At 41.5% G+C, this 288,358-nt stretch overlaps 2 protein-coding genes and 1 long non-coding RNA gene across 10 annotated transcripts; 1 reads left to right on the top strand and 2 right to left on the bottom strand.

Annotated features, from left to right (window-relative positions):
* Positions 1-71,075: 71,075 nt before the first annotated feature.
* LOC139156488 (uncharacterized) lies at positions 71,076-76,037 on the bottom strand. The gene is made up of 2 exons (XR_011557323.1): positions 75,622-76,037; positions 71,076-72,114 (listed from the first exon to the last, which is right to left on the bottom strand). It is a non-coding gene; the product is annotated as an uncharacterized lncRNA (long non-coding RNA).
* A 71,801-nt stretch (positions 76,038-147,838) lies between these two features.
* Positions 147,839-261,193, bottom strand: PIKFYVE (phosphoinositide kinase, FYVE-type zinc finger containing). 7 transcript variants are annotated; one of them, XM_070732139.1, is made up of 42 exons: positions 261,171-261,193; positions 246,586-246,767; positions 244,338-244,526; positions 233,072-233,187; positions 229,452-229,623; positions 225,805-226,012; positions 224,626-224,715; positions 220,407-220,542; positions 218,263-218,420; positions 216,208-216,319; positions 209,964-210,111; positions 209,274-209,441; positions 203,191-203,253; positions 199,676-199,805; positions 199,237-199,417; positions 198,664-198,738; positions 194,080-194,187; positions 193,249-193,389; positions 190,351-190,477; positions 182,669-183,816; positions 180,540-180,640; positions 178,907-178,978; positions 176,372-176,543; positions 175,560-175,738; positions 175,196-175,309; positions 174,439-174,547; positions 173,897-174,051; positions 173,370-173,460; positions 171,156-171,216; positions 170,695-170,850; positions 169,455-169,575; positions 168,028-168,123; positions 165,508-165,591; positions 164,035-164,126; positions 161,233-161,397; positions 157,747-157,806; positions 154,347-154,523; positions 154,027-154,130; positions 153,509-153,637; positions 152,681-152,942; positions 151,120-151,194; positions 147,839-150,620 (listed from the first exon to the last, which is right to left on the bottom strand). In XM_070732139.1, the coding sequence occupies exons 2-42, from the start codon at positions 246,755-246,757 to the stop codon at positions 150,505-150,507; spliced, it is 6,333 nt and encodes a 2,110-aa protein (XP_070588240.1). In that variant the 5' UTR covers positions 246,758-246,767; positions 261,171-261,193; the 3' UTR covers positions 147,839-150,504. The 7 variants fall into 7 exon arrangements, with proteins under 7 accessions (XP_070588240.1, XP_070588239.1, XP_070588237.1 ...); XM_070732138.1 differs by lacking the exon at positions 261,171-261,193 and adding an exon at positions 258,485-258,681; XM_070732136.1 differs by lacking the exon at positions 261,171-261,193 and adding an exon at positions 257,834-257,853.
* IDH1 (isocitrate dehydrogenase (NADP(+)) 1) lies at positions 260,653-285,361 on the top strand. 2 transcript variants are annotated; one of them, XM_070732150.1, is made up of 10 exons: positions 260,653-261,009; positions 261,493-261,688; positions 264,511-264,638; positions 269,323-269,614; positions 270,751-270,856; positions 277,456-277,633; positions 278,404-278,555; positions 282,384-282,524; positions 283,365-283,527; positions 284,577-285,361. In XM_070732150.1, the coding sequence occupies exons 3-10, from the start codon at positions 264,517-264,519 to the stop codon at positions 284,668-284,670; spliced, it is 1,248 nt and encodes a 415-aa protein (XP_070588251.1). In that variant the 5' UTR covers positions 260,653-261,009; positions 261,493-261,688; positions 264,511-264,516; the 3' UTR covers positions 284,671-285,361. The 2 variants fall into 2 exon arrangements, with proteins under 2 accessions (XP_070588251.1, XP_070588250.1); XM_070732149.1 differs by lacking the exon at positions 260,653-261,009 and having other exon boundaries at positions 261,305-261,688.
* The last annotated feature ends 2,997 nt before the right edge of the window (positions 285,362-288,358 follow it).

Below are 288,358 nucleotides of genomic sequence, written 5' to 3'. Positions count from 1 at the left end.
CTCAAGCTCAGTAAATAAACTTGTGGGACTGATCATCATCCAAAATGTAACAAAGAAGTGCCCTTTCTATTAGGGAACCTGCTAGATCAAAGGATGGAGGAAAACCAAAGTGTGACTCAAACCCAAATTCAAAGACTGCTCAATATGCAACTTTCCCAAAGTGTTGAGGATTTCAGTCACTCCTCTTCTTCCTCCAGAGGCATTCCACTCTTCAGCCACCTGCTAATATTTGCCAACAGAAGGGACAACTTACAACTGCAAACCCAGATCACATGAACACTGTAATTGTAAGCAGAGCTGTCCTCCAGTGAAAGTTAAAAGACTGCAGATTTATCTGAACTAAAAGTCTAGTCTGCCAGCTTCTTCTTTTTTTAATAGATGGTATGTCATTAATAACTAAACTCTATTCCGAAACCCAGCCTAGCTATTATGCATCCACATATACTGTGAGAAGTTTCAAAGAAGAGGCAGCATTTAAACAAGTCTGTGATTACCCTCATATCTCCACAGGATTATATACCCACTATAAAACTCACAAGATAAATTGGTAATGTTGATTTACCATCAGTTTCCCAGGGGAAACAAACAGGCTTAATGCATATAAAACAACAGAAAGATGTATTTTTTAAAAATTAAAAAGGATTTTAAACTTGCAAAATACCCCAGTCATCCCCTGCAGGTCTGAAAAGTGCAAGCTAAAAAAGGGGCGTATATAAGTGCACTGTTGTGCCTATCGTCCCCTGTCCAATTCTCTTTTCTTACCTCTTTAATCTTATATATTCTCTCCTCTATATATATTCTCTTCCTATCCACTTCCCTTCTTTTTACTTCCTATCTTTATATATATATTCCTAATGTATATTCTCTCTCATATGTATTGTATATTGGACAAAGAATAAATAAATAAATAAAGGAATGAACCTCAGCCCCCAAAAGGGGACTGCATTAAGCAAATTCAAAGCTGCAATTTGACTTAATAAAACAGAAAGAAAGTTATTTATACTGCAATCGCATTCATGTCTACTCAAAAGAATGTCTCATTCTGTTCAATGCAACTTGCTAGGAAGAAAGCCTGCATGATATTACCACTTAAATGAAGTATATAAAAAAGACAATTGTCTGTTTAATTTCTATTTATTTACTTGCTGTGAGACCAGACAAACTAAAAGAACAACTTGTTCTTTGCAGAAAAAGAAAGAAAGAAAAATTCACAACTGTATTGCCTGGAACCCTCATGATTAATATAAAGTACCCTCCACCCCACCATCACTAAAGAAAGGAGCTCTTTTCAGTGTGAATTTAGAGAGCCTCAATTGTAAAACTGCACCCTGGGCTGTCACATCACAAACAAACTGGATCCCTGCTGGCATTGCCAAGGCATCAGCTGAGATTTCTGAATCTCAGTCTCTCCAAGCTTGCAAATAGTGAAGAGCTGGGTTTAAGTTGGCTTTACAACAAGTGTGTAAATCCTGTGGCCCCAAAGGTTTTGGGTATGCCTCCTCCAGCCACTCCCCAAGTTATCCCCTAATTCTAATTTTTAATATGGCTGAAAGAAAAAGAACTTCAATTAATTGGCAATAATCACAGAAATAATATTGAAGTTATTTTTAACTGAATTTATATTCAACCACCACCACCACCACCACCCCTTCATTCTCATCCCTACCTAGAGTGTGGCTCCTGGCACGTCATTTTATGGTTCACTGCCCAGAAAAAGTTTCCTAAAAGAATACCAACATTTTTAAAAAGACATCATTCTTTCATACTGGCCAATGGTATCAGAACAGTAGAGATTCTTGTCCTTGAAGATTAAGTCTGTTCATAGATTTGTCCTGTAGATGGCTGCTTTGCTTCCTCTTTTTTTCTTCCCCATTCTTCTGGGCTCCTTTGTTGTACTCCTCTTCTACGCCTAGGCAAATCTATTTTGACTATCTCAGAAGCATCAGAATCCCAGGGAGGCAACCTTCCTTTTTGTTCCTCTTTACCCTATCAAATCATGTTTCCCTTGCTGGTATTTTATAGCACTTAGACTTATATATCGCTTCACAGTGCTTTACAGCCCTCTGTAAGCAGTTTACAGAGAGTGAGCACATTGCCCCCAACAATCTGGGTCCTCATTTTACCAACCTTGGAAGGATGGAAGGCTGAGTCAACCTTGAGCCTGGTGAGATTTAATCTGCCAAACTGCTGGCAGACGGTGATCAGCAGAAGTAGCTTGCGGTACTGCACTCTAACCACTGCACCACCAAGGCTCTTTCTCTGTTCCCAAACATATTCACTACAGGAGATTGGAAAATTGCTGCTTAAGGCTGCCTTATACCAAAGTAGGTTTTCCCTCTATCCAATCAAGAAGTGCAGGAAGAAGCAGCAATTTTCCAATCTCTTAGGCAGCCAAAGCATCTCTAGCCTTGCCGTTCCTCAAACGGAAGCTGAGTCTGGGACTCAGTGCATGTGCCGCAGAAAGCCCTTTCTGGGGTTGTGCAATCTCTGATTGAAAACATCCTGACAGTCTTCCTAACATGCACAAGGGGTAGACCAGAGTTTATAATAGCCTGCATGGCTTTTAATCCCTTACTTTCCACAGGCAATTTTTTCTTTCTTTCTTTCTTTCTTTCTTTCTTTCTTTCTTTCTTTCTTTATTATTCATTCATTCATGCATGCATTCGATTTTTATGCCGCCCTTCTCCTTAGACTCAGGGCGGCTTACAACATGTTAGAAATAGAACTTTTTAACAGGCAGCAAATTGCTCCCACAATCCGGGTCCTCATTTTACCCACCTCGGAAGGATGGAAGGCTGAGTCAACCTTGAGCCGGTGATGAGATTTGAAACGCTGACCTACAGATCTACAGTCAGCTTCAGTGGCCTGCAGTACAGCACTCTACAGATGACCATTTATAAATCTGCACTATGGCCGAGACTCAAAAAGACTTTGTACCAGGGGTGGGTTGCTTACCATTTTCTGTGTGTGCATTGCATCCCCAGCGTGATTTTGCTTCTGCACATAGGGACAATTCTCCTTCTGCGCATGCTCAGAGAGCCGAAAATCATGAAAAATTATTTTTAAAAGATGGTGGTGCATACAAACCGGCAAAGACAGACCATCACACCAGAATTAGGCAATTGGTGGGCCACTACCAGAGTGGCGCAAAGGACCGCATCGCTAGCAACCCACCACTGCTTTGTATCATATTAGGTTTATACCTTTAACAGATATGGCCTTTAATTCAAGAGATCAAAGTGACATACATGGCACACAGCCCTCCTAATCCGATCACCACCATAACCCTGTGAGGTAGGCTGGGCTGAGAGAGAAGGATTGGCTCAAAATCAGCCAAGAATTGACTAAACCTTCTACTTCTTCTCCGAGGCAAAGACTGCTGGAAGTCCAAAAGAAATGCCACCCCGTCTGAGTAAATTCAGCAATAGGACAATAGGACAGGGACGGTAGGCATAATGGTTCGCTTATGCACACCCTTTACTGACCTGTGCACTGTTCACACATGTGGAGAGGAGAGGGAATGGGTGCGGGCCTGTGTGCACGTGCTAGCGCGCGCACACACACACACTTTTGGCACGTGAACCAAAAAAGGTTTGCCATCACTGTTCTAAGCTAAGCCCAAAATTTCAAGTCTGGTATTCTGTTGCGAGCAGAGGAGTGGAGAACTCTTCTTGTGAAATATTTTTTGACTCTCTCGATTGTATTGATATCTGATGAGCTGTATTTGAAGATTGGTCTGGCAAATGTTTTGTATGCTCTGGTTAGTAGATTAATATTGCCAGATGAGAAGCTACGCAGGATTAGATTAATAACTCTTAGTATCTTTTTGGAAATGTTGTTACATGGGCTCTGGCACTTAAGTCATTAGATATGACTACTCCAAGGTCCTTGACAGAGTGAGTTTGTGTCCTCCAAGTATTTTATGTACTGATTCTTTTTGCCAATGTGTAAAACAGAGCATTTATTGCTTGAGATTTGAAGATGCCAGTTATTTGACCATTCTGATACATGGTCAAGATCTTTTTGAAGGATAGCAATATTGTCAGTGATATTAAATAATTTAACATTGTCAGCAAAGAGGATAGAGTTCCTTGTAATATGATCACAGAGGTCATTTATGTAAAGTATGAATAGTGTTGGTTCTACAACACTGCCTTGAGGGACACACTGTTGACAGATGTAGGATTTGATAGAGCACTCCAGATTTTAACCACCTTCTGTCTGTTTTACAAGAATGCAGTTATCCAATCATGAGGGGACCTGAGATGCCATAGAATGGGAGTTTCAGAAGTTTGCTGTGTACCACTAAGTCAAAGGCTTTACAGAAGTCTATGTAAATTGTGTCTATTGTTTTACCCTGATTGAGATGTGTAGTCTATATATTTTTGCAGTGTAGGAGTTGCAGGTTACAGGATAATTTTTTTTCTGAAACAAATTTTTTTGTTAGAGAGTAGGTTTTGGTTTCTAGGTGGAGGGTAATGGATTGGTTTATGATTGATTCCATGACTTTCCAGGTGACGCAACATAAAGAGATTGGTTTGTAATTTTCAACACATGGGTCTCCTTTTTTGAAGATAGTGATGACTGTAGGTAGTGACCATAAATTGGGTAAGAAGCTAGTCCTGAAGGATTACTTAAAAAATTATGATTGGAGGTTCAGCTATGGATGAGGAGAGCTTTTTAAAGAAGTATGCACATAGTCCATCAGGTCCAATAGATAGGGATGGTTTTAGGTTGCGTAAAGCCTTTCCAACATTATCTTCTGAAAAACTCATTTGTGTTAGATTGTTGTAGTTATTTGTGGTACAACTAGGAAGTATTGGGCATGAGCCATTGCTGTTTACAAAGTCTGAACTGAAGAACGTGTTAAAGAGGTTGGCTTTAAGGGCTTCATCATTATATTATTTACCATTTCATCCATTTGGTGACCAGAAAGATAGCTGCTTTCCTTTTCTTCTCCTCCACACAACAATCACTGGAACAGAATTAAACAGCCTTTTTTGGGGGGGCGGGTCTCAATTTAATGAACCAAAGTGAGGAAAATGAACCAGGGATCATTTCAGGGTTTCTGGTAAGTGGAGCAATATGAATCTCTATCAATAAGCCATAAACCTGGGTTATTGGCTTCTTGCAGTCCCTGAAATATAATTATGCTCATCACATCAACTTGCCATTTTACCAATTCCCCCCAGTGAAGGAGCACAGCTGGTGATTAAGCTCCCCTTGAAAGCCCTTTGCTGGGTTTGAGACAGATGGCGTCAGAATCCCCACCCACCCCATTCACAAGCAGCCATGCAGGCTCCTCTGCCCAATACAAATTTTTTTTTGGGGGGGGGGGTGTATTGTTAGGGCTTAGTCCCATCTGACACAGAGGAGAGGTTTAGTGCCTACGAGAGCGCCCCCTGGTGCTGCAGAAGAAAAGGTAACTCAGTTCTGGCTGAAGAGAAAGCTGGTGACAATTAGATTTTGTACTCTGCCTATGAAGACAATGGTCTTAGCACCTTCTCTGGCATCAAGAATTACAACGGATGAACACAGCTCTACTTGAGAGGTGTGCATCCATTAAAATATGCATAATTTAATCAAGCATAAAGCTAAGAGCCCTTGGATGGGCTGGATCAACCATGAGTTATTTATTTAAGCTTTTCATCATACAGTTCTTAATTATCACCTGGTTTATTATCATGCGAAGCAGCCCACATTAGCTGGGGATTCTGGGAATAGCACATAATACGGAAAAGACTCCAACTGGGAAGGCTGAAGGGAAACTAGAGCAACATGTTGAAGACTCTTTTGGGGTGCAATGTATCGAATGTTTAAAAACATTCCTCCAATCTATTTCAGCTCCTTGGGGTTATGTGGATTTGTCCGTGTTATATTTTTTGCACACTGCAGAAGTGTTTTGCCTGTCTTCCTCTTGGATTTTCATCAATTTTCCAGCCTGTTCTACACATTGGGGCTCCTGGTGTTCTCCATCAAACTGTTAAGCAGTTCCAATCTTGCTTAGGTTTTCTGGCATCAGACAAAGTCAGCTGGGTTCTGCCACCTGTTAAATCTTACATTTCCTCTGGTTTAGTTAATTTTCATGTATATTTGTATTGTTGGAAGTAGATGGTGTGAAAAGAAACCATACTAGAAACTGAACTCCTCAGAGCTAATGTTCCACTTCATTTTTATATTTGTAAATAAGTACAGCTGAATTATTAGGGTTCGAACAAAAACCACAGATCATGACAAGGGGGTTGGCAGCTTGCCATGTGACTGCTTGGTTATCTCTTTAATAGCATTGCAGCGATGAGTTAACAATATATCACAATGCACGCAGTTCACCCTGCACGCAAAAACACTGTGGAAGGTGTTGGAAATGAGAAAAGAAAGCTCTGTCCAGCATCTCATTGAGATTTTTATTTGGACTACACTGAAATTATTCTTCAGCCAAATTTCAAATAAATAAATAAATATGTGAGACCAATGTCAATTCCACACTCCACGTGTGAAGATTCATTTACACAATCTGCACTAAACACTCTCAGCCCCTGAGAAATACCCCCCAGGAAATAAACCTGTGTCCTGGCTTCAGCTCCATAGCAACCCAGAAAAGCGAGGATGAACCTGTTGCTGCTATTCGACATCAGGCAGGGTGACGCCCATAGCAGCACCGTTTTCAGAAAAGGAACACTGTCGCTGCGAGCTGTGAAGTAACGTCAGCAGCACCAGTTTCGCAGAGCTTAATGCTCTCTCAGCACATTTTCTAGGGCTTCTGGAAAAAGAGCCAAATCTCCCACACCATGCATTCACTTAAAAGGAACCAGGGAAGAGCAAGAGGAAAGCAATCAGTCCTGTGACGAGGATGCATCCTTTGCAAGACACTAAATGGAAGAAGAAACTGAATCTGCCACAGACCGATGTGGTCACGGTGGGAGACTGGAGAGAGGAATTAAAAAGGAAAGAGACATAATGTACGGAGTCATTTTTATAGGTCAGTCCATAGATCAACACTATGTCTACAGAGAGATGGGCCAGAGAAGCAGGAAGAATGACATGTCGTTCATATAAAGACAATACGTGTGGCGTGTGAAAAATTATGGTGTGGACAACTCGAATTACAGAAACCAGCCTCTACAGAAAAGGACATGGATTCTTGTACGTGCTGGGAATGAAAATTCGGCTTCTATCTGCTTGCTTTCAATCGTTGCCGTGAGAGAGATTTCACAGCTTTGCTAGAGGGTGAAATGGAGAAAGGATTCTGTCAGTCCTCCTCCTTTCCCCAAAGCCAGTCTCCATAGAAGCAGCCTTCATTTGAATGTTAGGGTGTGAACACTATACCAAACCTGTACGCCAATGACTCAGGGTGTCTGTCTTAGGGAGATGGTTCTTACTGAAAGACAAAAGGCTGCACCAGACAGCTGTTCTAAGCCAAGGATTTTCTCTTTTTTTGCACTCTTTACCTGCACTTAGTTAGGCATGAACATTTTGCACACTGTTTCATTTCTACCAGAGCTTTGTTCTCCACTGCCTCACTGTGGTTATCCCACATTTTCAGCTATCCCTTTTTCTATGGTTGATCATTTCAACAGAAGGAAAAATGGGGGGAGAGAGAAGGGGTGATCTCTTCCATTCGCTTGCTTGTCCCCAATCCTTCCCTGAAAAAACCCTTTCAATTTCCCAGAGTTATTTACTAGAGGTTAAGAGTTACGATCCTAAGAGCATTTGTATCCCAATGCCCTAATCAACAAAATTAAACTTAATCTCTTTCCAAGAGGGGGAGGGGGAGAGGAAGGTTATCAGTCACCTTCAAAGCATGTTTGCTGAACAGTTGGAGACTGCAGTTGGAAATCTTCCCATTGCTGCTCTTTCTCACTTGATCAAAATTGTACAGATTCAACAAAGCCTCACCAATTTTTTTTTTTTAAATGGTAGGTTTTCTCAGCTGGGGCACCGAAAATATGCTCCCTTCCCCACCCTTCTTTCCTATTTTCCTGAAATTTCTGTCCTTAAACAAAAGAGGGGTAGTCAGAGAAAGAAATGCTCCTACTGCATAACTGCATCGCTCTTTTTACAGGGAGGGGGGGACAACACAATGCCTTTTTTTAAGGCATTGTGTCTGCTTTAAAGTCACTCCGGGAAAAACCATTGGAAAACCCAAATTTGCCAGTCTAGGAAACCCTTTCAACAGTCACAAGATGGGGAGAAGGTGCCGGAGCTCTTTTGTTCTTTCCTCTTCACACCCAGAAGACGCGCACACACATTGCCAAAGCCACCACCCCAAATTCAAGCGTCTCCCCTCCGGCTGGAAGTGGAGGGGGGGCTTCTTTTATTTGATTTTCAAATCAGAGCTTCCCAAGGCGGCTCAAAATCCTTTGGCCAACAGCCCGACCTTCTGCCTAAGGACCAATTCTCCACCGGTCCTGCCTTATCGCCTTCCACCTCCTCTGAAAGGTGGCAGGATTTGTCCTCGGCTATCAAAAAGAAACCGGCCGCTGCCTGCCGCCACCCCGACCCAGCCCGAACAGGTTCCCTTCAAGAATGCCGCCGCCAAGGGGGAAACCGCCGTGGCTTGCCTCTTCCACCGGGGGGGGGGGCAGCCCAGCAAAGAGACCCCCGACGGACGGCTTCGAGGAGAGGCCGTTTCCTCTACTCCAACCCAGGAGGAGACCCTTCCTACGGGCGAAATAGGAGGCGAGGCGAGGGGGAGAAGGGCCGACGAGAAAACCTGGGAACGGCGGAGGGAACAGGGCGACAGCCCGCCTGGGGTTTCTACCCGGCGGGGCAAGGGAGGTGGACGCGTCCCGAGCTTCACCTCAGAGGAGCCGAGGATGCGCCGGGAAAAGGAGCCCTTACCCGAGACAGCTGCTCCGGCGAAGCTCACAAACTGCGGAGACGAGAAGCTGCAGACAAAAAAAAACCCACCCTGCAACCGAGGAACGAAGTCGCCGCCTGCGCCGCCGCCGCCGCCGCCAGCCCCTGGGACACACCTCCTCCTCCCTTCAGCCGCTCCGGCCCGGCCCCCTCGCCCCCTTTACTCCACGCCCAGCCGTCGCAGCGCCACCCTCGCCTCAGCCTCGCCGCGCTCGGGCTTCTCTCGCTCTCCGACCTAGTGGAGCCCTGGCAGTCGAGCAGCCCGCTGAGGAAAGTTCGCCGCAAGGCAGGCTCAGCGCGACACGGAGAGGCGGCTGGGCGCGGCGGTCGCGCTGGCCTTCAGCCGGGAGGAAACCTGCAGGTGGTCACCAGGGGAGGCGGCGGCGGCAGCGAGAAGGGGGAGGGGAGGGAAGATGTTGGCGAGCATACATACAACACACACACATACGCGCACACACACACACACACACACACACACACACACAAAAAAAACCCCTAGCGCTCTTCTCTAGCAGCCTCGAGAGTTTTGCGCCCCGCTTCGAGCCAAATAAGATTACTTGGGGCTCGGCATTAGGCGCATCTGGTCGGCGGAAGAATCCTGCTTCACGGCAGGTGGCTCTTGACAGCCAGCGATACTTAAGCATGTGGAGAAACTAAATTGTCGGCGTCCAACCCGGCTTGCATTGTTGCATTTACATTGCAAGGGTGGTGACTGGACGCCACGGAGAGTGGACGGGCCTTGATCCGCACCTGGAAGAAAAAGCGAACGGGCTCGTTGAAGTAGAATCGCCGAGTTAGCGCAGTTTTAGCCTCCTTTGGCTGAACAGCGTGACCGAAAATCGGGCTTCTTAATGTATAGCGCCATCTTCTGGCCTCATCAAATTTGAAATTTCAAATGCCAGTGAGGGTATGGCTAGCCGATGAGGCCGCAACAAGGGCGAAATACTGTAGATCTAAACTAGTCTCCCTTCATTCTCAAATTGAACAAAAATATGTTACACATACAGAATATAGTTTGTTGGCTATGAAAATATTAATTAACTGCCTTGGAAATGACCCTGGGTTAGGCCCAGAGGCAAAAGGAAGCATTAAGCTCCTCCCTATATGGCTCAGGGCCAGACTATTTATTTATTTATTTATTTATTTATTTATTTATTTCTTGGATTTGTATGCCGCCCCTCTCCGAAGACTCGGGGCGGCTCACAACACGTGGAACAAATCATAAATAATCTGACAAATTTAAAATATTTAAAGATTTAAAAAACCCCATATGCTAACAGACACACACACAAGCATACCATGTATAAATTAAACATGCCCAGGGGGAGATGTTTCAGTTCCCCCATGCCTGACGGCAAAGGTGGGTTTTAAGGAGTTTACGAAAGGCAGCAAAAGTAGGGGCAGTTCTAATCTCCGGGGGGAGTTGGTTCCAGAGGGTCGGTGCCGCCACAGAGAAGGCTCTTCCCCTGGGACCCGCCAACCGACATTGTTTAGTTGACGGGACCCGGAGAAGGCCCACTCTGTGGGACTTAATCGGTCGCTGGGATTCGTGCGGCAGGAGGCGGTCTCGGAGATCACCTCTTACTGCAAACCTCCCAGAGACCTATAGGGGCACCCAGCACCCAGAGTTGGCCTCCTCCAGGTCCCGTCAACTAAGCAATGCAGATTGGCAGGACAGTGGGGGGAAGGGCTTCTCTGTTGTCACCCCAGCTCTATGGAATCAACTTCGCCCCTGATGTCCGTACTGCTCTCACCCTATTGGCTTTCCATAAGGCCACAAAGACCTGGCTTTGCCGACAGGCCTGGGGGGCATGAATCAACAACAAACATGGCCAAATTGTATGGATGTTTCGTATGCATGTTGGGTTAGTTTATCATGTTTATTAGGGTTTTTAATTAAGGTTTTATAACCCAGATTTTATATTTGGCTTCTTTTTATTGTCTTTGTATTTTATACTGTTGTAAGTCGTCCTGAGTCCTTCAGGATTGGGCAGCATAGAAGTTGAGTAAATAAATAAATAAATAAATGCCAGAGAGAGAGAGAGAGAGAGAGAGAGAACACAAGACAGCTGCACATTTGCAGCTGCAGCATCTCACATTTTATCTCAAAAAATAGGTGTGATCCAGCGAAAAACAGCAAACACAAAGAAGTAGTGATAAAACATTGCACTGAGAGCTTCTGAGTATTTAAAGTTCTGTGTGCTTGTGCTACCAATTTAGAAGAGGTTCACTGTTGAGCCAACAATATTTCCAGACTTTCAGTTGTTACAGAATATTAACCATTTAATCCTGGTGAACTGAAGGAGAAAGGAATCAATATACTGTATTGGAAACAGTAGAAACTGCAATAATAAAGTCTGGTCTGGTCTATGTCTCTCCAGTGATTATTCCTTCCAAATCAAAGGAAAGACTGATTTTCAGCAATGATGGGTTTGCGAGCCTCTTTGATGGGACTGAAGCTACTGGCATTGCCTTCCAGAGCCCAAGAGCCTGATGGGCCTGTTTCTGATCCCTTGCATTCAGTGAGAGCCCCTGAAGGCAGCAAAGCATGAAAGGAAAAACAGTAGCAAGATAGAAGGTTTACATAAAGATGGATTCTGCCAATCTGTCAGAAAAGATTGAAATATGGTGTGTGTGTGTGCGTGCGTGTGTGTGTGCGTGTGTGTGTGTGAGCGAGCGAGTGCTACGGTCACTGCAGTATTTATTCTGCCTTGGCAGTCTTAAAGGGATTAAAAAACAAAGGCAGCAGGGCAGCTTTTCATATATTTAATCATATGTTTGAGTTTCTTGATTGTAGATTTCTAGACCCTGAATATATTAAGTTTAGATCACATATGTACTGAAAGAAACAAACTTCATCTGAAGACAAAGAAAACCCAAGTGAATTTCAAGGTTTTTGCTCCAGAGCAAGCAGTTGCCATGGAGATGGCAGTGTGCCAATACAGGTGCCACATTTCAACATCCTATTTTCAAATTCTGGCTGACAGTACGTTGTTGAATATGTCAATATGCCCTCAATTAAGGCCACAGTTCTCCCCCAATTCCCTGGGAATAAGCCTCTTTCGCTTAAGGGCTCTCTCATCTAGGGCTCCTCAGTTAATAAAATAAACAAATAGCTTAATGGGAGCCAATCTCTCCCCAAATTTCTGCTTTCTGTTGGAATATTTTCATAACCTGAGGGAGAGATTCCTGCAGTGATGGACTCCTACAGGTACGGTCAAGTATGCAGAAACAGTAGAAAAATTTTGAATTTTTTTTTCCCTTCTGGGCTCTGGGTATTATTATTATTATTACTATTATTATTATTATTATTATTATTATTATTATTATTATTATTATTATTATTAATTAAATTTGTATGTTTTTCTATCGCAGTAAATGAGGTTGAATGTGTATAATTTTAGAAGAGCTGTGCGTGTGTGTGTGTACATACACATACAGTTTATATAATAGATAATACAGTGATCCCTCTATTATCGCGAGGGTTCCGTTCCAAGACCCCTCGCGATAATCGATTTTTCATGATGTAGGGTTGCGGAAGTAAAAACACCATCTGCGCATGCGCGCCCTTTTTTTTCTATGGCCGCGCATGCGTAGATGGTGGAGTTTGCGTTCCCCGCCGCCCACGCAAAGGGGAAACCCCGATTCGGCTCCTCGCTGCTGCTGCACTACCGAGCAGATCAGCTGCTGGGCGGCCGAAGGAACCTTCCCTGGGTCTTCCCCCTCTTGCTGGTGGGCGGGGTGAGCGGCGGGCATCAGCGAGGAGCCGGGGTTTCCCCTTTGCGTGGGCGGCTGGGAAGACTCAGGTTGGGGGTTCGGGGGGGTGCTGGGAAGCCCCCCAGGCCGGCTGCGACCTTTTAAAGCAGCCGCGCCGCTTCCCAGCTGAGTCCTGAAGCCAAACGCGGAAGTTCGCCTTTGGTGTTTGGCTTCAGGACTCAGCTGGGAAGCAGCGCGGCTGTTTTAAAAGGTCGCAGCCGGCCTGGGGGGCTTCCCAGCACCACCACCCCGAACCCGGGTTGGGGGTTCGGGGGGGTGCTGGGAAGCCCCCCAGGCCGGCTGCGACCTTTTAAAACAGCCGCGCCGCTTCCCAGCTGAGTCCTGAAGCCAAACGCGGAAGTTCGCCTTTGGCGTTTGGCTTCAGGACTCAGCTGGGAAGCGGCGCGGCTGTTTTAAAAGGTCGCAGCCAGCCTGGGGGGCTTCCCAGCACCCCCCCAAACCCGGGTTGGGGGTTCGGGGGGCGCTGGGAAGCCCCCCAGGCCGGCTGCGACCTTTTAAAACAGCCGCGCCGCTTCCCAGCTGACTCCCGAAGCCAAACGCGGAAGTGGTTTTTTAAAAAATTAATATTTTTTTTTAAATCGCGATATAGCGTTTCGTGAAGATCGAGATCGCGAAACTCGAGGGATCACTGTATATATTTTGTGTGCCTCTGTGTCATGTGTATGTACACATATGGCATATAATTAAATAGAATTAAATAGTATTTTTTGGGTGTTCAGTAATAGTAAATAGAAGGGGAAATTATATCTCTTTGAAGCAAAGAGAGGCCAGGCACCCTAATCCTAACCCAAACCCTTGAAGTGAGTGACATCAATTTGGCCACCTTTAAACTAGTCACATGACCTTTAAGCCACCAACCCCGGACACATGATTGTCAAGCCACTCCCACCTGGTCACATGGCTGACAAGCTACACCCACAAAATAAGCCATGCTCACAGTGTGGTAGCAAAAAATTTTGCAGCCCTTCACTGGATTCCTGTAATCCAGGTGAGGTATGGTAAGAGGCTAAACATTGCAAACCTCCCAAGGAGTCTTTTTTTTTTTTGGTTGAATCTAACAGTATGTGAATACAATAAATAAATGCCTGCATCAAAATGGGGTGGCACATGTCAAGTGTGGCAAGTCCTAAAAGGTTTGTGGATGCCTACTTTCATTTTTTCCATTTCTTCTGCAGTCAGTTTATTACTAAACTCCTTCAGAGTTCTTAAGCACTCTGTTATGAATTGGATGGCTGAATATTCAAAATAAAACTGATCTTCATAAAGTACATGGGTATATACTGTATATCATCTAGTCCACCATCCAGAGCATTACCACTATTTCATTACAGCATATTGTGCCTAATGCCTGGATAGTTTTATTTGAGTGTAGCAGAGATGTATCTGGCCTTTGGGGGGTTGATTTAATGCTATCTGGTAAGAAAATTTGAGTTGGGCTGATGATTCTGCATTTCTGGAAGAAGCTATATAACTTAAGCAGAAGGAAATCTTGTTGCTTCAGGAATTATAAGGGCCCTTTTTCAAATGGTATTGAAGGAGAGGAAATTCTGTTGCTGACCAGCCTACATTTCTGCCATCACCATTTTCTTGGGGATATGATGAAGAGGCAGACAAAAGTGGCTTCAAAACAACAGCTCTTAGGGTTTTTTTATTTGCAACCCAACAAAGACTCTTTATAGCCTTTATAGGGAGCTGCCAGAAAGACTAGCCCCGTGATGGCAAACGCATAGCAAGCGTGCCACAGGTGGCACATGGAACCATATCATAGGGTCTACAAGGTGTTGCCCATGTCAGTTCCAGCACGCATGCATGTGCTAGCCACACACTGATTTTGGCCTTCTTTTCAACGGTTTTCATTGTCCCCAGGCTTCAGGAAGGCTCCTTAAGCCTGAAGATGGTGAAAAATGGTCCAACAAGGCAACCGGAAGTTCGGAAACTTCCAGTGATGGAGGTTTGCAAACAATTTCTGATGCCACAATTTCTGATGCTAAGCTGCTCTAATTTCTCACTGTCAGAAAATTTCTCCTGAGTTCTAGGTTGAATCTCCCGTTAATTATTTTCCACCTATTCCTTCTTGTCCTGCCCTCAGATGCTTAAGCACTGTCATCATACAGGACACTGGTGTTTTTGGTGATAGCTCCTGCCCTCTGGAGATCCATACTGCTCCCAGCCTTTTGATTTTCTGCCAATTGCTCAAAATTGGGTTCTTCTCCCAAGTCTTGAGTGGATGGCGTCTGAGGCCCTTTCGGTGTTGATTCTCTCTTCTGGTCAGCTGTATTGTTTTACTCTACTTACTTTTTTTTCCCCTTTTACCTTACATTTAAATTTTTATTTGTGAGCTGCCCAGATTTGCTGAGAACTGGAGACCTCAACATTTAAATAAGCAAAAACTGGAAGGATTTGTTCCACCATCTTCTAGAAATTCCAGAGCAGAAAAAAGACACTTATAATTTAATAAAAGAAAACCTTATCATGGTACCTGACTAATTCAATATCAATAGAAAGTTCAGAGGTAGCAAACCATAGCCATACCAAAAGTCAATAATGTTAAATTTGATGTGATCCAAATATGGTGCATTTTAGAAGAACAAAATGTAGCCACATTAAGAGAAAATCATAATCAGACAATAACTAATCAAACAGATCTAGGTAACCTGGGGATCTGATTTGATGGAGTTATTAATAATGTTATTAATTAATAACATTAATTCATTATTATTAATGTATGCTAGTTAATGGATTCAATAAAGTTAAGTAAGAGAAGAACCACAAACCTTTTCAATTAAAAAATGGATTAATATTCCAGGCAATCCTTCTTCATGAATTTTTGTTTGATTGGAAACCTAATAATTTACTTTCAAAAACAGTAATGGACATTAAATCTTCCAAGTATTTAATATCTTCTCAATTTAAGAATTTTTTATTTGTTTTGAGTGCCTAGCCACCTTAAAAAATGGTGAGTCACTGCACCAAAGCACATCTTTTGACATGGCAGCCAAGTCTGATTGTGTTTCTATATCCTTGGCATTCTGCATAAATTAATTTATACTTTTAATCTCTGTGCCCATGCACTTGTACAGGGTTCTGGATGACTTACAAAGGCCAAAACAGGCAATATGTACAATTTAAAACAATATTAGAAGATAAAACCATGATAATTTATAACAAGCCTTTTAGGAAATCAAGCCTATTTTATTGGTGACCTTGGTTGTGTATCCTTTGAATTTACCAAGCAATTTCAATGTCGATAGCTGCAGAATTTTAGTTCAACATCGTTTTATATCACAAAAAGTTCTTCATACTTTTGTGCTGCTTTTTTTCAGACAGAGCTTCTTCCCTACTATAAGGGCCATGCTTTTCTGCTGTAAGACATCTAAAAATACTCCAAGAGATTGTCCACTTTTCAAGAGCCTGGAGTCTTTCTAGCATATGAATCATGTTTCCATCTACATATGAAGCAGGGCAAAGCCGAGTTAACAAGTCTGACCTCTCCCACACCGGATTCTCCATCCCATTTCTCAAAGTTCCTTCTTCACTCACCACACATAGTCTTCTTCTTTGAAAATTTTGAGGCACCCAGTACAGAGGTAAAATTAGCTGCTCTGCTTGGATGTCAGTAAAGATTATTGCAAAATGAATAATGACATTACCCCAAAAATTGTCTTTAGAACATACAACCCCACCCCCATCCCCGATACCTTCATCTCCCCCATCTGCCAATTTCATTGCAGACTGGTCATTTTTAGTGTAGATGGAAAACCTGCTTGCTTTTTTTCCCCCAGGCTTATAAGCAATATTTTCTCACCTGCTTTCCTTCCTTCCAGGTGAGGTTCTGGTCTTTGTTCGAACTGGCAAGTATGAATTGGAGAAGACTCAATATTTCTTTCCCAGCCATTTTGGTTCATAAATTCCTCTCTATTTAAAAGAAAAGGAAACTATAACCTCAATCAGCACCAACATGGCTCTTTAAAAAAACCTTCTGGTTTAACAGCAATAAATCCTTCAATTTCTTTCTTCAAAAAGCAGAATGTAAAACAGATTCCATTTCTTTAAAAACTGAAATACAGTTTTATTTCATTAATTAGCAACACGTAATTATTTTTTTTGAAAAGGGAGGGGGAGAAAGCAGGTTTCTCAAGTTTGCCTTGAGAAACCCCTCCTGCTATATTTCAGTCTTGCCTTTTCTTTATCTCCCCAACCAGTAATGCTCCTGTTTCAATCTTACCCTTCTCAATAGATTTCTGTAGAAAGAAGACAAACAGACAAATGGTGGGAATATATGAAAAGTTTTAAAGTATAATAAAGTATTATCTGATAAAACTTTATTATACTAATAAAACACTATGAGTGAAATGTGGCTATTCTACAAAATGATCTCACGTGGGTGGTCTGTATAACTATAATTTTGTTAAAATAACAGTTTCACACCCCATCTGTATATGGACAATATTTTTAGAAGTATCTTAGTCTATATACTGATAATTATTTTGTGCATCTCTGCTACAGCTATACTCTGACTTCTCACTTCAGTGCAGACATATGAGAATATGCCAAATAATAGAGTAAACTTAATCCACATTCCATAATAAAGATTAAAAGACTGATGTCAGGATAATGACTTGTCCAGGTTACTCAGAGAGCTTGTGACTCAACAAGATTTTCTGCTTTTCTTTCCAAGTCCCAGCAGCAGTAGTGCTGAAGCTGACCAGCTTCTGTGAGGAGAAGAAGCAAATGTAAAATAGTGCAGTGGACAAAGGCAGGCTGGCTGTAGGGCAGGAAACCTATCAGGAAAATTGACAGAAGGAGACCTCATTCTTCTTAAATTGTCCAGTGGGAATTTGCTCTTTGTTATTTCAAACTGCCAGTGAAGAATCATGAAAAGAAATGGCTCAACAGAGCAAATATTCAATGAGGGAAACTCCAGAGAGAAAAGCCCAGCTTTTCTCTCTTAGATATCAAGAATGATATATCTAGCCATCTGGAACTTCTTGCCTGCCTGCCCCCTCCCCCTTGTGAGGTTGGCCCCAATCCTCCTACCCTTTCGTAAGGGCCTAAAGACCTGGCTCTGCCTGATGCTTAGGGGCCCTAGTGGAGGAACAGTGCAATGGAGGTGGCTGATTAACAATGTCTCACCTCTCTTTACTCTGCCCCTGCTCTCCTGTATCCTTAGATTTTAATTTATTTATGTCTTAATGTATATTTATAGATATAGTTTTATGACTGTAAGCAGCCAAGAGTTACCCTATGGTTGGATGGGCAGCCAGCAGAATGAATGAATGAATGAATGAATGAATGAATGAATGAATAAATGAATAAATGAATAAATAAATAAATGAGTAGTTCCCTTGCAAAGTTGTAATTTTTGGAGTAATGTACTACTTGAACCCTTTTCTGGAGCAGAAGAGGCCTGAAAAAAAAGACAGCAAGGGAGGAAGAAGAACAAATGGACATCTGAAAGGCTACCAACAGTCATGATAAGTCCAATATTAAGTTAAATCAACAGCAGACAAGAAACCAATGGAGTCATGCTGAGCTGGCTTAATGTGTGTGTGGGGGGTGGTTAGAGTTTTAGGTCAGGTGTCTGATACCTTCAGACTTAAAGCGAAAGGACTGGGTAGTTTGGATAGTTGTACCATTCTTCCTATGCTAACTGAGATATATGTCCTGCCTATGAATGTACTGTCCAAGTCACTGAACTCTTCAAAGAGTTAAACAACGTTTGCTCTAGAAAATAATAATACAAATTGATTTGTCATCTTGTATTGACTAAGATGACTAGTCAAGAACGGAAACACTGTAATGTTCTTATTTCTTTTTTACTTGCCTCCTCTTCATGTTTTTGTTATTATGTACTTGTAACATAATAACAAAACGTACATTTTCTACATTAAAGTATAATTCAGGTTTTCTTTGTGCTCTTCCGGTATAAGTGAGTACATTGTAAGACTTCAATATATTAAATATATTTTCATCTTAATGCTTTTGCATAAATCTTTCCACTATGAACTGGGAAGTATAGATTAAAAAGTCATAATCTTTGTCACAATTGCTCTAGTGGTTTTGTGTGTACCTTTGGAAAAGCTTACAAAGAAATGTTCTGCCATGTGAGTTGTGCAATGAGATAAATTAGTGCACAATTTCTAATGCCTCCTCCAACTCAGAAATTTGCAAAGCAAAATACAAAAAGCAAGATGAAACCTTTTTATAAAGGTGTTACCAAGTGAGAAAGTACAGGTGTCAGAAAGAGGGGAGTGCATTTCAAAGTGTGTGTGTGTGTAGAAGCTCACTGGTGCTATTTGATGTTTACAATGAAAAACACATCTGTGGAGGCTTTTGCAGGCTGGTGGGTTTCCATGGAAACACTAGTGCCAGCATCCAGTAGTCTGTTAATAAATGGATGTCTCTATTATTGTTATATCTCAAAAGTCAAGAGCATGTAGTGAAAACAAATATTGTGTTATTTCTTTGGGTGTAAAGGAATATTAATTACCAAAAATTTCTGAGAACTCCCAGAATTGAATATGAGCAAAATGAAGAAAGACCCAGAAAAGGTCAGGGATATCCAATCAGCACATGTGTTTGGAAAATACAATCCAGGACTTAATTTCACTTAATGTAAAGTGCTGTTTCCAGTGCTGAGCCAAGAAACAGCAGAGTCAATGGCACCTGAGAGCATCCAAGGTTTGTCAATTTACATTACTGATCAAGGGAGGAAATACATTCATTCATTCGTTTGTTTGTTTGTATACAATGTATACACATGATTGTGAATACATAAGATGCATAAGCATGGTATGCTGCCCCGAGTCTACGGAGAGGGGCGGCATACAAATATAATAAATAAATAAATAAATCATGAGTACATGATGGTTACAAATATAGGGGGACATTAAGACAGGGACGGTAGGCACGTTTGTGCACTTTTGCACGCCCCTTATAGACCCCTTAGGAATGGGGTGAGGTCAACGGTAGACAAAGATTAAAGTTTAAGGGGTTTGGGAAAGAATTTACAGAGTCAAGTTAAGTATTCCAGGCATTGAAAAGGAAGGAAGTATTAAAACTGAATAATAATTCCAATGCTTGATGTCCAGTGGCCAGGAAAGAATTTACATTCTGTTTTCACAACAATGCAGGAATGATTTGCTACTGCCTTCTTCCAGATGGCCTTTCATTTTACCACTCTGGTCTATAGTCCAAATTTGTTTAGCTTTGCCAAGATCAACCACCCGCTATAATACTTTGTCAGTTAAGATTTGAAACATAGTGTACCTGGTACTGTATTCCAAAAAACAATCTTAAAAAAATCAAACTGGCTAAAAATGCAAGAGGAAAAAAAGAGGAAAAATATGACTGATATTAAAGTCATGTCTGCATTATATTACAATATAGGAGTAATTTGCACATGCACACAGGGGATCCTAAGGCAAAAAAGACATGTTAAATTGAATTGGGAATTTTCTCAAGCTTACTGAGAGAATCCCTCAGAAATTGCAGCAGTTAAAGCCCAAACTCTTTGCAATTTTGAGTGCCATTCATAAATTGCCAACTGATATGGTAAAAACAAACAACAAATCTAAATATTTTAAGCCAAATATGGGTTTGGTTTGTATTATAATCTTTATGATCAGAGTGCCTGATTTTGACCTTCATGTGATTATCAAGTGTGACAGCAGTATGATAAATGACAGATTAGCCAATTGTAATGATAAAGGATATTTTCTCATTAATGGTTGGCAGAAGTTACACATAAGGTGACCAGATGTCCCGCTTTTGGCAGGACAGTCCCGCTTTTGGGCAATTTGTTCTGAGTCCCGTGGCATTTTTTTAAAGTCCCGATTTTTTTAAAACGGGATGTCTGGTTACCTTAAGCAAAGGGGAAGGGTTGGGGCAATCCACGACAGGCTTGGGCTTGGAGATGTTGGCCGGGAGGAGCACCACCTCCAACATCCGACGACCGAAGGTCTGGTTGCAAGGAGGCAGCTCCAGGCTCTGCTGGTGACTGAGCGTGTTGCCCCCCCTAGGTAGTAGCTTGGGACCCAAGGGGCTGCATCGTCCCATCCAACCCCGCCGAGCTTGGGAGTCAGACGGGACTTGACTGGGCACAACTTTTGCCCCAGGAGGCGCAGCCCCAACAGTGCTCTTCTACTACCTGGGGGGGGGAGCACGCTCGGTCACCAGGCTCTGAGAGGAAGAGGCTTTACAACAGGACATGGTTGAAGCCTGTGTGAGTTTGGGCTCATGCCACCTTCCGTCCGTCTGCCCGCCCCCGCCCCCCCAATGGTGTCCCGATTTACCAAGATTATAATCTGGTTACTTTATATTAACATGATTATTCTAAAAATGTGTAGTCAAAAAAAGGTAAGTTCTTTGCCAGCTCATTCAAATTTTCCTTATAATACAAAGAGCATGTTTCTATATTTGTTTTTTTAATACAAACTGCCTTCTCTTAAATTAATTTAAATAATTTGTTTATTATTTAAAAGTAAACAAGGTTAGATTTTACCATGAGCCAAACCAATGTAAGTTTTTGAAGTAATTTCAATGACAGAATTTATGCTAATGGTTTTGAGAGAAACACCTGAGGCCAGTAGGCATCCACTTTGTTTGCCAAATCAAGTTGTTGCATGTATCATCTGAGGAAAGTACAAGAATCCTGATTTTGCATTGCTGGCAGAAACGTCTATACAAGCATCTTGATATTCTAGTCATAAACAAAGTTTATTATTTTTCAAGAGAGATGAAGAGCAGATAGGAAAAAAATAATTAATTAGATCCAAGCAAACAGTCATAAAACAACAACAGCTTTAGAATTAAATTTTACAAAGTTTTACAAAGTTTTGGCTCCTAGGGAACCTCCGGGACCCCCTTCTCCAGGTAGAACCATCCCACAGGGTGGGATCTATCCTCAACCTGACAAAGGAGAGTTCATGGGCACCTGCAGAGAGTGAAGAGCAATGCCTTGACTGAAAGAGGAGAGATTCATTTCCAAAGTAACCAGAAGAGAAAACATCGCTCAACCCCAAATCATGAAGAATTGATATTAAAACATAGGTACCCTGGCCTGCCTCCTAGTTCACACGATTGATTATAAGAGGGGAAGAAGATAAAGCACAGTCAGACTTGTAAAATTCTGTTATTATAGTTTATCTTAATAAAAGTAGCTTTAGTCTTCTGTGGAGTTTATCCTTAGTGTATCTTGTGAGACTAACATCACCTGAAGACAGTATTTGCAGTCACAGAGAATTTTATGTTTTTTGAGACTGTCTTTCAATTATCTGTTGAATAATAACAATTGCACTGATTTAGAAGGTTTTTGATACTCAAGGCCAGCTACTGTATGTTGATAGTGACGGTATGTTGATGTATGTTTGGGGATTTTTTAAATTATTATTTGAATTTTGTGGACTTTAGTTAAAATTTAATTTTATGGAATATTTCAGTTTCATTTTTTGTATATTGTATATTATTATCTTGCATTATGGTAAACCACTGCAAGTCATATAATTCTACAGTATGGAAATTCATTAAGCAGTGTCACTTTTGTATCCATTTATTTAATGCAGTTCAATTTCTTCTGAAATGAGAAATAAAGAAATAAATCCTTTCAGTACAGAGAATTCTTGATGCATTCCATATTTGTGCATTTCTCCCCATTCCCTCAACAATAGATCTCATAGACTGTCAAGAAAATTTGATTCTGAGCAACTTGTATAGAATTTATAAAAACACCAATTAACTAGTAGCAATATTCCTTAAACAATAAAGTTTTTTTTTCATAGTAACTAGGATAAAATTGCACATTTAATTTATACCTTGCTATGCCTGGAAATCTGAAACAATGTCCATGCAGTGCCATGCAACATTCCCTCAACAAAGGCTATTGAGAGACCAATGCAACATTTATGTAGAAACCATTATATGCAAACTAGGCCAATTCTCACAATTTATTTGTTTTTTGTGCCACAGTATCTGCGTTGTTTGTTAAATGATCTAGCCTTCATCTGCTGAGATTGTATGAGAACCTGCAGTGAGCTAAGGAAGGACAGTAGCTCTGCATGCCTTTCTTTGAAGCACTGCATATGAGACAGCAACAAGGATTTTTTGGCAGGTTGAGAGAACAATGCCAATAATAAAATATCCACACAAAGAATTTGTATTCTAGAATCTATTGTTTTTTCAGAGCAGTTTCTTCAGATGGCATCCTCATTAAGAAGATTCATATGTTGGTTTTCCAGATCATCTGGAAGCCCCTCCGAGTCCACTCGGAGAGGGGCGGCATACAAATATAATAAATTAATAATTAATTAACTAATTAATTTAATTATTAATTAATTATTAATTTATTAATTCATTAGATTAATTTAATTATTAATCTGGAGCATTATTTCATTAGAAAATTGGGATGCAGGTAATTATTTTGAAGTTAATTGAGAGTGTGGTATCCATCAGATCCCCTCTAAAGTAGGCCTGTAAAACAGACAGAATTTCTGCTTCCTGTTTTGCCAGAGTGCTTCTGCTATGGCAGAAAAGTTTCTCAACATCATTCCATTCCATCTGCATGGCCATCCAAGAGGTTTTGAATATTACTTTTAATAGTCTAAGTAACTGATCTTCATAGCCATTTCAGTTTGCTGCTGGATTTAGAATTTTTCCTACTGCTTTGAGTACTGATGACTGCAAGGCACAAAGAGATTACTGTATTCCTAAACCACCTATGCCAGAAAGTCAAAATTGTTGTTAAATCTAGTCAGATAATTAGTCCTCTTAGATCAGAAGAAAAGGCTTGGTAAAAGCCTTCTTCACAGGTGTTAGCCTATGAAGGAGAGAAGAGAGGAAGGATATGGAATCCCTGTGGATTTTACTCTGCCAGTCGTTGCCAACAATAGGGGAGGCAGCGGTTATCTCTGTTTCAAGGCCATAAGCCAGCGTTGCCCAGAAACATTTCATGTGGCCATATAAGTCATGGAGCACTGCTTCCTCTCCACCAAAGTGGTATCTATTTATCTACTTGCAATTGCATGCTTTCAAACTGCTAAGTGGGCAGGAGCTAGGCAAAAACAAGAGCTCATCATGTCTTGAGCTTGGACTTTCAGCTTTCCAGCTGACAAGCCCAGCATCTTAACCACTGAGCCATTGTGCCATACATAGAGGAGAAAAAACAGAATAACAGAGTTGGAAGGGAGTCTTCTAGTCCAATGCCCTGCTTAGGCAGGAAGTCCTAAACCACTTCTTACAAATAGTAATCCAATATCTTCTTAAACACTTCTCATATTGAAGCATTCATAACTTCTGGAAACAAGGTGTTCCACTGATTGTTCTGTTTCTCCTTAGTTCTAGGTTGCTTCTCTCCTTCAGTATTATTATTATTATTATTATTATTATTATTATTATTATTATTATTATTATTATTATTTAGATTTGTATGCCGCACTTCTCTGAAAACTCGGGGCAGCTAGATTAGTTTCCATCCATTGCTTCTTGTTTTACCCTCAGGTGTTTTGGAGAATAGCTTGACTCCCTCTTGTTTGTGGCAGCCCCTGATATATTGGACATATTGTGGCTGGTCCATGTCCGGCTCGGCTGATTATGGATTTTGAAGATCAAGAAACAGATACATATTGGTATACTAGACCAGTGTTCTTGGCATCCAAGCCTAAGAGTAAAGAGGATGAGGAATTAGAGAGGGTAAGCCAACCAGAGACTGTGGTACATCCAGAGGTGTTACTGAGTGACTCAGGGTCAATGACAAACCACTTATAGATGCAGACAGGATTATTTAAGGAGCAAGAGTTTTGGATGTGAATAGCTCTACTAAAGAACACTTGGCCACGCCTTGTGACTATATAAGGGAAACTCCCATGAGAATTCCATGTGATGAACAACATTCCAACAATGGCCGGGTATGAATCCAGAGTTTAAGGTGCACTTTTGCCTCAAGATAGCTTTGAATCATGCAATCTGCTTTTCTGTAGAGACTATGAAGATGTGTCAGTGGGTTGATTGACAGAATCACTTCAAAGAGACTTTTTTAACGAGTTTTTGGATGCTGGCCCAAGATTGTTCTTATCTGAGAGTCATTAGTCTGGGAATACTGCCAGAATCCCTTTGACTTTTATTTTATACCTGTATGTTTTAAGCCATATATCTCAATGCTATACTGTCTTTAGCATTGCTGGTGGCTCATCTAGATAGAACAGAACACTGCAATAATGTCACCCCTAATCCTTCTTTTCATTAAAATAGATATACCCAGCTCCTGCAGCCGTTCTTCATATGTTTTAGCCTTCAGTCTCCTAATCATCTTTGTTCCTCTTCTCTGCACTCTTTCTAGAGTCTCCATATCTTTTTTACATCATGGCAACCAAAACTGAATCAATATTCCAAGACTTACCATGGCATTATAAAGTGGTATTAATACTTCACGTGATCTTGATTCTACCTCTCTGTTTATGCAGCCTGGAACTGTATTGGCTTTTTTGTCAGCAGCTGCACACTGCTGGCTCATATTTAAATGGTTGTCCACTAGGATTCCAAGATCCCTCTCACAGTTACTACTATGGAGCGAGGTACCACATATACTGTACCTGTGCATTTTGTTTTTCTTGCCTAAATGTAGAACCTTACTTTTTTCACCATTGAATTTCATTTTATTAGATAGTACCCAGTGTTTGAGTCTGTCAAGATCCTTCTGTATCTTAAGCCTATCTTCTGGAGTGCTGGCTATTCCTGCTAGCTTGGTGTCATCTACAAATTTGATGAGTTCCCCATCTATCCCCTCATCCAAATCATTGATGAAGATGTTGAAGAGTACTGGGCCTAAAACAGAGCCTTGGGGTACCCCACTGCATACTTCCCTCCATGTAGATCAGAGATGGGTTGATCCCAGTTCGGGTAAGTTCTATAGAATCAGTAGCAGTAATTTTCTCCCAATTCACCAAACTTTGAGCGATCACTAGTTGGTCATGCCCCTGAACCAGCCACAGCTACTGCCATCCTGGTTTTCAGCACTGCGTATGTGCACATGGCCATGTGGCAAAAAAGGAAGCAAACCAATGGCAAGGTAAGTTAGAACCCACCTTTGATGTATATGCAGTTTCATTGAGGATTATAGGTTGAGTGCAGTTGGTCAGCCAGTTACGAATCCATCTGGTGGTGATGCTGTCTAACCCACATTTTTCTATTTTATCTACTATTAGGTTATACTTTATCAAATGCCTTACTGAAGTCCAAGTAAATTATATCAATAGCATTCCTCTGGTCCACTAATTTTGTCACTTTGTCAAAGAATGTAATAAGATTAGTCTGGCATGATCTGTTTTTGGCAAATCTATGTTGGCTTTTGTTTATTTCTTTGATTGCTTCTGGGTATTTGCTGATTCGGTGCTTGATTATTTTCCAGAATTTTTCCTGGTATTCAGGTCAGGCTGATAGGTCTTTAGTTTCCTGGATCTATTTTTTTCCCTTTTGTGAAGATGGGAAAAATATCAGCTCTTTTCCAGTCCTCTGGCAGTTTCGTGGTGCTCCAGGATCTTTGAAAGATATTTTCAGTGGTTCTGAGATCTCATCTGCCAATTCCTTCAGAACCTTGGGGTGTAATCCATCTGGTACTGGTGATTTGAACTTTGTTTAGGGTAGACAGGTGCTCACTTTCAATTTTCTTCCCTATTTTAACTTGTGTTCCTAATTTGTTTTTTTCTGTGCTGTTTTTGACAGGTTGGGCTGTTTTTTCCCTTTGTGTAAAGACAGTTGCAGAAAACAAGTAGTTCTGCTTTCTCTCTTGTCACCTTCTTGCCACTTTCTCCCAGCAATGAACCAATTTCTCTTCCCATTTTCTGAGGTTGGTTGCAAGTTACTGTCACAATCCTCAACAAACCATTCAAAATATTGTTTTTAATCTATAATCACCTTTGATTAAGCATCTTACCCAATTATATTCTCATTAGCCATGCCCAACAAGAGACCCCATACTTTTAGTGATCTTGCCTTTACCCTTGGGTTGCCAGGCTGAAATTCAACAGGACAAGTGGGCCCATAAGAGATAGCCAGTAACCTGGGTAGTTAAACTTACTCTGTTTGATTTGAAGATGGCACAGGATTTATTAACCTGGCAACTGATTCCTTTGTAATGAGATAAACCTATGAACAAATATCAAAAGATTTATTGGCTTAATTAGCAGTGTAATCAGTTGGATGTGAATGTTTAACTAGATTTGAGATACAGTCTTTCTCATTAAAAATTCCCATGGCTGACAGCAATGCTTTAACATGCGAGTCAGGTAACATGTTAGAGCAGAGCCCCCAGCAAACTCCCCACACACACATAATTGAAATAAGCATTAATAAGTAATAAATGGTTCTCTTGCCAACTACTGAATGATAAATAGGGATAGAAAGAGAAGCCAAGATGCATGGTTTTGTGTTGGGTTCTGCAACCCAAGGTAACAGCTTCTTGTTGTTCCTAACTAGTCTCCTTCCAAGTGAGGATGCTGGCCAGGAGCATTTATTTTGCTTTCAGTTCCCATCTCACAATCCTAAAATAATTTATGCAGACAAAGTTTTTGAAGGTTAAAATGATTTTGGAAATGCTGTTAAACATTCAGCAATTTAGAGATAAAAAGGAATATATAAATCTGCACAAATATAAACAAACGGTTGCATGACCAGATCCCATATGATTTTCCAAACAGCATATTATTGCAACAATTTGCTATTAAAAATATCTTTAAATAGCTTCTAAATATTGCTAAATATCATGCTGTGTAAATATCATGCTGTTAACAACAAAACAACAAGAAGAAAAAACTGGAATTTTGGATGTCATCCAGATGGCTTGTTCTCTCCATTTCATGAATCAAAGCCAACTAGTGCTAGAAGATTATCTTCCTTCAACACCATCAGACTCTACCACCACAACTGAGCGAGAATTAAAGAGAAAAGGAAAATGTTTGTTATTTGACTTTATAATTCTGCACACTCAAAGTGTGACTCTTAGTGCATAGCAACAGTGGAAAAATAACCAATGATTTTTTTAAAAAAGTAGTTAGAAACAATTAAATTATGCCCAACAATAATTTTTTAAAAGTTCCATTTCCTGTGCAGTTTCCAGATCAGACAAGAAACTCATAGAAAAAAACATTTTTTCTTCATTGCAGGATCATTTCAAGCAGAAATGAAGCTTCATATTATTGTCCTGCCATCTACTGTACAGTTTGTACTATAAATTACAAATACCTGGGAGATTTTCTCATGTGACTCTCTGATCTTTGTACTAGAAATTAAACTGCATTATCTGCTTTGTAAACTTACATCGAACCTATCCCTATTTAGGCATCTCTCCCACAACAAAACTACTAATTTTGTCCTTCTACTTTTTTGTCAATAATCCTTGCAATACGTAGAATGAATCCTTGGGCATGGGACTAAGTTTTCCTCAAGCATTCTTACATGTTTAAGTCCCTTTCTCCCTACTCCAGCATCTGGTCTTTATATTACCTAGATTTATTAAGATATGTTTTATGAGGGCATGGGAACAAACTTTGGGAGAAAACAGGGCATGTCCCCTCTAGGATTTTCTAAAGAGGCCTGTTTTGGGCTGGGCTGACATGCCAGTCGTTTTCCTTAGATGCCTGCAAAGCATCCCCAAAGCACATTACATGTGGTTCGTTCATATGCAGTGCTCCCATCTCTCCCTAAAGCTCTAAAAATAATTATTAGTGTAGTTTTAGCTAAAAGTGTATATTTGTACATCTATCATTCAGCTGTACTTCCCCACCTAAGGAATTTCCCCACCTAAGGAATTTGTAAATTCTAAAATATTTTGAGTTTCAGCTTCTTCAGCTTCTGTGGTCCCCCACACCCTTCTGAGGTTGGCGTCCAGTCCGACCTGGCCAGTGGGCAGCCCTTGTGGAAATGCAGATGCTAAGAGGGGTGGCAAAACGGCAAATGGATGTCAGAGCACTTTCTTCCTCCTCCCACTGCCGAGAAGAGAGAAAGAGAAAGAAGGAAGGAAGGAAAGAAGGAAGGAAGGAAGGAAGGAAGGAAGGAAGGAAGGAAGGAAGATTGAAAAGGTATGGATGTTTCTCATGTGCATTCTCACATTCCGGGATGCCCCCACTTTTGTCATCCAGATATATTTGCAAACATGAAATTGTTTTATAAGCCATAAATTCTATGTCAGGAATCCCCTGTCTTGGGAGATGGTGAGTAATTTGGAATTTTAGGATAGATATTTGCAAGATATTTGCCTTGGGGGAATGTTGATTTCTACTGCAAAATAGAGAGAGAGAGAGAGAGAAGAAAGAGAAAGGAAGAGGAAGAGGAAGGGAAGGAGGAGGAAAGGAAAGGAGAGAAGAAGAGAAGAGAGAAGAAAGAAAGAAAGAAAGAAAGAAAGAAAGAAAGAAAGAAAGATTTATCATCACTATTGAGCCAAAATTTTGGACGCTAAGCAAGAGCATTGTTAAGTGAGTTTCACCTCATTTTTCAAGATGTCCACATCCACCCGGTCACCCACTTGGTCACATAATCACCAAGCATGCCCACAAATTGCCCAACAGATCACCTGTCCTCCAAGCCACACCTATAAAATAAGCCATGCTCACAGAACCAGTAGGGAATTTTTTTAGATTTCACTACTGATGGAAACATTATGATGGTTGTAACTGAAACACTGGTTGTAAGTCACTTTTTTCAGAACCAACAACTTTGAACAGTTCTTAAATGAATGGTTGTAAATCGAGGACTCCCTGTAGTGGTTAAGGCATCACATTAGAATCCAAGAATGAGTTCCAGTCCTGCTTTAGACACAAAGCCTAAACCTTGGGCCAGTCACTCTTTCTCAGCACTAGGCAATTTTTCTGAAAAAATCTTGCCAAGAAAACTACAGGGGCTAATCCAGTCAGTCACCAGGACTGGAAAAATAAGGTCTCAAAGACCCTATACAGAATATATCATATTCTAAAAGCTTTAGAATATGATATATGCACACAATTAATCAATCAAAGGATAGATAAGTTACCCACACATAAACCCAAAGCAAATTCTGCAAAGATTGAATTTAAAAAAATTCACCTTGCAATTTGAAAGTCGAACCACCTCACTACACTATCAGCAAAGGCTTGGGAGGAGGGGTGAAACCCCCATGGAATGCAATACAATTAGTTAAGCTTGCCAAGTGAAGCTAGGAAAATAAAAATTCTTGCTACTGACTTTAATTATATCTTTAATCTTTAATAAAGTCTCACACTGATTTTTTCCCCCAATTCTGAAACCTCACAGGATGCTCCAATCACATCAGCCTATCCCAAAGGGATATTTTTGTAGAAGTAAAATGGAGATCCCTCTGTAAACTTCCTAGATCTCCTGGAGAAAAAATATATATCTAATAAATAAATAACCAGGGAATGCTGCAAGATCTATCTGAAAAATATTGGCTGTAGGTATTGCATGGACCCCCTTATCATGACATCCATTTTTATTTATTCATTCCACTTTCAGCCCACCAGATTCTCTCATCCAATTAAAACAAGCTTGCTTAAAAGTTTTAGAGAGTAACCCAAGATAATTTAGCAAAATTCTACAGTTGGAGGTCGGTTTGAACCTGGGTCTCCATAACCCTGGGCAAATATCTTAATTAGTATCATATGCTGAGCAATAATGTATTTTAAAATGATCAGCATGCTGTTTGGCAACTTAGTATGCTTAAGCATGTGCTTCTAAAGTTTGTGGGTGTTCTGAGGTAATGTAGCCTCTGAAAGAGTTTTTTTTTTTAAATAATTCCAATGGAATAGAATCAAATGTGTAACCTGCCTTAATCAGCAGCTAAAAGAGACAGATAAAAGCAATTATAAACAGTATATGATATCTGGGATAAGGAACTGTACTGCTGTTTAAAGCAACAATAGTAGGATTCAATAGAATCTTTATTTAATGCAAGAAAACGATTTATCCAGTTTTTTGGGACATGTCAGAAAATGTGTAGTGATTGTAACCCCATGATGACTGAGGATGTCATTTTGGAATTACAAGTAGAAAGTCAATACAAGGTTTAGTCCTATTTTTACATTTTGATTGGAAGAGATCAGGATTTTTAACATGCTTTTGCAATCATGGCTATTAAGAATACATGTGTTCATTTGGCTAAATCCCATGTATATCAAATCCGTTGGCATATGGAGGGTTATGAAAAAATCCTATGAGAGGCAGTCATGCAGAGCCAAAATAATGTTCTTGTAGCATTGAAAAGAGAGGTCTACATCTTTCAGGGGTCCTCAAACCTGGCAACTTTAAGACTTGTGGACTTCAACTCCCAGAATTCTCCAGCCAGCATAGTTGAAGTCCATAAATCATAGAGTTGCCAAGTTTGAAGATCTCTGATCTAACTTATACATGTGGATTATAATACTGCATTTCTGATATTGTGAGTATTTTGTGAATTTTGAACACACTCTTTTTGAAAGGCAGCTGAGGAAGAGCTGCCTTTGCATCGTCAATGTTTATCTAATTATCTATATATCTGCATAAAAACACACATTTCTCCTTTGTCCCAATTACTCATCCTATATGAGTTTTATAGGTACTGTTGTATTAAACTGTGCTGTTTCACAGTATTTGATATATAAAGATATCCTACTCCTTTACACATAATTTTTAAAAAGTTTATTCCACAAGTATGTAAAAAGTCATTGTAATGTATACTTTTGTAGGTCTAGAACTCTTCAGGGTTTGGACATATAGACATATGCATCACAATGACCATTCTCACATCTGTTGGATTTGTATAGCAGGGAATTGAGAGGTGAGATATGGAGGCAATTCTAGTCACTTCCCAGCTTATGAAAGATATGTTTATGAAAACTGTTCTTTAAAAAAAAAATTTAAACAAACAATATACAGTATGTTGTTAAAGAAAACTAGATTAAAAAATTAAAGTATAAGCTAAAAAGGGAAGGAAAAAAATTGCCTTATATGTTATATTCATCGGTAGTCACTGGTTTACTAAAGACTTCACTCTTATACCATAATATGAAGAATATAATATATTATTTTAAGATATCACAATATCTCTTCCGTAAAAGTTTAAATACCTATCTGTGCCACCAGGCTTGGAGCCATTAGACCCTAGTCCCCTGGCCAACAAGTGTAGTATGTCCAGTCGTGGGCTACAAGCCGGAATGCTAAATTGCACTCACCGCCACTGCTCATAAGTTCTTGCAGGGCCAGCGCAATTTTGTTGCTGCACCTGTGGTGGCAGCAAAATCACACACGGAGCTGCAGGTGTGCCCGTGTTTCAGTTATTATTTTTTGCTTCCGCACATGCTGAAACACAGGCACACCTGCGGTTCCGTGCGCAATTTTGTTGCCTCCACAGGTGTAGCAGCAAAATTGTGCTGGCCCCGCAAGAACTTACGAGCCACGGTGGTGAGAGCAATTTAGCATTCCGGCTTGTAGCCCACCGCTGAGTATGTCTTGCTGTGTGAATGGGAATGAATGATTTTAAATTTTATTAGAGTTTCTAAAAGTTTCTTAGACATATTAATTGGATTTTTTAGATATGTACATTATATATTGTTTGATATGTTGTGAGCCGCCCCGAGTCCTCGGAGAAGGGCAGCATACAAATCCAAAAAATAGATAAATAAATAATAATACACATTGTGGAATCCTTTGATTGGTAGAAAATACTGTCTTTTCCAAAACAAACAGATTATGCATTTCCAACAACCATTTCTTGTCACCTGGAATAATATCACTTGTCCAATTCCTTAGGACAGTGGTGGTGAACCTATGGCATGGGTGCCACAGGTGGCACGCGAGCCGTTGCCCTAGCTCAGCTCCAACATGCATGTGTGTGCCGGTCAGCTGATTTTTGGCTCACAAAGAGGCTTTGGGATTGCGCTTTTGGCTTCCAGAACCTCCTGGGGGATGGGGGAGGGCATTTTTACCCTCCCCAGCTCTAGATAAGTCTTTGGAGCCTGGGGAGGGCGAAATACGGGCCTACTGGGCCCACTAGAAGTTTGGAAATAGTCCATTTCCAGCCTCTAAAGGGCCTCTGGGAGGTGAGAGAAGCTGTTTTCACCCTCCCCAGGCATTGAATTATGGGTGTGGGTGCTCACACATGCAGTCTTTCAGCACCCAAGGGGAAAAAGGTTCACAGTCACTGCCTTAGGACATTTCTTTTAGCCAGCTACAGTGCTGGAAATCACATAATTAGTTCTCTCAAGCCTGAAGAAACTGTGAATTTCCAGAAGATGGCAGTAAAATCATAGGCTATCTGTCTCTTAAATGTATAGTGTTGGGATCTTACCCAGTAAGGCATATTTAGAGATAGGTTAAGATTTTTATAATCTTCAAAATGAAATTCATGTTTCAGGAATTATGCAAAAATAAACAAATCCATGCTTTCTATTAAAATATTTTACAGACAGAACATAGTGAATCAAGTTAGCAAAAGGGTATGGCTGCCTCTCCTGCCTCTCCTGTCTCTAACTCAGCCCCGTGCTTGGTCCCTCCATTCCTGGCTGGCAATAGTATATTTGCCAGCTCATCCTCCTCTAAACTAGCATCTGGAGCAGCATCTAGGAATGCATATTGGGGAGTCATCACACAGTACCTGGTTCAACAATAGTAAGTGGGATCTAGGCAGTGATGGGCTACCAAAATTTTTACTACCACACTGTATGCAGGATGCCCTGCATTTTCTTTCAACATCTTTCAGTGCAAATTGGGTGATCTGGGGTGGAGCTCCACTTTTGCTACCCCAGTGCGTTCCCCCCCCCCCGCCAGGTCCGGGCAGTAGCCCTCCCCTGGATCTAGGTATGCTCATGAACCATTACTGTATCAGTGTGCTACAGATGTCCCCAAAAAGCCAAGAAAGTTCTAGGCTGCATCACATTAAGGCAGTGTTTCCCAACCTTGGCAACTTGAATATATCTGGACTTCAACTCCCAGAATTCCCCAGCCAGCGAATGCTGCCTGGGGAATTCCAGGAGTTGAAGTCCAAATATCTTCAAGTTGCCAAGGTTGGGAAACACTGCATTAAGGTCATGAAAAGTGATAGTACTGTTTTATAGTGTATTAGTGATGCCACACTTGGAATATAGCATCCAATTTCTGGTCACCACAATACAAAAAAGATGCTGAGACTCTAGATAGAGTTCAGAGAAGCGCAACATAGGTGATAAAATGTGCAGAGGATAGTACAGTATCTGTACAGTAAATGATTAAGAGAATTGGGTATGTTTAACATAATGAAAAGAAACGTTAGAGGTTATTTGTTTGTTTGTTTGTTTGTTTGTTTGTTTGTTTGTTTGTTTGTTTGGTTGGTTGGTTGGTTGGTTGGTTGGTTGGTTGGTTGGTTGGTTGGTTGGTTGGTTTTTATGTCACCCACCACTTAGCAGTTCTGGGCTGGTGATATGCAGATTAACAGAGTTGGAAGGGATCTTGTAGGTCATCTAGTCCAACCCCCTATATCTGCCTCTACCTAGGATCAAACTCACAGCCTCCTGATTGTGAGGCAAGAGCTCCATCTCTAGGCTACAGCTGCTGCACCTCTAGACCACAGATTATGCAGCTGCCGTGGCCTAGAGGCGGAGCTCTTGTCTCACAATCAGGAGGTTGTGAGTTAAATCCTAGGTAGTCACTGGTTTACTAATGACTTTGCTCTTATACTCATAACCTGAAGAATACAATATATTATTGTAAGGCATCACAATATTCTCTAGGGCACAAGAGGGTAGAACACAAAGCAATGGATGAAAGCTCATCAGAAGAAGATCCAACCTGGCACTAAGGCAAATTTTCCTTACTATGGGAGGAATTGTTCAGTGGAACAGTTTGCCTCTCGGAGATGTGGGTGCTCCTCACTGGTGGTTTTCAAGAAAACATTGGACACTCCTTTGTCCAGGATGGGCAGAGTGTTGGACTGGAAGACCCTCCAAGTTCCCTTTCAGCTCTATAATTCTATATTTCTAGCATTTTAGTTGTGAAAAACCTATATATTGGGGGGGGAAACATTTTTAGCTGAGTGAGAACATTTCTATAGCCACTTTCTATTTACAATCATTTGGTACTGGAATTCTCATCGTTGTTAAAATGCATGATAGGAAACTTCCATTGGTGAAAAATATAACGGAAAATCCTCAGACACACCAAAGGCAGATCATCTTGCCATTGTTGCCGTTATCTTAACTCAGTGGAGAATGCTCTGTTCTGTGACACGATGGGCATATAATGTGCAAGAGAGAATACTTTATATAAACAGCCTCTTCCCTGATTTAATATATCTTGGCAAATATTAGCATAAAATCAGAGCTAGCATTAGGCAAATGTCAGTCTCAAAGCTGCTGTATTTATTATGACCATACTGTATTTTTTTTTCAGTAACTGGTTCCGAATTCCAGGCCTCCTTACTCCTCTGGCCCTGCTTTTAAACCCCAAGATTTAAAAATCTATTTATTTCTATCAACTTTGTTTGATTTATGCTGATTTCGATCTACATTTTTAATCAAATAAATTAAATGTGTGTGTGGTGCTAATTTAAGCCTTTCATTCTTCTTGAATGCTATTAATGAAAAAGTGGGATTTGCCCTTCTCTGTAGACTCAGGGCGGCTTACAAAACAGGAATAAATACAAAAATAACATGTAAGAAATCCAACAGTTAAAACTAGTCTAAATCAAATATAAACCCCCAATGTATTTAAAAGCATACGTGTGGCCGTATCTAAAACGTGGGCTGCTGCCTGCAATATTACTGACTTTTTAGTTTGGGTTGACATTCACCTATTACTATTACGATCATTACTATTGGCTACTATAGTAAAAGAGTTCAATAGATGCTATTATTATCCATATTATTATCCATTTTAAAATTGCTATTAATTACCATAGGGTTTTTTTAAAAATGAAAGGTGCAATATTAATAAGGAAAAAACAATAATTTGGGAATAATTTCCTTTTTAAATTAAAGCTCAGTGTAAGACTAAATGAAATGAAGTTTGCTTCCATAGTCTTTTTTTTTTTTTTAGTTTTATACATGGAATGAAAAATAGGGTTTTTTAAAGAAATACTGTATACAAACAGTAGCATTTGCACAAAGTTTGCCCTGCTTGTCCCATAGAGACTTCAGAGGAACATTATTGACAGATGGTAGTATGAATCACATCAAGTTTCAATAACACAAACAACAAACTAGAACAGGACACTGTTGTTAACATGGGAACCCAATTCTGCAACAAACCCAGATGTCTAATTTGCACCTACATTCATATCAATACTAGTCTCACAAGCCCAGCTATACCACTGAGAAAGTGAGCTGCAACTCAGGAAAGCTTTTGGTTTTAATAAAATGTGTTAATTGAAAAAGGTGCTATTAGATGTCTGGTGCTTTGCCATCATAGACAAAACACAGCTCTCCTCCTTCAGCATCTGGCTGTATGGAAGATTTGGATATAGGAAAGGTACATACACAAAAGCTCCTGAGCTAATCCAGGTGGCAGGGCCCACGAGGCAAAGCTAAGGCTGCCCCGGTCGATTCTCCTTCTTGTTCAGTGCCACATAATTGGCATAATATGCATCTTACTTGCTCATTATGCTAATCAAGTGTTAGGCAGAAGAAAGGATCTAGTTCCTCACTACTGCTTTTTTTTTTACTCCAGATATTATAAATCATGGAACAAGGAATCAGACTATTGACAACTTTTGTATTTAACTGAATTGCCAGAAGCCAAATAGAAGCTAAGACACTTAAGCATACAGAGGGCTTCTTTCAGATACTGTGGTAAATCTGGCCATACATTAAAGCAATAGTACTGGATTTTCTTTTCCTGCAATGTCAAAAAACCCTGTGAGGACTCCATTAAGAGCCTCAGTGGTGCAGTGATTTGGGTGCAGTGCTGTAAGCTACTTCTGCGGATCACTGGCTGACAGAGGTTTGGCAGATCAAATCTCAGTAGGCTCAAGCTTGACTCAGCCTTCCATCCTTCCAAAGTTGGTAAAATGAGGACCCAGATTGTTGGGGGCATTATGCTTACTCTCTGTAAATCGCTTAGTGAGGGCTGTAAAGTATTGTGAAGCGGTATATAAATCTAAATGCTAAGTCTAATGCTAATTATTGTTCAATACTTTTATCACTCATGATTTCCTCTATTTTGTAGTAGGACAGAGAAGTCCTTCATTGCTTCTGATTATGAACTCTTTTGAGAATGGTTGGAAAATGGTTAGAGAAGAGTGGACAATTCTCTTCCAATTTTTCTTCCTGCAACCAAATGTTTCAAGAATGTTTTCACTGAACTCTAATGTGCTAATCAGCAAAATAAATCCACCACTGGGCATAGTCTCTTTTTAGGATGGGAAGTGAGCCCATTTCTTTCTTGAAGCTGCTACAGGTCTACCTTATCATGTTTTGCCAGCTTGCCTGATAGGAAGAAATCTGACAAGGGAAAAAGAAAGAAGATAAGAAATACAGCAGCAACAGCAGCAGCAACCTGTCCTCATTGCCACTGTATTCACTAGGACAGTGTTTCCCAACCTTGGCAACTTGAAGATATTTGAACTTCAACTCCCAGAATTCCCCAGCCAGTGAATGCTGGCTAGGGTCTTCTGGGAGTTGAAGTCCAGATATCTTTAACTTGCCAAGGTTGGGAAACACTGCACTAGGAAATGGAGAAAGACCAGGTGAAAGAGCAAAGGACAGTGGTGAGGAGCAGCAGAACCCAGTCAGTTTGGTGGTAGGTAGACTGCAACAATGTGGGCCTCAATAGATGCCATCCACGCCAATCTCTGGGGTACAAATCTTGACCTTTCACCTTGCCATAGCTCTTGTCATTTATGAAGCAGCTTTTAGAACTGGCAGTTTTGGAGTTCACACTGAAGGCCAGCCATGATCAGTAATTGTGAGTAATAACTCAATAACAGCTGGGATTCTTGATATAATATAAATAATAGCAGCCTTTACAATGTTTGTAACTGCACTTGTTGTGAAGATGAAGCTAAATCATAAATGTCTTGGGGGGAAAGGTAGTGTTTGAAGGAATAATATTCTTTCAAAATGCATTTAATATGAACACTGTTAATGAGATTGATATTATTATCATTATTATTATTATTATTATTATTTATTTATTTATTAGATTTGTATGCTGCCCCTCTCCAAAGACTCGGGGCGGCTCACAACAATAATAGAAACAATATAACAGTGAAACAAATCTAATATTAAAAATTAAACATATCTAAAACCCCAGCAAATAAAACCATACAACACATAAATACCAAACATAAAATATAGAAGCCTGGGGGAGGATGTCTCAATTCCCCCATGCCTGGCGATAAAGGTGGGTCTTGAGTAATTGAGTAATATCTTAATAGAATGGAATATATGTAGCTAAGAGTTGAATTATGGAGTCCTTGATACTTTGAGCTTGATTGTTTGCATATAAAAGAGACAATAATGACAAGAACTGTGAACCAAAAGACTAGAATATACAGAGAGGGGGGGGGAGAGAGAGAGAGAGAGAGAGAGACCAACAACCAACACCCAAATAAACTGGAATTAACAACAGGCAACCAAGCAAAAAACAATACACTTAGCAAGGAACTATAGCATTGGCACCAACACCAACAGGACAAGCTACTGTATATAAACAGCAAACTCCACACTTCCTTGTACTAATAATAATATGAAGTTGGGTAATCAAACATCTGAAAGCAAAAAACTAAACTTGGAGAACACCAAGGACTCTTCAAAATTATTTCAGGTAAAATTTAAGCCCATGGTCCAGATGCTAGCAAATTCAGAACTAGATTACTAAAATGCCCTTAGATCAGAAAATCTTCTGAGGTAGACAAATTTATTTATTTATTATTTATTATTTGGATTTCTATGCCGCCCCTCTCCGAAGACTCGGGGCGGCTCACAGCAAGTAGTACAAATCATAAATAATCCAATCAGTTAAAATATTTAAAGCTTTAAAAAAAACCCATATACTAACAGACACACACACAAGCATACCATGTATAAATTAAACATGCCTAGGGGGAGATGATTCAATTCCCCCATGCCTGACGGCAAAGGTGGGTTTTGAGCAGCTTACGGAAGGCAGGAAGAGTAGGGGCAGTTCTAATCTCCGGGGGGAGTTGGTTCCAGAGAGCCGGTGCCGCCACAGAGAAGGCTCTCCCCCTGGGGCCCGCCAACCGACATTGTTTAGTTGACGGGACCCGGAGAAGGCCCACTCTGTGGGACCTAATCGGTCGCTGGGATTCGTGCGGCAGGAGGCGGTCTCGGAGATATTCTGGCCCAATGCCATGAAGGGCTTTAAAGGTCATAACCTTTGAATTGTGACCGGAAATTGATCGGCAGCCAATGCAGACTGCGGAGTGATGGTGAAACATGGGCATACCTAGGTAGGCCCATGACTGCTCTCGCAGCTGCGTTCTGCACGATCTGAAGTTTCCGAACACTTTTCAAAGGTAGCCCCATGTAGAGAGCATTACAGTAGTCGAACCTCGAGGTGATGAGGGCATGAGTGACTGTGAGCAATGAGTCCCGGTCCAGATAGGGCCGCAACTGGTGCACCAGGCGAACCTGGGCAAACGCCCCCCTCGCCACAGCTGAGAGATGGTTTTCTAATGTGAGCTGTGGATCGAGGAGGACGCCCAAGTTGCGGACCCTCTCTGAGGGGGTCAATAATCCCCCCCCAGGGTAATGGGATTGTCTTTGGGACGCAAAACCCACAGCCACTCCGTCTTATCCGGGTTGAGTTTGAGTCTGTTGACACCCATCCAGGCCCCAACAGCCTCCAGGCACCGGCACATCACTTCCACCGCTTCGTTGACTGGGCATAAAGCACTATAAAGCCAATTTTGGTATCCCTTCACTCCTTAAGCCTAACAATGGTAGACAAATTGGAAATAATGGGGATTTGGGGTGGATGCAGGGTGTAGAGGAGTGGGAAGTGATGGAGTTCTTGGTATTATGGGATGAGAACTGATGCTGAGAATAGTCAAACTCATATCTTAGACCAGGGATGGCAAACCTTTTTTTGGTTCATGTGTCAAAAGAGTGTGTTTGTGTGTTTGTGCTAGCATGCGCACACATGCCCACACCCATTCCCTTCCTCCACACAAATATACAACTAGACGGAGACAGGCTATCAGCCAGAGCTTTTGCATGTTTTAAAAGAGCTGCAATGACTGCCAATTTTCTAGGAAGCCAACCTAATCGGGTAGTATTGCCATAGAAAGTTGTAGAAAGTTTAGGATTTTGGTAATTGGTTCATTATCAAACTGAGGCTTCTCCTTTATCTATTAGCCCAGATGCTAATATGCCTTCTTAATACAGTGGTACCTCGAGATACGAGTTTAATTCGTTCCGGACCTGGGCTCTTAAGTCGAGCAGCTCTTATCTCGAACGACTTTTCCCCATAGGAATTAATGTAAATAATTTTAATTGGTTCCAGCCCTCAAAAAACTCACAAAGTTAGTCTAAATTATGCAGAAAGACATGTTTTTAATGAAGAAATGTACATGTACATATAAATGAATAATGAAGTTTCTTTCACTTAACTTGTAAACTTTCTTAAACTTTTAAATTTACATATGTTCAACTTCTCTGCCACCCAATCCTGTAGGACAGAGGTCCCCAACCCTTTTTGCACCAGGGACCGGCTTTAAGCGATCAAGAGAGGAATGGGTGAATGAATGGACGGAGGGTGGGAAGGAAGGAAGGAAAGAGGGAAGGGACAGGAACAGAGGAAGGAAGCAAGGAAACTTATGAAAGGGGAGAGTAAGAGAGGAATGAGTGAAGGGAGGGAGGGAGGGAAGAAGGTGGGAAGGAGAAAGAAAAGAAGAAATAGAGGAAGGGAAGGTAAAAGAGAGAAAGAAAAAGAGCAAGAAAAAAAGAAAGAAAGAAAGAAAGAAAGAAAGAAAGAAAGAAAGAAAGGGGGAAGGGACAGGAACAGAGGAAGGAAGCAAGGAAACTTATGAAAGGGAAGAGTAAGAGAGGAATGAGTGAAGGGAGGGAGGGAGGGAAGAAGGTGGGAAGGAGAAAGAAAAGAAGAAATAGAGGAAGGGAAGGTAAAAGAGAGAAAGAAAAAGAGCAAGAAAGAAAGCTGCAAGCACCCCCCCGAGCCCCCCAGGCCGGCTGCAACCTTTTAAAACACGCGCGCCGCTTCGCAGCTGTCTCCTGAAGCCGAACGCGGAAGTTAGCGTTTGGCTTCAGGAGACAGCTCCTTGGCGCTTGTATCTCGAATTTGGGCTTGTAAGTAGAACAAAAATATCTCTCCCCTCCCAGCTCTTATCTCGAGTTGCTCTTAAGTAGAGCAGCTCTTATGTCGGGGTTCCACTGTAGTGCTTTATTTTTTAGAATTTGCTATGTGACAATCCATGAGGAGTCATTCTTAATAGGCAGGCAGGCAGCCAGCCAGCCAGCCAGCTGGGCAATTTCCTCCCTTTCAATTTTTGATTTTTTAAAACCTGCCCGCTTTACATATTTTGAGTTCTAGTTAACAATTTAATGATTCACCTAAGTATTTAAGGGTGTTGATGGTGTTAGGTCTCCTCTGATTGTCCTTGTTGCCCTGCTTTAAATATTTTAATAAGCTGTTATAATTACATTAAATGAATTTTGTTTATAGTTTTATGTTTTTAGGTGTATTTTACATCCTGTTTTAGGATTACAGTTATAATAAAGAGGACAATCACTTTCACATATACTGTAATTTGAATTGCTAGACATTGATATGGTTTCATGAGATTGATAATAAACACTAGGGGAAAGGTTTCATTTTTCTTCCAAAGCATATTTTTGCTCATGTTGCAAGTAGCACAGTTAAGTTAAGCTACGGTATTCTCTAGAGATTTCCCAAAGCAGTTTGAATGAAGTGTCTTTTTAGCTAATTGGAAAACAAATACATTTTCTAGAAGAGAATTGTTTAATAAAGCCAAGCCAAGCAATTACTCAAGTCTTTGCTTTAAGTAATTGTGACAGCTGACAACTAAGTGGCAAATCAATTGCTAGTACCTAATAGCAATGTTGTTGTCATGGATCAAGAGGGCTGTTTCCACTGCTGTTTTTTACTAGCAGTTCTTTTATAATGTCATTACATTCAGGATCATTTTGTTGCAGTCTTGTTTAATCCATTGTGAAAGTTTAGCATGTAAATACTGCAGTAACTGGTTGGAATTTAAGAGGCAGTATGTGATCTTTAATTTGCCATTGGGGGAAAAAAAATATCATCAGGTTTATTCCAGCTGATGTGTTATATATGATCAAATTCCTCCCTATAAACCAAGATACCAACAACTACAACAAGCAACTAGCAGCAAGGTGGATGGAGTTACAGTGGTGATGAGTCCATTGGTGGAACAACTGAAAGATCAGGTTAGGGAGAGATCATGATGGGGAAAAAAATCTATGTGGCCAGCCTCACATAGGTACAGGTCTTTGACAATGTTAATTGTTCAGATTCCTGGTGCAAAGTACTTCGATTCCAAAAGTTGATGATTTATCAGCACAAAAATTCATGTTTTTTACATTTTCATAGTATTGCCTCAGGGAAAGCTCTTAGGAGCTATGAATAAATAGTTTCTTATTTTCTATAATTTCTTGAAACAATGTTGTACAGGATCACAAAAACGTTTCATCTCAGTTATATGCATTTTAATTAGCAGTCAATGTTCATCCAATTATCTTTCTCTGAAAAGAATTTGCAAAACGATGAGTCTTGACTATTTATTTGCAAAACATTTCATTAATAATGCCTACAGTTCACAACAACATTCTCTTGCTAGGGTGTGAATATAATTTTTAGAAGTAGTTTGCATCTGTGTTGCTTGAAAATAGTTTGGTAGGAATTAAGCAATTACAGACTATGAGTGGAATTTAATTACACAATTTTTTTTATCACAAACAACTCTTAATTTTCCATCAAAACCACAGAAGCATTCAATTTCTCCAGTGCAGTTGGGTTTCTATTGATTGTCCCTGTTGCTCTGGTTAGGATCACTCACCTCACTGCTTCTCAATCAGACATTTTTTCCAAACATCCATTCATTCCATTTCCCCATTACAGGATACAACACCTCCATACTTCTGTCCCAGAATATAGCAGTTTCTGTACATCTTAGATATTTCATAAGAACATTAAGATATTTCATTGATTTTCTTTAAATCGATTACAAATGTATGGGGACAATTCTTACCAAGCAGGAGACACAAAGGGGAATCTCTACCTTTCTATCTAAAAAATAGATAGAAACTTGCTTCTCATAAGGTTTAGAAGCAAAATGTTGTCCTTAGTGCAGGAGAGTCAGAGTTTTCTTCTGATCCCATTTGAGAGAAACTAAATCTCCCTTTCCCTACAAGTAGTAACAAATGAATGAAAAGAAGAAGGGTGGCAACTCAGTACACATTCAGCATAATATCTGGTCTAGTCCTTTCCAATTCCCAGACAAAGAGGTTGTTGCCTTTACCCAGAAAATTCCCTTGATCCTTGCTTACCCAAAATGGAGAAAGAAGATGAGACAGTATTGTAGGCTGTGGGAATAACTTTGAAGGACAGGAGGAAGCATGGCAACCAAGATAATGGTGTAATAAGAGTCAGAGGCGGAAATTAAGAAAGCACCCCAGACATGATCTTTCAAGTTCTCTTGGAGATAAAGGCAAGGAGTAATGAGGCAATTTCAAACATGCAAGATTTTGTTTGTGTAATCCAATACTAACAGTAGTTTTAGTATTCATTTCCACATTCTCCTACTTCAAAGAGCTAACAGATTTCTTTAAAAGGCTTTACCTCTGCTTCCCACCTCTTTTCTATCTTTCCAGCCTTTATTAAGGGAATACAGTAGTGCTTAATCAAAGCAGCTAATTCTCTATGATATTTGTCTTATGAGGGCTTTTATGTCAAGGTTTTTTTCAAAGTTTTTCATTTTCAGAAAACAGAAAATGGAATTACTTTCTAATTTTAATGTTTAAAATCATTTTAGCATCCATCCTCATTAATCTCATCAAACCTTTCTTTCACTACTGGTAGCTGACCTATTTTATTTCATTATTTCATTTTAATTATTTTATTATAATTTGATTCTATTTTATTATTTTACTTTACTTTACTTTAGTATTGTATTGTATTTTTTATTTTATCTTATTTATATTATCTTATTTTTAAATTTAATTTAATTATATATTGCCAAATATAGTGATTTTTTAAAAAGTGCTGTTTTCACATGACTCCAATTACAACTGAAAAAACAGTTCCAGTAGAAAATAATAAGGGTTGCTCAGGGTTGAAAGAATAGAATAGAATAGAATAGAATTCTTTATTGGCCAAGTGTGATTGGACGCACAGTGTACATAAAAAGACAAGATACATTCATCAAGAATCATAAGGTACAACACTTAATGATAGTCATAGAGTACAAATAAGTAATCAGTGATCGAACTCATTCGAGACTGTTCTGCCTGACCGGCCTCAAGCAATGATTAACGGTCCAGGAAAGAAGGTCAGACACACACGTGGATAGTTAGTCAGCAAACTTGTATTAAACAGTAAAGAAAAAAGTCTAAAGCAAATGGTCCTTACTTTCAGGAGTAACACATAGGATTCATTGAAAATTCAGTCAGCTACAAAGTTCAGGGAAAAGCCAACAAATACAAAAGTCACGGAGCATAAAGAGTCCAAGAGTCTCTGAATATTCACAGCACAAAAGCAGCAGCTTGTCCCAGAGTTTTCAACTCCCACAACGCTGAGTTGAAATCCAAAAGCAGGAACTTCAAAGCAGGAACAAACGATGCCACACAAACCACCCAGATAATCAGCCACAGTTTGCCTTGGCCCCGTTCCCATTTTATGCCATTAGCCCTCATTAAGGGAACCACACCCAGCCCAGGTGTGCTTATCCTACTTCTTAAAGTGATCCCTTCTTTGCAAGGCCCTACGGTTGTGTAAATTAATGTATTGTCCTGCAGATGAGCTAAGAGAGGATAAACTGTCTGACGAATTGCCAGCCCCTTCCCCTGAACTGTCTGCCAATTCTTCCTGGCTGTCAGCCCCATCTTCCTGATTGTCTGCTACATCATCCTGGCTGTCAGCCAGGCTTTCACAGTCACTGTGTGCCGCATCTCCCCCATCTGTGGGGGCAACAGCTGGCCCAGGCCAAAACACAACAGAGACAATGATGAATCCGCATACAGACGGGAGGCTGAACAACTATCCTTGTGGTGTGACTAGAACAATCTAGAACTGAACACACTCAAAACCGTAGAAATGGTGGTAGACTTTAGGAGAAACCCTTCCATCCTTCCACCTCTCACAATACTAGCCAACACAGTATCAACAGTAGAGACCTTCAAATTTTTAGGTTCTATTATATCTCAAGACCTAAAATGGTCACCTAACATCAAAATGTCTGATGGCTGATTTGTCTGAATGCCAAATTTCCAGGAATTCCCTAGTTTTTGTATTTAGCTTGGTATAGGATGTTCAAATTTTCCCAATTGAAATTGTGACCGAGTCTGTCTTATGAGATTAAAAAGTTGTATTCTGGTGGTTTTCCGTCTGTTTGTTCTACATAGTGGCTGTTACAGTTCGTATACTAGATGACTCCTGTCCCCCGCCCCTTTTTGAACTACGATACTTGGTCTTTTGACTTAAAGGTGGGGGGGGGTGAAATTTAGTTGATTTGTGTGCTATGTTGTAATAGCTTGTTGGTCATTTGGGAGATTTATTTTATTTTTATTTTGCCGTTTTGTTTTTGTTATTGAAGCTTGGGTTGGTTGTGCTATAGTGGATTGAGTTGATGGAATTGTTGATAGATTTGCATTCCATTTTTTTTGGAAGATGGTGGTCTGTTTCCTTTTTCTGTTGTCCTGGAGTACCAAGTGCACTTGTGCTTGTATGAATTTTTACAACTTCTCTCATCCCCCAGTAATTATTTCATTTTCTGAATATAATGCATTCTGTCTATGATTACTGTGGTTTGGCCTTTGTCTGCTGTGAGAATGGTGATGGGCTAATTTTCTGTTGGGGTTTTGAAGCTGCTCTATCCTCTGCCTTGAGTTGATTCTAAAGTAAATTACATTGTAGTTGCAACTGAGTTCTGGTAGGAATATAGCATTTGGAGGTTACAGCTGGTTGAAAGGAACAGAAACAAAAGAAAGGGAGGGGTTAAAATGTAAGCTAACAATATTCACATTTGTATAGTTACATTGTTAGCTGAAAATATTCATGTCTACATCAACATTAATTAGTGGCACTGTTCACAGCATCTGGGTTTAAATAAATGGGAAAAGGAGTAAAAGCAGGTCTGTGATGGGCATTCTTTAGAGCAGTGTTTTTCAACCAGTGTTCCGTGGCACATTAGTGTGCCGCGAGACATAGTCAGGTGTGCCGCGAAGCTCAGAGAGAGAAAGAAAGCAAGAGAGAGAGAAAGAGAAAGAAAGAGAGAGAAAGAAAGAGAGAGAAAGAAAGAAAGAGAGAAAGAAAGAGAGAGAGAAAGAAAGAAAAAGAAACAGAGAGAGAAAGAAAGAAAGAGAGAAAGAAAGAAAGAGAGAGAAAGAAAGCAAGAGAGAGAGAGAGAAAGAAAGAAAGAAAGAGAGAGAGAAAGCAAGAGAGAGAGAAAGAGAACAAGAGAAAGCAAGCAAGAGAGAGAGCAAGAGAGAGAAAGAAAGCAAGAGAGAGAGAGAAATAGAGGGAGGGAAGGAGAGAGAGAGAAAGACATAGGGGAGGTAAGGAGGGAGAGAAAGAGAGCAAAAAAGACAGGAAGGAAGGAAGAGAAAGAAAGAGGGATGGAGAGAGAGAAAGAAAGAGGAAGGAAGGGAGAGAGAGAGAATTTTTTTGTCCAAACTTTTTTTAGCCCCCCCTCTCGCCCCGCTCAATGTGCCCCACATGTAAAAAATGTGCCGCGGCTCAAAAAAGGTTGAAAATCACTGCTTTAGAGCACTGTTTCCCAACCTTTTTTGAGCTGCGGCACATTATTCACATTTTCAAAATCCTGGGGAACATTGAGTGGGGGGGCCTCCCTTTCACTCTATTTCTCTCCCCTCTCTCTTTCTCTCTCTTCCTTCCTTCCTCTTTCTTTCTCTCTCCCCATCCCTCTTTCTTTCACTCTTCCTTCCTTCCTCTCTTTTGCTCTCTTTCTCTCCCCCTCATTCCCTCCCTCTATGTCTTTCTCTCTCTCCCTCCTTCCCCCTCTCTTGCTCTCTCTCTCTTGCTTGCTTTCTCTCTCTCTTTCTTTCTCTCTCTCTTTCTCTATCTCTCTTGTTATCTCTCTCTTTCTCTCTCTCTCTCTCTCTTTCTTTCTCTCTCTCTCTCTGGCTATCTCTCTCTTTCAAAGGATACTTGTCGCTGCCCCCACCAGGGAAGCTCCAGCTGGGCGGTGGGCTGCTGGTGCCTCTGCCCTGGAGCTCTTGCTTGCCGCCACCATCCCCCGGCTACTGCCAAGTGCCACTGCTGCCAGTGCCCTCCCGCTGGGCCCCAAAGGACACTTGGCACCATCCCCGCCAGGGAAGCTCCAGCTGGGTGGGGTGCTGTCAGTGCCGGGGCCTCCGACCTGGAGCTCCCGCTCACAGCCGCCACCCCGACTACTGTCCAATGCCGCTGCTGCCGGCACTCTCCCGCTGGGCCCCAAAGCTCATCTTCTGCGAAGAAGGAAAGCACAAAAAAGGAGGCACGAAGAATGAAGCTCAGCTTCTGGTCTCGGAAGCTGAGCTTCCCGACACACCTGACCATGTCTCGCAGCACAGTAGTGTGCCGTGGCACACTGGTTGAAAAACACTGTTTTAGATGCCATCCAAACAATATGATGTGGATACTTTCCTAAAGCAGTGCTGACAATGCTTTCAAAAAAGCATTGAGTGAGTAGTAGTGAGGAAGGGATTTAACTAACCTGGCATATCTTAAGAGAGAAATTCTGCCAAGTTTAATTCTTCCTGAAAATTCCTAACTTGTCTTGCTAGCAATTTTCTCTGGAAATGGGAGAAGGCACTGTGGAATCATTGACTTAAGGCTTAAGCCCAGGGATGGGCTACTGCCTGGATTGGGGGAACACATTGGGGTAGAAAAAATGGAGCTTCCCCACAGAGCACCCAATTTGCACTGAAAGATGTTGAAAGAAAATGCAGGGCGACCTGCATAAGCCAATTTTGGTAGCCCTTCACTCCTTAAGCCTAACAATAGTAGACAAATTGGAAATAATGGGGATTTGGGGTGGATGCGTGGTGTAGAGGAGTGGGAAGTGATGGAGTTCTTGGTATTATGGGATGAGAACTGATGCTGAGAATAGTCAAACTCATATCTTAGACCAGGGATGGCAAACCTTTTTTTGGTTCATGTGTCAAAAGAGTGTGTGTGTGTGTGTGTTGGTACTAGCATGCGCACACATGCCCACACCCATTCCCTTCCTCCACACAAGTGCACACATACACGTGCTACCTCTGCACATGTGCACAACCCCCCCCCCCCCAAATCCCTATGTATACACATAGGCCTTACTGAAGCCTAGGATGGGGGGAAAATGACCAAACAGGAAAAATTGAAGTTTGGAAAGATGGACTTCTGGTTTGCCTGTTGTGCTGTTTTTCACTCTCCGGGGCTTCAGGGAGCTTCCCTGAAGCTTCCAGAGTGCAAAAAACAGCACAACGGGCAAACCAGAAGTCTATTTTCCAAATTTCCAGTTTGCCTGTTGGACCTTCTTTTTTTTTTGCATTCTAGGGAAAGTTTTTTTGCACTTCAGGGAAGACTCCGGAAGGCAAACGGCCTTCCCCGAGGCTGAAAATCAGCAGGCTAGCGTGTGCATGAACGCTGGAACTGTCATATGGCCATGCCTCCTGTGCCCTCCAATATGGCTCTCCGTACCCCCTATGGCATGCATGTTATAGGTTTGCCATCATGGTCTTAGATCAAAAGAAATTTCAATAAATCCAGAACAATGATGAATAGAATTGTGTGTGTGTGAGAGAGAAAGAGACAAATAGAATAGAAAATGTAGGATATTACTTTCACCATTTAACATTTGTGCATTTCTACCTTAGCTACTTAAGAGGAGGCAGGGAACATTGCCCTTGGCAACAGTTTTAACACAGCAGAGAGGGAAGCATTTCACAGTAAAAATTGTTTCCTGAGGAAGCTAGCAGAACCTATGTACTTTGATTGAAATACATGAGTTGAGACTGATTTATTGTACGCTGCTGTTCCATTGTGATGAGCCAGATGAGCCAGATTTTATGTCAGTGCACAGTTGTAGGTTTGATTAATATGAATCAATATCCTTAATATGCAGATGAATACTCCAAGTCCATAGTTTATATGTGCATGACTATCACTAGTGATCAATTAATGAAGCCTCCTTGCGTCTGGTCGCCCCAGGAAATGCTGAATCTATAGCTGTCACAATTTCCTGGCAGAGGGGACAATAGATGCTCTGGCTATTGTAATTCTACTGTGTTTGAAGAGCACTAAATTATGAATTCATACCTTCAGCGTTTTGTTAATCCTGATTTCACTTCTAGTTGTACAAAGTCACCCAACCAAATGTCATGCCTAAATTGGGAAGTCACTGTCTTCTGCTTTTTTTTTAGTCTGGTGCCTTAATCACTAAATCAAACTGGCTCTCTTTTTATTCTCATGTGCATAAGACTCTGGATAAATATTGCCCTTGCTTGCTTGCTTGCTTGCTTGCTTGCTTGCTTGCTTGCTTGCTTGCTTGCTTGCTTGCTTGCTTGCTTGCTTGCTTGCTTGCTTGCTTGCTTGCTTGCTTGCTTGCTTGCTTGCTTGCTTGCTTGCTTTTCTGCTTTCAAGTCAGTGTTGACTCCTGGTGACTTGTCCCTGCAGTTTTGTTGGCAAGTGGTTTTCCATGCACATGCACAGAAGACAAATCTCATGTGCACGGTGCGTGCATGGCTGGCAGTGATGGAGCTGCACGCCCTTCCATGCTGTCCGACTCTTGCCCACCCCTGGCACCTTCATATTGACAGTGGGCAATTAATTCTTTTAGTGGTATGTAATTATGAATCTTGTTTGTTTGGCACCATCGGTTCAATCAGACTCAGAGAAGCAGGGTTTGATAGATCTTGACCTTGCAAATCATGGACCACCAAGTTCTCTCAGACATCTGCATATTGGGCTCTGTGGAAAGGTAAGAAATAAGCCATCAGCAAGCTGAGTCACTTGAGACCAAGAGCCTAAGCAGGTAAGGATCCTCTGTCCTTGAGTATGCATAAATGACAGTCAGTGAGGCTCCTCAGAAAAAGAGGCATGACTCAGGAAAATAGGCATGCCTGGATCAACAACCTTCTGGTGGCCAACAACTTTCCAACACTGGACCTGACTTCCTGAAGAGATGCTGCTTCTAATACCTTGACTGATCTTTGGAGCGATATGCATGTGCCATTATGCTCAACTTTGATTCCTGGCTCTTCAATATGTCCGTATGGAATTTCATCTTCTGAAGTAAGCATATTTTCATCCCGAAGCCATTTTATTTGGAGTCTTTGACCTGCCACACATTATACTGTTCTACAATGCATTTTCTACTATGGGAAAATGGGAGGGGAGGTTATGAGGTTGTTAGTATGTAGCCATAACAAATTCCTTTCTAGAATGCCAAGGTCATCCATTGTCTCTGCGCCTCTCCACTTGCCTTAAAGGAGATGGGTGGACTCTGCCAGCATGGCACTTGGAGATTGGAAAACGTGATGGATTTGTGGATGTGGGAACAAGGACTTGAACTTTCAGCTGGGTGGTGAAGCCTGGGAGGCTTCAAATTCAGGATTCACCCAGATGTAACAACATGTCTCTAATAATAAATTGGGACTTTGAGAAATACTTTGATTTAATTTTGATGTTATTTGGAACCGACACATGTTGTGTTTCCTGAGCAGTCCCATTTCTGTGTTGTTGAAACTTATAGCCACTATGAAGACCCCTTATCTGTGCCTGACTTCTACTTTTTAAGGCTGACACAGGATATCATTTAACTATCTATCTGATTGTCTTGCCAGGTGGAGTGCCCAGGAAACCCTGCCAAAGTTTTGCCAGGAATCCTGACACGTTTTACAGATATCGAGGTAGGCCCCAGATTCTGCATCCGTGGTTTGAGCTGTTTTTTAAATTGGCAACTGTTTCATTAATGTTTTAGATGTTTATTGTGGTTGAAATAATGTATTTTTAATTTATAAAATACAAATATAAAATAATTTATAAAATTACTTATCAGCTTAAAGCAGTAGCAAATAACTGTCCTCTATCAATGGAATTAGCACTCAATTCACAAAAGTATGAGGAAGTGTTACAGAGGTTACCCTTTATGTAGATCCATGTTATTGAAAAACTTTTTTTAAAAAAAATAAGAGTGATAGTATTGCTTTTACAAGATTTACTTATATCAGCTGATTTGCAGCATCCAATGGAACAGCTTGCCTTCAGAAGCTGTGGAAGTTTCAACACTGGAAACTTTCAAGAAGAGACTGAACTGCCATGAATCAGAAATGTTATAGGGCAGTGATTGCAAACCTATGGCACCTGTGGCATGCAGAGCCATATCGGAGGGCATGTGAGGCATTGCCCCATGTCAGCTCCAGCGTGCATGCACTCCATTTTTCCAAACTTCTGGTTTGCCCATTTGCTGTCTTTTTCACCATCCAAGGCTTCAGTGAAGCCTGTGCACATGCACAGGCATATGTGTGTGGGGAGGGAATGGATGCAGCCATGTGCTAGCATGCTAGGGCGCACACATACCCCCTTTTGGCACACAAACAAAAAAGGTCTGCAACCATTGGTGTAGGGTAAAGTGACAAGATGTCCAACTTTCCGCAGGACAGTCCCGCTTTTCAATCATTTGTCCCACGTCCCGCAGCATTTCCAAAATGTTCTGATTTTGGAATGAAGAGGGGGATGGCCAGCAGCGGGGGGTGAGCAGGAGGGGAGGGGCATGTTTCAATTCTGCCCCTCCTCCTCCTTGTCATCATTGGTAGCGAGGTCTTTTCCCTGCCCCCCCCGCGCTGACCGCGGCTTGGTTAATCAAAGGCAGGCCTTGGGGTGGGGTATTCTGTAGGACAGAGGTCCCCAACCGCCGGTCCGCGGACCGGGACCGGGCCGTTGGGGTTTTCCAGCCGGTCCGCGGCGGCGCTGCCCTCCCGGCAGAGGACATTATGCAGGACAGGGTGGGGCGTCGGGCAGGGCGGGGAGAATCAGGAGGCTCCTTTGGCGGCTGGGGGCTGCCTGGCTTTGTGATTTTGGCTGGGGGGGAGTTAGGAAGGTCCTACTTCTCCCCCCCCCAGCCAAAAACTCAAAGCCTATCTGCTGGATACGGGCGATGAGTGGGACGAGCGGCGCCGAAGCCGGTGGCTGTGGCAGCTGCTGCAAGAGGCTTCCGCGCCGCTCTGTCCCACTCATCGCCCGTATCCAGCAGATAGGCTTTGAATTTTTGGCTGGGGGGGACTTAGGAAGGTCCTACTTCTCCCCCCCCAGCCAAAAACTCAAAGCCTATCTGCTGGATACGGGCGATGAGCGGGACGAGCGGCGCCGAAGCCGGTGGCTGTGGCAGCTGCTGCAAGAGGCTTCCGCGCTGCTCTGTCCCACTCATCGCCCGTATCCAGCAGATAGGCTTTGAATTTTTGGCTGGGGGGGGAGAAGTAGGACCTTCCTAACTCCCCCCCCCAGCCAAAATCACAAAGCCAGGCAGCCCCCAGCCGCGAGGTGCCCCCTCCCCTCCCATGGAGCCCTGCCCTGTTTGGTGCCCGCTGGCCGGGCAACGGCCTCCCTCCCTCCCTGCCTCGTGTTTGCAGAGCTCCGCCGGGCAAAGTTCAGATGCCTTCCGGGCGCACGCACACATCCACACCTCCACCCCCCCCGGGAGGAATTCGCCCCCTGCCCAGAATTGGCCAGCCCAGCAATGCTGCCCTGCTCCCTTCGGAGGTGCGGAGAGGGCGGGGAGAGGAATTTAACCCCAAAAGTGGCCGGGGTTGCGCAGAAATTCCCCCAACCTTCACTGGTTTCGGGCCAGGGAAGAGGGGGCCGTGTTTACCTGGCTGATTCGGGGATGAGAGACCACCAGGAGCTCCGCAAGGCTGCGTGACTTGGATTGGGAAGTCCAAAAAAGACCCACGGGATGGGTGAGTGGAGGGAGAGGGAGAAAGAGAGAGGGAGAGGGGGGAGAAAGAGAGAGAAAGAGATTAGCAAGAGAGGAGAGAGAGAGAAAGAGATAGGGAGAGAGGGGGGAGAGAAAGAGATAGCAAGAGAGGGAGAGGAGAGAAAGAGAGAGGGAGAGAGGGGAGAGAGAGAGAAAGAGAGGGAGAGGGAGAAAGAGAGAGGGAGAGTGGGGGGAGAAGAGAGAGAAAGAGATAGCAAGAGAGGAGAGAGGGAGAGAGGGGAGAGAGAGAAAGAGAGAGGGAGAGAGGGGGGAGAGAAAGAGATAGCAAGAGAGGGAGAGAGAGAAAGAAAGAGGGAGAGAGGGGGGAGAGAGAGAGAAAGAGAGGGAGAGGGAGAAAGAGAGATGGAGAGAGGGGGGAGAGAGAGAAAGAGAGGGAGAGGGAGAAAGAGAGAGGGAGAGAGGGGGGAGAAAGAGAGAGAGGGAGAGAGAGAAAGAGAGAGGGAGAGCGGGGAGAGATAGCAAGAGAGGGAGAGAGGGAGAGAGGGGGGAGAGAAAGAGAGAGGGAGAGAGAGAGGAGATAAAGGAAGAGGAGAGATAGAAAGGAAGAGAGAGAAAGAAAGAGGGATAGAAAGAGAGTGAGAGATGCTCAGTGAGCCTTTCTTTGAAGTTGCCTTTCTTTCTTTCTTTCTTTCTCTCTTTCTTTTGCTCTCTTGCTCTTTTGCTCTTTCATTCTTTTTTCTCTCTCTTGCTTTCTTTCTTTCTCTTGCTTTCTCTCCTTCCTTCCCTCCTTCCATTTCTTTCATTCCCCCTCTCTATTTTTATTTCTCTTTCATTCTCTTTCTTTCTTGCTTGCTTTCTTTCTTGCTCTTTTTCTTTCTCTCTTTTACCTTCCCTTCCTCTATTTCTTCTTTTCTTTCTCCTTCCTACCTTCTTCCCTCCCTCCCTTCCTTCAGTCTTTCCTCTCTTACTCTCCCCTTTCATAAGTTTCCTTGCTTCCTTCCTCTGTTCCTGTCCCTTCCCCCTTTCTTTCTTTCTTTCTTTCTTTCCTTCCTTCCTTTCCTCCCTCCATTTCTTGCTTTCCTTTTCCTTCCTCCCTTCTTTCCTCCCTCATTCCCTTCTTTCACTCCTTCCTCTCTTACTCTCCCCTTTCACCCCTCCCCAAAGAAGGTAAATTTCATATATAATTGGTATGTCGCAAAATAAAGTAGTTTTAAAATGGCGGGGAGGGGGGCCCCCAGACACTTAGGCTGTATGGGGCCCCAAAATTCCTGATGGCGGCCCTGGCTCCACCCCTCCATAACCCCACCCCCATATGACCAAAGCCCCCCACCCCACCAGGCCATGGAAAACTGGTCTAGCTTAAAGCCGGTCCCTGGTGCAAAAAAGGTTGGGGACCTCTGCTGTAGGATGATGCTCGGGGGCCACTTGTAGCAGACCTCGAGCCACGCAGAATGTCACTCTCCATCTTCCACGTGCATGACCAGGCATTTGACACATTTTCCTCTTCCTCCACCTGTTATGTGTGTCCTTCTGGCTGGCTCCTTCAGTGCGAAAGGCCCGGATGGCTCAACTGCTCAGTCCCTTTTCCTTCCTCCACTTCCTCTTCTTCCTCCGCCCTCTCCCTGACTCAGCATGCATGGTGATCTTAAAACAGACTCACAATTTTGACCCTTTTCTGAGCCCGACCTCACTGAAATGATGGGGGGGAGGGAGGAAGAGAGGGGGGGAAGAAGGGAGGAAGAAAGAAAGAAAGAGGAAGAAAGAGAGAGAGAGAAACATACAAACATATTAAAAAGAATAGGACCCAGAACAGGCCACAAGGATCTGTTCTGGGTCCTATTCTTTTTAATATGTTTGTGAGTGACATAGGGGAAGGTTTGGTAGGGAAGGTTTGCCTATTTGCCGATGACTCTAAAGTGTGCAATAGGGTTGATATTCCTGGAGGCATTCGTAATATGGCAATTAATTTAGCTTTACTAGATAAATGGTCAAAGCAATGGAAACTGCAGTTTAGTGTTTCCAAATGTAAAATAATGCACTTGGGGAAAAGGAATTCTCTATCTGAGTATTGTATTGGCAATTCTGTGTTAGCAAAAACTTCAGAAGAGAAGGATTTAGGGGTAGTGATTTCTGACAGTCTCAAAATGTGTGAGCAGTGTGGTCGAACGGTAGGAAAAGCAAGTAGGATGCTTGGCTGCATAGCTAGAGATATATAGAGCGCTGGTGAGACCACATTTGGAATACTGTGTTCAATTCTGGAGACCTCACTTACAAAAAGATATTGACAAAATTGAATGGGTCCAAAGACGGACTACAAGAATGGTGGAAGGTCTTAAGCATAAAACATATTAGGAAAGACTTAATGAACTCAATCTGTATAGTCTGGAGGACAGAAGGAAAAGGGGGGACATGATCAAAACATTTAAATATGTTAAAGGGTTAAATAAGGTTCAGGAGGGAAGTGTTTTTAATAGGAAAGTGAACACAAGAACAAGGGGACACAATCTGAAGTTAGTTGGGGGAAAGATCAAAAGCAACATGAGAAAATATTATTTTACTGAAAGAGTAGTAGATCCTTGGAACAAACTTCCAGCAGACGTGGTTGGTAAATCCACAGTAACTGAATTTAAACATGCCTGGGATAAACATATATCCATCCAAAGATAAAATACAGGAAATGGTATAAGGGCAGACTAGATGAACCATGAGGTCTTTTTCTGCTGTCAATCTTCTATGTTTTTATGTTTAAAGAGGGGCGGGGGAGAGAGAGAGAAAAACAGGAAGGAAAGAAGGAAGAGAGAGAAAGAGAGAGAAAGGGAGGGAGGGAGAAAGAGAGAGAGAGAAAAAAAGAAAGAGGTTTTTTTGCTCCATATAGATCAACTTTTTAATCAAGAACCTCCCCCTCCCCCTGGTCCCTTTAGTGTAGGGTCTCCTTCTCGGGCATGGGGTGGGCACTGGAAGTTAGACTATATGACCTACAAGGTCCCTTCCAGCTCTGTTATTCTGTTCTGTTCACTTATGCCTTGAGTTGAATACAAGTTCAAATTGTACAATTAATGAACCAATAGATTTCTGTTCTTTATCAGATGCTTAGAGAACCCCATTTGCAGTTACCAAAGTGAATCTCAGTCTGTTTAAGGAACATACATTAGAATTTGTTTTTCTTTGAGCAGCACTTTCCTGTACTCAAAGAATTAAAATGGGACACAATAGGTGAAGTCATCCCTGGAGAGCTCAAATTTAAAATGTTCAGCTTGGTTCCTCCATATGATAGGCATTCTTTTAAAATAAAATCATTGTATTAAGCCTTGCAGAGGCTAAACCCAACACATTTCTGTCTAATGCCTGAAGGATGTCACAAGGTCACAAGGTACAGAATTATCCCTGGCAATCTAGATCTTTAGTGCTTGAGAGGTCAGTACCAGCTCTTGTTTCCCTGGCCAAAAGAATACTGGGCTGATTTCTCAGGATTGTCTATTTTGGTTGCCAAGAAACATAAATTTATTGGTCTCATCTGCACAATACTGCATAATGAAGTAGATGGTTTAGAAAGTGATAAAATGGGTGATATTATATCAGCTACAGGAATCCAATCATATTTTGAATTGTTTATCTATGAAAAAAACCACAATTAGAACAGGAAAAAATTCCCCAAACGAAGGGGAGATTTTTGGCCATTGGACAAAGCTTGCTAACTTCATCAGTTTTCCACCTCTGAACTAACATATAGGTCTGCGTGTCAAAAGATTTTTTGTTAAAATATACATAAGAGAATGTGTTTTTGTGCTGTGTGCTAAAATCCACAGTATTTCCCCTGCACATTACATCAAGGCACATGACTTGATATTTTTCAGTAGAGATGGCAACTTAATGGTTTGTAAACATTAGGACTATGAGCAGAGGTGGGTTCTAACTTAGCTTGGCACTGGTTTGCTTCCTCCCACACTGTTCAGCTGCACACATGCGCAGTGCCAAAAATTCCCAAAAAATGCCCCTCCCAAAAAAGAGCCAAAAACAAGATGATGGTGCATGTGCAGTGCCAGAAATTCAGTTTATGTGCATGCGCAGAAGAAAAAAAATCAGCCAAAAAAAGAGATGGCAACGTTCTGTAGAACTGGTGAGAACCAGGAACAACCCCCATGCTACTACAATCACACAGTATCACAATAGTAAACAAACCAACTAAAGCCCTAAATAAAGATATCCCCACAGATGAAGAAATTTCATACAAAAATGATCATGTGCAGAGATGGATAGGCTAACGTTGGAGCTGAAAGATAAAACTGAAACAGAGTATTTTGAAACCTAGGACAAATGACACCACTGGTGGGAAAAGAGGAAAGCCAGTTAGTGAAAATGTTTAAAATTTTTATTATTAACTTGTTTTATATTCCAAGAAAGATAATGGAAAAGTAGTAAACAAATGTAAATATGTAAACTGGATAATCCATCATGTACTTGTCTTTATGTTTCATGTTTTGTGTTTTGCATTTATAAATTAAAAAACTTTTTATTTTAAAAAGACGTGTAGACTCAAACTCTCATAATTCAGCAATCTGGCTGGTTGGAGAATTCAGGAACCTGAAGTTCACCTATGTGGCTTAAAGTATCTCTCTCCAAGCTATTATGACTTCAAATTTTTCCAAATTGGGAAACGGACCATTTCTGGCCTCCAAACAGTCTCCAGGGGGTAGGGAAGGCCATTTTTGCCCTCCCCAGGCTCCTAGAAGGACTCTAAAGCCCGGAGAAAGCAAAAAAAAAGGGGGGGACTTCTGTTCCAACTGGAAGTTGGCAAACAGGAAATTTCCGGACTACAAAGGACCTCCAGGGGGTGGGGAGGGACATTTTCGCCATCCCTAGGCTCCTAGAAAGGCTCTGAAGCCTGGGGAGACCAAAAAACAGGAATGCCATCGCGTGCCAGTAGGTGAGGTCATGTGCGCATGCACAGAGGGATGCATAGAATTATGGGACTCCCCCGCTTCCCGCCCCCCTTTTGGCACACAAACCAAAAAGGGTTTGCCAGGGTTCATGAATTGGAATAGACATGGTAACAGGTCAGCCAATGGGGACTGTTTGGTGATCCAGATAGCTCAAAGTCTGGGCATGGCTTAGGTTCACTGATCTGAACCTAATCACAGAAGCACTGATATACGAGTGCTTCTGTACTTCTGGATTCTGAGTTCTGGTTCTGGCTTTTGCTATGTGGTATTGTGTATAAAGAAGTTTCTTACATAAATGAGTCCTGCAGAATTATTTATTGTGTGCTGGTTGGATTGCTGCAAACTCTAACACTTTCCAATAAATTACACTGTTCTAAAAGAAGATTTGAAAATACTTGAAATTCATATTGTGAAATATTTATATTGTGTGGATCTCCTCATTAAAAAATGTATGTAGAATGTAAACAATATACTGTATTTGTAAAGCAGTGGTTCTCAACCCGGGGATAGGGACCCCTTTAGGGGCTCAAACAACTGTTTCACAGGGGTCACCTAAGATCATGGGAAAAGACAAATTTTCCATAATGTTAACAACTAAAGCTTCTATTCTGGCACCTTGGAACATATTTTTACAATCCAACAAATCAGGCATTTACAGTGGGGGTGTCCCTCTGACCTTCCTGCTAATCAGCTTAAAGCTCTGTTGGGAGAATTGGTGCTAGACTTGTGGTTAGGGGTTACCACAATATGAAGAACTGTATTAAGGGGTTGCAGCCTTAGAAAGGTTGAGAACCACTGTTGTAAAGGATCGGGGCTAGCTAGAAATTTCACACTGCTGCCTATTAGAGTACAGTAGTACCTCTAGATATGAGCTGCTCTACATGCGAGTATTTCAAGATACGAGCCACGAGGGGAGAGACATTTCTGTTCTAGTCCCAAGCTCAAATTCGGGATACGAGCCAAGCATCCACTAGGTGGCACAAGAATCCTTGCTTTTGGTTATCTCGGAGGGGGGGAAAAGTAATTTGTTCCATATACGAGTTGCCTCGAGATACAAGCTCCCTTATGGAACGAATTATGCTCGTATCTAGCGTTACTACTGTATTTCAGTTTGAAGACCAAGACTTGTAGTGCATTGTGAATCACACCGTTTCACTGAGCTTCACCTGTTGTTAAGTTGAAATCAGAATCCAATTTGAATATAACAATTCTGTTTAGACATAGACAACACAGAGTTATGTTGGGACTGGGGTAAAGGGGGTCTATTTTGGGGTGACATTCAACAGATGTGTATGTGTGCTTATAATATATATATTCACTTAACCATACCCTTACTGGGATTTGATCCTGGGGCCTCTGCCTTGTAAGGCACAGAATTAGCCGAAACATGGACTCCAGGAAGGACGTCTTTGTGACATCAAAGCTCCGCCCCTGGAATTCCCTATTGGGATTCCCCACCTCCATTTGAGCCTCCCGACGGGCCGACAAGCTCCATGGCTCTTCTGCAAAGGTGACAGCTGGATGGCGGCGCTTCTTGGCATTCTCCCGAACCTGAACTTTTGCTGAACGTCTGGCTTCGGCATTCAGGAGAACGCTGAGAAGCTCCCTGCTGTTTAAAAAGGTGACAGCTGGGCGGCGGCACCCTGAACCCGAACTTTTGCCAAACCTTCGGGTTCGGCATTCGGAAGAACGCCTGAGAAGCACTCTGCTATTTCAAAAGATGGCAGCTGGGCAGCGGCACCCAGCAGAGCGCCATTTTTGCGATTTTTTTTTTGCTTGCACGCATTAATTGGTTTTACATTGTTTCCTATGGGAAACATTGTTTTGTCTTACGAATTTTTCACCTTACGAACCTCCTCCCGGAACCAATTAAGTTCATAATACAAGGTATCACTGTATATTATTTGTTAGGAGTGCGTATGTAAGTTTTGTGTTTCTTCAGATAGTGTAGTTGCAGCAGTGTTTTGAAATGGTGTCTGTAAGTGAGGTATGTTACAAGCAGCGTGTCGTCATTGAATTTCTCACTGCAGAGAAAGAAACTGTTGGGAACATTCACAAACGTTTGTGTACAGTTTATAGAGAATCTGCATGGATCTTAATGGATGCCAGTCATGGAAAACATTTTGAGAATGACAAAGAGGTGATTTGCACAGTGCAGAAATGGCTTCGTGACCAGAACAAGGAGTGGGACGGAGATTACATGGAAAAATAGGGAGTGTAGAAGAAACATCATTCTTTCTTGTGTGTAAGTATCATTGTGTTCAATAAATAATTGTTGAAGAAAAAAAATGTGGTGCATTACTTTCTGGGCGACCCTCATAATTATAATATAATATAATAATTCCATATACAGTGTTCCCTCGATTTTTGCGGGGGATGCGTTCCAAGACCGCCCGCGAAAGTTGAATTTCCGTGAAGTAGAGATGCGGAAGTAAATACACTATTTTTGGCTATGAACAGTATCACAAGCCTTCCCTTAACACTTTAAACCCCTAAATTGCAATTTTCCATTCCCTTAGCAACCATTCAGATTATTTATTATATAAATTCAGATTTATTATTTAATAAATATTATGTTTATTTATTAAAGTTTATTAAAAATATTTATTAAAGGCAGACGAAAGTTTAGCGATGACATATGACATCATTGGATAGGGGGGGGAAAGGTATAGGGAAAAACCCCGCAAAATATTTTTTAATTAATATTTTTGAAAAACCGTGGTATAGACTTTCCGCAAAGTTCAAACCCGCGAAAATCGAGGGAACACTGTAAGTGATTTTTAGCTGTTCTTCATGTGTGATGTTTCCTGACCTTTAACTACCAAAACAGGGCAAAGGCAAGTGGAAAAACAAGAAGACATTGAAAAAGAATGGGGCGGGGGTGGGAGAAAAGGACTTAGTGACAATAAATAGCACTGTCAAGATATGGAAAAGTTTCTGAGACCTCCGGAAAGAATGCTATGAGTCATTAATATGGACAACCCCCCAAAAATGGCCATTGGTTAATCCTTTTATAACAACAGAAAAATAGAAATAAATAAGACACCAGGTGAACCTTCCTCTATATTGCACTATAAAAGAAACAATTTGGTGGGCAGAGATAATGTATTCAATGCTGTGGAAACTGTATATTTCCAGAGTAGCTTTAGTGCACTTTTAAATAATAGAGCAATATTCGTAGCTGCTTGCCAATTTATTTACTTCCTCCCACATAAGTTTTTCCTTTAACAGTGTTTTCCTCTCATTCCTCAGATATGATTATTAATAACAGTTCTGCTGTCAGTCCATTGTTGACAGTTTGCTATGAAATGTAAGTTAAGGGGAGTATTTTTCAGTTTTATTACAGCTTCACTGGTCTGTGAAATGAGGAATAATAAAAGCCAAGCAAACAAACAAAAATACATGCTAACCAACAACAGGGACAAAATAGAAGGAATTTTCATAGATGGATGACCATTGCACATACATCAAGATTTGGAAGAAGTAGCTTTTTGACAACGCCCAGTGAAGGGCCTTAAGATAGTGTTTGGTCTTTGATGTTGGGTAGGGTGAGTTATAAGATGTATTTATTTAGATGTACTGTATTGTTATGTTGTTATGTTGTTCTGATACGTTGTGAGCTGCCCTGAGTCCTCGGAGAGGGGTGGCATACAAAATCCAATCACTCAATCAATCAATCAATCAATCAATCAATAAGCATTTTGCTTTTGAATAAGCTTTCTGATTAAAATAGAAAGATGCAAATAAATCTAGAATTAAAGAAGGCAAGGTACAGACTGCAAAAGCAAGCTTAATATATATGCATTGCATTAGCATTTAAAAATCCTGATTAATAACTATATTAAACATTGTAGTTTGAATAAACCCTAAAGGTACCACTCAAACTCCTTCTGAAATCTTCAATAAAGTATAAGTTTGTTTGCTAAAATGCCTAGCCTGCTTATGGTTGATGTTGAGACACGGAGCGGTACTCCAATACAACATTATCTGACTCACAGTATAAATTTCAGCAAGTTAGATTTGCAATTTTCTCTAACCATTGCCCCCTGGATGAGTTGAAATATTTCACATTGTCCTTCTAAGGTAGTTTCCCAGGTAACTGTGCTCAGAAGGGAATCTTTGGTGCATCCAAAAAGCAGTTCCACTCATTATTTGGCTCAAAAGTGATGAAGCATAAAACTTTACACAGAAAATATTAAGCAAAGGTTGTTTTGGGAGTTTATTTTTGCAATTATAAAAAATGCAATGTTATTCTATCTCTGAATTGCATGTTAATTTTGAGGTTGGGAAATATCTGAATGCAAGGACGTTACATCTTTTATTTAGTAGTACTCACAGACTTTAATGTATAATTTGATGCTTTTATTAGATTAATTTAGATATGGGTGGGACTGAGAGTCCCAAAGAAGAGGAATCATAAGAAGAGAAACCTTTTTATTTACTGGATTAACATAATTAAATAAAAAAAATCAGTACAAATAAAATGATGTAAAATAGTTGATTCTGGAGTTTTGTATACAAGTCTTTCTAGCAGCACATGATAATCTTTTTTGAATACAAACACAGTTAATCCAAATTTGTTTAATCAAATTCCAAAATTTTGGAATACAATTTAAAAACATTTTAAATCTTGACTTCCAAGAACTGGTCACCATAGTAAGAGTATACAGTCCATGAGAGAGATGATGAAGAAGTATGACCAAACATATGTACTAATGTAACTTCTAATTTATTACATTCCCAATACATGAACCAACCTTTTAAAAACTTCCATTCACATCCATCCATTGAAGTAATTGTCAATTAAAATATTTTTGTAACTTCTAAAAAATATTTCTCTAAAACATTCAAAATCATCATAAAACATAAGTCAAATAGCTATTTTGGGCAAATAATTTTTGTAATTCTTCTAAAGCAAATTATAAATTTAAAATTGATTAACTGATTAGCTAAATAAGGGTAACCCATCATTTTACAACAAAGTTTATTCCAAAGAATCAATCCCTCATGAGAATAAGTACTATTTTTTCATTTCTTACCCAACATTGTCCAGTTAGATCTGGACACTTTTAGTACTGAACTTTCAGGAACAATCACTTGTCAAGATTTCAGAGGTGACAAGCAGTGGTGGGCTATGAGCCAGAATGCTAAATTGCGTTCGCTGCGGCAGCTTGTAAATTCTTGCGAGACCAGCGGGATTTTGTTGCTGCACCTGTGAAGGTAGCAAAATTACACCCATGTTTCAGCAAGCTTTTACCTGCGGCTCCGTGCGTGATTTTGCTACCTTCACAGATGCAGCAGCAAAATCGCGCTGGTCCCGCAAAAACATACGAGCCGTGGCATCGAGCGCAATTTAGCATTCTGGCTCGTTGCCCACCACTGGTGACAAGTAATATATAACAGTATATAATCAATGTTACCTTCATTTCAGTAGGAGATTAATAGATTTTCTCAATGCTTTTTTAAATGTTTCATTTGAAAATACCAACTTTTAATGGGAGAAACTAAGAGTTTTCTGAACAATGTATATGGCTGCCCATTTCATTCTCATGACTATGTTTCAATATTTGTATTCAAATTCAATCATTAATTTAACTTACAGTAACCAAATAAATGGCAACTCTTAAGTTATTATTATTATTATTATTATTATTATTATTATTAATTAGATTTGTATACCACCCTTTTCCAAAAATTCGGGGTGGCTAACAGAATAAATATAGAAACAAAGTGTACAAATCAAATCTAATGCATTAAAAAATCACAGCTAAAAACCCTATATATTACTCAATAAGACAATCCAGTCACACCATGCATCACATTTATTGGTGAGGGGGGCAAGATCTAATTGCCCCAGGCCTGGCGACATAGGTGAGTCTTAAGACTCTTGCAGTAGATGAGGAGGGTGGGGGCAGTATGAATCTCTGGGGGAGAGCTGATTCCAGAGGGCCAGGCCCCCCACAGAGAAGGCTCTTCCCCAGGCCCTACCAGAAGGCCAACTCTGTGGGACCTAACTGGCTGCTGAGATTTATGCGGCAGAAGGCGGTCCCATAAGTAATCTGGTCCGATGTCATGTAGGGCTTTGTAGGTCATTACCAACACTTTGAATTGTGTCCGGAAACCAATCACCAACCAGTGCAGTCCATGGAGTGTTGGAGAGACATAGGTGTATCTAGGAGGACCCATGACCGTCGCGCAGCTGCATTCTGCACGATTTGAAGTTTCCTAAGTTTTTGCCAAGCTATTTAGTTTTATTCCCATTGATTGTGTGAAGTTTTTTGCCATATTGCTAGTTAATGGAGAACATTGATATTTGTTATAAAGGTTTAAATATCATCATCAAGAAAAAAACTTGGATTAATATTACCGATTAAAGGACTGATTAGGTTGCCTTGGAGCAGAAACAGTGTGTTCTAGCATAGCTGTCAAGCAGTTTTCAGAGCTATTTTGAGTTCAGCCCATGGATATATAGAACATCCACATTTCAAGAAGAAAAACAGGCAATGTCTTCAGTTTCAGGATGAACTGTCTGAAAATATTTTTGAAAATGTTGATAGTATCAGCAGTTGGCAAACACACAAAAATTTCTACCTACAGTTTCTAAATAATGCATCTGACATAGTTTAGTTTCAGAAACAAAAGAGTACGGTACTTGCAGATTAATATTTTAAAAACTATGATTTTAATAGTTCACATCAAACATCCAAGCAGAAGGAAACAATGAAATGTGACTCCACTGGTTTGTCTTTGAAGTCAGGGGTGAATTCTGGTTTTCTTTGCTGCTGGTTTGCTCAGGGATGGGCCATGGGGATGTGTAGGAGTGGTGCACAAGCATGATACTGGAAAAAAGCTTCTGTGCATGTGCAGAAGCTAAAACCAAGCTGGTAGCACCTATGGTGCCACCAGGAGAACCAGATTGTGGTGTGGCAGGCCTGGGTCACTGCTAGTTCTAGCAACCCAGACTATCAAGTTACTACCAGTTCAATAGAACAGGTCTGAACCGGGAGGAACCCACCTCTATTTGAAGTGAAGTGAGTACAACTAGTTGATAGCAAAGTTGATGGAAAATGCATGGAAAATAAAGTTCAGGCTTAGTTGGGTTAGTTCTATCAGCACTGGAACTATTGGAATTGTATTTGGCCCTGGTTTTATGTTCTCCATTGAAGAATACCAGATTAGTAATAGTCATCATTTAGCTGAATCAGAGTCCTTCAAATTATGAAGAACAGTAGGTTGGGGAGCCTCTGCCAAAACAGGTGAGGTGGCCATATCCAACAATTAATTGGGTTTGGCCTTCTCTTCCTAATCTATCTGTATTCTACATACAATTCCCCATGAAGTAAATAGGAATATATTTAGCATCACTGGGAGAGAATCTTCAGCAATACAGTAATACCTCATCTTCCGAACTTAATTGGTTCCTGGACGAGGTTCATAAGGTGAAAAGTTCGTAAGATGAAACAATGTTTCCCATAGGAATCAATGGAAAAGCCAATAATGCGTGCAAGACCATTAGGAAAATCCAAAACATTAAGGCTTTTTTTAAAAAGCGGGGGAGGGGCAGACTAAGCTGAGGCGAACGGAGTGGGGGGAGGGACAGCAAGAGGTGGCAAGAGGTGGCAGTCCCAACGAAGCAAGGTGAAAAGAGCTCCATGGGTCTTTCCCTCCTGTTTTTGCCCACCCCGTTCTGCTCATTTTCCCCACACCTTTCTCCTCTCTTGAGCTCCATGGGTCCCTCCCGTTTTTGCCCATCCTGTCCTGCTCATTTTCCCCACACCTTTCTCCTCTTGAGCTCCATGAGTCCCTCCCATTTTTGCCCACCCGTTCTGCTCATTTTCCCCACACCTTTCTCCTCTTGAGCTCCATGGGTCCCTCCCATTTTTGCCCACCCCATCCTGCTCATTTTCCCCACACCTTTCTCCTCTTGAGCTCCATGGGTCCCTCCCATTTTTGCCCACCCTGTCCTGCTCATTTTCCCCACACCTTTCTCCTTTTGTGCTCCATGGGTCCCTCCTGTTTTTGTCCACCCCGTTCTGCTCATTTTCCCCACACCTTTCTCCTCTTGAGCTCCACGGGTCCCTCCCGTTTTTGCCCACCCCGTTCTGCTCATTTCCCCCACACCTTTCTCCTCTCTTGAGCTCCATTATTCCCTCTCTTTTTTGCCCACCCTGTCCTGCTCATTTTCCCCACACCTTTCTCCTCTTTCCCTCCCGTTTTTGCCCACCCCATTCTGCTCATTTCTCCCACACCTTTCTCCTCTCTTGAGCTCCATGAGTCTTTTCCCCATGCAGTTTGGAAGGGGGGAGTTTGTCGCTGGGATTCAAAGCAGCGCTGGCAAAAATGAAGGGAGTCGAGGAGCCTCAGGGAAATCCCGGCGGCTGCTTGGGTTCGTAAGGTGAAAATAGTTCGGAATAAGAGGCAAAAAAATCTTAAACACTGGGTTCCTATCATGAAAAGTTCGTATGAAGAGGGGTTCGTAAGATGAGGTATCACTGTATTATCCAACGAGATTCAAAGTCATCTAGTGCACATTTGGAACAAAAAATTCTAATAGTTATAGAGAGATTCTAAGCAGCAGAATACCTAAACAACTCATTAAAAATCAGACAATGTGATTTTCTGGATGTGTTTTCTCATGTTGTCTCTCATTGTTGAGGTCTGCCTATGATGTCAATTACAGGCCACTCTCATCTTTTTAAGTGGGAGAACTTGCACAACTGGTGTCTGACGAAATACTTTTTTCCCCCACTGAAAATGATTGTATTAATAATAGGAGTTCATGGCATTTACAGATTTCAAAGCTGAAAAGAAATTTCTCAGGAACTGAACAGGAATCCATGATTAATTAATTGTCCAAGCTGGATTTCAGCAGCTCATAAAGTTTTTGATAAGGGCTGTTAAATAATTCCAACCTTACAGAATTCTAACAGGGTTTCCAGATAAGCAGTCTGTCTTTTTCAAAGCAGGCAAGAAACAAAAGCTGGATTTTTCTGCATGAGCTGGAACTCCTTGGCATGATTATGAATAGTTATTTGTCACACCGAATCTCACAAGAGTGTCCCTTAAATACCCACAAGGTGTGGCCAAGTGTTCCATACTCCTGTCTGCTAAAACTGCCTCTCACTCTCGCGTCTAACAAAAGCTCTGTCTATGATTCATCATCATCAACGTCATCATCGTCCTCTGACTCACTCAACACCAACACTGCAGGTGCCACAGTCTCTGGTTGGTGTCCAGTCTCTAACCCCATCATCTTCACTCTCAGACTCAGATGTCAAGAACACTGGCCTTGGATACCAAGACATGAACCAGCCACAATAGCCACTACCAGAAAATCAATAGAAATTAAAGAAAGTGGAAGATCATTTATAAAGCAAATTACAGACAAAGGATTAATTCAGAGATTTTAGGGGAAGTTTGACACGCTGGGGAAGAATATCACAGCAGCAGTGATTGAATCTACACCAATAATTGTGTCAATTAAGGGATCTGATTATAATTGAAGTGAGAACAGAAGAAATATTTGTAATAACATTTGTAAATAATTTGTGATGAAATTTGTAAATAAAAAAGATGAATAAAAAAATTGATGAACCTGTAATACAGATGGATTATGATTGCAATTGGAACCAGGATTGCCACTGGTAAGTGACATGACTTGTAAAGCACAAAGTCACATGAGCACATCACCTTCTGATGGCAATCCAGATTGTCCCAGTGGTTGTCCTAACCCAAGACTGTTGTTAGATTGTTAAGCAGGAAGCAATGGAACCTCAGGTAAGAAATATAGGGGTATAGCAGGGAATGGAAAAGCCTTACGATATCTGACAAGTGTCATGCACAAGTCGAGGGAAGGGGTGCTCAGACAATCCAGGGAACAGAGCAAGGATTACCTGCAAGTAAGGTGGGTTACTTTAGTCCTAGGGGTGAGAAATATCTTTGAAAGGTTTAAAGAATGAAAAAAAATGCAAGTGAGACAGAAGGAATGATACTTCAGTCTCTACAGGAAGAGAGTTTTTAAAACTTAGAGGATAAATATGGATTTTAAAAGTCTACAACAGAATAAAATGGGGCAAAATACCACCCAAAAGAAAAAAAATATTCCATTATTTTTAAAAAATTAAAAAATGTACTGTAATTTATCTACAAGAAACATATGTATGAAAAAAGATACAAAATGTTTGATTTATAAAAATTTGAGACAAATTTATTTTGATAGAGACAAGTAAGAAAAATGGGATTGTTTTGTACATAAGCCCAGAGTCACTTTAGAACAAAATAGGAAGCAAGTAAATTTAATAAAATAAAAATAAATTCACAACTATAACAAAATTAATATTGACTGATGATTGTGGCAATATATGTAGAAGTGGAAAATTAATTTGAATGACACCAAGATTATCATAATTGGAATATGTGCCTCAAATGTTAACAAAGCTACATTTTAAAGGATTTACAGAAAAATTAAAAGACTTGATATGAGAATTGGTGCTTCTTGAGGGAGTAGAATGATCAACAATTATGGTAACTTGATCAATTCACCTAACTACGTGACAGAAGTATAACTGCAGAATTTTTGGGAGTGTGGGGAGTGAGGTGTCTGCGAATGACAGCTTTACTATGTCTGCTAAATAAGCAAAATGTTTCCAGGCACTGAAATTGCTAAGAAATAGGCATAAGCGTCTATACAGCTACTTTAATTAGGCTTGTGAAATATTTCTTCCACAGACAAAAATGCCACTTCATCTTCAGCAAGCTCTCATTATTTAAACATATTTTTGATTTGTGCTTAGAGATAAAACTCAGGTGGGAATACAAAATATGAGGTACATTATAAGAAATTCATTTCTGTTTCAGACCCTGACATGTTGGCAGGTATATGCATTAAAAAGTAAGACATTAGTAATTCAAATGGCATTTCCACAGTGAAACCCATTTACCAGAAACAAATCAGGAAAGAGGGTCCTTGATGCTCAAGTCTATTCCATAGACACTCTCTTCCAGCCCTGAATATTATAGTAGTTTTGGCGTGCGCATTGATTTACCGGTATTTTATTTTATTATTTCGAATGAGGTGAGATTGATCTATCTCCCAAAGAGGGGGGAAAGTCAGACTGAAACCATTGTTGAGTTGAAGACTTTGGCCTGCCACACTTATTCTGTAGAATGTGTTCCTGTTGTGGGAATTTGAGAGGGGATGTTGCATGAGGGATGTAGAGATGTAGGCATAACAAATTCCTTCTAGATTCTCAAGGTCATCCTTTGTTTAGTACCTGCCCGGAACCTGATGCGAGTAATGGTCATATTGGCAGAAGAAGATGAACTTATGAGTGTGGGAACAAGGGAATGAACTTAAAACTGGGTGGAGAGAACTTTGTCGTTTTAGATTCGGATTACTCACAGATGTGCCAATGTGGCTCTGCTAATAAATTGAAACTTTGAGGAATACTTTGCCTTGGACTCAGGTTTAAGCTTCAATGCTATTTGGAATGCTGACAGGGAGGATTAACATCTTTAGTCACATATTTTGCTTAACCAGAGGCACATGACTAGATTGCACTATTGAAATTATTTTACCTTTTGCATTTTTAGCTTTCAACCAGTAAGATTTCTCAGAAGTATTTTTAGGTGGCACATGCTTCACCCCAAACATTACTATTTCGGACAATTTGGCACAACTGGCTGGTAAGCAGCACAACACCACTTAGTACTTTAATTAGACAACACAAAAGAAAGAAGACTTTAAAAGCACAATGATTTATGTATATGACAGACCATTTGACAATATTCGATATTTTAATGCATTTATCAGCAGCCACGTGGCAAGGCTATTCAGTTCTACAATTCTAAAATAAATAAATAATTCAACCACAGGAAAAACAAGTAACCAATTTAAACATGCAAAATCAAATACTTTTAAAATGGTACTGATTTAAATATTACATGTTGTCATTATTGAATTGTTTGGCATCACCCCACCAAGATATGGGATAAATGTGAACAAAAGGCAGCTGAGTGAGAAGATAACATAAAAGAGACAACTTGCAAACAGGAAATCATTTTTTTGCATTTACTTCACCATTACTTTCCCCTGCACCTCTTTTGGGATCATTCAAAATGTAAAGTTGGCAATTCAAGAGGCATAGAAAAACAGCAAGCAGAGGAAGGATTAACTGTTGTTTACCTATTCTTCCCCCAGATCTTTCCATCTCCTTGTGGGCATCTCACATTTTCAGAGGTAAAATGTGTTGCCAAATATTTACTTTGCATTGGTTAAGAAGGCATCAAAAGATTGTTTCAATTCTGTAATCTTGTGTGAGAGATTTCTGTGAATAGAGCTACGAATGAATGCAAATATACTGTACATGTCCCAAGATAGTGTTGCAGGATCCAATCTTGGTCGATCACTGGGTCCAGAGGCTTAGCCTTCTGACTTTTCAGACATGTGCTAACTCATTGGTAGCCTCACGTTGCACTGAACAAGGAATACATTCAATTTTTCAGCTACTAAGATTGTTGGATGAGCAGGCACAAAAATAGATAGGGAAGTGATTGAAACCTGGAAAATGGTCCCCTTGTCAGTAAACAGAAGTGCTGATTTACCACCAGTTTATCAAGAATTTATGCGGTGAGGACTTGGTAGCACAAGGAAACAACAGCCAATGATTTAATATCTAGCCATCAACATCCCAATCAACATCTAAAAAGCTACACGCAACAGGCACCATATAAATACCACAGAGAGAATAGGGCAAAGCACATTCTGGTCCCAGTAACCGACCCAGATTAGAGCTAAAGTTTATTCTGAGTAATCTTGATAAGCTTAATAACAGAATACAGAATTGGAGGTCTTCTAGTCCAACCCTCTGATCAAGCAGGAAATACTATACCATTGCAGACAAATAGTTGTACATTTTGAATGACGTCATTGAAATCTTATGAGACCATTCCTTTAAAGTGTTTAATTGAACGCAAGACCTAACTTTATATAGGGCAAAATAATTCATATAGGTAATCCTCAACTTATTTGTTTGACATTATAATGGCACTGAATTTTAGATTATGCATCTTTCTTATCAGAGAAGCAAGTTTAACATGTCTGCCTATTTGAAAAACCAAAGGCACTGCAACTTGGAGTATACTTGGAATTACTTTCTGAAAGGAAAAAAAAACCCTTATTATGCCACCATATTTTTTTAGCTGGATAATAAGATTCTAAACGAACTTTGTCAACAAAAAATATTTTGCAGAATTTTTTGGTTAATTATATTAATTGCCACTTGTGCTTTATATTCCATTTTTTATTTTGTCTGGTCACCCAACTCAACTTAGTGATACTAAGTACCCCATAATACAAAAATGTAAAACACAATAAATCATTTTGCAGGAGAGGCGGAGTAACGACATGGACACAAGAGCTGGATTTAAAACTGGATCATTTTTATTAAAATAAATTTGCATAATTTATTTAAATAAATCAGCATAATTAGCATAATTAACTATGACCCTAACAAGGACCCGCAGGGTCAAACAATTGCTTCCGGGGCGGAAAATGACGTAGAATAAACTTCCGGGGCAACTTATGGGCGTAGCTCCATGCTAATCCAGGTGAGGGACCCCTCCCTCACCTGAGACCATGCCATACACTTGCATGTGGGAGGTCCCGCCGGCTAACCCCTAAAAGGGAAATTAAATGGGCGGGACCCAAAGACAGGTTCCCCCCAACTGCTCAGGTCGTCAAAACCACAAGCCTTTGGAGAGAACCTGTCAATCATCCCCAAAGATGCCCAATGGAGAACACGCAGTTGCTAAACCACCACCCAGTTTTCCGCCCCTAACCTGCCATGGAGCGGGGGTCAGATCTCTATCTTGGCCCCCCGACTCCCCCCTCTAACTGCACCAGCTCACGCAGTGACCGCTGCAGGTCCTGTAAGAAGATGGTGTTCCCTTGTTCTGACAGGTGAACACCGTCAGCCCGGTAAAGCCACGGCTGATCTATGGTGATGTGGGGATGGGCCACTATAACCCCACCTAACTCTCTGACTACCTTACCCAGGGCCTTATTAACTCTCCGCCTAACCCGGTGAATGGCCCTAAGGGAAATGGCGTCCCTCGGGAGGATCTCTGACCACACCACTTGCGTGGTGGGCCACACTGTGCGAAGCCACCACAGGTCTTCACGAGCCTGGCAGATCAAGGGCATACCTCCAAGCATACACAGGTCACTGCCACCGAGGTGCAAGACCAGCCATCTGGGCGCAGCAATGGGATGCCGCCCTCCCAGCAACAGCAGCAGAAGACCTTCCCACCGCATGCCTCTTCTCCCCATCCAGATGACGTTGACCCATTGGCCCAAAGACAGCTGGGTCCCCACGGCGTTTCTTGCTGCTGAGCGGCCGGCCCAAAATATCATACTGTGGCCACAAAGCAACACCGTCGGTCTTGTACTGGCATGGCTACCTGGAAGAGGACACAGAGAGGTTACCTAGCCTAAGACCCTGCCCTAGACCCTCAGCAGGCCGTACATAACCCAAATATGCTGCTGACCGCCAGCGGCCAATCTCCCGAATCCTCTGGCTCGGGAAACCGATACGAAACGAATGTGTTCCATAGCCAGCGGGATGAATGCCTATCTTGGCCATAGCCCTGGACACTAGAACCCAGAATTGATAGCGGGTCAGAGGGGTACCATCCTGGTGTTTAAAAAGGTACCCCTGCTCCGATCCTCTTAAGCTACAGAAGTGCTGCAGAGCGGCCACCGGGCACACAGACTGGTCGGTGGCCGCACTAAGTTCTATCCTAACCCCTCTATGCAACTGATCCGTCTTGGAATGTCTCACCAAAAGGAGACACCCCCGTCCCTTAACTCTAGATCAGCGAACTGGAAGGCATGGAGCGACCTGTCATCCCGCGAGGAGGCCATAGCCTCACTGACCCATAGGGCCCCAAAAAACATGACACAAGTCGCTGCCCTAAAAAGACGGGCCTCGTACAGAGAGGCACACAGACTGTCCAAAGCTTGATTAATAAGCGACAGCTGTTGCACCATCAGAGCCTGGCGACTATCTACAGGGATCCCCTGTCGCTCCCTCACCCAGCCTTCCAGCATCTTCCGAGTGCGGAAGTCACCAGAAAAGTCCAGAAACCCACCCGCCTTGGACAGAAAGGCGAGACCGGCTAGCTTGGACATAATTGTCCTAACTGAAAGGCCACGCTGCCTAAGCTGGAGACAAAATTCCATCAGGTGTTCTACTGGGGCAGGCCAACTATGGGGGTAACCCCTATCCTGCCTGAAATCCCCAAACTCCTTACCTGCATGCTGATAAGCCCTCAGGGTGCCTGGTGCCACTGAGAGGGCCATGGCCCTGCAGGCCTCTGCTCTCCACTGCTCGGGAGCCCGCCCAGGCTCCAAAGGTGGTCAGGAAAAGCCTCTGGTGACACGCGGGCCCATGGAGCCAGGGTCCAAAACCTGGACAACTGACCACGGGACAAGGCGTCAGCAATCCCGTTGTCTAACCCGGGGACATGTCGAGCCAAAAACAAGGCGTTTAGGGACAAAGACCTGTGCACAAAATGGCGGACAAGCCGCATGACCCTGTCACTCTTGGAGGACAGGGCATTTACAACATGGACTACAGCCAGGTTGTCACACCAAAAGTGCACAGTCTTGTCCCTAAACTGCTCCCCCCAAAGCTCTAAGGCCACTACTAAGGGGAAGAGCTCTAAAAAGGTCAAGTCCTTAACCAGGGAAGAGGCCCTCCATTCCGAAGGCCAAGCAGACCAGCACCACGGGTCACCTAATACAACCCCGAAACCACAGGTCCCCGCAGCGTCTGAACACAACTGCAACTCAGCTTCCAAAAGAAGCTCGTGCCTCCAAAATGATAACCCATTAAACTGGTCCAAAAACGCCCGCCATACAAGTAGGTCATCCCTGACCCCCTTGCATAAGCGAGTACGATGATTGGGCAAACGTAGCCCTCTCATCACACTGTACAGTCTCCGTGAAAAAGCCCGGCCGGGAACAATGACCCGGCAGGCAAAATTAGGAATCCCCGCTAATTTGTGCAGCTGCCGAAGGGTGACCTTCCGGCAGCCTAACACTAAATCGATCTTACCCCGAATCTTGATTAGTCTAGGGGCAATCTGGAAGATTGCTCCTCTGAGTCCAATTCAATACCAAGAAAGGTAATCTTGGTAGCAGGGCCCTTGGTCTTCTTGGGGGCTAAAGGCACCTCCAACTGAGCACAAAGGGCTTCGAAGTCCCGCATCAGAGCAAAACATTGCTCTGAACGCGCAGGCCCCGCCATCAAGAAATCGTCAAGGTAGTGAACGACCGAACCCAGACCACTGCACCTCCTGAGCGCCCACTCCAAGAAGGTGCTAAAGCTCTCAAAAAGGGAGCACGAGACAGAGCATCCCATAGGCAATGCTCTGTCTACATAAAAACCACCTTCGAAGTGGAAGCCCAAGAGCTCGAAGTCGTCTGGGTGTATGGGGAGGAGCCGGAATGCCGACTTAATGTCGCATTTACCCATAAGGGCTCCAACCCCACACTTCCTAACCATGGCCACGGCCGCATCAAAAGATGCGTACCGGACTGAACAAAGTTCGTCAGGAATGAAATCATTCACTGACTCCCCTTTTGGAAAAGACAAATGGTGAATCAACCTAAATTCACCACTCGCCTTTTTGAGGACCACCCCCAAAGGGGACACCCTTAGAGTTGGGGAGGGCGGCTCTGGGAAAGGCCCCAGAACCCTGCCCTCGGCCACCTCCTTTTGTATCTTTGCCCTAACGATGTCTTCATGTCCCACAACCAACCTAAGGTTGTCGGACATGAAGGCTTTCCTAACCCCTATATAAGGGATCCTAAATCCCTCAGAGAAGCCTTGCAGGAGAGCGTCCGCTCTCGAGCGAGGGTGGTAGTTTTTTAACGAACTCTTAAGCACTTCGGAGAGGGGTGGCATACAAATCCAAATAATAAATAAATAAATAAATACTGTAAGATTAATTGGGCTGGACCCCTTTCCTCCCGGCGGGCAGGGGTTGTTTAGCCTGACCCCCTCCCTTCTTATCCTTCCACTTTTTAGGCCTGGGACACACAGAAGCGGCGTGGGCACCCTACAGTTCCCACAAGCAGGTCTGAACTTGCAAAAGGGGTGAAAACAAGCCCCCTTTGCAGAGAATTCATGACATGGGGGAAGGATTGCCTTTGCCGCACCCCCCGTGGGGTGGAAGCTGGGGACTCCTCCTCCATAAAGTGCCCACTATCTGTTCTATCGCAGCCCTCTTTCCCAGACATGTAGGTTGCTTGGAACCACAAGTCGGGAACAACCATGTCCCAGGGGAGAGTGGGATCGAATGCCACCCGCATCCTAAACGCTTGGTCATAGTGCCGCCAAATTGTGCCCTTGTACTCGAAATGAGCATGGGCTATCAGATCTATATACTTAAGCATTGAGGCAGCCCTAGCCGGCTGTCTCTGCAGCACTATGGTGGCGTAAGTCAGATAAGCATACAGCCAAGAGCTGAAACACTTATTGACTTTCATCTTTTTTGCTTTCTCTGTTTGTACCTCCCCTTCTTTATCTTTTTTGGGGACCTCCCTGTTAAGGAGGGCAAAAAGATCGACATACTCCCCTTTCCAAATGGTTTCCCTAACCGAGGGATGTAGGTGGAAACCTAAAGGCGTGGCTGGCAGCCCCCAGGGGAAGGCACCCGCCCTGACATTGGCCAAAGGATCCCATGCTGTGGTGACCCCAACCCCAGACACCCCTGACCCTGACGGATAAACCATCATAGGGGGCGAAACAAACACAGCCGGAGCTGGCGGGGACCAAACCTGGCTACAGGTGCCCGCAGGAGACCCTAAAAAATTGACCCCACTCCCAAAACCCGGCGGGACAAAGGCTTGTCCGGGCAGAGGGAGGAGTGGAGTGGATGTCAAGTGTGGTACAACCTCACCTGCCCCGAAAGGGGTAGAAGCCATCCATGGGAGCCCCGGTCCCCCGGGGCCTGGCAACGCCGCCATCTGCCCGGGCTGGGCTGCAGCCTCCTCTGGAGCTCTTCCAAGGGCCGCAGGTGCTGACGTGGAGGCCCCTCCTGCGCCAGATCCAGACCGCCAGCGCTCGAGGTCATCAAGTCGTTCGAGGACCCTGGCCCAAGAGAGAGATGACATATTATTAGTACCAGGGGGCACAAACCCCCTCCCCCCCACCGGGGGTCCACTCTGAGGCTCTTCCTGGCTCGCTCGAGCCTAAGTGCCCTCCTAGGCCTTGCCACAGGCTGAACCGGTGGAGCTGGAGCCCTCTGCCTTTTTGGGGCCATTTAACCAAATAATAATACTGTTAACCTAAAAGAAAGCTGGAGCCAAATGGCCCAAGCCCGAAACCCAAACCTAAAAACCAAATTGGGGAGCCGGTGGACTCTGCCTAGCAAGGCAGAGAATTAGCAGATGAGCTACCAATATACTAAAACCCCTGCCCACCCAAGGGGAACTCAGGCCTAGGGCGAGTGTTGCTCTCTCCTCGGTCCTGAGGAGATATGGGGCCAGTCACCCTACTACCAGAGCCTCGCCAAACCGGAGGCTAATGGGCCCTTGCGCCTTGTAAACCCCCCCAAGGCAAGCGGGGCGGTCCCCCTCGGTCCCGAGGAGGACGTGCTCAGATGGGCTCTGCCTCGTCAAGGCAGAGAATGAGTAGAAAGGGTCTTTCCGCCGGACCCCAAGACCACCGAAGGCCGCCGATGAGGCTCCTAAAATGGCAGCCGTCCACGAGGCCACCCAAAATGGCCGCCGCAAGCAGACACCCAGCCGAGTGTCTGCTTTGAATGCCAAGTCCGGGCTGGCAGGCCCCGCCCGGACACGTCATCGATCAGGCCACTCTGGCCTGATCATCGGCCGAGATCTCGCGAAATCTCATGAGATCTCGGCCGAAAACCAAGATGGCGGCTACGCCATGTGACCTCTGTCTCCCCCGAGCCTCCAGCAAAAGGCGCCAGTGGGTAAGGACCACCGGCGCTATTTTAAAAAAATACTTCAGGGTAACTAGGTCTTTGAAACTGTCATACACTCAAAATGTCATCCATGCCAGATTCAGTTTACAATTTGGCCTCAATAGTTGAGGAAAAACCAAGCCTTTATCAAAAACTAATGAAGACAAGATCATCTGGACATGTGTTTGCATGTTGCATTGTTTTTAGTATATTGTATATTAGCTGATATACTTCAGTGGAATGCTTCAGTGTATACTTCAGTGGTATATTTCAATGGAATGCTGGATTGCAAGTAAAAAATACGACTTTAGTAATCGAGTTGTTGAAGCGTGGAACTCATTACCGGACTTCATAGTATCATCCCCTAACCCCCAACATTTTACCCTTAGACTGTCCATGGTTGACGTCTCCAGATTCCTAAGAGGTCAGTAAGGGGCGTGCATAAGTGCAGTAGAGTGCCTTCCGACCCCTGTCCTATTGTCTCTCCTATATCCCATATATCTTCTCCTCTATCCCTATATCTTTCTTCTATTCTCTCATTGATTATTTTATCCTTTACTCTCGCTTCTATTCTTTCTATAATTCTATTTCCTCAAAGGTGTCCTCTATTACCTTCATTGTGTATTATTGTGTATTGGACAAAATAAATAAATAAAAATAAATAAATAAAATAAACAATTTGCTCCTTGAATAGTAAGGCAAGTTTGCTAAGCCGTAAACAGACACTGTGAAAAGAGAACAATATAAATAACTTCCAATTACAACTTTTTGTAGCTAAAAATGTCTAATCTAATATCTTTATGGAAAATTATGAGGGCACGTGATAGGATAGAGGGGGAAGGGGTAGATCTTGCAGTAATGGAAGAAAAATATATATAGTACAATTAAGAAAAAATAATTCAGATACATTTTTAAATAAAAAATGAATAGAAATAATAAATCTGTGTATAATATAGACATGCGGATTTGTTAATACTCATTTTGAAAGGAAAAGGCTTTAAGTCAAAATTATATTAAAATTTAGAACTTATTACTGAATATCACTGTTGAATATAGGTTATTTTTGCTTCTGGAAGTTCTTTTTAATGTCAGTTGACTCTAAATGTTATCATTATAAGTATCTTCACTTTTAACTAATACAGGAACATCATGCAACAAAAAGTTGTTATGAAGAGATGAGAGTTCAGATGTTGAAGAACCATAATCTCCACTCAAAATGATTTTGGATACGTTGCTGGTTGAAGAAAGCCTCCGTCTAAAAAATCTGTACATGGATCTGGATTAGGTGAGTTGAAATAAACTCATATGAAGTTGTGATGACATTTTCACATTTGTAATCCTTTGCCTCAACCCCAACTTTTTAAAGTGATGCCTCTATTTCCATTTGGTTTGCTTCTTCCTCGAGAAAACATGTATGATTTTTCTGAAGTCTAGAAGGTTTGTTGAGAGAAATACCATCCAGCCTCTTCTCTTCCTCTTCATCAGCCCACTGGGGCATGCAGTCCTGTTCAGAGTTGCTCCTAACATACCCAGGCAAATTTATATGGGCATTGTTCTGTCTTGGGCTATTCCTGCATGCCTTGCTGGAAACCAGCCTCATGCGGGAGCTGGCACCCATCCGAGCCTGGCTGCTGGTGCTCTGAGTCACGTTAGTGAGGACAGAACCACAGTGAGAATTCCCACAAGGGACAGTCCTCTTCCAGTCCATGGCCAAGTGCCAGTTAGCCCATGTCTTCTTGAGCTCAGCCTGAACCTAAGGAAACATAAAATGTCCAGATCAAAATGCCAAGAAGAAGCCAATGTTTGAGCAGCTTAGCTCACTTTGCCTTAGAATGACAGTAAGTTTTTCCTTTAATATTATATTATATTTACAACTGAATATACTGTGCTCTTCCACAAGAATTTAGTTACACTAGTTTGCTAGTGTAGCACATTGTTTAAGACAGAGATCTTCAAACCTGGCAACTTTAAGACTTGTGGACTTAAAACTCCCAGAATTCTCTAGCCAGCATAGCAAAATTGCCAACTGCCAAAATTGCCTGATTGGGACTAAGGAAGGCCAGGTTCCGGTTTCCCCTCATTATCTGGATGATTTTAGACCAATTACTATCACTTAGCCAATATTTATTCATTTATTTAATTATATTTATATGCCACCCAACTCCCTAGGGGCTCAGGATGGCTCACAACAAAAACAAACATGAATCAGTATAAAAACATTTCAATTTAAAATAATTGCAGCCACCCATACATTCATGGGCCAACCTCGCCAGTCATCCCCCCGAGGTCAATGGCCCCAGGCCTGTTGGAAAAGCCAGGTCTTTACAGCTTTCCAGAAGGCCAATAAGGTGGGGGTAGTGCAGATCTCAGGAGGTAGTTGATAATCCCACAGAGTTATTGTGGTGGATGAATTGGAAGAGTATATTTACTGACCACTTCTGTAGAGGAAATAAGGAATATAAATATAATAAATACATTATAATTAAAAATAAGTAATAGGTAGTGAGTAAGGGACTACAACTTAAAAGAATATGGAGTAGCAGTACTGCAGCACATATCATGGGAAAACAAGGAGTCACCAAGAGCACAAGCTTTTCTGACAGAATTAGATTCAATACTATTCCTATTGTCATGAGGATTAGAATTGATTTTAAGCAAAACAAGAAATGCTCCAGAATAAAAGTTACATGTATATATTGGTTCAAGTGACTGTGAAAAATTACAAGTCTTGAAAAGAATATTTTTTCTATTCTGTGCGAATACTAAGATTGATACTTAATGTACCAAAAATAAATCTGAAGAGATAATTAACCAAGTGAACAGATATATTAAGAGGGAGAGCTGAATCATAAGCAAGATTCTGATGCATTTTGCTTCCCACTTATTCTTTTACTTGACCACTCAGTCAAGATGGACAACATTCATCTATTATTAGTTAAATTGTTTGAGTTTTTTTGTTTTGTTTTTGTAAAACGGGATCCAATAATACCTGACTTACAAAACATGCTCCATGGCAACATTTCATTGGGCATATAATCATAAATGAATGCTAGGAGTCAGGGCAACCCATATAATCTCTCTCTCATACAGAGTAAGTTCCAATTGACATTAATCAAATACAGCTTGCACTGTGTAACTTTGTAACCAGCAAAACCAATTGATTTAAATAAATGTACTCTAAGCATGAATAAATTTGGATTTAATACAGTTATGGAAACCTATTCTGAACTTGTAATTATTTCATTCTTCAGACATGAACATGAGTATATACAAACCATTGCAACAGAGACAAATGATATACGTAGTCGGTTCTTTTTGTCATTCTACAACTAGGGAGGAAGAGATTTATTTCAGGTAAATTAATATATTCTGCAGCAAAGGAGGAGGAAACAGCCCAAGAATTCTGCAGTAAAAGATCAAATCTAAACCTGCCATTCTGGGCAGAGACAAGCAAAACCCAGGAAACTAATAAAGGAGAATATCTGTAGCTCATCACCCGGGAAACTCTCATTCAAGGCAACCAGTTGGGAGCAGAAAGGTTCTCTTGTCAAGGTGATCTTTCAGAAGAGGCCAGCTTTGTTTTGCCTTTGTTCTTTTGTTGCCCTCTCTGGAGGAGATGGTATTTGCTCCCTAATTGCCTTCAACCAGGTAAGAAATTTATCCCAGGTTGGAGAACAGGTGGAGAATAAGAAAGAAACAGGCATCTATGCAAATGTTGAACTTTGTTTTTTTTTTCCAGTTCCCTTGATTGAGCCAAGTTGTTTCCTTACCAGAACTATGGGCCTGATCCAACAACATGAAATTTAATGTGGAGAAAAGCAAAATTTTACATTTAGGCAGAAAAGTACAGATTAGACAAAACCTGTCTCAAAAACAGTAGTTGTGTGAGGGACCTTGGAGTCCTAGTGGACAATCACTTAAACATGACTCAGAGAATACAATCCTTGGTTGCATAATCTGAGGGATAGAGTCAAGATAACATGAAGTATTAGTACTGCTTTACAAAACCTGAAGAAGGCCACACCTGGAATACAGTACTGCATTCAGTTTTGGTCACCACATTACAAAAAAGATACTAAGATTTTGGGAAAAGTGCAGAGAAAAACAACTAAGACAATTAAAGGCCTAGAGACTAAAACATATGAAGAAGAGTTACAGCAATTGGATATGGCTGGTCTAGAGAAAAGAAGGACTAGGGGTGACATGTTAGCAGTGTTCCAGTATTTGAAGGGCTGCCACAGGAGGCAGGGATTAATTTATTTTCCATAGCATGATCAACCAAGGAGAGAAGCAACCTAAAATTCAGGAGAAATTTCTTAACTGTGGAAACAACCAGTAGAATAGCTTTTGTTTGTTTATTTATTTTTGTTTGTTTTGTCAAGTATGTATTGTTGGTGGACAGAAGGCACCCTGGTGCACTTATGTACGCCCCTTACTGACCTCTTAGGAATCAGGAGAGGTCAACAGTGGATAGCCTCAGGGTAAAGTTTTTGGGGGATAGGTGATGATACTACAGAGTCTGGAAGTGAGTTCCATGCCTTCAAAAGTTGTGGGTACTTGATCACTTTTAAGAAAAGACTGGACAGCCACTTGTCTGGAATGGCATTGCGACCTACAACGGAGTAATCAGATGGACCACAGAGCTGGAATTTAAATGGGCCACTTTACTTATCAAATCAGGACCTGTAGAGGTGAAATAAATGGAGTGGAATTTGAGTCCAACATACTTGGGCAACTATGGGCGAAGCCCCCTGCTGAACAAGGAATAAACCTTGACCTTGACCCCTGGCCCTGAACTTGGCCATGAACTTGGCCTTGGCCTTCCTTGTTTTTAGCCACGGCCAAGGCCTGTGGGAAGGCTAAACATGGCATGTCGCCTGTAGGCTTGCACGGGTGAGCCCCAAGGGCATCCTCCCTCCTTCACCCTAACCGGGTCGGCACTTGGTATTCCGAAGAGGAGCAGTCCTCCACCTTCCAAAAGGCACTCCAAAGGAGATCACACAGTTGCAATTAACCCATATTTTCCACCCCTTACCGCCTTCCCCAGTGAACAGAGGGATGTCATCCAATTAGCCTAGTCCTAGCGAAACAAAGACCCTTGCTGGCACCCCCTAACCATTCTGCTCCCAAATACCAGTGTGGAGTAGGCAAAAAAATGGCCAGAACATAAGTGTGTTGCGGCCGCCAAAAATTCCTACTCAGCCCCCAAAGGCGACCAACTAGTCACATTGAGACAAGGGGAGGGCAGGTGGGGTGCCTGAGATCGCGCCAACGAGCCGCATGAAAAAGAGGGGAAGGGGATGGCGAGCCTGCGCTTAAATATGGTGTGCCATCCCCCCCTCTCACAGAGACACAGACAAACTTTTTCCGTAGAGGAGAAAAGACTGTTGGGAGAGTGTAATGTGAGGGGAGGGGAGGATAAGAACCCCTCCTGAGAGAGAGAGAGAGAGAGACAAAGGGGCAATACATGGCATTCCTGTGCACAAGTATCAAAACATACATACACACACACACACACACACACACACACACAAACTGCACATCCATTAGCCACTAAAAACTTACCTCTCCATTACAGTAGCAATAGATGATAGAGACAAAAAAGCCCTGAAGGAGGAATTGAGAATAAGAATTATCTCTACCTTGAATCATAAACAGTCCTCCAGCTGCCACAGACTGCCAAAAAACCCTCTCTGTGCATCTGCAAAGGCTTCTGCGCATGCGCAGAGGGTCATTTCCCAGAAGTGATGCACAGAAAACATGCACTTCCATTGAGATGTGACCTGGAAGGGAAGGGAAGTAGAACCCACCCCTGACATATATGTTTGCATTTATTTATTTGTCACATTCGTGTAGTATGTATTGAAGGTGGTGACCCTGAGAGCTGCATGCAACAAGATTTCATTTTAACTTATGCCAATTAGTGTACATTTAAAGTGATAAGTTATTATTCTATTCCATTCTGTCCTGTGATCATTGTGCTAAAGCTGTATTTCATTTGCTTTGCTCCAAGGACTATATTGTTTCACAAAATAGGCTTAAGTAGATTTTAAGTGCAAATACTGCTAAAGAATCTTGGATCATCACATACATAGAAAATATTTTTACAAAAGAAACTCCACCAATAAATATTTTTTTCAGGGCTTTCTTGTGCCTATCCTTTGAGAAAACAACAGAAGGGTATTGTGGATATTTAGAAGCAAATAGGTTTCTTATGACATGGGATTTGAGAACTGCAATCAATTTTGCTACAAATACATACTAACCCCTGTAGTCAAACTGAAAGATCAAAAGCTAGCTACATCTGGAGAATTAGGGGAAAGCTGGTGCGTCTTTTATACAGCATCTTCAGCAGAAAAGAGGAATAAGAAGCCCTTGGAAACATCTCTCTTCCTAGTCTTATCCAGAGGATTTTAGGGTTGCTTTTCAGAGTTTAAGAAATGTGTGCAGACTAAATTGCATGCTTACAATATAAGTATAATTTGCTTTTTCATTATTGCTGAATTTTGGAACATGCCATTCCTTTTCATTACTTATCTCCTGCAGCAAGCAATATGGCAAATTTTGTAATTGAACATCTGAATACAGTGATCCCCCGCTCGTTGCGAGGGTTCCGTTCCAGGACCCCCCGCAACGAGCGGGTTTTCGCGAAGTAGCGCTGCGGAAGTAAAAACACCATCTGCGCATGTGCAGATGGTGTTTTTAACTTCCGCAGCGCTAGCGAGGAGCCGAAGATTGGGGGCGGCGCGGCTGTTTTAAAACATCGCCGCCGGCATGGGGGGCTTCCTAGCAGCCCCCCAAACCCAGGTTGGGGGTCCGGGGGGTGCTGGCAAGCCCCCCATGCCGGCGGCGACGTTTTAAAACAGCCGCGCCGCCCCCAATCTTCGGCTCCTCGCTAGCGGGCTTTCGAGATGAGTCCTGAAGCGAATTCGCTTCAGGACTCAGCTCGAAAGCGGCGAGAGCTAGCGCCCAGCCCCGTGACATTCGCTTTCCTGCCGCCCGCAGCCGAGTGATCCTGGGCTCCTTCGCAACCTCGGAGAGCTTCCTGGGCATGAAAGCTCACGAAAACCAGGAAGCTCTCTGAGGTTGCGAAGGAGCCCACGATCACTCGGCTGCAGGCGGGAGGAAGGCGAATGCCACGGGGCTGGGCTCGGTTCCGTCCTCGGCTCCCCTCCTACCAGCCCCGCCACGGAAGGCTCCATTCTGTTCCCTGAATGGAGACCGCCGGCCGCTCAATCGGGCCGGCAGGGAACAGAATGGAGCGTTCCGCGGCGGGGCTGGGGGAGCCGAGCCCAGCCCCGTGACATTCGCTTTCCTGCCACCCGCAGCCGAGTGATCCTGGGCTCCTTCGCAACCTCGGAGAGCTTCCTGGGCATGAAAGCTCACGAAAACCAGGAAGCTCTCTGAGGTTGCGAAGGAGCCCACGATCACTTGGCTGCAGGCGGGAGGAAGGCGAATGCCACGGGGCTGGGCTCGGTTCCGTCCTCGGCTCCCCTCCTACCAGCCCCGCTGCGGAAGGCTCCATTCTGTTCCCTGAATGGAGACCGCCGGCCGCTCAATCGGGCCGGCAGGGAACAGAATGGAGCGTTCCGCGGCGGGGCTGATAAGGGGGGGGAGCCGAGCCCAGCCCCGTGACATTCGCTTTCCTGCCACCCGCAGCCGAGTGATCCTGGGCTCCTTCGCAACCTCGGAGAGCTTCCTGGGCATGAAAGCTCACGAAAACCAGGAAGCTCTCTGAGGTTGCGAAGGAGCCCACGATCACTCGGCTGCAGGCGGGAGGAAGGCGAATGCCACGGGGCTGGGCTCGGTTATCCCCTCGGCTCCCCTCCTACCAGCCCCGCCGCGGAAGGCTCCATTCTGTTCCCTGAATCACTTTGAATCCAGCAGCTTCTGCTGGATACAGGCGGTGGGTGGGACGAGCGGTGAGGAAGCCAGGGGCTGTGGCAGCTCGCCCCCCCATCGCCCGTATCCAACAGAAGCGGCGGGATTCAAAGTGCTGGGGTGGGGGGGTGTCCCGACAGCCCCCCACCCCAGCACTTTGAATCCAGCAGCTTCTGCTGGATACGGGCGGTGGGTGGGACGAGCGGTGCGGAAGCCAGGGGTGTGGCAGCTGGCCCCCCCATCGCCCGTATCCAGCAGAAGCGGCGGGATTCAAAGGGATTCAAGGCTAACTTCTGCGCTTGGCTTGAGGACTCAGCTGGGAAGCGGCACGGGTGTTTTAAAAGGTCTCCGCCGGCATGGGGGGCTTCCTACCCCCCCCGAACCACCAACCCGGGTTTGGGGGGTGCTAAGAAGCCCCCCATGCTGGCGGAGACCTTTTAAAACACCCGTGCCGCTTCCCAACTGAGTCCCGAAGCCAAACGAACCCGGGTGGCCGGGCGAGCAGCGAGCAAATGGCGGGTGGCCGGGCGAAGGGCGGGCGAACGGAGGGCGAGCGGGTGCTGGGGGGGGCTTCTCGCCCTCCCGCCAGCAAGAGGGGAAAGACCCAGGAAAGCCGCCCAGCAGCTGATCTGCCCGGCGGGGAACACCATCTACGCATGTGTGGCCATAGGAAAAAAGGGCGCACATGCGCAGATGGTGTTTTTACTTCCGGGTTGAAAAATCGCGATGTAGCCCATTCGCAATGGTCGGGGACGCAATAACCGGGGGATCACTGTAGTTCATAAATGATAAGGTAGTACCATGCCACCAGACCTGGAATGAGTTGAAGAAGAGTTCACAGTGCATCCGGATCTCCCAGCCTAATCCAGTGAATGTGTGAGGTAGGCACACAAAGACTATGTAATGCACACCAAAGACAAAGACCAAAATTAAAGTGGATTTTGCTAGTTTTCTGGAAGAAAGTTAAGAGAAGTTATAATTATGAGAGTGTCACATGCTGCGTAAGATGAACATGACACAAACTGCAATTTTATACATTTCAAGTTTCTTAGCTATAAAGGGACAAAGCAGAATCACTTCTGTGGAAGCTCTACCTCAGAGTTCCCCAACCTTTTTGGCTTTGTGGACAAGTGGGGGGTTAGAGAGGAGGGACGGTTCTCTCTGTGTGTGTATGTCTCTGTGTGTGTGGTGGGTAAGCACATACATGTGTGCAACTCATTTGCATGAACACCAGGCGCATGCACCAGCCGCATGCACAAATGGAATGTGCTTGCACGCTGCTTGTGCAAGTGGGGATGCCTGTGCATGTCCTCACCTGCCCATCACTTCCGCAGCCCAGTTCCGAAAAACTCAAAGCCTGGTAGTGGGCTGCAGCCTAGGGATTGGGGACTCCTGCTCTATCTGGAATAGTTTCTGATCTCACTCGGAGCCTAGAAATCTTTATCGGTTGCCCTGGTTAAACCACAGACCAAAGATTACTTATTCTTCATTTTGATGCTATAATCTCATGACTATCTCTTCCTGTTCAGTATATACACTCTTTATTGCAGAACTGAAACAAGAGTAGCAGTTTACCATTCAGAACCTTGCTGCTTATTTTGCTTTATCTCTGATTTTATTTATCAGATAGACATAGTCAAAGATGACTTATATCATTGCTTCGTATTTTTCCCCCTAAGGGTAATTGGTTTGCAGCACGTAAAGCATATTTATCCATCCACCCCTGCAATGTCTGGCTTTAATTAACTTGATAGTAAGACTAAAAAAAAAAAAATGTAACAAGACACCCAAAGTCTTATAGTTTTAATTGGGAGTGTCAGCTTATATAGTTTGGTGAAGTACAAAAATATATTGCAAAAAAGCACGGCATGTCAGCAGCTTGTCTTGGGTGAATATTAATTTGATTTTTTTTTAAAAAAAAATGTATACAGGGTATGTGTGTAAGAGGGATGTTCCATCATTGTGAGAACCCAGGATAATTTTGGTGTACTATTTTCAATCTAATTATGAATTGTGATCTGACAAGCAGATCTTAATGGTTACATGAGAAGACTTCAAATACTGTATTTGGAAACCTTATTTTGAAATAGATTTACAATCTGTCTCTATCTCATTCTATATGTCCTTTCTGTATCTGTGAAGTTACGTATTCAAAATTATTGCCAGCTGTTTTCAAGTTGGTCAAAAGAGACACAGCATGCCAGGGAATTATAACAATAAATTTTAGATGTCTTCAATTGAATAGAAATCCCTTTTTGTTCATCAAATACAACTGGGAAATTCCAGATAATTAGATACCACTTTATTATTAACTGCCAGTAATCTAACACATGCATGAATTGTCACGTAAAATTGGGTTAAATGCGATTACTATTAGATAAGCCAACAAGAAGGAATGTACAGATTGTTCAAGCAAATATGGCGAGGAAGGGCTATCATTCAAAAATCAAGTGCTCCTGTGCATGCAGAAGATTCAGTTACTATATTTTTCAGAGGAGACTAAAATCCAGAAGAGATAGATGAATTAAAGGTTTTTTCCACTAGAAGACTGCTTTTGTTGCCAAAAATTGCAATTGTGTTTAATTAGTCCTGAGTAACTGTTATGCCAAATAAGTACATTCTTAGAGCAGGAAGAGAAGTGGCAACACAGTTTTATTCCATAACCCATCATGTCCTTAACTCTTTCCCTGTCACATTCAAGTTTTGTTCAGCATTTACTGAGTCAAAAGTCTTCCATAGAAGAAGATATTTGTAATTTGAAATTAAACTATGGGGACCTTGGTGCTCTCTGAGCTTGATGGTGTCCTTGGAGGTGTTTTATTACTGAACTAAGTAACACCACCAGTGCATTGAGATATTACCTAATTTGCTAATGAAATATCTGCATGAAAATCACCAAACTCATAATATTTCATTAGTGAAGCAATAGAAGAAGGTTTGTGCTTAGGACATCAATTGGCCTCAATATGTTCCTGGGGTTAATCGACTCAGCAGCATCCCAACATAAGTTAGGTCCATCTAAGTCAGGGGTAGGCAAAGTTGGCTCTTCTATGACTTGTGGAATTCAACTCCCAGAATTCCCAGAATTCCCGAATTCCTGAGCCTAGCTAGCTTAGGAATTCTGGGAGTTGAAGTCCTCATGTCTTAGAAGAGCCAACTTTGTCTGCCCCTGATATAAGTCATAGATTAGAAATTCTATGAAAACAATATTGGCTTCTCTTCCTGTTAACCTGTGTTCTTTTTCTTCTCTTTATAAATCATTTCCAATATTAAAAAAAACCACCCTTTTATGAGTCAATACGCATTGGCAGAATTACTAAGAAATAATTGCATTTTGGTGTGGAAATATTATGTACAGGTATATATACCTGAAAGATAAATTGATTATAGAATATATGTTTCACTGTGTTAACTTGCTGTTTCTGCAATCATTTTTAGAAAGACCAGAATCAGAATGGAGTCTGTCAAACATTGAAATATCTAGATTTAAATCAAATTCTGCAGCCAATAGCAGGAGTCAGAGACAATTCCACATCCCCAAACATTTTCTTTTAAGTTTAATTTCATACAGAGCTTGGTGTACAAAACCTGCTAGCGATTTGTATGCCTAAATGAGCTTTTAAGTCCAATAGGAAACATGGTGATGCATATATACACAGACATTGTGTGTGCATATTTTCCCAGAACTAGAATTTAAAGCAGCTTGAAAAACTGTGATGTAAATCACCTACTTCAGCCTTTTAAATGATCTAGAAAATTCAGGGAAGAAGATTTTTGCCTATCTTCTGCCTGAGAACATCCATGACTGAGACTGTTATATTATCTTAAACAAGTTTTTCTAACTCTAACTCAAGTTTTTCTAACTCTAACTCAAATTAATCCTTCTATACCTTGAGCTCATTATAGTCCAGCCATCTGTGAAACTAGAGAAATTATCTTTGCCTTTTAAAATACAACTTCAAGAGTCTAACCTGGCTTTTCTCCAGGCCAAAGATAACCAATAGAAAACATCTTCACTACAAGTCAAAAAACATTATATCTGACCAAATCAATTCTAGCAGAGACTGCTTCTGGAAATACATCATACCTATATTGCTTTCTGACATCATAGCCAACAGCATTAGTTTCCCAAATTTTTGTGGCCAGCACCCGCACAGTATTCAGGAACAGGACAAAGTTCAGCTGTAAAACAGAATAGTTTTATTATATCATCTTTTAGAAGCACACACACACACACACACATTTTTGCTAATAATGAAAAGGAAGGTAGACAGTATAGATCTATTTCAAGCTATTTTGCTCTCATCACCTAGCCATACCCTTACCAGGATTTGAACCTGGGCAGTCTGCCTGCAATGCAGTAGCTTTACCCTCTAGGCCACGGGTTCTCCTCCTGTCTCAACTTCTACCATGGAAGAATTATGGGGTTTTTTCTGTCAAATCACCCTGGTATACCCAAATATGGGAGGGAGCATACTGCTTCCCTTTTGCCACTTAGCTCCTCCAGGGGCCATTTAAGGCAGTTAATTTTTTTAACTGACAAACTATATTCTATATGTGTAACATATTTTTGCTGATAATGAAAGGGAAAGGAGACTAGTATAGATCTTTTTCAAGCTACTGTATTTTGCTCTCCATTGATTTCAAATCTCGGCAAGAGTATGGCAAGCTGACAAGAGGAAAATAGCTTGGATATTAGTCTCCCTTCCTTTTCATTATCAGCAAAAATATGTTACACATATAAAATATAGTTTGTCAGCTAAAAAAATTAACTGTTTTGAATGGCCCCTGGAAGGGATTTTGGCCTTGTGCTACGGTGAACATGGTTATTGCACTCAGGTCACACTATGTTCACCCTAGCACAAGGTCAAAATAACTAGTCTGAAGATGACAAGTGGGACCTCATCGAAACGTCATCAGGAATCTCTGAAGCTCACACGGGAAGAAATCCGAATATGCCAAGACCTTCATACCTGTACCCATGAAAATCTACGAAAACAAATATATACACACACACACACATACATACATACATACATACATACATACATACATACATACAGATTTTCACAGGTATATGTATATAGATTGTTCTGAGTTTGGGTTTTCCCCCATGTAAAATTTTGAGTGTCTTTGCGACGTTTCAGAGAAATCATATTCACTATCATCAGGCTGAAGTTATTGGCTTTGTGCTGCTTTGAATATTTTATATTTGAATGAAAGCAGCATGAAACCAATAATAAGGCCAAAATAGCGCTATCCTAGTCTCCCTTAATTTTAAATATTCAGCAAAAATATGTTATATATTATATATGTATGCACATATACATATATACACACACACATGCAAAATAATGGGCAGCCAAAAATTTTACTGCCACACTGTAGGTGTGGCTTATTTTGTGGGTGTGGCTTAATGGTCATGTGACTGGGTAGGAGTGGCTTGCTGGCCATCTGATCAGGTGGGAGTGGCTTGAATGATCATCATCATCGTTCAAGTGAACTGTTAAGTCCTTGACTTACAACCTTCCCAGTGTCGCTCGCTGGGGTGACAATTTGCTCCGCGTTTCCCACGCTCTCCTTCCTGGGTCACCCCCCTACCTCAAGCTAGGTAGCTAGGCGAACGGGTGCTGCCAGAAGCATAAATAATGCTAGCACCGCTTCCACCCACGCCTTCTGCTTGCACCTCAGGTGGGAGGTGGCTGCGTGAGGCTGGAGGGGAGCCGAGCAGGAGAGAGGGAAGCTTGTCCGAGACCAGGAAAGAAGAAAGAGGAAAAAAGCAAGGAGCGCAGATGCAGTAGTAGCAGCAGGGGAAAAAAGAAGAGCCTAGTCAAGACCAGTAATCCAGGAAGTGACAGCCGCCGATCTGCTGGAGTTGCGCACGTGTCTTCATTTCTGCCGGTGGAACTGCGTTCCACCACGTCCTGCCTGATGCCCACCCCTGTATATATGTGTGTGTGTGTGTGTGAGTGTGGGTGGGTGGGTGGGTGTGCTATATGCTATATCCTTGCTAGATGGAAGTGATCTATCAATGATTTTTTTCCTGCCATCCTAACCACTCTCTACACTACCTTTCTGTCTGAGGCAGCAATGCAGAAATTTCAACACTTTCTTTTATTTGGAACATAATACTGTCAAGATGACCAAGCAGCAAAGCTGAACTAGTATAAAAAGTCTAGACTCACTTCAAATAAAAGTACATTTGTTTAATTTATCCCATCTAACTAGGAAGCTCTCCAATTTTGATCTAAGCTACTTGCCTGGCTTCTGAGAAGCTAGTTGAAAAATACATGACTTTTATTTTTTAATAAAACCTGCCAAGACAGTGACAGCCACACTTATTTAACTGCTTTCTCTGACCTCCATATTAAATAATAAACATAGTTGCCAAAATACTTTTTTTTCTGAACTTCACACCGAGCACTGGAAAAGAGCAAAGCTAGAACAGACTTATGAAAAAATAAATGATGCATCACTATATTAAAGCTGGGTAAAACCCCCCCAATGTATTTACCCTTCCATTTGCAACTAATTGCAAGAAAGTAATGCCAACGGTATTGAGTTACTCTGATGTTTAAGTGAGCCAGACCAGGAACTGGCACATAGGGGTCAGAATGAGGCAACTCACTGTGGCCAAATTACCACAGGACAACTCAATGCAGTACAATTCAGCACAGGATTACAGTGTACCCTCGATTTTTGCAGGTTCGAACTTCGCGAAAAGTCTATACCACAGTTTTTCAAAAATATTAATTAAAAAATACTTTGCGTTTTTTTCCCTATACCATGTTTTTTCCCGCTCGATGACGCCATATGTCATCGCCAAATTTTCATTCGCCTTTAATAAATATTTTTAAAATAAACTTTAATAAATAAACATGGTGAGTAATAATCTAAATGGTTGCTAAGGAAATGGGAAATTGTAATTTAGGGATTTAAAGTGTTAAGGGATGGCTTGTTCATAGCCAAAAATAGTGTATTTACTTCCACATCTCTACTTCGCGGAAATTTGACTTTCGCGGGCAGTCTCGGAACGCATTCCCACGAAAATCGAGGGAACACTGTACTAAAGAGTGGAAGAATTAGAATTGCAGCTCACCCCAATCTCGAGGACTTGAGAAAGTTCAAACCTAAAGCATGACAAAACCTGCTGACATTCACTTGTCTCTCTCTTGAGTTATCCTGAGATGAGTTGTCCCTGGGTGAATCAGTCAGAGTGAGTCAGTTGTGGTGAGTTGTCCACATTGAGTCGTCCTAGAGGGGTGATGGTGAAATAGGATTCATCCCAAGAGATGCAACAGCAATGTGCATACCCAACAAAGCAATGGACTTGCTCCTTAAAGTAAGAATAGGATTTTAAGAAATACAACATATTTTAACTGCACCTTTTCCTTTTTTTGAAAAGGGGAAATGTAATTTTATGTTTCAATAGGCAATTTAAAGTGGCAGCTTTGAAAGAGTTCAGTGTTGAAATAATTCAAGCAGCTCAAAAGAATAAAAAAAAGCTTGCAATAACTCGGCATGTATGCCGAGAAGGAGTGTTTTGTTCTCACATATCAAAAGCAGTCACAGCATCTCACTCCTGATTGTGACATAAAATGTCATCTCCTGTTCCATAAAGTACAACAAAAAGAAAGACATCAATAAAAGTGATTGCTCAGTTGTTTGCCAGCCAAAATGCTTTCTTGTAGAGAGAAAAACTGTCCAGGGGTATGGAAGAGGAATTAGCAAATGAGAGAGAGAGATAGAGAGATAACTCCTGGATTAAAAAAGAAAGCAGCAATACTGCAGCTGCGGAATAGATATGATTGTAATAGATCAACACAGCCTCATACCTTAGTCTCCTCTGCCTGCTGATGGAACCATTTTCCCAATCTTATCTAGAGAAGCCAAGAACTGAGCCTAAGATTTGCAAAAGAAGCATCTAAACACTGAACTATAAGACCTTTCTGTAATTGGTAAATATAATTATGGGACTCAACAAACTTGAAAGAATAACATAGGGACATTCAAACTATTGAAATATGGGTTGTAAGTATGCTGAATGATGTAGTGATGGGGAAATTTATTTATTTATTTATTTATTGGATTTGTATGCCGCCCTTCTCCTGAGACTCGGAGCGGCTAACAGCGACAATAAAACAGTGTACAATAGTAATTTGGTATTGATAATTAAAAATCAATTAATATAAAAACCAAACATACATACATACATATATACCATGCATAGAATTGTAAATTGTTAGTGTCTACTTTTTAGGTCAAAAACTGAGTTGTTAAAAATAATATGCAAATGAGAAAATAACAAACAAGGATGATCAGTTGTCACCCGGTTTAGATATGAGATGATGTGAAATAGTGTCAAAACCCTATTGGTCTCTCATAGTTATTAAGACAGAAGAAGGTAGAGATGCTAACCTCATTTTATACATAACATTCTTTTGCAGTTCTCTTAAAATAAATACTAGAGTTATCATAACTAATCTGAAACAATATGAATAATCATTAGATGGTAAGAAAGAGGTGTCATTTTCTAAATGAATAGAATAGAATAGGGACCTTGGAAGTCTTTCAGTCCAGCCCCCTGCTCAAGCAGTAGAACCTATATTATTTCAGATAATGACTGTCTAGCTTCTTCTTAGAAACCTCTTGTGAGGGAACACCCATGGTTTCTGAATGCAAGCTGTTCTACTGGTTAATTATTCTCACTGTTAGGAAGTTTCTCCTTAATTCCAGGTTACTTCTTTCTTTGGTTCGTTTCCAATCATTATTTCTTGTCCTGCCCTCTAATTCCTAATACAATTTTATTGCTTATTTTTACCTTATAATAATAATAATAATAATAATAATAATAATAATAATAATAATAATAATAATTTATTAGATTTGTATGCCGCCCCTCTCCGAAGACTCGGGGCGGCTCACAACAAGCGATAAAACAATATTGTACAGGCACAAATCTAATATTAAGAAAAAACTAAAAAACCCTATCAATTAAAAACCAAACAGCACATACATACCAAACATAAATTATAATAAGCTTGGGGGAAAGGTGTCTCAAATCCCCCATGCCTGGCGGTATAGATGGGTCTTAAGTAGTTTACGGAAGACGAGGAGGGTGGGAGCAGTTCTAATCTCCGGGGGGAGTTGATTCCAGAGGGCCGGGGCCGCCACAGAGAAGGCTCTTCCCCTGGGGCCCGCCAGACGACATTGTTTAGTCGACGGGACCCGGAGAAGGCCAACTCTGTGGGACCTTATCGGCCGCTGGGATTCGTGCGGTAGTAGGCGGTTCCGGAGGTATTCTGGTCCAATGCCATGTAGGGCTTTAAAGGTCATGACCAACACTTTGAATTGTGACCGGAAACTGATCGGCAGCCAATGCAAGCCATGGAGTGTTGTAGAAACGTGGGCGAATCTAGGAAGCCCCACGATAGCTCTCGCGGCTGCGTTCTGCACGATCTGAAGTTTCCGAACACTTTTCAAAGGTAGCCCCATGTAGAGAGCGTTGCAGTAATCGAACCTCGAGGTGATAAGGGCATGAGTGACTGTGAGCAATGACTCCCTGTCCAAATAGGGCCGCAACTGGTGCACCAGGCGAACCTGGGCAAACGCCCTCCTCGCCACAGCCGAAAGATGATGTTCCAATGTCAGCTGTGGGTCGAGGAGGACGCCCAAGTTGCGCACCCTCTCTGAGGGGGTCAGTAGTTCCCCCCCAGGGTAATGGACGGACAGATGGAATTGTCCTTGGGAGGCAACACCCACAGCCACTCCGTCTTGTCTGGATTGAGTTTGAGTTTGTTGACACCCATCCAGGCCCCAACAGCCTCCAGGCACCGGCACATCACTTCCACTGCTTCGCTGACTGGACATGGGGTGGAGATGTACAACTGGGTATCATCCGCATATTGATGATACCTCACCCCATGCCCTTGGATGATCTTACCCAGCGGTTTCATGTAGATATTAAATAGCAGGGGGGAGAGGACCGACCCTTGAGGTACCCCACAAGGGAGAAACCTAGAGGTCGACCTCTGACCCCCCACTAACACCGACTGCGACCGACCGGAGAGGTAGGAGGAGAACCACTGGAGAACAGTGCCTCCCACTCCCAACCCCTCCAGTCGGCGTAGAAGGATACAATGGTCGATGGTATAGAAAGCCGCTGAGAGGTCAAGAAGCACCAGGACAGAGGACAAGCCCCTGTCCCGGGCCCGCCAGAGATCATCCATCAACGCGACCAAAGCAGTTTCCGTGCTGTAGCCGGGCCTGAAACCCGACTGCTGGGGACCTAGATAATCGGCTTCTTCCAAGGACCGCTGGAGCTGGAGTGCCACCACCTTCTCGACAACCTTCCCCATAAAGGGAAGGTTGGAGACTGGACGATAGTTGTTAAGTACGGCTGGGTCCAGGGAGGGCTTCTTGAGGAGGGGGCGCACAAGCGCTTCTTTATAGAGTGATGGAAAAACTCCCCTCCCCAAGGAAGCGTTGGTAATCTCCTGGGCCCAGCTCCGTGTCACCTCCCTGCTGGCCGAAACCAACCAAGAGGGACAAGGATCCAGTAAGCAGGTGGCAGAACTCACAGCTCCAATGGCCTTGTCTATCATTAAGTGTTGTACCTCATGATTATTGACAAATACAGTGGTACCTCAAGATACGAACCCCTCGTCTTACGAACAACTCGAGATACGAACCCGGGGTTCAGAAAACATTTGCCTCTTCTTATGAACTTTTTTCATGTTATGAACGCCAAACCAGAACTTCCGGGTTCGGCGTTCGGAGGCTGCTGGGAAGCCCCGCCACCCGGCTGTCACCTTTTAAAACAGCCGCGCAGCTTCCCAGCAGCCTCCGAACGTCGAATGCGGAAGTTCGGGTTTGACGTTCGGCTTTGGGAAGCTGCTGGGAAGCCGCCCGGCTGTTTTAAAAGGTCACAGCCGGGCTGGGGGGCTTCCCAGCAACCTCCCGAACCCCGAACGTTTGCCGAACTTCCGGGTTCGGGGTTCGGGAGGTTGCTGGGAAGTCTCCCAGCCCGGCTGTCACCTTTTAAAACAGCCGGGCGGCTTCCCAGCCGTCTCCCAAAGCCGAACGCCAAACCCAAACTTCCGCGTTCGGTGTTCGGAGGCTGCTGGAAAGCACCGCCGCCCGGCTGTCACCTTTTAAAACAGCCTGGGGGCTTCTCGGAGGCCTCCCGAACGCCAAACCCGGAAGTTCGGGTTTGGCATTTGGCATTCGGGAGGTCACTGAGAAGCCCCCAGGCTGTTTTAAAAGGTGACAGCCGGGCGGCAGCGTTTTTTTGCGGGGGGGTTTTTTGGGTTGCACGGATTAATTGACTTTACATTGTTTCCTATGGGAAACAATGTTTCATCTTACGAACCTTTCATCTTACAAACCTCCCCCTGGAACCAATTAGGTTCGTAAGACGAGGTATGACTGTATATCTTTTCTTATATGTACACTGAGAGCATACGCACCAAGACAAATTCCCTATGTGTCCAATCACACTTGGTCAATAAAACCTTCTATTCTATTTTTTTTATATTCCTGCCCTCTGGTACTTTGTAGAATAATTTGACCTCCTCTTCTTTGTGGAACAGTGCTATCATGTTGCCCCTAATTCTTCTTTTCTTTAGACGAGCCAAACACAAGTTCTGCAGTCATTCATGTGCTTTAGTGTCCAAGCCTTGGATCATCTTAGCTGCTCTTCTCTGAACTCTTGGCTACCATCCAGCATTTTGCAGATGCTAATATACATAATAACAAGGTTCAATGTTTACTAGATACACATATATGAATACTCTTACCCCAATAGCTACTAAAATTGGAGTTTGGTATATCCATTTTATATTTCCAGCATTAAGCTCCCAGCATCTGTGAAATCAAAAATCTAATTTTAATAAACAATAAACAATAAGAATAAAGAGACTCAATGTATACTAATTTTCTGTTAGAGTAGTTTCATTCTGGATAATGTACAGAATAAATTTCAAGATTTAAAAAAGGATTTCAAGTTATTTCATTTTTAATAAACCAAGGTAGGTTTCTGGAGAAGAATAAATAAATATGTCAAATTCCATCTTTGTTTTGAGTCTGGAAAAAATAAGAAAATGATACAATTTTCAGAAATAGTAAAATAATCAACTTTTCTTAGTTGGACTAGTTTTGGAATGGAAGATGAAGGGTTGAAATATCGGAATGTCCAGATAAAGTCTGAAAAAATAGATGCGAAGGAATGTGTGCGCGTAGGGGGAGGGTTTTAGCTTGAAGTTAGATACAGTTTATTCTGAGCCCATTCACCTTATATGTGTTTTAGGGCTAGTTCATTTTATATTAAAATTGTTTCTAGTAAAATAAAAAGAGAAGTGGCATTCAGTGGCTTACCTGTGGCTTAAAACAAAATTAAAATATTCACAATTCTAAACCAAAACTAGAATATACTTGCTTAAAATATAAAGAACGTGAAAAGTCCAGGAGATATATATATATAATATGGACTTTTCACGTTCTTTATCTTTTGAGCCACAATAATCCAGTGAGGTTTTTCGTGTGGGGCATCTAATAGATCAGAATATTGCAACCACTAAACCATTTCCCCTCCTTGTCCTCTGCCTCACTTCTTCTGTTGTGAAGTGACTGTATTCCAATGTTCAATGCCTGCCTAGTCAGCTGACAGGACATGAGACCACCAAAGTCCTGACCATTCCAAGAGATTCAAAGAGGGCTACCAGCTCTGACTCAGAAATGAACTGAATAAAAACGAACAAATACTTTAAATAGAATTTGCTTCTTTATATAAATCCCAGTGAGGCACATCACATCTTCATAGGAAGGTTGCAGTGAAGAAAACACCACTGTCATTTATGAGGTAGATTTATGCCTGGCTAAGGATGCAATTCGCCTAACCCTAACCCTAAAAAACAGTTTAAAAGATAATTTAAAACCCATTAAAAAGAACCCATACAAATCCCAGGCACACCAGCAAAGCCATGTCTACCCTGCTGTTCTGTTCGGGTCCTATGTGACCCGAAACCAAGTTTGAGTCCCCTGTAAAACATTTTCCCTGCATATCTGAAACTTGAAATTTCATGACTTTTCATCATTTCAGGGGTTCTCTCTATGAGAATTCTTTTGGGGGGTGGGGGGGTTAGTTTTTGCTGGGCAAAAAAAGTTACAAATCTTCTGTTCCCGGGTCACCCTGACCCGGACCAAAAACTCTTCATTTGAAGTGCTTATGTTTGGTCAATTTGAAAACTTTTTTCACTTGGAAAGTAGTCTGAACATTTCTGCACACAATGATATGAAAATTGAAATGAAAAAATTAATTATTATTGGTTTATTTTGCACATAACTGTGCCTCCCCCCCGTTTTTATGAAAGTTTTTTCAATTTATGGATAGTTTTGCTTGCAAAATGCATTCTATTTTACTGAAGTTGGTGTGGGATTGGTAGCTTGAACATTTCTGAATATAAGAAAAATATAAAGGAACTGAAAAAAATGATTCTTACTGGTTTTTTAACATCAGAAATAAGCCCCCCCCCCCTCAGATGCTTGCAACCATTTTCACTTTTTATTTGTTTATGCTCCAAATCCAAAATATTCTTTAAAATCTTAGGCATTCATTTACCCAATTTAACAATGCTGATCATCAAAAAAATATTGGTGGGGGTGGGGGAAAAAATTTTTTTCTGGGCAAAAAAAAGTCACGTTTAGTCTGTTCGGGTCATATAGACCCGGACCAAAATGATTTTTTTTAGGTACTTGAATTTGGTCTTTTTGAAAACTTTTTCAACTGGAAAACTAGTTTGAACATTTATGAACATAATGATATGAAAATTGAACTGGAAAAATTGAGACTTATATTTCTATTTTGATCAAATAGCCCCTCCCCCCATCCTTTCTGAATTTCGTGTCAATTTATATTTTTTAAGGCTACAAATCCCTAAGTAATTTCCCCCCAAAAGGTTTGATATACTAAATTTAACAATCCTGAACATAAGAAAAATATAAATGAACTGAAAAAAATGGTTCTTATTGGTTTATTTTTCCCACAAAAGGGCCACCCCCCCCGGCCTTGCTGTGTGCCATTATTGTCACTTGTTATACATATTTGTCTAGAAATATTTGGAATATCCTTTTGAAAATCAACCACATTGTAGCCAGATAACTAATTTTATGAAAGAAATCCATTTTACTAAAAAAAAGTATGTAAGTTTGAAATTAACAGCATAATTTTTATATAAATTGAAATAACTTTATGTGCAAAATAAACCAATATGCATCAATTTTTCCAGTTCAATTTTCATATCATTATGTTCAGAAATGTTCAAGCTACAAATCCCACACCAACTTTAGCAAAATAGAATGCATTCTGCTAGCAAAACTATCCATAAAGTGAAGACTATTTCACAGAAACGGGGGGTGCATACATTATATCAGCAAAATAAACCAATAAGATTTACTTTTCTCATTTCAATTTTCATATCATTGTGTGCAGAACTGTTCAAGCTACCAATCCCACGCCAACTTTAGTAAAATAGAATGGATTTTGCAAGCAAAACTATCCATAAATTGAAAAAAACTTTCACAAAAATGGGGGGGAGGCACATTTATGTGCAAAATAAACCAATAAGGATTAATTTCTTCAGTTCAATTTTCATTCCATTGTGTGCAGAAATGTTCAAACTTGTTTCCAGGTGAAAAAAGCTTTCAAAAAGACCAAATATAAGTACCTAAAATGATCAATTTGCAGTCCGGGTCAAATAGACCAGGGAACATAAGATTAGGGAGTTTTTTTGAACAGAACAGCAGGGTTAAGGCTTTCCATAAGGCCAGTAGGTTGGAGGAAGTACGGATCTCTGGGGGTAGCTAGTTTCAGAGAGCCAGAGCTGCCACAGAGAAGGACCTCCCCCATGGCCCCACCAGCCAACACTGTTTAGCTGATGGAACCTGGAGAAAGCCAACCTTGTGGGCCCTTACTGGCCGCTGGGAACTATGCAGCAAAAGGCGGTCCCGAAGATAGTCTGGCTCTAAGCCATGTAAAGCTTTATAGGTAATAACCAACACCTTGAATTGCATCCATAGATTGATTGGGAGCCAGTGCAGATTGTGAAGGGTTGGTGTGATGTGGTTGTATCTAGGTGCACCCACAACATCTCGTGCGGCTGCATTCTGGACCAGTTGTAGTCTCTGAATGCTTTTCAGGGGTAGCCTCACTGCAATAATCTAGCTGCGAGGTGATAAGGGCATGCGTGACTGTGCAAAGAGCCTCCTGATCCAGCTAGGGCCGCAATTGATGTACCAGGTGAACCGGTGCAAAGCCTCCCCCACCCAGCTACAGCTGAGAAATGTTGATCCAGTCACAGCTGAGAATCTAGGGAGACACCCAAATTGCGAGGCCATTCTGAGAGGGGTAATTTTTCCATCGGATGATCTCACCCAGTGGTTTCATGTAAATGTTAAATAGGACAGAGAACTGAACTCTCTCAGACCTCGCAAAGGAGGGGCCTAGAGTTCGACCTCTGTCCACCTACCAACACCGACTGCAACTGATTGGAGAGATAGGAGAACTACCACAACATGGTGCCTTCCACTCCCAACTCCCCTAGTCATTGTAGAAGGATACCATAATCAATGGTACCATAGTCAATGGTATCAAAAGCCACTGAGAGGTCAAGGAGCACCAAGATAGAGGAATAACCTCCATCCTGGGCTCGCCAGAGATCATCCATCAGCATCACCAAAGCAGTTTCTGTGCTGTAATGGGGCTTGAAACCTGATTGGTCTAAATAATCTGCTTCATCCGATGACCATAGGAGCTAGAATGCCATCACTTTCTCCACAACTTTTCCAACAAGGGTTGGTTGGAGACTGGATGAAAGTTCTTTAACTCAGTTGGACCCAGGAAATGCCTCAAGGAGGCATTGACGAGAGCCTGGAACCAGTCTCGTGTCACCTCTCTGCTGTCCGAAACCAGCCAGGAGGGGCCCAGGTCTATTTACCAAGTGGAAGAACTTATCACTCCCATAGTCTTGTCCATTTCTTCAGGAGTCACAGGATCAAACTTGTCCCACACAATAGGACTAAGACCTACTATTGTCATCTCGGTCGGAATTGCCCAATCAGAGTCCAGGTCCATAAAATAACATAAATGTTTTCCATAGAGATTTTGAACTAATTTGAGGAATTAAAGCATGCAAATCAGGAAACATCCTTTCACTAAAAAAATGACACCACAAATTCTGATCAATCTAAAATTAGTATCACCTTCTTCTGCATTAGCAAACATGTCTGATGTTGTATTATGGGGTAACAAAGCTTAAATGGCTGCTTCCTGGTGCCTCTTGTTTTTTATTTGAAACTTTCCCACTAAGCTTCTTTAGTTCTATTTTAAAGCTATGGACTAGCGCATTTGGTAAGCAAGTGCAGCAACAAAAGGCAATTGGAAAGAAAGGGATAAGCCAGAGGTGGGTTCTTCCCAGTTCGGACCAGTTCACTATGATGTCACAGAACGATTTGGTTGGTGCCAGTCTGTGCATGCCACCATCTTTTTTAAAAAAACATTGAATTTCTTTGGGAAGAGAGAATTGGGGGGTGTCTGGGGTTTTTTTCTGAGCATGTGCAGAAGCTGAATTTCTGGCACTGCACATGTGTCATCATCTTGCTTTTGGCTTTTTTTTGGCACTGCCATTTTTAATTTTTTCATCACTACACATGCTTGCACCCGTGAAGCGTGTGTGTACCCCCAAGGTGCAGCTATGCAGCATGGCAGGAAGCAAACTGGCAGTTAGTACCTACCTCTGGGTTAAACATATGGTACAGATGGTTCAAGAATATAAAATAGTACATTTTTGTGAAATCCCTTAGTGTTCAGCTCAGCTATTTTATTTCCAGTATTAAAACTGGTATGAAACTGAAACTGATATCATACACACCTACTTTTTAACCTCTGGAGGCTGTGAGATTCAATTCAGGGGCTATTTAAGTGCACTAAAAACCATTTTAGTGCACTTAAATAGCTAAGGTACTGGGCAAGAAACCACAGGACTAGGGTTCTAATTCAGACATAATCATTAAAGCCAATTGGGTGTGTTTGGGCCAGTCACTGTCTCTCAGCCAAACCCATTTCACAGGATTGTTGTAGGGAAAGTCGGAGGAAGAAGGAGTATTACCTATGTTCACTGCCTTCAATTACTTATAAAGTAAAGGCAGGATTAAAATCAAATAAAAAATAATCTTCAGATAGTTTGGATCTTAAAACCTTATCTGCAGTTTACTTTTTCATAAAAAAAATAACATAACTGAAAAGACAGCTGGGGATTCTATATCTGTAGAAAAAGCTTGAGACTAGAATAGACACTGAGAATAAATCAGTGTCTTTTAGAAATGAGGTGACTATTTAAAGTTGGGTGGTAAAAATGTGAGCATCCTAGTTTCATTAATAAAGCTTCCCTATTTGGATATGGACATCCCAGTTGAAGTTGCTCCTGTTCATGTTGTTGCTTTCACTGACTTGAATTATTTGGACCTAGGGATTTTCTGTGATGTTTAATTGACTGCAACCTCAGGCAACAAAAGACTTTGGACAGCATCCAACACCATTAAAACTGAGAAAGTGATATCTGCTTCAATTACGTAGGATTCCCAATGTTCAACAGTATAGAAACTATCGCATTTTTTCTTTATTTATGTATTCTCCTTTTACAGAGCAACTTACAAGTTCCACTTCATCCTAGAAGCTGATCTCTATGAAGACTCTTTCAATACACAAGAAATGCTGCAAGCTCTTTTTTATACCTCATTTTGTACCTCATTAAGGCTTCATAGCATTGCCTCTATTTCATTTCTACCTCCTAACAAGCTACTAGAAGTGAGAGATGGAATTTAACATCTGGGGAGAGGGGAAGAATTATGGTGAACCAGAAAGTTTGCTTGTTAGTTTGTTATTTTATTTTATGCTGATTAAAGCATTCTAATCTGTCTGGATTCTACAGCTTATCCTGTTACAACATAATGAAAAGAAACAGCTGTAGCAAATAGCTGTCTGGCATTTAAATACACATTAAGAAGCATTAATTTTCTACAGCAATATTAACACTAAGGTAAGAGAGAGTATTAATGTGAAGCAACTGGCTTCTTTCCAGTTCTCTTAGTGTAACACCTCCTAGAGTAAAATTCAGGTTATCCTGAAACCACCACCTTTCAAACTAATTTTAGGGGGTGGGTACACATTTCTTATAAAGGAAATGCACCTTTAGCAACCCAGATTCTTTGAAACTTGTCTTGTCTTCAGAATTAGGATGAGATAGATGGATGTCTAGAAAATAACTGCTTTCATGGCTGCTCAACATCCTGCTCAATATAAAAGAACAATAGCAATAGCACTTAGACTTACAGCCCTCTCTCAGTGGTCTACAGAGTCAGCATATTGCCCCCAACAATTGGGGTCCTCATTTTACCAACCTTGGTGAAATGCATTTTACCAAGCAGTTTACCAAAAATGGAAGACTGAGTCAACCTTGAAATTCAAACTACTAACAGCTGGCAGTCAGCCTAAGTAGCCTACACTACTGCGTTCTAAACCCTGCACTACTGAACTCCTTTCCATATATCTGGCTTGAAAGAAAATGAAGCATATTTTTAGCATCCACAAATAGCATGAAGCTAATAATTGTCCTTATTTAAGATCAAAAACACAACTTCAATTCTTCTGGCATTTCAGAAGTTTACTCCCCCCCCCTCTCCTCCCCAAATAAATACACCATTAGAGCAAGGCCTAGATATAATAATTTTAAAATCAATTTAATTATTGAGGGACAGATATTGTTTGTTTTAACTCTCTTTTTAACTGAGTACAATTGTGTCATTATCAGAAACATTTGCAGTGGCTATTCCTTTCATCACAAATGTTTAAAAGGAAAAACTTCTACAAAATCTTGGCTGTTGTCCCAGGTGCAAAATCCTCTCCCTTTTAAAAGTGCCAGATAGAAGACAACAAACCCCTAGAAAGCTAGTGCTGGCATTTTCTAGGAGCTTTCCCCTCTTTAGGGTGAAGTTATATGGGTGGTGGTGAAAATGATGGACAAAGAGGTGTTAAACTCCAGTCCTAGTGGCAAGCTCAAGGAGACAAAAAGAGGAAAAATATTTAAGCTGCTCTTTTCAGATTTGTTTCTGAAACCTTCACAGCCATACATAAGAAAATAATATTGTAAAAATAGCTCTTGACAAATAATATGAAAGCACAGCATGATATATGACAAAGAATCATCCTCCCACACATATTTTTAAGAGCAATATTTAAATGGCATTTTGCTTCCTGAAATAAATGTATCATGATAAGAATTCATCCTTTTTAATCCCCCCCCCTTAGAAAACTTTTTCTCCTGATAACATTTTGATAATTTTGATAAGCCTTAAAGATGCAAAGTGAGAACTGAGACATACATTTCTAAAGTACTATTCCACTGGAAGAAATGTTAATAACATGTACTTATTTATCTTGAAAATAACGGTGGTAGATCAGTCTAAGGGGAAAGAATGCAATCCCTTTTCTGAAATTAAGTTAGCCTGGGTAATCATCGGGACCTTAGATGGTGAGGAATTGGACAATGCCTTTGCCTTCAATTACATAATTTGTGTGCAAGTAAATAAATATATTTGGTTTCCATAGTGCTGAATTCTGCCTTATTTGCACCTTTTGTGGTGAGTCTTTAAAATAGTTTTGCTGATATTCTTGAGAACATGTCATGTTAATTTTAGTTGATGATGGCAGGGAATGTAAACAAGATATTTGGATTAAATAAAATTAAACCACCCGTAGTTTGTGTTGTGAATAGTTCACAACCAGCTCAGTTAGTCACAGATTCTGAGGGGGATGAACCGGGTCCATTTTCTTGACAACCGGGTCCATTTTCTTGACAACTGAGTCAGAGAGTGAGAGTGAAAAAGAATTGCAACCTGCAAACCTGAGGAACCACCAGAGATTGTAGAGACCCCAATGATGGTAATGTCTGACTCGGAGGGAGACATTGGGGATCAGGAGCCAGGTTCAGGAGGTCACGAAGCAGGCAGGAATATCTTTATGGGAAAAGTTCTAGAAGGTGATATCTCTATGAAAGAAAGTCTAGACAATTATATCTCTAGGAAACAATTGACCAAACCCAGACAGCATATAGGTGAGGAATTATGGGTAATGAGGTATAGAATTTCAACGTTCATAATGGTGTAGATCTCGGATCCAGAGTTACAGAATTTGTGGCAGACTGTTCCTGCTCATGTAAGCTTTGTAACAATCATGCCATCAAATGGAAAAGCCACAGAGAAATTGCACATCTGTGTTTGAATTGCCAGAAAACAGTTCAAAGGAATTCCCAAACTGGACTTGGCTTCTGGGGCCTCGCTGGTTATCTGAGGCATTTAGGCCAGGAAAGTTGGCAGCCTAGAAGAAACCTTTAACCTGTATTGTACTGGTTGTTTTTAATATCAATGTATTTTCTTAGTTTGCAATCCCCGAGTGTCATTGTGTATCTTTCTTTCACCTGGACCAGGCCCAAGCAGAACAGTTTTATCCATAACCATTCCAGTAACTTTCACTAAACCAGGTAGGACTGGCTGAATAGATTCATAGATGTTGTTTTTTAATGTGGAACGGGTCCAGATTCTTTAAAACTGGTAGTTTTATTAGATTTTTTAAAATCCTGTCTTTATTACTTTTATACCATATTGTTTGCTACAAAACATGCACTCCCCACCCCAAAAAAGTGATTCTAGTCCTTTGGTGAATAGCAGCTGGGTGGCAGCAGCAGGGCCTTTTTATAGTGCTGAACCCTGCCTCTCTGTCTTTGTCATTGCTCGCCTCTTCTGTCTCTTTTCCGCAGTGCAAGAGTCAATAGGCACAGCTGTGCCCCTCTCAGGCTCTGCCTGATTATTTTTTTCCTGTTTTCCTCTTCTTATGGTCAGGTGCGTCTTATAGTGCAAAAGAATACGATAAGTAATTCAATTCAGTGAACATACATAATACTCCTTCCTCCTCCTCTTTTCCCCATAACAACCCTGTGAGGTGAGAAAAGATGGACTGAGAAAGGATTGGCTGGGCTTTCATGTTTAAGATAGGACTGGCACTCACAATCTCCTGGTTTCTCGGCCGGCACTTAACCACCATACCTTAAGGTATTACACCATACCTGTAGCTATTATCCAATCTCAAGTTCTTTCTTCCACTACTTTTTGATGAAGCAAATTACACGAACTCCTAATTTAGGCTTGGCACCAAAATAGCCTGGTTTTCTCTGATAGAAGATCTATTATAAGGGAATTGCAGTCTTGAAGATTTGCCAAGACCTATCATCAGCTTTGATGACTCTGGTTGCAGTGTATTGATAGCATTGTTAGTGAGCTATGTGTGAAGGCAAGACACAATTATTTCACTCTGATCTTTAGGAGAAAGTTTCAAAAGCCAGAATTAATAACCATTAATGACCATTTTAAACAGGTTTCCAGTGGCATTCTATCCTATGTCCTACATTCTTAAAAACATATATGAAGCTTTTGGATGAGATCAGCCAAAGGTTTTAGATTGGCTGAAGTGTTATCAGTCTTCTGTAACATACATATTAGACACATAAGTTATGTGAGGTTGCTGAACTAGTGTAAACACTGTGTAATAGGATGGATGAAATCATTAAACTGAAATTCAAGTTTGATAAGACTGCACTGGTGTTTTTTGTTCATTTCAGAAACTGTTTTGGGTGGCTAGGTTACATCTCCCCTGAAAGAGCAGGCTTGCAGCTGGGCTTTATATCAACAGTTCATACAGAGAATTGAGGGCATTAAATTCAACTTTTTGCTCAGTGAAGAAGTCGAGTGAGACTTAACAGCAGGACTGCCTAGACCAGTGATTGCAAACCTATGGCACAGGTGCCATAGGTGGCACACAGAGCCATATCTGCTGGCATGTGAGCCATTGCCCTAGCTCAGCTCCATTTTGCATTTGTGTGCCAGCCTGCTGATTTTTGGCTCACAAAGAGGCTCTGGAAGGGCATTTTTGGATTCCAGAGAGCCTCCAGGGGGATGGGGGAAGGTGTTTTTACTCTCTCCCAGATCCAGGGAAGGCTTTGGAGCCTGGGGAGGGTGAAACATGAACCTACTGGGTCCACCAGAAGTTGGGAAACAGTCATTTCTGGCCTCTAGAGGGCCTCTTGGGGCGTGGGAAGTTGTTTTCACCCTCCTCAGGCATTGAATTATGGGTGTGGGCACTCGCGCATGCACAATAGTGAGCATGCATCCTCTTTTAGCACCCAAGGAAAAAAAGGTTTGCCATCACTACCCTAGACTCTGCCTAAATAGTTCCACTGAAGGGTAATGCCTTAACTTTCTGGATAACGGGTTTTAATGTTCAATTTCCCTTACTATTATAATTTTCTTTTACATTTAATTAGACCATTAAAACTGTAGAGCCTACAAACTTGAAACTTGGCACATATGTTTTACTTGGTTTCTAGGTGCTCACTAAGAAAGGATTTTTTCAAAATGACCATCAGATCATTAGTATTTCTTATACAGTATTATATTAACATGCTCTGATGCTAAGGAGTTAGAACTTCTACTCCTACACCCCAGCTGAAAAGAACTCTGTTCCAACTGCCAGTTGCTTTATATTAACATGTTCTGATGTTTCACTAAACTGGCATGGGTGTGTCCAACGCATGTCTCATCCAGCCTACTCCCCCTCCCCACCTGAAAAGAACTCTGTTCGAACTGCCAGTTGCCTTACACACTCTATTGCTAAGGAGTTACACATTCTACTGTACATAAATTTTCAAGCTTAAAGTGCCAATGCCCGATCGTAACTACTTTTCAAGCTTTAACTATCAATTTATCAAGCCTGATCACACAATTTCATGCAAAGCATGGGTATCCAGCTACTAGTATGTGATATGGGTGTCTTGTATTTTAACTGTCCTTGAGTAAGCTAAATGTTTTTTTAAAATATAAGTTCTGGTTCTTTTAATCTGCTCACTGCTATTTCTACATAACTTTTAGGCTGAGCAACTCTAATGGGCAAGATGCAATTTTATATTTGGAACTACTGTAAAGACAATATCCACTCTGGTGCTTACATGTGACTTCCTTGACAATAATACAAAATAGTGATTTGTCATTTTGTTTTTTTTAACAATGTTTTTATTCTATTTTGATTCAAATATCATATTCCATTCAACAGTCACTTAGTGATTTGTTGCTTTTTATAAACACTAATTAACAAATAAAAAGCAAAAAGTGGATAAGGCCGTGAGAGCTGTGAGCTCTGCCACCTGTTTGTTGGATCTGTGTCCCTCCTGGCTAGTCTCGGCCAGCAGAGAGGTGACATGGAGCTGGGTCCAGGAGATTGTCAACTGTTCCTTGAAGGAGAGGTCCTTTCAGGCTCACTGCAAGGAGGCACTTGTGCACCTCCTCCTCAAGAAGCCTTCCCTGGACCCAGCTGTTTTAAACAACTATCATCCTGTCTCCAACCTTCCCTTCATGGGGAAGGTTGTTGAGAAGGTGGTGTTGCTCCAGTTCCAACGATCCTTGGACAAAGCCAATTATCTGGGCCCTCAACAGTCCTGGCTACAGCATGGAAACTGCTTTGGTCACGCTGATGGATGATCTCTGGCAGGCCCGGGATAGGGGTTATCCTTTATCCTGGTGCTTCTTGATCTCTCAGCGGCTTTCAATACCATCGACCAAGGTATCCTCTTGCACCGGCTAGAGGGGTTGGGAGTGAGAGGCACCATTTTATGGCGTCCTCCTACCTCTCTGGTCAGTCGCAGTCGGTGTTAGCAGGGGGTCAGAGGTTGACTCCTAGGTCCCTCTCTTGTGGGGTTCCTCTCCCCCCTGCTGTTCAATTTCTACATGAAACCACTGGGTGAGGTCATCTGAGGGCACAGGGTGAATTATCATCAGTATGCTGATGATACTCAGCTATACATTTTCACCCCATGTCCACTCAGTGAAGCAGTGGAAGTGATGTGCTGCTGTCTGGAGAATGTTAGGGTCTGGATTGGTGTTAATGGACTCAGACACAACCCCACCACCAACCGGCCAGCTCCTTGAGTAGCATAGTTAGGGCTTGTGACACGCAGCTGGGAGGCAGGTACGTGAGAAACAAGCCCACCTGAACCCCTAAGTCCAACTTCACCAGGAGGGATTCGCAACCCGCAATCTCTGGAGCAACGAGTCTATGCAGGCAAATGTTCTCCCTGGCTATAATAGCCACTCCTCCCCCCCCCTTCCCTGGGGTCGAGGCTGATGCCATATCTGAAACCCGTCTGGGCAAATTTCAGAGAGAGGAACTCCTCCCTCCCGGCCCAGCCAGGTTTCAGTTACACATGCCAGGTCGGCTTCCTCATCCAGGATGAAATCCCGGATGAGGAGAGCTTTATTTACCACCGACCTGGCATTGAGTAGCAGCAGCTTGAGCCCAAGGCCAGAATTATACTCTAACCAGTATTCTGGGTTGAGCTCACGAAGCCGGAACAAGGGATCGTTATTAAGCAGCGATCCCTCTTTCCCCTGGAATGGCTAGCTCTGTGGCTCCCACCATATCTGCCACTCCCCAGCAACACCGGAATATTCTGACCCTCTGACCCCAAAGAGATAGGTGCCCTCCCCCCTCCTGCCTCTCCAGGAAATGGCAGGAAACTGGCTGGGCCTTCGTGCCACTCAAATTTCCTGGGAAATTTTTCCGGGCTCGGGTTCTTAAGTAGAAAATGGTTCTTAAGAAGAAGCAAAAAAATCTTGAACACCCGGTTCTTATCTAGAAAAGTTCTTAAGTAGAGGCGTTCTTAGGTAGAGGTACACCTGTACTTTTCAGTTTTATCTTTCCAAGAATAAGTCTTCGTCATTCTTTCAATCTCTCTTCAGGATTTATTTTCTAGTCTTCAGATTGTCCTCAATGTCAGCTTAAAACCTTTTCCAGTTTGACTGATTTTTTTTTTCAAGTGCAATGCCAAGAACTGGATACCATACTTGAAATGGAGTATGACCAATGCAGAGAGAAGCAGAACTATTATTGGCTATAATCCAGACATTTTATTTCTATGGATACAGCCAAAATATGTGTGTCTATTTTGCAGTCATATCATTGAATCAATATTCTGTTTCTCAATCAGGCATCTTGCAAGTTTGCATTTGCTTTCTGTTTCCTAAATGAATACTGTATGCATTTATTTTCCCTATGCATGTTGACTTTTCAAGTTCAAATAGCTTTGGATTCATCAGCTATACCAGTGATGGCGAACCTATGGCACGGGTGTCACAGGTGGCACATAGAGCCATATCTGCTGGCACACAAGCTGTTGCCCAGCTCAGTTCCAGCAGGCATGTGAATGCCAGCCAACTAAATTTTGGGTCACACAGAGGCTCTGAGAGGGCATTTTTGGCTTTCAGAGAGCCTCCAGGGGGGTGGGAAATGGCATTTTTATTTTACTGAAAGAGTAGTAGATCCTTGGAACAAACTCCCAGCAGACGTGGTTGGTAAATCCACAGTAACTGAATTTAAACATGCCTGGGATAAACATATATCCATCCTTAGATAAAATACAGAAAATAGTATAAGGGCAGACTAGATGGATCATGAGGTCTTTTTCTGCCGTCAGTCTTCTATGTTTCTATGTTTCTACTGGGCCCACCAGAAGTTGGGAAACAGTCAATTTCTGGCCTCTAGAGGGTTTCCAGGCAGCAGGAGAAGCTGTTTTTGTCCTCCCCAGGCATTGAATTAAGGGTATGGGCACTTGCACATGTGCAATAGCACACACACACACTATTTCGGCACATGAGGAAAAAAGGTTCGCCATCACTGAGCTATACCAATTCTGGATAGGAAAAACTTAACCATAATTAATTGTGCTGTAGTCGCTTTCAGGCTGAATCACTGTAATGCCTGATTATAGTGATATGCAAGAATATGATCCATAAGCTTCATATAGAGCAGTACTTAGCTGCTGGAATCCTGACTAATTCAGCTTAGGTTATTAACAGTAGATTTTTTTTCTTGAACAATTTTCTTTCTTTTTAATAGTGTTATATTAGAAATAATAAATAAAGCTCTTTTTTTGTAGTGGTACTTGACTATGAAATGCTCTTCTTTCAATATTCTGTTCAAAGGCTGAACTCCCCATTTAGAGACTTCCTAGGTAGTTGGAAGAACATCTCATATCAAATTAGTTGTTCTCACCCTCCCTTGCCCTCTTCCCCTCACCCCAATTTCTAAGAAATTATGTGAATGGCATAAGAGGAATCCAATCCTATCAGTGAACCTAGATCCCAAAATCTAGATTGAGATTATAAAATTATAAAAGATTATAATTCTTATAATTATAAAATTCAGCAGACCAATATTTTATCAGATTTTCAAGATAAACTAGTGTTTATGACTTCTGAATCCTAGCGCAGCTTATCAAGTCTATATTCCAACAGTACCTGTAGGGGATGCTTCAGAATCTGCCTTCTAGTACTCTCAATACAGTACTCTTGTAGGTAGTTGATATGGAGTTGTTTGGCAACATTAAAATACAAGCTAGGTATTTAGCCACAGCTGGGATGAAAAAGAAATGTCAAGTGGCCATAGGATTTAATATAAGTTGCTAATGTTTTACACCTGCCAGTTGAGTGAAAAATCACCCCTAAATATTTAAATTCTACTGCTATCAGAATCCCTTAAAAGTAATAGCAATTGAGACTTAAGTAAGGAACAAGCCACTGAGATCTTATTAGTAGATTTAATAAGAAGAGGTTAGTATGTATAGATGAATCAGTTTTTATTTAAGCGAGAGGAAGCCTTTCTCTCTTGAGAAAGCAAATCAGCCCATATCCAAACATGGTTTACACAATGGCATCTAACCTCTTTATTAATGTAAGAGTAATCCAACTTCACTGCAGCTTTGTGTCTATGCTGCTCATTAATTATTCAGGCATGCTTTTTTAGTTTTACCAAACATACAATCTTTGCTTTATCAAAATTATTCATTACATGCTTGCCAAACCTGACCAACCTGGGAGGCTCCAGGTCTGATAGCTTCAAATGAGTGCCATGTGATTGCATACAGGGTATGTGCACATTATTTGTGCACAAAACCCCTACATATCTCTAAAAATGCATTCTGTTTACATTCATAGTAATTACTGTTATTACATTTGCCTGCCAGTGTCAGCTATAACTCTGCAACTGTGTGGAAAATAGCTCAGCAAAACAACTAAAGAAAGGTACAATGATAATGGATGCTCACCTTAGACTAGCAGCCCATTATCTACCACCAAACAAAGTATCTTCTGAAAAGTCTCATCTACAAAATTGAGGATGCCAAATAGAATATTTTGCAGCCTTGGAAGCAGCATTCAAAACTATAGAGCTTACCACAGAGAGCCAAGAAAACATAACATGAAAACTATATTACAACTCAAAAGAAAGTAGAAACAGAGCCACTTCAAAATAGAACACACAGCAACCCTCAACATTCTAAAGGAAGACCAAAGCCTCATTACCCTCTGAGCAGACAAAGGCTAAACCACTGTTATCATGCAATGCATACAGAAAGCCAGAGAACTAGTGAGGGGCAAAGAAACTTACATCTAGTAAATACCAACTCAATATAGAAAGTGAGCACCTAAATAACAACAACTCTCAACAATCTCACCAAGAAAAATCAAATCTCAAATGAAAAGTGGTGGGTGAAAAGTTGATGCTCCAAAATACAGATGCCCAAAATATTAGTTTGTCCAATTTTATCATTACCAGGATCCCAACTTCAGGATTGGGTGGCATAGAAGTCAAACAAACAAACAAACAAATGTAGCCGAAGTACTCATTAAAAAGCTTGACTATCTCATAGAGGGGAAGCAAGAGTCTACTGTAGCAACTTAACCAAATAGATTTCATATTTAAATACTAAATTCATAAAACTCATCAACCTTTGCTTCACTACCTACTTTCAGTTCAGTGGATAAACATACCAACACATCAGAGAATACGCATGAAATCACCATATGTATCAGAGGGGATACAAAAACTCTGACCCATAAGGCACAAGGATTGAAAAAGTCTTCAGTAAAATCAAATGTATTTTGCAGCAGGGAAGTTGCAAATATTCATTGCTGTGAAAATCTACTTGCATGTGCATGCATGCATAGCAGGGATCACAATCTCTTAGTCTGGCACAGCATTTAATGTATGACTTCCAATAAAAGGCAACCCTTGATGGAGCTTCATGGTAAAAAGAAGAAAGGCTAGAAAAGCACCTTTCTTAGCTTATAATAATGAAAGGCCAGGCGAAATATTCGCCTGGACGAAAATTGCCGATGGCGGGAACCAACTCGGCTCCCCCATCAGCTGGGGGGCGTTCCCCGCGATAGCGCGGGAACGCCCCTGAGCAATCAGCGGCCGCTCGGGCATTCTGGGAAAGCCGAGGGGCGGGGCATGTGCCCTTTATCAGGGCTTGCTTGTCCCCCCCCGGCTTCCCTTGCTGACGAGCTCGCCGCAAAACGGAGCTCGCCTCCTTCGTTGGATCGCCGCTCCTTCTTCATTGCCGGCAGCGCGCAGGACGGCGCCTACAGGAACTTCGAAGATTCCCCTTTTTCCCGCCCGGTTTGCTTGCTCTGGGAAAGGGGGAGGGGGTCAGATGGCTAGCGTGGGCTGACGGCCCCAACACCCCCTCCCCAACCTTGTGTTTGTAGCGGCGGGGCACGCAGGGGCTTTTACCGGCTTGCCTGTTGGGAGCGCGGCTTCAGGGACTGTGGGTCCGCCCGGGCAGGTTAGCAAGGGCTCTGACGGCCCAGCTGGCAACGCGCCAGAGCGTTTCGGTGCCGGGCAACTAAGGCGAGCACTGAGGAGCGAGCAGCGGCAACGGGGAGGCCTTTTTCCCCCTTCCCCCACGTGGTTTGTGTTCCGCGTGCAGGGCGGCGCTGGGGGGGGCTGCCACGTTGGGAGGCTGCCGTGAAGTAAGACTTTAAATTTATAATTATATTAGCAGCATTTTGGAAACTTTCAAAGCCATCACCTCATGTTAAGTTGCAACTTACCTAGAAGAATGATTTCCCAAGTATGCAAATGAGCTGTTGCATTCAGTAAATAAGTTGTCAGATATATTAGAGTAGGTAAATGTTATCATGATGGGGAAACTGGCACGTGCGCCATAGGTGACACTCAGAGCCATATCTGAAAGCACATGAGGCATTTAATACATGTAACTTTTTCAAGGCTTAAATAAGATTCAGGAGGGAAGCATTTTAATAGGAAAGTGAACTGAGGTTGGTTGAAGGAAAGATCGGAAGCAATGTGAGAAATATTATTTTACTGAAAGAATAGTAGATGCTTGGAACAAACTTCCAGCAGACATGGCTGGTAAATCCATAGTAACTGAATTTAAAGATGCCTGGGATAAACATATATCCATCCTAAAATGCCTTAATTTATTTAAGTTGGTTTACTTGATTTGATTGAGCATAAAATGGTGGAATTGAAATGTTTCAATCTTGTAAAGTTAAGTACATGTATACTTGAATTGCTTAAAAAAAATGGACAAATTAAAACGATTTAATTTATTTAAGCAGGTAAACTTGAATTGATTGAGCATAGAAGGAATGAATCAAATGATTTAATTTATTTAAGTCAGTATACTTGAGTGATTGAGCATAAACTGAGCGTTTCAGACGATTTAATTTATTTAAACTGGTACACTTGAAGTGGTTTAGCATAAACTGATTTGTAAAACAATTTAATTTATTAAGTCAGTATAGTGAAATTGATTGAGCTTGAATCAAATTATTAAAATTTAATCGATTTAAGTCAGTAGATTTTGATTGAGCATAAAATGAATGAATCAAAATGATCTAATTTAATTTAAGCTAGTATACTTGAATTGATCCTAAGTGGAATGAATTAAAAAGAGTTAAGTTATTGAAATGATTATATTTGAATTAGTTGAACATAAAGTGATCAATATATATATAGATATAGATATGTATATATATATAGGATTTAGGTTATTAAGTCAGTATATGGGAATGGATTGTGCTTAATGAATTATCAAAATGATTTAATTTATTAAGTTAATATATTTGAATTGAGTGCGCTTAAAATGAATTAATTTGCAATTAAACTAATTTACTGGGGGGGCACAACACATGGGTTGTGATATGACAGCGGGGCTGGTGGGCAAATCCCCCCCCCTCTGCGCGCCCCACCAATTCCACAGGGCACTGTGAGCATTCCTTTAAGGCAATTTTTAGCAACAAATAAGGCCCCCTTTAGGCCAAACAAGCCACTAGGTTTTGAGCACTGGTTAGAACAAGATTTATAATTGAGCCATAATGTGGTGGACATAGAAATGGTAGGGGGAGTAAAACTTTCATATTCGGAAATGCTTTTCAGCAACCCGGTCTCACTACCATTTGTTAACAGTTCTTTCATACCCAGTGGATAATGGTGCCCTCTTATGGCATTTTTTCTCACAAAGAGGGACTATATCAATCAGGGATAGTAGCCATGAAACCAGGTTAGGGGTTTTTGAGCAACTGGGTCTATGGAAAGACTGCCTTGTCAGTGAAAAATGGCTTTTAGTGATCAAAAGACGGTAGCTTTACTATAGACCTTTGCCCCTTTTGTACATCATAGCTTCAGGGGACTTAGCTGGCTTCTGACAGCAACTTTGCAGTTAAAACCTTGGCTTCTGCTCATAAGCGGGTTTAGCAGAAACACTACAACAAATGACGATGGCTTTCTGCTACTTGGGAGACTGTTAATCTTTATTACACTTTTATCAAACATATATCGCTGCACTCCATTTGGAACAGCGCTGCTGAATATAAAAGGGTTTGTTTCTTCCTATGTAAGGATCTCCTACCGAGAGCACTGTGCAGAAATATATCGTGGCCTTTCTTTGAAGCACGGTGGAATGGGGACCTAAGAAGCTGTTTGGCAGACAGGTCTGGCATATGTTTCTTTATCACATTGAAAATAGCAATTAGGTTATTGGGCGGTAAGTAAACATAGCCTCATGCTGCTCCCTTACCCTCAATTTAAAATAAATAAATAAATAATTGCTCTCACGCTTTAATAAGGGTTGACAGTGTTAATATAAACTGTTATGGCAGGTGAAACATGTTCTACACCTTACATAGAAAAATTTGTTTATTAAAGCTTTTGTTGAGAATATATACATGTTATCAGGCCAGAGGTTTACTTTTGTATGTTTTCCTCTTCACTTTCAAGTTGGCTTAATGGCAATCCTCCTGGTCAAATATGCCCTGAGGAATTATCTTTGTTAATTTTATGGCCATACTTAACTAGTGATGTACTGCACTAAAGGAGTACTTGGTAACAGGGGGTTGTTTTTTTTTTTTATGTGCTTGCTCCTGGGTATTTATTATTATTATTATTATTATTATCATGATGTGCCAGATCCTGGAGCAGTTGCGCATGGAAGTCATTATGTCTCCCTGAATGGTGCTACTAATATTCTGAATTTTGCCACATTTCCAAATGTGAAGTTATTGTACTGGAGGCTACAACAATACGGGTGTAGTTGGTAGCAAGCCCCCCCTTTTCTGGACAAGCAAAACTGAAAGATACTATTAATACCATAACTACAGCCTGCAGATCCCCATGTCATTACCATGCTGAAGGTTGGAAATCTCCCAAATTCTGGCTAATCCTCTCATGAGTAAGACAATGAGGAACCGGATTGAGGGGGCAATAGCCTGGCTCTGTTTAAAAGTGCTATTGCTAACATGTTGTAAGCCGCCATGAGTCTAAGGAGAAGGGCGGCATAAAAATCGAATAAATAAATAAATAAATTAGTCGGCTTATCTCAGCCCCCTTTAGTTTTTTCATAAGAAATGGTATAGTCACTTACTGGAATGGGGGGCTTGCAAGAACACTAAGCATTGAGGTCATCTGAATCAAACTCACGTTTGAGTTGATTTTAAGCTTAATATAAGTATTAAGCATTATATTAATTGTTTTTAATGAATAATTCAGAAAATGTTATTATCATAAACAATATTGAAGTCGTGGTGCCAGGATGGTACCATTAATATTATGGTTATATTGATTAAGTCATGTTGGTAAAGCTAATCCATGCGCTAACGGTAAAGAAAGCATTGGCATGGGCCTTTGCTTATCTTCATAAATTTCTTGCAATTATTTTACTCCCTGGGTTAGCAAGCAAGGCCACGGAACATATTGGCTAATCCCCCTGGCATTTTAATGCTGGAGGAAGAGTATTATGATTTCCTGAGAGGAATACAGGAACATGGGACTGCGACTATGGTGTACAGCTGGCCCATCAGTGGAGTGAAGCGAGCCAGCAACAGGAGGCCCGGTCTGTTAACAGGGAGTATGTGTGCATGGGCAGGCGGTTGGCAGCCACATGGCATAGGCTGGGGCGCAGGGTACCTGGAATTGGGGGACGGCACCATCGCTCAAGCAAAGGAATGCAGGTTGGACCACATGGTTACATGCCATCATGTAGGGGCAACAGGTGGGCTTAGCTCCCCTAACAAAAGACCTCAGCGTCAAACTATTTGAGGATAGGGGGAATGACCAAGAGATGGTCCAAGGAAAGGACTCAGATTGGGGAGAAATTAGTAAGCTGCTATACATTGCCCAGTTTCAGGGGCAACGGGCATTGGATGAGACCCAGATCCTCACCCAACGAGGCGAGGCTGTTTCACACGACAGCCATAAAAATGGCCTTTGGGACATGGTAGGTCTGCAAGGTGCTGTCATGATCTCATAGTAGTGGATCATGCAAGGTTCCCTGGGCCAGCAAACTGATGTTAAATAGCGGCTGCGGCAGCCGCGTTGGTTACACATGGTGGCTGACCAATAACACAGATGGTGGATTGATCACTGGCCTGGTATATCAAACAAGGATATATGCCGGGGTATGATGGACTCAGTGCAAGTAAAGCGATGAAGCCAGGGAAGGGTGCCTTTTAAAATAACAGTTAGGGGCCGTTACAGGAGGATCGGCAAGATATCGGGTGGTATTCCCTCAACAATACTGAATGCAGGTTTCAACAAGTTCTCAGCAAAGTAATGAATCCGGTGGCAGATGGAAGTCAGTGGCTTTCATAAAGTAGATTCAGAGCACCTGAGTACAAGCATTCTTGGGATCGGGTGGCTAACACTGTCTTTGTATCCTTATCGTTTCTCTAGGTCCTGGCCCTGCTCCACTTTGTTACGCGCGAAGTGCGAAGGAGCTGCCCTTCCGTTGCCCACAGTAGTGAACTGCAGCCACAGCGTGGCTTGGTGGCTGAACATTGAGCTGCAACATTATCTTCAGGAATGTGGAGGTTGCTGAGTCGCTGGGGCTTCAGCGGAAAGGCTTGAGCTCGGAGGTCTTTGTTTGAGACGGGTCTTTTCCGTTGTGAAAAGTCGGGAGCAGTGATGGGCCGGACCCAGATTGTTGGTGTTGCACACGGGTGGCAACGACCTGGTGGTGGTGAAGGACTTGGCCCAGTGGCGTCAAGTCGTGGCAGTCCCCCGGGGCTTGCAGAGCATATGGAACAGATTGTTGGTCTTGCACACGGGTGGCAACGACCTGGTGTCGGTGAAGGACTTGGCCCAGTGGCATCAAGTCGTGGCAGTCCCCCGGGGCTTGCAGAGCATATGGAACAGATTGTTGGTCTTGCACACGGGTGGCAACGACCTGGTGTCGGTGAAGGACTTGGCACAGTGATGTCATGTCATGGTGAACCACCGGTCGTACGGGGCCTACGGCCGTGGTGTGTGGTTCTGGTGTATGGTTCTGATACCCCCACATGGAGGGGATGCGGAGTCGCCGTCACACCAACAGCTGTTGACGGGACCAGGTTATGGGTTAACATGGCAGGGGGAGGCAAAGTGATCTGACACACGGGCATGTGTTTTTAAACCCCCCCTAGCTTTCACTGGGTCAATTTAGGAAGATGTCAGGAGTGGCAATTTTTACACAGACCTGCAGTGGTGCCTGCGTGAGCTGGGGCAGGCTTAGGCAGGGAGCAGGGGGCCAAGATAGAGATCTGACCCCCTGCTGTGGCAGAAACGGGGCGGAAAGGGTATCAGTAGCAACTGTGTGTTCTCCTTTGGGCATCTTTTGTAAGATGATTGGCACCCCCATTGCACAACTCACGCTTCCTCCACGGACGGAGAGGTGTGAAGGGGGTGCCCTTGGGGCTCACCTACGTCATTTCCGGTTCCGGGTCATGCAAGGCGAGCCCTCCCACATGCTGGGCGTGGCTTTCGGGTCGGGAGTAGGCGGGACACGCCTCACCCTGACCAGGCTTGGAGTAACGCCCATTTAAGTTGCCCAAGTATGTTGTGTTCAGGAAACTCCGCCCCATTTAGTGACCCCTGCAGGTCTTTCTGTTAATATTTAATAAAGTGACCCATTTTACCCAGCTTGGTGTCCGAGTGTTCTTTTCCCGTCCAAGGCAAATGAAAGGCCAGGCGAAATATTTTTGCAGTCTTAGGGCATTTGCTACAGATTGTTTTTCGCCTACTCCATCCTGGACGAGGGTAAGGATTTGTGGTTACGGGGTGCATCTGTATGTAAATAGGTTCTGATTCAGCAATTGGATGTTTATATTCTTGGTCACTATATGGCAGAAACGGGGCGGAAAGGGTATCAGTAGCAATTGTGTGTTCTCCTTTGGGCATCTTTTGTAAGATGATTGGCACCCCCATTGCACAACTCACGCTTCCTCCACGGACGGAGAGGTGTGAAGGGGGTGCCCTTGGGGCTCACCTACGTCATTTCCGGTTCCGGGTCATGCAAGGCGAGCCCTCCCACATGCTGGGCGTGGCTTTCGGGTCGGGAGTAGGCGGGACACGCCTCACCCTGACCAGGCTTGGAGTAACGCCCATTTAAGTTGCCCAAGTATGTTGTGTTCAGGAAACTCCGCCCCATTTAGTGACCCCTGCAGGTCTTTCTGTTAATATTTAATAAAGTGACCCATTTTACCCAGCTTGGTGTCCGAGTGTTCTTTTCCCGTCCAAGGCAATATCAATGCGCCTCAGAAATACATACTGCATTTTTTCCCCGATAGCCTTTTATTATTGTGTACATTCATCCTCACAACAATTGTCTCTCCCCTTCTTCCCAGTGTCCCAGAAAGGACCAGTAACATAGATATTGTCCTCGGAAAAAAAAGATTAAGGAAACCTCTGCTTTATGTCCACTTACCTTCCATCTGCCATTGCTGCTCTGACTGCTGCCCAGGCTGCTACAAAGACAGCTGGGAAACCTATAAATATGAAAAATGGATTACTTACTGTTAGATTTTTCTTGAGAAATGAAATAAAAATAGAATATCCCCTTTTCTTGGGGGGGGGAGGAACGGAAGAATGTTCCCCACAGGGAACAAAGTGCCTCCTGCTCAATATAGTAGAATTTCCAAGAGGTCACTATTCAAAGCAATTGCATAGCCCTGTGTGCTTCTATCATTCAGCATTTGCAAGAGGTCAGCATTCTGAGCACAGATATTTATCATCCACAGAGGAGAGGGAGAAGAGGAGGAGAGTGATCTGTTGCAATTTTAGTCACTTCCAATGAAATTTGTACAAGAAAAAAGGCCTACTGTCACTCAGTGTAGAGAGAAATTACAACACATCCTCTTATAAGAAGTAGCACCTCCAATAGTAGTCTGAACTCCAGATCAACTCCCCTTTCAGAGGAAATAGCTCTAGGTCAGATGTTCAAAACTTTTTCTGGCATGGGGGTTCCATCTGACTTTCAAGATATGATTCAACAAGTAGCTGGTGAGACCGAGACAAAACCAAATTTGATTTAATTTATCCTGAAATTGAATTAAAATAAATAGATTTAATACAATTATGTTTCAGTATGAATGTAACTTTCTTGTCATATTAAAAATACAGGTTAATAACAATTTTTGACGTATGTGTCCCATACGTCAAACGACACTTTGTTAAGAAACATGCCTATGTTTTGCAAAACTGAATTGGGTTTGATTTAGTGAGCAATGATTATTTGGATTATTTATAGTATCCAAATTAAACTGAAATCCATCTTCCAATTATCTAGACCAGGAGTAGGCAAGCTTGATTGGCTCAGGAATTCTAGGAGTTGAAGTCCACAAGTCATAGAATAGCCAACTTTGCCTACCCCTGATCTAGACAAAATTTATGCTCTCAGAAATTTATCATGCCTTGAACCCAAGAATTGTTATGTTGACATTATGATTATCTCTGACTTAGGAACTTTTAGCTCCAGTTTCAGCCTTCAAAATCCCTATGACATGAGAGATCTGATCCAAGGAGTCTAGAGTTTGATGTACAATTTTGAATAGACTGCTTTTGCTGGAAATAAGAATTCATATATGGTAGCAAATTAATTTATATATACGGTAGATATTTCTTTAAGTAATTAAAATGTGCATTTTATTTATAGAATAGAAAGTCTAATAATTCAATAATAATCTATATAAAGTTCTAAAATCAAGTTACAGCAGAGAAAACATAAACAATCAAAGAAATATAGCATGTAACGCACAAAATGAAAATCAACAGGAAATAATGACATGCAAATTCAGGGCTGTATCCAGTTAATGAAATTGGACTTTTACTGAATCAAAGAACTTTCTAGTCATAGAAAATACCAAATAGCACTATGTTATACAAACATTTAAAATGGTATAACATGTAGCAAGTCTTTGAGGAGAGTAATTTAGCAAAAACAGCCCAAACACCCATGGGGCTTTCTGTGAAAAAAAATATATTGAGAATGGAATTCCCTGATCCACTAATTTAGTTACTTTATAAAAGAGAGCAATAAGCAGCTACTAGCGGGGCATAAGTGCTTGTGGGGCCAGGCAAATTTTGCTTCTGCACCTGTGGAGATAGCAAAATCACGGGGTTTTTTGCTTCCGTGCATGCCAAAACACAGGCACACCTGCGGCTCTGTGCACGTTTTTGCTACCTCCACAAGTGCAGAAGCAAAATCACGCTGGCCCCGCAAGCACTTACGAGCCGCAGCGGTGAACGTAATTTAGCGTTCCGGCTAGTAGCCCAGCACTGGCAATAAGGTTTGTTTGACATAATCTGTTTTAATAAACCCATGTTGGCTTCTACTAATCACCTTGGGTGCTCACAAATTTGCTGCTTCGTTATCTTTTCTAGGATTTTCCAAGGTATTGATGTCAAACTGATTGGTCCTAAGTTTCCTGGTTCTACTTTTCCCCCTTTTAAAAAATTGGAACCACATAAGGCAGGGGCGTCAAACTCGATTTCAGCCAGGCCAGTCCTTTGCTGTTTCAGGGCAGCACTGTCAGCCAGATCCAAGTACCCCATGGACTGGATTTGGCCCTCGGGACTTGAGTTTTGCACCCCTAACATAAGGTCTTTTCTAATCCACTGGCACTTCCCCCATGAAAGATTTGAAAGATTTTGTTCAGTGGTTCTGAGATCACGTCTGCCAGCTCCTTCACAACCTTGGAGTACAAATACAGAGAGATACAATCTGGAACTAAGGAGAAATTTCCTGACAGTGAGAACAATTAGCCAATGGAACAGCTTGCTTCCCAAAGTTGTGGTTGGTCCTTCACTGGAAGTTTTTAAGAAAAGACTGGACAACCATTTATGTGGGATAGTATAAGGTCTCCAGCCTTGAACAGGGGATTGGGCTAGAAGACCTATGATTTTATATATCTATGAATCTTGTTTTATCCATTTAATAAAAAATAATGAATTTTAAAACTATATTAAAAATATACCACAATTAGTTTCCATTTACCAATTACACAATAAAATTCCAAATCCAAAGAAAAGAAGATAATCTTTAACCTTGGAAAGAACTGAGACAAGGTCAGCCAGAAGGGTTTCAACCTTTGTTTAAAATAGTGGATGATCCTGCTTTGCAGATGCCTCCTAGATGAGCAATATTCAATGTATATTCTTAATTTTTGTAGCTCTTTTATCTTATAATTTAAAAGCAAGCCTAATAATGAAGGGCAAATGCCACTATTAAATGCATTCATCAGTGATACCATCTTTCAACATCTAATCTTTACATCTAGTATTTACTTTTAGTATATTATGTAAAATATGTATAATAATATTCCCCCTTGATCTTGTTTCTACCTCTATTCCAGCTCTCAACAAAACCAATGTTATATTACTATAGATTGTCCCTTATTTGATTCATAAGTCTTTATTGTCTTCTCCTTCTTCTCTTTTTGTTTTATTCATTTATTTATCAGTTCTGTCTTTTCCTCTGGTCTTTCTATTATCTCCTTTATTTCCTGTGTTTTATTATCTTTATTCATTGTTCTTTGTTGAACATTTTCTCATTTACCCACAATGTCATGCACTGTCTTTTATGGTTATTTATCAAAATATCATAAGTACTTTGAAACATCAACACATAAGTACTTTGAAGCATCAGCACAATATCTTACCCCAGCCTATTAAGATAAAACCCCATAGGTACTTGGTTTCCGAAAAGAAAGCCACAAATATTAAGCTGTGTAGATAGAGACCTTCGACCAAGATCCAATAGTAATTTGTTGCCAAGAAGTAAATAAACATCACCACAGTAATCTTGCACCACACCTATTGATCAAAAACAAAAAAATATCCAGCAGCTATATCTGGGTTGCTAAAAGTACATTTCCTTTATAAGAAATATGTACCAACCCCCTAAAATTAGTTTGAAAGGTGGTGGTTTCAGGATAACCTGAATTTTACTTTTAAACTTTAAAACTTTTTTTTGTTTTCTGAGACATACTTAACATTTGAGATAATAACAGTATTCAAAAGAAAAAACATCCCCATTCAGTTACTGCCAAATATTTAAATGCTGGCTGTCTTATATTAACATTTTAAATACCAATGTTGCTTGTCTGAGATGGTTCACTGGGATACATTGTAACAATTAATTAATTAATTAATTAATCTCATTAATCCTAGATGGCCAAAAAAGTGAAAAATACAGCTCAAAATATTTTGAAGGCAAATATTGTCTGTATATCTCTTTGACTGTCTCTGTCTGTCTATCATCTTTCTCTATCTGTCTGTCTATCAAATTAGTAAAGAAAATGTATAGATTCTTATTGGATTATAAAATAGAAGAATAACAGGTTAAGGAAACAATGGTAACAAGGGCAATAAATTTTGAATATAAAATACAATTGGAAAAATGGCATGAATTATGGAAACAAAATAGGAAAATAACATTGGCTATACCATATAAAGAGAACTTATATAAAATGTTCTATAGGTAGCATCTCCTGCCAGTGAAATTGGCAAAAATGTTCAGAAATTTATCACCCAAATGTTGGAAGTGTGACCATACGATATGTGGTGGTTATGTAGGAAAGCCAAAAAAGATTGGGGAAAAATTCAAATATTGTTGGTAGAGTTAACTGAGGAGGAAATAGAATTTAAACAAGAATTATTCTTACTGGGAATTATAAATGGAAAATATAGTAAAGGGGTAATCTATTTAATGATACATATTATAACAGCAGGAAGAATGGTCTTTGCCCAAAACTGGAAAAAGGAGGAAGTGAAGAAGCAATTAAGAAAAATTTGACTTGTGCAGAGATGGGTAGATTGACTTTGGAATTGAAAAACAAGGGAGAGACAGAAAATTACGAGATATGGAACAAATTTTAACAATGGTTGGGACAGAAAAGAGGGAGCTAAAATATGAAACAACTAGGAGATATAAAATGGAGAAATAAAGAGATGTATGCATGCAACTATAAGAAAACTGGAGTGGATAACATAACTTAATAGGAATATAGAGAGAAGGATGTCAATACTGAATAGACTAAATGTACCTAAGCAGTAGGAAATGTACCTAAGCAGTAGGAAATATATTAAGTTACATGATATTTTAGTATGTATGGCAAAGATAAAATCAGGAAGGCTACACTGTGTTCAATGCTTTTAATGTGCATTTAATAAAATTTAAGTAAAAAATTTAAAAAAATAAATATCATTATAAGATTTTGTGGAAGGTGGACAGATTAATTATAAGCAAAGAAAGGGTTTCTGCTATTGTTCCAATCAAAGGCGGGCCCAAGACTCTTACCATTATTTCAGATGCTCCAGCATGTAAGCCAGAGTTTAAAAATGCTACAGCAGGTCAGACCAGATGGCATTTCTAATCTATGTAATATGTAATCAAGAAAAGAAAATCTTCTATCTTCACTAATCCTGGTTAATTATACTCTCACCCCTGTATTTTCAATTGTGAAGCAATCTAAATTAATATATATTCTCAAATATTGCCAATAAATTTTATTGATTCTTAATTACTTTAAACAAAGGCATGCATTTTCACAGAAATACTCAGCACAGGGGTGGAAACCAATAACTCCTGATTTGGGGTCTGCTGAAATGCATCACTTAAAGAACCAGAAATGTGTTTGGGGGCTGAAATATTCATGGAATGGACATTGACTCTGAAATTAATTTTTATGACTGGGGAAACTCTGGAGTGAGGAACTTGAAAAACAAGAGGGAGCAATACTTACATACTGAGATCTGTCCATTACTGAAGTCTGTATAATATTTTGTAGGTCACTTGTGAGTAGTGAGTCAAAATATTTGTTTCCAAAATGAGAATGAACAACTTTATCCTTAATAAAAATGCTGGTAGCTCTGAGCATGAAAGAGACAAACAAATGCAGATGTATATAATTCCGGGTGCAGTGAAGCCTCCTAGTTGGGGAAAAAAAACTTTTTAAGGAGACATAGAAGGATCATATTGTTTAATGTCTATTTCCAATGAGGCAGTTAAACTAAAATTGTCCCTTATTTTTGGTCTCTGGCATCTATTGCTTAAAGGTGCACTATTTCTGAACACGGTAGTTCCATTTTGATATCTTAATAAATAGCTACAAGACGTTACCTAGTACAGTATTTACAATACTGGACAACACAGTATCAACAGTAGAGACATTCAAATTTCTAGGTTCGACCATATAGCAAGATCTAAAGTGGACATCTAACATCAAAAATGTCATCAAAAAAACACAACAAAGAATGTTCTTTCTGCACCAATTCAGGAAGCTCAAATTGCCCAAGGAGCGGCTGATACGGTACTACTGAGGAATTATTGAGTCTGTTGTCTACACCTCTATAACTGTTTAGTTTGGTTCTGCAACCCAACAAGACTGACACAGACTTCAGAGGATAATTAGAACTGCAGAAAAAACAATGGCTACCAACCTGCCTTCCATTGAGGACCTGTATATTGCATGAGTGAAAAAGAGGGCTGTGAAAATATTTACATCCTGGACACAAACCTCTTCAACTCCTACCCTCAAAATGACGCTATAGAGCACTACACACCAAGACAACTTTTCCTAAATGCCTTCAGTCTGCTAAACAAATAATTCCCTCAACCCTGTCAAATTATTTACTAAGATTGCACTACTGTTAATCTTCTCATCGTTCCCATGACCCATCTCCTCCCACTAATGATTGACTGTAACTTTGTTGCTTGTATCTTTACAATTTATATTGACTAGTTCCTAATATGATTTGATTGCTTATTTGTACCCAAGAACACATTAAGTGTTGTACATTATGATCTTGATGAACTTTTCTTTTATGTACACTGAGAGCATATACATCAAGACAACGTTATTGTGTGTCTAAACACACTTGCCAAATAATATTCTATTCTATTCTATTCTTATTCTTATTATTTTCTATTACTGTATTTAGTTTTCATCTTGAATTTGGATTTTTTTTTTAAAAAGAACCGGATCAATAATCACCACAAAGACTTGGGGTATGAGGTGGACACTTAGCCTTTCAAAAAAAGAGAAAACACAAAATGACAATTTTGAACAGGGACAGCTAATAAGGAGATGTGCATAATGCAGTTCAATGAACCTGCTTTTAAAAGCAGGAACTATTTTTGCCCAAGATCATTTCATACAAATACTCTTCTACATTGTAATCAAAAATACCTGTTACCACAAAAACATTTCTTCATGAATTATTCCATGGGTTATATATTTCACATTGCTTCCAAAAATGATTCAGCTGTAAAATTATGTGTTTTGCACATGTAAATCTAAAGAGGAAGGATTGAGCTCTGTCGTTATGTCGTTTCAAAGATAATGTCTCCAAAAGAAAAAGACAAACCCCACTCTGCTGAATAATTCATAATGCTCCAGTTTATGCCTATTTTGTTTTGGCTCAAAACAGTGAGTTTGTAGTGTTTGTAAATAATAGCTTGGAGTTCAGAATGATATGTGATCCCATCTTCCATAGTTTATTGAACAACCTATCATTGAAACAAATAAAAGTTTAATGTATTAGGTGAATCCAGATTGTTTGGTGCTGAGCAGGATTTGGAAAGCTGAGATTTCAACCACAGAAAGAGCTGAGAAAAAGTTTAATCCTTTTCAGATTTCTTTTGTTCAGAATCCTAGGATTTCATTTCAGTGCTGTAATCTAAAATTTTCCCTACCAGTTCTGTGAGCATGGTGGGCGCGTGACTGGGTGGGAGTGGCTTGGTGGTCATGTGACCAGATGAGCTCAAAAACCAACTTTCACACTTCACACACAAACAAAACACACAATGCAAAAGCTTCACAAAAAATGGCCCCTGCAACAATCAGGAACCTCACAGAGGGTTAAAAAATGAACTATCACACTTTGCACAAAAATAACACAAAAGCTATACAACTGACTCACACACAATGCAAGAAGCAGCTAAACTTCACACAACATTGCGCCTGCAACCACAAGCAGGAAGTTTGTGGAATAAACCATCACCACATATTATGCTATGTCATAAATCATGATTTAGTCTGGGTTCACGTCAGAGGTGAAATTCAGCAGGTTCTGGAGAACCTATAGCAGAAATTTTGAGTAAGTCGGAGAACCGGCAAATACCGCCTCTGGCTGGCCCCAGAGTGGGGAAAGGAGATTTTGCAATATCTTTCTCCCAGGAGTGGGGAAGGAATGGGGATTTTACAGTATCCTTCCCCTTATATGCCCACCCAGCCACATCCACAAAACCAGTAGGGAAAAATTTTGAATTTCACTTTTGGTTCACATTTCACATCAAGGTAAAGCAAACCATGTTTTGGTTCAACATGACGAGTAAACCCAGCCAAATAGAGATATGAGGATCAGGGTGAGATATGTGTTTTTGGGTTTGTGTGTTGCGAATGCAATACTGTATCTACATAGCTTTTGTCCTAGGTCTGCTGGCTGCTGGCTCAGTAAAATCACTCACCTGAAGTAGCTAATGATGACAATAGCCACAGCCAGAGTGGAGAAGGAACTGGAGTATCCCACTGTGTACATGACAGAGAGACGTTCAAAGAATTTCCTCTGAAGAAACAACAGCAGAACTTCTCAATATCAGCTTTACTTCAGTAGAGAATTGTTAGCTGTGACTTTATCTTTAATATACTTCATCTTAAAAATCAATAATTTCTTACAAATACTTTTTGCAGAACAGAACTGAACTAAACCTGGAATGCACTGAACAGCTACAATTGTGATGTTCAGAGCTAGTCTACTAATGGCACATTGAAAGATGTCATATTCTAAAGAACCACATAAAGGCAAAGTTTCTCAGGAAATTGTGTGTTAGACAACTAAATTCTATTTTGTTTTTCTAAGCATGTGGCAGATCTCTTCTGTAAAAAAGAGAAAATGACCAAGGGACCTGGAGAAGAAGATCTAACTACCGTAGTTAATTTCTTTTTGTCCTGTATTTATGGATGGCACCATGTGTCATAAGAGATATTTAGGTGCTCAATATTTCTGCAAAAGCCCATTTTGTTTCTCTTCTCCTTATTTGGATTAAGAGTCCATACCTTTTGCAGACTGATTTCTGTTTGCAGAAAATGGAGGCACTCAGAATAATTAGACCATGTTCGGTTTAAACTGAGCACGTAAGCCCATGTCCCATTTGAATTACAATGTCGGAAGGCCATACCTGTAAGAAAGAATTCGTATTTCCATTAGTTTGATCACCTTTTTCTCTCCCTGATACCATCAATAATTCAACAGGGAAAGGAACATACCTTGGTGATTAAAATCATAGATGTAAGAAGGGCAAGGTACAGATAAGGTTTTGCCTGCAGATCCCCTGGGCCAGCAGATTAGACCATCCCATTCAGGAAAGCATTCCTCTCCTGCTGAAAAATGAAAGAAAGTAGCTGTGAAGAGAAGCTATGGCACTACTCAAAGAATTTCATTTTAAAGGCACGTGAATTTTTTTTTTTAAAAAAAGAATGTTTTCCCCAAATTAGCTGGGAAATGTTACTGACGAATGAGATAATACTGTATACGTTCCACTGACTCTATGAACAAAGAGGAACAAAAATATAGGCACTTTAGTTCATTTTGGCAAATAATTGTGATACTCACTTGACTGTTCATTATAGAATAGCCATTTTATCTGTTATAATAGCAGGCTATTGCATCTTGAACATTACAAAGAAAGTAACATGCCATCTTGCTTATTTTCTACATTTCTTATTTCTATACTGTGCCAAGAGCAATTTCATCAGTGAAACCATTCTGTGAAATAGGATGGCTAAAGATTTCACTCTACTTAAAAATCAGCCCTGCTGCTTATGAATGAACTAATGCTTTACATCCTAGAGCCACAATCCTGCATGTCTTGGGCTAACTCCTTGGAGTAGGAGTAATAATCCCACCAAATTCAATATAAAGAGAACCAAGTAAATCTTCCTGCTTGAATTCTGTGTAATACAAACTCCTCTACTTAATGGAGGCATTCAGTTAAACTCAGATTTAAAGAAGAAAACCCCTTCTCAAATCTCTGGGATTGTTCACTCAGTGCCAAAACTGAATGCTCAGTGCTCAGAGAACAACAGCTCTGAAAATAGATTAGATTGCCTGTTTGTTCAGACCTTGTTCAGACCAAACTCCCCAAAACAGGGAATTATATCTCAAAATTAAATATGTGGAAAGCTCTTTTACTAAATGAAATTTATGTTTCTAGATTTCATTGTTCACTGCTATTACAGTACTGTAATTGTGCTTTATTAAATCACCAGTTATAGTAAACATACTGTAGCTTTTTCTATCTCTCCCCCACCCCATTGTATTTCTGCTGAGACTTCTCTTATCCCAGTAGGAGGGAGGTAACCATTTAGAGCAGGGGTGTCAAACTCGCGTCATCAGGTTGTCATCATGTGACATATTACAATCTTTCCCACTTCGCTAAAATGGGAGTGGGGGTGGTCAGCGCGTGATGCATCCGGACTGCAGGCCGGGAGTTTGATACCCCTGATTTAGAGGGAGGTTGAAAGAGGGAGGTAACGATTTAGATTTCTTTCTCTTTTTCTTTCAGTGATGCTTTTTTACATCTAAGTAGCCTGCCATTTCTTCTAATTTCTCTTTGCAGTTATGATTATGCTGTTGTCCCTTATTTAGGATTTTTTCCCAGATTTGCTTATAATCAGGTTTTCTGATTTTCAGCTGAGCCCTTAAAGTGCGTTTAATTTTTTCCAAATCTTGTAAAAGAATAACCTAAAAAAATCATTAGCAGCAGAAAGGTGTTTACACTAGGTCCAGGTCTCTTGTGAATTATTCTTGAACTGTGCAAGGTCCAGTGGCTCAGTCCTGATTAAAGCCTGACATCAGTACTGCATAATATAGTTGGGGTGAAGAGATAAGCTGCTATCAGCAGATTTTAAACCAGTGATGGCTAATCTTTTTCTTGTCCAAAGCACACACAAGTCGGCAATGCAATGCATGCGTGACACCTCCCATGCCCCGTGCATGCAACTGTGATTCCCCTGCAAACCCCCCACTCCCCCATGCATGCATGTACGATTCCTGCACTCTCCATGACTCCTCCAGAGGGCTTCTGGAGCCCAAGGAAAGCCTCTAGAGCCTGAGAATGCACCTCACCCTTCGCACAGCAGATACCCGGAAATCAGCTGGCTGCAGGAGACACGCATGCATAAGCAGTGGAGCTGAGCTTGTATGCATGTGGCATGTGTGCCATAAATTCGACATCTCAATTTTAAACAATTATGTGCCTGAATTTTAGACAAGAAGGTAATGAAGACATCCATCTTCTCAGCATGGAAGCCTATACATCAAACAATAAGGGTATGTTTCCTTGCATTCCATCCCTGTCTGCATCTTAAAATAATTTTAAAAATCCTGGTCAGAATAAGAAGAAAATTAAATTACTAAAATACCCTCACCTCTTTCTTCTTGTACTTGAGCTGTCAGGTTTTGTTCACATTGAACTTTGGCCTCCAGGAGGAGATAAATCTGATCCTCCATTGTAATGGTATTGTCCCATTCCTCCTAATAAAGAAAACCAGTGTGGAAATCAAGCGAGTGATGAAACACTTCTTTATGTAGAGGGATACAAATAAGAAGAAAAAGTCTTTTAATGGTTGTAACATCCATTCTGAAAATTCACCGCATGCATTTAATTACAGTATTGATACTCTGCTCTAATGGACTCTAAGGAATATAGTGACGCCAATTACAAAAAACAACAGGAAGAAAGCCAAACTAAATGCTAGGGTAAAGAGTTCAAGTAATATAATTAAGGCTCAGCAGTATCATTAAGCATCATGAGGACCTTTAAAACTAAACTAGTTGAAAAGACTAAAGGCATTTTGGAATAAAATTATGTACAAATTCCAGCACAGTTATGGTCTCAGCTGGGAGGATATTCTATACATTGTGTGAAAAAATGACCCTATGTAGGAAACCTTGATCATAGTTATGTACTCTATACCCTTTTCTTCTTTTGTTTGAATTACATTATTCTGGGAAAGTGAGACACTTTCTCTTACCTAATCTTCCATTTGATATCAGCTTCTAAAGTTAAGATGAAACAGAAAAAAAGAATTTTGGGAAGATATGCTCAAAACCCATATTTAGGAGAAATATTAATGCTTTTGTAATTTTGTAGTTCTTAACAACATACATATGGGATGAAAGCCAATAAATTATAGTATTGTGTTTTTTAAGAAGTCATGATCGTTATGGTACTTATTCTCTCAAACATTGTGGGAAAGATTAAATTTTATTTAGTTCATAGAAATAACATTGATAATGCCACTAGCCTTCAGTGTAATTCTTTCCCTCTGTCTTGTAGTTCCCAGCCTAGAAAGTCTCTGACACTGACACCAAAAATGTGTCCAAAAGTTAAGGAAATTTTAGTTCTTTTAATTAAATAATCATAATAATCTGGGGATCCTAATAGTGGAAAACATGTGTACTCCAGTGCCCAAAGGTACCATATGCTGACTGCGGATTCTATGTTGTACCTCAAAAGTTGTTGTTGATGATGATGTTATAATTTCCATGTTAAGGAAAAAGTTGTGAATCCTGGTCTAAATGTTCAAAGAACTTCACATTTATTCATTTGTTTGCTTTTTGGTATAGAAATAATGGGAATAGATAGTGTAATATGCATTTAACTAGCCATGTCTTTTGCAAGAGTACTCCAGTTAATTGCCCCTCTTCTTCCCCCCAAAAGTCAATCTGAATTTCCTGATCTGTGTAAACTCACCAAGAACTAACTGGTTTCCAAAGTCTCTGAAACCAGGTGGATTTCAGCAGGTTGAGAACTAGTAGTGGAAATTTTGAGTAAGTCAGATAAGCAGTAAATACCACCTCTGACTGGCCCTGCCCCATCTATTCTCTGCTTCCCAAGTCCCAGCTGATTGGGAGGAAATGGAGATTTTGCAGCATTCTTCCCCTAGAGTGGGGAGGGAAAGGAGATTGTGTAGTATCCTTCCCTTGCCATGCCCACAGAACTAATACTAAAAAAAAGTTGAACCCCACCACTGTCTGAAATCCATTATGCATTAGTCAATAAAGCAGGAATCTGCTAAATTACAGCAAAACTCAATACAGTGGTACCTCAGTACTCATCATTAATTTGTTTGGGGAGAAGTGATGAATACCAAAAACAATTGTGTATCAAACATTTTTTCTATAAAGAATAATGTAAATTATTAAATTAAAATTATAATTAAAAATTAATGCATTCCTGAACTAAAGAGAGTGCACATCTGTCAATTGCAAAAGGCCACTTTCCTGGGATCGACATACATAATTTGCCACTACATCATGCAGTCCTGGTGATGAAATACAAATTCCAACATAGTGATCTTGTTTGCTGTGTTGTATTATTATTAATAATAATAATAATAATCTGTTAAAATATACATTTATAAGTCAGAAATGAATGGGAAGCTTCCATGGTTAAAGAGGGACTGGATCTGTTGAAACTATTCTCCCAGCTTCAAGCTACAGCCCCAAGTGTGCCTACTGCTACTAGAATCATTTTGGCCTTTAGTTTCCACATCCTATTCAATGCTTCCTTCAGGGCCTGATACTTCTCCAACTTCTCATATTTCTTCTTCCTGTTGTTGCTGTTTTAGTTTTTAAGTTCAACCCTTTCCAGTGACTGATAGCAAGTTCTTGTCTTGCCCTGGCATTTCCTCTCCTTGATCTTGCTCCTATGTCTACTGCTGCCTCGCTCATGGGTGGGTGGGTGGGTGTTTCCAGTTGCCTTTAGTAGGATATTCTAGCTATTCAAAAATGAGAAAATGTAAAACATAATCGCTCCGAGTCCACGGAGAGGGGTGGCATACAAGTCCAATTAATAAATAAATAAATAATAGTCTGGATCCAACAGCAATCTAATTCCTTAAGATTCTCCCTCTGAAATGGTGTGATTTCAGAATGGAATTTGTTGTATGTATTTATAACTTTAATCTCTACTTGAAATTGAACTTGAGGGTCAGCTCTCAGATTAATTTTAAACCTGGAAAAAGGAAAAAAAGAATTGTAGAGGCATACTTGCAGCGACACCTCTTAGAAAGTAATGAATTAATTATTTCATTGTTATGCTCAGTGTGCATCTCGCCTGGTGATTTCCTGTCTGCTTTTCCATGCACACAATTCTTTAATTGTCTTAAACTTGTGCAGAATTATCAAAGGTAAGATCAGATCAGTTCACAGTAGCGGTAGTCATTTAAATCAAGCAGCAAAAGAAGAAGCCTACTTGTGTTGTATTAAATAACTTAAATAAGTCATTATGCCCATTCAATGCAAGCAGCATTATTACAATACTAACCAAAGAAAGAGGTTTAATGGAATCAGATTTCCTGCAGCAATGTTTATCAGTGAGACCCTCTCCAAATGACCTGTCTAGTGTTCCTCTTACCCATGTCTAAATGCTTGTTGAAAAATTCAGTTAGCACTACAAATCCCCCTAAGCTAAGAAAACTCTATTTGACCTTGTGCTGGCAAGATCAAGCGGTAATGAAAACTGCTGCTATCTACCAACCTTAAATATCTGCAGTTTCAAAAGGGAATGATCCAGCACTGATTCATCTTTCTATAGAGTCCTGCAGTTTTAAGTTCTGATTTAGTGCCTACATTCAGCTCAGGGTTATACATACAGAGCTCAACCACAGCAAGACCGGAGTGTATGCTAATTAATCATTAGTACCTTTTTACAATAGGTAGCAGTCTGAATGTAGCAGGCACATCATCCAAGACCACCCTGTTACTCCTCATGCTTATGAGTCTCCCAGCTCAAGTCTCTTCTTAGTTCTCCCACTTCACGAAGGGATTTATTTTTTGTTTGTTTTGCCAGTACAGGCATCTTTCTCACCATAAACCTTTACCTGGATCACCCTGCACACACATTTTCTCCTGCCAGACTGAGCTTCGTAGAGGAGAAAGCAGCACAAAACAATTCGCTATGGCAAAACCCCCAATTGTTGGATTACATGGAACAGGAATGCCCTGGGTCTTTTATGCAGCTATAAAATTGGGAGGACCCAAATTGGAGAATGCTTCCTCCCCCCACTGCCCCCATTAGCTATTTGGCAGCTGTAAGTGAAAGAAAAATTGCAAAGTTTAGAAAGGTCCAATAGAAAAAAAATGTGAGAAAATGAAGTGTTTTTCACTGACCATGGAAAGGGATTCCAGAGGCATACTAGAAGTCTTTGGCCTCATCAACCAGCCAGGTGCTTTCCTTTGTGATTACCCATGTTTCACCTTTCCCTCTCCTCCTCTTCCTTCTCTTCTTCAATGATTCCTAGCTAATTCAGAATTAAGGATGTACACTCTTTGAAAATGTTCTGAGATCTTCCAGAAGCACAGCTCTTTCCTGCTATTCAGGAAAACAGACACGCTTTTCAGATTTTGTTTTACTAGTTGCTACCCCCCCCAAAAAAATCTGAAGACAGTAAAAAGATTCAAGATGAGAGTGAATATGTGATAAATGGAAGGAAGAACAATGATGACATGGAGAGAAAAAAATAATATGGTGATTATATATATGGTTCAGAATTCTCTTCTCGCTGTCCGCAAAGTCAGTCTTTCATGTTCTAGCAGATGAATTCATTCCCAGTCATTTGTTTCTATTATGTAGTATATAATACAGTAATGATACATTTCTTAATATTTTATTACTTAGTCCAATTCTACTCCTCAATAAGTATAACTGTTGCTCAAGGATTTCAGACATCATGACAAAAATGTATTCCATAACAGGTACTTTTTCTGACATTGCTAATATTGTTTACCAGTGTTGTATTTTGGGGAATTGCTTTTCATATTGTAGAAAATGTACCTACCATATGTTCAATTCTTCTTTAGATTTTTTAATTGAAATATCCATTTTAAAATCAGTTGTTGCAAATAAATCCATGTAATTATATCTTCACAACGGCATGAAATTAGTTAGCCAGAGTAAACAAAAAGGTTTATAACTCAAGAAGAATGTGTGAAATTTTAAAGTAAATTCAGTTTTAATTCAGTTTTTATTGATTGATTGGTTTATTTGATTTATATGCCGTCCAACTCCACAAGGACTCTGTTTCCCAGCATATCTTTCTGAAGCTTGCTTTTCTCAATCTGAGAAGATGACGTTACCACACATAAGTTCCATCCCCTAATGTTTCAGACAAACCTGTGTAATGCTTCACAGAGAAATAGTGTTTCATGCTGAAGACCAGCCTCTGATTTCAGATCCTCCTATGGCTTTGGCTATTCTACATACATTACCTCTTCTGTGGTTTTCATTGCTTTTGTCCCCTGCAACCTGCACCAAGATCTATTATCAACCACTACCAAAAACAGCATATGGTTAAAATGAAAACCTATGACACAGAAGAGAGTCTTCCCCTTCCATCCCTAAATACGTATAGCTATTCTTCTTTTGGAAAGAAAAAGCGTTGGCTAAGGGGAAAGTGCACTAACAGGAGCAATTTGTAGCCCAATGGAAACGGGATAAACCCCACCAGACAAGAATAAGAAGGAACTGAAGCTCCAAAGATCATAGTTCAACTAGTCTTGGACTTGAAGGAACACAAATTATAGGGAATCTATCTTAAACTCAGAGAATTCATGTGTCATTAACTAACAGCATCAATTTTACCCCACACAAATTCAAAATTGCTCTTTATAAGGAGAGAAACACATGCACTTAACAATAGTGTGCTGGCCTCTTAGCTGTTAAGGCATGGAGGTTTCAGATAAATGGCCAAAGTTCAATAAAACAATAAAGAGGGCCCCTGTCTCAGTCTTAATTGTCTTAGAACTGATCTACTATGAAACAGGTGCTGGAGATACTGCTTCAATTGTTGTTGTTTTCCTTCCTTTGGGAGATATAAGAGCACCCAGATAACTGATTTGCAAAGTTTAGTAAGATTTTTTCTTTTTCTGGGGAGCTGGGGGGGTTAGGATGGGGAAAATGGCTCATCTCCGGGATTCGGACCCGAAAGGCTCTATTCCCATAGGAAGGACTACCGCAATCGCCCCAACAGGTCGCCTTTGAAAACGGGGGCCTTAACTGCACCCCGATCCTGTCCACCTGCAGCCTCGCGCGACATATTCCCCAATGGGGGCGCGGGGGTCTTGAGGGAAATGCCTCCGCCTTTTCCCAGCAGCGCTCCCTCCCCCCCCCCCTCTCTCTCTCTCTCACACACACACCAGACCCTCTTCGGCCGAGGGGGGGTGGAGCTTCCTTACCTCAGCCAGAGCCAGGAAACAACCGCCCATCGCGAGGAACGCCAGGACTGCGGGCATACTCAGGTCGTTGCTAGTCCCGGCGCCGAGGAAAGTTGGAAAGGGCTCCGAAGAAAAGGAGCGAAATTAGCAGGGAGGAAATCCAGCGGCGAAGAAGAAGGGCTGAGCTGAGGAACAACGTCGCCTTGTTGTTGTCGCCGCCTGAGGCGTCCAAAATCGGGCGGGAGAGCTGGACTGAGCCACATAAACCGCGGTGAACTTCCCGGGCACCGGCGCTCCCCAGGAGAGGAGAGAAGCGACGCGCCCCGCGGGAGTGTCGCGAACGGAGCCGTCTTTCTCCCCTTCCACTCAGGCCAAGGAACTAGTGGCGGGGCGCGTGGAAGGAGGCAGCTGCTGCCTCGCTTTCTGGGCTGGCCGACCGACCGCGCGTGGGACGCTCTCGCCACTCAAAGCAGCGGCGACCCTTCCCTTCTCTTGGAACGGAATTCCCACCCACTCCCGAGCCTCTTGGCCGCGGAGGAGGGTAGGTGCAGAGAGGCTCCCATTGCCAACCTCACTTTTGGCTCTGGGAAGGGGTGACGGCGGGCCGTGGGAAATCAGCTACCTCATTCCGCAGCCCATCTACTACAAATCAACAAAGGATGTGGAGACTCTAGAAAAGAGTGCAGAGGAGAGCAACAAAGATGATTAGGAGATTAGAGTCTAAAACATATGAAGAATGGTTGCAAGAACTGGGCATGGCTAGCTTAATAAAAAGAAGGAAAACAGGAGGGGACATAATAGCAGTGTTCCAATATCTGAGGGGTTGCCACAAAGAAGAGGGAGTCAGGCTATTGTCCAAAGCACCTGAGGATAGAACAAGAAGCAATGGGTGGAAACTAAACAAGGAGAAAAGCAAATTAGAACTAAGGAGAAAATTCCTGACAGAACGGCTGATCAGTGGAACAGCTTGCCTCCAGAAGTTGTGAATGCTCCAACACTGGAAGTTTTTAAGATGTTGGATAACCATCTGTATGAAGTAGTGTAAGGTCTCCTGCCCAAGCAGGGGTTTGGACTAGAAAACCTCCAAGGTCCCTTCCAACTCTATTGTTGTTGTTGTTCATCATCATCATCAACAGGGATGGTGAGAAAATGCAAATACATAACGAGGCCAGATGGGAAAGGACTTGCAGAGCCAAATATAGCATTGCAATAATAATAATTTTTAAAAACAACAACGCGGAGGGAGATTGCAGAGCAGCTAAATGATTCTGTTGAGTGGAGTGGACAGCTTGGTTTGGGCCACATGAGCCAGCGAAAATTCATCCCTTTTTAGGGCTGGATGCGTCAGCCCTAAATCTATGAATCTTTTAAAAAGAAAAACATCTTTGCTGGCAAAATTGGGATTGAACCCATAGAGAAGAGGAAAATCTTCTAAAGCACTTAGTTTTATTCTCGCCTTTTTCCCTTGCCATAAAAATTTCTTAACCATCTTTGTTAATTCTTTAAAGAAATTTCCTCCAGGGTTTATAGGTATAACCTGAAATAAAAACAATACTTTAGGTAGAATATTCATCTTAATTGTTGAAATTCTCCCTATGAAAGATAATTGTAAATTATTCCATATTTCTAAATCTTTCTTAATTTTGCAAATAAGTTTCATATAATTGTCATTTTTAGAGACATTGTTTTATTATTATTATTATTTATTAAATTCGTATGCCGCCCCTCTCCGTATTTAGTTGTAATCCAAATACCTAAAAACTTTACTTTCTTAACTATCTTCATATCCATCAAATTTTCTAATTGTCTTGTTTGTATATCTGTCATGTTCTTAATTAATAATTGTGTCTTGTTTCTATTAATTTTTAGACCTGCGACACCTCCATATTCTTCTATCATTTCTATTAAATTTGGAATTGATGTTAAAGGATTTTGTACTATAAAAACCACGTCATCAGCAAAAGCTTGGACTTTATAGGTTTCTTTTCCTATATCTAATCCTTTTATATTATTATTTGCCCTTATCTTTATCAACAAAACTTCCCGAGTTAAAATAAACAATAGAGGTGAAAGAGGGCAACCCTGTCTTATACCTTTAAAAATCTCAAAATTTTCTAATTGTTTGTTATTCAATATAATTTTAGCTGTTTGGTTTGAGTATATCGCATCTATTACATTAACAAATTTTGTCCCAAATCTCATTTTATTTAATTGCATTTTAATAAATGTCCAGTCGATGTTATCAAACACTTTTGTGCATCTAAAAATACCAATGACATTAGTCTTTCTGGATGTTGTTCATACAATTCTAATGTATTTATAATTGATCTTAGATTATTTTTTATTTGTCTGCCCGGTAGGAAGCCATTTTGATCTCCGTGTATTATTTCATTTATATATTTTTTTAGTCTTAATGCATAAATAGAAGTAAAAATTTTATAATTGACATTTAATAAAGATATTGGTCTATAATTTTGTATTTTATCTTTCTCTGTACCTGTCTTATGTATTAAAGTTATTAACTCCTCCGACCAAGATCTGGGAATTTTACCATCCATTATAATCCTATTAAAAATCTCTAACATATTCACCATAAGTACATTACTGTACTTTCTATTTTATACAATTCTGCCGGAATGGCATCAGGGCCTGTGGCTTTATTATTATTTTTATTTTTTTAACGTCATCTCAAGTTCAGCCATAGTAAATGGATCATTTAACCTTTTTTGTTGTTCTTCTGACAAAAATGGTAGATCCAAAGAATTTAAATATTTAAAAATCTGTTCTTTTGTTTCTTCTTTTCTATATAGATCCTTATAGAATTCCTCAACTATTTTAATTTTTTCCTCTGTTCTGAATTTTGTCATAATATAAAACTTATAATATAAAACTTATAAACTTTAAAATATAAAACTTAATAACACTTATTAATATAGTATAAAACTTAATAAATGTGTACTCTAAAAAATATAATATTAAACTCAATAAACACCAATATTGCTAATCACAAATTAAACAGTTAAACAGTTAATTGGTTATTTGGTATCTTAATCAAATCTATTAAAACAACCGCCTAATTCATTAAAGTTGGGGTATATCAGACCAAGAGGGAGGAAGAATGAAAAAATAGCACTTCATTATATACTTTTACAATCTATAAAGAAAACCCCCCCAAAATAACTATAAAATAGAATATAGAAAATAACACCAAAGAATATACTTATAATGGGTTTTCTCTGCAGTCAATTTTAAAAGTTCTTAATGAAAAAGCTTCACTTTAAATTTTCTTTTCGTCGTAATTCTCTTTCCTTATTCTTTAGTCCTAGTCTAAATCATTCCTCTTCTGTTTCAAATGATAGGTATAAAATCCAAAAGTCTTTCGGACAGAAAAAAAAATAATCTTCAAATATAATCCAAATTATATCAAATTGTAATGTAATCCAAGTTCAAATTGTAATCCAAATTAGAATTGTAACTGTAATCCAATTGTAATCTGATTGTAGTCCGATTGTAATCCGAGTTAGAATTTCATTCGTATGTAATTTAATCCGTTTGCAATTTAGGCTCCTTCAAAATCGTCCACTCCTGTTTGTTTATAGCAAATGCAAATGTCAATTTTCAAAGTCAAATTTAATCCAATATAACTCAGTCCCTTGTTTTCGATTTATTTTCAATTACCAATCATCTGTTCCACAGTGTATATTCTCATCCTTTTTTACTTTTATACGCATCTCCTTTTCTCTTCGTTTTAAACAATATCAAAGAAAAGAATCCTTCCACAAAAAAGAGTTCCCGAAACAGCAGCTGCTCTAAGTTTTCCTTTTATCTTCTTTGGATTCTTAAATTTAATTTTTTAGTATAACAGTTCTCAACATTCCTCATCCCCTAATTTTATTTAAAATACAAGATGGTTTTTTCTTCCAGGGATGGGAATTCACAAAGAAAAAGATTTTTCTTCCTTTATTACAATTTATTAATGAAAGAAAAAAGAAGTTCTGGCTGGCAATTTCCCACTCGCCCAAGGATTTGACTCTACAAACTTCTCTTGGTTCGCCTTATTTTCTTTAAAACGTTTTGCTGTTTAAAGGTTGTGGAATTCAAAAAAAAAGTTTTTAAACTTACTCTCTCCTTTTCTTTTTCTTTCTCTGTTGATCTTATTTTTAAAGCGACTTCTTTTATTGCGTCTTTCTTTCCTCTGACATGGTTGTGCTGCTATGGCCTTGTCACCAGCAAGCTGGGGTGCGGTTTTTTTCTCTCCCGAAGCTGCGGAGCAATCCCTTCCCTCCAGGGCAATGGGGTTTTGCCCCTCGGGATCTGGGAGACCCCCTATTCTCGATCGAGCCCTCCGAGCCCGATCAGATCGCGTGGCACGACCTTCAGGAGGAAAAAAGGAGCATCGGGGACGGAGCTCCCGCTGCAGCTCCGTTCCCAACTGGAAGTCCTCTTCAGAACTACTTCAAACCATAATCAGGATCATAACTAGACTTGGATGATGCAAAACCCAAACTATAAGGTATATTATTTAGGCAGAAATTCTGTGTTTTCTTTGACTCCAATGACATTAACCAAGAAGCACAAAGAAAATGACAGCAACCCAGCAGCTATATTGCAGCAGCATTCCTAATTTCCCAGAAAAGCAACAAGTGGGAATTCTGGAAACTGTAGATTGTGTGTGTGTGTCTCTGAAAGCTTTAGAAAGAGAACAATGTTAAGTCTTTGGTGACATATCAGGAGTCTGGTAGTATATTTTTCAATTAACACATTAAAAGGCGTAAATTTTCATGAACTGCACCTCACTTTATCAGATGCAAGCTCCTGATTTTACGCTTTAGATAGATCTGCTTATATGACACACACCAGATGCTCTAATAAGAAGAACCGTTGTACCTACCTGAACGGTCTTCTCAGTGCACTGGAAGGAGAGTCCAATATGGGTTATTCTCAATCCTATTGGTCGAGACTGAGTTTAAAATTAGCATAATATTAGGCACCGCCCCTTGCCTGCCCCCAGTGAGCTCAGTTTTAAAAACGACAGGTAATATAATCCAACACTATTTTATTGAACTAATATATATATAACATCCACCAACTCAACGAACCCAGCTTCCCTGAAACAATCCAGTACTGGGTGGGTTTGGACTCTCCTTCCAGTGCACTGAGAAGACCGTTCAGGTAGGTACAACGGTTCTTCTCCATTGCATCTGGAAGGAGAGTCCAATATGGGATATACCCAAGTTCCAAATTAAGTGGGAGGGAGATTGTTAAGTCAGGGCAGCTGGAGAGGTACACACCCTCTGTAATACCCTTCTCCCAAAAGATGCCTCAGCTGAAGCATAGGCATCCAGTCTGTAATGTTTAGTGAAGGTAGATGGAGTCTTCCACGTCGCAGCCCGACAAATGTCCTCGATTGAGGCTTGAGTCCTCCAAGCTGCAGACGTGGCTGCACTGCGAGTAGAGTGTGCCGTGACCCCTTGAGGTGGATTCTGAGCTCTAGCCTTATACGCCTCCCCTATGCAGTCCCGGATCCATCTGCTAATTGAACTGGGAGAGACGCCCAGACCCTTCTTTGGTTCTGCAAATGAAACAAACAATGACTCGGACCTTCTAAAGGTCTCGGTCCTTCTAATGTAGATCTTAACTGCTCGCCTAACATCTAGCTTGTGCCACCTAAGTTCTGTAGGGTGGCTCCTTTGCGAGCAAAAGTCCGGCAAAATTAGTTCTTGCTTCCTGTGGAAAATCGAGTTAACCTTAGGAAGGAATGATGGGTCTAAACGTAAAACCACCCTGTCCGGATAAAATATACAAAGGTCTGGTCTGATGGATAATGCAGCCAAGTCCGATACCCGTCTGGCCGAAGTAATTGCCACTAAAAAGGCCGTCTTGATGGAAAGGAAGTTAAGTTGAACAGTTCTCAGAGGTTCAAAGGGAGGCCCAGTAAGGGCCTTCAACACCAGGGATAAGTCCCACGATGGAAACCTATGAAGAGGTGGCGGATGACTGTTAGAAGCTCCTTTAAGGAAATCCCGTATCCAAGGGTGAATTGCCAAGGAGCGGAATTCCGGTAGTCGAATGACGGTTGCCAATGCAGCCACTTGTCTCCTAAGGGTGTTTGGAGACAGTCCCTTTTCGAGGCCTGATTGTAAAAATTCTAAGACAGTCAGAATATGAGCTTGTCCAGGTTGTACGCCTTTACCGTCGCAGAACTTACAAAAGGCTGCCCATGTGGCCTGGTAAATTCTGGACGTGGATGGTCGGCGGGCGGCCTGCATTGTGGCAATGATGTTGTCCGGTAGACAATGCTCCCTCAGTTTGTTCCTTTCAAATGCCAAACGGCTAACTGGAGCCATTGAGGGTCCGGGTGAAGGACTGACCCTTGACTGAGGGAGATTATTTTGTCCGGTATCCGCCAAGGTGGGGAGATCGACAACGCTACCAAGTCCGAGAACCATGGGCGACGTGGCCAATGTGGGGCAACAAGTAGTACCTCCGCTTCCTCCATTATAATCTTGTCTATCACCCTCTGTACCAGATTTGTCGGAGGAAAAGCGTACAACAGACCGCGCGGCCAGCTCGACCGTAAGGCGTCGATCTTCTCTGCCATATGAGAGTGGAACCGTGCGTAGAACCTGGGGAGCTGCGTATTGCTGTGAGTGGCAAACAAGTCCAACAGTGGTGTCCCGAATCGCTGTGTGATCTTGCGGAACAGTTGCGGGTCCAGCCTCCACTCTGTAGGGTCCAAGGTTGTTCGGCTGAGCCAGTCGGCCTGGACGTTGTTGACTCCCGCAATGTGCTCCGCAGCTAGAGAAGCCAGGTTGCACTCGGCCCAATCGAAGAGGGCCAAGGTCTCCCTCATGAGGCGAGGTGATCTCGTGCCTCCCTGATGGTTGAGGTAAGCCTTTGTTGCTATATTGTCCGTCAGGACTAAGACATGACGTCCCCGAACCAGAGCCACGAAATGTTGGAGTGCCAAAAACACAGCCCTGAGCTCTAGGAGATTGATGTTTACAGGGTCGAGGTCCTCCCTGGTCCAGAGTCCCTGAGTCACCTGGGGACCGATGTGAGCGCCCCAACCCGACAAGCTTGCATCTGTGGTCATGACCAGCTGGTCGGGAGCTTGGAACGAGCAACCCTGGAACAGTGCTGGTGAAGTCCACCAATCCAATGAGGCCTTGACACTGTGTGGCAATCTGACCGGCCGGTTTGACTGGCCGAGTTTCGCCTTCTGTGCCGGTAGCAGAAACCCTTGTAATGGGCGAATGTGGTGCCTGGCCCATGGCACAATCCCTATACAGGAAACCATGGTTCCCAGTACCCTGGACAGCAGGGCTAGAGACACCTTTGGTTGTCTCCGGATAGAAGCTATCAAGGCCAAGATACTGTCCAGTCTGTCTGGTGAAAGTGACACCCTGCACGTAGCGGTGTCTATCACTGCTCCCAAATGTAGGAGCCTTGTAGAGGGGATCAATTGGCTCTTGGGAATATTGATGGTAAAGCCGTGCTCTTCTAAAAAGGTCATTGTCAGATGGAGGTCTCGGAGTGCCCCTGCCTGGGACTTGGACAACACGATAATGTCGTCCAAGTATGCCATCAGGCGGACGGACCGTGCACGGAGATGAGCTGTGAGCACGTCGAGCAATTTTGTGAAGGTACGAGGAGCCGATGATAGGCCGAATGGCATGGCCCGGTATTGATAATGCGTCCCTTCCACACAAAAACGTAGATACTTGCGATGTGGTGGAAATATTGGTACGTGCAAGTAAGCTTCCTTCAGGTCCAAGGAAGTGAGAAAGTCTTGAGGTCGCACAGCTGCTAGAATGGTATGCAGGGTGTGCATCCTGAATCTCCGGTAAAGGATGAATTGGTTTAACTGTTTCAGATTCAGAATTAATCGACAGCCCCCGGATGATTTGGGGACTACGAACACCATAGAGTAAAATCCCATGCCCTCTGTGTGTTTTGGCACAGGCTCTATGGCTTGAATCTGTAAGAGATGACCTATTTCTTGAAGTAGTTCCTTCCGTTTGGAGGGGGTCTTTGGTGTTGGGCAGTGTAGGAATCGGTTGGGCGGGGGCTGAATGAATTCCAACCGTAGTCCCTGTGTTACTGTCGACAGAGCCCATTTGTCTGAGGAGGTGGTTAGCCAGGAGGCGCTGAAAAGGTGTAATTTCCCTCCTACTGGCTGCGTTAATGAAAAGTCACTTGGGTCGTTTAAACCCACGTTGGCTGGAGCCTCGAAAGGGGCGTCTGTTGGACTGATAACCTCTGGTCCTGTCTGGAAAGGAGGTACGGTCATTCCTGTAGGCATTTTGGTTGTAATTGCCCTGTGAAAAGGATCTAAATTGCTGGTTTGACCGTGATGTGTCCCAACGAAAGGACTGACGCCGATTGTACGGAGTCTGACGACGATCCTGACCCCTCTTGGACCTTGGAAGTATTTTCCGTTTGTCCTTGTCCTCTATGAGGACTTTTTCCAATATGTCCCCAAAGAGTTGAGACCCCTGAAAAGGCGATGATGCCAGGCGCCATTTAGATTTCGTGTCGGCTTGCCAACTGCGTAGCCATAGAAGTCGGCGTGATGCGAGGGTAGCGGACATCCCTCTACCCGCGAACTTTGCAGCATGTAAGGTGGCATCAGCTGAGAATTCTGCTGCAGCCAACAACTTACTGAGATCCTGGCGCATCCGACCGTCCTCTGGCCCTAAGCGAGACATCATATCCTCGATCCAGACGATGGAGGCTCTGTTAAAGAAGGAAGCAGCCGCCGCTGCCCGAAACCCCCATCCGGCCATCATATGGGTCTTCCTGAGGAGAACCTCAGCCTTCTTGTCTTCTGGCTTCAAATTGTCTCCCATCTCGGCAGGGACCAGCGCATTGGAAACCAGTGTCACTACTGGTGAATCTATGGGAGGAAACTGTAAGAGGGCCTCTACTTCGTCGTCAAACGTGTAGAACTTCCTCTCTATCACTGATGGTCCCTGGGCCGCGGCTGGATATTGCCACGGTCTCTTGATACTTTGCACAAAAATTTCAGATGCCGGAACATGGTCTGTTTCAGGCTTAGGTTCTTTTAATAGAGTAGAGGATCTTGATGGTACGGCCTGAGATGGTTGGGCCGGATCCTTCAACTCCATTGTCTGTTTTGCTTTATATAACAGAGTTCTGAATGAGGATTGTTTGAACAGTCCAGCTACCGGTGGCTGTTCTGGAGGTGCCTCATCATCAGACATATCGTAGTCTTTGTCACTATCCTCCATTAACACAGGCTCCTCAGTCACTGATCCTAAACCTGAAAGGGGCGGTGCAGACCAGAGGTCCCGGGTTGGTGCTTGCCTTGGTTGTTGAGGCCCTTGTTGAGCTCCAACCGCTATGCCCTTTGTATAGACATTAGTTAGTAGCTCCTGAAAGGCCGGTGGCATATCCTGCCACATATCAGGTTGATCCCTGAGCCCGGCAGCTGTAGGTGTGAAGGTAGCTGCTGGAACCGCTTTGGCCTGAGGGGAGAAACCCCACACTGGTCTCTCTTGGCACACTGATCCGGGCCTGCTTCTGGGTGCCTGCAGCTGAGCAGGGGTTGCATGATCAGGGGACCAGTCTCTATCCACCCTCTCCCTTGGGGTATGTGGGTCAGCAGCTACATCAAAGCCCAGTGGTGGTCCTGGTTTGGCCAAAGGAGCACTATTGAGAGCTGCCTCCAACTTTTGCTCAAGGGCCTGAATTCGCCTCTCGGCCTCCTTAATGGCTGAGGAAGATGATTGGGAGGATTTTGCTTTGACCTTCCCCTTTTCCTTGGGCTTGGGCACCGAAACAGAAATGGCAGAACCCGAGGCTGGGGCTGGATCTGTATTGCCACAGACATCCATTGTACTCACGGTGAGGCAAGAGAAGATGGTAACGAAAGGCAAGGAAAGCACGGAGCTTTTATTACTGCTGCTTTTTACCACTTGCAAAAACACCTCAAAATGGCCTCCGGTGCCTGCCCTGAAGGGCGCATGCGCGACCCAGCCGTCCCAACTGCTCTTCGCGCCTAAATGAGGCCGTTGGAGAAAACAGGTTGGGAGGGGGAGCAAGACATTCCCGCCAGCCGTCCAAAATGGCGGGCGCGGGTTGCCGTTTATTATAAAGAGCGCGAAAAGGGCTGTTTGCCCTCCAGCCTCTCCTGGCGCCTTAAACGTGGGGGGGGGGATCATGCCCTCGCATTCCCCCTGGCTCGGGTGACCGCCAAACATGTATTAAAGTATGACCTTCCCCTGGCGTTCGCTCTCCTGTCTCTCCTGTTACCCGGCCTTGAATTGCGCGCGCGCGCGCGCTCGGCCGCCGAACATATGGTCGGCGGCAATTAGCCCTTTGAAGTCTGCCGCGTTGTTCTAAAGGCAGCGGCTGTGGCGCTGGGCTCCGTTTGCCTCTCAGTATTTTCTTTAGCTTCTGTAAGCCTTTTGACCGGGGAATCCTCTTTTCTTCAGGGGAACTCCGTGTCCCCGAGCCTCCCAGTGGGGGGGGCGGACCCCCCCACCTTCGGCTCCCAGCCGAGTTTGGCCACGGAGGCCAGTGACACCAGGCTGATCCCCTTGTGGGACGGTACCCTCTATGAGGGAAGAGGTCTCCTGGGGAAATTCGATGGGGGAATCTGCCCACGGAGGGTAGAGACCCCTTCCAACTTCAGTAGTACCTGAAGAAACAGAAAAACAAGAAGAGAAATAGTTAAAACAGTTAAAAACAATTTAAAATAAAACATTTCTTTATTACAACAAACTCATACGTCTCGTTACATTGACTGAGTTTTTAAAAACTGAGCTCACTGGGGGCAGGCAAGGGGCGGTGCCTAATATTATGCTAATTTTAAACTCAGTCTCGACCAATAGGATTGAGAATAACCCATATTGGACTCTCCTTCCAGATGCAATGGAGAAAGGCAACTGCAACAGTGTTCAAGTTCCCAGTCATTTTGTGGGCAACAGAAACATTGGCAAGCTCCATAGTATAGTGAATGAACAAAACACTCCATTTCAAATCTAATCCACCCATTCTATACTATCTTTTTAAAAAATCCATGCAAAGGTATTGTTACCTAATGTGTTAATACCTATTTCCAAATACGTATTATACATTTGAGTTGAAATTTTGTTAAAACATTTGGAAATGGTGAAGCCAGTAGTTGTCTGTTTGCAACCCTGCATAGCAAAACATAGCAATCAAATTTATGGAATATATCTACCCATCACGTTAGTACATAACTTATTCAAATCAATCTTCTCATGTTACAATTCCAAGATTAGTATTTTGAGGCAAAGATGAAATAAATCAGATGGGCACAACAGATACTATTTTGATTATTTTATTGTTACTCTATATACATTTTGTAAATGGGAAAAAAAATGTAAATAGCTTAACATATCAGAATCATAAAAAAACACATCTCAACTAAGATAAAAATATCCACATTATATACATTAAATAAATAATCTGAAAATATTTCATGGTTAACATGATAATGTTTAACGTTTTGATTCAATTATTTTTCCCAATTGTAACAGATAATTTTAGGAGTATACAGTATTAAACAATGCCCATTGTTTAGGTTGCAGCAATATGGATCACCTATTAAGTTGTGTGACATGCACATAACCCCTTCTTGCTATTGCTAACAGAATAGTTAATAAAGTATATCTTTCCCACAACCATAGACTTAATTAGACAGAAAAGACAAAATAAATCTATGCATATCAAAATTAAAAGGAACTCACCAGAGTGAGCACAACTTGAATACTGTTTAAAATATTTGCTTTCAGAATACTAGGTTAACACCTTGCCTTTATTTAAAGAGTCATAAACTAAATAATGTATCAAGATTAGGGGGGGGGGGGGGGTTCTACCATACAAATGTCTGATATAAAATGTTGAATGGCATTTATTATTTTTTTCAAAATGTGAAGAAGTCATTAGCAGAATTTGAAATGTTATGGACAATCTTCAGAGAATTCATTTTAAAAAGAAAAAAACTGCTTTGCTTTCTAGATAAGGTGCTTCTAAATATTATTCTATGATGCAGAACTCCAATCACCATTAATTCTTATGTTGGAAGTTAGTTACACCAGCTGGGTGTATTGTGGAACAGGCCAAATGCATGTGTATGTTGTACATTTCTATGCTTCAATTGGGGCAACAAAGATGCATTAGAATTGGAATATGACATTTTCAGCTGCTATTTGTGTATTATTAGGCATACTGATTACTCACATATAAATATTCCGGCCTCTGGATAATTAGCAAAAGAAAAGTCACTTCATGCTATATTTTGTTTTTTAAAGTCAGGCAAAACTTTTGTTTCAAATTACTTTGTACCAGCTAAATACTAATACTGCTGTTTAAGTAATGAATAATTAAGGAATGTGTTTTTTCATCGATATCAAAGCTAATAATCTTTGCTCAACCATTCTAAATAAATAAATGCAATTAATATAAACAGAATAAAAACTTGGTTATAAACATTCATTTATTCAAATTATCATCTGGTTTCATATAAAAATCTTTACTATTTGAGACATAAATTTAAACAAGACTAGCCACAAAAGCAGATTTAAGATTTGAACTTCCCCATGAAAAATCCAACCTACAATCTAAGTCCACACATGCATCATCAAATGTCTCTAAGCCACAATTTAATGACTTCCTGGAATGCTGTAACTTTCCCTAGGCTATGTTAAATAGTGTAGGTTTAAGGCTCCTGGCTGCAACCAGAAGAGAAATCAAAAGGAAAATCTACTTCAACTCAACCAACTACTTGGGCTGAAACCAAAAGGTAGACAATCAGTAAGGCTACAAATCTTATCTGCTTAATGACGCATCTTTTTTTAATATAGTTAACATTTTGTATTTACAAAAAAATATTTAAAAAGTGCTTACTCTCAATTTGTAAAAGTACCCAAATCTTTACCATGAAGTCTAACTTGCTACCCACCCCACATCCTTTCTTGTTCAGAGCACAACTGCAAATGTTTTGTGGTGCCAAAGGAACTACCGTTTTAACAGCCTAATTTATTAATACAACCTGAGTATGTGCAGCAGAGCAACATCAATAGTACATTTCTCAAATGGTCCTAAAATGAAACTAGGATAATGTTTTTATCAGGTAACTATTAGTTACTGAATTAAAACAAAATCTGATCAAAAATATCCCAATATTTTGCTGTGACAAAAAGAGACAATGCAATAGAGTTAAAGGCATATTTTAAAGTAACATTTGTGGTTTGAGACCATTTGACACTCAACCACGGAGGCTCCATTTGAAAAAATTTACCTTTGGGGCACATAAATATTTGAACTTACACTTTTCTGAAGTTTGTATGAATTCAGAAAAGAGAAGTAGCCCTCCGATAAAATATCAGACCACACAAACATATTACAATATTAAAAAAGGCTTCAAATGACCAAATGGAATGTATGAAATGATTAAAATAATCAAAATACTGCTCAAAAGAAAATTGCATAACAAATCCAGTGCATAACAAATTACACAAAATAAAATGACACTTACAAAATAAACTCCTACCACAGGGGCAGTGCAATTAACAGACTATCTTGGTTCCTCATGATTAAAGACAACAGTATTAGATCCGCAATTTGAGGGGCCAGCATGCCCCCTGTTATTAGGATCACTGTTTTGATTGTTCACAAAAGCCACTAGTTATTCAGTGCATCAATACAAGGCCATGTAACTTCTGGCAAGCTCCCCTTTGGTCCCAGACTTGTCTACTTCAGGTTTTGTGAAAGTAACATTCTGATTCAGGGAACTGAATGCTTCTTCCACTGGAGTGCTGACTTCTCAAAGGCAAATTCACATAGCAAGAAAGCCTAGCTATGGGGGCTGTAGCAGAAGATCCTTGAGTTGCTGTTGTCGGGCGAGCTGAGGATGGCGATTTGGAAAGATAGCACTCTGTTATATCCTTTTTGAATCAGAAGAAATCATTCCATTGCACCATTTTATCTTAGCAATTGAGGCCCAGGCCTGTCCAATGATCTGGCACCATCAAAAAGTATTTATCCATTGCCTCACAAAATCTAGTACGGTACAATTCTGGAGATACCACAGTTGGCATTTTACCTAATAATGCGAATGAAGGAAAAGACATTAGACATTGAAACTGAGCCAATAGGAATAAATTAATGACCAAATTATATTTTATTATTACACCAACAGCTTCATATTCTGAACATCATTAAAAGCCATAAAAGTAGGAACAAAGATTTAGGAAGTTATATTTTTCATTGTGGACATTGCAAAATTATATTGAACAGTCTGTGACAGAACTAAATACTGAAACTCAACTGAAATATTGGTTATAGATATTTAAATATTATTGTTATTATTAACAACAGAACAACAACAACAATAATAATAATTCTATGCCGCCCTTCTCTGAAAACTAGGGGCGGCTCACAGGATTATATTTCATAATCTCAGTCCTTAACACTGCAAAACATTAGATCAGTATTCAAAATCCTTAAAAATAATAAAGAATATTTTAAAAATATCTAGCATTTGGCAGCTGGGAAAGGAGGAAAATGCTATCAATATTGATTAGAAAAACCTTTGAACCTACCTTGTCCTCCTAAAATCCCTGTTGACTTCACCACCATTTCAAGTTTTTTATCCCAAGTAAATGTGCGAATGTAATCTAATGTTTTTTTAAAAAAGTATATAGTGTTAGATAACTACACAAAGAACACTTTGGTAAAATAGAATATCTTTATTACCTTTCCTGGATATTATGAGCTACAATCAAATTCCAGTAGTTTGCCAAAATGCCTTTTAAATTATATACTATAAATTTCTGACCTTCATTAAAATAATGGGCAACAAAGATGGACCCAACCCGGAAAGACTAACATTTCCATTTTATAACATAGCCACCACAAGGAGACTATTCCTTAGGATTATATATTGAGAATTTAGATATTTAATGCCTACTTTCCTCCTCCTTCTTCTTTTTTTTTTGGGGGGGGGGGAATGGGCTCCAAGGAATTTGATGTACAAAACCAGAATTTGAAAGATTTAACAAATGTTAATTGAAGAAATATGTGTTTTGAGTTGAATGAAACAAATTTTATCGAAGTGTATTAAATTTATATTACGCCGGATCTTGAATACATTGCTATAATCTAATTACAGATAATCCTCAATTTAAAATCATCTAAGAGCAATGCCCTCCCCCTCTCCCCCAAGCTACTGACAAACCAGTCCCAAACCTATGGCCACTGCAGCATTCCCCAAGGTCATTTATCCTTACAGCTGAGTGCAGCAACCCTGCAGCGACACTCCCCCTAGGTCTCCATAGGTCTTGAGCCTACTTAACATCCTGCCAGGCCCCATACTCTCCTCCTCACTTATCTTTCAAAGATCTCGAGATCCAGGGCTTGGGTTAGGGAAGGAGGACAGGTCTCTCTGTTGTTGAACTATGTGTCATGATCCCAGAAGTGGCCCTTTTTGGGACATCTTCATTGAATTATGGCCACTTGGAAAATGGCAGCTACTTCTGGGATTGTGCCACATGGCCAGGCAACAGAGCAGTTTTCTTTGCTTCCCTAAGCCAATCTTCAGAGCTCCAGAGATCTGTGAAAGATAAGTCAAGAATGGGTGACATGGAGGGAGGAGAGGTGTGAGGGGTCTGGTGGGATGGGAAATAGGGCCAAGGCCTGTGGGGACCTCAAGGGATAGAATAAAGAACAAAGGATGCCTCAGGAGTTGGGGATAGCCTTGAGAGGCCTGTGGCACCTCATACTCTGCTTAATGATCCGCTTGTTTGTTTAATGACTGTACTAGGGAAACAAGGATCGCGGAGTTAGGAGGTGATCATTGGGAACAGCCATCATAATGTGCAGGCTCCATTTTAGTTGTGAGTCATATTACCTGTATTTGATTGGAGTATTATCACAACATTTAGAAAATTGTTTCTCATTCCATCATTTTCCTTGTAACACTTTTTCATGTAATAGAGCTAGTCAGGCTATAGGCCACAACTGATCTAAGCAGAATATTTATTTATTTATTTGTTTATTAGATTTGTATGCCGCCCCTCTCAGCCAACCTAAATAATCTGCTTTATGTAAATCAACATTTATGGGCAATCACACCTTGGTAATTTGCAGACAAAGGAAACATACCGATAATTCCAACAACAAGTTCATTAGTGGTATCATCCCTGCCCACGAGAAGAGAATAATCAATGATGAGATGGCTGGAGAGGAAGTAAGAATCGCTGTGGATGGAAGCTTTCAACACAGCCTTGGAGTGAGAACGGATATACAAGGGATTATCACGCACCAACTTCAACAAATTTTCATCTAGCAGAACTACATCACAACTTTCTTTTCCTGTGTCTGTTTTCACATTTCTATTTCGCAGAGAACCTTTCAGGTCAAAAACCTAATAGTAAAAAGAAACAATACACTAATTTAGTAGATGAAGCTTTTTGTTTCAGAATTCTAAAAGGCAGAGCTAATTTATATAATTTAAAAAAATGAACCATACAAATTGCAGACTTTGTAACTTACAAGCTTGGCAATTTTAAGTTTTTAAAAAAATAATAATAACCTTGTGAGAGCAGCAGTGTGTAAATTTAAGAAATATTTAAGAAATAAATGTAATTCCTATTCATTCCAAATTTAATATTGTACTAATATTATATTAATTGTACAGCAACTCTCTAAACTAAAACCTCCCCCTCTCCCCAGGGTAATGGACAGACCAATGGAAGTGTCTTTGGGAGGCAAAACCCACAGCCACTCCGTCTTATTGGGGTTGAGTTTGAGCCTGTTAGCACCCAATCAGACCTTTACAGCCTCCAGACACTGGCACATCACTTTCACTGCTTCACCTATAACCAGTTGCTATTGAAATAAATAATCGTATTAAACCTTTTAGTGGGAAAAGACACAGTAACCAAGAAGAAAGACAACACTTCCCAGTTCTGTAACACAACATTTATTCACCTGAGCCATTTTTCTGCCATAGAAGAGGTTTTCCATGACTAGCAGATCAAGCTTCTTTTCTGTGTTGTTCTGAGAGTTTTTATAGCCTATTCGATAAACCCCAAGAATCTTGGCCAAAGCTGTGGGTTTCTGAAACAAAGTGTTAATGTATTCATCAGTTGCTCAAGCTTCTGCTCTCTTAGTAAGACAGAATACAGAAATAAGATTAAAAAAATAAAAAGAACTACACAAAGTCACCAATGTCTTCCTTCAAAAGGCATTCTCAGTTGATATCATTCAAAAATAAATAAGCAAGTCAGTACATACATGCATGCATGCATGCATGCATACATACATACATACATACATACATAAATAAATAAATAAATAAATAAATAAATAAATAAATAAATAAATAAATAAATAAATAAATAAATAAGCAAGCAAGCTATGTTTCTTTCTGTCCCGCATATCTGTTTAACTCTGATGCTTTGTTTTCGGTTTTAAGGGCAAGGGATAAAATGTTCCAAAAATCTTACCTTTTGTTGAACTGCATTAGTAATATATATGAAGTAATGTGGGGCAAAGTCGAGAAAGGACTGGACTTCCAGGCGAGGCATTTGTTTCAGGATGAATCGGTCATCTAAAGAAGAAAATATGTGGATATGTTGCATAGTTATGAAGACAAAAGTATGCAATTCCTCCAAACACCATCAGTGAAAACGGCATCACAGAAGGATTTATCTGGTTCAAGTTTTATCTCTAGCTACTGAGATAGCTAGAGTCTGTAGATCACAGAGTTGTTTGCATGCCGTAACAAGGAAGTGCGGTTTCTATGAGATATTGAGAAGTTAGCTACCTTCAGTCACATAAAAAGCAGCTCCTGATTTCCCTCCTCTTGCCTGCCAAGGCTGTGAGTGAGAGAGAGAATGGATAAAATCTTCTTCACTACTTCCAAGAATCACTTCACGCATTTTATGGAATTCCCCTGCATAGTAAATCCTGCAGTAAAACTTGGCATTAACATCAGAGAATTCTGCAAAAACACACAAAATAATTATTTTATTTTTTAATTAAAGAAAGAAAGCTCCATTTTTTAGATTAGATAGATATTTACCTTATTTTCCTAACTCAGAACAGAAGAAGATCTATAATCTCCACCAGAACTTTTTAATTTCAACTATGCAATAGTAATCTGCAGTATGTGAGGGTACGTATACACACAAAGACACAGCTACCTTTTGTTTTTTTTAATCATCAAATTTCAAGCTCCAGGCAACCTAACTATACTGCTCAAAAAAATAAAGGGAACACTTAAACAACAGAATACAACTCCAAGTAAATCAAACTTCTGTGAAATCAAACTGTCCACTTAGGAAGCAACACTGATTGACAATCAATTTCATATGCTGTTGTCAGCACATTCAACTTTGTACAGAAGAAAGTATTCAATGAGAATATTTCATTCATTCAGATCTAGGATGTGTTCTTTGAGTGTTCCCTTTATTTTTTTGAGCAGCACATATACCCAAAAATTTCAATCCAATTACTTTCTCGGTTTTAATATTATCTATTTGATAAACAGCTGTGCATAAGCCAGATCAAGCTAAATAGAAATACTGGTTTAAGTATTTATACAGATTATATATTTCTACAGTCAAAGGAAACACAAAGTCAAGAATAGTTGAGAAGAAATTAAATGATTAAATTTATTGGGAAGCATGCATAAAATTTAAAAATTAAGGAATGGAAGAACATATAGTAAATAGCAGGGGTGTCAAACTCAATCTCATTGAGGGCCATATCAGGATTGGGTTTGACCTCGGCGAGCCGGGTGAGAGGTGGGGGCTGGAAATGGCGATGGTACTGCGGCCATGACACGAGACCGTACCTCCACATAGTTTTATAAGCCTATAAAAATAGGTACATTTTTGTGATTTTTTTTAAAAAAAATACTTACTTGATCTATTTGATCACCTTATCAGAGAGAGAAACTGACTTAGTAGGAAGACTAAAACTATAAATTATTGACATAGGCTATAATAGCAGAATTCTGCAAACCTGAAAGGTAAAATATTCTACATTTCTGATCTTTTATAACCTTCTGAGCCAAGGACAGCCTCCTGGAGCATTCCAGAGGCCCCACTTTGGGCCTGGACAGCCTCCTGGAACACTCTGGAGGCCCCATTTTGGGCCTGGAAGGTCTCCTGAAGGACTCTGGAGGCCAAAAGCAGTTGCGGGGAGCACTCACACTCCATTTTTGCTAGCAGAGGCACCATGGGCTGGTCCTTTGCTATTTCCAGACTGGCCTAACGGGGCAGATCTAAGCATCCCACAAGCCAGATCCATTCCACAGGCCTTGAATTTGACACCCCTGGTATATAGGATGCACCTAGTAAACTACATTTAGTTGTTGAAAAAATGTATTAACACAATAAATACAGGCTTGGAATTATTACTAAGAATCAGAATACTGCCTCTAAGACTACAAAGTAACATCCACAAAGTTATTTATTTTAGCATTACATAGCAGCAAGGCATACATTTTTAGACAGGAAGAAACAAGATTGCAAAATGTAAAAAAAACATATTTTTTTTTACATTTTGGCACTTTAGGAGGTTGTCTCAGTCTACTGATGCATGTACCCAATATCCTCTAAAATGGATTCATTATGGCCCTCCAGGATTTCAGAAGAAATTATGGAAATTGGAATTGCTCCCAGTTTATATATAATAGCTTGGCCTGCCTGTGTTAATGGGGGCATAATTTCTCCTGGTAGTTCCTTGATTAGGGTATTATTTTCTGCTTGATTGTTTACCTAGTGTTAACATATGCTTATCTGGGTTGGCTAACGGAGAGAAGGACTTTTTGTTTCCTTCTTAGCTTTTCTCCAAATGGTTCTCAAATGGTTCTCAAATAGTACAGTGTTGTTTTTCAAATTGTGCACAGCCTTCTTGTGAACTTTCAGAAGGCCTCAGAAATCTTCTGCAGCATAACAAAAAGAGAAATCACTAATTAGAGAATGGTGTGCGCTACTTGAAGTACACCACAAATGCCTTGGGAAGAAGGCCTGGCAAGCCAGTAGCCAGGGAACACCTCATTAACTCTAGGACAAAAGATTAGGAACTATGTCAGGTGGATCTGGTTGGGCCTGCAGAATGTGGGGGCTTTGTGCTGTGGTGGCTGGCTGTCGCACATCACATGGTTGAGGTGTCACCGGTAGAGCAGGATCTGAAGATTGGCCTAATGTGTGAGGAGAGAGGGTGGGGTGGCAATTGGCTCAGACGTCTGACAGCCCCATGCTTATATTTTAGCCTCAATGTCTCTGCTGCTGAGGAGTGCCATTGTATATGGTAGCAAAACAAGGAGTTGAAATGCCCCTGTGATCATAAGTGTAGATGGACTGACAAGCATCCAAACATCCAGATCACAAGAGTACTGCAATGGCCATAATTTCTGGGACCAGTCGTAAGTACCATTTATTCAGCACCGCCATCATTTCAAAAGGTTGCTGAATGAATGTTTGTTAACCAAGGACTGTCTTCTGAAATGACTGTAAAAGGAATTATATGAGATTGCTTTTTAGCGGCTCATGGAAGTATGCATATGATAGGTCTTCAAATACTATTCTGAGTTTTGAAGACAATGTAACTTATTTATTATATTTATTATATTTTATTATTTTATTTATTTTATTTTATTTTATTTATTAGATTTCTATGCCGCCCTTCTCCACAGATGCTGTTAATTGTTATCTTGTTGGTATACAACTATCTAGATTTCTGTTCCATATTGTCTAATATGTGTTACATGCATTTTAAATCATATATGGGCTACATTTCATGAGAATGGAGAGAGTTATATCAGGAAAGGGGAATCTAAATACTGAAATAATGTATTCAACAGCAAAGCCTAAGCAAAGTTAGTGCATGAAACACCTCAGTATTCTGCCTCCTTGTGGCAATAAGAGCAAATAGCAGTGACATAACGAACTAAAACAGGAATCCCCAAACTTGGCAATGCTATGCTGTCTGAGGAAGTCTAGGCTTTGAAGTTCACAAGTCTTAAAGTTACCAAGTTTGAAGACCTCTGAAGACATCTTACAGAAAAATGACCTGCTCTGCACAAAAAATATTTATGTTTCATTTCAATTTCAAGGGTCTGCTGAATTCACCTTGATAGCACATGATCAAGATCACAGTGTGAACCTATACTGTAGTTACTGTATAATTTACAAAGGACTTTTGTAACTACTTACGAAGTTCAACATGTGGATTTCCAAACTGCTTCTTTTGTGCATCACTTCCCTCTATTTCATCTGAAAAAAAAATATGAACAAGGAAAGTAGACTAAATATGCAATCTTTTGGGGCCATTGTTCTGAGCCTTATGTTTTGACTTGGTTTGTAATTCTGGAAATTTATTTTAATTCTAAGAAAAATGATCCTATGTTTCCTTACTCCTGAACAGAATGCTTTATCTAGTCTGACAGATAACTATTTCTGAACTATTACTTTTTTCAGGAGTTGTTACCTTGGCTAATATTAACATGAAGGAAACTGCATCAGTGCTACAACCTGCCATTCATAAATTCTATCTTTCCCCACTCCCAAAACACATTTATTAAACACAGTACAGTAATACCTCATGATACGAACTTAATTGGTGCCAGGAGGAGGTTCGTAAGGTGAAAAGTTCGTAAGACGAAACAAAGTTTCCCATAGGAATCAATGGAAAAGCAATTAATGCGTGCAAGCCCAAAATTCACCCCTTTTGCCTCATTTCCGCCGGCATTCGGATTTTGTTCGGGTGTGGGTGGAGGGGGGGAGACGGGGGAGACAGCGCAGGCTGCCCGAAGGGAGCCTCGTGGGTGGATTAACGGAAAAGTCAACAGTTACTGTCCGGCTTGCAAAGACTGGAAGGGAAAGGAGGGAAACGCACGGGCAGTTTGTACGTGCGTCTTCTCTGATTTCCTCCCTCCCTCCTTCCCCCTCTCCCTCCTGGCCTCCCTCCCCCTCCTGTATTCCGCCTCCCTCCCAGCCTCCGGGCCACATTCTCCATGCCGCCGGCCGTCTGTCATCTTCTAAAGAAGCAAGAAGAGGAGGAGGAGCTGGGCGCCTTCCTCCACCACCACCGGCGCCCAGCTCCTCCTCCTCTTCTTGCTTCTTTAGAAGATGACAGCCAACCGGCGGCGCAGAGGCTGGGGATGGTGTGCGTGTGTGGAAAGGGTCAGCGGGAGAACTGGGGGGAGCCGTGGCCACTGCCCTGTGGAAGGGACCCGGCTGGGAAGCTCCCAAAGGTGTGGGCTGGGGTATTTCCGGGAGAGCAAGCAGCAGGCGTGGGCTGGGGTCCCCCCAGTTCTCCCGCGGACCTCTTCCACACATCCTGACTCCTGCAGCCTCCGCGTTTTTCTTTCGGCTTCAGGCTGGACAGGAGGAGTTAAGCCAGCCCAGCGGCTTTTTACATTGGGGAGATGTTGCCAGCCCATTGGCATTGATTCCTATGGCCGCTTAGCTCCTCCCATCCACCCAGAAGCCGAAAGTTCTGGCCTTTGTTCACCAGCCTCCACGTTTTTCAGGTCTGCATCCTGGGCGGGCGGGCGGGCAGGCGAGGAGGCGCGACCGAGCGGCCCCGGCTCAGGCTCCGGCTAGCACGGGGCGGGCAGCGGCTGGGCGCGGCGGCGAGGGTGCGTCCGACTCGGGGCTGGCGGCACCCGACGCAGCGGGGAACATCAGCATGGGAGGGAGGAGAGGACCAGGCAACCGGAGCAGCGTCGCCGCCGCTCCTGGCTCGGCTTTCCTCGCCGCCGCAGGCAACGCGCGCTGCGATCTTCTGGGCCGGTGAGGCTCAGTGACGGAAGGTAGCCACCTGGCCCGGGAGGCTCGGCCGAAAGGGGCCGGGGCTTGATCCGCTGAGCCTGGCCGGCCCGGAAGATCGCAGCGCGTGTTGCCTGAGGCGGCCAGGGAAACCAAGCCGGGAGCAGCGTCGCCGCTGCTCCTGGCTCGGCTTCCCTCACCGCCGCAGGCAACACGCACTGCGATCGTCCGGGCCGGCGAGGCTCAGTGACAGAAGGCAGTCGCCTGGCCCGGGAGGCTCGGCCGAAAGGGGCCGGGGCTTGATCCGCTGAGCCTGGCTGGCCCGGAAGATTGCAGCGCGCGTTGCCTGCAGCGGCCAGGGAAACCAAGCCGGGAGCGGCGGCGACGCTGCTCTGGTTGCCTGGTCCTCTCCTGCCTCCCACGCTGATGTTCCCCGCTGTGTCGGGCGCCGCCCGCCCCAAGTCAGACGAACCCTCGCCGCCGCGCCCAGCCGCTGCCCGCCCCGTCCTAGCCGGAGCCTGAGCCGGGTCCGCTCGGTCGCGCCTCCTTGCCCGCCACCCGCCCACCCAGGATGCAGACATGCTGCCTCTCCCCGCGCCCGCCGCCGGCCTGATCCTGTGCCTCCTGCTTCCCCCTCCCAGCCAAAAATACAAAGGCGGTCTGCCGCTGCCCGCGGAGCAATGGGAAGCTGAAGCCGCTGGCGGTTTCAGACTCCCTTTGCTCCACGCTGCTCCGCCCTGCCTCTCATGCGGCGGCAGACCGTCTTTGTGTTTTTCGCTGAGGGGGGGAGCAGGAGGACCTTCCTGACTCCCTCCCCCAGTGCCGGACCTCCTGCCCTCCCTCCCAGCCAAAAACCCAAAGCGGCCTCCCGAACATTTTCCCTCTTACCAACCTGCCGCCGCTGCCGCCGAGAAGCCCCACCGCCCAGCTGTCACCTTTTAAAACAGCCGGGTGGCTTCCCAGCAGCCTCCCGAAGCCGAACGCCAAACCCGAACTTCCGGGTTCAGCTTCGGGAGGCTGCTGGGAAGCCCCCCCCCCCCCCGGCTGTTTTAAAAGGTGACAGCCGGGCGGCGGGGCTTCCCAGCAGCCTCCAGAATGCCAAACCCGCAAGTTCGGGTTTGGCATTCGTAAGACGAAAAAAGTTCGTAAGAAGTGGCAAAAATTTTCTGAACCCCGGGTTCGTATCTTGGGTTGTTCGTAAGACGAGGGGTTCGTATCTTGAGGTACCACTGTAATTAATAAAACACAGCACCCCAGCAAGTTAGAATCAATTTTGTAGGCCTTCTGCCAGTAAATGAAACTATCAAGAAAAAAAAATACCAGAATTTAAAATTATTCTCATTTTATGTGAATTAATCTGCCTAATTTTTTCAACTCCACAATTTTGTGTTTTAAAGAATGAAATATGAGTCAAATCCTGACATTTCTGATCCAAATGATGTACTTTTTGCCCACATAAATTCAGTCACTTTGAACATTTGTAAATCATGAAAAATAGTTTTTAAAGGGAACAGAACTGGAAGAGCTTTTAAAAACGACTTCAATTTCCCTTTCTTTCTCATTTGGGTCTGACACAGCTTTACTAGCTTTACTTGCTAAGAGAGCAGTTTTCCTTCTCTCTCCCTTCTTTTTTTCAGTTAGAAACAATGCAAACCAATAATTCAGACTGAAGTAGACAGGGGGGGGGGGGAATCAGAAATGCAACTCAAAATGAAAAAGGTTGTCACTTGTCTTAAAAATGATCTGAAGCTTTTGGATTTTGGACGTCAATGTGATCATGTTTGTCCCAACCATGTAATCTCCTCCTCCACCATCAGCCCCATTAAGCTTTTCAGAATGATATTAATAGTGCATTTCATTAATCCAGGAATACTGGGTAGGGAAGAGGAAAAGAGAGAAAAGCAAGAATGAAGTTTCTATATTTTGTACCTTGGTTTTCTGCTCCCTGGTTTTCTGCCCCCTCTTTTCCTGTCTGTCCCACCTGGTAGTAGGCACTGTCAGCTCCACGCAAGGTCTCCTTTTTCTGAGAAGACAGATCTGGGCTTTTCCCTCCTGTGCCACGGAAGAAGGACAGAACTCCATATGGTTTCTTTGCTAAAGACATGAACACAAGAAACATTTGGCGGGGGCTCATTCATCATCTACTCTGTTATCAAGCCAAGTGATTCCAGCCTAATTATCAGCTGCTCTGTGTCATTTCATTGGAGAAATTCTATTGAAATGTTAGGCAAGAGCACTATTTTTTAAAAGTTCAGGATAAAATTTTACCAAACACCAGTGACAAACAGACCATCTATTATCTTAGGTTAATAAACAACACATAACCTCTGATTTAATCATAAAGTATCTAATTATCCTGGTTTCCATCTTATTTGAATCAGGAAACTATTCTTCTGCTAGGTGAGGAACCTGGCTGGTTCCATGTACAGCGCAAATGAAATGATCACATATGGCTCAAATGCATTCATTCAAAACTGTTTTTTAAAAATGAGAAACAAAAAGGTAGCATACATATATTGTTCACACTTTGACTCATTAAACTGCATTAGGCCTGCACAGATCTTTATCAACATTGAGCAGTTAGATCCTGCATTTGAACTGGACCACTTAAACTTACATAACTTATTTGCTACTGTAAACAAAGAAATACTCTCCATTTAGGAGGGAAAATTCTCTCTAATGCAGCCTTCTCCCAGATAGGCAGAAGTATGAAAAGCAAGTCCTATAAAGGAAAGAAGAAATGGCAACAAAGGAGTGATATGATAGCACCTTTTGAATACTTATAGGCAATCAGCGAGAAGAATGGTAATATTGGATCAAAGGGCTTCACATACAGGAGAAATTGACTGATAGTAAGAACAGTTTGACAACATAATTATTTCAGTGGAAGGGTGCTGAGGTCCCTTGTGGCAGGACTTCATGCAGAGACTGGAAATATATCTGTTTGAGTTAGTCGACTGCTGTCCCTTACTAATGATTTTGTTGAAATACAAATTCTGACAATTCCCATAGCACTTAATGTATTAAAATTATTCCTATACGTTATTGTCTAACATACAAATATGGGAAGTTATAGAAAGACAGACTCCAATTGAACATCGGGAAAACTTCCTAATAGCAAAAAATTGGTTATATGAAACCAATTATCAAGAAACATACAGTGGTACCTCGAGATACGAGTTTAATTCGTTCCGGACCTGGGCTCTTAAGTCGAGCAGCTCTTATCTCGAACGACTTTTCCCCATAGGAATTAATGTAAATAATTTTAATTGGTTCCAGCCCTCAAAAAACTCACAAAGTTAGTCTAAATTATGCAGAAAGACATGTTTTTAATGAAGAAATATACATGTACATATAAATGAATAATGAAGTTTCTTTCACTTAACTTGTAAACTTTCTTAAACTTTTAAATTTACATATGTTCAACTTCTCTGCCACCCAATCCTGTAGGACAGAGGTCCCCAACCCTTTTTGCACCAGGGACCGGCTTTAAGCGATCAAGAGAGGAATGGGTGAATGAATGGACGGAGGGTGGGAAGGAAGGAAGGAAAGAGGGAAGGGACAGGAACAGAGGAAGGAAGCAAGGAAACTTATGAAAGGGGAGAGTAAGAGAGGAATGAGTGAAGGGAGGGAGAGAGGGAAGAAGGTGGGAAGGAGAAAGAAAAGAAGAAATAGAGGAAGGGAAGGTAAAAGAGAGAAAGAAAAAGAGCAAGAAAGAAAGCAAGAAAGAAAGAAAGAAAGGGAAGGGACAGGAACAGAGGAAGGAAGCAAGGAAACTTATGAAAGGGGAGAGTAAGAGAGGAATGAGTGAAAGGAGGGAGGGAGGGAAGAAGGTGGGAAGGAGAAAGAAAAGAAGAAATAGAGGAAGGGAAGGTAAAAGAGAGAAAGAAAAAGAGCAAGAAAGAAAGCTGCAAGCACCCCCCCGAGCCCCCCAGGCCGGCTGCAACCTTTTAAAACACGCGTGCCGCTTCGCAGCTGTCTCCTGAAGCCGAACGCGGAAGTTAGCGTTTGGCTTCAGGAGACAACTCCTTGGCGCTTGTATCTCGAATTTGGGCTTGTAAGTAGAACAAAAATATCTCTCCCCTCCCAGCTCTTATCTCGAGTTGCTCTTAAGTAGAGCAGCTCTTATGTCGGGGTTCCACTGTATATGGTTCCCTTGACTAGACAGGTTTAAGGGGAGGACAGGATAGGGGAGGTCTGCAGGGAATTATTTAATTTTGATTCCTGAACTGAGCCAGTAGAGAACAGTTTTTCCAATAATGCATTAAAATACTAGTAGCTTATCTTTAAAAGCAAAAGTGGATTAATCATAGCAAGGGGCAATATCAGGCCAACCTTGACTGATATAAAAAAACCTAAGCAAAATTGAATCTGACTAATACTTATACAGAAGATTATCAGATAAGCAAGAATGTAGATTAGACTGGAAAGTTGAAAAACCTCCTAAAAGAAGGCAACAGCAAAGATATTTTTGCAAACAAACAAAAAAATAAGCGGTGCCAAGTTCAATTTCTATGCAATGAAATGCTGTTTTAGCACAAACGTAATAGACCTCATTGATTTCATTAAATGATCTTATTAAATTTACTGAAACAATATTTCCATTAGATTTGTTGTGCAGGTAGAACAGAACATTAGATAAATCTGAGCAACAATATACTGAAGTTTTCAGGATCTGATTTTCAAATCCTGTGGTAAGACAGATGAAAGGATAAACTTTAAATCTCTTACGCTGTTCAGCTTCAGTTGTTTGGCTTGCCTGCCCCACATTCGTTTCAGGTAGTCGGACTGGGCTGTTGGCCTTTACTCTGCTCTCAGCCACACTGGAAATCAAAAATAGTTTTGGGACTACAATTTACTTAAAACCTACCTGATGCAAATGCGATTGCACCAAACATAGACGTCTAAATTTTGCAGAGTACCACCCTCCATACATATAGGTCATGTTTAAGTGAATATAAAAACAACTCTGCTGGATTAGAATGAAATTCTGTAAAAGCTAGCATACATTTCCCAACATATGCCTTCTAAAGCCCACAAAAAGAGAAAAATTGCTCCCAGGTTGTCTTCAAGAATGAATGCTATCAGAATGTTGCTTCTGAAATTCAGGTTTCGTTAATACATAGCTGTCAACAATTCTACAGATAGGCTTCCAGGATTTGCTATAGTGACACTAGTTTAAACCTGTCATACTTAAAGATGAAGTTGGCACATTAGCAGGGCAGGCAAAAGCCAGGAAAATTGTCTAAGGAATCAACTTGTTAAGGAAACAAAGGAAAACATGCCACAAAAACCAGACCATATGCTAAGGCCCACCAAAGGAAGGAACCCCTGACCAAATCCTATCAGCGACTACCAGACCTGTAGATCAGTAAGGCAAAGAGAAGGTGCCTGTCTTATGCCTCAACAAAGCAAGGACTTTGGGAGATGAAGGGGTTGCTGAAGCCCACCCATTCTTTGAATCATCTTTGGACCCAAACTTTCTGGCTTCTGTTCCTCTGGCTAGGACCTGGCAGTCTAGTTGAGAATGTAGGTAAGTGAGTGTGTCTGTAGATGGGTGGAAAAGAACAAATGTACATTGTTCATAAACTGTACATAAAATATTGCTGTTTCTTAAAATTTACTATGTCTCCATGTGTTCCAAAGAACTGGTTATGTCAATGTTTGGTAGAAAGTTATTTGAGCATGGCTATTGACCAGGGCTGTGAGCAAGTTGAGTGAGTGATCATAAGCTAAACTCATGAAGGTTTGTAACAATCCAAAGCTTCATACAGTAAATTTCCTGGAAAATTTCAGATGCTACATATAAACATATAAATAGAATGCTGGATTTTGAAAATAGCCCAATTTTATATAATGCAATATCAAGAGAAAATGTTGGTAAGAATCTAGATCAGTCTTTTTTAATCTAATGCCTTTCCAGATATGCTGGGATTCTGCTCCCAGAATTTCCAGCCAAATTCAAAGGATGGCTGGATATTCTACAATTTAGAATGCTTTTGAAAAGCACCAAAGTGCTCTTCCAAGACCGTTTATTTTTAGGTCATTTGTTGCCAAAAGAGTGAATGGATCAAGTAGAACACACTGATGATGATTTAGAGGAGCAACCAAAAAGAGCCTCTGCCAACAATTATAGGAGCACCTGAATTATTCTTAAGAGCCCTAATTGAATGTACAACTAAGAGAGAGAAATTAGTTTGTCACCTGTTTGACTGAAATCCTTCTTCAATACTGCTCTTCAAAGAAAATTTTGATAATTCATCTAAGGCATTTTTGTATTCCTTGCAACTGAAAATAAATAAATAGGTGTTGTTTTTTCAAATGGCTCAATTCTATAGTTTAAAGTATGAGTGGGCACCATGCAAAGAGATAGTTGAAGTATTATTGGAAAGATAAACTTGTTTTTTGGTGTACTACTTTGGACTTTAAGAGGCAATTCTTATGTACTCCTGCATGTTTTTATAATACAAATACTCAAGCAATTATTTCTGCTTACCTGTGTCTTCTCTGCTCCGGATAGACTGAAGGAGAATGATAGAATGGGCATCAAGTTGGTCAACTGGGGTGGGGGAAGAATGGGTACTATAGTCTTCCCAATGACTGTACAGCAGTGATGACAAAGCTGCCTGTCTGATCATTCCAAAAGATCTAGAGCACGGGTGTCAAACTCCATCACATTATGTCACGTATCGCAACATTTTTTGCTTTGTGGAGCCGGGGTAGGTGTGGCCTGCCCGTGATGTATCTGGCTTGTGGGCCATCAGTTTGACACTCCTGATCTAGAGCAAGGGTCTTTAACCTTGGCAACTTTAAGACTTGAGGACTTCAACTCTCAAAGTCCCAGAACTCTGGGGGTTGAAGTCCACAAGTCTTACAGTTGCAAGTTGGAAGACCCCTGCTCTAGAGGTTGGTGCAAAAGCACTTTGCCTTCAGTAGAATACAGCAGAATTCAAGGGGCTGTGACAAAGCCTGAATTCCCAATAGTAGAAAACTGCCTCCACGACAGCTTCAGAAAAAATGCTTGATTTGCAAAGTCCTTTAGGATATACTATGTTTGGGTACTATAGTTGGGTATACTAAATTGTAACATCAGTCTAAGATCACTGCTGATTGTTGTACATACTCCTGGTCAGTTGGAGGAGGATGAAGAGCTTGAGGACTCTGATACAGATAGTTTTTATGAATTAGTGGTAGGCCCTGGGTTACAGGTATTAGAACAGGTGGGAGGCCAGCCACAGGATGTTGCTATGAGTCCAGAATCTAGCGAGGAAAAGACAGACATTCGCTGGGTTAATCCTCAATTCAGAAGGGTCCAAAAGCGCAAGAAACAGGTGTTAGGAAAAAGATATTAAGGGGAGGAATGGGTTAAATACTGGAGTGATGTATTTGGCACGTCAGGGGACCAGTGGGGAAGAAGGGCGGAGTTTCAATGTTATAGTTCCACAATGAAATTTCTTTCAGTTTGGCTCTGAAGCGAGTAAGTTTATTCTGTGTTATTTTGCAGTAATTCCTGCTGTTTTTTAATCATGCTGTAAGTACATAAATCTTGGGAGACGGAGGAGGCTTGAAGGAATGCATGTGGAATGTAATTAAGAGAGATAATGGGAGAAAGGATGTGCCCATCTGTATTGCATTTGGAATACGGAAGTGAAGAGAATAAAACTGGAGTTTCTTTGTTTATGAAATACTGCATTCAGTAAGCGTTATTTTTTAATAACTAAAGTTCTACCAGGAACCAGAACACTGATGAGCAGATGAGACCAGAACTTTTTGCCTTGCCTACTCTCATGTAGGTAAAGATGACTTGCATGATGGAGGTGAAGAATTACGATGAACATGCATTCACATAACCTCTGGTTGAAGGAGGAGGTGATCAGCTTTAGTGAAAAAAATAAAAAACCACAAAATAAACCAGAAATGGCTAATGAAAACTAGATGGTTCATGATCAAATATAAAGGTGTATGTGATCAATACGAAATGATCAAATCCATCTATTTATAAAAGGATACCTGAAGCCCAATTTAAATATGTTTTTAAAACTGTAGACGCAGAGGGTTTTTCTGTGGGGAAATGGTTGCCATATTTCTCCTAGTATAATAATTAAGAAAGGCTTAACATAAAGTCAAGCCAACTCAAGGCAAGGAGTTTATTAAGAGATGTGCAAGAATAATTTCTCCATTTTCCAATTTTATCAACTTTTTAGCAGTTGAAATCTTATTTAAGGAAATGACCCAGTCAAATAATATTAATCTAATCTGGCAGCTATACTATGCAGCACTTAAACCTGACTCACCAAAAGGAAACAGGTAATTTTGGGTACTAAGAAAGTTAGTAGGGCTCATACTATAAAGCATTGAAGAATGACAACAAATTTGCTTGTAGATTTCTTCCCTGTTCTTCATATAAGTCAGATACAAATGAAACAAAACGTTCAATTGGAACATACAGTATTTGCATTCTCCCCCTCTACAGTCAAAAATACTTTGGTGGAGTCTAGATGGGTGTTCTTAGTAAAGCTTTAAAAAGAGGTTAGACAGGGTAGAAACAGCAGTCAAAGACAAATCAAATGATTTAGCATTGTGCTTTAAAGACTGAAAGCAAGCAAATAATTTGTTTTCCTGAGTGTGGAAAAAGAAACGTGTGGAGCTTCTACTCCCATATCCCCAATAGGTAGCCATTAGGCTGAAAAAGATTTCTAGGATCAAAGCAGGAAATCAACATACCTGAGAGCAAAGGCGATGATGGAGCTTGGTTCCTTTTCACAGACAGCAATAGGAACCCGTTCGTGCTCATACATTAAGTAATGCTTGTCGGGTTCACTATATTAAGGACACAAAAATTACAACATGTTATTTGTTTACAACAAGCAGGTCTACATCATAGATTTCTCAGATGCAAAAAACCCTTTGAATTTATAATAATTTCTACCCCCAGAAGAACATCATTGGCCTCTTTCACTACATTCTTAAAAGTTAATTATTGGGGGAAGGAAAACTATAGAGCTCCTTTCAGGTGAATACAGCAATAAAGCAAATTGGCATAGTCTTTAGGATTTTTATTATTTTATTCAAGTATAAAATATAAAGGAAAATAAAAATAGGAAATAGGGAAGGAAAAAGAAAGGAGGGGAAGAAAATCTGAGATACAAAAGGAGGGGAAGCACTGACTTATGACTCTTTTTAGCACAATATAGGATAACAACATTACAGCTCAACTTTTTATTTTTACACATTATTATATACTAGCCATTTATATAACAAAAATCTATCTAATCAACAAAACCAAAGTCAAAGTTTCATTTTTTTTCACCACAAGCACAAAATCCAGAAGTGATTTTCAAAAAAACATAATTAAATATATTCCTCTCTCCCAGTAAAGTAATCAATTTAACCATTTCTGCTTTTTCTTCATTGATGTGTGAATAATATATATTTCTGTTTGCACTTGATAATCTTTATAAACTCTTACCATTTATAATTTTAAAAATTCATTGTATTATTTCAAATTCTTTAAACTTAAAGGGAAAAATATTTTTCCCATCCATTTTAAAACACTAACCTTTTCTTTAAAAACATTTCTAAGATCAATAAGTTCTAATGCATCTTTTGTTAACTTCCTCTTAACATACATACTTTAAAGTTTACATTTCAAAAGACAAATAAAATTCCAACTAACTCGAATTAACACACGAAATAACTTTTAATTTAGCTATGACATTAGCTATAAAATTTGAATAAGGATAAAATTGTTGTCCTTTATTTTTATAATTCCTGATGCTAATGTTTCACTGAAAGGACAATTTCAAACTAGCATAATAATCCAAAGAAGAAAATATATATCTCTCTTTCTCTCTCTCTCTCGCACACACACAAGTAGTACAGCCACTTAACAAATCCCCAGCTCTTCTTCTTAAAATAATATTAAGGTCACCGTGGGGTTAATAAATAATTAGCACAAGATAAGATTAAATGTTAAAGCTATCTCATTCTACATTAACTATTTCTCCACAGAAAATGTATTACATCTTATACGAGCCAATGGATTAAATATTACTGTCTTTTCACCTGACTATAGGCATTGCAACTAAAACACATTCACCAAAAACCCATTGTACAAATATTATTTTCCTTCCAAGCTGGATTTTACTTACAAGGGGGATGGGATCGGATTGTAGCTATTTCCAGGTAACAGATTTGCTAGAATAGCCTTCATGGTGGATTTTTCTTTCACCTGACTATCCACAGAGCCCAGCAAATGCCCATCAAACACATCTGGAATAAAAGAGGAAAGTGCAACATTTAATATTGCTAAAAAAATATTTAAAATGCTCATTCTTGGCATGCTACAGAGATCATTTGTTGTCGCAAATTGAAAACTTCAATAATTTTGAAATATACTGCTGCTTCTGGAAAATGATCAACAAGGCTATGAAATTTTATCAATCTAGAATCTAATAATAATAACAAGATATGAATGTTAAACTCTGAAATACGGTTCATTGGTCAGCATCTTTATAGTTCTGAGAAAAACAAGATCATACTTATAAAATATGACACTGCAAAAGGATAGTCTGTGAAATCTGTCTCTCTGTATTAAGAACCCTACAAATGTTAACAAATTATGTAATGGGAAACACTACTTGAAGATACCAGTTGGGGAACTCTGCTCCATCTGGTCTAATCAGAAATTTCTAGTCCCAAATGAAAAGGTCATGAAAGTAAGTCTGGTGTAGTAATTAAGATGCCGAGCTAGAAATCAGAAGGCCTAGAGTTCTCATCTTTTTTTTAAGCCCAAAAGCTAGATGGGTGAATTTGGGTCATTGTCTCTCAGCCCAACCCACATCACAGAGCAGTGGTGGTAGTTATCATAGGAAAAATAAAAGACACGATCATTAAGTATACTGCACAGGAGCAAAGTTCTGAAGAGTTCTTGGTTTCCTCATATTCTCTTCATTTTAATTATAAATTCAATACTGATCATTCAAAAAGAAAGCTTTTGCTGTAATAGTGCATCATCCCCACTGCATTATCATTATAGTGTTCAGGGCCCATATATCAACTGTACTTCTGAAAGCAACCTTGTAATTTGAGTCTGTATTTCTGTACTCTTTAGAGCAAATGAAGGGACTAAGGACAAGGAAAGAGAAACTTTCCCAAGGTTATCTGTAAGTTTAGCAGAAAAAAATGTGAATTTTTTTTGGAGCCAAGCCATATGTATGTATGCACATTATATGTATTTTGAACAATAAGCAAACATTGGATTTCTTATAATGTCATTCTAGCCAGATAGTTTTCAAAGTAGCAAGTATAATAAGATGTAAACTAAACTAGACATCCAAGGCAATCTAGACCTTCACAGAAGGAGTGAGGAGAGAAAGACCCTGCTGATACCTTCTGAGCTGCCAGCTGCATCTGGATCAGGGAGAACATTAGCAAAGGTGGACCCTCCTGTCAATTGGTCGGATACAACCTCCGGAGGAGTAGGAAGCTGGAGTAGAGAAGAACTGGTGGAACTCTGGCTGGTCAGAGTAGTCAAGAAACGATCTTCTGTGGAGGAAATATACAGACAATGACACTGAAGCATTCTTAGAATGCCTTTCAAATAAGATACGTGTGCTTTAAGCAACCACCAAAAAGTTTTAGCACAGATTGAAAAAAAGATAAATGGATACTGGTACAAGCACGCTTTAGCATTTATACTCTATGAAAATCCGCTCATGTGTTTTTCCCTAATTTTTCAAACATAATGTCAACATAAATATTAATATTAGATTTCCATATAGAAAATGGAAAAAGCTGCAAACATACAAGCTAAACATACAATGACACGTCTTCTTAAATATGCAGCATACCTTTCTCACCATTCTGGAGAGCTGGAGAAACATTGCGAGGAGATGCATCCATTGAACTGATCTGTAGAACAAAGAGTTACTTATTTCATATTGAAAATTTTCCTTCCAAATCAACACCATTTTGTTAAAAAGCAAACCACTCATTCTCAATGCACACAAATATGAAAACATACAATCTCCTGAAAGAAAGAAATGGACAAAACGTTTCTTCTTGGTGTTTCTCTAGAACAAATGAAGAACCCCTCATGTTAAAAAATATAACTGGATATTCATCTCCATTCAATGAAAAAGTCCTATACAATAAATATACTGTATTATACCTTTACTAAACACATTGAGCTAACATTTGCTACCATTCTTTAAAAAATATGTAGAGCTTGAAATTAAATAATTGATGATACTTCCTTTAGCAGCAGTGATTTCATACATATCATATCAGTATAGGTTGATCAATTCTGCATATCAACCTGGCAATATTTTGGTCCATTTTTTTTAACAGAACTGATTGAGATCAATTACATTTTTGAACTGTTATGCATGCCTATGCTTCAAGATCATGCTGCAATATTTCACTTGGGTTAAGAAGGCATCTCTTGATTCTAGTATTTCAAAACAGAAACTTTCTTTTCTTTGCTATTCTATTGCAAATACATTTGAAGATAGCAGTTATTATACTGGATGAAATTTTTGTCTGTTTAAACATCAACTTAGGGACAGAGGCTGTTAATAATAACCTGTAGAATTCCTAGTAGTGTCTAGAATTCATTATTCTCTCAATCAGCCAAGCTTTTGATCCTGAGGCTACAATGCAGTTCCAAATCAAGAAATGCCACTTAGTGCTTAAAAGTCTGTAAAAGACTTTAAAAAGAATGCAACAATCTTACTTTTTCTAAATAAAATTTGTCAAAAAATCCATTTTCATATCATCTATCTACAGAACACTATTCTAATAACATTTTGATAAACATGGATATCAGACAATGCAAGCAGAGCCTACAACCCCCTGGAGTGTAGAATGCCTTGTCCTTGTGATGAATGACTGTTCTTCGAATAAATGGTGTTTCATTTATTTCAATTGTAACCTGTTTGTGCACTGAGAGAGGTCAAAGACTTTGGCAATGGTTTTGTAGTCCTTTCAGACTCATGCCTGCAAAAATCTCTTTTGATCAGGACATAATTTAATATAGAGTTGGTACCTCTTGAACCGGGTGTTCAAGATTTGTTTGCCTCTTCTTAAGAACTATTTTCTACTTAAGATTTCCCAGGAAATTTGAGAGCAGCACAAAGGCCCAGCCAGTTTCCTGCCATTCCCCCTTTAATCCCAGCTATCTTGGTCTACCAGCGCCCAGAGAAAAGATACGCTCCCTCCTCCTCTCACCCAAATTCCGAGCTTTTATTTCTTTCCTAATGGGTTTGCACGCATTATTTGCTTTTACATTGATTCCTATGGGAAAAATTGCTTCTACTTACAAACTTTTCTACTGAAGAACCTGGTCAAGGAACGAATTAAGTTCTTAGGTAGAGATACCACTGTATCTACTTACAGAGAAAACCCTGACTATGGCAACCATCTTTTTAATAGCAAAAGCCCTCTAAATAGAGAGAGCAGACGTGATTGTTATCTCACCAATTAGAATATTTTATTTAACTTCATTGACCTAAGGTTTCCACATCTGTTTTCTAATAAACATAGGGAGTTTTGGCTTAGTACATTAATGGAGGTATGAACACTACATTGTTTTATATTATTTATATTGTTGACAACAATTTCTATTAACAAGATGAAGCTCTGATCACGCCATAGATCAGTATGGGAGAATTACAAATAGTTCTAAAGTATTCTCAAACTTTTACTTACCCATGTAGCTTTCTGCAGCAGAACTCCAAAGTCAGGCAACCACCATGTACTCTTTGCTGCAGTTTTGCAATTTGTAAAAAGCATTGTAGGTGTTTTACAAATTCCTCCTGCATGCATGAGTTCAACAGAACCTAATTTTATTCTAGATTTATTATGCTAATTTGTGCACTTAGAAACAGGTGCTTTCTGAACTAGCAATACAGGGATGCTGTTCCAGGCACTACAATAATGTATGCAAATGTCAATATTTAAATGAATAGCATTTTATTTGTAAAGAGAAAATTGCATCTGTACTGTTTACTTCTACTTACAGCTGCAATTTTAAATATATAATCACAATTATCAAAATCCATTACCTTATTCTCTTCACCTTGCCTTAATCTCCCAGGACTTGGTGGCACTGAGGGGCGCTTCCTCCCTTTTTCTTGTTGGAAGAGATCTTGCAGCCTATATAACACATTCCATACTATCATATGAATATCATATTCATTAGATATATTCTGATATATCTAATGTCCAAAAAAATCATATTAGCAAGGAATCGATTTTTCCCTGAGATATGTAAAAACCATTTGGAGAGCAAACCTTATGAAGACAAACAAGACTTTTATCTGGAGTTAATTCAAGTCATATTTATTAGATTGTTAATTGAAAACTGCACTGAACTGACAATATAGTCCTTCTTTTATATCCTGCAGTCAATGCAGCCTATTCAGAACGTGCCAAATGTCTGATAAATGCATACTTTATTACGCTATCAGTATCTATTTTCAATAAAGGAATCCAATGGTAACTTATAATCAACTATCTGGAAGAAGAATAACCAGTAGGGGAAAAAAACAATCCTTAATTTTCCACTTGAGGAAGCACTCTTTTTTCTTACCTGTTATTCCATGCTTGCAACATCTCACAGAGGCTTTGCTTTTTGGCTATTAAAGATTCAGAAATTGAATGCAGCTGCTGAGGAGTGTCAAGTGAAGAAGAAAGCATCCTTGCTTGGATTTTCTCTATCCAGTTTCTAAATTCCACTTCCTCCATCTATCAAAGGGGAGAGAAAAAAAGCCTACATTGACTTTTCTCAGATGGAGGTTGCTATTCCTATCCTGTGCTAACTTCCATGGGGCTTCCAAACATAAATCAAATGTTCATAACTTATTGCTTTAAATGATACCTTATTTCTGCAGAATCCTTAATAGGAACAAAAGCCACATTTTCAGCAACATGATAAGAACTGAAGGCTTTTACTTACATATTGCAGTTTCAACTCGGTCCTGTTAACACTACTTTCCAATTATTGAAAACTGGATTGATGTTGGATTCAAAATAATTATCACCTTAGGGGCCTAGCTGCTTTCTGTAGCTTCATACCTGTACGTTCTGTAATGAACAAGAATTTAATTCCTATAAACATGCAGTGCATTATACCTCCTTTTGGGCAAAGAGATCTTCCATCTTTTCCTCCCTTGTTTTGCTAAATGTGTCTGTTTTCAAAGAAGTGAGGCGCTCATCAACAGCAATATATACCTGAGATATCCTGCAACAACAAGAACAGGTATAACTCTTTATCCAAACTCAAAATCATTCAGATGTGGCAATCTTGCAAGCTCTTCTTAAGAATGTTATCTGATATAGTTGCCATTATGCAAGTTGCTGTTTTTCAAAGAAACTAACCTAATAGTCTGTATTAGGCTGAGAAACACTTAACAAGTACAATTTTCATATTATGTATTTGTTCAACGAATGCTTAAATGTTATGATTTAAGATACATACAGTAGCTTAAATCATAAAATAAACAAGAATACAAAAGATAAGGATCAAAAGATGATTACTGGTTGCTAACACTTTCAAGTGATTTGAATTTTTGAACATATATGTTAACCAGTATTATTTGAAAATTCCAAATTGTAACTTGTTCAAGGCAAAAGGGAGTTCTTCAATTTCTACCCAGAAGCACAATACAACTAGCATAACATTAGAAAAACTCTGCAGAAAACACCATGAATTTCAAGGGGGGAGGGCCAGACAATATTATATTTTAGTTTTCAGACTGTGTGGCGATCACCATGCTTTATCCATTGTTTGCTGCATATAGTATTAAGTGCACAACATCTGAGCAATGAAGGAACCATAACACAAACTTCAAATGGGACATACTGTACTGGGGTTAGGACGTAAACCTACTTCTGAGAAAAGTCTTTCAGATCTTGAAGCATAGTCATCTTCAGTGGTAGTTGACGTTTGATGTAGATCTTAGGATGAGGGACACATACCTCCAGTAACCGTATAGCAGAATAACTAGAAAGAGAACAAAACACAACACTGAGATGTAAAGCCTGCAAACATCACACCAGGTGAACGGTAAATAAATTTTAATATTAGTGAGTGAACTGACCACACTTAATTCAACATGCTTTTAAGATGCTAGCAGTGTCTGCAAAAACAAAGTTATTTAAAACCTGTAAAACATATGCAGTGATGATATTGGACAAAAGATATATAAAAATATATGTTTTGTTTTTTAAAAAAGGTAATTGAGAATTTTTACCTGAAAGAGGTCACCATCTGATTGTAGGAAAAATACTGGTGGTAGTCATGATGTATGGAATGGCCGCATGGTTCAGCATTAGCTCTTCGGGTGTATTGATAGCCATAAAAGCGGAGTTCAAGGTATTTGGCAAAGGACATAGACCACGAATCATTGGAAAGCGGAACCACAGGTGTTACCTAGAAGAGTTATTGTGATTTTATATCCAGGAAACTCCTGAATTGCCCCCATATCCACTCAAACCAATTTGATTTTGCATTTCAGTAATTCCTGAATGTGACAAAGGCATACTACTTATCTTAAATTTATACTGGCAGCTGTCAAGAAAACATTAGGGGTAGCCTATATTCAGATGGAAATGTAATTACATAGAAGTCAGAAATGAAACCATTGACTTAATCTGTGATATAGAACCTCAAAATAGTTTAAGATTAAGATATAGATCCTTTAAAGAGAAATAGCTTAAGGTATGGCAAGCTTTCTCACCTACTTGGTAATTCAACAGTCTTTTGCTCATAACAACCACAATTGTTATTCCCCAGAGAGCTAAGGTTTTGTTTGATTTTAAAAGTGTGCATTCTATATATTATAAATAAACCCAGGTTTATTGTAATTATTTGTCTTGTGCATATCTAGAAATACCTTCTAGAGAAGCATCAATGCCCTAAAAACAGCATTGTTATGCATTCAAAATGGACTTTTCTTCTTTCCACTATCCTCAATTTTGTGCTTTTTCTTGTAAATTTGCCTGCATTTGAATTCCAACATGAACTAGCTGACACTAGAAAAAGACAACTGGGATTTCCTCTTACCTGCTTGCATAGTCTACACCAGGAGTAAGTAAGGATTGTATGCTGATAACCGGGAACTGGAGAGTCCAATTCCTTCAATATGATCTGTACACAGCCTTGTCCATGGACAAAGCGACGGATGTGGTGCACCATTGGTGTTTCACAAAACGTATTTGGGCACTGGTAGGAGGGCCTTCAAACAATAAAGAACAATTGTGAAAAGTTTAGTTCTTTTGGTGTGCTCTTCTCACATCCTTCATTCACTCATCATTAATTCTTCACCTGCTCACAATCTCCATCAGCATGTCTTCCTGTTCATTGCTAGTCAGATGGATAACACAGAGCCCACTTAAGCCTCATGGTTAATAAATACTTAATAAATGCTTGAGGTTGAGCCTTTTGAAATGGAGAGGCTGGGAAGGCATACAAAAATGCAAGCACTTCCCTGAAAAACAAAAACGTCCATGCTTTTAAAAGATGAAAAAAATGAGTATTTTTAATTGGAGGGGAGTTCCTGCATTTTCCAAATATTTATTTATTAGTCCATGATCACAGAAAGCTTGAGAAATCCTGCTCTGTTTTACTCCTTTTAAGAAAATTAATGGTTAACTTGCTAGTATCATGGCATGGAAAATCCACATCTTATGCTACATTTCCTCATTTTCACTCTACAGATTGTTCTGGATATGCAAGCAGTCATTTAGCAACTGGCTGAAGTTAAAACAGATTCCAAAAAAAAGGACTTAGGACCCAGTTTAGTTCTGATGTCCAGTCCCTCCTTTGCAGACACAAGACTGAATTTTGGGCACTCAGCAACCAGTCTGCATTTATGGCTGTTTGCAGTATTCTACAGTCACGTGACCACAGAAACTGCATTTACTTCTAGATTTATTTTCTGGGTAAAAACTGCTCATAACAAACAATGGGTTTGCTTAATAACTATTGCATTCACTCTGTGATCATCACATTTGCATTACAACCATCACATTCACTCAACAATTGCCACAAAGATGTCACAAAATTAAGTGCAGTCACTTAATCAGCTGCTTATCAACTATCATGATGACTTTTGACTGAAATTGCAGGTTCAATTATGGTTGCAAATCAAGGACTACCGGTACATTTCTGCAATCTCCTCCTATTTCTTTTTAAACTTACCCCAATAAATTGGAATTTTACACAACCCTGCTATAATTATAATTTATTTTAATTTTATTTATTTAGTTCAAGTTCTACAATCTGCAATACAACAATAATATTTTTTTAAAATCCATGACTATATACTGCAGATCATTACTTAAATCAGAACATTATTTTTTAAAAACTTAAAGGATATTTATTTTGGACTTCACACGATATCAGTATAAGGGTCCATGTTTTTCAATAAAGTTTGTTCAAATATCAACGATGCCTAAACTTTATTTAAAGTTTGTATTTTGTTTTTGTTTCAACTGGTGGGGTTAGAAATTGATCCACAAATCTCTGATATATAAAGCATATATGTTACTACTGAGCTAGGTAACATAATCCTGTGGAATAATGACAAACTACGGGCTGAAAATCTAACTCCAATTATAGTGAGCTCTCTAATTTTTATAGACAATTTTCCTTTCACACTAGAAACAGCAGAATTTGACATTTTGAGTTGTCTGTACTTCTGTTCCTAATATCTTTAGGATATAACCAAACAGCTGCTCAACCAAAGAATAAGGGATAAGGAATTTCATGCCAAAGTTAATAGGTTGCTGGTCAAAATGGCAGAAATTGGATAAATAAGGATACTTGGGAACCAGCAAGATTCCAACAAAATGTAACTTTCTCCAAGTGGAGCATAGCATTTCTCAGAGACAGGTGTAACCTATTACCATCTGCACTGCTGCAAGGGATATTTTGCAAAAATTCATTAACTGAGCATAGCTGCCCATGGATCAAAACCATGTCACATGTATTATTAGATTGTAAATTCTACAGGGATATCAGATCCCCTTATATTTTGTACCTAATATGTACATTTCTGACATAACTGATAATAGAAATAGCCACTTCTGTATTGTTCATTACTTCAGTCTTAATACATATTTGCTTTAACCGATATTAAGTGAGTCACAGACTATACTACTTTAGATTTAATACTTGCACAGGTGCTATTATGGTAGCATATATGACATTTTCATTATAGACAGTCTATGTTTTCTTAGTATTTTATCTCATCATTTAATTTAAGTTTTGTATTGTATATTTTCAAATTTTGCTGGTCATTGACTGAATAAACAGTATTTCTTTCTCTCTTATTTCTTTCTTTTCCTAGGAACATGATAAAATAGTCATATTTATTTTTCTAAAAAAATCCAGATTGATGAAAAAACACCCCAATAAATATCACTACTACATCAAAATGAACTGCACTACTGCAGTTCTGATGCTACTGCACCAGAAATATACCATGGCTGGAACCTTCATAGAATGTGAATGAAATGATTTCATAGAATACAATGAAACAATCCTATAAATATACTGACCTTATTTTCCTGATAGTTTAAAATCAAATATTCTTACCTGAAACAATATCTTTCTAGAAATACTCCTAAAGTGAGATCATTCTTCCCATAGAACTCCATTACTACCATCCTAAAACAACAGAAACCAAGACATTACCTTTAAAATAATTGGAAGTATTTGACATTTCCTGCATGCAAGGATTATTGGTTTTCAAAATGTCAAAGAAAAAAAATGACTGATTACTACTGCTCTCTTGCTTCCTTGCAATGTAAAGCCAATAAAACAAACTAAACAAACTAAATCAAATAGTCAAGAGTTGTGAGATTACAGCAAGAAAGAAATCCAGTTATCCCATCAATATGGAAACACAACTACTGCTGCATATGTTATGATTTGGAATACAGAAGCAGCAAACTGCATATACAACTGCATGTTATACTGCATAATGCAGGGTCCGCCATTCATTCAACACAAACTGCCTAGGGTCCATAAGGATCTAAGCAATTACAAGGTGTCCAGGGGGAAAGCATTTTGAAATTCCCTTGAAATTCCCTGTAACTTGCGATCTAGTTAAGGCACAACTGTAGATGACATCATACCAAACGGCTAAGCCGTGGAGAAATATCGGTAGCTGAGGAAGCAAGTTGTTGCCACAGTTATGCTCATTTTTGCTTGACTCTGCCAGGCAGCGTGATCCTTTTTTTAAAACATGATTTTTCCCTGATTTTTAAACATCTTAATACAGTTTGGTTTTTTTCCGATTTATTCTGTTTTTTTCATGAATTCCCTGATAATTCCATGATAATGCCCTGAATCCCTGTCCAGGTTTGCTGGACACCCTGAATTAGTAAATAAAATAAATAGATAAAAAATGCCAGATACGGCAAGTTATGAGTTCAACAATATTTTAAATAACACAAAAATATGTCTGTATCCTAGAAAGAATTTAAAATTTTTGAATCCTGTCTTTCTCAATTTTTAAAATGCCATTCAACTTTTGATTTTAATGAGATGCACTAAATTTGCAACACCACATTGAATGTTATATGATCATTTGGGAAGATTAAGTGCTTTATCATATGGGGGAAGTGCACCCAGAGCAAAACTTTACTAAGCCGATTCATTGCTACATTGGTTGGAAAGTAGATTTGAGCTCATCCATCCAGCAATGGCAATAGTCTTTCCTGCCATCCTTGAGATGGGAGGTAAAACCCACTGCACACTCATTTCTGCTGCAAGTGTGGTTTTCTCCCAGAGAATAATGTGGATAACTGCCAACTCTAACCAGGGATCTTCTGCTGGCACAGCTGCAGTTGAAGGGTAGCTGTCAATGAGGAATTCTTGAAAAGAGTACTCTCTTATGCCTCTTAACTGAGCTCTGCCTAGCATTTTAGGTTCCTCTGAAGTCTGGTTCTTTGGGCCACCAGTGGACCATTCAATGGAGAAAAACAACATGGAGGAAAAAAGCATTAGGATGAGAAAAAAGAAGGTGGGGTCTTGAAGAGGCCTCTTTCCCAGGATTATATTAAAAAAATTGTGTTATGTAGCAGTAATAGTAGTAGTTTTAGTAATAGTAGTAGTAACTGCATGTTTACAACCAGTAAATGGAAAGGAATATCTCTATTTCCCCATCAAATAGAAAGGAAATATTTAAGGTGCACATTTAATGTAAATAAAATTAGTATCATACCATGGGCTAACACAGGCACTTGGAGCATTGCCGGATTGGGCTGAAGAGCTACTGAACAAAACACACAGTCTCTGATGGTTTGCACAGCTAAGACAGTCCACCTGGGAAGACATGTAAATATAAAAAGTTCTTATATTATGTTAGCAATGGATGGAAGCAAGTATAAAGTTTATGAGTACACTGATGGAAGATCTGAAGAACCAGATTGGGTACAGAAGGTCTATATCTATGTGGTTGTTAAGATTCAACCTCAACCTGATTACAATCAATATTTACATACATACATACATACAAATCTGCCTTTTAAGCAGGGGGAAATGCTCCCGGTTTACTCGTGCCTGTCAGTCATCAGAGAGCCATTTGCGAAAGGAGCGCAAGACTCTGCCCACCTGCCGCCAATTGGGTTCTTTTACCCTCTGCATATGCATAGAACGCTTTTCGCATTCACAGAGGGTAAAAGAACCCAAATGGCAGTGTCCAGGCAGGTGGGTGGAGCCTCGCACTCCCTTCGCGACCAGTTCTCCAACAACTCACAGGCAAGAGCAAATCGGGAGCATTTCACCCCTGCTTTCAAGTGTAAGAATACTATACTAAGCATAATAAAGAAGAAGTTAAATAAAGGTGCAAGACAAGAAAATGAAACATACTGTAGCTGCACCATTTATTATACCTATGACTATAATGTTAAAATATTTTAATTTTATTTTATACAAACTAAATATTTATAGGTAACAAAAATGTAGGAATATAATTTGGGATAATGCTATGTCAAATGTAATAAACTTTTAAGATATCTGAACTACACAATTCCATTCTTAAATATATGTGAAATCTTGCTTCCATTTGTTTTGCAGCAATCACCCCTTTCCCGTGCCATTACACTTTCTTTTTCAATTTAAACTCTTTCTTTGTCTAATATGGGGAACCTACGGATCCACCATTCAAGGTTTATTTTTAGAAACTATAAAGGAACCACCAAAATGCTTTACTATTTTTCAACTGAGCAAAACTTCAGTACTTCTTTGAAGTACAAGGCAGTCTGGTGTAGGATAAAAAAACCACATAAGTTCAGTTCACTGAATGACTAGTTCCATAGATATCCCTGGAATTGTACAGAAAACAATGTCTAATCATACTATCATATATACTACTCAAAGAAATAAAGGGAACACTCAAATAACACATCCTAGATCTGAATGAATGAAATATTCTTGTTGAATACTTTGTTCTGTACAAAGTTGAATGTGCACAATAGCAAGTGAAATTGATTGTCAATCAGTGTTGTTTCCTAAGTGGACAGTTTAATTTCACAGGAGTTTGATTTATTTGGAATTATATTGAATTATATTAAAGTGTTCCCTTTATTTTTTTGAGCAGTGTACATAAAAATATGCATAATATATTTTTCTCTTGAAATATTTTCCCATTCAGTCAAATGCGTCTTCAGCGTCTTTGTTCCTAGATGCCTTATACTTTTTCAAAGAGCAAAAGGCATTCTGAGAAGATTATTATTACAGGTTATCTATGAGTTACAACCACTTGTATTGCAGTCATCACAATGTCCCCATGGTCATGTGATTGCTACTTGTGACATTCTATGCTGGCTTACCATAAGCAAAATCAATGGGGATATCTGCAGGGAAGGTCACAAATCATTTCTGTAGGTCATCGGCCACCACCTTCTTTTCCCCAAGGAGTCCTACTAAAATTCGAGGTTCCAAGGATCTCATATGTTGTTCATAGCACCCTTGCCCACCCACATCCTCTACCAGCTGACCTGTGCTCCCTAGTGTCTGCCATGATGCCCAATAACCGACTTGAGGCACCTATGTATCCCACAATACTCCTAAGCAATGTGTTTGTGCTTCATAATCATATTGCTTAGTAATGGAATCTCTGGTCCCAATTGTTGTAATCTGAGCACTACCTGTACTGTTTCTCATACCTTTTGCTACGATGTACTCAAATCCTATCTCTTACCAAACCCGGATTATAACATTTAGAGGGCTGGGCAAGAGTAGAATTTAATTTCAAACATTCCTGAAGATAATACTTTGTTGGAAGATATTAAGAAAAGTTAATTTCTTAGGCTTCTAGAATTCGCCAAACTACTTTAAATACTCACTCACTTTTTGAGACCATAGAGATTCACTCTGAACGAACATTTTTTCATCATCTTCACTCCTGACTCCCAATTTCACAGCCGATGCTTCTTTAGACTGAACAAATGGGTCTGCGTTTTTCTGCACAATTCTTCCTCCTCTGGCTCGGAAGTCAGCGACCATTCTGGCCAGATTTGAGCTACTGTTCAGAGGCTCAGCAATTCTCGTGCTAACAAGTTCATGGGAAGGTAGAAACTGGATAGGCTTGGCCTGGATGCTCCCATTCATCCCTTGTAGTCCAGAGAGATCCCTTAACAGTTGCTTCTTCCTTCTGATATCCTGTTCTTTGTACTCCTTGTTGAGCAGAGGAGAGAAAAAAACTTGTTCTGAGAAATATTCTCTAGTGGGACACCTCATGCCTCTCTCTGTTAACAGAAATGGCTCACGGAATGAGATTACTGGGGAAATACCAAGGATAACATCCTTTAGTTCTTGCTTAAATGCTAAAGAAAATGTTTTGAGGCAATCTTCGGAGGAAGTCACTTCCTCTGTGATATACAACCCAGTGTCATCTTGCAAAGGATCTCTAAACTCCCTGGCCTGACTTTTAGGTTCCTGGTAGTCATTAATTACCCTTAGAGTTTCCAATTGTTCAGTATCTAAGATTCCTAGTTGTTGTTCAGTCAAGTCAAGAGGTAAAAGGGCTTCAGAAATTATTTTTGTTCTGTATAATGAATCCACCAGAGGATACCCTTGCTGCTTCTGGGGGGCAGCTTCATGGAAATCACCATTGATCTGGTCATCGTCTTCTGTCCAAATCCGTTGTTCATGGGAATCTATCTCATCTAGAGACATAGATTCAGATATAACAGGCAATTTATCTGAGGCTACGTCAGCCTCTTTTCCTGTTGTGTCAAATTCTCTGTTCAGGAGATCTTGCTGCCCATCTTCTTCGATCAGACTCTGGAAGGAACCATTTTTGCTCAACTGAGGGGGCATGGCAAACTCGTCCATAAGGAAGGAGATCTCCAACTGGGAATGATAGGCTACACAGATCATAAAAATAAGGATCTCCTTCACTCGAGCCAATTCATACTCTCCTGCACCACACAGCTTGACAGTGCAGCCCAGGTGTTGAGGGCAACCTTCAAAAAACATCAGTGTTTTGGTTTGCTCTGAAAGAGAAGAGAATGATGCTTACTACATAATGATGCTTATGGTTGTGCTTTGGCCAATTTGTATATGTTAGTCAAAATTATTAATCATTCAAAATGTATTCAAAACAGAGTCCAACCCAAAATACAATTGATTTCCACTACATCTTTCAATCCATCAAGTTCCAGTGTTTTAGTTGTAGGTTTAAAAAACACTTTTAAACTGTGAAAGTAACATATAAATGCACACATAAATACACACAAAGTAAAAGGGAATAGAAATCTTTATGTAACATTTATTTATTTGTTTGTTTGTTTGTTTGATTGATTGATTGATTTTTATGCTGCCCTTCTAGACTCAGGGCGGCTTACAACAGTGAGGGGCAATCTTTTGAGCTTGGTGTGTCAAAATTCGCCAAAAAACCGAGCATAACTCGGGTGGTGTGTCACCTTGAGAAAAAAAACATAATTTTGTGATATTTATAGTTTAAATAACAAATATGTATAATTATTTAACTTACCTGCTTAGTGACTTCTTTGTTAATCTGTCAGTTGGTTTCTTTTGTTGATCTTGCTGCACATACCAGACAAATCCCAGACCCGATATTATTGTAATGTCTCACATTAAATAAAAAGACCAATTGGGGGGGGAAGGGGGAGGTAGGTAGATTTTCACACACACACATGCTCTGGATGCACAGCTACTAAGCGTCAGGTAACTAATACTATGAATGCTAGAATTGAGAATTTGGGGGGGGGGGTTGTTAAAAAAAGAAACCTACAGGAGAACATGTTTCTTTTCCTCCTGTCACTCGCTCCTTCATCTTCTTCACCAGGAAACCTTCCTTTCCAAAGAGCAGCCCAGCATCCCACTCACACACTGGAGACTCTTCCAAATCTCTTGTAAAGCTGACTTTGGATTATTCCTTCGTTTCCTGTTGGGTTAGCGGCTCCTCCAGCCCATACAGCTTTCCCAAAATGGGAATTTATCCGCACACCCCACCTCCCCAACACACACACACAACACACTTTCTCTCCCCCCCCCTTTCTCTCTTTAGCGTGCTTCTCATCCTCAACAGGATTTCCCCCATCCTCCTCACCGGAGATACTGAGCGCAAAGCAGGCTCATCCTCCGCCGCCACCTCTCACTGCCCGCCAGTCTACGCCGGCCTCGCATCGGGGTCTACAGCTCGGTCCCTTCCGCAGCCTGGGAGCCGCAGCCGCCTCCGGCCGCCACCATCTTCCCGTATCGGGCCCAGGCTGTTCCTGGAGAGGGAGGAGGGGGGAAGAGGTAGCAGCGAGGGGAGGAGGACCAGTTCCGCTCTCCGCCTCCTGACTGGGGGAAAGGAATTCTTGCGAGAGCCGCTCGACCTGCCCCGCCTCCACTTGAAGGCTGCTGTCGCTTCCCCTGACTTGTGCAGAGCCAAGGTGGGCAGGTGCTTGACTAACCAGCCGGCAAGCCTCTCAGTCGATGCCTCCTTTTTTCCTACCCTCCCACCCTCACTTCCGGCCGCGGCCCAAGCTCGACGGAATCCACTTCCGTCTCTAGTGCACAGTGAAACCCTTCCCTTGTCAGCTCCTGGGCCCCGCAAGGCGGCCTTCTAATGCGACTTTCCATTGGCGGTGGTGCTGTCATAGCAACGGGGAGTTGCGTGCGAGTGGAGGAGGGGGATGAATAGTGCTGTGGGGACGTGTGTGTGTGTGTGTTATCACCATGGTAACTGTCGCAACTACTCTTGCTCACCGGTTCCCGCATGTCACTGAAAATGGCTACGCGTGTCAGTGCTGACACGCGTGTCATAGGTTCGCCATCACTGGCTTACAACATGTTAGCAATAGCACTTTTTAACAGAGCCAGCATATTCCCCCCACAATCCGGGTCCTCATTTTACACACACACACGCACACACCCGGAAGGATGAAAGGCTGAGTCAACCTTGAGCCGGTGATGAGATTTGAAACGCTGACCAACAGATCTACAGTCAGCTTCAGTGGCCTGCAGTACAGCACTCTACCTGCTGTACCACCAGTGATGGGCTACCAAAATTTTTACTACCACTGTGGGCGTGGCTCATGCATTTTGTTTCAACATCTTTCAGTGCAAATTGGGTGCTCTTGGGTGGAGCTCCAAATTTTGCTCCTGCATTCCATAGGAGCCCATCACTGTGCGCCACCCCGGCTCATCACTTGTTCTATCATGAATGTTTTGCAAAATAATGTTTGGTTAACTTTCCATACAACTGCCAGGGTAATACAGCAGACGACAACTACTGAAAAGGGCCTCCTGAGTTTTAGCGTGTTCTGCTTAGTTTACGTACTGTATTTTTTAGAGTATAAGACGCATCTTTTTACCCCCAAAAAGAGGGTTAAAACTTGGGTGTGTGTTATACATCAAATGTAGCCCCACCTGCTCTACCACCCATCCTTTGGCCTCTGCCTCCCAGCAAATTATTTTCTTGCAGCAAACAGAACAGAGCTTTTTAACCCTTGTATGCTGTTCGAAAAAAGTTCCTAATGTTATGTTCCCGGGTCACCCTGACCCGGACCGAAAACTCTTCATTTGCAGTGCTTATGTTTGGTCTTTTTGAAAGCTTTTTTCACCTGGAAACATGTTTGAACATTTCTGCACACAATGGAATGAAAATTGAACTGAAAAAATTAATCCTTATTGGTTTGTTTTGCACATAAATGTGCCTCCCCCCCCGTTTTTGTGAAAGTTTTTTCAATTTATGGATAGTTTTGCTTGCAAAATCCATTCTATTTTACTAAAGTTGGTGTGGGATTGGTAGCTTGAAGATTTCTGCACACAATGATATGAAAATTGAACTGAGAAAATTAACCCTTATTGGTTTATTTTGCACATAAATGTGCCTCCCCCCCGTTTCTGTGACATAGTCTTCACTTTATGGATAGTTTTGCTAGCAGAATACATTCAATTTTGCTAAAGTTGGTGTTGGATTTGTAGCTTGAACATTTCTGAACATAATGATATGAAAATTGAAGTGGAAAAATTGATGCATATTGGTTTATTTTGCATATAAAGTTATTTCAATTTATATAAAAATTATGCTGTTAATTTCAAACTTACATACTTTTTTTTAGTAAAATGGATTTCTTTCATAAAATTAGTTATCTGGCTACAATGTGGTTGATTTTCAAAAGGATATTCCAAATATTTCTAGACAAATATGTATAAACAGTGACAATAATGGCACACAGCAAGGCCGGGGGGGGGTGTCCCTTTTGTGGCAAAAATAAACCAATAAGAACCATTTTTTTCAGTTCATTTATATTTTTCTTATATTCAGAAATGTTCAATTTAGTATATCAAACCTTTTGGGGGAAAATTTCTTAGGGATTTGTAGCCTTAAAAAAATAGAAATTGACACGAAATTCAGAAAGGATGGGGGGAGGGGCTTTTTGATCAAAATAAAAATATAAGTCTCAATTTTTCCAGTTCAATTTTCATATCATTATGTTCATAAATGTTCAAACTAGTTTTCCAGTTGAAAAAGTTTTCAAAAAGATCAAATTCAAGTACCTAAAAAATATATTTTTGGTCCGGTCATATACGAACAGAAACAGATTCGAAGTTATGAATTTTTTTTGCCCAGAAAACAATTAGCCACCACCCCAAAAATATTTTTTGATGATCAGCATTGTTAAATTGAGTAAATGAATGCCTAAGATTTTAAAGAATATTTTGGATTTGGAGCATAAAAAAATAAAAAGTGAAAATGATTGCAAGCAGCCGAGGGGGGGGGGGAGGCCTTATTTCTGATGTTAAAAAACCAGTAAGAATCATTTTTTTCAGTTCCTTTATATTTTTCTTATATTCAGAAATGTTCAAGGTACCATTCCCACACCAACTCCAGTAAAATAGACTGCATTTTGCAAGCAAAACTATCCATAAATTGAAAAAACTTTCACAAAAACGGGGGGGGGAGGCACATTTATGGGCAAAATAAACCAATAAGGATTAATTTTTTTCAGTTCAATTTTCATTCCATTGTGTGAAGAAATGTTCAGACTACTTTCCAAGTGAAAAAAGCTTTCAAAAAGACCAAACATAAGCACTGCAAATGAAGAGTTTTCGGTCCGGGTCAGGGTGACCCGGGAACATAACATTAGGGAGTTTTTTTTTTTTCAGCAAGAAAGAAACCTCCCACCCCCCCAAAAAAATTCTCATAGAGAGAACCCCTGAAATGATGAAAAGTCATGAAATTTCAAGTTTCAGATATGCAGGGAAAATTTTTTACAGGGTGTCAAACCTTGATTTCGGGTCTCACAGACCCGAACAGAACAGCAGGGTTAAGCCAAGCAACTCATTATCAGCTTCTCAACTCTCAGCTGACTGAAACTGCAAGGCAAGCCTAGTGCTAAAATGAAAGTGAAACTAAAGTACATCTTTAGCTGCAAAGAGGCAAAGGGCAGAGGCAAAGTTTTATTTTCTTGTGCTAATCAGTTGCTGAATCTGGATGCAAGGAGGTGGGTAATAACAATAAATACAGAATGTTCATATTATTACTTATTACTTTATTATTGTTGTAGACAACTTAACAAAATAAAGAAGCTTTTTTAAAAAAATGCTTGATCTGAAAAGGCCCAGTCCTGTGGTATCTTCTTTTAAAGAATAGGGAATAATGTATCCTTCAAGAAAGCCACATTAGTTTTAAAGATCTGTAAAAGTATACAGTGATCCCCCGATCATTGCGAGGGTTCCGTTCCAGGACCCCTAGCAATGATCGGGTTTTCACGAAGTAGCGCTGCGGAAGTAAAAACACCATCTGCGCATGCGCAGATGGTGTTTTTACTTCCGCAGCGCTAGCGAGGAGCCCCCCATGCCGGCGGCGACGTTTTAAAACAGCCGCGCAGCTTCCCAATGAGTCCCGAAGACAAACGCGGAAGTTCGCCTTTGACGTTTGTCTTCGGGACTCAGTTGGGAAGCCGCGCGGCTGTTTTAAAACGTCGCCGCCGGCATGGGGGGCTTGCCAGCACCCCCCGGACCCCCAACCTGGGTTTGGGGGGCTGCTAGGAAGCCCCCCATGCCTGCGGTGACGTTTTAAAACAGCCGCGCGGCTTCCCAACTGAGTCCCGAAGACAAACGTCAAAGGCGAACTTCCGCGTTTGTCTTCGGGACTCATTGGGAAGCCGCGCGGCTGTTTTAAAACGTCGCCGCCGGCATGGGGGGCTTGCCAGCACCCCCCCGAACCCGGGTGGCCGGGCGAGCAGCGAGCGAACGGCGGGTGGCCGGGCAAAGGGCGGGCGAGCAGCGAACGGCGGGCGAGCGGGTGCTGGGGGGCTTCTCGCCCTCCCACCAGCAAGAGGAGGAGCGAACGGCGTGGGCGGGCGAAGGGCGGGCGAGCGGCGGGCGCGCGGGCAGGCAGGCGGCGGACAAGCCGTTCGCTCGCGCCGCTCGCTCGCGCTTCCCAGCTGAGTCCTGAAGCCAATTCGCTTCAGGACTCAGCTGGGAAGCGGCGAGAATGAACGGCGTGGGCGGGCGAAGGGCGGGCGGGCGCGCGGGCAGGCAGGCGGCGGACAAGCCGTTTGCTGGCGCCGCTCGCTCGCGCTTCCCAGCTGAGTCCTGAAGCCAATTCGCTTCAGGACTCAGCTGGGAAGCGGTGAGAATGAACGGCATGGGCGGGCGAAGGGCGGGCGAGCGGCAGCGAGGAGTTTGCGTGGGCGGTGGGGAAACTCCTTGCTGATGCCCGCCGCTCGCCCTCCTGCCAGCAAGAGGGGGAAGACCTAGGGAAGCCACCCAGCAGCTGATCTGCCCGGCGCCATCTACGCATGCGTGCCCATAGAAAAAAGGGTGCGCATGCGCAGATGGTGTTTTTACTTCCGGGTTGCAAAATCGCCATATAGCCATTTCGCAATGATCGGGATCGCAATACCCGGGGGATCACTGTAATCTGAAATTTAACCGGACCCTGTTTTAGTATTAAGATAGGGCAGCTATTTAAATAACTGGGAGGAGTTAGTGTGACTACATTTAAGAAAACTTTCTGACATTAATATACTGCCATAATGTACATTTCTCCAATTCTTTCCTATTTCTATGGGTCAGGCACACATGCACTGAAGTAGAAAAACAAACAGTGTATATCATCTATGCTACTTTATTTGCTGTTTGGCAAATTGCTGAGAGGCAGAGGTCTTTTTTCTTTGTTTTCCTCCCCCCAAACTAAGGTGCATCTTATACTCTAGCGTGTCTTATACTCCAAAAAATAACAGTATTTCACATGAACTGGTGGTTCTTTTACTTCCATAAATTTATGCCATTGACAAAATGAGCTTTTGGTCCATGAAATATTTTGTCACATTGTATGCTGCCCTTCATTATTTTAATTGCAATACATGAGTAAGTATGCCCTTTTTGAACATTTCATATTTATAACTGTGTCTGTGCTCTGAGTTTATATTAACCAGGCTTTATAGAGTGAATGTGTATTTACAGTTTGTCAAACAAATGTAAATAATGAGAAAACGAGATATATAAAAAGAAAAATCAGAGGAGAAATATAATGTGTAACAGAGCTTCTTGACTTTACTCACCATTAGGTAACTGGAACACCTGAATATAAAATTTATGGCAGGTTCCAAGGTGTGGTTTGGTTAACAACTGATCCATAGACATCAATACATCTCCCTGGGTCATCCGACTTACTCGATCCAGAACATGCTGCAAAACATTAATAAGATAAAGACTTAATCAGATTTATATCCCACATTTCCTCCCAAGAGTATAAAGTAGTTTACATGCCAAGCACTCAAATTTTTAATCATGTGACCATGTGGAGGGGGGGCATTGCAACAGCCGTAACTTTGAGCAGAGGTTGTAATGCTCTTCATTCAGAGTCATATTAATTTTGAACAGTTGCTGAATGAACAGTCATAAGTTGAAAACTACGGTACAGTGGAACCCCGACATAAGAGCTGATCGACTTAAGAGCTACTCGAGATAAGAGCTGGGAGAGGAGAGACATTTTTTTATTTTATTTTATTTATTACTTGGATTTGTATGCCGCCCCTCTCCGCGATACGAGCCGAGAAGAGCCGGGCTGGCTTACTTTCCTTCCTTCCCACGCTGATGCAGAGCAAGCGTCGCGCCCCTCTGATGCTTTCGGCGGCTTCCGAAGCGACGCTGGGCTCTTTTGCCGCCAAAAGCGTCAGGGGGGCGTGACGCTTTGTTCGAGTGGCTCTGCATCAGCGCGGGAAGGAAGGAAAGTAAGCCAGCCCGGCTCTTCTCGGCTCGTATCCCGGCACTTGGTGAGTGGAGAGGCGGTCGCCTCCCCTGCCGCCCCACTCTGGGGGTCCTTGGCTTCTGCTGGGGGTGGGGGGATCCGAACGCTGTTTTGAATTTCACATTCCGAGTGGCCCAAACGCCAAAGGCGAACTTCCGCACCTCAGGAGTTAGCTCGCAAACGGCGCGGCTGTTTTAAAACATCGCTGCCGGCCTGGGGGGGAGAGGGAAAGGGGGGAGAGGGGGGAGAGAAAGAGAGAGGGAGAGAGAGAAAGAGAGAGGGAAAGGGGGGGAGAGGGGGGAGAGAAAGAGAGAGGGATAGAAAGAGAGAGAGAGTGAGAGATGCTCAGTGAGCCTTTCTTTGAAGTTGCCTTTCTTTCTTTCTTTCTTTCTCTCTCTCTTTCTTTTTCTCTCTTGCTCTCTTGCTCTTTCATTCTTTTTTCTTTCTCTTTCTTTCTCTTTCTTTCTTTCTTTCGCTTTCTTTCTTTCTCTTTCTTTCTCTCCTTCCTTCCCTCCTTCCATTTCTTTCATTCTCCCTCTCTATTTTTATTTCTCTTTCATTTTCTTTCTTTCTCTCTTGCTTTCTTTCTTTCTTGCTCTTTTTCTTTCTCTCTTTTACCTTCCCTTCCTCTATTTCTTGCTTTTCTTTTCCTTCCTCCCTTCTTTCCTCCCTCTACAGGATTGGGTGGCAGTGAAGTTACTCTCCCCTTTCATAAGTTTCCTTGCTTCCTTCCTCTGTTCCTGTCCCTTCACCCTTTCTTTCTTCCTTTCTTTCTTCCTTCCTTTCTTTCCTCCCTTCCTTTCCTCCCTCCATTTCTTGCTTTCCTTTTCCTTCCTCCCTTCTTTCCTCCCTCTACAGGATTGGGTGGCAGTGAAGTTGAATAAATAACTACAGTTTAATGAATAAAAATAAAAGTTTGCCATGTTGATTGTTTTGGGTAAAAAGAGGAAGGGAAGGAAAGCTCTCAGCTTATCATCTTATTAATAAGTAAAGTTACATTTATTCTTGCAATGTCTTTTTGCATAATTTAGACTAACTTTGTGAGTTTTTTGAGGGCTGGAACCAATTAAAATTATTTACATTAATTCCTATGGGGAAAAGTCGTTCGAGATAAGAGCTGCTCGACTTAAGAGCGCAGGTCCGGAACGAATTAAACTCGTATCTCGAGGTACCACTGTATCTGTATTATTTTCAGATTCCATTTTCAAAAGTCCTCCCTCAGTTATTTTTATTGGCATAACCATTTTACCGCCCTGTATAAACATCCTCTACCAAAAATCTTTATTGCTGAACTGCAAAATACTGCTGGGTCCTGACCATGAATTAGAGCATTAGCTTTAATCATTTCAAAGGTGCTTTTTCAAGAGAATTTTCTTTTTTGTTTGTTTGTTTGAAATGTTTCACTTCTCATCCAAGCTGGTCAATTACCTCTTATAAAAGCACCTTTCAGACAACTATGACCAGCATGAATGAGAATCTCCATAGACATCAGATTTAATCATAGAAGTACTCATGAAAATTATGGGAAGATGTTAAATTATTGGTAAAAGAAGAAGCCAGAAGATACATCACAAAAAAGAAAATGAAGAATACATTAGCAATCAAACAAGGCCACAGAAATAACTAACACAAAGAAGACAAGAAGATAGAAGTCTAGACAAACTAGAGAACTTAATGCAAACTTCCAACTAAAGGTGAATAAAGTATATTTGAATTCAGACTGTAAACAAATAGGGGGGGAACCAAAATGACAAAAGCAAGAGATCTATTTATGAAAATAATTGATATCACAATAATATGATTTTTGAGATGGGGAGGCTATATAAATTTGATATATAAACACATAAGACATTTAGCCTTGTGTCAATGTCATAAAGAACAAAGCATTAAAAATGGCAAAATAGCAAGAAAATAGAACTGCAAAAGGAACAATACGGGGTATTTTAGGAGGTTTAATGTTTATTTCTTGGTTCAATCCCTTTCTAGAACTTTTAAACATTTTTATACAAATTTTATTTTCCGCTGAATAAATAAAAGCATTACTATTCTTTTTATCAAAAATACTTTATACAAAAATTTATTTACATGTGCATTCACACAAAAGAATGATTTATCTATACATTCATTACATTATACCATATTTGACATGTAAGAGCTTTTAATAATGTGAAATCACAATCATAGTATAATTTAAAATGTTAGTACTTACAGGCTTAACATTAATGACCAAACTAATGCCATGTTCCAGAAGCATGTCCTGAGCAATACGGGATACAGTTTTTTCAACCAAGACTAAAGTTGGTCTGACATCGACTATTCGCTGAACATAGTTTTTTAAAAACTCCCTTTCCTAAAATGATAAAAATAGACTTCGTAGTCATACACTGAGTATTGCACAATTAGAAAAACATTTCTATGGTCATGTGGCCATCAGGTCTAAACACCAAAGACGCATGGAACAATGTTATTTTCCCATCAAAGTGGTACCTATTAATCTACTCGTGTTTGCATGCTTTCAAACTGCTAGGTAGGCAGGAGATGGAATATTATATTTCTGAACACTAGAAGAGTTAGAATTAGTATCATTTACTGAACATTTTCTAAGAACATGTCAAACATAAATTGCCCAGCACTGGGCTTTTCGTATCAAATCTGCTATGAAGAAAGATGGTGGCAGAAGTATTTATTTTCTGTAACTGTTTCCTGTAAAATTCCCAAATATAATGTGCTATAAAATATTATCGTGTATTCATAATTGTATAAATATTAAATATATTATTGTGCACAAAGAAAATGTTACTAAAACCAACCTCAAAAATCCATAAACAAACTAATTAGGCTTTCATTATTTATTATTATTATTATTATTATTATTATTATTATTATCATTATTATTATTATTATTATTATTATTATTATTATTATTATTATTATTATTATTATTATTATTTATTAGATTTGTATGCTGCCCTTCTCCGAAGACTCAGGGCGGTTAATTTAACTTGAATTAATAGGACAAGGAAAATAAAACTATTCTCACCTGGAGGACGATGGGATCTATGCATGTAAATTTTGTTTCTTCTCGGTAAAGATATTCAATGGAACACTTCAGCAGTAGGATTTTGGGATTTTTAATACAGGAATTCATCTGGAATTAGATAAAAATTATGAGGTTGTATTGCAGTGTTGGTAAAACAAGTCTGTAGCCCAGTGTCAACACAGGTAAAGTGTGAAACTTCCAAAAAAGAAAAAATGTGGGATACACAGCATTACCACCAGATGGATTCATAACTGGCTGACCAACCACACTGAAAATGTAGTCCTCAATGGAATTGCATCTACATAGAAGGAACCATGCAGTGGGATACTCCAAGACTCTCTCTTAGACCTAGTACTCTTCAACATTTTCAAAAACTATTCAGATGAAGGTGAATTCATTAAATTTGCAGGCACGTCTGCTGCCCAAAAAGGCAATGCTGTTCTAAGCTGCAGCTATAGAAAAATAGTATCATGGTCAAGTGAAGTCTTAGTATCACTAAAAGAACTGCATTCAGTACTGGTCACAATACCACCCACCCACCCCCCAAAAAATGTTGAGAGAGTCTAGAACAATGATGGCAAACCTATGGCATGGGTGCCACAAGTGGCACGTGGAGCCCTATCTGCTGGTACACAAGCCATTGCCCTAGCTTAGCTCCAACGTGCATGTGTATGCCAGCCAGCTGATATTTGGTTCGCACAGAGGCTCTGGGAGGGCACCAAATAACAGCTGGCTGGATACACAGCATCACCACCAGATGGATTCATAATTGGCTGACCAGCCACACTGAAAATGTAGTCCTCAATGGAATTGCATCTGCATGGAAGGAAGCATGCAGTGGAATACTCCAAGACTCTCTCTTAGACCTAGTACAGTGGTACCTCAAGATACGAACCCCTCGTCTTACGAACAACTCAAGATACGAACCCGGAGTTCAGAAAAAAATTGCCTCTTCTTATGAACTTTTTTCATGTTACGAACGCCAAACCCGAACTTCCAGGTTCGGCGTTCAGGAGGCTGCTAGGAAGCCCCCCGGCTGTTTTAAAAGGTGACAGCCGGGCGGCGGGCTTCCCAGCAACCTCCCGAACCCCGAACTTTTGCCGAACTTCCGGGTTCAGGGTTTGGGGGGTTGCTGGGAAGCCCCCCAGCCCGGCGGTCACCTTTTAAAACAGCCAGGCAACTTTCCAGCAGCCTCTGAACGCCGAACGCGGAAGTTCGGGTTTGGCGTTCGGCTTCGGGAGGCTGCTGGAAAGCCGCCCGGCTGTTTTGAAAGGTGACCGCCGGGCTGGGGGGCTTCCCAGCAACCCCCCGAACCCGGAGGTTCGGCAAAAGTTCGGGGTTCGGGAGGCTGCTGGGAAGCCCCCCAGCCCGGCGGTCACCTTTTAAAACAGCCGGGCGGCTTTCCAGCAGCCTCCTGAAGCCGAACGCCAAACCCGAACTTCCGCGTTCGGCGTTCAGAGGCTGCTGGGAAGCCCCGCCGCCCGGCTGTCACCTTCGTTCCCCTTCTTACCAGCCCAGCAGGCAGCCGCTGCGGAGCCCGGCCATGTGGGCTCCGCCCCTCTCCTCACCGTGAAGGGAGGGAAGGGAAGGGAGGGAAAAGGTTGGCTCCCCCCAGTTCTCCCACGGACCTCTTCCACACACCCCAGCCGCCCCCAGCCTCCGCGCCGCCACCCCTCTGTCATTTTGTAGAGAAGCGAGAAGAGGAGGAAGAGCTGGATGCTGGTGGTGGCGGAGGAAGGCGAATGCGGCTCGGAGGCTGGGAGGGAGGCGGAATACGGGAGGAGGAGGGAGCCAGCCTCCACACTTTTCTTTCGGCGGAGGAGTTAAGTGGCCAGAGAAAGGGATCAAGGTAAAAGCGCCGCTGGGCTCGGAATGACTTTGTCCAATTAGCTCCTCCGAAAGAAAAGCGTGGACGCTGCCTCCCTCCTCCTCCCGTATTCCGCCTCCCTCCCAGCCCGTTAGGCAGGCCGGCGGTCTCCGTTGCGGAGCCCAGCCATGTGCGCTCCGTTCCCCCTCTTACCAGCCCAGCAGGCAGCCGCCGCAGACCCCGGCCATGTGGGCTCCACCCCTCTCCTCATCAGCCCGATCAGCTGGCCGGCGGTCTCTGTCACAGAGCCCAGCAATGTGGGCTCCGCTCTCCTCCCCGCCGGGTCTCCGTTGCGGAGCCCAGCCACGTGGGCTCTGTTACATCTTCCGCTGCCAGCCAGGCCATGCTGGCGGCAGCGCAACAAAGAGGGGCATTCACCTTCCTCCCGCCCGCAGCCGACTGACCATGGGCTCCTTGACCGTGGGTCCGGTGCTTAACCCCGCCCCTCTGTCCCACCCATCGCCCACATCCGGCAGAGCTGCCTCCGGGAGGAAGGTGAATGCCCCTCTTTGTTGCGCTGCCGCCAGCATGGCCTGGCTGGCAGCGGAAGATGTAACGGAGCCCCTCAATCGAGCCAGCAGGGAACAGAGCGGAGCCCACATGGCTGTGCTCCGTGCCGGGAGCCACCGGCCGGCCTGCAGGGCCGGTGGGGGATGGAACGGAGCCCCGCAATGGAGACCCGGTGAGGAGAGGGGCGGAGCCCACATGCATTCAGGGCGAAGTGCGTGGAAGGGAAGGATGCTCCGGTTTCCCGGGCAGGGACGATGAGCGCTCGGAGGGGGCACAGCCCAGAGCGAGACTTGGCCTCCGCCGCAGCTGCTGCCCGCCTGCTTCTCTCTCTCTCCTTCCCTGTGCCGCTGCTCTGCTCGGTCGGCGGCTCCGGAGAGGCAGGAGCCGGGTGCTGGCCTGCCTTTTGTCCCCCGCCACCGCCCGCTGGCTGCGAGCGCTCTGCCAGGCGGCTCCCCCCTCTCCGTGCCTCCGTTCTGTTTGTTTTGTCTCTGGGTCTGCGGAGGGAGGGAGGAGGGAAGCAGAGCAGAATCTCTGCTCGCCAAGCACCGCGGGGAAGGAGGGAGAAAGAAGCAGGCGGGCAGCAGCTGCAGCGGAGGCCAAGTCTCGCTCCGGGTTGTGCCCCCTCCGAGCGCTCATGCCCCCTCCGGAGCATCCTTCCCCTCCACGCACTTCGCCCTGAATGCCTCCTGGCTCAAGCCGGCGGCGGCAGACCGCCTTTGGGTTTTCGGCTCGGGGGGGAGCAGGTGGACTTTCCTAACTCCCTCCGCCCCCCCCCCCCAGCAGCAGCTGCTACAGCCCCCGGCTTCCTCGCCCCTCTTCTGCTAGCCACGGGCGAAGAGCGGGGAAGCCGGGCAAGAGCGATCTTCTGCCGGCCATGGGCGAAGGGCGGGGAAGTCGGCGGCTGTAGCAGCTGGTGCAAGAGGCTTCCCCGCCCTTCGCCCATGGCCGGCAGAAGATCGCTCTTGCCCGGCGGGAGGCAAAGCACTGGGGTGGGAGTTGTCAGGACACCCCCCACCCCAGTGCTTCGCTTCCCATCAGGCAAAAGTGCTCGGGAGGCCACGGGTGACGGGCGGGGAGGATCGGGAGGCTAAGTCTCCTGCAGTGGGTGCTGTGGTGGGGACCTTTGGGTTTGTGGCTGGGGGGGAAGGTGAAGCGCTGGGATGGCGGGTGTCAGGCCAGACCTCCTGCCTCCCCCCCAGCCAAAAACCTAAAACCGCCTCCCAAACCCGAACTTTTGCTGAGAAGCCCCGCCGCCCGGCTGTCACCTTTTAAAACAGCCGGGGGGCTTCTCAGCAGTCTCCCAACGCCGAACCCGGAAGTTCGGGTTTGGTGTTCGGGTTCAGGAGGCTGCTGGGTAGCCGCCCGGCTGTTTTAAAAGGTGACAGCCGGCGGCAGCGTTTTTTTGCGGGGGGGGGGGGGGGTTTGTTGTTGCATGGATTAATTGACTTTACATTGTTTCCTATGGGAAACAATGTTTCGTCTTACGAACCTTTCGTCTTACGAACCTCCCCCTGGAACCAATTAGGTTCGTATCTTGAGGTACCACTGTACTCTTCAACATTTTCAAAAACTATTCAGATGAAGGTGAATTCATTAAATTTGCAAGTAGAGCAATGGGAAAAAAACCCTGCAAAGACTTGGGGCTTGGAAAATATTCTTCCCAGAGAGAAACAATGAAAGAACCTGCAGGGTAAGAGCTGGGAAGATTTTTAGCAGCTATTAGGGCTGAAAAAAAGCTTCGAAAAAAAGCTACATTTAGAGTATAAGACGTACCCAAACTTTTAGCCTCTTTTAGGGAGGAAAAAGTATGTCTTATAGACGAAAAATTTGAAACATCAAAAAGTATCTCTGTGATTCTTCATACTCATGACTAAATGTTCCATAGAAAAAAATGGCTGTCATATATGGCAGAAATCAAATGCTGCATTTCACTATCACAACTGCCCAGCATAGAGACGACATTCGCATTGTTTAGAGATGGCTTTGCTGCTTCAGGCTCTAGATGACATTTCATCATATCCAAAAATTCAACAGAAAAAGTCTGATACTTTTTCACAGAACTATGGTGAAGTGTAATAACATCACGATCAAAAGATGCTGTGTTATTAAGAATTGCATAGAACATTCATAATGTTCTATTCTATTCTACTATTCTATTTCCATCCCCACCCCACCCACCCATATTACATAAAGAGGTTCCCCGATACCTTTTTATGTGCTATGTTCTTGGTGCATACAAAGCCATTCACCACTACAGAGTCAAATTTTTTTCCACCTGGAATCTGGAAAATTATAATAAAACATTATGTTAAGTTGTATTTTATAATTTCAAGTTAAATTAGGAAACAAACTAGTCCTAGTTCTCCCTATCCATACTGGCTGGTGAAAATGGGAGTTATTCCTTAGCAATGGAGCAGCAGCCAATACAATTATACTGATAGTTGGGAGAAGAGAGAAAGAAAATTTATTTTTACAATAAAGTTAAATACATAAAACTGCACATTAAAAATTATGTACAATACAGATTTAAAGTAGGATGAATATGATCCATTTCTCAAATACAGTTAATTAAAAAGCCAGCCTGAAGGTTTACCCTGTCCTGTTTTACATGACTAGGCAGTGAAAAACAGAAAGATAGGCAAATCTCTAGTAGTAGGAGTATAGTTGGATTAGTGTGTCACAAATCGGGCAGCACCAGTAATATTAAACAAGGACATCTTTTCAAAGTAGGTCCGCTTTCTTTTCTCCTTTCTCAGTTCTAAACACACAAAGAGGCTCACTTTTTTGATGTGGACGAACTGGCGAATGTCCATGTCATCATCTCTGTTCCTGACATCAGGTCGAACAGTCTGAACTACCTGGCAGACCACTGGCACAATTATATCACGCCAGGAGAGGGACAATGCTTCGTTGTATAGCAGCTGTTGAAGCAGAGCCATCATGTGGTTATGATTAGCAGAGCTGCAGATAAACATGATAAAGGTTCAAGAGAGAGAGCAGAGCTACAGTCATTATAGATATTGGGGCAAATATTATTATAGATATTGGGGCAAACCAACCCACATATTTTACACAGACTGTTGAGCACTAGTTTTCATATTTGGATGTAATGTATTTATCCTGGAGTTGCATACTTATCATTTTTCCCCAATGTTTTTGCAGATTTTGAGCATTTGCAATTGACATCACAACTATTTGTCTAGTTTTCACTCAACTTACAGCAATCTCTCCATAGCTTGTTTTTCTCCATTCTCCTCCCGCAGCAGATCCAGATTGCTGTGATGCCAGCGTAGCGGTGTGAAGAAAAGGTCTTTGGATTTTTCTTCAACCCTCCGGTTAAAAAGTGATTCTAAAAAACAAACAAAAATAGAGATGGAATTGCATATTTGAATATTAATTTGTGCACTAAATAATCAGTTCATTGTCAGGGTTCCGACCAATTCCCTAATAAAATCAAAACTTATATAGTTTTGCACATATCTACATCCTGCAGCCAAAACAAAGTTATGAGAGAGCATTGTTGGGAAAATTGCTGTATTCTGCAGTCAGAGAAAGAAATGAGCATTGACATCCTACTCCTGCCACATGTATAGTTATAGTGGAATGAATGTGGATGACTGTTTTTCAATAAATTGGGGGTTTTAGATTAGATTTAGACTAGTTTTAACTTTGGGGTTTCTTACATCTTCCTTTTTGTATTTATTCCTGTTTTGGAAGCCACCCTGAGTCTACGGAGAAGGGTAGCCTAGAAATCCAATTAATTAATTAATTATCTCCCACAAGTCCTAAATATGGGGAAAGACTGCACTGAATGTATTACAGTAATACCCCGGTTATTGCGCCCCCGACCATTGCGAACAGGGTAATTTGCGATTTTTCAACCCGGAAGTCAAAACACCATCTGCGCATGTGTGCCCTTTTTTTCTATGGGCACGCATGCGTAGATGGCGCCCGGCAGATCAGCTGCTGGGCGGCTTCCCTGGGTCTTCCCCCTCTTGCTGGCGGGAGGGTGAGCAGCGGGCATCAGCAAGGAGTTTCCCCACCGCCCACGCAAACTCCTCGCTGCCGCCCGCCCTTCGCCCGCCCACGCCGTTCATTCTCGCCGCTTTCGAGCTGAGTCCCGGAGCGAATTCGCTCCGGGACTCAGCTCAAAAGCGGCGACAGCCAGCGCGGCGCGGCTGTTTTAAAATGTTGCCGCCGGCATGGGGGGCTTGCCAGCACCCCCCGGACCCCCAACCCGGGTTTGGGGGGCTGCTAGGAAGCCCCCCATGCCGGCGGCGACATTTTAAAACAGCCGCGCCGCCCCCAATCTTCGGCTCCTCGCTAGCACTGCGGGAGTAAAAACACCATCTGCACATGCGCAGATGGCGTTTTTACTTCCGCAGCGCTACTTCGCGAAAACCCGCTCGTTGCGGGGGGTCCTGGAACGGAACCCTCGCAACGAGCGGGGGATCACTGTACTTCTCCTTAGGAAAAGTTACTATGACCTATTTGATATTATCATACCGTGTTTCCCCGATAGTAAGGCAGTGTCTTACTTTCTTTTTACCCCCAAAAGCCCCCCTATGTCTTTCTTTCAGGGTATGTCTTATATTAGAAAAAAATTGAAAGGGTCGCGTTCCCGAAGGCTCAAAGTTGACTGAGCCTTCCATCCTTAATGAGGGTAAGTCAGAAAAGCACAGGGTCTGCAATGTTTGGGGTCCATCATCTGATGAAAGGCACCGAAAAAAAGGAGGAAAGGAGCTAAAAAGAAGCAGCAGGATTGAAAGACCCGCATAATTTCCGAGCCGAGATAAATGAATGATGAAATCTGGACTGCCGGGCGGCCCGCCTGGAACGCCAGCAATGCCGCCGGGCTGATTGCCGAGCGGGGACGGGGCGCGGGAGGAGGCAGCGCTGCACCGGACCCCTCAGGCCGCTCCGCCCGGGATGGGGCTCCTCCGGAGGGGCGCACGGGGGCTCGGGAGGAGCCCCATCCCGGGCGGAGCAGCCTGAGGGGTCCGGTGCAGTGCTGCCTCCTCCTGCGCCCCGTCCCCGCTCGGCAATGGGCCCGGCGGCATTGCTGGCGTTCCAGGCGGGCCGCCCGGCATAAGCAGCGGTTTTGTGCCTCTCTTGTCGAGCGAGGACGGGGCGCGGGAGCAGGCAGCGCTGCACCGGACCCCTCAGACTGCTCCGCCCGGGATGGGGCTCCTCCCAAGCCCTCGTGCGCCCCTCCGTAGGAGCCCCATCCCGGGCGGAGCGGCCTGAGGGGTCTGGTGCAGCGCTGCCTCCTCCCGCGCCCCGTCCCCGCTTGGCAATCGGCCCGGCGGCATTGCTGACGTTCCAGGCGGGCCGCCCGCCATAAGCAGCGGTTTCGTGCCTCTCTTGCCGAGCGAGGACGGGGCACGGGAGGAGGCAGCGCTGCACTGGACCCCTCAGACTGCTCCGCCCGGGATGGGGCTCCTCCCGAGCCCTCGTGCACCCCTCCGGAGGAGCCCCATCCCGGGCGGAGTGGCCTGAGGGGTCTGGTGCAGCGCTGCCTCCTCCCGCGCCCCGTCCCCGCTCGGAAATCGGCCCGGCGGCATTGCTGGCGTTCCAGGCGGGCCGCCCGGCATAAGCAGCGGTTTCGTGCCTCTCTTGCCGAGCGAGGACGGGGCGCGGGAGGAAGCAGCGCCGCACCGGACCCCTCAGGCTGCTCCGCCCGGGATGGGGCTCCTCCGGAGGGGCGCACGGGGGCTCGGGAGGAGCCCCATCCCGGGCGGAGCAGCCTGAGGGGTCCGGTGCAGTGCTGCCTCCTCCCGCGCCCCGTCCCCGCTCGGCAATCGGCCCGGGGGCAATACCCCCCGTGTTTCCCCGAAAGTAAGACATATGTCTTACTTTCGGGGTATGGCTTACATTAGCCGACCCCCCTGAAACGCCCCATATGTCTTACAATCGGGGGGGTCTTACTATCGGGGAAACACGGTAGGTGCTTGGCTCCTTTTTTTACCATATTTTATTATTTTATATTTTTTACTATATTTTATTATATTTTGTGATAACTCATCTTATTTTTGAAAGTCGTGAGGCATTAATAGCTATGAACTATTGCAAAATCAGTTTTTAGAAATGTGAAATCAAAATCAGTTTTTAGAAATGTGAAAAATAAACTTTTAAATCAACTTTTAAAAGCATCTAAATTTTAACAGGAAAAAATTAAACTAAATTTTAAAAGAGTAAAATAAAAGAGTAAATCTCAAAACTGTTCCTATTTTTTTTTTAAATGTTTCTTTTTAAAATGAAAAAAACCCTATGATGATTGTAAAGACTTGAGGCAGATCAGTGTTTTCTGCTTTTAATATATTTTGCTATTTTAATATGCTATACATCAAATACACTGAATTTAATTCATATGGAAAATTTTCTTGTAAGCTAACATTGCTTCTTTAATTTGTTCAACTAGCAGAGATAGCTATAAAGTTTGTTGCATTATTTAAAGAAAATAAATGTACTTAATGTGTTACAACATTAGTTAAAACTGAACTTTATAGCTTTAAGCTTAAAAGAAAAGTAGTTAAATTAAAAGACAAATGCCAAAAACAGAAGACAGAAGGAAAGGCAGGGATTTAAGTAATGAAAGACCTACGCATGCAAGACTGTCTTTACTCCAATTGTATGCATTCACAGCCCTTCTACAGAGAATAATTTGACATTCACTCAATGTTATATGATCCATTTTCTATAGTGGGGGGGCATCCCTTTCACATTCAACTTACCTTTGATGAAAGCATCACTTATTGAGATCATTTGTTGTCCTCCATTGTCAGCAATCATATACTCTGAATGAAGATAGAAAATAGAGAGATGGGAGGAGAAAAGACAGGTTATGCTTGTATGGTATTATATGACATATACACACATTCATTCCAGGAGGTTAATAAGAAACATGAGTCATATATTTAGTCACTGAAGGCCTGTCCTGAGAGAACCTGCCTCGTTCCTTTCTCCTTCATTGTGTCAGCATAAGTACTAAATTATCATCCAATGGAACTGATGAAAAAAGATGCTAAATAAAAATATTTTCCAGTGGGGCTTCTTATACGGCAAGTATTTCAACAAGACCAGGAGTCTTGTTTATCTTTTTTAAAGTGGATTCTTGGTTGCCACATCTAAGGCAAGGGATGTGTTAAACATTCTTCGTATCCTTTCCCTACTTCCTCTGACAATAACTAAGTTATTCAACTTTGTCCTCAGTTAATGGCTGGGAGGGAAAAACACAATACCTTTCGACTTGACATTGTACAGAGGAGAATTTATTCCACGAGACAACTGGGACATCAAATTTGTATTCTTGCCTTGTCCCCACAAGCTCTTTCTCATAGGACAAATAACTGCCAGAAGCATGATTAAAATAAACAATCCCTCTACTACACAATTTGCTATGTTGATAGCTCAAAGAATAGAGAAGGCAGCTTTAAGGGAGAGCTCATTGCCACCCCCTTCATTACTTCAGCCTGCCATTTAGTTCTTCTTTCATTGTTTACCATTACAAAGATCTGAGTGAGCCTGGTGTTACTTTTACACCCCAGATATGCATACATCAAGTATAAAATAGGACACACCGCTACAAAAAGACAGCTTAAATCCTATTTTAAACCCTCGTCTTGTTCTATATATCTTTTTTGGGGAGTGGGGGGATCTGTGATCCTCTGCTCTTTTTCTGGAATGGGATTTTGCTGAACCCTAACCCTATGAGACAGTACTGGTACATTTACTGGTGAGCCATAGCAAACTGTCCCCAACACTATTATTACGATTCAAGAAGTAAAGGCAGTAGCAACACAATTTCCTTTATACTATATTGAGTTATCCTGAATACTTTGGGTGAAGTTTGACACAGAACCTATGCAAAGTATATTTTGAAAACTTTTTAGTGAAGAAATATTGATTTGCCAAGCTGCCTAAAACCACTAACTAACTAAAACTAGCACCACTCAACAACAAGTACTACAAGGACCTTCAAACTCAATCACCGACATCTCCACTATAGTCAAAGAGACCATCGAGCGCGAGCAAAAACATCACAATGCAATCCTATTTGGACTAGAAGAAAATGACGAGCCTGACATCAGCAGCAGCCATTTTACACAAACCATTACCCCCAAAGAAATGATTGAACATTCCAAAGATGGCCCTGAGCACAAGAATAACGACGATTCAATGGCCCCCCAATTCTGCAGAGTGGTTTGTAAAAACAAGTCCAGCGAGTCTACGGAGAGGGGCGGCATACAAATCTAATAAATAAATAAAAATAAATAAATAAACGGAAGTCTAAACTCCATTGCCAGAAACAATGCCAATCACAGCAAACTTAGATCTAGACCGGATCTATCTCTATTACAATGCTTCCGCTCCTCTGAACTCCGTGCAGAACTCAAAAGACAACTAGATCTAGGTGAAACAAACTTATTTACGTAGATTACCGTGCTGAATGCATCAAAAACAAGACCCACAATCCATCCCACAACCTCCAACATCCCGCAACAACAAAACAACATCCCACACACCACTAACCAAGACTAAGTAAGTGCACCCCTTGCTTCCTCAATCCAATCCAATCCAATCCCAATCTCAAATGCAAACTAATCAATGCAAGAAGTGTAGTTAACAAAATGCTCGAATTCCTTCTACTATTAAACACTGACATCTTCAACATTATTTTTGTCTGCAAAACACGGTTAAACACATCCCTCCCTGACTCCATCATCACAGCAAGAAACTATCTTGTCTTCCAGTCTGACCATGAAACCCACAGAGGAGGTGGAGTAGCTATGAGGGTCGCCCAGAAAATAATGCACCAACATTTTTTCTTCAACAATTATTTATTGAATACAGTGAAAAGTATACACAAGAAAGAATGATGTTTCTTCTACACCTATTTTTCCATGTAATCTCTGTCCTGTTCTATGGCCTTCCTCCAGCAAAATATAAGGGCATGTATGCCCTGTCGGTACCACTCATTGTTCTAATGGCCTCACCCTCTGTTCCCAGAGACTAACCGTATTTCTGTCGACTGCAGATTCTACATAAACTGTACACAAACATTTGTGAATGTTCCCAGCAGTTTCTTTCTACGCAGTGAGAAATTCAATGATGACCCGCTGCTTGTAACGTACATCACTTACAGACGCCATTTTGAAACACTGCTGCAGCTACGCTATCTATTTGAAGAAACGCAAAATTTACAGATGCACTTCTGACAATTCAAATAATGTATATCTAAAGTTTGACATTTGTACCATTACTGTAGATTGAGAAGAAAATGTGGTGCGTTACTTTCTGGGCAACCCTCACATATTCTACTAAAAGACACTAAACTCATTGCTAACATGGACGGCCTCCTTCACATACCCCTTTATCTTTCTTGGAGACTTCAATCTACCTCTCATTAACTGGACCATAAACAAATGCACAACTGAACCCATCCATAGAACCTTATACAACTCTGTTACAAATCTGGAACTTGAACAACTAGTAACCAACAATATTAGACTCAACAACTGCCTTGACCTCATATTCTGCAACAGCAAAAGCACAATTTATGGACTACAAGTAAAAGAACCCTTTTCCAACAGCGACTGCAGCATGATAGACTTCAGCCTCAATCTACACCATTGCAAGAATCACCTTAATAATGGGACACCCAAATACAACTTTTAAAAAGCCAACTATGAATTCATAGATGCCAACATCTCAACTCTTGACTGACAAACTTTAGTCTCTGGCTTTAACACTGTCAATTATCTCTATAACATCTTCTTGCTAGAAGTCAAAAGAACTATCAGACTACACTTATTTATGATAACAACCATAAAAAAGAAAAACAAACTACCCATATCAATAAGGAAACTACAATTTTAAAAAATCCCTCTGGTGAAAAAACAAAGCAGGCTATGTAGCTAACTTCAAAAAAATGCTACAAGAATATATGCCACCAAATAAAGACAGAATGTTCCAACTATCACAGCAAACAAGAGGAAAAATGTTTTCGCATAAAATCCAACAACATTATGTTGTTTTCAGGAGAGATAGTCAATCTTTTTCAGTTATAAATACATCTGAAGTGCTGAGTTATGTCACAGATGCTTTCAAACATAACTGCTATGGTAGCTTACCTAGTAACAAAATGGTTGCCATGCTGCGCACAGCTAATTGCAAATGCTATTAGTGCATGGGATTGATGCCACTCTCCTTTTATCCTCCTAAGACTCTCTGCCATACCCCTTGGTTTTGCTTTATTTCTGGGTGACTGGGTTTATTTCCAAATATTCATTTCTTTGATTTACTGCTCAATGAATATCACAACTTTCTGCCCAGCAACTAACAGCACAGGGGAGGAAGAGTCCCATATTAGTTTCAAAGAAATTTATTTGCTAGGGAAGCAGATACAAATGGCTGGATACTTAAGAGATGCCATGCTGTAACAGTTCATTACACAGCCAGGATCATTCAACTGCTTGCATATTATCACTGCTAAATATTGCATAGACTTACTTTGAAATATAAAGTTAAGGGAACTTCTATTTCTTATACACTCTTCCTATTCTTGCCCCTCAAATTTGCATACCCCACATCAGGAATTATTCCTTGCTTCAAAAAAGTAATTGCTGGATCAAAATAAGTATCTTCCAAAATACTTATAGTTTTTACTAAAATATAAAGTGGTGATCAATAGCAGCTAAATCTTCATGTACACCTTCCATGATCTTTTTTTGGAGTATCTGTTTTTATTTTTTTAGGAAAGGTGACTCACACCTACTCATTGAGTAATGAAACAACATTATAGATTAAAGTTAATACTGCATTGTAGTGAAACAATGATTTAAAGCAGCTTTCAGATCCAAGCATATTCTCTCTCAGCCCAATTCACTTCACAGGGTTCTTACTGTGGGGAAAATAGGAGGAAGAAAGTATGATGGCTTTGTTTGCCACCTTGAGATGTTTATAAAAATAATATAGGTGAGATATAAACAAAATAAATAAAATCATAAATACTTGGAATCAGAGAGACAGAAGCATCATTTTAATGTCCTAATCTGCATAAAATTCAAGGGCTTGCACAAAGTGTCAGCAGAGACTGGTTGGTATCATAAATGACTGAGTTGCATTTCGGTAACATTTCGCCAAGATTTTTCTGCTTACAAACCAAATTCCTTTCCTTTCCAATTAAACCTAAGGAAAATTTTCAAAAGCATTTGGTATATTAGTATCGTGCAATAATATTAGGAAAATGAAAATCATTCACGGGAATTGATATTATTAGTATTAATTTTAGTGAACAGTGTTATTCCATGCATGAAGCAGCAGAACAAATACTGAATTAGAATATCTAAGATTATTTGTTAGCTTTTGTTATTAGGATGGGCACAGGGAAATTTACCTTTTTAATTTAATTTTCTTTAGGAGAACAGAATCCTCTAATGATTTTTGTGAAGCAAAGTTGTCAAGAGAAAAGATTAGACAAAAAGCTCATCCTTATCTGTAATTATTAAAATTATTTTGTAAGTCCCCCAGAATCTCTCCAGCAGTGAGTTGGGCAGCATATATATTTAACTGTATAACAGAGTTGGAAGGGACTTGGGGAAGATCTTTTAGTCCAACACCCTGACCAAGCAGGAGATCCTACTACCATTCCAGACATGTGGCTGTCCAGTTTCTTCTTAAAAACATCCAGTGATGGAGTGCCCACTACTTGTGAAGGGAAGCTGTTCCACTGGTTAACTGTTGTCACTGTCAGGAAATCTCTTAGTTCTAGGTTACTTCTCTCCTTGATTAATTTCCATCCATTTGCTTCTTGTCCTGCCTTTAGGTGCCTTGGAGAATAGATATTGGAACATCTTCTTAGATATTGGAACACTGCTATCATGTCACTTCTAAGTCCTTCTTTTCACTGGACTAAACATACATAATTCCTGTAATCATTCTTCATGTGTTTTAGCCCTTTGGGGCTCTTTTGTGCACTCTTTCGCCTCTATATCTTTTTAATAATATGGTGACAAAAACTGGAGGCAATATTCTAAGTATGGTCTTGCTAAGCTTTATAAAGCAGTACTAATACTTCACGTGATCTTGATTTTATCTCTAGGATTGTGATGGCTTTTTGGCTGCTACAACACACTGCTGCCTCATATTTAAGTGATTTCCCACGAAGGCTCCAAGATCCCTCTCACAGTTACTGCAATTGAATAGGTTTCACTTAATTTGTACCTGTACATTTAATTTTTCTTGCCTAAGTGTAAGACTTTATTTTTCTCTACACTGAATTTCATTTTTTTAGATAGGGCGCAGTATTCAAGTTTGTTAAGCTCCATCTGCATTGTGAACCCAGCTTCTGGATAAATTTAATAAATAAGGTATTTATTTAACATTTAAACCAATGTTAAATATTTATTTAATAAATAAATTTAATAAATACATATTACTATTAAGAACTTAAAGGGAAGATCCTTCACTGCCTTCAATCTGGTGAGTAAAAGAAAATCAGAGTTTAAAATGTTTATGCTTGCAACGTGCAAGCTATTCAATAGCTGGACAATATATATGACAATAACTACTCTGTTCTTTTAAGAAAGTAGAGATCAAATACCCAAAAGCATTATGCTACATGGAGAAAAGGCATCTGTCAGAGGAGTTATGCAAGAACTCACCAATAGTATAGGCAACACATGTTGTTTGTGAAAATGAAAAACAGGAATTTCCTAACTGTGAAAAGATTACAGGATTATTTGGGGCATATTTGAGCTGAGGCATCGGCCTTGCTTTCTGTTATGGGCGACTCCAAGTGGCAGCTACCTCCTACCTTTCTGGTCAGCAGGATGAGGGGGCACATGTGGGTATTTGGAGTGCTTCTTGATATGGAAGTTCACGTTGTCCAGCTCCACATTCAGGCTGATGGAAGCAGCTGAGTCGCTGTCCATGGCAGACTGGAAGCTGCTGACTGAGGTACGCTTGCTAGGGCTGGCAGAATCTTTTGGATTTCAGTGAGAAGAAAAATACAGGGAGGAGAGGGTGGGTGCAAATAACAGGTTTCAGGAGGATATCAAGGAGAGGAGAGAGATTATCTTAATTACATGAAACTGACTGCTGGAGAAAGCAAGAAAGACAGTACTTTCATCCACTTGTATTTCATGGCTTTTCTAAAACTCTGATGGTCTTTGAGAACCATTTACTCTATCAGACCATTGTGCTATATCAGAGATATACCGCAAATACCTTATACATATGTATTTAAAGCCTGAAAACAAAACTAAAACAGTCTAGCTGACTGCACAGAAAACGCAGCATTTGTTTAAGCAATCTTCTCAGTCTGGTATCCTCCTAATGGGAGTTGAAATACTAAGAATTAGAGACACGAGTTGGAGGCAACTAGCATAAAAGGTTTAGAGGGTGGGGGGGAAGCATTTGCTTCTACGGTGGAACAGGCAGAAAGCAGCGGCAATGGGACTAGCAACTAAAATGGAATCCTCAAATGACAGGCACAGTGACTCACTAGTCAGGTTGTCATCTCCTTCTTCTGCAATTTGCTCTGTGTCACTATCATCAAACTTGATGTCTTTGAACCATGATGGCTCAGAATGGCCCTCCACGGAATTGACAGAATCGCTGTCTGGAGAAGGAGTTTCAGAAAATTCTGTGCTCTATAAAATTAATGAAGGAAGAAATACTAGAACATGAATGATACAGAATGGAGATACAAGATTAAGACAATCAGATTCATAGGACATTTGCACAGGAAATATACAAATGAATAAGAGTATCTTTTCAAATATATATTTAAGTAACAACATTTTGCTGACAAAATCAAAACCCACAAGTAAAACAATGAGAAACACCAAAAAAATCAATTGTTGGTTTTCTCTATGTGCAAATAAAATTAGGAATCAGTGTTGAGTAAGAGGTAACAGTCTTCTGATTCACAAAAGAGGAAGTTTATTTTTGGCACAGGGAATTATAACTTCTCAAATTTGGATTCTTTGTAATACTCTCTTGCTCTCTGCTGTTCTAAATAGGGAGAAAGTCTGTTGCCATGCTAATAAATCCCACAGGAAATAGAATGTTGGACTTACCTGAATGTTTCTTCTACGTGCACTGCAGGAAAGTCTAAGCATGGGTTTCAAATCGTCTGACTGGCCAGAAATTGAGTTCCAAATTTTTGGCCACACCTCTTCCTCTGGCCAATCATAGGTTTTTTCAATGAAGACCTGGGTCTGTAAAGGATGTAGCCCATCTGATGAAATCAACCACTCCTGGATCGCAGACTATATCAGAACCAGGGTGGGATTGGACTCTTCTGCAGGGCACATAGAAGAAACATTCAGGTAAATACAACATTCCTTCTCCTGTGCGCTATTTGGAGAGTCCAAGAATGGGATATACCCAAGTTAAATTGTTGTAGGGTGGGAAACAGATTGATCCAGTGTCCCCTTGGGCGGTAAAACCTGTTACAACACTTGTCTCCCAAACGCTGCGTCCACCAAGGCAAACATGCCTAGTTTGTAATTCCTCACAAGCAGTGAAGGCGAAACCCACATGGCTGCCCTGCAAATTTCTAGGATTGAGGCCTGCGTAGTCCATGCTGTTGTGGTAGTTGCACTCCTGATTGAGTGTGCTGTGATACGGCGTGAAGCAGGCTGGGCCTAGCATTCATAGGCCAACGCTATGCAGGCCTTCAGCCAGTGACCGAGTGTGGATGGCGACATCTTCTTGCCCAGAGACCTGGGCTGAAATGACACAAAGAGACCCTCTGACCGTCTGAAATCAGCTGTACGTTTTATGTCCTTGCACAGAGCTCTGTAGACATACCAGGTATGCCAGCATCTTTCAAGCAGATGTCTGGGATTTGGGAAAAAGTCAGGTATGATCATCTCCTGTGCCCTGTTATACCAAGTGTTGATCTTTGGTATAATGTTGGGTCTAAACGGAGGACCATTCTGTCTGGATGAAAGGGCTACCTCAATACCCAGAGCAATGATCTGTGCTATGGTATTGTTCAATTCTACAGAGAAGCCCAGGTCTCAGTTCTCCTTAGGGCGGAGCCCCGTCGCTGTAGGAGTAAAAGTGGCTGATGGAGCAGAAGGCCTAATGCCAGACTCGGTTTGCAAGCCTGAAGCAGATAGGCCAGAGGCCTGACATGATATCTCTGTGGGAAAGGAGATGTAAGGTACATTAGATTATCTAGGCCCTCAACAGTCAGGATTCGGGCATGGCTACAGCATGGAAACTGCTTTGGTCGCTATGATGGATGCTTTCAATACCATCGATCATGGTATCCTTCTATGCCAACTGGAGGAGTTGGGAGTGGGGCCACCATCTTACGGTGGTTCTCTTTCTACCTCTCCGGTCGGTCGCAGTCGGCGTTAGTGGAGGGTCAGAGGTCGACTCCTAGATCCTTCCCTTGTGGAGTTCCTCAGGGGTCGGTCCTCTCCCCCTTGCTGTTTAATATCTACATGAAGCCACTGGGTGAGATCATCCGAGGACATGGGGTGAGTTGTCATCAGTATGCTAATGATACCCAGCTATACATCTCCACCCCGTGTCCACTCAGTGAAGCAGTGGAAGTGATGTGCCAATGTCTAGAGGCTGTTAGGGTCTGGATGGGTGCCAACAGGCTGAAACTCAATCCCGACAAGAGGGAGTGGCTGTGGGTTCTGCCTCCCAAGGACACCTCCATCTGTCCTTCCATTACCCTGGGGGGGACTTTTGACCGCCTCAGAGAGGGTCCACAACTTGGCGTCCTCCTCGATCCACAGCTGACATTGGACCATCATGGTGCACTAGGCGAGGGGGGTGTACACCCAGGTTCGCCTGGTGCACCAGTTGCAGCCCTATCTGGACAGGGAGTCTCTACTCACAATCACTCATGCTCTTATCACCTCGAGGTTTGACTATTGCAATGCTCTCTACTTGGGGCGACCTTTGAAGAGTGTTCGGAAACTTCAAATCGTCCAAAATGCAGCCGTGCGAGCTGTTATGGGGCTTCAAGGCACACACATATTTCTCCAGCAGTCTGAAGACTACATTGGCTGTTGATTAGTTTCTGGATGTAATTCATAGTCTTGGTTATGACCTACATGGCATCGGACCAGATTGCCTCCGGGACTGCCTTCTGCTGCATGAGTTCCAGCAACCGGTTAGGTCCCACAGAGTCAACCTTCTCCAGGTCCCGTCAACTAGACAATGTCGTTTGGCGGGACCTAGGGGAAGAGCCTACTCTTTGAAAGGGCCTGGCCCTCTGGAATCCACTCCCCCCAGAGATTCGGACTGCCTCCACCCTCAACGCCTTCCATCTACTGACTGGGGGAAGAGCTAGCAGAATTATTGCTATTAGAATCCCTTTTGTTATTGCTGTAACCGCTATTATTGATAGATTTGTGATTCACTCACTCTGCCCCATAATCCCTAAATAGGGAAGATCTTATCACAGAGTAAAAGATCAGGGTACTCACTGCACCTTATGAATCTCAGAAATAGCCCCAAGTTGACAACATGGTTTGTTAGTGCAAAACAATCTGCAAAATAGCTGCAAGAGAAAAAGACCTAAAATCAGCAACATGGTTACTAATGACAGCTTTAACTGTGCCTGAAACTGGCAAAACCATTTATTTGCATGTAAAGGCTGCCTTCCTGGCTCCTGACCAAAGCCTCGGTCGTCAGAGGCTCTCTCCCAGCTTCAATGCCTTCCTCTGGGCTCATAGGCACTTCCCAAAACTCGCAGAGGCTTGGTGGATGCCACTCTCAAAATGGCAGCTATCAGCTCTATGATCAGCACACCCCTGTGGGACCACGCTCATAGCGTTTTGCCGCCAGCCAAGCTCAGACCAAAGCCTCAGTCCTCCAAACTCTTCAGCCATCATCTTGCAGCCTTAAGCCAACCGCACAGCAATGGCGATTGCAGCACCGCTCTGGCCATGGAAAGCAACCAACGCTTCTCTAGTCACTCCAGCCACACCAAACGTAGAGTATCAAAACTTTTTTTTGAAGTAAATATCTAATTATAATTGAATTCAGTTAAGAGCAACTCAAACTATCTCTCTCTAGGCTGACTGAGTTGAAAAAACTGATGATCGGCCAGAGAAAGAGGCATGGCCAAAGATTTGCAACTCAGTTTCTTGTCAATCAGATGATTTGAAACCCATGCTGGGACTCTCCAAGCAGCACTCAGGAGAATCAAATGATCACAAATACGTGGGAATTCTAGCCTTGAAAATGAGAATGCTACCAACCACCCAATGGACAGCCCAAGGAATTTCTGTTTTTGAAGTATACATGTTTCAGATGCATCCATGAATGGTATTAGCATATGCTAGAATTCCTAGTTTTCTCCACTTCCTTCCATGACATAATAGTTTAACTTGCTGTCCTCTCTCACAGACATAAAGATATTTAATGAAAGTCAATAAGTCACTCCCCTACTCAGTCACGTATTATTCTTTAGAAAATATAGCTCTGCTAATTATTGGACACCATCATAATATCACAGAAAAGTTATTATATTTATTTGTAATAGAATTCAAATAACAGCTTTGGAAGTATTAGAATCAAACCCAGGTGATTTGTTTTGATTTGATTTGTATGCCGCCCCTCTCCGTAGACTAGGGGCGGCATACAAAGACTCGAAGGTGCCTGGTAGCAATTATGCTGACACTCAATTTTGGGCTCAAGGTTAGTACACTTTGCGACAGAGGACAGATACATACGCACTAATTGAGCAATTTTCTAGCTAACCAAACAAAAATGACATTAATCTGTTGCATCTAAAAGGCCAATTTTGACCTCATCGCAAGTCTGAAGCAAGAATTATTGTAGACAGAAGGAATTTTGAGAAAGAAACATTAAGCAATGTTTATGATAAGGAATAATCCTGATATAAACTGGAAATGTGGATTTATCCTTATTTTTCTCCAAATGTGTATGTAGTTAAAAAACTTTATAATTTTTTTCATTACTGCTGAATCAATTTGTTTTTTAAATTTCAGAAGACAGACAAGAAATAGATACAATACATAGAGCTTTGAATTACTTATTTACAGTCGTTAAATACAATCTGGCAAAAATGTTTACTGAGCAAATAAGCTGCCTCCTGTATATTACAGGAAATCTAAACTAGATCTGCACAACTCATAGAGGGAAGGGCTGCACTGATAAATTAACTAATGGTAGGCTATAAAGGAATAGTTGGCAGACTAATCAGCTGTTCAACAGCTGGCAGAGCATCAGCAGCAATGGAGTTGGTGACATTGATGAGGCCTGGAGATGTTGAAGGTGCCTCGTAGTAAGTCTTTCGAAGTCATGGCAGATCCCTTTTAATTGCAGTGACATTAGGTGGGAGTAGAGTTAATTTATGTCTATGGAGATTTTCAGTCAATCAGGTCATAGTTGTCCTAAAGATGCTTTTTCAAGAGGCAACTAGACGGTCTGGTTTTTCTTTGAAGACATTTCGCTTCTCATCCAAGAAGTTTCTTCAGATCTAACTCGATGGTGGGGAATGGAAGGATTTGTGCTCCTTGCAGACAGCTGGACATTTGCATTCCTTTAGTGAGTCATTAAGGTCACCTGGAGATTTATCTGTGTCATCAGAGTCACCTGAGTGGTACAAATGGGTGTGGAGCCTTCTTGGAACTGTTGACTGTGTTGTAGATTGGAGACAGATGCCATATCCCTCCCCCTTTGTTGAAAGAGGGCTGCTCAATTTTGACATAGACAGCCTCTTTGACACCTCTTTCAAACCAGCGGTCTTCTCTGTCCAAAATGTGGACTTTGCTGTCTTCAAACAAGAGGTCTGCGTCTTTTAAATGCAGATGACTGCTGAATCTAGTTCTGATGGGTTTGTTCTCCTGTGTTGTGCCAATCGCTTATGAAGTGGTTGTTTCATTTCCTCCAAAGTACAAATCTGTATATTACTTGTATATGCAGACTTGTACTGCATATACCACATTGCTCAGTTTATGTCTGTATGGGTGGTATCTTTGGGGTGGATAAGCTTCTGCCTTAGTGTATTCTTGGGTTTGAAGTGTGTATGCATGTTATGTTAGCTGAAGCTGCCTGCAAGGAGTATAAATCCTTCCATTCCCCACCATTCAGTCAGAGTTGAAGAAGCTTCTTGAATGAGAAGCAAAACATCTTCAAAGAAAAACCAGAAAATCCATCTGCCTCTTGAAAAAGCACCTGTGGGATAGAGTTAATTTAATTTTTTAAAAGTCAGCAAGTCACACAAGGCTGCTTTGCAGGCTGGCTGATCTAAACTGTTACATGTTTGATATCTATATTTAAAAACCTAGGCTTTTTTAAGTCTTTATTTTTTTAAAATAACTGCACTCTGATTATTCTTCTGAAGTTCTTGGAAAATGTCTTCTTTTCAATAAAGATTTCATACATTTCTAACTTTATTTCTTGACCTTAGGTAATAAATAAGTTCACTTGCACCTATATTTATTTTATATGCCACACTTCTCATTCCAAAAACTTGCTCTGGTCGGAAATTATCCTTATTTTTCTTATTTTCCTTATTTAAAATTATCAGAAATTAAATTGCTTTCATACTCTTTTTCTAAAGAACAAATGGACACATTTTCTGAATAGTTATTAAGTGAAATGCAAAGGTCATCATGAAACTACAAAACTTGCTATTGTGAAATTTCTGGTTCAAAAGATTCCTCAGCCATAAGACAATGATGCAGAGTTCTTCTCCAACCTACACAATCTATACCTAACTTTTCATCAAAAGAAATCCATACCTGTAATGGTCTGTAGAGTGCATACTCATCTCTAAATATTTGGTCATGATGACTGACACAATCCATCCAACGCCCATCTACTAAAGCCTGTCCTATTGCAATTGCTTGAGCTCTGGAAATAAGACCATTTAAAACTCCATGTTAATGAATAAATGAGTCTTTAGTTTACTGTAGAGATGTGTTCTAACATTGCTAAAAAGTAAATAATACATATAGAAGGTATAAGATTAATATGGTTTTAAAAGTGAGTTTCAGAAACCATTTTTCAACCAAAGGACAGCCAAAGCCAACAACCAGTTTGGTGAATTAGTTAAGGGGGCAGACTAGTAACCAGGAATCTCAGTTTTAGTGATCCCTTAAAACATGGAAGCTGGCTGGGTGACTTTGGACCAATTGCTCTCACAGCCCAACCCATCTACCTTCACAGAGTGATTGTTTTGGGGAAATAGGAGCATAGAGCATTAAGCAGACTGCTTTGAATTCTTCAAATAAGGACAGAATATAAATCAAAATAATAATTTTAAGAAACTGTATATCAAATATGTGCCTTCATCATAGCGAGATGTGTATATCTTTTGTATAGTTACAATGGGTCAATTTTGGTTGTCATGAATCCTGTAAGTCATTTGTCAAAAGTCATGAATCCTGTAAGTCATTTGTCTCCAGATGTCCAAGAACCCCAACACCTAGCATGTCTTTGTTGACTTGGGTGATGACCAATTTGGTGATGGTTATAACTTTGGATGGTCAACGAACTGCTGTAAGACAAGGACTACATTTATCACCCAAGAATCTGCTACTAGGATCAAAGAGATTTTAAAAAGTTTAGATTCTAAGAATCTGAAAAGGTTCTTGGATGTTCCGTCTTTATTATATTGATGGTCTTTGACTGTAATAAAGGTTTTACTATGTCTTCACCATGTCCTCATACTTTTGCTTTCATCTCATCCTCAAGTTCTATTTAAGGTAACTTTAAATCAACTTTAATTGCTATGCTTTTAAAGAGATGCTTTCTCTTTTAAACAGGCAAAACCCAAATGCCCTGCCTATCTTGTTCTTGGGGATATCTTGGTTTGAATGAATGTAGAGTCCTGAACTTCAAACTCTTCCACTGTACCCACCAGGTCACCAAGCTGATTTCTAGCTCAGGGATAAAGCTTTTGAAAAAAAGATCATCTTCTCTAGCAGTGACCAGCATGGGGGTCCAAAAGGAAGGCAGAGGCTGCCCTGTGGAGTTGGGAGGAAATCTCTTGTTATATCACAATAATCTCTCTCCTGATAGTTGGTGAAAATCAACCCATGTTCAGAGTCAATCCAAACTAATGACAGGGGAACGATGGGTTGTACAAACTGTCTGAATCATCATTACACAATCCTCAATTCCTGAGAGCTGTTATTTGGATTATATGAGATTTATAAACACAAAGGATATTCTGACTCATTAATAATATATAAGGTAAAGGTTTGCTCGCACATATGTGCCAGTCATTCCCAACTCTAGGGGGCAGTGCTGATCTTCGTTTCAAAGCCTGAAGACGTCTTCGCAGTCATGTGGCTGGCATGACTAAACACCAGAAGCACACACAATGCTGTTACCTTCCCACCAGAGGTGGTCCCTATTTTTCTACTTGCATTTTTTACGTGTTTTCGAATACTGCTAGGTTGGCAGAAGCTGGGACAAGTAATGGGAGCTCACTCCATTACACGGCACTGGGAATTCAAACTGCTGAACTGCCGACTTTTCGATCGACAAGCTCAGTGTCTAAGCCACTGAGCCATTGTGTTCCTTACCAATATATACTGGAAGGTAATTAATGGATCACTATTCTTACCTAAAAGTTGATCCCCCAAAAAATTTGCTATAGCAGGCATAGATCAAGAACAAGAAAGATAAAAAATAAGCAGAGTGGGGAATGGTGAGTTTGACTGGATACAAAATGCTGGCATTTAAGTATGAATAATCGCAGAATCCCTAAATTGGAATTAATCCAACAATCTTTGTCTCACTACCCTATGTCAACAAACACTGAACATACTTATGAAAGACCCCTATACCTAGTAGTGATGTGGCCATTCCTTATAAGCCAATTGACCAGCTCCTTTCCTACAATGCAGTTGGGGTGAGTACGCAGCCAATAGCGATGATCTTGAAACTCCATCCCACTGTTGTGATGGCATATTTTCTTCCACAAATCCTTTAGCTGAACTGAGTCCTAGAAGACAAAATGATGACATTTCCAGATAGCACTCATTTAGAGGGCTTAAGTGTTCTGTCTTGAGAGGTGCTGTTTACACTGTTGCAAGTGATTTACAAAATTCCTTGTTTTGCCCCTTCACTTCCCTGGATTCATGGTTAAGACAGACAGTTTGTTCAAGGGACAAGTGCACATTTTATTTAAAGATTCAGAATTTTAATCATTTTTCTTTTGACTGAGAGAATGTTTTAAAAATGGATTGTTGGCTTTCTGACACTCCAGAGATCTTTTGATGCCAAGTCTCTTGATTCTTTTTCTTTTTAGACAAGTAACCCAAAAAACGTTTTTGAACATGTTGTGATTTTTAGAATTGGACTGGACAATTAGCGTGGTTTGGGGTCTGGTGTTATAGAGTGCCTATGTACTATATTTTCATTGTCATTCATGACTATCAATCTTTTGCCCTGCTATATTTTTTAATATTTCAAATGTATGGAAAAACAGTTCCTTCTCTTCTACATACTCCATCCACTTCCTTGCTTTCACTGGTGTATATCTGCATACAAACATTTTTCAGAAAGGAAGAAATTATAGCAGTTAGGGAATCAAACTCCAGAGAACTCCACCTACTAATTAGAATCAATCCTTTTAAAAAAGATGAACTCTGCTAGTGATAAACTGAACAGTTTGCATGTGTTTAAAAGAAGGATTTTAAAAATATTTGAATATGGTGGAGAAGTTTGCAATGTGGCAGTGTTTTGAAACAATCTAAGAGTTAATAGGCCATAATATTCATTTTTTATGGCTATGTTCCTTTGATTATGCAGGCCACTACAGGAATCAATCTGTGATTGTGTCTATAGCATTTATAAAAATAAATGCTTAATTCTTTATAAGAATATGGCGGAAAACCTTTCTAGTATTCCACTCTTTTGTAATGCCTCACTAATTGTCTGATTTATTACAATGCTTGAGATTTGATACCTTCCTCTTCCTCTAATAATTAGGAGAATAAGTCTATATTTGCATTTAAAACAAGCTATTATTCACTATTGCAAAGTATCCAAAATATTCTAGGGAAGCAAATAAACACATATGGTCCGGCAAGCAACAAGCAGGATTTTGATGGAAGTTGTTCAAGCTTGCATAGGAGACACTATAACACATTGATTATCATATTAGTAAATATATCTTCTAACACTAACATGTTTGAGGGAGTTCAGAAATGGAGTTCCCTGCAACATCAAACATTGACCTGCACAAGAAACAGAACATCCAAGGTGAGTCCATGAAGTAGGGCATTATACAAATGATTGCACAGACAAATAGATAAATAAATCACAAGTTACAAAATTCAGAGTTGCGTCAACAAAAGCAATTGCAAGCCATGAGGAATATCAAGTCATACATCTCTCATGAATGTTTGGAGTTAATCCTTAAATAATTGAAATAATATTTCATGCAAAAGCTCCTATGTTAAATTGGACTATGTACTTGTGGAAAAGAAAATACCATGCCAAGTACTAACAATTGCACAAGCAATGAACATACATGTTGCTTTGTAAAGGGGATTCCCTTGTAAAGGGGATTCAGAATAGCATAGCGGAGAGGGGCGGCATACAAATCTAAATAATAAATCTAAATAATAAATAAAATAAATAAATAGCAATGTTTTTAGGCCTATCTAAATATATGCTCTTAAAAATAAGGCTTTTCTTTTTTCTAATTGATACTAATTTTGCTGTGGTGAAAGACCATACACTTCCTTCACAAGTAGATGTTCACATGAAAATAGTTTTTCAAACTTTAAGATTATAATGATATAAAATGACATCTTCTGCATATGCTTTGAGGAAAAGTGAGGTAGATAATGCAAAACACAAGCTGTAAACAGAGGACAGTATAAAGCAGGTAAACTTAAGAAGTCAAATACCACAAATGGCAGTAAGATGTTACTTATTTCTGTTGAAAGGATGCAAGATACAAGAAAAGCTTGGCTTGTACCAGAAGAAGTTTGCGTTCGTCCTCACTGGTTTCCTTCATGTAGGTTCGATTAGTTTGTGGGCTGACAGATGTCTCATAGGAAGGCACCATTGGAGACCCCGATCGATCCAGAGACAGGTTAGTTATGCTAGCTGATCTGGTGGGTGGAACAAAACAATGCTTGTAATCTTCAGATCACTCCAGCTGTACTTTAAAATTAACGTTTAACAGAACAGGGTAACATTTCACCACATGAAACACACCAAACACAGGAACCTTTTAAAAGGATAGAAAGCAAATTTTGCCTTTATCCCTGGTTTATTAATATTAAGTCTCCAAATACAGGGGGCTGTGATTTGAATGTACAAAGCTCAGGGGAAAAAGCAAAAGTATCCATGTCCCTTGCTGCCCTTGCTGATTCCCTTCTTTTCATAAATACTGTAGTTATGAATAGTTATGATTATATAAAAACACATGTTATCCCAAATTAGGAAACACTGGTTACCTGGTTCAAAAGAAGGCATTTTTTCTGGCTAGACCTTATAAGGATGGACATTATCGAAATTTCAGACAATGCAACATATTTTGAATGAATCTCAGCATATTAACAATAGACCAGGAAGCAATAGAACAAAGTGCAAGGACTAAGGCGTATCTTTGGGCATAAGCAATTTCTTCCTCAATTGTCCATATTTACTCTTGCCATTAATAATGAGGTAAGTATACTATCAGGCAATTGATTAGCTTAAGATATCATTATAATTCACAACTTTTATTTTTTGTACCTCACAGAGAATAAACCACCCATGCTGCCTTTAAAGACAGCAGTGAACATACCCAAAAGCAGACAAAGAAAATATAACAGGCTCAAACCAATTGATAAATTTGTAATGTTAAATATCTTTCTAGCAGGTCAGCCATTTTAAAATCTGTTTTCATTCATGTGGACTAGATAACAAATGCATATGAAACGTTTAACCAGTTTTATGAAAACTGCTGAAGGGAACAGCACAGCATAGGTGGGAACCTTTTGCTCAAATGACCTGTGCTTGAAGAAATGCCAGCCAGAAAAGTTGTGTTAGTTCACAGCTATTTTCCTCTTCGAACATAAAATTGGATCTAAAATGGTATATCCGACAGTTGCCCTGCTGTGAGGAGATACAGCCTCCTCCATCTTTACTTTATTTGTACTCTGCCATTTTACATTCTTTGTTTCCTAAACAGTTCACTTCTAAATTGCTGCACAAATTACATCCCACTCACATCTCAGAACAATGAATGAGAAAAACGTAGGAATAAGCATGCATGCAACTTTACCCTGAGCACGCAGAGGTCTATAGATTGAGCAACTTACTGGGAAAGGAAATAACTGTAATATATTAAAGGAGTAAGACCTACATAAAACATTATCCTGCTGCAAAATTATGTTCTGGTCTTTATTCCAAAGAATGCTTCTGGGATCTTTATATGATAGTGGGGTGGAGCCCAGGATTTTTGGGAAGCACACCGACATTACTCCCAAAAAGGCAGCTAAAACCATCCTAAAAGCTAAAAGGGCCAATGGAAAACAAGCTCATCAATTTGGTTTCTTGGAAATTTGTCTTTGTGAATGGCCATACTTACCACAGCAACCAATCCGTAAGAGCCCCCACACACTTTCAGAATTGTAAATATTTCTATTAGCTCCAAAGAAGCTGGCAATCCTTATCCTAGCTTGTCCTACAATGCATTTCTAAGTATATCCACTACTTTTATATTTATAGATATTTGAATTGACTGAGAAGTGATTCTTGCAGAACATTCAGTTTCTGAAATTATTTATAAGATATTGATATTTACCAGCTACTAGTAATTTGTTTACAGTAAATTCTCTCAAACTGTTGCATCCTTTTCAGAGGCATAAAATATACACTTTCCATTTAGTTATAGATAGCTTAAATTTGATATAAAATACAAGTACAAGATAACCATGATTTGTCTTTGACAAGAAAGAGCTCCTGAGAATTTCTGCCTAAGGAAGCAATATTTTGAAAATTACTTCTATTAATGTTGGTCAGGATAATGTCTTCGCTATGTAAAGAAAACATCTCTACAATACAAATAAATTGAGAATAGGGAAAGAGGGGAAACATAAGGTTTAGTATGAGGAAGAAGATTTTACACTCTTTCTTAGGCACGTTTTCTGTCTTCCAATTGTGATGTAAGATTTACATCAAATGGACTAAGAAATATACAAAGAATGAAAATCAAATAGGAAGTTTTAAAACAAAATTGATAAACAACATGTAGCAAACATTATAATATATCTATATTAATTAGATCTGCATGATATTGTGCATAGAGAGCAAAAATCAATACAGAATGGCTCTATTCTTGTCAATCAACTGTTCTCTATGAAACATAGCTAGAACTACAGATATAATTCCCATCCTACTACAGTACATATTGTAATTCATCAAAGCACTACTATTCCAGCCAAGTGATGTATTATGCTCTCATAAGTACACACACCCTTTGCAATGTAGCCAATAAGAAACGGTGAGATCATATGATGAAGCTATCCTACTATTTCAGTGTCATAAAGGTCTTTAGAACACCATGAATCAAGAGCAAATGTGATGATAGTAGGAACAAACAACAGAGGGAGGGGAAATGTGTTATTTTGCTTATCTGCAAATTGATTCATAATTTGGGTATCTAAGAATGGCTATAATTTTGGAAATAATTTATGAAAATGTTTAATGTTTAAAATTTAGAAAGCAGAAGTGGAATTTAATGGAATAAAATCAATACGTAGTAGTAAGATGATAAAATTATTTTTTAAATATCTTATGGATTAACTACCATGTTTCCCTGAAAATATGACCTAGCCCAAAAATATATCTTAGCCTGATTTTTTAGAGGTGGGCCTAATATAAACCTACTACAAAAATAAGCCCTAGTGAAAGATGTGGACATGTAGGCCTTCCCTTCTCTGGTCAACTCATGGCTGCTGGGCTGTTTCATCACGGCCCACAGAGCAGCTGAGCCAGTGACAGCGGAAGTTCTGTCTCTCCAGGCCGCAATTAAGAGGCCAAGCAGCCATGAGGTGACCATGCTCACTGTCTCCTGCAGCTCAGAAAAATTAAGACTTCTGAAAAGAAGCTGTAGCCATTTTTTCAAAATAAAAGAAGACCAGGTCTTATTTTTGGAGAAATATGCCACGGTATCATCCTTTTCTTATGAAAACTGATGTGTTTTAGGGGTTAGGAGTCGATGACCTTCACGGTTTGGATGAAAGAGTGATTGACTCCTCAAAGCAAGATATTACTTGAATCAGAGAACCATGAGCTAAGATTTGGATGGCATGCCTATTTAATGGTATCACAAAGTTAAGATTTCATTTGAAAAATCAACTTTGTTAGACGCCCCATTCTAAGGGTTCTCTATGAGATATTTTTTGGGTGTTTGTTTTAGGGAAAAAAATCATGGCAAGGCTAGACCGATAGATTCATGTTTAAACAATACGCCTTATTATATATAATGCACTGTATTGGAACTAACAAAAGACAAAAGGTCTGCACTCTGTCATGCAGACACTTTCAAGACATACGGCTCTTCCAATAGGGTACTTGTTCTGACCCAGCTGCCGGACAAAGGAACACAGCACAAACAGCATCTGAACAAAACCTTATTTTAATATTAATAGCTACTAAAGTCAATGAAAGTATAAATCAGTCCTTCCAGTGCAATGGCTGTTAATTAACCTTCTTAACAGCTGGCAATAGTCCAACTCCAAACAAAAAAACCCGCAAGTCTGAGAAAGAGTCTTTCTGATATCAGCAGATAATTCACACAATCTTACTGTAGTTGGCAAAATGCCCAGCAACAATTTGCAGGAAACTTGACCATTTTCAAACAAGTGCCAAACAATTTTGAAGTCAAAGATGTGGAATGAACGAAGTTGTTTCCTGCAAATTCCTGGCTGTATTCTTAGCTGAATCCCAGTCTCTGACACTGAGCCTTCTCTAGCCTCCTCACTGTCCAACTTTGGCACCAGCTGCACAGGCCACTGGCGAATCACAACACCAACCTCCTCGCTGTCTGAATCAGCTACCAGCTGCAGAGGCCACTGGCAGCCACAACAGTACTAATGTTCTCTTGATTTAAGCCTTACGTTGTTTATTTACACAGAGTCAGCAGTACTCTGCTTCAAAGCATACTATTTAGTATGCGAGTGACCTCTAGTTGTATTACTTACCTATTCCGTGCAGGAGACTTCCCTGCTTCCTCCTGAACTGATCCAAGACGTGTTGATAAGGTAGAGGATGAAGAATCTGGGTGAATCAAGCTGCAAGTTAAGGGTATTACATTTAAACAGCAGTTACCACTGCATCGGAGAAGTTAATAAGACCAGTGGCACAAGTTGAAACAGCAAGTCGTTCTGTGCCCCCCCAAAAGGAAGGGAGGAATGTTGCTCTACGCCAAACCAAATCCCAAAAGGATCCTGAATTGAAAGTGTTGGGAAGTTCTCTCTTCGCAACATAGACTCTTATATATACATATACATTATTGCAGACCCTCAACAAGATTATTAAAATGATCAGAGGCATATTAAAAAGTTTTTTTCTTATAACTATTTCCAATCTTGATTCTCCAAAGAAACATTCAGATTGCATATAGGTAGTCCTTGATTTACAACTGTAATTGAGCCTGCAATTTCAGTCATAAATCATGATGATCGTTAAATCGCTTCTAGTTCTCATCCACCAGCCCATGGAACATTTCCACAGCGCCTCTCCTGCATGTGAATGCAGTATAAGCCTAACAGAAGGGAGGCATGGTCAGCTGGGGGGGGGGGGCAGGGGCAGGGAGGTGGTTGTAAATTGGGCAGGCCAAGTTTTGTTCACATGATCACAAGGGCACTGCGACAGCCATACTTCATGGACTTTTTTTCCAGTGCTGTTTTAACTTTGAACATATAGATGCTGAGTGAGGACTACCCATATATACTCAGAGATCTCTTCCGATTTTCAATACCTGATAAATATGCTGGTAGAAAACATAGTTTCATGTTTTTGAAAAATATAATTTTCGATTTACAAGTTCCAAGGAATAAAAGTAACAGAATTGAGATCTCAGGAAAAGATGGAGCTCTGCTACAGTATTTTCTTAATGAGAAATGTCAACACTGGCTCACAGAAAAGTCATTGAAGGATGACCGAAATATGACAAATTTTCAATATAACAATATTGGAATTGCATACTATTGACAGAGGCCATAGTGTCCTGAAACAAAGTGCAACTCGCAGCTAAACAATGCCAAAGTAATAACTAAAAAGTTGTCTGAACAATGCTTTCGAATTGAGGGTTAGAAAATTAATGTAAGGCTGAACAAACAACAGATTTTCTAAGTACTTCAACATAAAGACATAGATACCTTTGCCAGGCAACATCTTCTTCCAGGAAAATATTACGACTAGCTTTTCTGCTACCTACAGGAGTACGTGGTTCCCCAGGATCCAATACTGATAAACAGCTTGATGAATCAGATAGAGCACTCAAGTCTTCCCCAATAGTGTTACCTTCTGTGGAGTGAGCATAGCTTAAGGCTATTTTGCGACAATAAGTGCAAGCTCTCAGATCACCTATGAGAAATAGAAAAGATTGCTTTTTAATCTGAAGATTTTATTTTAAAAATTATGGCATGAAAAAGAGTTCCTTTTTTTACAAAAAGTTTTAATTTTTTTCAGTCTCCATATATACAGCTATACATATACCATATCAAAATATACATAGTACAGTGATACCTTGTCTTACAAACTTAATTGGTTCCGGGATGAGGTTCTTAAGGTGAAAAGTTTGTAAGACGAAACAATGTTTCCCATAGAAATCAATGGAAAAGCGATTAATGCATGCAAGCCCAAAATTCACCCCTTATGCAAGCCAAAGCGCCCGTTTTTGTGCTGCTGGGGTTCCCCTGAGGCTCCCCTCCATGGGAAACCCCACCTCCGGACTTCTGTGTTTTTGCGATGCTGCAGGCAGAGGAATCCCAGTATCACAAAAACTAGTGCTTCGCTGACAATGGAAGTCCAGAGGTGGGGTTTCCCAGCGAAGGGAGTATCAGTGAAATCGAGCATTGCAAAAACACCGAAGTCCTCGAAACCACACCTCCGGACCTCTGTGTTTTTGCGATGCTGCAATTTCACTGAGGCTCCCCTTTTATTATTTTATTTTATTATTTAGATTTGTATGCCGCCCCTCTCCGAAGACTCGGGGCGGCTCACAACAAGATAGAACAAATCATAAATAATCCAAATAACTTTAAAATATTTAAAGATTTAAAAGAACCCCATATACTAACAGACACACACACAAGCATACCATGTATAAATTAAACATGCCCGGGGGAGGTGTTTCAATTCCCCCATGCCTGACGGCAAAGGTGGGTTTTAAGGAGTTTACGGAAGGCAGGAAGAGTAGGGGCAGTTCTAATCTCTGGGGGGAGTTGGTTCCAGAGAGCCGGTGCCGCCACAGAGAAGGCTCTTCCCCTGGGGCCCGCCAACCGACATTGCTTAGTTGACGGGACCCGGAGAAGACCCACTCTGTGGGACCTAATCGGTCGCTGGGATTCGTGCGGCAGGAGGCAGTCTCGGAGATATTCTGGTCCAATGCCATGAAGGGCTTTAAAGGTCAGTTGCGGCCCTATCTGGACCGGGACTCATTGCTCACAGTCACTCATGCCCTCATCACCTCGAGGTTCGACTACTGTAATGCTCTCTACATGGGGCTACCTTTGAAAAGTGTTCGGAAACTTCAGATCGTGCAAAATGCAGCTGCGAGAGCAGTCATGGGCCTACCTAGGTATGCCCATGTTTCACCATCACTCCGCAGTCTGCATTGGTTGCCGATCAATTTCCGGTCACAATTCAAAGTGTTGGTTATGACCTTTAAAGCCCTTCATGGCATCGGACCAGAATATCTCCGAGACCGCCTCCTGCCGCACGAATCCCAGCGACCGATTAGGTCCCACAGAGTGGGCCTTCTCCGGGTCCCGTCAACTAAACAATGTCGGTTGGCGGGCCCCAGGGGAAGAGCCTTCTCTGTGGCGGCCCCGGCCCTCTGGAACCAACTCCCCCCGGAGATTAGAACTGCCCCTACCCTTCCTGCCTTCCGTAAACTCCTTAAAACCCACCTTTGCCGTCAGGCATGGGGGAACTGAAACATCTCCCCTGGGCACGCTTAATTTATGCATGGCATGTCTGTGTGTGTGACTGTTAGCATATAGGGTTTTTTAAAATATTTAAATATTTTAAATTTGTCTGATTGCTTATGATTTGTTTTTTACATGTTGTGAGCCGCCCCGAGTCTTCGGAGAGGGGCGGCATACAAATCTAAGTAATAAAAATAAAAAAAATAATAAAAATAACCAACACTTTGAATTGTGGCCAGAAATTGATCGGCAGCCAATGCAGACTGCGGAGTGATGGTGAAACATGGGCATACCTAGGTAAGCCCATGACTGTTCTCGCAGCTGCATTCTGCATGATCTGAAGTTTCCGAACACTTTTCAAAGGTAGCCCCATGTAGAGAGCATTACAGTAGTCGAACCTCGAGGTGATGAGGGCATGAGTGACTGTGAGCAATGAGTCCTGGTCCAGATAGGGCCGCAACTGGTACACCAGGCGAACCTGGGCAAACGCCCCCCTCGCCACAGCTGAAAGATGGTTCTCTAATGTGAGCTGTGGATCGAGGAGGACGCCCAAGTTGCGGACCCTCTCTGAGGGGGTCAATAATTCCCCCCCCCCAGGGTAATGGATGGACAGATGGGATTGTCCTTGGGAGGCAAAACCCACAGCCACTCCGTCTTATCCTTTCTGGGAAATCCCACCTCCGGACTTCCGTTGCCAGCGAAGCGCCTGTTTTTACACTGCTGGGATTCCCCTGCAGCATCACAAAAACACAGAAGTTCGGAGATGGGGTTTCCCATTGAGGGGAGCCTCAGGGGAATCTCAGCAGTGCAAAAACGGGTGCTTCGCTGGCAACTGAAGTCCGAGGCGGGGCATCCCAGTGGCGGCGGTGGGTTTGTAAGGTGAAAATAGTTTGTAAGAAGAGGCAAAAAAATCTTAAACCCCGGGTTTGTATCTCGAAAAGTTTGTATGATGAGGCGTTTGTAAGACGAGGTATCACTGTATACATTTCTATCCAATATATCATAAACCAATATCCTAAATTTGCACCTATTCTATTGCCAGTCTGTTTCCCCTCATTTCATTATCCTCCCTGTCTCCCTCTCTTCCTTCTATCTTCTTTCTCCTTCTCTCCCCCTTCCTACTCCCCCCCCCCGAGTGCAAGGTCTCAGATCACCTATGAAATATAGAAGATATGGCTTTTTAATCTGAAGATTTATTTCTAAAAATTGTGACATAAAAAACAGATAGTTTCTGCTACATTTGCCTTACTGCAAATTCTTTTATCATGCCTTGTACCCATCCATCTGCATCAGGAATCTAAAGAAAACTTTGAGAGCAACATCACTACAAAAATGTAACCTAGATTTTGAATAGAAAGCATAAACAGCACATACCAGCAATATAAACAAGAACTGAAGGCAATCTAGCAAAACATGTTTCATAGCAAAAGGACAACCTCAACTCTATCCACATGCCATGCTAACTTTTAATCAAAGTGTTACCATCAGAATACTAGCATCAGCACATGAAACTTAGGTTGGTCTGGCCTTTCCATACTTGCCACCCATTCTTCAAGCTGGTAAAATTACTTAGAAATGACAGCTGCAGGTCTAGAAACAAGATGATTGACTATCCCGACAATTTCTGGGAAGTGTCACTGTGTTTAAAGAAACCAGGAATGGCAAGGCATTATATGTTTGTACATCCATGGTTCACCACAAATGTCTTCCTAGTATTCAGCTGATGGTAGTATGGATGTTACTGAATATTTACTGGCTGTTTCACCAAATATGTTTTGGGTCAATATGAAATTCATCCTCACCCATCAATTCCAACAGAAGGATAATTTCTTCATCTTCTCAAAAGCTAGATGTTTGATTATATGTCATCTTACCTGTGTAACCCATAAATTTTCCAGGGATTTCCTGATTACAGCATCGGCTACAGAAAATTTGCCCACATAACCGACAGTGATGTCTGCGTCTAAAAGTGGTGAATTTTTCACTACAGTCGTAACACTCTTTACACTGGCTATCTGGCATCCAGTATTGCTTGAGGTCAGTGTCCTATGGAAGAAATTTGCTGTTTAGTCAAGGAAACAGTTTCACAGTATTCTTTCTATTTCTGAATGTGAGCTATATCGTGAGATTTCACAAGTCCAAAATTAGATTATAATACTCATTTATAGGTTGAATAGAGTTGAGGTATGAAACTCAAATTAGATTCAGAACATGGCCATATGAAAGCTTCTTTATAATGTATCAAAATTCTCTAATCTTCCTGATTGCTATAAAATACATAATGGAGAATTAATACATTTGCACTGCTCCTATCTTTTAAAAAGCTATGCCCTGCTTAATTTACCCAAGCTTAAGGATTTCACTAACCATATTTTTCAGTGTATAAGATGTACCTTTTTCCTCCCTAAATTAGCCTTCTGCCGCACAAATCCCAGCAACCAGTTAGGTCCCACAGAGTTGGCCTTCTCCGGGTCCCGTCGACTAAACAATATCATCTGGCGGGACCCAGGGGAAGATTGCCTCCTCTGTGGCAGCCCCAACCCTCTGGAACCAACTCCCCCCAGATTTCAGAGTTGCCCCCACCCTCCTTGCCTTTCGCAAGCTCCTCATAACCCACCTCTGTCGTCAGGCATGGGGGAATTGAAATTTTCCCTGCCCCCTAGGCTTATAGAATTTATACATGGTATGTTTGTATGTATGATTGGTTCTTTAAATTGGGGTTTTTTAGATTATTTTTAATATTAGATTTGTTTACATTGTCTTTTTATTGTTGTTAGACGCCCCGAGTCTGCGGAGAGGGGCGGCATACAAATCTGATAAATAAATAAATAAATAAATAATAAATAAATAAATAAATAATAAATGCGGTCTTATACAGTGAATGTAGCTTTTTTCCCCAGCCCTAACTAGCTGCTAACTATCTTCCCAGCTCTTACCTTGCAGGCTCTTTCATTGTTTCTCTCTGTGAAGAATGTTTTCAAGTCCTAAGTCTTTGCAGGGTTTGTTTCATTACTCTAACTTGCTCTGAGTAAGTTTCTTTCTAGCCTAACCAGGTGCTAACGATGTTCCCAGCTCTTACCACTTGCAAGCTCTTTCCTTGTTAATCTCTGCCAAGAATGTATTCCAAACCCTTCCTTTGATTTTTTAAAAATTCTCTATTTGCTCCAAATGTTTCTTTTCAACCCTAACCAGGTGTTAACGATGTTCCCAGCTTGCAATATCTTTCATTATTAATCTCTGGCAAGAATTTATTCCAAACTCTGTCTTTGTAGGGGGGGGTTTCATTGCTTTACTTGCTCCAGGTATTTATTTCCAGCCCTAACCAGGTGCTATTAATATACCCAAGCTCTTTCATTGTTACTCTCTGTGAAGAATGTTTTCAAGCCCTAAGTCTTTGCAGGGTTTGTTTCATTACTCTAACTTGTTCTGAGTAAGTTTCTTTCCAGCCCTAACCAGGTGCTAACAATGTTCCCATCTTTTACCGGGGTGCAAACTCTTTCACTGTTCCTCTCTGCAAAGAAGAATTTTTTCCAAGCCCTAAGTCTTTGCAGGGTTTTTTCCATTGCTCTACTTGCAATGTAAGGAAGATCTGAGGAAGGCTACACACTTGGGATCGGCTAGGGTGTGAATTCAAATAGGGGTGGCTAGCTTTCCACCTGGTTCTTTTCTTTTAAAGAGAGAGAGAAAAGGGGGCGGGCGAATAACAAGCTTCTTGAGAGAAAGAAATGTGTATCTCCCAACAATTGCAGTGTAAAGACAGAAAGACAGAAAGAAAGACAGAACTACACTGCAATTGATGGGAGATACACATTTCTTTCTCTAGAGCAGTGATTTTCAACCTTTTTTGAGCCGCGGCACATTTTTTTACATTTACGAAACCCTGGGGCACATTGAGCGGGGGGGGGGGGGGAGCTAAAAAAAGTTTGGACAAAAAAATTCTCTCTCTCTTCCTCCCCTTCACTCTATTTCTTTTCCCCTCCCTCTTTCTCTCCCTTCCTCTTTCTTTCTCTTCCTCTCTTTTTTGCTCTTTCTCTCTCCCTCCCTCCCTTTCTCTCTTTCTTTCTTTCTCTCTCTCTCTCTCTCTTTCTTTCTTTTGTTCTCTTTTTCTCTCTCTTGTTCTCTTTCTCTCTCTCTTTTTCTTTCTTTCTCTCTGAGCTTTGCGGCACACCTGACCATGTCTCGCGGCAGACTAGTGTGCCACGGCACACTGGTTGAAAAACACTGCTCTAGAGAAGCTGGTTATTCGCCTACCCCCTTCTCTCTCTCTCTCTCTCTCTCTCTCTCTCCCTCCCTCTCTTGCTTTCTCTCTCTCTCTCCCTCTCATTCTCTTTCTTTTTCTCTCTCTTGCTTTCTCTCTCTCTCCCTCTCTTGCTTTCTCTCTCTCTCTCATTCTCTTTCTTTTTCTCTCTCTTGCTTTCTCTCTCTCTCTCATTCTCTTTCTTTTTCTCTCTCTTGCTTTCTCTCTCTCTCTCTCTCTTGCTTTCTCTCTCTCTCTCTCTCTCTCTCTCTCTCTCAAAGAAAAGAACCTGGTGGAAAGCTAGCCGCCCCCAGCTGAACTCACACTCCAGCCGATCCCAGGTACATAGCCTTCTTCAGATCTTCTTCAGCTGTGCTTGGCTTCCCATTCAGGGCAGCTATGTCTTCAGAGCCTGGAGCTGTCATGCAGTTGTAGAGCAATGCCAGCTCTAAGTCCAGCTACAGCAGAAGGGGATGTGAATCTGAAACGTGGGGTGGGTGGGTATTCGTGGAAGGGAACCAGGAGGAGAGCCAGTCTGACATGACTGGTGGAGGAATTCTGCCAGTTCAAGTCTACAAGTCTTAAAGCTGCAAGTTGGAAGACCCCTAAGTTAGAGGTTAGAAGTGCAAGGGTCTTCAAACCTGGAAAGTTTAATGCTTGTGGACTTCAACTCCCATTTCTGAGCTAGCATGACTGATGGAGGAATTCTGGAAATTGAAGTCCGTAAGTCTTGAAGCTGCCAAGTTAGAAGTTTGTAAAAGGTGTATATGGTTTTAAAAAGTATACATGGTTGTAAAAAGTATTCTCCTACACTGGTATTTTACTAAACAATATAATACTACACCATTTGGTTCAGAATGTTTTTTTCCTTGTTTTCCTCTAAAATCTAGATGCATCTTATAAACTGGTGCGTCTTACACACTGAAAAATATGGTATGTAATTTGAATTTAATTTAATTAATAAGCAATAGGATTTGATTTAGTAAAAGGCAACTAGAGGAAATAAATTTTTCCAACTCATACATGAGAAGGAAAACAGATATAACAGAAAGGTATGAAAACTGACTGGCTATTATTGTCAAAATTAATAGACAGCCTTTGCCCTCTTTGCTTGAAAATATATTTAGCAGTAGCAGCATTCCATAATTCTCTATACAAATTCTAAATACAAAATGGGATTTTACAAAACAAACAAGCACAGAACTGATTTCAGGATTACTCAAAAACTATTAAAGCAAGCATAAAGCAATACTGTACCTGGCTTTTTCCTTCCATAATTTCTTTGAGACGTTTTAAAACTGTACTGAGGCTTCTAAGTTGAACAGCTGTCCTAGGATCATGACCACTAAGAGGAGGATCTTTTCTTCGATTGTCTGCAAGCAAAAGACAACAGTTGACATCAAGCTGTTTATCCTGGTTCTCAATGAGCAATTAATGTAAATTTCTTTAGAATGCAAAACGGTTAACTTCAGTCATTCCTTTTTTCAAACTGAGATCAATGCAGTGGTTAACTTCCTGAATTTGAATATTTTTCAAGTAATACAGAGTACCTTATTCAAAGCCATGTTTTGTGAAAAATAGTCATTTCAATTATAGCCAGTTTTCAAATAGCCAATTAAATTATCTTTAATTTAAGACACAGATAAAGAGCATTTGTCAAAGAAATGTATACGTCATAAATTGGTAAATTTATTTATTTGAAAGAAACCTGGATTGATTCAACATTCCTCACTTCCTGAAAATGCAATTCAGAAACACAGCATTTAATTTCAAACATGAATATTTCAGCGTTACTTCAAGCTGAGTTTGATCCCAACTAATTCCATGCACATCTCCATTCTCACAGCAACAATACAGATGCAGCCATTTCCTTCTTTGAATCTTTTTTTTCACCTTACCCACAGCTCTTTTATTTTAATTAACAGCTGAGATACCTTGAATAATTACAAGTCTATTTGGGTCCTTTCCAAAAATAACAATAAAAGTCTGAGGAAAGAAAGGCAAATGAGATTGCCCATTTCAAACGGAGTTATTAAAGAAAAAATATATGTTCTGTAGACACAGAATTGGTATTAATATCCAAAATATTACAATCTGTATTAATAGTTTATGAGTTTATGATCCATCACTTGACTATGTGCCATTACAAACATTAAACCTTAGAACCCACTCCCTGGGGTTAAGTCATCAAAAGTCTCTGATTATTGATTCATGGAGGATGGGAACTATAACTATTGCAGAGAAAAGTCAGCTAACATCATACAACATTTGCTATTAAATTTTTATTACCGGTATTTTGTTTTGTCTTGAGAGTTACAATATAGACAGTATATAAGCTGCTGAATAGGAAAAGACCTCACTAATCCTGAGCACTTTAAATAAGAGAAAAAAGACTGGGGTTGATCTAAAGATTTAGAAATCTTTTTTAAATCAAGGTATAAGTACACAACCCTAGACAGTTTAGTTTTAAAAAAATTACCTCAAACCTGCACCTTAGCAGCTTAGGAAGCTATTCATCTAAGTCAACTGTTTCAGGGAGTAAATATTAAGTTGCTTTAAAAGCAGCTGATTGATATCTAACTGGTTTTGTATGTATTATAACAATTAATTAGCCTTCCATTTAATTTCTTGTATTAAATCAATCAGCCAGCCACATATTAACAACAGCAACGTCAAGAGAAAGATTTTGTGCATTTTATCAGAGTTCCTTAATGACAATGGCCTTCCTATTCTATGACTATTCTATATGGATACAGACTCCCCCAAGTTTTGCAAGCCTTCTTTTCTTTGTTGCCTTTCCCCACTAAGACTCTTTCATATTTAAAAAGAAAAGTGCCTCAAGTTTCTTACCAATTCCATAGTTCTCCATTAGCCAAGCATTTTGTTTTGCTCTCCAGTGCAGCAGAACAAACACTTCGGCTCCACTGAATGTACTGCTTTATATACCACTCGTGTTATGTGGAATGCTGGCAGCACAGCCAAGCAACAAGCACAATAACTGTTACTGTATAATGGCCAGGCTCCCAACTTTGGAAGAACAAGAAACAAGGTTTGTCTTTGTAGGCTGTGCCAGAGGGCGTTACTAACAGCCATCTCCCAGCTAGAATCTATTTGCCAGCCTCCAAGTCCTGAAGAAAAGCCTGGGTGCCACTTCTATGGCTGATAATGGGTGATTTCTATCACATTCCTAAATTGCATTGCTACATCTTCCAGTCTGGTAATTTAGACAAACGCCTTAGACTTTTCAGTTTTGAGCTAAATTTATGACAGAACATATATCAAACCAAGGTCAATGTATGTAACAACTACATTGTATTTTGAAGAACAACTACCAGTACCTACTCAACGGGTGTTATAACAAGTCCTTGTTTTATTATGAATGTCACTTTCTAGAGTTTTATTAAAAGATCAAAAGACTAGTTAATGAAAATAATACACTATATAAACAATATATACAAATATTGTAATAAGCTAAAATATCACAAACAATGCTATACGATCAAGACTACCGTATTTTCCGGCGTATAAGACGACTGGGCGTATAAGACGACCCCCTAACTTTTCCAGTTAAAATATAGAATTTGAGATATACTCGCCGTATAAGACTACCCCTCTTCTGTACATCATAGACCTGACTGAGTCTAGGTCTATGATGTACTTGCATTGAGAAAAAAATCATTTCTGAACATGATAACACAATATTTTAATTACTAATGATGAAGATCTTATTGTTAAAATTATGAATGAATTATTTAGAGAGAGAGAGCCAAGTGGGAGCACTCTTCTGTCTATCTCTCCATATGTCTCTGTCTATCTGTCTTGTCTGCCTCTCATATTTCTCCTCACCACAATTAAGTTTATTATTATAACTCATCATAATTTGTCAACACAAAAAGGTGAACCTGGCTATTTTTCTTTCTCCTACCATCTATTCTGCAGGTATCTTTCAGTCTAACATGCAGCATGCTGACACCTATGTGAGAATCTATTATGGAATGAGAATCTGTATGTGATATCATGATATGGCAATCCAAACAGCCCATCCATTTTTTCCTCTTTCCGCACTTTCTGTCTTTATCCTCTTGCAATGTCACTTAAACAGATTTTAACTTGTCAGGTTTAATTAGTGACCCTGCCAATTTTCAGTACTGTGCAGTGTGCTATGATACAGAGCAGGGTGAATAATATGACCTCAGCTTTTAAAGTTATTTTAAAATGTTGCCTAAGAAATATGGAAAGAGGATTCTTTTTGGAGGAAAAGTACATTTTCAATGGTTAAACATAAGAACAAATACAAACAGGCAGAAATAAATGCATCCAGTTTAACATTCAATTTTGCAACCACTAATAATGTTGGTCAAGTAGGTACAAAAATACCTGGGGAAATGATCAAAGTCTGGGAAATGGGTCCCTTGTCAGTTAAAAGGAGTGCTGATTTACCACCTGCTAGAGCAGTGATTTTCAACCTTTTTTGAGCCGCAGCACATTTTTTACATTTACAAAATCCTGGGGCACACCACCAACCAAAATTACACAAATCTAATAAATAAATAAATACATACACACACACACACACACACACACACACACACATAAATAACCCCCTCATATATACAATCCCATGTAACATCCCCTTATAAATACAGTCAATCATCAATCATCCCTCCTCAAATTTATACCACTGTCTCATTTCTGGGTTCTTCTCCTGTCTTTCCCCCTTTTCTCTCTTATGTTTCTCATTTCTCTCTCTTCCTCCCTTTTTCCCTCATTCCTTCTCCCTCTCACTTCTCCTCTTTTTCCATCCCTGTCTCTCTTCCCCCCTTACACGTGTGTGTGTGTGTGTGTGTGTGTGTGTGTGTGTGTGTATACACACTCGAATCATTTCCAAAACCAGTTGAGGGCTGGGGTTTTTTTCTCTTTTATTCTTTTCAAACACAGGTGTGTGCTGGGGGGGGGTGTTTCTTATTATTTGGGTGCTTTTTACCATATGCTTCAAGAATCACCTCTCTCCCTCTCTCTTGTTCTCCGCCTTCATTGCTTATTTGATCCCTATGACAATCATTAAGTGTTGTACACATGATTCTTGACAAATGTATCTTTTTCTTTTATGTACGCTGAGAGCATATGCACCAATGCAAATTCCTTGTGTGTCTAATCACACTTGGCCAATAAACTATTCTATTATATTCTATTCATGAGCGGGCGGCTGTCTGGTTTCAATGCAAAAGCGCCTCTCGGAGAAAACGACCACGAAGCGCGCAGGGGAGACTAAGATTGTCCCCGGTTTTGGTACGCGTTCCTTCAGCTACGCTACACATAGACGGGCGAACACCTTTCTAAAGCGCAGGTTGAGAGGCGACGAGGACCAGTGGGGGCGAAACTTCAAGCAGTTCAGAGACAGGCGGAGGAAGAGAGAGTGAGAGGAAGAGTGGGAGAGAGGGAGGGAGAGAAAGAGATGCTCCTCCGTTCCTTTGGGGATCCAGCTAAAGTCGTCCTTGGATTTCCGGCAGGCAGCTCTGCCCTTCCCCCCCCCCTTCCCCGGGAGAAGCCGCAGGCGAAGCGCGGGATAGCGCGGGGCTTACAGGTAGGCGGTGAAGGGCCTGAGGCCGGCGGGCACGGAGCCCAGCACCCCTTCGGAGCAGTCAGCGGAGAGCGCCACGCCGTCCTCCTCGCAGTGGAAGAGCGGTGGGCAGAGGAGCATCACCCGCGGCGGCGGCGCCCAAGCCAGAGTGCCGGAGAGCGCCAGGACCAGCCAGCCAGGCAAAAGGCCGCCCGGCCGACCACCCGCAGCCGGCATGCTGGCCGCCGCTTGGCCCTCTCCCTCGGCCCGGGCGGTGTGCGGGAAGGCTCCCCCAGGGCTCTGGCGGCCGGCTACACCTTCCGAAGCTCCCGTGCGCGTCTTGGTCGGCGCCGGCGGGAAGAGGAGGCATGGCTGGATGGTCGCGGTTATTGGGTTTCAGGCGGGCTGGGCTGGGCTGGGCTGGGCTGGGCTGGGCTGGGAGGTGAAGGCACGCGGGGAGGAGCGCGCAGGGGAGACTAAGATTGTCCCCAGTTTTGGTACGTGTTCCTTCAGCTCTCTCCCCGCCGGGCAAGAGGCAAAGGCGGCGGCGGGAGTAGCGGAGGCGAGGCGGAGAAGAAGCGGCGGATAGCTGCGGCAAGGGCTCGTTACGCCGGCTACCCCCCGCAGTTCCTGCCGCCGGGCATGGCGCTCAACCCCAGCAAAGCCGGCGGCGGGAGCGGCGGCAAAGCGGCGCGGTCCAGCCCTCTAGCCGGCGCCTCGCCAGCTATCCGCCGCTTCTTTCTTCTCCGCCTCGCCTCCACTACTCCCGCCGCCGCCTTTGCCTCTTGCCCGGCGGGGAGAGCAAAGGCGGCGGCGGGAGTAGCGGAGGCGAGGCGGAGAAGAAAGAAGCGGCGGATAGCTGGCGAGGCGCCGGCTAGAGGGCTGGACTTCGCCGCTTTGCTGCCGCTCCCACCGCCGGCTTTGCTGGGGTTGAGCGCCACGCCCGGCGGCAGGAACTGCGGGGGGTAGCCGGCATACGCTCCGGCTAACAAGCCCTTGCCGCGGCTATCCGCCACTTCTTTCTTCTCCGCCTCGCCTCCGCTACTCCCGCCGCCACCTTTGCTCTCCCTGCCGGGCAAGAGGCAAAGGCGGCGGCGGGAGTAGCGGAGGCGAGGCGGAGAAGAAAGAAGCGGCGGATAGCTGCGGCAAGGGCTCGTTATGCCGGCTACCCCCCGCAGTTCCTGCCGCCGGGCGTGGCGCTCAACCCCAGCAAAGCCGGCGGTGGGAGCGGCAGGAAAGCGGTGAAGTCCAGCCCTCTAGCCAGTGCCTCGCCAGCTATCCGCCGCTTCTTTCTTCTCCGCCTCGCCTCCGCTACTCCCGGCGCCGCCTTTGCTCTCCCCACCGGGCAAGAGGCCGGGCGAGCAGGCCGAGGCGCTGGAACGGCGGGCAGGTGGCGCTCGGCACCCGGAATCCCGTCTTCTCGCCACCGCCCGAGCTCCCTCCGGAGCCTGGAATCAGTATCCGGCGTATAAGACGACCCCCCACTGTGGAAAAGATTTTCAGGGGTTAAAAAGTCGTCTTATACGCCGGAAAATACGGTATATCTAAAAGTTTGGACAAATAAAGGACTTTCCTGTAGTTAAAATTAATACGGTAGACAAAACTGAAAGAGTAGTAGATCCTTGGAACAAACTTCCAGCAGATGTGGTTGGTAAATCCACAGTAACTGAATTTAAATATGCCTGGGATAAACATATATCCATGCTAAGATAAAATACAGGAAATAGTATAAGGGCAGATTAGATGGACCATGAGGTCTTTTCTGCTGCCAATCTTCTATGTTTCTATGTAACTGGGATATCAATAAAGCAGCCATCTCTGGGTCTTAGGATGTGCAATGCTTTAGATTCAAATTTTTTAAAAATGCTTTGAAGCTTGTATGGGAACATACTTAAGTTGTTGGCAACTCCACAACTGCTGCACAATCATAGCGAAAGACATACGCTATGATTGTGCAGCAGTTGTGGAGGGACCCCTGTACAATTCAGAAATCACAACTGCTGTCAGTTACTGAGAGGTTTAGGTAAATCTGCCCACAGATTTACCTACCTGATGAAGAAGTGTTTTTTTACTCTGAATAAAGAAAGATCAACTAACTGCAACTATAGCTCCACATACTATCTTTCCTTTTACAAGGTATAGGGCTAGTAATCCAGTTACTGCTGACCCTGCAATCACATTGTATACTCAGATCTCTAATAGAGAGGAATCTGGAAGGGGGGGGAGTGTATGTTTGCAGATCACCACATTGTACATATACAACAATTTTTCACCATGAACTGACGAAGTAGGAAACGATGGCTTTTTCCCAAAATGTACAGCACAAAGTCCAGACCGAGGACTTATGAAATCTCTTATAAATCTGCTAAATCAGACCCCACATGATAAAGCATGTCCTGGAGAGTCCCCTGAACAAAAGCTTTAATATTAAAATGGCACAAATACTCTTTACTCTTGCTAGAAACATTTCTCAAATAGCAACAGAAGCATGCACATTAATCAAAAGCTTTCAGAACTACATTTATTTAATTAATTTTATAGCCACTGGTACAGGGAAATCGTAATTTTGATAGATGAACAAAACCATTATTTTTGAATTATTTGAATTCTTAAATTACTGCTATTTTCCCCTGAGTGACAATGGATGTTGTACATTAAGAATATTCTATTTATAATTGAAACAGTGTCAGAAACCATACACCATGCATACTTAGAAATGAGTTACTTAGTCACATAACATTTACTTAGTTATCTTAGATTTCATTCGCAACATTCCCATATACAGTAGTACCCCTAGATACGAGCATAATTCGTTCCATAAGGGAGCTTGTATTTCGAGGCAACTCATATCTGGAACAAGTTGTTTTTCCCCTCCGAGATAACCAAAAGCAAGGATTCTTGTGCCACCTAGTGGATGCTTGGCTCGTATCCCGAATTTGAGCTCGGGAATAGAACAGAAATGTCTCTCCATCGTGGCTCGTATCTTGAAATACTCGCATGTAGAGCAGCTCATATCTAGAGGTACTACATAATATTAGAAGTATGAACTTTTATTTAAAATCAAAATGGTATCCTATACATAAATCATATATATCATTGTTAGTTTCATTTACTAATCAACATATATATTTATGCATTCTAAAAAATGAATATTCACACAACCAGCTTCTATTACACAATAAGAAGAGGTAGTAAAGGTCATTGACCTAAATGAGAATGGCACTGTCTTCATTTGTTCCTGCACATATATTATTCTCAACAAATCAATTCTAACTTTGTCACATTATCAAAATCATGCACATGTAACAAAATTATGTAACAAAAATAACAAAATTGGGTGGAAACTAATCAAGGAGAGAGGTAACCCAGGACTAAGAAAAACTTTTCTAACAGTAAGAACAATTAACCAGTGGAACAGCTTATCTTCAGAGATTATGGGTGCTTCATCACCAGAAGCTTTTAAGAAGAGATTGGACAGCCACTTGTCTGAAATAGTATAGGGCTGAGATGGTGAACCTATGGCACGCCTGCCCGAAGTGGTACGCAGAGCCATTTTGCTTGGCCTTCCCAGCATCAAACGTTCACCTTCCAGTTTTGTCCCAAGCGTATGCACACAGTAACCAGAAGACTAGACGGCCAGTGCGCATGCATGTGCTGCAAAGGAAACCAAAAGTTTCCAGGAAAGTTCTGCGGCAGAGTGGCTCTTCTTGGGCATGGGAATCCAGGTGGAAAAGCGGACCAAAGTTCTCCGTGCCCCAAGGGGAGCCACTCCACTACAAAACTTACCTGGCAACCTTCTGATGCCAGGCTGCCTGGGGCTTCTCAACCAGGGGAACCTGGCCTCTCCCCCAGTCCCTCCCGTTTCTGTCTGCCGGCTGTACTTTTTTCGGCAGGACTGGGACTGGAGATCCACGCTCCCTCCTCTCTCTCTCTCTCTCACACACACACACACAGAACAAACCTCGCGGCCTCTGGTTCTCAGGTAGGGCATGGGTGAAGTGGTGCCTGCTTAGTGAGCAGGGAAATTCTCAGGGCCCCAAGGACTTTGGCCTGCTCCTCCACCTGAATTCCCATGCCCTGCTCACCCAACAGAGAATTACCTTGCTTTCCCAGCAGGCACCGCTTTGCCTGTGCTCTATCTGCGCACCAGAGGCCACAGCTTTGCTGTATGAGAGAGAGAGACAGACGAGGGAGGGAGAGAAAGAGAGAGAGAGAGAAAGAAAGATATGAGGGAGGGAGGAGCTACAGGCCCAGCCCTGCCGAAAAAGGTACAGGTGGAAGCAGAAGGGTGGCAAAGGCTCCCCTACTTGAGAAGCCCCATGCAGCCTTGCATCAGAAGGCTGCTAGAAAAGTTTTGCGGTGGAGTGGTTCTCCTCGGGCACGGAGGAGTGGGCCGAAATCCTCAGGGCGCCAAGAATTGCCCTGTGGAGGCTGAGCCACTGTCATGGTGGGGCTCCCTGCTGCTTCCATTCACCAGAGCTCCGGGGACTCTGAGCAGCTGCAGTCACACCCAAAGCAGCGGCCCCAAATCTCTCCCTGTGGGTCTTTGTAAATGCAGATGCCCCACATGGCAGACCCTTCGGAAGCAGCGGGGCTTGGCGGAGCTGCCCTCAAGAAACGTCCCCTGCTTCAAAATTCCGCCACTAGCCAGCTCACTCACCTGCCTGCCTGCACTCCGGATCCCCCCCTTCCTGGCAGCCCCAGCAGTTTACGCAGGGGGGCAGGCAGCAAGGATGAGCACCCTGAGGGGGAACAAGCAGCAAGCCCAGCAGAGCCCTTGGCTGGTCACTAATGCGCCCCTGTGGCAGGAGCCCGTGCGCCAGGATGCCTCTTCCCCGAGTCCAGCCCGGAGCCAGCTAGGTGCAAGACAGCTGGCTTCCGTCCCCGCTGGTGGGCAGAGGCTTGGCCAGCTGGTCAGCCCTTCCCTGGCAAAAAGCCCTGAGCATAGGGTAGGAGGCAGCACGCTCCAGACTGCCCAGCATCCAGGCTATATTGTTAAAAATAGAGGCTGGCAGAGGCAGGGAGGGTCTTAGGTGCCCCGCCTGAAGGGCCTGGGGTCTATTGGAGGGTAGCCCTCTGCAGTGGGTCTGGCCCCTGCAGCACTTCTGCCATGCCCCCCCCACTCCCAGATGCTTTTCTGCCCACCAAACCGGGGCGTTGATCCCAGGGCCCCTTTGATTGCTCCCCAGTGCCACGGGGCTTCCCATTTTCAGGAAGTCTTGGGAATCTCTCGGTCAGCAAATCTGTCCCCCCTGCTGGACTGGGGAGAGCTGGGGGAAGCTCCAAGCAAGCTGTGAACAAATGTCAGCAGCTTTTGTGCTGCCTGCACCACCTGCTGGGAGCTGGTTTGGAAAGGAAAAAAACCACAGCTGGATTAGGCAGGACTCGCCCCACCCAGGTCCCTCTGAACGAGTCTCCCTCCCCACCATAGCCTCCATGCTCAACTACCCCAATGGAGCCTGCCTGCCATTCTCTTCCGAGTGCCCGTTCTTTTCTGCATGAACAAGCTGGGGACGTGAAAAGCACTTCCTCTCTACTTGCATGCTGTTACTGGCTCTGCAACGCACACACACCCCCAAGACCAACAAGACTACCCTTTGCACCCAGGTTGCTTTCTGCACTGGCTGCTACAGTATCTGGGTGTAGAGGGGGATGAAGCCAGTAATAAACAGTATGCTGGTAGAGGGGAAGAGCTTTTCACGCTCCCAGCTCATTCGCTGCAGAAAGCAGGCATTTGGAAAAGCTCAGAGGGTGGGCTCCTTTTGGGTGGGCCATCAACGTCGGGTTGCATAATTCAGTGTGAAGGCTATGTAGGGAGAGCCATTCGGAGGGACCTGGGTGGGGCAAGTCCTTCCTAATTCGGCTGCATTTTTTTCTCTTTCCCGACAAGCTCCAAGCAAGCAGTGCAGGCAGTGGTGCTGAAGTTTGTGCTCCGTTTGCTTGGAGCTGGCCTGAAAAGAAAAAAAGCCTCCAGCACGGAGGGAGAGAGACCCCAACCTTCTGTTCCCGCCGTCCCATCCCTTTGTGCCACATTACCACAGCTGGGTTAAGTGGTAAGAGACACGCTGGCTGAGAATGTTCCCATTGAAGAAGTCTAAGGCACTAACATTTGCCGGGGTGAACGGCCATGCTGGATGCTGCCCAGAACATGAATCTGACAGGAGGATGAGAAGCAGCGGCAGCAGACCATTCATGCTGGCAAAGTTTGGTGCAGGAGGCTTTCTAGGCCAAAAACGGGATGGGAAGGCATGCATGGGTGGTGCATGTGTATGAAACGCGCATGAGCAGGGAAAGTAGTCATGCATGCATGTGCAGGTGGTGCATGCTTTGCAATGTGGGTGCCGGGATACATGCATGATATTGTGTACACACACTTTTGGCACACAACCAGAAAAAGGTTTACTATTACTATTACCCTGCTTGATAAGGGCAGTGGACTAGAAGACCTCCAAGATCCTTTCCAACTTTGGTATTATGTTATTAATCAGATTATTGTGAGAGATGAAGAGCCAGGTGGTGGAGTTAAAAAGGGAATCAGCCTAAAATTTCTTACCACAAATGTACTAAGCCAAACCCTTGAATTTCAATGACACTCAACTTCCAGCAGTTGCTAACTTTTAATGGGGAATATTCCTGTGCATAAGTATGAGCAACAAAGAGTTGACTTGCAGTAACATGGGTAGCAAACAAATTTAATAGGCAGACAGATCTGCTTAATTGGAACTTCACCTGTGGTCTTTCACAACTGATCTTTTCACCTGACAGCTATCTATATAAGCTTTCCTGTGTGTTAGATTTTTTTCTTAACTAAAAATTATCTGCTCTATAGAGTTTAAAAACAGATATTTTTCAAGTGCTGAATTACTGGCCTTCTGAAAAGTGCATATACAGTGAATGTTTGAAAATTGTGGAGGCTGATAAAATATTACAAAAGAGGCTCCTTTTCAAGCTCAGATCTCTTACCTAATGATGTAGAAGATCGTCGCTGTAGCTCCCCAGCAGGTTGTGGTTTTTTGTAAGCTACGGGGGATGACCGCAATGACTGCGATCTGGAGGGATGTTCTGGGCTTGACCAATTTGCATTCAGTGTCTGCTGATGATCCCCCTGCCCGATCTCTGCTCTCTCAACAGAGGGTGCAAGTCGTCCATCATCTAGAAAGAGCACGTTATTAGACTGTGGAAAAGCAGTATTTTTCTATTAGTCTGAAAGATAACAAGTTCTCTTTAATTTTTAAATACAATTGGTTGCCTTCAACAATGTTCCCCCTAAGCTGTGCTTTGCGCTGTAGCGCAGGAGGTTTGAGACCTCCGTGCAGCACTTTCCAATTCCAGCGCAGATCCATAACCATCCATGGTAGGTAGACGGCAGGGAGTTGGGAGAGGGGGAGCCACAAAGGCTTTTCTCTGGTGAATGTTGTGTGCGCACAAACTCCCCGTTCTGCTGCCGGCCCTCTCCAGCTTCTAGATCAGCAACCAGCAGGCAAAGAGACGTTTTCTTCGGGGAGGCTGGCCCCCTCCGCCACCCTCCTCTCGGTGCCAATCAATCGCCCTCCAGCAGAAGGGGGGAGGAGGAGGAAGAAAGGTGACCTCACAGAGGGGAGCCAAGGAGGAGCAATCTGCGCTTTCAGAAGCTTTCCCTGCTGGATGGTCAATCTTTCCCTGCTGGGTGGTGATTGACCATCCAGCAGGGAAAGCTTACAAAGGCACGGATCGCTCCTCCTTGGCTCCCCTCTGTGAGGTCGCCTTTCTTCCTCCTCCTCTTCCTTTGCCTGCCAGGCTCTGTCGCTGCCACCACAGCCACATACCCCACCAGAAGAGAGCCTGCCTCTTCCCGCCCCTCCCTCCGGGTCCTGCAGACCTTCCTTCTGGATTATGACAAGAGAAAGAAAAAGAGAGAGGAAAGAGAGAGAAAAACAGAAATGAAGGTGAGAGAAATGAAAGCAAAAAGGGAGGAGAAACAAATGAGAGAGAGAAGGGGGGAGAAGTACACAGAAATGAGAGAGACCTGGAGGGAAAGAATGAGACAGAAAAGAGGGAGAGAGAAGTGGAGAGAAAGAAAGAATGAAAAGGGAAAGAGAGGGAGGGAAAGAGAGAAGTGGAGAGAAAGGAAGGGGGGAAGGAAGGAAGGAAGGAAGGAAGGAAGGAGAAATGAAGAGAACAAGGAAGGAAAGAGGAAGAATGAAATGAATGGAGGGACAGAGGAAGGAAAAACTTGGGGGGAGGGTTTCTCTCAACATACATTCAAACAATACAGTGCACCATCTAATTTTCCATGAATAAAATGCAGTATTTTGTTAGTAACTAATATCAATCATCCAAAAAGTTGCAAAAGTTTTTTTTCTAATTTTATCATCCAGTTACATACATTTTCTTTTAATTAAATTCCCTCCTTAATGTTCCTTCAAAAAGTACACCACCAATTATATTTCTACCTTATTAACCATTATGCTTCCTTCTTTCTTTATACATTTTTCTATAAACCAAGAAAACCTTGTATAAGCCAATCAGATATTAACAAAAGAAAATTAAAAACAAAATATAAACATATATGAATTTCAGACATCTTCCCCCCTCTAAATAGTACATTTACCTAATCCCAAATTTAAAAATTATTTCAGCCCATCTAACATTTAGCCAATTAATACTTATCTACATTTCTTACTTAATTATTAATCTTAAATTTCAGTCAATTTGAGAAAAGGGAAAAAAGGGAAAAAATCTAAATATTCTCTATTTTCAATCTATTAAAAATCATTGACATCATTAATCTCCCCAACAATTCTAAATTCAATTCCATTTATGCATTAATCCAAATCAGTATCACCTACTATGTATCTTATTATAATCAATACTTCTAGCTTTATTAAAACAGATCAGCAATTCCTAAATTCATATATCTAAATAGAAAAAATAACTAAAGTTTAAAAAAGAGCAAACAAAACAATACCCCAAGCTTAATCCACCCTTCTCAAACTCCAATTTCTTTAACCTGAGCAGAACCTTGAACTGAACCCTTTTCTTTTTTATTTTTTGTATCCCCTTTTAATCCCCTTTTCCAGAAAGGAAAAGGAACACAGAAGTCTCGGGCCTAGCAGTATTTCAACAGCTCTGGAAATCACCAAATAGAGGGAGGCTGATTCAGAATCAGAAGTGACTGTAAGCCTTCTTTCATAATGAAAAAATGAAACCATGAAAAATAATTTCCACATACCTTTAGTGAAGCGAAAAAGATTTACAAAAGAACTGTATGCAGATTTAAATGGAGGCTCATCCTGGTCAGGAGTCAGAGGTTTGAAGTGCGTAAGATGAGATGGGCTGCCAGGAGAGTAAGGCAAATCATTCACAGCCTCCAGTGTCGGAAACGTTTTGTCATCTGTAGCCATTTCATGAATCCTAAGAAAAATGAAAATGCCTTTACTATTTCACTCATTTATTTCAATAAAAGTCACATCATCTACATCAGTGTTTTTCAACCAGTGTGCCGCGGCACACTAGTGTGCAGTGAGACATGGTCAGGTGTGCCGCGAAGCTCAGAGAGAGAAAGAAAATGAGAGAGAAAGAAAGAGAGAGAGAGAAAGAAAGAAAGAAAGAGCAAGAGGGAGAGAAAGCAAGCAAGCAAGAGAGAGAGAAAGAAAGAGAGAGAGAGAAAAAAAGAGAGAGAAAAAGAAAGAGAATGAGAGAGAGAGAAAGCAAGAGAGAGAGAGAGAGAACAAGAGAGAAAGAAAGCAAGAGAGAGCAAGAGAGAGAGAGAGAGAAAGCAAGAGAGAGAAAAAGAAATAGAGAGAGAGAGAGAGAAAGCAAGAGAGAGAGAAAGAGAACAAGAGAGAAAGAAAGCAAGAGAGAGCAAGAGAGAGAGAAAGCAAGAGAGAGATAGAGAAAGCAAGAGAGAGAAAAAGAAAGAATGAGAGAGAGAGAGAGAAAGCAAGAGAGAGAGAAAGAGAACAAGAGAGAAAGAAAGCAAGAGAGAGCAAGAGAGAGAGAGAGAAAGAGAGGGAGGGAAAGTGGGAGAGAGAAAGACATAGAGGGAGGTAGAGAGGGAGAGAGAAAGAGCAAAAAAGAGAAAATAAGGAAGAGAGAAAGAGGGATGGAGAGAGAGAAAAAAAGGAAGGGAGAGAAAGAGGGAGGGAGAGAGAGATAGAGCAAAAGGGAGGAAGAGAGAAAGAGAGAGGATTTTTTTGTCCAAACTTTTTTTAGCCGCCGCCCCCCCTCAACGTGCCCCATGGTTTTGTAAATGTAAAAAATGCGGCTCAAAAAAGGTTGAAAATCACTGTTCTACATGATCTGCAGCTGGCTGAAGCGTAGATATCACAGGGTTGTTGTTAATTGCGAGTATTCTGAGCAGAGCCTGGTTACAAGCAGAGTGCCACAAGGGTCTGTTCTGGGTCCTATTCTTATTAATATGTTTGTGAGTGACATAGGGGAAGGTTTGGTAGGGAAGGTTTGCCTATTTGCCGATGACTCTAAAGTGTGCAATAGGGTTGATATTCCTGGAGGCGTCTGTAATATGGTAAATGATTTAGGTTTACTAGATAAATGGTCAAAGTAATGGAAACTGCAATTTAACGTTTCCAAATATAAAATAATGCACTTGGGGAAAAGGAATCCTCAGTCGGAGTAGTGTATTGGCAGTTCTGTGTTAGCAAAAACTTCAGAAGAGAAAGATTTAGGGGTAGTGATTTCTGACAGTCTCAAAATGAGTGAGCAGTGTGGTCGGGCGGTAGGAAAAGCAAGTAGAATGCTTGGCCACATAGCTAGAGGTATAACAAGCAGGAAGAGGGAGATTGTGATCCCGCTATATAGAGCGCTGGTGAGACCACATTTGGAATACTGTGTTCAGTTTTGTAGACCTCACCTACAAAAAGATATTGACAAAATTGAATGGGTCCAAAGACGGGCTACAAGAATGGTGGAAGGTCTTAAGCATAAAATGTATCAGGAAAGACTGAATGAACTCAATCTGTATAGTCTGGAAGACAGAAGGAAAAGGGGGACATGATCGAAACATTTAAATATGTCAAAGGGTTAAAGAAGGTTCAGGAGAGAAGTGTTTTTAATAGGAAAGTGAACCCAAGAACAAGGGGACACAATCTGAAGTTAGTTGGGGGAAAGATCAAAAGCAACATGAGAAAATATTATTTTACTGAAAGAGTAGTAGATCCTTGGAACAAACTTCCAGCAGACATGGTTGGTAAATCCACAGTAACTGAATTTAAACATGCCTGGGATAAACATATATCCATCCTAAGATAAAATACAAAAAATAGTATAAGGGTAGACTAGATGGATCATGAGGTCTTTTTCTGCCGTCAGTCTTCTATGTTTCTATGTTTCTATCATTGTTTAGATTTTAGAAACTCCTTGAAGTCACAGCTATGAAAGTCCAGAGATATTTGGCTTTTATGAATCTACAATATTATAAGAATGAATTCAAGCAATCTTTCCATCTTCCAATCAGAAAAAAAACAACCAATCCAAGCAGAGCGTTACATGCTTCCTCTTATGTACTATGAAAACCTATGTGGCAGGTTAATGACACATACATGGTATAAAAAGGATTAAGCAACCTCTGATGAGACTGGAAGAGAGAAGATAATAAAAATTAGATTGTTAGCTTTTGCCTATAAGGGGAGTTACTGTACAAGCACAATAAAGTTAATTTTTATACTGTAGTCGATGGTATTAGCATCAATAAGGAGGAAGGTACAGAGTCCCTGTAATAAAGTTAAATTTAGAAGTACTTGACAACCCTTACAAAGGTCCTCCACAGTATTATCAGATCCTGTGTACTTTCAAATGTTTTATTTGTACTGTGCTGATTATAATAGTAAAAGGCCATATTGAAATACGATTATTAAATGGCACAGAATAAACTCCCAAATAAACTTTTTAAAGTTGTATTAAAAGAGCACATCTTACCAGCAGATTGATTGATTGGTTGGTTGGTTGGTTGGTTGATTGATTTATTTCTATGCCGCCCTTCTCAAAGTGACTCAGGGTAGCATACAACATTGCATAGAGAGCAAGGAAATAATATACTAATCAAATAATCAATAAAATGAATAGATGGAACAACATGGATAATAGCCTACGCAATTATTTATTTTGAAGCAAAGTATGAGACCCACATAATCTAGACCCGTAATTTGGAAATGGATATTTATTTATTTATTATTTATTATTTATTTATTCATTGCATTTCTATGCCGCCCCTCCCCGAAGACTCACGGTAACTTTCAACATATAATAAAATAAATAAATACAGTGACATACATTTATTTATTTATTTATTTATTTATTTATTAGATTTGTATGCTGCCTCTCTCCATAGACTCGGGGCGGCTCTCGGTTTTTTAAAAGTTCTAAAAATTCACTTGGTAATCATCTAAATTAAATCTGTCAGTTTGAAACAAAACAGGCAGCAAGTAAAATAAATGATCAATCAATCTATCAGATTAGGCAACACAGTACCATTAGACAAAACCTGGATTTAAATCAGGCTAAATGCACATGAGTATATTTCTGGGATTATATAGGGAACAGAACTTTACTTTTTTATAACAAATATTAGTAAAAACAAAACAAAAAAAGATAAGGAGAAAACCCTCCAAAAACGAATATGTACAGAAATTCTTCAGAGGGGTTGATATTAGAACTGTGCAGTACAGTACTTCAGATTCAAAAGCAAAATGTGTTTCCGACCATGCCCTTAAAACCAGCTTCTAAAAACCAAAAACATTTTTGTTCCTGAAACACTGCAGCAGGTGTGGAGCAACTAAAATCCCAGAAAAAGGCATAGCTGCTTTCAGAAATTATCTTTCTGGCCATTACCAAATGTAATTCAAGCACAAAAAATGTACATTAATCTGATAGTATTTATAATAGCAAACTTTCAATGAACAGAAGGCATGAATTACTGTAGTTTCTATGTATATGCACTGCATTATCATATTGTCCCCAAAGATGGTAGTATTTGTCAGTTTTATTATAAACCTCCAGCACAGTCTACAAAGATGTCAATTAATGTTCAACATTAGATGGTGTACCAGATTAACAGTTGGAAGGGATCTTGCCGGTCATTTAGTCTTGGGGTCCCCAACCTTTTGGACCTCAGGGACCATTACATTCATAATTTTAAACCCTGTGGACCACTATTATGAATTTAGCATATCTGTTGCTGAAGCACCTGGATGGGATTAGGTACTTTAGGCATTCTCTCCCCTTCTCTCTTTCTCTCTCTCATCTTTTTCTCATATCTCTTTCCCCCTTTGTCTCTCTCCCTGCCGTTCTCTTCCCCTCATTGTCTCTCTCATCTCTTTCATCTTTCTCCCCAACTCTCTCTCCCTCTCCCCCCCCCCGCTTTTCTCTCTCTCCTCCCCCATCTGTCTGTCTGTCTCTTATCTTTTTCTCTCATTTCTCTTCAGCCCGCCTGCTCCCTCCACTTTGGCCTTCAAAAGTTGCAAGTTTCATGTAACTCCCCCTATGGTGGAGATTTCCATCCTCACCATGAGCTGCCTGGCTGTTCCCATATTCCAGAGCTCTAGTCACAGGACTGACCATTAGTTATTCCAGAGCTGCTGCTCCTCCACACGGGTGTGCTGCGGGCCACCAACATTTTCTCACGGACCACCGGTTGGGGACCTGTGATCTAGTCCAACCCCCTGCCCAAGCTGGAGACCCTTACATCTGCCTCTACCTAGGATCAAACTCTCAACCTCCTGATTCTGAGGCAAGAGCTCCACCTCCACATATATTACATTGGGAAATCAAAACAAATGTTAGAATAAGGCAACAGCAAACTACTTTTATATCATCAAAAAAGCCACTCTACATGGATGTATCCATGAAGTCCATGAAGTCACCAGGCGACAAATTCATCTGCAAGAAGGCTTTCTCTTTACCTTTCAATCTGCAAATAATTACTATAATTAAAAGCCACAACCTCATATATAATAATAATAATAATAATAATAATAATAATAATAATAATTTATTAGATTTGTATGCCGCCCCTCTCCGAAGACTCACTTCACTGAATTGAAAAGATGGGCAGCTAGCCAGTTTTTGATTCCATGAGCAAAACAGAAACCATAGTACAACATTGTAAAGGAAGCTCTTCTCATTAATGATGTCAATCAGATTTCAACATTTGCAGATACTTCTTTTTTTTTTATCCGGATTTTACTCAATTATGGATGAACAGATTAGACATGTTTCATGTTCAGAAGTATGAATTAAGGAAGTAAAAGGTTACCATTTGGCCATGTAAAAAAGAACCTATGATATGGGCAAAAGAATGTTACAGATCGGGTTAATTCTATAAGAATGTTCTGAATTTTCCAAAACAATGTAGACAGAAAGATGCATTATAAGCCAAAAAGTAATAACAATTCAAATCAAAGATGATGTAATGGTACAAGGGAATAATGGGAGTGGGATGGGGAGATGCTACATAGACAACAGTGGGCATAGCCAGCAGCTGCAAACAGACAGAGAAAAAAATTGGGAAGGAACCTCCCTAACTTTTCAGACGGTAAAAGAGATGGTGGAGGATCTGTACTGCCAGATTTGCAAGAATCTGTTAATGCAGCCTTACAATAAAGTAGAATTAGCTCATCTGGTTGTGTTTCCTGTCTAGTCTATCAGAAAAGGCTGACAATGTTTCCAAAAAACCAACCAGACCCCTTTCTTTTCCAGGAAATACCCACCATAGGATTTTCCATCATCACAACTGCTAGTCAGGATTACAATCTGTCAGCCCTTCAAGGTAAGCAAGGTCAAAACAGTCACAGCAAGTACACAGTCACAGCAGGGGTTTAAAAGAAATGTTGTCAATTGTTGTCAAGTACAGTACAATAAAAAAAAATCTTGAAAGTTTGTCAGAATGACTCTCTGTCCTATATTATGTCAAACAAAATCAAAATAATGAGAGCCGGGGTGGTGTAGCAGGTAGAGTGCTGTACTGCAGGCTACTGAAGCTGATCGTAGATCTGTAGGTCAGCGGTTCAAATCTCACCACAGGCTCAAGTTGACTCAGCCTTCCATGAGGACCCGGATTGGGGGCATTATGCTGGCTCTGTTAAAAAGTGCTATTGCTAGCATGTTGTAAGCTGCCCTGAGTCTAAGGAGAAGGGCGGCATTAAAAAAATCAAATAAATTACACTTTTCTGTTTCTCAGGACTGAGCAATCCTTTCTGGAAGTCTCTCCTTGAAGGTTCATTCATTCCTTCTCTGTTCCCAAGATCACGTCTACAATCCTACAATTGATCTTTAGCAAGTATATAAAGGCTTGGCTTTTGTATCTGACCAAAATGTAAAGAAAAATAGTCCAATTTTTGAACACAGTAGTAATTTTTCCAGTTCTTTGTCCATACCTAAGTAATTTGTCCAGATTTTCCCAACAGCAAGCCAACGCTAATATAGGCTATGCAACATTTATTAAATTCTTTAAAAGTATGGTATTTTTCAGTGTATAAAAGAGGATGGAAATTTGGGAGTGTCTTATACACTGCATGTAGCCCTGCTCACCCACCAGCCCCTACATTGGCCTCTGCCTCCCAGCAATTTTCCTCCTTGAAGCAAACAGCCTGATTCAGTTTCAGTTTCAGCACAGCCTGATTAACACAAGCAGCTGATTGTCAGTTGGATGGCCTCCCGACCACCAGCTGTTTCAGGCTGCAGGGATTGCCACCTCCACACTAATCAGCTGCTTGTGCTGTTTGCTGAAAGGAGGCAAATTGCTGGGAGGCAAAGGCAGATTTTTTTTTCTCCCCCAAAAAGGTAGATGCATCTTATAGTCCACAGCATCTTATACTCCAAAAAATATGGTACTTCAGAACATAAATGCAGAGTTTATTCTGAAAATAGCAGCATCTTTTCCCAGGATTGTTCAGCTGTTCCCTAAAATTGCCATGAGAACCTGGGAAAAGATGCACGTGCTTTAAAGATACAGTAAGCACTACATTCATGCCCTGCCTACAGACACTCTGAAATATCTTTCTGAAATCAAATCTAAAACATTGTACATTCATAATCAGTGCCCATAAGTACAGTATAAATCAGGGGTGAAATTCAGCAGCTTCTGGCAGGTTCTGGAGAGCCAGTAGCAGAGATTTTGAGTAGTTTGGAGAACTGGCATCTCTGGCTAGCCCTAGAGTGGGGTGGGAATGGAGATTTTGCAATATCCTTCCCCTGCCATGCCCACCAAGCCATGCCCACAGAACAGGTAGGGGAAAAATTGAATTTCACCCCTGATATAAATGCCAAATGTAAAGGTATGTTATATTCCAAACATGCAATGTTGCATACTGCATGTCAAGTTAACCCAGGCAGCATTACGGTAATTAAAAATACTTATTCCAAAGATTTTGTATTTTAAAAGTTAAATTAATTTGATTCAAGAGTTACAAATATTGACACTCTGCACCTTTAACCAGAGGTTCCATCCAATTTACATCACAAACATCTAATAACAGAACTGTCTGTGTAGTTGTTCATTTGCATGTGCTCACTTCTCACAGCAAACAGATAATCCATATTTCCTCTTTCTTCATCTAACCAACAAGGCCAGAATGAAAAAAAGGTATTTCTGACAATAATATGCAGTTTGCATATTATTCATATTAATTCAAAATCATAATTATATCCTCTACAAATGTACCATTGTCTAGCAATCTTGACAGCAAAATATGGCCTCCAATTTGCTAGCTAAAATGCAGTTGGCTTCTTTATGTCAAACCAGTTAATTACAGGTTTAACATGTTGTGGGTTAATTCAGTAAACTATGGATCATAACCATGAGTTAGTGTATCATGCAAATATGGCTACAGATGCCATATACTCAGCAGTTGTTTTTTTCTTACCTGGCTCTAGGATAAACCAAGATGAAAAGAACAGAATAGAATTCTTTATTGGCCAAGTGTGATTAGACACACAAGGAATTTGTCTTGGTGCATATCAATATCTATCAATAGAAAAGGTGATGGCAACCATTATCAGATTTCTACTTATAAACTGTCTATGAAAAACTAGCTGCTTGGTGTCAGACACTAAGAACCAGGCTTAATATCTTAGTTTTATAGTGGCAATTCTTTTATTTTTAAACATCATCGCTTCTCTAGTGCTACACCATATTTAAACAAAATATCATATTCATTCCATTTCTTTGAAACAGGAAGTCTTAGAAAATTATGTTATCAATTCATTATGATCAAAGAAATATTTATATAGTACACAACACGGTGCTGAAATATATATCCAATTTTGAAGACTAGTTTTAATCAGTATCTTGTGACCAATGACTACCATAAAATTGGCATGGATTGGCCACACAAATAAGAGCATCCTTTAAGAAAATATAATTCACTTCCAACTTATTTGTTCTTTCATCACATTTGGAAAATAGGAATAAAACACGATTCCCACACAGCTTCTTATCCTGAAAAGGTTAGATGCAAGCTGAATTAATGTCAGTAGAGATTCTTCAGATCATACCACCATAGGTCAAGGAGCCATTTTAACCTACCGTAAGATAAAAGATAGGACTCCAAAGTACTTTATTCAAGATGATTTTTAAAGTCATGTGGCTGTAAGGAATTGTTTTTCTTCATGAATGTTAGCACCATTATATTTGAAGGTTATCAATTTAATTGGGGCTTTAATCAATTTAGTTTGCTGATCTTAACTAATTAAATAATACTTTTTATACAAATGCTGCTATAAATATGCTTCCATTATGCTAATTTGGGGACATTAATAAACCCAGTCATCAGTGTGATATAATCAATTTAGTTTGCTGCTCTTAACTAGTTAATTAAATACTTTTTATACAAATCCTGCTATAAAGATGCTTCAATTATGCTAATTTGGGGGCCTTAATAAACCTAGTCATCAGTGTGACATAAAATGAAACCTGGAATAAGACAGCCAAATCCAAATTCTATTTAACCAAGGAATAACATTGGACAATCAATAACTTTTTCAGTTCATACTAGTACACAGGATTGCTGCAGCTGTAAGGATAAAGGAGTCCTTCCCTCCTAGAAATATCACTTCCTACTTTAGGTACAACATAGAGCAGTGAGATGGCACGCAGGTGGCACGCATGCTACATCTGAGGGCACGTGAGGCGTTGCCCTATGTCAGCTCCAGCATGCATGTGCGTACTTGGGCAGATGATTTTCGGTCATTTTCGCCATCCTGAAGCTTTCCTGAACCCTGGAGAGCACGAAAAATAGCCCAACGTGGGAGGGGGTGGCAGCGTGGCAGAGGTTGTGCACAATGCATGGGGGGCAGCACAAGATTGTGCATGTGTAAGCTGGGGAGGGCATTGCATTATGGGTATGGGCACGCACGCCCCCGCTACTGCAAGTATACGCATCGTTTTTGGCACCCAAGCCGAAAAAGGTTCACCATCACTGACATAGAGTATTAAATCAAGTGAACTCTATCTATGTAACTTTTCTATATTATCAGATGCCTCTCACAGGATACAGCAGTAAAGCAGTTGGTTATAAATTCTATGTTAACCTCTGATTAATTGAATATATATATATATAACAATAGATTGGCAAAAAGTATAAGGATTAATATAACGTGTTGTCAATGGTACAAATTTGTAACCAAGCTGAACTGATAACTGTTTTATACTACACAGTGTAGTATAATTGTGTTCAACCATAGTTCATAGTTTGCAATGTTGTACAAACCTAGCACCGGCTTCTAAGGTTTCTGGGTTCATAATTATGAATATAACTATGTCAAAGCAGAGTTTATGTTGCTATAAGTTCAATTTTTAAATGGAAGAAAACATTAATTTTAAGATCACCTCAAAAATTTATCAGTAACTTACCTATCTGTTTATTATTAAATTTATTTGCTGCCATCTTGCGGTTTGAGGTGATTCTGAGCAGTTCATTGACTCAAGAATATAAGTTGGATATTCAAGAAATCATATAATAAAAAGCTGATCCAAATATCTGAAATATACTCAATATTTTTATTCCTTAAATTGGGTTTTGAATTGTTGGGGGGGGAAATCTTTTTTTAAAGTATAAAATGTATTTCTGAGATAGGCGACATTTGATTTTAATAACTTCAGAGTCTACTGTAATAGTTTCTGTGCTTTAATAAATTCTGACATTTAATCATTGTTAAAACTGATTATTACCCAGAGATAAAGAAAAAAAACCTATCAAAAAAACAAAATGCTTTAAATGTAGATTTTAGCAAAATTCCCAAACTTAAGAATCCATGTTAGATAAAATCCATTACACAAGAATGAATATTTCCATATATATCATAATGTTCTGTATTCACTTCAATAAACAGTTCAAAGGGGAAGGGAAAGATTACAGGACTAACAGGACCGAAAGTTAACTAGTCTAAATAATGCTATAAAAATTAATTTCCTTTTCTTAAAAACAATCCTCACAACAAGGATTTCAAGGAAGTTTATGTCTAGAAGGATTCCCATACCACCTTTCTAAATCAGGGTAACAGGATTTAATGTCTGCAGATATCTAATCAAACCGGAACATTCATTTGTCTTACACATTTCATTTGAATATGGGCTGCAATTAATTATATGACCTGAAATTTTCTCAGTTATCTTTAACCTTATGCAATTGTAGTTCCACCCTGTTTTAAATCAAGGTGCCTCTACAAGCCTACCCCCTACAGAAACCCAAAATTGGAAAACGTATTGGGAAATGTGTGCATCACTCACTCTTAGTTCCAAAGGTGTACAATTCAAAGTAGGAGCAATTTATCTAGTGGCCATTTTAATCAGCGCCTGTAATAAAAGCATTCATTCACCTAATTGGCAAAGATAAGGGTTCTTAAGCCCTTCAAAATGATCTAGCTCCGTGATGGCAAGCCTATGGCATGTGTACTACAGGTGGTACATGGAGCCATATCTGCTGGCACACAAGTCTTTGCCCTAGTAAGCTCCAGCGTGCAAGTGCATGCTAGCCAGCTGATTTTTGGCTCATGCAGAGGCTCTGGGAGGACATTTCTGCCCAGCCTCCAGGAGGGTGGGGGAGTGAGTTTTTGCCCTCCCCAGGCTCCAAGAATGCCTCTGGAGCCAGGGGAGGATGAAAAATGGGCCTACCAGGTCCACCAGAAGTTGAGAAATGAGGGAGTGTGGGGTGACACGCGCAAATGCACAGGGGGCATGGCATAAGGGGCATAGAATTATGGGTGTGGGCACATGCATGCACGCAATAGTGCCCGCATGCACACTTTTGGCACCCAAGGAAAAAAAGGTTCGCCCTCACTGATCTAGCTTTAGTATGTAAGCAAGTGCAACATCTCAAACCGAACAAAATATTATCTCCACTGCAGAACTTCTAAAGATGTAACAATCCTCTTATTTTGGCAATTGTTCATTTCAGCAGAAGCATTTTTTTTTGGGGGGGGGGGGGCTTCCTTTCCTCACAAAGACAAGACGCAGGGAGCAATACCTCATCTGGGTCATCTTTGCCCACTCCTTAGAGCAGTGCTTCTCAGCCTGTGGGTCGGGACCCCTTTGGGGGTCGAACCTTTCACAGGGGTCACCTAAGACCATGAGAAAAGACAAATTTCCTGTGGTGTTAGAAACTAAAGCTTCTATTCTGAGCTTTGGAACATATTTTTATAATCCGACCAATCAAGCATTTACAGTGGCGGTGTCCCTCTGACCTTCCTGCCAATCAGCTTAAAGCTCTGTTGGGAGAATTGGCGCTAGACTTATGGTTGGGGGTCACCACAACATGAGGAACTCTATCAAGGGGTCGCGGCATTAGAAAAGTTGAGAACCTTGAGTCTCGATACGCCTTGCTTAACTTCCCCCCCATCCGCCCCCAGCCCCCCCCCAAAAAAATATGGTTTATCGAAATGCTACACACACATGGAAAAGGCGAGAGACCAATCGGTAGGGCGCACAAGAAACGAGCTAAAATAGCCAAAGCGCAATTTTTTTAAAAAAAAACAAAGAAAACAAAAAAAAACTATTTTGGCTACTGCCCAGCCCCCTGCGGAGGATCGAAGACAGGCTGAGACCCACCAAGCTAAAAACACGGGACCTCCGTGGCTGCGTGAAAGCCCCCACCCGTCCCCAAACTTCCTTTCCTCACCGGCCTCTCGGTACGCTCCAGCAGGCGCTTTCTGGTTTCCCACCCCGGGTCTCCTGCGCTCTGCCCTCCGAGAGGCAACACCATCAAAAGAGGCGGCGGCCAAAGGGAGTCCAGACGTCCGGCTATGGAAGCAGCTGACCCGGCTTGGACCCGCTCCCTCCGCGCCGTCCACTTCCTGTTTCTTCCCCTGCGAAAGCAAAGCGGCTGCGGCGGACGAGGAGGAGCTCTTCCAGCGCCATCTGCTCCGGCCTCCCGCAGGCAACCCAATTGATGCCGGAGAGATGGAGGAACAAAGCGCACGCAGGCATTAATCGACGACCCTGCAATCATCGACCCAAGTTTTGACCGACAACGCGCGAAGGGTATACGAGAAAAGAGCGAACCGACTCTTGCATTGAGGATGAGGCCGCGCCTAAAGTGCTCTCTTTCTCTCTTTCCCTGCAGCAAAACGGGTGGTCCAATCATAGAGTAATATTACAGGTGGCGCTGACGTAAGAACCCGTCGCTGTCAACTGGCGTGTATGCTGTTTTCCCCTCAGTTTTTGTTTACATTTTTCTCCACATTCAGCATACAACTTCATATACCTTCAATACGTCTTGATATAGGTATATCATTATTCAAATACAATAAACTTGATCCCCTTCCGGGTTTATTTTATATCATTTCATCTGTGTCCAACTTTCTTTTTTCCACTACTACCTACTATCGCATAAACTTTGAAGGAATAAACGTGAGGCAGGCAACTTGAGAAAATAATACCATTATGATGTATACCTCTCCTTTTCAAAAATATGCATCCCAGGCTTAGTGAGTATTAACCCAATAAATTCCTAAAGAATAAGTGTATCAGTAAAACCAATGCTGTACAATATCAAACCAGATTGCCTCCCGGGGATGTTATGAATGACTATATGGGGTTTTTAACACTTTTAGTAATTTGTATAATTCTTTTAAAGTCATTTAGATTTCTTTATATATTATTGCATTTATAATGTAGGCCGCCCTAAGTCACCTCGAGAAGGGCGGCATAAAAATCTAATTAAATGAATGAATGAATAAATGAATAAATAAATAAATAAAGGAATAAATAAAGGAATGGAATGGAGGGAGCTGTCATCTGTGAAATATCTGACAGACAAGTCAAATTGAACTCAAAACCCAACTAATTTGGGGCACTTTAAATAGCAGCACCAGGGGTAAAATCCAGCAGGTTCTGACAGGTGAAGGAGAACCAGTAGCGGGAATTTTGAAGAGTTGGGAGATCCAGCAAATACCACCTCTGGCTGGCCCCAGAGTGGGGTTGGAATGGAGATTTTGCAATATCCTTGCCTCAGGAGTGGGGAAGAAATGGGGATTTTGCAGTAACCTTTCGCTTGTTTGTTTGTTTAATTTGTATGCTGCCCAACTCCTAAAAGACTCTGGGCAGCTTACAACAACTAAAAACTACATCAAAACAATTTAAAACTCAATTCATGCAGTCATACAATCTTATTGTGGCCAGATCTAAAGATGTGTCAATTAATCTCAGCCCCCAGGCTTGCAAGCAGAGCCATGTCTTTAAGGCTTTCCAGAAAGCCAGTAGAATGGGGACAGTAAGGATCTCAGGAGGTAGTTTGTTCCAGAAAGCTGGTGCCACTGCAGAGAAAGCCTTCCCCCGTGGCCCCGCCAACCAACCCTGCTTAGCCAACAGGACCCAGAGAAGGCCAATTCTGTAGGCTCTGATCAATCGCTGGGAACTATGCAGCAGAAGACGGTCCCAAAGATAGAATTTTGCAGTAGCTTCCCCCTGCCTCACCCACCAAGCCATGCCCACAGAACAGTTAGTAAAAAAAATTGGATTTCACCACTGAGCAACACCCACCAGTTCTCCAATCTATATAAAACCCTTCAGAATTATAGGGCTAATACCTGCCATTTCACACCTACAAGGAGTCAATGTTTTACATGGTCTGCTTCAATATTTTACAATTTTAAGAGGTGTGGACTTTAAGCTTTCAGAAGTGGACACATCTTAAAACTGTCACGGCTGAGACACTGCGCCTCTCTGCTTTTTTCCTGAGGCCTGAACTTTTAAGTGTAGATAGACAAGCAAACTTGACTTCGGGAAAGTGAAGCGCGTGATTCCGTCCCATGACTTCCTTGAATTAAAGTCTTGCTTCCCTTTCTCATACAAATTGGCCCCTAGGCTTGCATGGGGACGAATTAATGCCGGAAGGAGGCCAGCTTTCCGGATGCAAAAACCTTCAGCGTTCTTGTATCTAGAAAAGCAGCCGAGGGTCAACCTAAAAGGCCAGTGGATTCACTTGCTCGTCCTTGTGGATCTTGTTTGCTCAGGACCAATCAGTGTCAAGATTCAAGAAGATCAACGGCGGTCAAAGCTTCCTCTTTGCTGACAGTCGGATCAAATTCGACCGTTTCAGGGATCTGAAGCCTAAGCTGTTTGTTTTGTTCAAGCTTCGGAAGCCGGAGACAAGCCCGTCAAATCCTCAACTTGCAATCTCGCACGAATCAGCCCAAGCGACAGGTTAGCGCTTGTCAGTGGTGACAAGACAAAGAGAGAGGGAAAAAAAATACATTTGTTCTAGCTGGCATTTGCAGCGCGTCATCCTCGTCCTTGTCTCCGATCTACCCGGAGGAACAGGATAAATAAATAAAATAAATTAAAAAATAAAAAAAATAAATCACCTTTGTTCTACTCCTCCTTCCCCTACTCCTCCTCTTTATTCTGTACGTTCTGTACTCTTGCCCCTTTCCCCCCCCCCCCAAAAAAAAAAAAAAATAACCCTTCTCCACTCATTTTCCTTCGCTGGTTCGTGTCAGGCGCGTGGGAAGAGCGCATTGGCGAGCGGCTTTCCTCGTATTTCTCTATTGGGCAACTGGAGAGTAAAGGAGGGACGAAATATCAGCCCTTATTGTGGGCGTTTACCGAGGCTGGGAGTAGGCATGGCCCTAGCAGACTTTCATTTAAACCTACTCTCTCTCTTTTTAATTTTGTAACCTATTGCAGGGTCTCCGCCCCGAGTAAAACCGACAGAGCTAGCGCTAGCACCAGCAGTAGCAGCTACAGCGGCGTAGAGTTTGGCCGTGGCAGTGGGAGCGAGTCGAGCAGTGACAACAACCCAGCCTCTCCTCGTCCTGGGATCTTCCAGTCCTGTTTCACCAAGCCTTCCAAGTCCTTCAGCGACTCTTATCTGCCCAAAGTGGTGAGTCTCCCCTAATCTCGTTCGCCTTCGCTTCCTCGGGGTTGCTATTGTACCGCTCCATTGTAAAAGCAACGGGTTTTGCAATACAGTATATGAAAAGGCTGGCAAGGGTTATTGTGCTGCCGAAAGCAACAAATAGCTTAACTAAAATGCTGCTATAAGCTTACACGACCCGTTTTGCGGTTTTTTACTAGTCCGGCTTTGGAGAGGGTTTTTTTTTAATTACGTGAAAAGCTCCTTTCATATGCTGTACTAATAAATCCTTTTTTGTGTTAGAATTTTCATGCTTCCAGTTGCTTTCCACTGTTGATTCTTTGTTCCCACCCTCAAAATTGGAGACGTCAAATGGCTGAGAAAGCTTTCCACCTTTTGTGTTATATTGGCTTGGTTAGGTTTTGATTGCAGACTATTTGCTTTATAGCATGTTGTAATATAACTGAACAAAATATTCTCTCCACTGCAGAACACTGCCTTGCTCCTAAGAATGAAGAGGGCCAAATGGATACATCTGTCCTTTTTTAGTCTTATCTTGATTTATGTGGGGGATTCCCAGATAGTTATAGTAATATTTGCACAATTAAATGGTTTCATAAATGATGTTAAAATTCAATCTGATTAAATCAATTTCAGGTTCATTTCTTAATTGATTCTGAGCTTTGTGTAAGATAATTGATTTATATCATAATCACATAATGGTATTCTGCATTTAGGTTATTTTTTGGGAATCAACAATTCCATTACAAGTGTGCCCATTTATTTATTTATTTATTTATTTATTTATTTATTAGATTTATATGCCGCCCTTCTCCGTAGACTCTTGGCGGCATGAAAATATGAATTGGAAATGTTTAAATTAATTGGTCCCAATTTTACCTTGATCGAGACAAGATAGTGGCTGGGTACTGCTTAACAAAACCAGCATTTTAATTTGAAGTGTGTTTATTTTATGTCATTCAAGGTGGCATACCTAAGTTTATTTCACTGATTGTATTAAATATACAGTATTTTAAAATGATAGAAAACCCAGGTAACAAAAGGGTCATTTTAGCAGTCAACTATTACAGTTTCTATATAGCCTTGCTCATTTGTGCAGAATTTGCTGTGAGGTGACATACAGTACATATATGGACATCCAATTTCTGCAGCAAGATAATAATAAAAAAATATGTAAAATATCTCTGAGAACTATCATTTTGCCTAATTTTTTTTTCTTCATCTTTTCTACAATAAGGCCTGTTTAATTATGGGTTTCAGAATACTGGTTATTTCGACATGCAATATTATGCAAGCACTCTTCTAATTGCAACACCTTTCCCTTTTTTCAAATCCCTTTCCCAGACATGATAGCATAAGGAACAAATTGGGCTATCGTATATAATGTTCCTCTAATATGAACATGAGTTACATTTCCACTTCAAAACTTTTATGGACTGGAGGCCATTTCAATATATGATGGAGATAGGAATTGATCTTGAAAGCTTATGAATACTTTGCTTCACAATGATGTTTTCTCATAGTTTATCACATTTATAATCTCTGTATAACAAACTCTGATTTATATTTAATAGTTCATTGATTTCACATCCATAAAGAAAATAATTATTTTTATATTTTTTAAAAAGTATCTTGCAGCCATACATTAAGTATTTCTGCCAGTTTAATGATTTTGTAATGTTATATACTCATATGATTAGACTTTAGCCTGGTGCAAACAGTACAGTAGTACTACTGTATAGTAGTACAAAAAGTAATTTTAGAGTGGAGCTACAGCATGTGCTTCTTTCATTGACTCTTGCATACCGTGTTAGATATCTTCTGAAGATAAAATTGCCAAGTCATGGCTCTTTCATAACCAACACTCATACGCAAATACCTGTGGGGATTATCAATTGGCCATGGAACATTTTAAAACTATGCTTTTGTTGACTAAGGTCAGGGGGCAGGTAAAAGCATTTTATTTCCTTGAATATCTTCCTTTGAAGATCTCATTTTCAGAAAGTAAATATATAGAAAGGGTTCCTTTAGCAGCCAAATAGACTTTATTAAGAAAAGGAAAACAATGTGCTGGCTATACAAGTAGGTGCCTGGAATGCAAATGTTTAGGCTTCTCCAAAATGCAGAGTATGGTAGTGTCAATCAGATCAAGCCCTGCAATTTTATTTTATTTGTTAAACTTGTATGGCTGCTCATCTCACAAATGTGACAATGTCATACAATCACAAAATCAATTTTAAAAGCATTCAGTACAAGTACAAAAAATAATATTAGTATAAATAGCTAAGATATATAACAGGTTATAAGCAATGCCAACTAATCACATTACCATTTTCTTGCAATACCTAGGCTTTTTTTACATAACCAGGTTTTAAGGGAGTTCCATAAGAGTAGTAGAGATCTCCTGTCAAAAGGGATGATGTTCCAGAGGGCAGGTGCCATGGCAGAAAAGGCCGATGTTATATGTTATACAAATAGGATCTGTTTGTACTGTAGTTGGAAGTCTCAGATCAAAGACTTTCACAGCATAGCTTTTGGAAGCAGATTCCTTGTGACTACATTCCATATATCACCAATAATTTTTGAAGAATAAAATTATTTTGCTCTTTTATACCCTATCATATCATGATTTTATATCTACATGTGTATCTTTCATTCAAAGAAACTAAAAATTCAAGATTGATATTGTGAGACGGGGATATACAAAGCATATACAAGAAGTATAAAATGTGTGCACTGAATTAAGTTCTTTTAAGAGCAGATTCTGGGCTTAATTAAAAAATTGAGGTGGAGATGAATTGGAACTTCCTTTGTTTTATTTCCATTAGCTTACAATGTCTAAAAAAATCAAAGGAGGCTCTGTGGTTGAGATGCAAGGGGATGAAATGACCCGTGTGATATGGGAACTGATTAAAGAGAAGCTGATCTTTCCCTACGTGGACCTGGATCTTCACAGGTATATCTTCTATACTATGAAGAAAATGCAGCTTATGTGTGTGTTAAGTGTTAGTTGTGGTACTTGGAAAAAGTCTGAAGAAATAACTCTACTTATATTTTTTGTGTATATTTTCAAAACTGCCTCCTTATTCTTCAAATTATGACACTCCCTAACCAAACCTTTACTTTAAAACTGGAAGGGTCAAGTACAGGAACTGCCCTGAAGATAATCTGTTTCCACGCTGTCAGCATTCATTCAGATGCTGTTGCAAAGCCCAACTGTTTCCAAGGCTGTTTTGTATTTTTAAATTAACCAAATTATCTGAATGGTCACCATTTGTTCTTGTGCATTTTTTAAGTGCCATAACCAGCAGAGAAATGTAATAGGTTTCATCACTGCACTATAGAAAATAGCTACCTAATAAAAGCTTTTCCCCCCCAGCCCACAAGTTAGGAGGTCCTGGCAACAGCATTTTTTTCCTGTCATGTTCCCCTTACAATGCCTTCATTGCATCCCAGCCTTGATTGTGACAGGTTTACATTTAAATTATCCAAATAGAGTTACCATTTTTCTTCTTATCCCCATGAAGTCTAAGGGCAGTCTGTAGGTAGGTAAACTCTTTAAGTTTTGTAACCCATTAACTTAGAAGGAACTTAGCAAACTGCAGTGACTTGAAAAAAGTTAGTATTGACAATGGGGACAACAGCTTTCATGCTAATATAACTTTCTGCTAATTCAAAGAAGGCTAGGTAATACAAGTCAATTGTGGAGAGTTGCAAACTTGCATCCTTTCTTTTGACTCAGTTTAGTTCAGATATTCCATAAACCTTCAGAAGCTACAGTGACAGAGGTGGCATCACATGGGATTTAATTGATTAGCTGTTCTATTAGTTATCAAGGCCATTAAAGGAGCCCTCTTGATAAAAGGACAGCAAGTTCTTTTAATTGCATCAGCTACAAACAAAAGCCAGGACATTTAGAACTTTACCCTACTTCTCTCATACTGTACTTTGTTCCCAGGAGCAAAAGAAAGGTAGGCGATTACCTGTTTCACAAGATATACTCTTTTGTAACCACTGAAGCTGCTAAAAGTTTCGTTTCAAGTTTAATTGGATTTGTATGCCGCCCCTCTCCGAGGACTACAAAATACTACATGGGTCTGATTTCTATGACATAGTGGAATCCAGATAATATATTTTTATTTCTTTTTTGTCCTTCTGTTAAAAGAGCAAATATTCTAACTAATACAATTTAGGATAATACATTGATTTATATAGAATTTGGAGTGTATATTAGTGATGTTTTCCAGAATTCCTTCTTTAAAATTCCTGCAGATTACTTTGTAGGTAGCACTAATAAACGTAAGTACTGTATATTAAAGTATTTATTTAAATTGTTTATATGACCACTTAGTTCATTACAGTGATTCTGGGCAGTGCGCAAGTATTAAAACAAACCGCACCATAAAGGCAATGACACCCAAAGATAAAACAAATTACTTTAGTCATAGAAAATGCACATCACAGCAGCAGGGTTCATCTAATTTCCTGAGAACTTAACATCCCGTGCAATTGTTGAAGTTTACCCAGTCTAGATCTTAAGTAGTCTAGATCTTAAGCAATTTGAATAAATTATCCTTGTTAATAACCCACGAAAGATTCTTTCTTTTGCTTTTTTGACTCAGAGTCCAAACTATCCTTTTTTTCTACTCTGTCCCTCTATGCAGTTTAATAAACCCTTCTGTCTCTAAACCTTGCCTTGCTGCAACTTGCCATAAGTATTAAAGTTACTCTACTGAGTAATTGTGCATTATTCTCTCAAATCAAGTCTCAAGTTTGGAGATAAAGGCAGTAGATGACATTGCAGATTTTTTGTTAAGATATTGCTCTTTTGATCCAACTTGCACTATAAATGCAATAAAGTTCTTTTGAAGGGCTATCAGGAGATTTTGTCTTTCAGTAATTAGTATGAATTGCTCATAAAGTCACTTGGAGTCTAGGTTGATTTGATTCACCTAGCACAGGGGTAGGCAAAGTTGGCTCTTCTATGACTTGTGGACTTCAACTCCCAGAATTCCTCAGGCAGTCATGCTAGCTCAGGAATTCTGTCATAGAAGAACCAACTTTGCCTACCCCTGACCTTGCAGATTGAACATCAACTTTTCTTTCCCAGAAACAGCTTCAGCTTTTTTTCTCTCTCAGCTTCCTGTGGCAGCCTTTGCTCTGGTACTGATTTATCAAAGCTGTTTTAAAATGTTTGGAAAAGGAAGACATTCTCTTATGCACTAGCTTTGAGTTTGGATAGGCTTACTAGTGCAGTGATGGCGAACCTATGAAACGCGTGTCAGCACTGACACGCGTAGCCATTTTCGGTGACACGTGGGGAGCTTTAGGGCAGCGGTCCCCAAACTACGGCCCGCTGAGGCCATTTACCCGGCCCCCGGCAACGTACGAGATTTTACAATAAGCTCCCGAATCTCCCCTCCACTCTGCTGCTGAGCGTCTGGCGGCGGCAAGGAAGAAAGCCAGGGGGCGGGGAGGAAAGCACCCTATGGCAGAGCAGCAGCAGTTCCTCTCCCTGAAGGCGAGAAAGACCGCTTTCCTCCCCGCCCCCTGGCTTTCCTCCTCCTCCTCCTCCAGACGCTCAGCTGCAGACCGTCTTGGTCCCTCCAGTGCCGCTTTTTTGCTTCTTCGCCGCCCCGCGGGAAGCCTGGAAGCCCTGCAAGAGCGGCTGGAGGGGGCCGTAAGCAAGTCATCAGGACCCCCGCGCACTAACTTGTTGACGGCCATGCCGTCCCGGATCGCGGGGAGGGGAGCTCTTCTCCCGCCAAGCGACGGCGAGGCCCTCCCAATGCTTGCCCGCCCAGGCCCCGCACTTGGAGCCGGGGTGACGGGCCTAGCCTCAGCTTACTTGGCCCCGGCGCGGCCGAAGCATGGGGCGGAGTAGGCGGCGGCTGCTTCAGGCCCGCCCCCGAGCTGAGCTTCCTTTGGCTTCCTTCGAGGCAAAGTTGCAAAGCTCACCTGACACCTGCTGCCTCGAAGGAAGCCAAAGGAAACTCAGCTCAATGAGGATCGGCTGTTGGTCTCTTCAAGCTGCTGCCGCCCACTGCGGAGATCCCTTTGCCCGAACAGAGGCGGCGGCGGCGGGTTCAAGGGACCAACAGCTGGTCCTTTTCGGGGCTGCGTTGTTGCAGCGTCTGAGGCCGCCTCCGCCTCCAGGCGAAGGGATCTCCGCAGTGGGCGACAGCGGCAGCTTTAAGGGACCAACAGCCGGTCCTTTTCAGGGCTGCGTTGTTGCAGCCTCCGAGGCCGCCCACCGAGGAGATCCCTTCGCCTGGAGGCGGAGGCAGCGGCGGCCTCAGACACTGCAACAACGCAGCCCCGAAAAGGACCGGCTGTTGGTCCCTTGAACCCGCCGCCGCCGCCTCTGTTCGGGCGAAGGGATCTCCGCAGTGGGCGGCAGCAGCTTGAAGAGACCAACAGCCGATCTTCATTGAGCTGAGCTTCCTTTGGCTTCCTTCGAGGCAGCAGGTGAGCTTTGCAGCTTTGCCTCGAAGGAAGCCAAAGGAAGCTCAGCTCGGGGGCGGGCCTGAAGCAGCCGCCGCCTACTCCACCCCACACTTTGGCTGCACTGGGCAGCTCTAGCGGGTGCGGGGCAGCAGGGCAAGCCACGAAGGGGGCGCAGCCAAACGTGGGTCGAGCGGGAGGGCACTGAGTAGTAGCCGTGGGGCGGCGGTGGGGTGGTTGGCTGCAAGGTACCGCCGGCGGCTGTATGTGTTGCAGGACGCCGTACATTGCTGCGCTGGGCATGGGGCTGGCACCTCCGTCCCAGCCCAGCCAGCGGGCCAGTGACAGCAATGTACTGCGACCCGACGTCGGTGCCACCGTCTTGGAGCTCCTGCTTGCAGCCGATTGCCCCGCGGCGTGTTGCAGGGCAGGAAAAAAAAAGAGAGGAAGGAAGAGAGAAGAGAGAGAGAAAGCAAGAGAGAGGGAGAGAAAACAGAAGTGAGGGGGAGGGAATGTGAGAGAGAAAAATGAGAAAATGATGGAGGGAAAGAACGAGGGAGAGGGAAACAAAACAAATGAGAAAGAAGGAAAAAAAGGGAGAGGGAAGAGAGAAGTGGAAAGGAGGGAAAGGGGGAGGGAGGGAAAGAAGGAGAAATGGAGGGAAAAGGAAGGAAGGAAAGGAAGAAGGAAGGAAGAAGAAATGGAGGGAACAAGGAAGGAAGAATGAAATGAATGGAGGGTCGGAGGAAGGAAGAGATAAATATAAAGGGAGAGAGGGAGGGGAAGAGGGGAAGGAAGGAAAAGAGAGAAAGAGAAAAAAGTGGAAGGAAGAGAGAAGGAAAGAAAGGAAGAGAGAGAGTGAGAGAGAAAGAGTGAGAGATGAGAGAGGAAGGAAGAGAGTGAGAGTGTTTTTTTCTCAAGGTGACACACCACCCGAGTTATGCTCGGTTTTTTGGCGAATTTTGACACACCAAGCTCAAAAGGTTGCCCATCACTGTACTAGTGTGTTGCCTTCACTGGGCTTAAATCTTGGGATTCTCCGTGGATTTCTGTGGCCAGATCTTGCCTCCTCTCCAGAGATGCTTTAAAAATACTGTAGTTTCTTAGTACGGTATAAATCTGGGAGATGGAACCATTCATGAATGAAGTGACTGTGGTTATGGTTAAATGTCATTTATTGGGGACTTTCTTTGCAGCTATGATTTGGGCATTGAAAATCGTGATGCAACAGATGACAAAGTTACAGTGGAAGCTGCTAAAGCTATAAACAAGTACAATGTAGGAATTAAATGTGCTACAATCACCCCCGATGAGAAGCGTGTAGAAGAGTTCAAGCTAAAACAGATGTGGAAATCACCTAATGGAACCATTCGAAACATTTTGGGGGGCACTGTCTTCAGGGAAGCCATTATCTGCAAAAACATCCCCCGATTAGTGTCTGGATGGACAAAGCCCATTATTATTGGCCGCCATGCCTATGGTGACCAAGTGAGTATCTTGAACAATATTTTATGTTTATCCTTTAACTTACATGACTTCTTACCATCATTAGCAATTTTGATTAGAAAATGCATGTAGTGGAGAACAAAATGCAATCTGGTTTACAGCATTATATTACTATATTTTTCAGAGTATAAGACGCTGCAGAATATATAGTTTTGGGGGAGGAAAGCAAGAAAAACAAAATTCTGCTTCTGCCTACCGGTATCCATCAGTATTAATGTATCTAGCACCCTTGCAATAAACAGCCTGGTCAGCTTCAGCACATTATCACAGCCTGATGTAGCACGAGCAGCTGATTAGTGGTTGGATAAGCCCTGCAGGGATCTCTGCCTCCACGCGTTACATTTTCGGCCTATTCCAGGCAGTGGAGATCACCACAGCCCATCACCGTGTCTGCATCACATTTCAGGTGGTGGTGTGTCAACTGGCAAAGCCGGGATTGCCCCCTAAAAGTGGCTGAAAATGTGACACACGGAGGCCAAAAATGATGCGTGCAGAGGCCAAAATTGCAATGCGCGGAGGCAGCAATGTGCTGTGGCAATCCCTATTGTCTGAAATGGACCCAAAGCGCAATGCGCAGAGGCCAAAAGGAAGGTGTGTGGAGGCTGAAAACATGATGCAAAGGCAGCGATGTACTGTGGCGATCCCTGCAGCCTGGAATGGACTGTAAACAAGGCATGCAGAAGCCAAAAATGCGATGTGCGGAGGCCGAAAATGGCTGGCAGGTGGGCGGGACTTCGGTTATAAGACTCCCAGACATTTCCATCCACTTTTAGGCAGTGGGGGAGTGCATCTTGCACTCCCAAAAATACGGTAATTGTTATAAAGCATGTGTGTCATAGCGTTAAAATTAATTATTTATTTATTAGATTTTTATACCGTCCAACTCCTTAGAGACTCTGGGCAGCTAGATTAGAATAGAATAAGATTAGATTAGATTAGAATCCAATACAATTAGATTAGAATAGAATAGAATAGTTGAGTAGCAAATTGCCAGTATTTTCTTTCCCACAACATCAGGGTGCAGCAATAGAAATTGTTTCCAAATAAATATGGTATATTATGACAGCTGTGTAGAAGAATGTTTGATCAAAACTGGTACTCTATTTTTTGTTTTGTAGTACAGAGCTACAGATTTTGTGGTTCCTGGTCCTGGAAAAGTAGAGATGATATACACACCAGCGGATGGAGGCAAACCTGTAACTTATTTGGTCCATAATTTTGAAAGTAGGTGTTTTGAATTAAATAAAGTGTTGATCAAAAAATGGTTGTCTGTGGAAAATTGGTGAAGATTATAAGAAATGACAGTAAATTAATAAGTTATCTTCCTGTAAGCTTTTATATGAATTAGATAATTGGCACTTGAGGCCAAACTACTAAATAATGGAAGAAATGGGGTCCATCAATTACATCTAAGACTCTATGAAGTTTAGTTTAGTTTATTAGATTTGTATGCCGCCCCTCTCCGAAGTACTCCGAAGTACTATTTGATCAATTTCCCAGGTGCTAATCGGAAAATGTAAATGAAGGATTAATAACAATATGGCTTTGAAACTGACCACCAGTCTGTTGGGTGGATTATAAAAGTCACTGTTGCCTTCTCATAAAATTGAGGCATGGTGATCAACATAACAAATGTGCAGAAAGTAAATTTCCTAGATTTTTTAAATAGATTCTGTTATAACTATTGCGTCTCCCATCCTTTTCACTACACCCACCTCTTTTTTCCAGTGGAAAAAAACAGTTGAAAATTAGAGTGATCCAATATTGCTTTGATGTTGTATAAATAGCTATAAAACTGATTTAAGTGATTGTGAAACCTGTTGGAACAATGGTTGTGAAACCTCATGCATCTAAATCTGCTTTACTTTATTGAAATCATGAAGAGTCTTCTGGGGTGGGTAGCCATACCAAATCTAACAAAATTTAATATAGTTTGAAGAATATCTACAATTCATATACACAATTCATATAATATTCTGCAATAGCTATACTTAAAACAAGAAGAAAAGATAAGCAAATACTAAAGTATTCTAATGTGTGCTTTGTAAAGGAAATCTTCACAAGCTTTCCAGGTCCTTTTAAAAGAGTCTTCCCCAATATGTCTTTTAGTGTATGGGACTACAATTCCCCTAGTACTGAATAAGCCTGATCTCTGATTGGAAATAGTTAAAGCTGTCTTTAAAATATATTAAAAGTATTTTTAAAAGGCCTGACAAATACATTGATTGGGAAAATGCTTAGGGCAAATAGGCACAAATAGTTCTCTTCGTAATAAAGTTCCTTTGAAATGGTGAAATAATCTCTGAAGTGAGAGAGTGTATCTCTGTAGAAAGAGATTATATAAAATGAAGCAATGGGTGAGGCATTATAAGAAGAATTCAGGGGTGGGCTACTGCCCAGATGGGAAGGGAATGCAGTGGGGTGGCGAAAATGGAGTACCCAATTTGCACAGAAAGATGTTGAAAGAAAATGCAGGGCGCCCTGCAGAAGCCACGCCCACAGTGGGTAGTAAAAAATTTGGTAGCCCTTCACCAGAAGAATTACAAAGGTAACCTTCCTTACTTTTGGACAATTTAAAATATTGGTCTGACATTCTACATACTGTATGGAAAGTTTCATCATATCTTTTGCCTCTTCTTACGAACTTTTTTCATGTTACGAACGCCAAACCCGAACTTCCGGGTTTGGCGTTCGGGAGGCTGCTAGGAAGCCCTCCGGTTGTTTTAAAAGGTGACAGCTGGGCGGCGCGGCTTCCCAGCGGCCTCCCAAACGCCGAATCCGGAAGTTCGGCAAAAGTTCGAGTTCGGGAGGCCACTGGGAAGCCGCGCCGCCCGGCTGTCACCTTTTAAAACAGCCGGGGGCCTTCCCAGCAGCCTCCCAATGCCGAACCCGGAAATTCGGGTTTGGCATTCGGCTTCGGGAGGCTGCTGGGGTGGGGGGTGTCAGTCCGACCCTCCTGTCTCCCCCCCCCAGAGTCAAAAACCCAAAGGTCCCCACCACAGCACCCGCTGCAGGAGACTTAAGCCTCCCGATCCTCCTCGCCCGTGGCCGGCAGAACTGCCTCCTGAGCGCTCTTGACCGGCGGGAGGTAAAGAGCTGGGGTGGGGGGGTGTCCTGACACCCCCCCCCCCAGCGTTTGCCTCCCGCCGGGCAAGAGCGCTCTTCTGCCGGCCACGGGCGAGGGGAAGGGAAGCCTCTTGCAGCAGCTGCTACAGCAGAGACATTTGGGTTTTTGGCTGGGGGAGGAGGCAGGAGGTCCGGCCACCCCACCCCAGTGCTTCACCTTCCCCCCCAGCCAAAAACCCAAAGGTCCCCACCACAGCACCCGCTGCAGCCAAAAAGGCAAAGCCGGGCGGTTCCCCAACCGCCGAAGGAGGCTTAACCCCGCCCCTCTGTCCCACCCATCGCCCGTATCCAGCAGAAGCTGCCACCCGAGCGCTCTTGCCCAGCAGGAGGCGAAGCACTGGGGTGGGGGGCTGTCGGGACACCCACCCCAGCACTTTTCATCCCGCCGGCCAAGAGCACTCGGGCAGCAGGTTCTGCCAGACACGGGCAATGAGCGGGACAGAAGGGCGGGGAGAATCAGGAGGCTCCTTTGGCGGCTGGGGGCTGCCTGGATTTGTGATTTTGGCTGGGGGGGGAGGGAGTTAGGAAGGTCCTACTTCTTCCCCCCTAGCCAAAAACCCAAAGCCTGTCTGCTGCGGTTTGAGCTTCCCATTCCTCCATGTCACTTTGCCGCTCCTGTCCTGGCTAAACCGTGCGGCAGCAGACAGGCTTTGGGTTTTTGGCTGGGGGGGAGGGAGTTAGGAAGAGCGGAGCGATCTTCTGCCGGCCATGGGCGAAGGGCGGGGAAGCCGGCGGCTGTAGCAGCTGGTGCAAGAGGCTTCCCCGCCCTTCGCCCGTGGCCAGCAGAAGAGCGGCGGGGAGCCGAGCAAGAGCGATCTTCTGCCGGCCATGGGCGAAGGGCGGGGAAGCCTCTTGCACCAGCTGCTACAGCCGCCGGCTTCCCCGCCCTTCGCCCATGGCCGGCAGAAGATCGCTCCGCTCGGTCGGCGGCTCCGGAGAGACAGGAGCCGGGCGCTGGCCTGCCTTTTGCCCCCCCCTCCCGCCGCCGCCTGCTTCTCTCTCTCTCCTTCCCCGCGCCGCTGCTCCGTTCAGTCGGCAGCTCCGGAGAGGCAGGAGCCGGGCGCTGGCCTGCCTTTTGTCCCCCGCCACCCGTTGGCTGTGAGCGCTCTGCCAGGCAGCCAGGAGGCATTCAGGGCGAAGTGCATGGAGGAATGGGAAGCTGAAGCCACCGGCGTTTGAGCTTCCCATTCCTCCACGCCCTGAATGCCTCCTGGCTCAAGCAGGCGGCAGCAGACCGCCTTTGGGTTTTCGGCTCGGGGAGGAGGGAATTAGGAAGGTCCTCCTGCTCCCCCCGAGCCGAAAACCCAAAGGCGGTCTGCCGCCACCGGCTTGAGCCAGGAGGCATTCAGGGCGAAGTGCGTGGAGGTTTTGGCGTTGGGGTTTGGCGTTCGGGTTCAGGAGGCTGCTGGGAAGCCTCCCGGCTGTTTTAAAAGGTGACAGCCGGGCGGCAGCGGTTTTTTGCGGGGGGTTTTTTGTTGTTGCGCGGATTAATTGACTTTACATTGTTTCCTATGGGAAACAATGTTTCCTCTTACCAACCTTTCGTCTTACGAACCTCCCCCTGGAACCAATTAGGTTCGTATCTTGTGGTACCACTGTACTAACTTACCGTATTTTTTGGAGTATAAGACGCACCTTTTTCCTCCCTAAAAGAGGCTGATAATTAGGGTGCGTCTTATACACCACCACCACCCCGCCCTAATTAGTTGCTAACGATCTTCCCAGCTCTTACCTTACAGGCTCTTTCATTGTTTCTCTCTGCCAAGAATGTATTCCAATTTTTTTTATTGCTTTACTTGCTCCAGATATTTACCCAAGCTCTTTCATTGTTACTCTCTGTGAAGAATGTTTCCCAAGCCCTAAGTCTTTGCAGGTTTTTTTCATTATTCTAACTTGTTCTGAGTAAGTTTCTTTCCAGCCCTAACCAGGTGCCAACAATGTTCCCAGCTTTTACCAGCTTGCAAGATCTTTCATTGTTTCTCTCTGCCAAGAATGTATTCCAAACCCTATCTTTATAGGGGGGGGGGGGGGTGTTTCCACATTGCTTTACTTGTACCAGATATTTATTTCCAGCCCTAACCAGATGCTATTAATGTACCCAAGCTCTTTCATTGTTACTCTCTGCAAAGAATGTTTTCTAAGTCCTAAGTCTTTGCGGGGGTTTTCCATTGCTCTATTTGCTCAGGCTGTTCCTTTCCAGGTGCTAATGATGTTCCCAGCTCTTACTGGCTTGCAAACTCTCATTGTTACTCTCTCAGAATAAAAAAAAAATTAAGACCTTAACCAGGGGATAAAATATTGTGCTGAAGCTGACCAGACTAAGGATGCTAACCAGATGAATATCTGGTGAACAGATTCTTTTTCCTATTTTCCTACCCCAAAACTAAGGTGCGTCTTATATTCTGGTGCGTCTTTGAAAAATAAGGTACTGGGTTGAGTATTTTACATTGGAGAACACTTTTAACATTTAGAGTGACTTATATTAAAAAGGTGATATATGTATTTTAATAATAGTATGGTAACCTGAACAATCTTTCTTGAAGAGTTTGAAGGCTTACATTTACCTTATATTTACATTATCCTATCCATTGTATCCAGATTCCTTATTTTTATTTGTGATGACCAAGAGTATTTTATGTTGATATTACAGATTTTCTCTGGGAAATAATAGAATTGCTTTGTTGCATTCCAATCTTTATGTAAATAAGACACTTCATTTATATAAGCTATGAGCCAAATTCCTTTCATGTTTCCTGTATATTTTTCCCCTTAATCAGATTAATATGATTGCATTAACTGGTAGACATAAAATGTTTCATATCTGTGCAACTTAATAAAATATGCATTAAGAAATAAAGAACTGATGGCTATGGCACAGCCAATAAAATTGCTGTAGTATGTGTACTGCTTTACAGTGGAGCCATGAATAAATAGTTGTATGCTGTGTGCCAGCTTGTACTAAGTGACAAGTACAGGCTGATGCTTGACTGAAAAAACTCCAGGCATATTATATCTTTGTATTTCATTCCTAACTAATGTAATTGCACAGCTTCTCAACTTGGCAATTAGAGGCCATAATTTTAACAGCTTCCAGGTAGTAATTCCTAAGTTTCTAACAGTATTCCTGTAAAACAGTCCAGTGTTACTCCCAATTGTTATCTTTATTTTTGGCTGTTGTTATTTTTATGAACATTTTGGAGAGTTTTTTTCTTTATAGATGTAACTCATTAGTTTTATTTCATTGTAATTTTATTAGCCTATAATTAGAATAAAAACTATGACAAACTGGAAAAAAAATCAAAAGATGCAGAAAAGAAAGAAAAGGGAAAAATAGAGAAATAGAAAAAGAAAATAATACAGAAACTTCTTATCTTCATCACAAGAAGTACAAGCACTTCTCCACACAACCACAATTGGGATCAGAATATTTATCCCTAAGCAATGCAATCACTAAGCAAGTTATGTGACTGGATCTGATTTTATGAATATATTACCATAGTTGTTAAGCAAATCACATGTGTTAATTAAGCAAAATCAGCTTTCCCAATTTGCTTATTGGAACATCTGAGAATTCAAATAACAATCATTGGACTACAAGATGCTGCAACCTTTGTAATGGCAGTAGCATTTTGAATAAGTGCAGTATAGGTTTATCACATTAGACAGGAATTAGTTTATGAATACAGTAAGCTTTTTTTACTGACATTTCTGACAGTGTATGATCTGTTCCGCATAATTTTGGGAACCACTTTTTTGGTCAGCATGGACCTGCCATATTATTAGTTCTAATTCTGCTCAGTAGTGGCATGTTCTTTTTGAGAGTTCAATGGGGTCCAAATGACCAAATGTGGCTTCAGATGTATTTCATAATTTGCTACAGATTTAGAGGAAATGAGGGGCCTGATGTTTCTTAGCTGCAAACTTAGCCAATTAAAAAGACTTTACATGACAAGCAAGTGAATTCTAATTTTCTGCACTTTTTGTTTTATTCTTTCTGACTTGGAATTGTGAATATGAAGGGAGGCGCAGTTGCACAGTGGCTTAATCTGGAGATGGTCTGGTTTGAGTCCTGGCACTGTGTCAGGGTGAGCTGCTGTCACTCACATCAGTTTCTGTCCACCTAACAGTTTTAAAAAATGTTCTATAGAAGTAAATAAATAAGTACCACTTTTGTTGGGAGATGAGTTGGTGCTCCATATGGGCAGTCAGATTCCTGCCAGTTCTGAACTTCCCAGTTGTGGAATCCAGTTATGAGTTGGCCCTGGGAAGGATAATGCTGCATGAAGAGTCACTCATCTTTCTTTCTGGTGCAAATCCAGTTTGGCCTCCTATGATGCACCTTGGGAAGCATGCAAGCATGTCTTACAACAGAGCTGTAAATTGACAGCCAAACTATTCTGCAATGGGACTTTGGTTTCCTGGATAATGTAACAATACAAACACTAATAATAATGGATATGAACATCAGTGAACAATTTGGTAATGTGTAGTAAAGAGTCTTGTTGCCTGTTTGGAGCCTTATGGCTATATAATAAAAAGAAATTTTCATCTTCCATAGCTAATGTGGTGGTATGAATTGGTTATCATTCAACCCTTGAAAATACATGTAAAAGAAAAAAGTCTGTGAACTCTTGTGCTGTAATGAAGCAAAAGTTTGGTTACATGCTCTCTTCATACTACTCTTTTCTGTGATACAGGCTGTGGAGGTGTGGCTCTGGGGATGTATAACCTTGATCAATCCATCAAGGACTTTGCCCACAGTTCTTTCCAGATGGCATTGTCTAAAGCTTGGCCCCTCTACATGAGTACCAAAAATACCATTTTGAAAAAATACGATGGGCGTTTTAAGGATATCTTTCAGGAAATCTACGACAAGTAATAATACTTTATTACATATTTTCACTTGCAGGGCTACCTCTTAGAAAAACTAATTTTTGTAAGCTTTCGTAATAGAGTATTAATTCCAGACTCTGAAACTTTATTCTCAGAAGCTTTTTTAAAATGAATTCTTCAAAATTAAATGCAGAAGATACTGAACCAATTGTGCATATTAAACTATGAACAGAAGGGGATTACAAATATAAAATGAAGAAAACTTCTTTTGGAGATTGTTCATAAGCAAACTTTAAAAATCCTCTGTATAAGTAACAAACCCACATACAAATATAATTTCTTTGCATTCCTCTATAGGGCAGTTCCTTTATTCAAAGCATCCCCTTTCCTCCGGAAAGCTGGTTGTGCTTGATGTTAATTTGCAAATCAGGAGGTTTTCTATTTCTACCTGTGCTCAGTGACAATAATGAGTGAGGGTTCACATTGTTCATGTACTCTTTAAATTAAACAATGTTGAACTAGGAAAGTTGGCAGCAAAGTTGCTATGCTTGAGTGGTTCACAAAGTTTGTGAATGAAACTAACTTGTTTCCCAATCTGTTGCTCAGTTGGTTAAAACAGTTCTCACTATATTGAAAAAATGTTGTTTGCTCAGATAAAATGCCCATCTCCCAGATATTAAGTACGGAAAGAAAATATTGTAGTGACAGAATTTAAAGTTCCTCTCTTACTTTCTTTTTATGGACTTTCGAAAGCATGAGTATGCCAGATCTGAGACAAACACAGATAACATTGAGTTTTCTTTCCCCTCCAGAGAGTACAAGTCAAAGTTTGAGGCCAAAAACATCTGGTATGAGCATCGACTGATTGATGACATGGTAGCTCAAGCCCTAAAGTCTGAAGGAGGATTTATCTGGGCATGCAAGAACTATGATGGTGATGTGCAGTCTGACTCAGTTGCCCAAGGTACGTTTAATGCCTCTAATGTGTTGATTTTGGTAGCATGGTAACTAGCCAGATGTATAGCTTTGCACAGAATAACAAATACAAAATATATACAGAATCACCTTGGTAAGTATTAATTCTGTCTTAAAAGTCAGCTCAATGCAGTATTTCAACAAAGGCTAACCAAATGCCTAGAGCAGTGATGGCGAATCTATGGCACGTGTGCCACAGGTGGCACGTGGAACTATATCTGCTGGCATGGGAGCTGTTGCCCTAACTCAGCTCCAATGTGCATGTGTGTGCTGGTCAGCTGATTTTTGGCTCACAGATGCTCTAGGATGGCATTTTTGGCTTCCAGAAAGCCTCTGGGGAGATTGAGGAGGGGTTTTGCCCTCCTCCAGCTCCAGGGAAGTCTTTGGAGCCTGGGGAGGGTGAAACCTGAGTCTACTGGGCCCATCAGAAGTTGAGAAACAGGCCATTTCTGGCCTCCAGAGAGCCTCTAGGGGGTGGGGAAAGCTGTTTTCACCCTCCCAAGGCATTGAATTATGAGTGCGGGCACTTGTGCATGTGCAAGAGCGTACACCCATGTTTTTTCCGCACCCGAGGAAAAAAAGGTTTGCCATCACTGGCCTAGAGTCTAAAGCTAGATAGGAAGACAGTAGCTGCTTTTCTTCTCTCCTCCTGCCCTCCCAATTCATAAAAGCCCTGCAAACCATAAGGCCTGATAAGTGACTTTCTGATATGTTCTGCCAATTATAGAAGATCTGGTAGAGTTAATTTGCTCCTGTTACCATCAGTGAAATAGTACACCTAGTACAAGATCAGCTAGGTTTGACTAGATAGTGCCACCTTCTGGGAATTTAAATTACATAGAAAGGCAAGTAAGTTATAAACACTAGCAAACAGCTGATGTAGATTATCATCACCCCACCTAGGCAACGATGCTGAACCTGCAGTATGCTCCAGAACTTCATCTTACTCAAATTTGTAAAAAATAGATGCAAGGTAATTCTGTACGTATAGGTGCTCTTGTTAATAGTATAATTCCAAATACAGGTAGTCCTCAACATACAATCACAATTGAGCCCAAAAATTATGTTGCTAAGAGAGACAATTACCATATATACTCGAGTATAAGCCGACCCGAGTATAAGCCGAGGCACCAATTTTTGCCACAAAAACTGGGAAAACGTATTGACCCGAGTATAAGCCGAGGTTAGAAAATGCAGTGGCTACTGGTAACTTATAAAAATGGAAAACAATAAAATTACATTAATTGAGACATGTTTTAGAATATTTATTTTAAAGAAAACCAGTAAACTAGCTCTGTAAATTTAAAAGAGGGTAAACAAATTAACAATATTAACAATAAATTAAAAAGTAAAAAAAGTAGCTCGATCAGGAACAAAGCTAAAACCTAAGAGTTAAAATCCTTCAAAACTGGATTCCTTCTCATCATTAATTGGATTTACATTATTGTTCTGTTTTTATATATGCTGTGAGCCACCCTGAGTCCTTGGAGAGGGATTGCATACAAATCCAATTAAATAAATAAACAAACAAACAAATTAATAAGTGTATCCAAAGAAGAGCTTCAGCATTAGCTGCTGTGAGGTTATCAGCATAGAAAACCAAATAGATAGATAGATAGATAGATAGATAGATAGATAGATAGATAGATAGATAGATAGATAGATAGAAATAGATACAGATAGATAGATAGATAGATAGATAGATAGATAGATAGATAGATAGATAGAAAGAAAGAAAAATAGATAGCTAGAAAGATAGAAAAATAGATAGATAGAAATAGATACAGATAGATAGATAGATAGATAGATAGATAGATAGATAGATAGATAGATAGATAGATAGACAGATAGATATAGATAGAAAGATAGATAGACAGACAGATAGAAAAATAGATAGATAGATAGATAGAAATAGATACAGATAGATAGATAGATAGATAGATAGATAGATAGATAGATAGATAGATAGAAAAATAGATAGATAGAAAGATAGACAGATAGAAAAAGAATTCCTGTCTAGCTCTGCCTCATAACACATTATTAGATCCTATCCAAGCAAGGACAGCAACTATCACAAAATACCATTTTTTAAACAGTTTAAATCCTTTCAAAGGAGGGGGAGGAGAATCTGACAGCAGGGGGCCTTTTTAATCCGACTAAGGGCAATGCAGAGAGAGACTCACCATTGCTTTTCCCCCCTCTCGGTTGGAGCAAATGGCTGCCTCATTTGCTTGAGCCAGGGAGAGGAACTACAGCGTGGGAGAGGGGACAAAAGCTGGTGCCTCCTCGCTCTAGCTCAAGCAATGGCCCCCTCGTGTGGTGACTTTGTCAATGACCCGAGTATAAGCCGAGGTTGTGTTTTTCAGCCCATTTTTTGGGCTGAAAAACTCGGCTTATACTCGAGTATATACGGTAAGTGAATTTCTTAAGTGAATTTTGCCCCATTTTACCTTTCTTGTCAAGGCCATTAAAGGAATCACTGTGATTCGTTAAATTAGTAACACCGTTAAGTGAATCTGTCTTACTCATTGACTTTGCTTGTCAGGTTGCCAAAGTTGACCACATGATCCCAGGATATTGCAACTGTCATGAGTCAGTTGCCAAGCATTTGAATTTTGCTCACATTTAGTGTGAAAAAATGTCATAAGTCACTTTTTTCAATGCTGTCATAACTTTTGGACAGTCACTAAATGAACTGTTGTAAGTTGGGGACTACCTGTATGTCACTGTTAGTTAAGGAGCTAACCTTATTTGAAAAGGGAAGGAATGGCAGTATGTAGCTGATGTTACAGAGCATTGTTACAAAATAGCAACAGCAATAGCATTTAGCCTTCTATACCGCTTCAGTGTTTTTACAGCCCTCTAAGCGATTTACAGAATCAGCATATTGCCCCCAACAATCTGGGTCTCCATTTTACCCACTTCGGAAAGATGGAAGTCTGAGTCAACCTTGAGCCAGTGGCGAGATTTGAACTGCTGAACTACAGTTAGCAGTTAGCAGAAGTAACCTGCAGTGCTACACTCTAACCACTGCACCACCCTGGCTCTTAAAATTACTGGGCAACCATGATTTTCTTAATGTTGGCCATTTAAAACTATACAATTAACATATTCAGGAAGTTTACAAGTCTTTATAGAAGTAGCTTTGTATATAATTTATTAGGCAGCTTCAACTCATAATTGTTTTATAATTGTTATTTTTTGAGAATAATATAAACACTGAAAATTTAGCATTTAGTCTAGATCACCTCTTCCCTAATACTGCCAATGTCCCTTTGGATTTGTTAATGTTTGAAGCTGGTTTGCATGATACATCTTCCAAGTAGAATTAAGACGACTCGCTTTGGGAGGGGGTAACACATAATTATTATGTGGTAATAAATTTGCTCACTTCTTACCACAAAGGTATTTTTCTGCCTATAAAATTTGTATGTAAAATCCAAAAGCACCCATCAAGTTTCTGTTTGAATCAAATCAGGTTTAGTGTAACAAACTTTTTTTATCCTTGGAAAATTGTATATCTTTAACCAGCCCTTACCAAACTAAATGCAAAATTTTAAAAATGCTATTTTAAAAATCCTTAAACAAAACTGAAATTGTAAAAAAATTCACTTTCCATTTGATAGCAGGAACAGTTAGCAGTAATGCCAGATAATAATTCCCCCCCCCCCCAAATAGCATTTTAGATAAAAAATAACTAGTCATATTAGTTGGGTTTCCTCTGCCTGCTTCTTAAAACTGCTGGGGTCAAGAGTTGCCAAACAAGGAATTATACATTTTCAAGTACACTAATTGCTTAGTTCATTCTCCTCTCTAGGTTATGGATCTTTAGGGATGATGACAAGTGTCCTGATATGCCCAGATGGCAAAACTGTTGAGGCTGAAGCTGCTCATGGCACAGTAACTCGTCACTATCGCCTGTATCAGAAAGGTCAAGAGACCTCCACTAATCCCATAGGTAAGTGGGTTCCACCATTCCCAGTCTAACATAGATAGTGTCTTAAATAAATGTCACAGCATAGCTCCAATGAACCCTTGAAAGGTCTATTAGCGAAAATACTGACTCAAAATTAATCCTGTGGGCCTATCAGATTACTTTAAAAATATGGAATGTTTACATTTTGTATGTGGCTATTGCTACATCATTTATAGTGTTAAATTGAAATAAATGTAGAAGCCAAACTTGCTTCCAGGGTCAAAATAATCTCTATGTCAGCGAACCAAATAGCATCTGAGAAATAAATCAATTTCCACTCCTGGGCTTTCACACACGGTTGGATTTTTGGATTCAGCACGTTCTTTCCAACCCTGGAATTCCATTCAGTTCCCATCCAGGTTAAAGTTCATTTCACATCCCCACACCCACAAGTGCAATCATGTGGACCAATCCGGTGCAGGAATTTCTGGTCCCTTTATTAGTTCAGTTGAACTTGGACTCTGCGTAAAGGAATGTGTGGTGGTATAAATCTCTCTCACCCCTCCCGATTCTGTCGCTTCTGTGTCAGGCAAAACCTCTAACTTCACATAATGACTTTGGGCCTGACACTCTAATTATTTAACTGGTATTAATCTTATGAACACTATTCAAGGGAAGAGAGTCCGAGTATGGGAAGTAGGAAAATTCTTACAACCTTTGTGGCTATGTAACCACAGGCTACTCTCTAAAATCTGCTCAAGAACAAAATGGAATTGTTAGGTTCTCTTTCAGACTGAGAGTGTAGGGAAAAAATAATGTAGGCAATATAGATGTCTATTTGAACAGTATTGTTAATTGAGTTCTCTCTTCCTATCTCCCTAGCATCCATCTTTGCCTGGACCAGAGGTCTAGCTCATAGAGCAAAACTAGATAACAACAAAGACCTCCAGAATTTTGCATCAGCCTTGGAGGATGTCTGTGTAGAGACTATCGAAGCAGGTTTCATGACAAAAGATTTGTCTGCTTGCATTAAAGGGCTGCCTAAGTAAGTGATCCGTTTCAGAGAAATATGAAAATATTTAAAATGTTCTAAAATGTATTTATTTAATGAATGTATAGGCCTGTGATGGCAAACCTATGGCACATGTGCCACAGATGGCACGCAGAGCCCTCTACAGGCACACAAGCTGTCACCTTGTGTCACTCAGCTCTGCAGTGCATGCGTGTGCAGCTCAAGCTGGGCAGCTGATTTTCGGGTCTCTGCTGGGCATATGCAGGGGGTCGCATGTGCAGGGGCAAAAGGGTGGGGACACGTATGGGGGTGGAGCGGGACACATGCAGAGGGTCATACACGCATTGCATGAATGTGTGTATGCCTCTAGGACAGCCATCATAAATATGAGTCAGTTGCCAAATATCTGAATTTTGATCACATCACCATGGAGATGTTGTTGGAGTATGGTTTTGCGGAAGCTAGCCTACCCAGATAGCCAACCCAGTTTACCAGCCTGCCTCAAACCAGGATATCAGGAATATTTATCTTGAAGATAATTGAAAACACTTACTGCAGTTTCTTAGTAAAACACTTATTTCTTTCGTAGCAAACCTACACTACCTATTTACACTGTAGCTACCTCTCTAGTAGTTACTATACAAAGTACTCACAATTCTACTATTCTCATTTATAATATTTAGCTACAAGTCTTCAGCCACCACAGGCCACACTAATTCACAAGCCACTCTAAACCATACTAAGCCACAATACCTCAATCCAATGCATAAGCCAAATCTATGCCAAGGTGCATTATATACTTTTGTCAGCCAATTAGATTAAATTATAATTTGCATATTCACCGTGACTAGTCAGTTTTACAATTCTTCTCTGCAATTTGTAATATTGCATCAGGTAGGCTCCAGTCTTGACAGATGTTACAATGTTTATGTGTAAAACGGTTATATGTCACTGTAACTTCAAACTGTCACTAAACTAATTGTTATAAGTCAAGGTCTACCTGTATAAAAAATAGATACCTTGTAAGAGCATTTCTTATACTGTTGAATTAACACTACTGTTTTACTTTGTTTTAATCACAGCGTGAAACGTTCTGATTATTTGAACACATTTGAATTCATGGATAAACTTGCTGAAAACCTGAAGACAAAATTATCTTCTCAGCCAAGATTGTAAGAGCTGCGCTTGAAGTATTTGCTCTGGAAAGACAACTGTCTCATGGATGGAAGAATGACTATATTATGTATTATGTATATATGTGTGTGTGTATATATATACATAAAAGAAATAAGGGTAGCCCTTCAAAAAGTAAGAGATCAACCTGAACTTTGTAATGATCAAACTCTTTCACCCTCTAGATTTCTGTAATGTTAAGAGAGGGAAAGGCACAGAGAACAGTAACAGAACTGATGTTTGTCTCTACGGAAAATAGCTTTTTCCTGGTCAGGAATTAGGGGAATTAATATTTGTTTAAGGGGAATGGACTCTAATGTCATTTTTAAAAGTTTTACTTTCTAACTCATTAGATTATATACAGAATGCAGACTGTATACTTCTGACAAAAACATTTTACTGAAATTGAAAAACATCCACCTTGATATGGGCATTGCTATAAGTGGATTTTAATTACTTGTGGTGGGGAAGAAAAGAAAAACGTTTTACAGGAAGCTTTACTATGATATAGCCTTGTACACAATAGAGGCAGAAACAATCCTTGAATTTCCTTACATCTGGGAGCTAATGAGAGAAAAAGCTGCTTTCTGCTTGCATATGTAGTTTAAGATGGAACATTTCAAACTAACCTATCACCCAATTCCGATTGGCGGAAACATTGGTTTTTAAGGCAGGAAATAAACACTAATACCCATCCTTGTGTCCTGTGATCTGTGAACTGTAACTTAAAATCCAGCAACTTGCACATTTATTCTGCCCCTTTAAAGGATATGCAATGTTTAGGACAAAACAGACTAAGATCTAACTCTTATACGAGTCCAATAGTGCCAACTTGATACCCTGTTTTCCCCAAAACAAGGCATCCCTGATAATAAGCCCAATCGGGCTTTTGAGTGCATGGCAGTAAGGCCAAGCACTTATTTCAGGGTTCAAAAAACTATATGAAAGGGTCTTATTTGGGGGGGAACCCAGTATGTAAATATGAGCATCTCTTGTTCCCGAGGAACCTGAAAAAAAATGGGAAGTGCAGATTACATTTAACTTTTCTATAAGGTAAGAATCACTGTTGGACCTGTGACAGAATTGAAAATCTGATGTACCTTTTCAAATTAAAGTGTACACAGCCATCATCACAGAACATCCATTCATGTAAGGCAAAATACCATGGTGGGAACATGGTTTCCAGTCTCCAGGATGCTCAATTCAAGTTTACCTTTTTTTTCTGTCCAACAGTTCCATTCTCAACCAAGCACAGAATCGCAGTTATCTATTTTTTTTAAAAAATGTGTGATAGAAATTGTATACGGGAAACAATTTGTTCCATTTTATCCAGAAAATTTATCATAATGTTGTACATGCCACATCAGAAATAGAAGAGGATTAGGTAAATTAGATAAAATGTTTGTATATAAGAATCCAAAATAAACTATTCTAACTTTAATTATTTGGAACTATGTTCAAAGAACAGTACAGTGGTACCTCTACTTATGAACGCCTCTACTGACGAACTTTTTGAGATACGAACCCGGTTTGTTTGCCTCTACTTACGAACCATTTTCAACTTACAAACCCAAGCCCAGGTGCCTGCGCTCTTACTGCCACAGGGATTCCCCTGCCTTGTGACTGCCGCCATCAGGATTTCCCATTTGCTTGCTGTTCCTGCGGGATTCCCCGCCTCCAGATTGCCAACACCGACTGTTGCCAATTGAAGCGCCAAGAATTTTCCCTGTTTTCCAGCGGCAGGAAAGCGGTGGGGGATATTTGAGGAGGACGTTAAGCGGGAAGGCAGATCCTCCTTCGAGGGGGAGGTGAAGATGTCGCTGAAATAATTCGATCTATCAGGAAATCAGAGGTGGGCCGGGGTGGTGGTGATGGGGAAAGAAGGTCAGTGGGAGCCTTTTGACAGCCCGACGCCAGTGGGTAGCTCTGAAGTTGCTTTCCATTCTGCTTGGAAGCAACAGATGTTTCCCGTTGCTTTAATGTTGGCGAAAGGCTGCGCTGGGCCCCTCCTCCAGGCGTTTCGTAAAGGCAACCGACAAAAAGCCACTTTCACAGACAGGAGGGGCAGCTATCGGAAGAGGAAAGTGGGCTACGGACAAGCCGAGCTCTCCCTGCCCGCTCGGAGGGACCCGCGGATGGGTGCCACGGCTTCCAGAAATGCAATCAGTTTTTAATATCTAAGTATCTCTTGGAATTTCTGAGGAAATAATGAAGAGAGAAACCTTTAGACAAGACCAGCTGGGTTTCTTTCCTCTGCGAGTTGCTGTGTTCAAGAGCAAAAATTTTCATCCCTGAGTTGAACGAGACTCACTTCGAGGAAAAATTGAAGGGATGGATGGATGGATGGACAGACAAGACATTTCCCCCAAGGGTTAGTGGGACTCTCCATTGTTTGTAGTACTGTTGATTATTTATTAAATTATTTTTATATAATAAATACAGAATGGTGTTAGTGTTGATGAACCACGTGAAACATTGTAAAGGGGTAAATGAACTGAAGAGCTTGGAGACTATGATCTATCTAGCAACTGATCTAGCAACAAGGAGAAAGGAAAACTACTTAACCCATTTTTGGCATCTATCTTTACACAAATGGAAAAAAACCAGCCCAACCTATCAAAAACAGCACCAGAAAAAACAGATTAGGAACACAAGCTAAATTGGGAAGAAAATGGTATCTCCTCTGTTCTGCCTGGCCAATAGGCCACCCCACAAGGCAATTATACAAACACACACACACAAGCTTGCAAAAAGCAAAAAGTTTCTTTATGTACCAAATTGGCTTAATGCCACAGCAACAGCAAGAAGAATGCTGCTTTATGAGTCCAAGGGTCAGAGTTAATGACTCAAGCCAGCAACAGAAGTCTTTCTGGCTTACGTCAGCCAATTACCCACTTAGCTTGATTGGCGAAATTGCAAAGGTGTCCAAAGAAAAAACAAAACCACGAAGCATCAATGTCTTTCTCAAATCTGAATGATAAATTCCGATACCGCCTTCTGCAAGCCCTTCCCTTTTTAACCTTGTGGCGGCATCTTTGATTCCTGACAGCTGTGACTTAGAATCTCTTTCTGCGTCTGCGCAGCTGCTCCTGGCATCCCAACATTCTACGGACCCGGACATTTAGGATGAGATCATCCATCATCCCTTCCTCATCTAACTCAGATGAGACTCTGACTGGAGATCTTACAGGCTCTGCTGGCCTTTCTGTCTCTCCAGCACATTCCACATCCCCTTCTCCTTCACTGTCTGACTCCTCATTTTGCCAGGCAGGTCTTCTTTGATCTGACGGAACCGGCTCCTCTGAATCAAAATCAGTGGCCAGAAGAGCTGGCCGTGAGCCAACCACAACATACCCTAGATGAGTTCAAATCACTAGGACCAGATGGATTATACTCCAAGGAAGGAACTGGCAGACAAGATCTCAGAACCGCTGAATGATATATTTCAAAGATCCTGGAACAACAGGGAACTGCCAGAGGACTGGGAAAGAGCTGGTGTAATTCCCATCTTCAAAAAAGGAAACAAAAAAAATAGATCCAGGAAACTGCAGACCTACCAGCCTGATCTCAATACCAGGGAAGATTCTGGAAACGATAATCAAGCAACGAATCAGTGAATACCTAGAAGCAAACCAAGTATACATGGGTTTCTCAAATACAGATCATGCCAGACTAATCTTATTGCCACCTT

The sequence above is a fragment of the Erythrolamprus reginae genome, chromosome 1 (genome assembly GCF_031021105.1).
Source record: "Erythrolamprus reginae isolate rEryReg1 chromosome 1, rEryReg1.hap1, whole genome shotgun sequence".
NCBI lineage: Eukaryota > Metazoa > Chordata > Lepidosauria > Squamata > Dipsadidae > Erythrolamprus > Erythrolamprus reginae.
The sequence above is the reverse complement of the archived record's forward strand: the minus strand, read 5'-3'. Positions and strand labels throughout refer to the sequence as shown.

What these genes read in the sequence shown, in the direction of transcription:
- PIKFYVE (XM_070732136.1), bottom strand. An exon ending in TGGTCATTAATGTTAAGCCT is followed by an intron (nt 190,478 to 193,248) that starts GTAAGTACTAAC and finishes AATGTTTTGCAG; the next exon opens with CATGTTCTGGATCGAGTAAG. An exon ending in AGGGATTTTAGGAGGACAAG is followed by an intron (nt 150,621 to 151,119) that starts GTAGGTTCAAAG and finishes TCGCATTATTAG; the next exon opens with GTAAAATGCCAACTGTGGTA.
- IDH1 (XM_070732150.1), top strand. Translation starts at nt 264,517, where the DNA reads ATGTCTAAAAAAATCAAAGGAGGCTCTGTGGTTGAGATGCAAGGGGAT. An exon ending in GCCATGCCTATGGTGACCAA is followed by an intron (nt 269,615 to 270,750) that starts GTGAGTATCTTG and finishes TTTGTTTTGTAG; the next exon opens with TACAGAGCTACAGATTTTGT. An exon ending in GTCTGACTCAGTTGCCCAAG is followed by an intron (nt 278,556 to 282,383) that starts GTACGTTTAATG and finishes TCTCCTCTCTAG; the next exon opens with GTTATGGATCTTTAGGGATG.